The sequence below is a fragment of the Macrosteles quadrilineatus genome, unplaced genomic scaffold (genome assembly GCF_028750875.1).
Source record: "Macrosteles quadrilineatus isolate MER2022 unplaced genomic scaffold, UCM_ALF_1.0 Scaffold_1__1_contigs__length_201487025, whole genome shotgun sequence".
Lineage (NCBI taxonomy): Eukaryota > Metazoa > Arthropoda > Insecta > Hemiptera > Cicadellidae > Macrosteles > Macrosteles quadrilineatus.
This window is the reverse complement of record NW_026542594.1, coordinates 59,522,270-59,794,811: the sequence shown is the minus strand read 5'-3', so window position 1 is coordinate 59,794,811 and position 272,542 is coordinate 59,522,270. Positions and strand designations below refer to the sequence as shown.

At 34.7% G+C, this 272,542-nt stretch overlaps 1 protein-coding gene and 1 long non-coding RNA gene across 3 annotated transcripts; one reads left to right on the top strand and one right to left on the bottom strand.

The window, feature by feature from the left end:
* Nucleotides 1–41,537: 41,537 nt before the first annotated feature.
* On the bottom strand, nucleotides 41,538–259,051 carry LOC128983230 (ankyrin-3-like). Of its 2 annotated transcripts, XM_054402455.1 has the most exons (25): nucleotides 258,985–259,051; nucleotides 241,696–241,956; nucleotides 124,846–124,947; nucleotides 108,326–108,458; nucleotides 107,703–107,866; nucleotides 101,602–101,757; nucleotides 99,474–99,602; nucleotides 97,272–97,469; nucleotides 96,880–96,969; nucleotides 96,296–96,502; nucleotides 87,971–88,168; nucleotides 85,616–85,762; nucleotides 82,963–83,112; nucleotides 82,079–82,219; nucleotides 81,365–81,520; nucleotides 80,367–80,465; nucleotides 77,986–78,183; nucleotides 76,474–76,648; nucleotides 70,903–70,998; nucleotides 54,235–54,369; nucleotides 53,146–53,245; nucleotides 52,721–52,738; nucleotides 52,035–52,259; nucleotides 49,106–49,266; nucleotides 41,538–42,968 (listed from the first exon to the last, which is right to left on the bottom strand). In XM_054402455.1, the coding sequence occupies exons 2-25, from the start codon at nucleotides 241,939–241,941 to the stop codon at nucleotides 42,661–42,663; spliced, it is 3,732 nt and encodes a 1,243-aa protein (XP_054258430.1). In that variant the 5' UTR covers nucleotides 241,942–241,956; nucleotides 258,985–259,051; the 3' UTR covers nucleotides 41,538–42,660. The 2 variants fall into 2 exon arrangements, with proteins under 2 accessions (XP_054258430.1, XP_054258431.1); XM_054402456.1 differs by lacking the exons at nucleotides 70,903–70,998; nucleotides 241,696–241,956; nucleotides 258,985–259,051 and adding an exon at nucleotides 132,560–132,670.
* LOC128983231 (uncharacterized) lies at nucleotides 109,119–120,841 on the top strand. Its single transcript, XR_008489822.1, has 3 exons — nucleotides 109,119–109,263; nucleotides 110,067–110,192; nucleotides 120,450–120,841. It is a non-coding gene; the product is annotated as an uncharacterized LOC128983231 (long non-coding RNA).
* Nucleotides 259,052–272,542: the final 13,491 nt, after the last annotated feature.

The window sequence follows — 272,542 nt, the reverse complement described above, 5'->3', positions numbered from 1 at the left end:
AGACGATATTATCGAGCTACTAAATAAAAGTATATCGGAGAGGGACAATAATATCGACCTTTCGGATGGTTCTATTCCTACACATGACGATTGCCTATCGGTACGTAGCTTAGAAGACTCAGACAATCAAGATGATGTTATTAATTATGAATTATCGCGTGAGAACATTAGTGGAATCGATGTTTTGGAGGGAAGATCGTGCATAGAAGATGTAAATATCGAATTAGATGTAACTTCTGGTCGTGCTAGTACACCCTTGGTAGCCGACGAAGATGAGGTTTATGTTCGACCAGGACCTTCTAACCTGACTAATATCGAACTAGATGAAATTGATGATGTTTATATGCCAGAACCTCTTAACCGGGCTAAAGTGCAGGGGAGAAAACAACTAAAGCCGCCTAAGGTTCAGAAGAGAAAACAACAAAATCAGCCTAAAGGGAGGGAGATGAAGAAAAAGAAAAAAACTGGGAAGGAGCAGCGTGAAGAGTGGGACGGTGAATGGATTCACGTAACTGAAAATGATCCAGGGCCCGTAAGTAACGTAACTGTGCAAAATATTGAACAAGGAGTTAATTTACCCTCACATTTCGATGTGAAAACTAAACCTATAGAGTATTTTCACTTGTTTTTTAATGAGGACCTCATTCAAAAAATATGTGATGAGACAAATTTATTTGCCAACGAAAGGAAAATAAACAGTGAAAGTCCTAAAAGTAGACTTCAGAAATGGGAGGATGTTACATTAGAAGAAATGCATGCATTTTTTGGTGTAATACTCAATATGGGCCTACATCCTCTACCTGACCTAACTGACTATTTTTCAACTAAATGGGTGAATCATTTTGCATTCTTTTCAGATGTATTCCAGAGGGATAGGTTTTTGCTAATTTTTTGGAACATGCATTTTAGCCACGAAGAAGGAAATGATCGAGACCTAAAGATTAGATATTTGGTTAACCATATGACACAGATGTGTCAAACATTTTACAATCCAAGCCCCAATGTAGCAGTTGATGAAAGTACTATATCTTTCAAGGGAAAGATAGTATTTAGAGTCTACAACCCCGACAAACCCACAAAATTCGGGTTAAAGATTTTTGTTTTATCTGATTCTGCAAACGGTTACATCTACAACTTCAGTCCGTATTATGGAAAAACCGAAGACCTCCCTGAATCTGATCTGCTAAAAACAACCCAAACTGTCGTCAAGTTATGTGAATCCCTTATCAAAGACCCAACTACTCCCCCAATTGGACATCACGTGTTTGTGGACCGGTATTATAATAGCCCACAGTTAGCAGAAGAACTTGAAAAAAGACGCATGCTTCTAACTGGCACCGTAATGACATCCAGGAAACAGATGCCAATCTTGAGCACACAGTTGAATGCAGGCGATATTGAGGGACGCAGGAAGGGGAATATGGGGGTGGTTTTTTGGAAGGATAAACGGGTTATTACTTTGCTTACTACAAAGCACAGCGTAAGTAAAGAGTATATGGTTGACGTACCTAGTAAGATTCCTAATGTGCCTCCAACTCCAAAGCCTGAAGCTGTGGCAGAGTACACTAAAAGAATGGGAGGAGTCGATCGAGCGGATCACTTCATCTCCAACTACCAATTTATGCGACGAACAAAGAAATGGTATCGGAAGCTCTTTTTCTGGCTCTTGGAAGTGGCTGTCGTGAATTCTTACCTGCTTTACAAATTTGTTCAGGAACAACACAACAACAGCCCAATGACTCACAAGATGTTCCGGGAACGACTAATCGAGGATTTGGTCCGAAGTAAAATAGAACAGAAGAAGAGAGATCGAAGAAAGCCAGGTCGCCCACCACAAGGAAGAATCCAAAGATTGGATGGAAAGCCACATTTTATGAGCAGGAAAGCACCTCTTCGCTGTGTTGTATGCAACAAAAGAAAACTTCGAAAAGAAACAATCTACTTTTGTAAAACCTGTGACGACCAACCACACCTGCATCCTGATAAATGCTTTGAGGACTACCATACTAAAATGGACTTTTGAAACCAACCTGTAAATATGTAAACTAATCTAATGCTTTTTACTTTTGTACCAATAATTATATTTTGATGATTTTGTATATATATATTTTTTTTTTATTTCACCCATGTTTTTGAGCTATATTTATGACATTATTACTAATAATAGCATATAATTGTAATTTATTACAAATAAGTAGGTTTTCTGATTAAAATTTTACATGCGAAGGACTAATATATACGTAACAGCGCTCATAGCGTGTGACTCATAGCAAGCGTTTGACGTATATAATCGTCATGCTAATTATCATCATAAAAGTCATAAAAAAATTATTTCTTTTATTAAAGTCAAAATATTGGCCTTCTGTTATTAATTAAAAGTAAAAAAACATACTTTTTTCAAAATCTATTTTTTGACCCCAACCACTTACTGAGTTCGCGTACTGAATAGGGCTTCGCCAGCCGGCCGCCGCTTGGGAAGGGTTAAGAGATTTGAAATGCCGTTGTACTGAAAGGAATCCTACACACGCTAAGGAATCAGGACACCAACATCTAGTACATTCTAGAACACAGGAAACGCTTGTCTCTACACCCAGCGTGACGTCATCAACCCTTCCACCCCTCCTAAGGAATGCTACGCAGTTGTCTCACCAATATAACCTTCGTCCTCGCAAGCTTGCACCAGTTAGTGCCTGTCACCAGCTCTGAAGATGGCTATCTGCAACGAAGCCGAAACGTCAGCGACTAGTGTTTCTCCTAGTTTTCCGGCGTGGTCGTACCCAGAAGACCAAGGACTTTGTGTTATGAACTTTATGTGTTATCGTATATTTATTAATTGATGAAGACTTCTGTCAGATTTCATGGACTAATTTGATGTTCGATTTGAGTGTGGGTCTTATGACCCAAAACTATTAATCTCCAGACTACAGTCTATTTGACTGAAAACGGACAAAGGTACGTAACCTATTACAAACATTGTCAATTAAGACTAGTTTATTGATTTGTTATGCCTCGTCTGTGAATAGCATGTGTGGTATTTTTACCTTCTTAGAATTTACAGTCTTGTATGAATTGGTTTTAATGTTGTACAGTAGACTCCCTCTTATCCGGACACCTTTTAACTGGACATTGGTTTAACCGGACTACACTCGGCGGAAATGACATTGGTTTAACCAGACTAGATCGGCAGGAAGTGGGCGGTACTGAAACGACTGTTCTCGTGGGAAAGATTTGAGACTAGTGATCATGTGTCTTAATACAATGGTCTCCTAAATTTAAGTCAAATATTTGGGTTACATAACAAGTTGTTGGGATGTAGGTTTAACCGGAAAAACCGTTATCCGGACTGGCCTCGGTCCCGAGGAGTCCTGATAAGAGGGAGTCTACTGTATTTTGTATGCTTGCTTGGAGGACCAAAGCATTAATTGTAAGTAAAACTAAACTATCCTTGTGTCTGTGTATTCTTTAGAAATAATTGAATACCTCAACATCTCTGCTCTTGGCGACTTCGGTGAAATGTTCTTGGTGCTCGAGGGTCTTGTCCTCTTTGTCATCAGTCATGCAAAATATCCTCAGTCTAGCCTCCAGAGGGTCAACTCTCTTGGCAAACACTACAAACCTGCAACATCCACCCTTCTTTACCAACTGATCAAACATGCAAATAGATCCCGATCCAAGATTTCTAGACTTCGGTCACATTTTTGTGTACCAAGAAATTTTTAGATATGCAACCTTTTCCGCTCACCCACAGTGTCCTACGACTCTTAAAATATTAATTTTATTCTTCTGCATTTTGATAAGTGACGAGTGAGATTAAATTTAATTATGAAAGAGTAAGTAATAAACAATAAAATGAGCCATTAATATTTTATTTTTGGCGGAAAATTTTTAAAAGACACCGAAAATCACAAACATGTTGACAAACTATTCTAAAAGCACAAGGCACCTAGAAATCCTTACTTGGCCATGAAGGGAACGTGGATGGCTTCTCTATAAAGCTCGGTGGCCATCTTGGTGGCATCTCCAACATTGCGACAATCCATTAGCCAGAACCTGGCCGAGACAGTGGTAGTGAACGAGACACAGTCATTGACAAATGTGAACGGAGTGGATCCAGTCACATCTTCCCATTGCGCTCTGGTCGTACCCCCTGAACATGACCACACATTACACATATGATGATAACAAGATTGTTCAAACAAAATAGGAACACAAAGGAAAAACAAGGATATATTTATTAAACAATATAACACAGTAATATAAGTACTAAGTCATCTCTATACGATTCGTAGTGAGGGAGTGACACAACACAAATATAATATTATAAAACAACACCAATATTTGTTATTCTGAATGGAGGAGCTACTGAGCAAAACTTAATTGGTTTTTTTGATGCTGTCTAGGCAAGTGACATTTTAATGAATGAATCCCAAATGCTTTTTAGACAAAGTGGCCCCAATCCCATAACTTTTTGTAGATATACTGTCAATCTAACCAACATCCCAAATATGGGTAGTATTTACAATGATCTCTGATATTTTCTTTTATAATTTCCTCAGAAATATATTAAATATTTCATTTAAGACTAAATGAAAAAAATTGGGTGTACTGACAATTTTAGTATGTAAAAGATACACTTCAATCAGTACAATAAATACTAAACCATAATTAAGTTGACAGTCAAATTTTGCAATAAGTTGAGTAGCTAAAGAAAGCACATTTAAAAATATTATTAATCTAATGTTCATGGTATAATGACTGACAGAATTACCATAAAAAAATATGTTATTAGAGATCTCTTATGATTTTTAGAGAGGTTAGTAGAGATAAATTATGTTTTCTTTTTCATCAAATTCGGTCCAAAGACAAGCTAGATAGTTATCTGTACATAGTTACACTTTCTGGTGACAGTTAGTAAGACAATCATTTACGATATTGCTAACCAGGACAATATAGTGGTATTAAGCATCACTATAAAAAGGTTAGATAATTTTGTTTATGTTATACACTTTATCTGCTGTGATATTATAAACTTTTAATCCAACGGAACAGTTTAAAAATAATTATTTAGCTGATAAAATTAGGACTACTGTATGGGCATTTACATTGTCCTACATTCTTAACCTTGACTATACCTACTTTGCATGGTCGCCATTTCATTGAAAAGTATAAAGTATACATGATAACAAATTTAAAATATAGGCCTACATAGAATATACAGTATACACCTTTATTAATTATCCAGGGTTAAATTATTCATCATATTTGAAAACTATACAATAGTTTGGTAGAGGTCAAATTTTGATTAGGTACTTTGGGAAATTCTATAACCATCATTTGTATACTATTTGTAAAACTTTTCAAAAAGTAACATGCCTTTTATTAAATTAAAAGCATTTATTTTGAACATACAGAGCTTTTTATGGAAAATGTTAGCATAAAATTCCTTTTGGCCTTTTCAAAACATTCATTATTATAGATTAGTTATTTGTTTTAAATAGCTTATAAAGTTTTCAAAACCACAATGGATGAAATAAATGCGTTTATCACTTTTTAAACTTACTACTAAGTAGGCCTACATGTTTTGATCATAAGTTGAAGATATATTCTATGAACGGTTGGGACGATATTTAAGATAGTAAAACTAAGCATAGCGTTAATAAATGTAAAGTTAAAATCTAACAATACAAAAAGTGATGGCAATTACTGATATCGTTCAAAAATATAATGTAAACATTCTTGCGACATCCTAAAGAAGCTGAAACATGTATGCCTCAAAGAACAATGTACATACGTACCCAACAAACACAAGACATATAGTAAGTTTAACATTCAAATAAAAATTATAATGAAGCAAAAACGAATATTAGAAAAGGATATTTAGAAAAGCCAAGACCTCAAGCAGCATCTAAAACTACAAAACTTGACAAACTCAACCCAAGCGGCCAATGTTTCAGAAAAGACCCTCAGGAATGTACAGGTGACAGAAGAGAGAAGAGAGAAAACTTGTTGTTGTAGTTGGATTGTGGTCATATGTCTACTTTAGAAGGATAAATTCTAAACAATATAAATGCATACAATTTGTAACAATATAATGTACATGAAGACTAAGAATGATTAGGTTAAACAGAATCAGGGCAAGGGGCCAAATGTTTAGTAATTGACTTTTCTTTACCTAGGTATTTAATATTTTGTAAATCCTCATCTCTACATTATTGCATTCCACATTAATCAAAAGGTCCATCAACAATTGTTATGTTAAAAATTAATGGAGTTAATACCTTTATATATTTGTCCTAATTTTGATGATTGAATGGCCAGCGGTTGACTAATTAATATTGGTTAAAAAATTGGTTTTCTGTCATGAACTCAATGTTATTAATTAATTAATTTAGTTTGTTAAAATTTTCTCTGTCACAAAATATGTTTGTTTTTTTTTAACAAAAATAATATATCAATCGTACAAGAAAATGGCTAACATAAATATACAAGAAAATATAGTTTTAATTTCAAATTAGTTGAATCGTTTACTAAGAAGTTTTAAAAATTCAAGGGATTAGATTTGATGTGTAGCCGATTTTTCAAGTTTATAATTGTTTCACTTGGTTAACAAATTAAACAAATTAACTAATTAAAATTATAAGTCAGTTTTTATTAACAAATCTTCTGGTTAGAATAAAAATAAACTAAAATGGCAAGGCGTCTTATATACAAATAACTTGACAGAGTAATTAGGCTTATCTTGTTTTAAAGCATTTGCCATTTCTTTGTTTGACATTAGTTTAGTACCACTTGAGAATAAAGCAGTAAAATAGCCATTACCTCTGAATCATCAACAATAGATAGTTCTTTCAAAAAAAAAAAAAAAAAAAAACATCTTGTGGACAGCACCTTTGATGCAGCATTTATTTCTGTAAGTGCCAAATAAAAATTGATTTTCCATTTAGGTTCTTGAATTTCCTTTGTAAAAACTAATTTAATGTAATCCACCATCAACATTTCTCATCATAACTTCTTATGTACAGTGCTTGATTTTATTCAAACACAGCATCTAAAACAACTTAGTTTGATGACTTCCAGTATAGGGTAATCATATAGTAAAGATAGGGGTAGAGGGTCGCGGTATCCCTAGGTAAACTAAATATACAAAGTCCTTTGTCCAGGCGTAGTGGAGAAGAATCATGGGGTTTACATTGAGGTGTAGTGGCAAGACTGTTCAAGGGCTAGTCTAGAGGTGTATATAGAGGCTTCTCTGTGTTTGTTCACTTCAATGCCATCTCATTTATCTAGTCAATGAACTCTGGAAGATCTATTCCTATTGTTTACACAACTATCAATAATTATATTTCAATTATTGTTTCTTCATAATATTGCCAAACGGCTTAATCATTTTCAAAATAAACTTATCACACACTTTTATAGAAATTTCTATATTTCGGCATTAGCCTTCTTCAGGAACAAACACAATAACAAATAGAAGTGTTTACCACTCTGAATCATATGGTTTTAGCAAAAATCCAAAATACATATAATTTATGAAGAAGTAAAAAAGAAAATGTTTTGATAGAAAGAAAGAAAAAAATTTATATATATATGTATATATATACTATCTCAAATTTAGACCGGAAGGTGTTTTAGATTTAAGTATTAATTGATGAGCTTGCTCAAGCTGTCTTAATTTCAAGTCTGGTGCGTCTTTTGCCAATTTTCTTATTCCTTTTAATGAATAACATTGTTCAAAATTTTGAGAATGCTCTCTCGCATGAATAGCCACAGGTTTTTGTTTATCAGGATGGTTTACATCATATCTGTGGCCATTCATACGAACTCTTAGAGCATTGGTGGTTTTGCCAATGTAGTCTTTAGGACAATTTTTGCATGAAATTTGGTAAATTACATTAGTAGACTCACAGGTGATGTTACTATTTATGTTATAACATCTTTTTGTTTGCCTGCTTGTGAAAGTTTTTGATGGGATGATTAATTTGCAAGTGGCACATCGTGGTTTGTTGCATTGATTACAGCCCGAAGGTTTTGCTGAGGGTTGGGAAGTGGGAGGTAGTTTGGGTTTTGAAAGAATGTCTTTTAAGTTAGGAGCTTTTTTGTATATTAGTCTTGGGGGTTTGGAAAACAAATTATGGGTCAGAGGTGAATTTGAAAGAATATTATGTGCCACTCTTAAAACATTATTAACTTTGTAAAGGCCAGGAAAGTATTGGGTGATGAATTTTGGATCTTTTTTGAAATTATCTGTGTTAGGATTTTTTGAGCTTTTTATTTGACTGTCTATTAAATTTTTAGGATAACCTCTTCTGTTAAGTGAATTGCTGAGTTTTTCAATATAATTTTGGTAATCACGATTTTCAGAACAAAGGTTTTTTGCTCGTATTGATAGGCTTTTTGGTATGGATTTTTTAATGTGTGCAGGATGACAGCTTGAGTAAGCTAAGTAATCCATTGTATTCGTATCCTTTACATGGATTTTGGATTTTAACATACCATCTCTAACAAAAACGTCAACATCCAAAAAAGTAACAATATCTTTTGAGAAGTTCCAGGTAAATTTAAGGATTGAGAATTTATTTAGATTTTCAAGGAAAGTTAAAGTTGTAAAATTTAAAATAAAAGTATATTTCAATTATGTAATCCAAGTTTAATTTAGCATGATTCAAATTTCATTTGGTTCTAATTTAATTATAATTATAGTGTACTTACAAGATATTCAGACAGTTATATGTGTAATTTTAGACAAAAACATGTGGTAACAGATACTCAGATCTTGGTTTATGATCCGTAAGTCTTACTCTTGTATGCTGACAATTAGTGTTATAGTAGTTCCAAGACAGTGGAAGACTACCCTCCACATCTACCTCCATCTGCACTAACTGTCTTCCTTCATATGTGGCCACCTGAATCTAGGACCAAGGCGAAAACCAATCAAGTTATTGAAAGGACCACTTTAACAGCCAGAATATGTCATTTTTTTAAATTTTCCTAATAGATGAGTGTAGATTTAGGTATGTCGGAACTTCTAATTGCTAGTTACTGTAATTAATTGTGACTGATAAATTACATACTCTGCATGTGCAACACACTCGTGAATCATGAGGAATAAAGTGTCTAACCCACAATCCAACCAGGGAACAACCATTCATGGACAAATATGTTTCAGTAAACAGTTGGAAATGTTGTTTTTGTTGAAGTGTTAATCGATGTGTCGAGTTAATGATTAGTGATTTGGTAATTTGGAGATTTTTTTATTTCAAAGGATAACTTATAAAAGTATTCAGAATTGTCAAAATTAAAATAGAGAAGAAATACGATAGAAAGGCGTTGCTATCATACCTCTGAGCGATCTTTTCCGAAACACGCCTGAACGTGCAGCAATGCATCAAAGTGACCATGTGAGTAAGAGACAATACACAGTAGGGTTGGCAAATACAACTTACAACCCCAACAAGTGAACAGTTAGCTTATATAGTATTTTAAATAGTAAGGGTTACCGTTCCTTCAGTTTAACTTTTTTTTTTGTCTGTTCATGCAAAAATAAATTAAAGTAGGTAAGTAAATAAATAAAAATGTTGTAAGATGGAGGGGAGTAATATATGTTAGAACATACATGTTAGTTTATGTATTTATTATTCATAAACCTATGAATTTTGGCTGGTGTTTAAGATATCTCTTATTATATTTTTTACTGCTGGGAAAGAAAATACTTTCAACAGTGGCATTTAGCACTACAAAAGATTTGCATGGTACTAAGAGAAACATGGGACTGAAAATTGCCAACCCTACAGCCACACATATATTAATATTTAATGAATTAAGGTAAATTATGGTTGAAGAGCCAAATAACATTCCAACCAAGAGCAAGTGTGGAGTGAAGCTACAATGCAATCATCAACAAAATTACTAGGGATGGAAACTCTGATCACCAATTATACTAATGTACAGTGAAGAACGATCTTTAAAATTACTCTTAGTTGCAACCCACACACAATAAGATTTGTATTTAGAACAAGATGGTAAGAGCTATTATAAAACGTTATTAAAATTATTCATAGGCATTAATATTAAATATTAGGTTGGGTGTTAAAAATATTATATCGTTATTGTTTAATATGAATATAGTAGGGGTGTCAAGTCAACCAATTTAAATTCCCTTTAAAATAAAAGTACCGCCAAACTTAAATAGAATCAAAGCTTGAGAAGAATAACAATGTAAAATAAAGATGTGTTTCTAACATTTTCTATTTGTTTTGTTTTATGCTAAAGATTTTTGACAAAGACAAAATTAATTATGAAAATTTTATACTCATGCTAACAAGACCTTAAAAAAGTAGGCATATCCAAACAAAATTTCAAGTATTATTTCTTTATGTAGCCTTATTACAAGAAAATTGAAAACTAATAATAAAATCAATTGAAAACTATTTTTTTTATGTTACTTGAAAAGTGTGCACCTTTATATGCAACACACTAGGGGGAAACCTATTTATGTCAACGATATTTGGTAGCTTAAAGGTGTAGGGCATAAGAGTGTGGATTTAGAAGCTTTTTATTAATACTTTAGGGTATGACTTTATGGGTAAATTAAAATTAACTTGTAAACTACTGTATCTTTTTATTTAACACTTAAGAAGATTCAGCTCTGAATTATTTAAAGAAGGAATTTTCAAAAATACCAACTAGATTTCATTACCAAAGTGTTAAATATAAAGTAAAGTAATTATGTGTGTTGATACTGAGTAAAAAAGGTAGGTCAGACATTCTGGTGGCATTTCTGTTGTCCTCATATGATTAACGACACAATAAATACTCCAACTGCAACTGTAGACATCTCACCCTGGATAGAACCAGGACACTTTTTTCATTTTTATTTTTTTTTTATTTAATAAATATGTGTCCATCAATCATTCATCATTTTTTAAGTCATGAGAACTTGAGGGTCTTTAGGACCACAAAGATTACTTTTCGGAGAAAAAACCATAAAGTTAGTTGTTTAAGTTATCATTATGTATGATTTAGTGTTGTAAAACATCATTCCAATTATTCCTTTAGTTTTGTAAACATCCCTTTAAATGACAACCGTATTTGTAACTAAAGGAAAGGAAAGTCTGAAGATTGCAACTGCCTGGAACCTAATTGATACAATTATTATAACCTAGTGTTTACATGACTCGTATCATTAGATAGTACAGTAACTTTAGCCAAAAAAGGGCTTAACCTGGACATCCAAAGTCAAAGCACACTTTTGACTCCAAGTTGTTCAGTACAGTACACATTATTTTGGTAAAAGATTATATCTATTTGAGCGTCGGGTTTAATACGTCCTATATACAAATTTTCTACACAAAATTCTAAATGAAAATAGTCATCTTCTTTATCTTGTTTAAGTGAATGGTTACAGACTACAGAGTTACAAAAGTTTAACAATGGACATTTTTCAACCATTTTTAACGTTCTAAAAGTCCCAAAGGCAGCTTAATATTTCAAAAAATAATAAAGATAGAGCTACAAAACTTGGAACAAAGTCACTAGATACAAAAAGGATTTTAATTAATTATATTTTAGTTAGGGATGGACGAGATTGGATTTTTAGTTCGAGACGAGACGAGACGAGATTTTTTATTTCTCATAAAATTTCGAGACGAGATCGAGACGGGATTTCCCTTCTCATACACAACGGGAAATGCACGTTCAAAATTTTTACCTGATTTTGTAACATTGTTAGATGACTGTTTAAATACAAAAATAATGATAATAGGCAAGAATATTTACAATCTTTTATTAAAAACATCAGCATAACATTTTTTTTTATTAATCACGCCTAACTTATTAAAAATGCCTACGATTAGGAAACATAGTGATATCAGTTAGGATAGAGTTCAACTTATCCTAAAATAAAATAAATCATAAAATAAAAGCAATATTAATTTTTATAAAATAGTTACTTGTTTTGACTTTTTATAGTAGGCCTAATAAAACATTCCTCACACTGTTTACACTTAACAAAACTTCTCAAATGTTATTAAAGTAATATTATTAAAATAATTAAAGTAATATTTACATTTAAAGAATTAATTAAATAAGAACGCCTTCGCTAAGGAAACGCAACTACAACACGCTCCTGTATTGCGGGTATTGCATTGACTTTCTGCAGGTGTTTTTAATTTTTTTTTTTATTTTTTATTCTCGTCTCGATAAAAATCTCGGCCAAAAAGAAATCTCGTCTCGTGTAACGAGATTTAAAATTTCCCGAAAATTTTCCCGAAATTTCGAGACTTGACCATCCCTAATTTTAGTGATACGCTACCTTCTCAAGGGAAGGTAAGCATAGGTTGATATGTACATCAAATTAATACTGTTAATACTGTTCAATGAAATGACGACCATACATAGTAGGTATTTTAAGTAAGCCAAGTATGAATGGAGATGAGTGTAGGATGAGTATTAAAGGTTAATTAAAGGTCTTTGTACGTAAAATACAATGCCTCAAACCCAAACTTAAACGAACAAAGTTTGCTTTCACTTTGGATGTCCGGGATAAGTCCTTTTTTTGCTAATTGCACCTTACTATAGTGGTTGAGAGGTTGGTTATCTGATTAGTGACCGAAAGGTCTAAAACTAAGTGAGGCAATATCATAAAATTCTGTCATGAGGTTATGAATGTTAATTTTGATATGAAATTCACCTAGAATTCAAGTAAAAGGATCAAATAGTCTAAATGAAATAAATAGTGAATGGCACAGGTAGGGGAGGTTGATACATTCTTTGTGATTTACACACACACACAAGATTAGACATTCTGTCATATTATTTTCCTTATTTATCTTTTTTACTATGTATGTTAGTGTACAAGAAGTGTAATTTTTATTTGATTTTCCCCAAGCAAAGCTCGACACCAACTACTTTACTTTAATATTATTAAAGATTATTAATACTTAGACCTAGAAAATAAGGAAGAAAAGTGCTTTTACTCATGCTTTGTCAAACTAGCCTTACACAATTAATAATTGTGTGTGCAAGATTCAAATTTACAGTTTTACTAGCATTGCTGTATTGTATTGAGTAATATAAAGCTTCAAATTTTGGGTTTTAAAACTATTTTCATGTTAAAACATGATAGTGAGATGTTGTAACACTGAATAGAACAATGGTAATGGTATGCTGATACAGCAATGACGTTCTAGGATACAGTTATGTTACTCTACACTAATATTACGCAAAAGTGCTACTGCTTTAATGTAATGAGTGATCATGACATATATAACCATGTGGGTCATGCAACTTTTAACTATATTAGCAACAGTATTTTATACAACCTTTTACAATACTCATAAAAAAAAAAAAAAAAAAAAAAAAAAAAAAAAAAACTATATAAATATCGGACTTAATTTAGTGAAGGATTAATTCCATTTACTTGGTGCTTCTACATTTTTTTATAAAATTATTTTGTTAACTTAATTTATCAAATCAAGTTTATCAATTTTAAAAAATCACTCTTTGCAACTTGGTACGTAAACAAAATGTTTTCAGCTTTTTCTGCAGGCGTATGATTTTTATATTAATTTAAAAAGTACTAAACCATGTTGCTAAGGTAAATACCAACTTTATATTCCAAATGGTTTATTTCATATTTTTCTATAATACTAAAACAAAAGGAAATAAAATCATAGCAGGCCTAATTAAGCTAAATGTATCTGTATTTTATAGTTTCTACACTAGAGAAAATTAATATTTGAGTTTTGTTAGAGAACAATTTATTTACATACCCAGGATTTAGCTAAACCATTAAGTGTTTCAGATTGTATTTACAGAATTAAAATTGCTATGAATGTGTTACGGAAAACTAATACTTCAAAAAATGTTAGGTAGGTACACTACAAAGCATAAATATAATGTAATGGTAGAATAAGTGCATGAATCAAACAACTGCTTGACTACGTGATCATGAATGATACTTGAATGTCTTACTTGAAGTAATACAGAAAGAACCTACAACAAAATATCTAAGTTACTTTCCCTACTTACTTGTAAGGCAGGCTTAAACATTTATGATGAACAGCAATTGAGATACTTTCAATTTAGGCTGTCATAGAGCTTTAATCTTCGAAATAAATATCATCAGCGAAAATCTTCAATCATTCTTCTTATTTCCCTTCATTTATTGTAATATACTTTAAACATGCTTCCTATTTTAATTATCTTTGAGCAACAGTTGGGTCTCGGAATTCTATATAGTATAACAAGGGCTGTCTGTAAATTAATGTATCCACCAAGCTAAGGAAGCAAGTTCAAATACCAGACTAACTTTGTGTTCCAAGTCAGTCCCCCCCCCCCCCCAATCCAAGGAATAATCTCATCATAGAAGCCAGAAACAATGTGAGGGAAAATTGGTGCTCCCGTCAAGTATGAATCAAAGCTCTGGGATAGGGTTTCTGCAAGAAGGTGGTGGTCAGTCCTGGTTGTTACCTACTGTTGCCAGTTGACAGGTGTGTATGCATGAAGGTGTTTCTAGGATGACAATTTGCATAAGGAGGATGTTAAGGATGTTATGGACACACATTTACACAACAGGGTCACCAGCAGAGCTGGTGTTCATCAGTTTACATTGTGATAGTGATTGAATTTGAGGAAACTTTGCTTGCTAATCAATGTGTTTTAAACTTCAAAAGCTTATCCTCCTTGACAGTCTTGTAGAGAGATCCCTTATGAGTCCAGCAATCTCTCTTGTTTGATTTAAGGACAACAACAGTCACCATAGAAATTATCTTGTAAATGCTTACCACTACCTCTGAACACAGAAAACATACTACTATAACCCAGAATGCTGACCGTGTGGAGCTTTGCCTGTCAATTCGTAGGCAGCGCCACCAGCATACAATGCTCCAGCATAGCAATGCTCCAGCATAGCAATGCTGGTGGCGCTGCCTACGAATTGACGGACAAAGCTCCACGCGGCCAGCATTCTGGGTTATAGTAGTATGTTTTCTGTGCTCTGAACCACCTCTACCCCTTGCCCTTAAGCCAATTATCTAATTCAAAAACTTTAATCCATTGTAGTCAGTCAACTGGCAATAGAGTTCAACAACAGATTTTGCCTGAGATCACAGAAATCTGATCACAGAACAAGATTTTTACTTAGCAGGAGTGTCAGTTTTCTTTTAAAACGTTTTTGTATACTATGAAGAGATCTCATATGGTGGGGAATCAGCTAGAATAGTGGTGGGTAAAGTAAAACACGACATTTGTTTTAGATTTTAATTAGCTTGTTTGGCTGCAAAAAGTGCTCGCTAGAGACCCTAATTTATGTACAACTGTCAAGAAAATTAAAACTTTGAAATCATTTTTGGAATAGCTTTAAAACTAGTCATTGAGGTTTTATATGAAACTACTTATTGTGATTTTGATAATAATCCTACTAATTTATTTTATTTTTCAATTTTCCAAGCTTTTATAATCTTGCAGGCCTGACTCTTTTAAATCTTGAAGAGATTTTGTAATTTTGCTCATTTGGGTAAAGAAACCAGTTGAAAAATCATTTAACTCAGTAACATGACAGTTAAACAAAGACAGTTTTTGCACTCTTGGCATAAAGGAGAGTTTGATTAATGATGACAGCAGACAGCGCAGAAGGATGGCACATGGAAAGCTGATGAGTGTTGCGTGAGGCGAGACTTACCGGTAATGCTACAGAGCAGACGCAGTGTAGGGGCGTCGCCACTGTACTGGTTGATCATACCCTTGTTGGCAGCCTGTGGCTTAGGGATGGTAAGTGTGATGGGCTTGTGGAACTTGCGACGTCTCGGCTCTACAGTGACTATGGGAGAGACGGCCACTCTGTTGCCCAACAACTTGGCAGCCAGCTCGGCAGGGATGGGCTGGGCCTGCACAACAACAGTATAGCATCATACAACACTCAAACATGAGCTGAAGGAGAGATGGTTAAACTTTATACTTAATACTTTTCATTGAAACGGTGACCATACCAAATAGGCCAAGGTATTTTAAGCCAAGTATGAAATATGAATGGAGATGAGTGTAGGATGAGTGGCGCGATCTTGTAGTCTTGTTAGTGACTAAGGCCGACATATTTCTTAAGACACAGCTGTTAATTAATAGTCCATACAGCTAATGGCAACTAAGGTACCTACAGTTTATGGTGGCATCCGAACCACATTTTTGCCTTGTTATTAACAAATTGGTCTAATTATCAGGATAATACTGTGGATAGTCGTAGTACTCACTAGTGTGGACGTTAAATCCACACCAGGGAGTATCGCATCCACAGTGCATGCCTATAAATATCCACAATTTGTGACCTCCTAGTAGCTGGATTACAGGACGATGCAACTATCCCAAGTATGTTGGAAATATCCATTTGAGTACTTAAATAAAAAAAAAAAAACAGCTTTATTTTGTGACCAGACCTACTAGAGTGGAAATTTGACTATTCATAAATCAATGTCCTTCACAAAATTTGATTATTTTCTTATTCCCTTTGAACTTAATAAGGAGCCCATTCCCTTTTTTGCTTTTTCCCTTTGGAACCTCAGAACTCGAAAGTCTTTTTTAGCCAGAAAAAAAATCTTTTTGACTAAAATATTAAAACACTAGCAGAGTACCCGTTCTTCGTACGGTGTTGGCGTATAAGTATAAAATGCTTGGTATAAGTATAAGTATAGTACTTGGCTTTGGGTTTGCAATGGGAGAGGACATGGTTCAAGAAAATTTGGTTCTTTTAATTTACGGTATGCTATAGTATAGCATAGCACATCTACTATAGCCAAAATGTTCTACCACTGCAACTAAACAATAGATAAAGTAAAGTTCTCATTGTATATCACAGCTTTTTGTTGCTAGTTGGTTCAAATTCAAAAAAGTTTAATAGTGCTGCACCCTGTTGGTAAACCTTATAATTTTTTAACGCTATTTATTATCATAGAACCAATTTGTGTCGTTGAAACAGCTGACCAAATTCTTTTATTCCTTTTAAATATGATTACTCATAAGGATAACATGGGAAACTCCAGAGCCAATGGGGCGGAGCCCGAAAGGACTTTTGAGATAATAATGCGTCTATATGTTAATCGGGAATAATGTGAGCTATCATCACACCAAATTTCAGCCGGATCCGACCAGTATTTTTCATGTTTACTTGTCACAAACATACATACATACATCCATACATCCAAACTTTCTCATTTATAATATTAATGATATTTGTCTGTTAGTATGTCTCCAGAGCAATAGTGACACATAGTTGTTCTACTGACCGGAGTGAGCGAAGCAAGCAAAGTTCTTATACTACATGCCTGCTTTTGTTTTACAAGTACTCCTCCTGAACAGCTGAAGCGCTACACACAAAATTTAGCACAGTCATAGACCATTTATGAGAAGGTATTTAAATCTAAAATGGTACAAATCGTACTAAAGGGATTTTTTTCTAAGTGAATTTAATTTTTTAGGAATTTAACATGGGCCTTAAGGGTTTGTTGGTCGTTTATGAGGTTAATTAAAAAAAAAATTAAATACCCCCGCCGCAGCAAACCTGCCGATGAATTTCCATTTGTCTGAATCGACTGACATCAAAACGAACATCAAAATGAAAAAGTAAATCTGTCCCGAGCCTTGGTCTTGCCGTGCCACCTACGGTAATAGCTACTTCCCTTTAGGCCTATGGAAATTCTTTAATACTTCCCTATAGGGAAATTTGGTAATACTTCCCTATAGGGAAATTCGCTTAAAAGTAAACAAAAGAGTTGTAACATATATTAGTCAACGAATCATAGACAATAGACAATAGACAAATAATCTTTATTTACACATTCATTAAGAATAGTAGTAGCGTCAATTTAAAATTTTTTCTAAATGTGTGGTTGAAGTGTTGTTTAGTCAAAGACCTGTTGATGGTATTCTTCTAAGGAATAGAAAGGTCGATTAATGAGCCATTGATGCAAAGCTGGTTTGAGGTCATCTTCTGACTTGCTTCTAAGATCCGGAGGTAGCCTGTTGTAGATTTTCATTCCTGCGTATGAAGGTTTCTTTTCAAACTGTGCCGTGCGATGTTGTGGAAGGTTGTACTGCATGGTGTTTCTCAGGTTGTGTTGGTGCATTTCGCCACGCCTTGTAGGGTTATTTCTTACTGCAAATAACACAACTTCCTGGATGTAGAGTGCTACAAGGGTAGGTACTTTGAGTGACCTGAATGCTTCCCTGCAGCTGTCGAGTCTGTGGAGTCCTGCAGTTATTCTGACTGCCTTTTTTTGTTTTGTGAGAACTCTTTGCATGTTAGTGGCAGAGGTTCCACCCCATGCTACAAGTCCATATCTCATATGCGACTCGAAAAGTGCAAAGTATGCTACTTTTGTTGTCATGTCATCTGTTGCATTTTTTATATGTTTAAGAGCATAGATGGTTGAACTTAATTTTTTACATATATTGTCCACACGAGGGGTCCAGGTTAAATTCTTGTCGAGTGTGATGCCCAAAAACTTAGCTTCATCTTCCACTTCTACATCTGGGAGTCGTGGCACTTCTTGAGATTTACGGCCAAAAGCTATTTGAGTTGTTTTAGACGTGTTTACTGCGAGATCATTGTTATAGCAGTATTGGTAGGCCATACTGAGTGACACAGGATTTTACTTCTAGATTTTCAGCTAGTGGTTCATTAAACACTAAGGTTGTGTCATCAGCATACATAAGAGTAAGGCAGGCATCTCCTATTTGTTGCGGAAAATCGTTGGTAAAAAGAATAAACAGTACCGGACATAACTGACCCTTGGGGAACTCCTCTATTTATTGGTTGAAAATTTGATCTTGTTTTTCTTATTAGGCTGTTATCTCTGTGCCTTAGTTCTACAAACTAACTCCTGTCTGTAAGGTAGCTTTGAAACCATTCTCTTACTATCCCTGATACCCCCAGGGAATCCAGCTTTTTAATGATTAGCTGGTGGTCAAGGCAGTCAAATGCCTTACTGAAATCAAGAAAGATTCCTGTTGTTAGATTTTTCTTCATCTAGGCTGTCAATCAGGGACTCAACCATCTGAATTATTGCTGTTGTTGTGGATTTCCCTTTTGTAAATCCATGTTGCAGGTTGTTTAGTAGGTTGTGATTTGTGCAGTGGTCTAAAAGTCTTTTTAAAACAATTTTTTTGTGTATTTTGGAGAAGGTGGAAACGAGGGAAATTGGTCTGTAGTTGCTTGCTTCTAATGTGCTACCTTTTTTAAATTTCGGGTATACTTTAGTTATTTTAAGTAGTGAAGGAAAGATGCCTTGTTTTAGGGACTTATTTATCAAATCAGCCAATGGTAGTGCTAGTTCATTGCAGCAATGCTTAAGTATTTTTGACGAGATTTCATCAATTCCAGACGAGTTTTTTGCTTTAAGTTTGTTTATAATCATTTTAACTTCCTTCTCGTCTGTGCTTTGAAAGGAGGAAAACGGTGGACCTGTTTGAGTTACGTCAGGAGTTTGAGCTGTGTTCTTTAGGTGTTTTTGTTTCTCTACTGTTTTTTCTCCTACTTGAGTAAAAAATGTATTCAAATGCTCTGCAACATGGGTCACATTACTTATGAGTTGGCCATCTACTTGAAGGGTTATTTCATTTAGGGATGTTTCCTTTTTGGACCACACTGTGTTTATTGTTTCCCAGATAGCTTTAGATTTATTTTCAGCTTTCATCAACTGGTCAGAGTTAACCTTTTTCCGCATCGTTTTCAAGTACAGGTCATAGTTCTTTTTATTTTCTATAGAAACCCTTCTGTCATCTGGATTTCCCGTCACCTCAAACTTTCTTAGAGCTTTAAGAAATTCGGCTTTAAGTCTCACTGCTTCTGGGTCCATAGAGAATTTTAGTTTATGTTTTCTTTGTGTTTTTATCTTCTTTTGGGGGCAGGCTGCATCCATAGCTACTCTCACTATGTTACTAAAAGTTTTAAAAGCTTCTTCGGCATTGTTTATTGAGGTAACACTAAGCCAGTTTTCTTGACTGAGAAGATACTTGAGGTCTTGCAGGTTTTTATTTTTTAGGCAGCGTCCAATTTGGGCTGGATAACTTGAGTTGATGTGTGAGTTGAAGTCATATATTGATATCATCTTAACTAGCACATTACAAAATGATACAGAGCAAAAGGGAAGAACTATCGGATCAATATTCTTAAGCATATTTTACTACAAAATTAATACTAATATTATAGTTGCCAGGCTAATGCACCATTGACTTTGGACAGGTAGTCCAAATACCCATTCCACCATTTATGGGAACCAAATGTACCATTGACTTTGGATACTGCAGGTAGACATTTAATTTGTGAAATTCAGATGAACATTGACTTGCTGCCAGTAGACAATTAATTTATGTGAACCAAATGCACCATTGAGTTTGGTTACTGCAAGTACATTTCTCATTTATGTGAACCAGATGTAGTCTTTCAATGACTTTAGAGCAAGTAGAGATCTCATTTACGAGAAACAGATGAAGTATTGACTTTGGATGCTCCAAATATATATTCCATTTATTGTTCTATTCCTATGCGTATTTCATTGGCATAACAATATATGAGAAGTTTTATTGTAATAGTGTAAGAAAAAATATGTTTGAAGTAGCCTAGTTATACTTTTCCTGGCCAGCTTAAAGTAAATTTGATAAAATTTTGAAGTTGACTTTAGAAGTACCATTTATTATCAAATATGTCAACATCAAAGATTAATAAAGACAAGTACTGTCATTTAAAAAAGTTAAGTAAATTTTTTTGCACAGAATTATAAATATTTTGTTCATTAATTCAGAACTAACTAGGACTTGATATGCACCAGTCATTCGCTATGTACCATAATTCGAGAAAACTTGACCAGATTATGAGCCAAGCTCATGATCAGTTTTACATATTCAAGTTTCCAATTATGGGTAAGATAAATTTTTGGGCACGATATGTTATGTCATACTGAGACATTATTTATGCAAACTAATTTAGAAAGCTAAAATACTTTTCCTGTAAAGATAACCTCTCAAACGACTTGCAACTTGTTTTCATTTATGATAAAGTAGCTGTTTACAATTTATGAAACAACTGTGTCTAATAGTTGGTTTATTTTTCTATTCCTATATTTATTTATTCAGCAAAATGAAATACTAGTGAACCTTGCGCACGATTTTGACATATCTATCTAGGCACATATCTAGACATACGAGAAGAAGGATTTGTATTGATCTTTTTTATTTAGCGTTTTCGGGTTTCTTGGTTAGGTGGAGATGGTAAAAGGCCTAATTGAGTTCACATTTTACGTGCTGTTTTAGCAGTTTCTTTTTGTGAAAGTCATGAAAAGATTCTCTTGTGATTAATCGACGATAACCTAAAGGATAGACCAAAGCCCCTTGGTCCCCAACACCACCTCTGGCTTAATCTGGGACTTATTTGCCAGGCTGATTCCCCATGAAAAATCTTCTTTCTTCTTATGCTTGTACTACTTTCAATCCTTGTCTAGATATACTATGTGTGCAAATTAAATTTAATTGAATACCCCCGCCACAGCAAACCTGCAGACTAAGCAAATTTCCATTTGCCTGATTTGATTTTCAATTAAATCTATTCAAATAACATTAGTTTTAACGAGTACCTAAGTTTGCTGCCTACAGGGTAATAAAGTGTGTTTTTTAGTAAAATATTAATAGCTTAGTATAAAATAAGATTGGCCAAGTTTGATCCAAATATATGCATAAACAAGCAAACTACAACAGTTTACTTATTCTCCATAAGAATAACATGGGAATTTTAAATTTACAATTTTCTCCGTAACCAATAACCATACAAAAACACTACAATATACTGAATTATTTGTTTTTTTAAGCTCTTCAAAATGGTCTAGAGGAAGTTTGGGAAATTTTATGTTTTGAGGATCAAAAATGAGAAAACCCAATTTTTACACCATAAATCCCCCCATAAAACCCCGTTCCCATGGTCCGATCATGCTGGTTCGCGAACTCGTTCAAATAAACGTAGGTTTTCACTTTTGTACCAAATTTCATCGAAATCGGATCATTTTTGCTCGAGTAATCGTGCTAACGAAAACATAGAGTATATATATACTAGCAGAGCACCCGTCCTTCGTACGGGGTTGGCATATACGTATGCTTAATTGCAGTTATACTCAAGCTTTGCGTTTGCAATGCGGGGAGGACACAGTTTGATAAAATTTGGTTCATAAATTTACGGTATGATATAGTATAACACATCTACCATTGCCATAATGTTCTACCATTGCACCTAAACAATAGAAAAAAATAAATGATCAAACATTCACACAATATCACAAATTATTCATTAAATTAAAAACTCAAACCTAACTGTAAACAATCTTACTTTGACAGTTCTCATTGTGTGTCACAGCTTTTTTTTGCTGCTTCGTTCAAATTAGCTGTTGTCATATATGCACAAACAAAATAATAATAGTGCTGCACCCTGTTGGGAAACCTTATAACTTTTTAATGCTATAGCATATTATAAAACCAACTTGTAAAGTTGAAACAGCTGACTAAATTCTTTAATTCCCTTTAAATATGAATACTCATAAGGTTAACATGGGGAACTACAGACCCACTGGGGCGGAGCCCGAAAGGATTTTTGAGATAAGAATATGCCTAAATGTTAATAGGGAATGTGAGCTATCATCATGCCAAATTTCAGCCCAATCCGTCCAGTAGTTTATGCGTGATTGAGCAACACACAAACATACACACAAACTCACAAACTTTCAGATTTATAATATTAGTAAGATATATAAATCCTACTATCCTACTTCCTACTATAATAATAAATGAGAAAGTTTGGATGTATGTTTGTGACAAGTAAACACGAAAAATACTGGTCGGATTGGGCTGAAATTTGGCATGATGATAGCTCACATTCCCGATTAACATATTCTTATCTCAAAAATCCTTTTGGGCTCCGCCCCAGTGGCTCTGCAGTTCCCCATGTTAACCTTATGAGTATTCATATTTAAACGGAATTAAAGAATTTAGCCAGCTGTTTCAACCAAAAGAGTTGGTTCTATATGATATGCAAAAGCATTACAAATTTATAAGATTTACCAACAGGGTGCAGCACTATTATTTTTTTCATTATTTATGAAAACAGCTAATTTGAACTAAGCAGCAACAAAAAACTGTGATACACAATGAGAACTGTCAAAGTAGGATTGTTTACAGTTATGTTTATGTTTTTAATTTCATGAATAATTTATGATATTTTGCGAATTTTTAATAATCTATCTTTCTCTATTGTGTAGGTGAAGTAGTAGAACATTATGGCTATTGTAGATGTGTAATACTATCGCATACCGTAAATTTGAGGAAGCAAATTTTCTCAAACCGTGTTTTCTCACATCGCAAACGCAAAGATCGGGTATAACTGCAATAAGCATTTTATACTTATTTGCCAACCCCGTACGAAGGACGGGTACTCTGCTAGTATATAAATATATAAATATATATATATATATATATATATATGAATTTGAACGGATGGTGTTTTTGGCTTCTAGGGACATCAAAATGAAAAAGTAAATCGGTCCCGGGACTAAGTCTTACCATGAGACCTAAGGTAATAGCTTATTCCCTATAGGGGAATTCGCTAAAAACACACCTCAATACGCTCCCTGTACCAGCAAACCTAGGTACTCATTAAAATAATTGTTATTTAAATAGGAAATAAATCTGACAATTTTCAGGGAATATTTTAGTAGAGTAGAAATCCAGCCAGGTAAATGGAAATTCGCTTAGTCTGCAGGTTTGCTGCGGCGGGGGTATTTACTATATAAAATTGAGCAGGTTTTCCCGCTATTTTCTATTGTAATATTTACGCCAACCCAAATACAAGTAGTAAAAAAAATATTTTCTTTTCAACCAAGTCAGTAAATGTTTTTTCACCACACTATGATGTTTTTAGCTGTTTTACATACGTTAATTGGTGGCTTAAAGTTACGTTTTGCTGGCCATGCCAGCTGTCATCGTTATTTGGGGACCGAGCAGGTTTTTACATCCCTCCATCACTACATTCCAAAATCAGCTGCACGCTTACTTCCTCAAAACATGAATGCATATTAAATATACAATCAGTATCCATAGCATTGCAATAAAATTGTTTTATTGTCACCGCTGCCTAGCAACTGTTTATTATTATTTTTGCTGATTCCTCAAATAATTTTGTCACATAACCTTAAAGTTGTAGTTGTGTTTACAATTAGTGTGCATTATTATTGTGGTGAATAGTGTTAATAGGGTATAGTGTGGTAAAAAATAGCGTTCGTACCACGGACCGAAATGGTTTTGCAGCTCTCGATCGTTTTAACTTAAAAACTATCTCGAGCCGGCAAAACCTCATTTTTGCCATTTTCGGCCCTAGGTACCTACGAAATATACTATTAGTACAACATCAATTAAATTATCCAGCTGATCATAATGTAAACCTTAATGTTCTTCATAAGGATAAAATGGGAACTTTAAAAGCCACTGGGACAGAGCCCAAGGGACTTAGTACAAAAGTTGGTATATAATATGTGGAGTTAAATCTAAAAACAAAAAAGCATTTTCGTTGACAAAGTTTCATGTAGCCTATTAATAATATAGATTCACTATAAATGAAAAGCCAATTTAGGTACTAAGCTCATCTCTATTGTCATTGCTTTCTACACTGTCTTAGTTCAATTAATTTTAAAAATATTTTGTTACTATTAAAACCCTTTCAGAGTTTAACATGTTCAACACCAGTACAAACACAGTTTTTAAAAATCATTATGCTGGTTTTTAATGAAAATTGAATACACAGTTTATGCTTACTACAACGTTTGACTATTGATAGAACAATAGACTTGAGTATACGAAAGTCAATGCTACAACTCTATCCCTGGTTTACCTGTTGCGCAATGCGCAGTACTGTGTGCTCTTGTGGGTCTTAATTAATGTTCATGTGTTATGTATGATTGATGCCCAAATGATAAAAAAAATAATAAAACTAACAAAACTGATTAGAAACAACCCTTACTTGAGCTCTTCGTTCTCTCCAACACAGCAGACCAGATACAAAATTCACTACCAAATAAAATCATTAAAGTGGGTTTGATAAAAAAAAAACTACCATTACAAACAACTTACTAAAATGCCAAAAGCCCTCTTGTTACCATTATTAGATCATTGGAATCTTTCAAAGGAGAAACAGACTCTTAAAAGCTGAGCTATTGGCACCAGCTTATTCTTAAGGCTCATTTACACGTTGCCAGTGGCTGGCATTCCAATTGAGATATAACTGGAAGGTCACTGGAAAGGGGTGACTGGAATGCCAACATACTGGCACTTTACCGTTTACTTGTTAACAGCTACTGGAATATAATAGCGCTTTTTTCATGTCTATGCGGATGTTTGTTGTTTATTTGCTGTAGAGAACAAATCATGGCTGAAAAGCCACAAAGAATTATAATTAAAAAAGCTGTGCGTTAAGCTTTTGTGTCAAGAACTTTTAGAAATGTCAACCCACGAGTTGACGAAGAAAGAACAAGAAACCTGGATACGAGATTGGACGGATAAGAAGACTTTGGGGGCGTTGGCCACAATAATTAGAGAGCTTAATGTTAATGGTCTACACAAATATAAAGTGGTTATTTGACTGGCAACAGATCAGTAGTTTGATGAATAACCTTTATGTACGATTAGCCCAATTAATTATTTAATGCAATGACACTTTGATGTGCAAAGCCCTACCAGCCAGGCTGAAATTGGAGATTACACTAAGGTGTCAATCGATTTGTAATTAAATTGCCTTTAAGTTATTCTAGTAAAATTTTAGTGAATTTCCCTAAAGGGAAGTAGCTATTACCGTAGGTGGCACGGTAAGACCTAGGCCCGGGACCAATTTACTTTTTAATTTTGATGTCTCCAGAGGCCAAAAACACAATTGGTTCAAATTTATATATGTATATATATATATACAGGGTGAATTTTAAATGAGTTCCCCCCCTACTTTTTTCTACATTTCTTAACATATCAACTTCGGACCACGTCAGATCATTGTAGTGTAGTAATTACTTCATTTTGATAGGGTAAACATTTTTGACCGCCATCTTGGATCTGCCATATTGGATACAAAATTTTTTTCAAATGTAAAGGTAGGGCTGTGACCTATTGTTTCAAACTAGAATTTTACGCTGATTACAATGCCGCAATTAGTTTTTAAAAATCTTGATGCGTTCTAAAGTTATGAGGACGTTTTATATCTTTATTTTTAGCCCATTTTATCATTGTGCATTTACAAACTTCATAACCAAATCCATAATCTCAAAATAGTGCTAGATAAAGATAAGTATACACCACCATTCATTGTCGACCTATTATCACTTGATTATGACGGATGTATTTTTTTTCGGCCGCCATCTTGGATCTGCCATTTTGAAATGTGACAAATAAATTTAAATATGAAGGTGGTATTGTGACCCATCATTTTAGACTACTTTTTTATACTGAATTCAATGCCGCAATCTGTTTTGCATTTTCATATTTGTGTTTAGAAATATTGGAAATTTAAGTAAGATAATTTTAATATTTCATCAAGAAAGCCTGAAAGACAAAAACGGATTGTGGCATTGAGTTCAGCATAAAAAAGTAGTTCAAAATGATGGGTCACAACACCACCTTCATATTTAAATTAATTTATCACATTTCAAAAATGGCAGATCCAAGATGGCGGCCAAAAAAAAATACATCCGTCATAAGCAAGTGATAATAGGTCGACAATGAATGGTGGTGTATACTTATCTTTATCTAGCACTATTTTGAGATTATGGTCTTAGTTTGTAAATGCACAATGTTAAAATGGGCTAAAAATAAAGATATAAAACGTCCTCATAACTTTAGAACGGATCAAGATTTTTAAAAACTAATTGCGGCATTGTAATCAGCGTAAAATTCTAGTTTGAAACAATAGGTCACAACCTTACCTTTACATTTGAAAAAAAAATTTTGTATCCAATATGGCGGATCCAAGATGGCGGCCAAAAATGTTTACCCTATCAAATTGAAGTAATTACTACACTACAATGATCTGACGTGGTCCGAAGTTGATATGTTAAGAAATGTAGAAAAAAGTAGGGGGGGAACTCATTTAAAATTCACCCTGTATATCTATGTATATATATATGATATATATATATATATATATATTAATAAGTAAAATAATAAAAACCAGAGTACCCTGAAATTCATTTTATATATATATATATATATAGAGAGAGAGAGAGTTATATATGTGTTATGTGTCCGTGAACGCAATTACCCAAGTAATTTTAGTTTGATTTGATGAAATTTGGTTTAAAGGTGTAAGGCGGGATAAACTTGAATGAGGTCGCGAACCAGCATAATAACATGGTAACGGGGCTTTTAAAAGGTAAACATTCGTTTTTCTAATTTTTGACTCTCAAAACACAAAATTTCCCAATTTCTCTCTAGACCCTTTTAAAGAGCTTAAAAACAAATGATTTAGTATATCAAAGGGACAAAGTGATTTTGTACGATTATTGGAAGTGGAGAAAATTCTAAAAATTGTAAATTTAAAATTCCCATGTTATTCTTATTGAGAACTAGGTGTTGTACCCGTGCTTTGCAACTGGAAGAGGACACAAAATAGAAACATTTTTATCTTGCATATAATCTGTTGCATATAATAGTTACACATCCGCCAACCCTTTTAGAAACAAAATTCAACTTTTATAGCCTTAATAGAAACGTTTAAGTTATGACTTTTAAATCTGGTAAGTAGTGGGTACCACCATTTTGGTTTTGATTAATTTTAAATCTTGTGTAGGCTGATATGAGAAAAACTGACCAAATCTTCGAATAAAACTTTGACATACATGATTTACCTTCATCTCCCTTAATTACATATTTTTTTAGTTATTGACATTTTAAATTTCAATTTTGAAGTTGCAAAAATACTAATTATTAAATTTATATGATTTTTTTTTTAATTTCACTCTTCTTTATATTAAATCACAAATCCTTCCATCTTCAGTTTCTTCACTCACAATAAATCATTAGCAAAACCAAGTCAGCTGTTATAAACTTTAGACATATTGCTGTGCCTTATCAATACAGTCTTTTCAAATATTAAAGAAACTATATCTATAGGTGCTATACAAAGTTTTAAACAAATAATTTAGCATTGAAGACAGCAGACAAAAATAATATGATTATCAAAGCATCAAGTACTAAAAATGTAATAGCAAATACAGTATATGTTTCATTGCATCTCTGATTCTACTCTACAAAAATATCAACAAACAACTTAATATACAAACCAGTTCTTTTAATCAGTTCTATCATCCATTGCCTTTACATTCACACTTATCATCAAGTAAACATAGTAACATATATTTCATTGATTTTAGAAACAAAAGAACACTGTGTACTGCTTAGTTTTATGATATTTTCCTTGGTTTAACTTAATCAGTGGTGTGGCAAAACACAAATAATAAATGTATCAAATAAAGTTAATGTGAACTGAAAGCTATGTTAAGAAAAAATAAGAGTATTTTGTATTACCAGTTGATAATTAAATATAGTTTCACATATACAACAGATTTTAGAAAACAAAAATCAACGACGACGTACAATTTAGCTATTGATTATATTCTTAAGTTTAATTTAAGCATAGGTTTAGCAAAACACAATAACTTAATTTACCTAAATATACATATAAATACCCCCGCCGCAGCAAACCTGCATACTAAGCGAATTTCCATTTGTCTGAGTTGATTTTTAATTAAATCTATTTAAATAACATAAGATTGATTACCTAGGTTTGCTGCTACAAGGAAACTAATAAAATGTATTTTTTAGTAAAATATTCCTAGCTTATTATAAAATAAATAAATTTGCCAAGTTTGATCAAAATATATCCATGAACAAGCAAACAACAACATTTTACAATATTCTCCAAAAGAATAACATGGGAATTTTAAATTTACATTTTTTTAATTTTCTCCGTTACCAATAACCGTACAAAAACACTTTAATATACTAAATTATTTGTTTTTTTAAGCTCTTTAAAAAGGTCTAGAGAGAAATTGGGAAATTTTGTATTTTGAGGGTCAAAAATGAGAAAAACCATTTTTTACTTTATAAAACCCCCTGTACCCCCTGTAAAAATCCCCGTTCCTATGGTCCGATCATGTTGGTTTGCGAACTCATTCAAGTTTATCCTGCGTATATATCTATACTTATTTAATACGCAAGCAGGATTTTTGTGACAATTACTCCTCCGAAACTACAGAACCGATTGACATGTTTTTGGTCTCATCGGATAGAGCGTAACGTGAAGTTGTGCAGGAAACTTTCTTTTTAGGGAAATAATTAGAGAGTGAGGCCCTGGGGCCCTTTAAAGTTTCGTTTTTCTCCATAAGATTAACATGGGAAACAAAAATCGTTTTTAACTCCAGCTGTTGTCAGAAATTAAAAGTGAGAATAAGAACATGCAATTGTACATGCAATTGAACATGTACTTGTTGTAAACCATCAATAAGTTTTCTAATTTCAGTTTGCTACCAACATTTACTGTCTTGGTTGAAAGGAAATGTTTACTATTTGAATTTCGGTTGGGGCAAATATTACAATGGAAAAAAGTGAGAAAGCCTGGATAAATTGATATCTTAAAAATAAAACTGAATTAACACTGTGCTGCATTTCTTATTAATCATTGAAAGAGCCCATTTGCAAATTATGGAAACACAGGAAAGTCATAGAACACCACCAAGGAGAAGAAATAGAAATAGAGTATTTCCAAAATATTTGAGTTGAATCTTTTATAGTCATCAGAAATTATGACTGTTATTAGTTTTAAAATAACGCCTTTAATACTTAGCAATTGCTCGAATTCGAGCAACAGGGACACTAGTATATATAAATCTATATATATATATATATACATATATAAAAATTTTAACGAATGGTGTTTTTAGCCTCTGGGGACATCAAAATGAAACAGTAAACCGGTCCCGGGCCTAGGTCTTACCGTGCCACCTACGGTAATAGCTACTTCCCTATAGGGAAATTCGCTAAAAACAATGTGATGTGCAAATTATGTTAAGTTAATCTAGCACATGTTAAGCAGTTAGAATTTATTTAAATTAGCCTCCAAATTCATACTAAACATCTAAACATTGTAATTTTCATATTGTTTCCATGAAAACATATCAATAACATTATTTTCTATTATATTGTTTTCATTATTTATTATATTGTTATAACTTAAGATGCTTTAAAAAATCCAAAGCAGAGCCCGAGTTGATACAGCAACGGTTATAGAATCTTTTTTTTCCATAATCATTGACATAGTTTTAGAATAAATAATCCACGATAAAAGGTTAGATTAAAATAAACCTACCTCATGGTTATGGAAAATATTGTATTTAATTTCTTTGTATCAGCTGTCTGAAGTTGTGAAATATGCAGTTTAGCAGTTCTTCTTGTTTACATTTAAATGTCAAAGCAAATGTAAACAAACATTGTTAGTGTTCTCATCGCAGCCATGGAGACCAATCAATATTTACTTTTTCCTACAGTTACCTAACAATGTACATGTTCTCTCACTGATTTGAGAAAGCAAAGTGGCCAATTCGCTCATCAGTGAGACAATTTGAATTTTAACATTGTCTCACTCTAATTACTTTGTCTCACTCCAGATTTGCAACGTGAAGGCACGAAACAGTGAGCGCGTAACATGCAGGCAACGTCGTATGCGCGCGAAATACGTTGGCAGCACTGGCTGTAAATCAGCTGGTCAGCTGTTGTACTGTTGTATTTGTCACTTCACGTTAAATGTTATATTAAAAGTTCACTTCTGTGTAAAAATAGGTTATGTTTCTTCACCAATTTATTTGTTTTATGGTAACTGTAGGAAAAGTACAATGTGCAACTCGAGTTCAAAGTACAATTGCCTCACTCGAGAAACCATTCCTCACTCGCCTACGGCTCGTGAGTAAGGATTTCTCTCGAGTGAGTCAATTGCTCACTTTTCTCACTAGTTGCACAAATAACTATTAAATATTCACCTCAGAACTTGTAAAGCCAAAGGGGCAAAGCCTACGGTCAGTATCAAAATGTGAATAGTCCTATAATGCTCCTTGGTATGGTAGCTATATTTTTGTAAAATTTAAGCCCAGTTGGTTCAGTAGTTTTTGCACCTATTAGTAACATACATACAGACAGACACCATTAGATTTTTATATAATAGTATAGATATAGATATAGATATTGTAAAATGTTATAGTTTGCTTGTTTATGGATATATTTTGATCAAACTTGGAAAATTTATTTATTTTATAACTATTAATATGCTGCTAAAACCCCCACTTTATTAGTTTCCTAGTAGCAGCAAACCTAGGTACTTGTTAAACGTAATGTTATCGTTTGTAGATTTAATTGAAAATCAATTCAGACAAATGGAAATTCGCTTAGTCGGCAGGTTTGCTGCGGCGGGGTATTTGTATAATCAAGGGTTTTTAAAAATTTTTCAAGAAACAAAACTATAAAGGGCCGCCATTTTGTCTTATGAATTTGTTAAACTGTCATAATTCTTTTGTAGCTTTGTCTAGTTGTCCTTAATATTTCTGCCAAGTTTTAATTTTGAATGTTAAACCACCAACCAAATGACGGCTGTGTGAGTAACGAAGGACTTCCTGACAATTTAAATATGATACTTAGATATGTTCCTTACCCAGGAACAATGCCCTGAAATATTGGTAGAGAGTTCCGGGACACCCTGTATATAGATATAGTACAAGCAAACTAAGAAAAAAACACAGGGAACGTAAAAAAATTGCAAGAAAACATTTTATCGTTTTATTTGTAGTGTTGGGTCTGCAGAGGGACATACTAAAAGTTGCCAAAAATCGGTCTACAGGAAAACCCTTAAAACCATGATAAAAAATGGCAGCTTTTCCCAACATTAGACAAATTATAAAAAAATATTCCACATGCATTTTTTATGCACATTTTTCAATAAATTGACTTGGGACCACCGCCAGTATTTATTGGGTGGTTAGTACTTCATTTCGATAGGCAACACGTTTATGGCCACCATCTTGGATCCGCCATATTGGATATCAATATATTGTTTTATGTAATGATAGTGTTGTGGCACATTTTCACGCTGATTTCAAATCCAAAATTCGTTGTTAAAAATATCTTTTTCATTTTAAAGATACAGTATATTCAAACAAAATCTCTCCCCCATACATTTCTTATGGACGTTTTGTAATTTGATAATTTTTAAAATTATTTTTTGTATCTCCAGTTCTTATTAACGCTTGCAGTTCGGTCTAGCCTGAAAATATTCAGTAATGGAAGGGCTTCCATTTGAGCTATTGATCATTAAAATCGGACGAGTTAGAGACCAGCTACGTACCAAAACACAAAATTAAATTTAACTTTTTAGAATTATGTTTTTATTAAAAGATTTATATCTCGGGTTGTTAATACGTCATCAGGTTCTTTCTATTTTTAAATTACTCAGTAATTGGCTTTAATTTTATTGATCACTAAATAAATTCCGACAAATATAAAATGAGCCATGGACGTTAATTTAACATTAAATTATTATTATTTTGAAATTTGTCTTTAGTTAAAGACACATATCCCCAATTCAAAATAGCTACCAATATGTAATCCATAGCTAAAATAAAATACATTACTTTGGTGAATTATTTAAGACTATAAAAGGTTTTGGGAGTTATTTAAAATTGGGGATATATGTCTTTAACTAAAGGCAAATTTTGAAATAAAAATAACTTAATGTTAAATTAAGGTCCATTAGTGATTAGCGACTCTTTAGTGATTAATAAAATTAAAGCCAAACACTTACTGAGTAATTTGAGAGCAGAAAGAACTTGGTGACGTATTAACAACCCGAGATATAAATCGTTTAATAAAAACAGATTTCTAAAAAGTTAAATTTAATTTTGTGTTTTGGTTCGTAGCTGGTCTCTAACTCGTCTGATTTTAATGATTAATAGCTCAAATGGAAGCCCTTACATTACTAAATATTTTTAGGCTAGTCCGAACTACAAGCGTTAATAAGAACTCGAGATATAAAAATGTAAGAAATGTACGTCAATAAGAAATGTACGGGGGAGAGTTTTCGTTTGAATCCTATATATTAAAACGTAAGAGGGTTTTTTTTTATTTCACGATTCTGAATCAACCACTTGACAGATTTTTGTGTTGAAAGAAAGATAATTTTGAGAACTAGGGAATGTCGAGGCCATAATTTTAGCTTAGGGTTTCAGTTTTTTAGAAATTATGTTTTAATTTTCAAAAAGTCTAGCAGCCGACGGACGAGTTTAAGTCGTTTTAGGGGTGGTTTAACTAACATCTGGTTTTCAAACTGTCATTGAAATGTTTATGTTACAAGTTGTTTGTATACAAAAATATTGATCGTCAGAGTTTGCCTACACACTATTTCACTTTAAAATGCAGTTTATTTCCTACTGTAAAAGATCTATGTTATCAGGAGATTGTGTAATTTTGAACTGAACATTTTAAACGTATAATCAAAGTTTGTCATAAATGCAATCCGTCTGAGTATAAGTGCTTAATCCTTTAAGATATAGCCTAAGTGGTTTGCGTGTTGATACATTTTTTTCTAGATGTTTGAATATAAGTATGACTGCATACAGTACACATTTTATTCGTAATGAAAATGTCAACCGGTGTAGTAGGTCTCCAGAACACTGACCAGTAAGCTACAGGGTGTCATTAGAAACCCTTATCGATTGATACCATATCAAAACTATCCCAGTAGTACTGTATGATTCAGAAACTTGATAAAGGGGTACAAAAGTAGACCAAAAGGCTCGGATCTCGGATGGGCTGGGCAGGCTTTGCATGGCGGAGAGAAGATACTTCAACTTTTAAAAGTGTATTCCAAGGAGTACTACAAGGTAGACGACCACTTGGAAGACCAAGTAATGAAAGACATTTTCAGACTGGTATCTTCCTTAGAAATGACAGGGGATAGAAGAGAACGGAGGCCAGGATCAATTTAGAGGTTTCAGTGGCCAAGGTGGTAAAATAAGGTACGGTAAGTGATAGTATGCCTATGCAGTGGAAGTTGGTATGTAGCTACTGAACTCGAAGCCAGTGTGTGTGTGTGAATCGGCCACCAAGTTGTAAACTAGCTGTTCTGAATCATAAGTTTTAATGGACTACTCGATTCCCGTACGTAGGACGGGCCAACAGCTCGTATATCTTTAAAACAAAAAAGATATTTTTTAGTATGTCACTCTGCAGACCCAACACTACAAAATAAAACCATAAAAACGTTTTCTTGCAATTTTTTTAAGGTCATATCCTATATTTCTTTGACTAATAAGGGGTTTACCTTTCTTAGGCAACCATTATAGTGTATAAATAAATATCTGGGTAGCTGAGTGGTTATATTGCTCGCCTAGTAATCCAAAGGTCATCGGGTTGTTCCCGAGAAAAATAAGTAGCTTTGACCCAGTTGTCCTTGATCATTGGGCTTTTAATAAATGGTCCTGGGTCCTGGCTAATGAAACTGATGACCTAAGTAACAAAGCTACACAAGGCATCTCATTCCATTCTACACTCATCCTTTTTCTTTACTCACATTTGTGCAAAAAAACACACCAAAGAAACGTCCCCATCTAAATTGGTAATAATAATGATTCCTCTTCTTTGACAAAATAAAGCTTAAAATCACTAAAACTTACTGACTATCAGCAATCGAAATATTTTGGGATTTACCTTTGGGGGTTTATCTAAACTAATTAATCAACGAGTTGAGTTCCTTTAATGCTTTTGTGAAGTTAAATTGTTAAAAAAGGTCTATTAAAAAAGGTTGAATTAAAATACAAGACATAGAACTCATTTTGAACATTTACAACAGTTAGGTTTGTGGATGTGATTTAATATCCAGTAATTTGACAGAATAACTGGTCAACAAGAGAAACTAAATAACTTATTAGTGGTAAAGGTATGAAACTCTTTATATACCTATCAAGTATGGGAAGACGGAAAAGTTAGGATTATCAGTGAAGAAGAACAATTAATTATTAAGAGTAATATAAAGTCCTTAAATTATATAATAAACATGATACAAGAGAATGTACAACCTATATTCAACCATTTTAACTGAATGAAAAATATATAAACACAAACATAAACATTAAAAAACAATAACATAAACCATGTGTGTTAAGAAATCATGTGTTGATGACAAATCCTTATTAATCCTCCCCCTCAAATTTACGCGGCCGAATGTGGTTAATGTGCCTTCAGCAAAGACTAACCAATACAAGAACATACATTTTGAAGCTTGTTTTCGTGTCTAGTATATGTACGTTGACACTTGATCGCTAGTGTAGACAAAATTTTGTTTCTATTATTTAAGGATTGTTTTTATAATTTGTGATTTACTGTTTGGTTATATAACTAGGAGACCAGTTTATGATTAGATTGTTTTATTTGGTTAAACGGGTTTTAAATGACTGAAATAAAAAGAAGCAAATTGTAAACAAAACACGACCTCTACAGTGCACCGTACAGAACTAACAATAAAATTTGCATCAGTTGTTCCATAAGGATGAGAAATCTACTAAGGGAGTGTTTTTTATCCATGGTAATAGTACAATGTCATACAAATGTCAGGCAAACTCTTATTTACAGTGAGGCAAATATATATATACTAGTGTACACGTTGCTCGAATTCGAGCAATTGCAAAGTATTACAGGAGTTATTTTAAAACGAATAACAGTCATATTTACAATGAGTTCAAAAGAGTCAACTCAAACATTACCGGTCGGTGTGCAACACAGACCATGTTTATCTTCGTTATTGATAAACCTAAAGCATTCCGGCCTGTTTTCTCCTTCTCAAAATGCCTCGCTGTACAGGCAACACAGGTCATTGATAGCGGGCCAATTGAGAACAAAAAGTCGTTTTGGGGTTGTGTTAGGGCGCATTTATAACTTAATAGTTGAGATTGTCCAGGGTCAGGTGCTGACTTGATGAGTTAAGCCTATTACGCGCCACTGTTCTGTAGCTACGGTCGTTATCACGATTATGCTTCCTGTCAATGTTTCATTGTCGTCACGTCGTAGGCATTTAAAAGAAAAAAACAACAATTAAACACATTATAGCTACACAAAACAACGATAAATGCACAAATTTGAGATACAACCATACTAACACGATCCGTCTTGGGGGTTATGTTTACACAAACTCAAATACTGTAGTAAATAAATGTACTCAATGCGTTTCAGCGTTTCATTGAATTGAAAAATAAATAACAGCAATTAAATTATACAGCTGATCAAAATGTAAACAATTGTGTTCTCCATAAGGATAACATGGGAACTTTCAAAGCCAATGGGGCAGAGGCCAAGGGACTTTTTCAAAAATGTAAGGCCAGTTTGCAAATCTACGCGACACGCTCTTTCCAATGAGACGTCAATGGATAAAATCGGTTAAGAAATGTCGGAGGAGTTCAACCGACAAAGTTTCATGTAGCGTATTAATTATATAGATACTACGATTTTTAACACAGTTAGAAATGAACGCATGAAATTTATTTCTCAGTGTCTAAAACACGGTGGCATTTACATTCACATTCACTACTAGGTCTCACAAGACCCCTCATACAGAGGAGTGTGTGACGGCTGGTAGGCAACGTGTAAAAGGTAATACAAACACTTTAAAGAGAAAGCGGTCCCAGCCCATCAACTGTTTGTGGATATCCTGGGAATTAAATCAGCCTCTCTCGTACTGAGCTCAGAGACACTAACCACTTGGCTAGAAACACATGACATGAACAAATTTCTGACAAATCAAATAAATGTCTTCTATCCACAGTGAAATGAGGTTTAAGGATTTTTGGTACCAACTCAAAAAAGTAATTTGATAAAAGTTAATTTTTACCATGTTATAACTTTTTACTTTACATATATTTACTAATTTTGTATTTGTATGTGCACTATTTTGCGTCTATCAATCGAATATTTCAAATTATAATACTGAAAACCCAGTGACTCATGTTGAGACAGATGTATCGGTGATCAGCTATACTGAGCCAAGATAATAGAAGTTATACTTTATTTTATCTTCACTGTGCCAGCATGAGCACATTATTTAGCTTCATCATTTTGATAATCAAAAAGAGAGTTTTCCACTTTTATAATTTTTGCAGAAAATACTCAACGGGTATAACTTGCTAAGATATTAAGATTTAAAAACTAATATAATTATGAGTAATGGTGACTTTTTTTGTTAATATTTTAAGTGTTCGGTTATTAAAACCTTAACAATGTTATCAACTTCTATGTACCCTGTATAAATACATGCAATTTTTTTTATTGAAAAAGGAATTTAACCATCATACCTTATGATTCTTCTTCAATAGTTTTTTCCCTCTCTAAACTTAAGGTGTCAAGTAATTCACTGGAGAACAATTACTTTCAAAGAAAAAAAAAACACACTTGAACATGAATAAGGTAAAGAACCAAACCTTTGTTATCACTAATGAAGTTAGTAGTCTCCTGTAAGTACCGGTAAGCAAAGATAAGTTATCAAGCGAGTGCAAGGATGCAAGGGTAGGTGCAGGATAACAGCACAAAAAGCAGAGCTCGAAACACCAACCATTCACAAGCATAGAAAGAAATTAACTTAGGCAGAGTGTGTAATAGCAAGCATTGAGCGTGATGTGCCCAATAAATTAAGTTCTTATATCAGTTATACTTTCGAACTTTGCTTTTCTACTGTTTCCCACAGTTATTGGCTTTATGTTAGGTTAAGATACCTCACCATAAAGCCAATGTGGATTGTCGTTTGATTTATTCCAGCCCTTATAAACATTAATAAATAAAGCTTTGATAATATAATATACTTTGTTAAGAATCCAAGAGTTATTCATTGTTATATAAACTTTAGTGATTGATGGAAGACCCGTTTCATGTTAACAATTCAGCCTGAATGCAATTTTAAATGAATTCTCTGTTGTTTTACAGCTTATACTTAAATTTTTATAAAACTAAATATAAAAATTGAAGAGCTGGAATAAATTAAGTGAATGAAATAACACTCTCCAAAATATTGTTTAACCAAATTTATTGGGCAACTCTGTTTACATTCAGTTGTGTTTCCATAACCAGTGTTATTGTTAAGAGTAGTTTCTATGTTACATATAAAAATATGACACTATGAGAACACTACAGTAGTTAGTTAAATGGTAGGCCTAGTTACTAAATTGCTAGAATGCTATAAATTTTAACTCCTTGAACTTCAAAGGAAAATTATTGAAATTTTTTTATTTTGTAAAACTGGGCTAAAATATGAAATATTCTTTTACAATATTGACAAGGAACACACTTGACAAAGAATATACAAACAGAGCTTCATAAAATTTGTTTAATTGCTGTAATTTCATATCTAGCAAAATCAATACCTCCCTCAGTAATTAGTTATACAACATGTTTAACTTTATGTCTTAATATTAAAGTAAAAATCATCTTAAAGCATTTAAATGACTAGAATACTTTTTTACTGTTATGTTTTGTTGCTTTTTTATTTATTTAATAAATACATTTATAAATGCATCCTTTCTCTTTAAATATCCTTAAAGACGAGTGCATTCTTGTCCTAAACTAAAAAAAATCTTAAAATACTCCTTAGTCCTTATTAACCATTTTGCTAGTAGAATAGACATCTTTTACTTTCTTTGGCACATAATGTTAAGACTAGGACATCAGGTTTTCTTTATTTCTGATGTAGAGATGTTTTATGATGCAATATTTACATTTTGGAATAGATCATAATTTATATTGTACACCAATTAAGTTCAGAGAAGAAGAAATTTTACTCGTTTAAGAAATTTAGCACCCCAAAAAGACTACAGAATAAGGAATAATATGTAACTTGAACTTTCAATTGATTTTCTTTATGTTTGTATATACAACAAATAAAAAAAAAATCAAGTTACAACATTAAAATGCAGTTAGTGCTTTATGTACACATAAAGATTAATTAAAGAAATATTTTTTTTATGAAAATAAGAGTGGGGTCATCAGTATTTTTTTCTTCAGATGGAATTTATTTGTAGTAGAAATAATCATGTACGGTAATATTTGTATACAGTACTATAGATTTATTTATATTGTTAGGTATAATATCAGTGTCAATAATAATCTACTGTAATGAGTTAGATAAATACAATTCAGAAGCAGAAAATATTCTATAGAAAATGATAATGAAAACCATTTTTGACCATTTGTGAACTCTTATAATTAATGCAACTTTTTGATTCAACGCTAATTACTAAAGATCAACAGGCTTTTTTACATTACATCTTAAAATTAAATTACTTGTATGAACCTCTATAAGTTATTTAGAGCAGGTAAGGATGAAATCGTAAAAGATTTTTTTTTCACAGATAAAATATTAAGAACTTATGATTTAGGCAGAGATCTAGGATTTCTTATCATATAAAAGTCACCAAAAAAATTAGTAGATATGTACTAATTTTTACAATGTGCGTTACAAGGTTTTTTGGAAATCTTCAGAACATAATACTAGTTTCTGTTTTTCAGAATAATAGTATTACTGTGATGATACAAGCTGAAATAAGCAATTGAAATAGATAATATTAGCAAATATTCAATTAGTACAGAAGAGCGTTTAAAATCTGAATGTCAAAAATCCAAACCGCTCCAGAGTGTTTTAAAATATTGTATCAGCACTGAGACAACAGATGTTTTACAATCTCGCAGGCCAAACAAACGGCGCCTGGCGAGGAAATGATTGAATGCGCCGAGCCAGTCAGTGTTTTTTTTTTCGTTTCCAATGTAAAACTATACATATTTTTTATAATAAACGAACTAAACAATGTACCAAAAACACCTAAGTACAAAAACCAATGTTTTTATTTTATTTACTGTATCATAGAACTGTATTTTTAATACAGGGCTAATTATGTGTCTATTAGGCATTTCTAGGTTATGTTTGAATATCCGAACAAATAGGTAATCTGAACTACCTATGGTACCAATTGGTTGGGATTTTTGACGCTCTACTGTATAGGTAAATGGTTTTCATTTACATTGACTAGATTATGGCATTGTTAGTATTGACTAATGTTATTTCCAGTTAAATTCAACTGAACTGGAGTACCATAAAATGAGAGGATAACATGTTTCTACAATAAGCCTGGCTAGGTTACAAAGCACATTTTAGGACTGGACAGGGTTGACAAGCACATGCAGGTAATAAACTTACAAATAAAAAACTGCAGATCAGAGAGTTTGTGGGTCTATTGAAAGGTGATATCAAGAAATAAATCAGTTCTATTATAGCGGTTTTGCTACACTGTACATTTGTTTAGACCATTTTCATAATTTTTTTTTACATTAAGTACGCCTATGCAGTTTCAAGATATATTTCTTTACAAGCTCATGTCAAACCAAACCAGAGTTCTAAAGCAAACTTTTAGTAGATAATAGTTTGAGTCCATGTGTACCTACATACTTATGACGGATTGATTTATTCAATGAAACAGATCCATTTAACTTGTATAATCAACAATGTTGATTTTCGGGGTTGGTGGATGAAAACAGTAGTGAATCGATGATGTGATGGTTTTAGGAAAGATTCAAAAGATACAATATTTTTATTTACAGTTAAGTTTGTTTGTATAATTGTATGGAAGGTTATTTTTTCATAAATTTGGTAAGTTCTACAATGTGTACCAATTTTTCCTTTTCTAACAGTATGAGCTTGAACGGATAAAAGTTTATTGTAAAAATTGCTAGTATGATTTTTTGGGGAGCGAGCTGGCGTAGTGGTTAGAGCGCGGGACTTCAGTCCCTGAGGTCCCGGGTTCGATCCCCGTCAAGTCACCAATGGATTTATCTAAGTGATAATGCCGGAACCCCTAGGTCTAGCCTGAAGTAATGTGAAAAACAATCCCAGGCTCGTGCCTAGCGTCCTAGGACAAAAAAAAAAAAAAAAAAAAAAAGTATGATTTTTAAGGGAAACACAAAAGTAAAAGTTATTTATGATATAACAAAGTTCATCATACGTTTTTGAAAATATTGAGAAACTGAATGAATATAGATACCTAATTAATTAATAAAGATAATATTTTTTAGGTTTTACTCTACTATTAGCAAAAATAGTTGACTAAACCTTTGACAAGTTTTTATGTAATGATTTAGAAAATAAGCAATATGTTTGCCAACAATAACAATTACAAAAATTAAATAGTTTGACTTTCGAATAATGCCATTTTCTTAATAGGTCTACAAGAAAGTGCATCCTATGAGAAACCCCAATTTTAAGTCTAAGAAGTTTCAAGATTTGATTGTCATTGAATCTTTACAATTTTTTATTATTAGGAACAATTTTGATGCGGCAGATCTCATTTTACATTGCTGATGGTCTCTTAGCAGGGTATAACCTTTGACTATTAAGTATAACACAACTATCATTAACAAAAATATTTATTTTTATCAATAATGTTGCAGTGAACTAGTTCATTGAATACTGGAGAGGAAGACCAATTGCAAATCCACTATTACTGTATTTGCCTTTTTTACTATACTTCACAGTTGATTGATTACTAGATCAACATTGTTTGATGAGTAAGTGGTTTTAATAGTCATGTATAAAAATATAAGAGTATTGTTTTTATCATATGAGAAAAGGGCAGTGATAAATGGACACATTTTGACGTAAAACGGTTTTGCCAACTGTCTAACGTGTTTACCTGGTTGCCTACTTTACTTGTTTACTTCTGTCTTGATGTGATTATTGATGGAGACTATTTGTATTGCTGGTTGGATGATTAACACTCATTACTCATTAGTCATGAGTATTCTATGGTATGATACACACTGTGCTGCAATCTTATAGGATTTCTTTTACTACATTTTGCTTGATAATTAATTAATTTCTCTAATTTACCTTATTTGTATTTTATTCGTACCTCCCATTTATTTTGCATTGTTATAAACTTGAAAAATAACCTAGTTTATAGCACAAACGGAGCTGAGTAATCTAAAATTATTAATTATTCAGTTACATCTTACATGGTTGTGATTTATTAGATTTTGTATACTGTGTCTGTTCCATTGTGTTAATTTGTATTTTTGTTCAGTTTATAGATTCAACCAATACATTTTTTGTTTATTTGTTCCCCTTTATCATAGCGATTGTTATTTTTTATGATTTGTTTTATAAATTGCAAGGTTTATTTTGCAGTTAAATAGTCTATTTTCATTGCACTCAGTAACAATATTGCAGTATTATAGGTAAGTTATCTTAATACTTCACTATTTACCCCTAGAATGTTTAAGTTGTTCATGGTCACCCTTCCCTTCGCTATTCTTCATATCAAGGATCTACAGTACTGTCTATTGAACTGAGTCTAATTGATAATAATACATTTTCCTACATGTTGACCCTTTTTACCAATCCCCAATTTTGCCTATCATTAGTATAATGTACCTTATCAAAATAAAAGTTATTTCAAACACAAATAAATACTACAATTTCCATTTGGAGGGAATTAGAAGGAAGCGGAACACATGTAGATCACATGGAGTGACTTACCAGACAAGTGAAAAACGTTTCTTCTTTGGCACATGATTAACAGTGATTTTTTTTAATGATGCAGGAGTCGCGTTCTTCCTTGGTTTGAAGAGATTTACCTGCAATCCGACCTTGATCTTCTTGGTGAGAGCCCCCTGGGGGAACACTGCCTGGACCTGAGGTACTACACTGGACGAGACCATTCCTCCCTCGGGTCCAATAGCGTGGACCTCTTGACGCACTCGGGTCACAACGGCGAAGTAGTGGGGGAAGTCGGAGGTCAGTATCCTGGTGGTGCGAGCACTCTCATCAAGCTGAGCCAGGTCTGAAACACCATCAACCATTTATTTTGAGGGCCCTTCAAAGAAAGTTTAAGGGTAGAGATTTTTAATTATTTAAAACAAAACATCTATTATTTTGAACGGGGAAATACAGAAAATTTATTTTCTGTTCATTTTAAAATGGCTGTGAGGGGATTAATGTAAAGTGAAAGAGCAAAGGCTTCCCTTCCTCTGCTATTTTACATGAGATTCCCTGCTAATCTGAACTAATTGGAACTGAACCCTGTTTGGACTACCAAATTGTTTTGATTATCCAGGATTGCAGTAAAATTGCATTTAAACTAAACTAAAAATTAACAATTTATTTTTATGACTGTAAATTGCCAAAATTTTGCTCCCAGGATCACAACAAAAGCGATCATCATGTGATCATCTCCCACGATGACGGCGACACCATGATTATCTTCCGTGGTCACAGAAATGTGTTTATCTACCGTCATAGCAGCAACAATTGTGTTGGTCTCCTGCGATTGCATTCACCTTACTACACGACTACCTTAAAAGTAGGGATGGACGAGATTGGATTTTTAGTTCGAGACGAGACGAGACGAGATTTTTTATTTCTCATAAAATTTCGAGACGAGATCGAGACGGGATTTCCCTTCTCATACACAACGGGAAATGCACGTTCAAAAATTTTATCTGATTTTGTAACATTGTTAGATGACTGTTTAAATAAAAAAATAATGATAATAGGCAAGAATATTTACAATCTTTTATTAAAAAACATCAGAATAACATTTTTTTATTAATCACGCCTAAGTTATTAAAAATGCCTACGATTAGGAAACATAGTGATATCAGTTAGGATAGAGTTAAACTTATCCTAAAATAAAATAAATCATAAAATAAAAGCAATATTAATTTTTATAAAATAGTTGGTAATTGTTTTGACTTTTTATAGTAAAAACATTCCTCACGCTGCTTACACAACAAAACTTCTCAAATGTTATTAAAGTAATATTATTAAAATAATTAAAGCAATATTTACATTTAAAGAATTAATTCAATAAGAACGCCTTCGCAAAGGAAACGCAACTACAACACGCTCCTGTATTGCGGGTATTGCATTGACTTTCTGCAGGCGTTTTTAATTTTTTTTATTCTCGTCTTGATAAAAATCTCGGCCAAAAAGAAATCTCATCTCGTGTAACGAGATTTAAAATTTCCCGAAATTTCGAGACTTGACCATCCCTAATTTATACAATTAACACTAAATGGGCGAGTATTCGAGATTTTGAGTTCGAGTAGAGTACGGCCTTGAAACTCGAGCTTATATTTGAACTCGCTAGTTTGGTATAAAATTGTAAGATCAATATTTGTTGAAATGTAACTTGTGTTAGAATAAAATGATGGATAATTTGTATTACTGTAGATTCTACAGTCATACAAACAAATATAGAAATAAGCAAGAGGTAGTTGTCTTGTCCTAACCTATTTTTATAGCTGTCACGACAGAATAGGTCAACTCAAAGCAGTCGCCGGCGACTGACTGGCAATGGTACTGTATACTGACTTGACACAGAATAGAATGACATGATCGGTAGTGATTTTGTTTTAGAGTAGGCCTAGTGTTTCACAATAGAAAATTTCACTACTGAACTGTTACGTAAGCAATAAATTTATGTTTATAAAAGTCAGAATAGAAACACTATAAAGGCAAAACAATAGAAGGGAGGCAGGCGTTGTGCAATGACCTCGAAATGAGCTGAATAGTAACATTGAGTAGGGGGTTGGAAGGGGGGAAGGGAAGGGTGAGACCTTTGAGCTATATTTAGACTAGACTTTCACCACTTCCCAAATGGCTGGGTATGGGGATTACAATAGCAGGTTTTTTCCTTGCCTGGTTTGACTTTTGTCTTTTTGTGTAGGAGATTTGAATAATCAAAAATATAATTTGAATTGACCACAATTATTTAGCATTGATAATACAATTTGCAAGGGACCAGGAGGAAATAGAACAAAACACTAAAATTAATAGAATAACACACAAAGTAAACAAGAAATTAAATACAGAACATGGTGATTTAACACTGTCACTGTCACTCAATTTTGTTGTCTAGAAGGGTCGGTGAACTAATCAATAAATAGCCAAAACCAGTTTCCTCCCCCTCTTCTCTCTCAGTCTCACCACCACCCCTCCCCCCCTGAGCCGGGAGGCCCAGCACTTTGTCCTTGAAACACCCTAGCCTCTGAAACAATAAACCCTTACACCCGCGTTGCTGTTTTGACAACAGGTTTATGAATGTGTTCACTATTTTTCATTTTCCAGAATTAACTATCAATTATTATTATTTGCAAGTTACAAATAGGAAACTATATGACACTATGGTATTCAATTACCCATGTATTATCAAAAATGTATAATTCATTACTTATTTTGATAATAAAAAGCATTCATTACAGCACGCAGCACTTATTGATATATATATATATATATATATAATCATCAAAGTATCTGTTACTTTATACAAAATAAAATAGGTACAAAATTGTGTGGCCAGTCAAACTTTATAAACAAACATTTTATTCTATAAAATACAGATGGTAAATAGGGGTTGGTTTAAAGGAAATAAAATACAAAACAGATTAATTAATTATTTTGATAAACGATAGAAAGGTTATGGGATTGATTGAACTAAAATAACCACAGGGAATCTTAATTAGAAAAGTCGTCAACCACAATCTGTTCAGTACATCGCTAGAGAGAGAGGGGGAGAGAGAGAGATAGCAGATAAGGGCGTTTGATAGGGAATATGAAAAAGTAAACAAACAAGGAACAACGACGCGACAATACTCGTTTATAGCCTTATTGTCTCGACCACTACATTTGCACACGTGACCACTTTTTGTTTCTTCCTTATCTTTCATCCGTCCCAAAATGGAATTCCTGAAATAGTTTGTTGGTATAATCTTCCCTCACACACAAGGCGCAGAGCTCAGTGCGCACTGTAAGTTGCCACGGCAACCGTGTGTCGTCATTAGCGACTTAGCCAATCACGCACGCGCACTGCGTTGTAGATTACGATACGAATAACCCTCTGACTTCGATGTTGTAATTGAATCGAATTTTTGTAATGATGCGTAATGCAGGGATGAAACTGAACATCTAGACAAGTTTAGGTTATTTATTTTGTTCTAAAAATAAAAATAATACATTTAAAGGTCTGACTTATTGATACAGACATTTTTTAGTATAATTTCGTGTTGAGGACACTCGCACGCCGGTTGTCTGAGACTGAATTCTGACCGTCTGACATCTTGAAATGTAGATTGTATTGTGTTGTGCAATATCATCTGCCTGCAGAGAGAACAGCTGAAAATAACCTTTAGCTGTTTTGAGCTAAATAGTGTACTAAGTTGGTTACTAAAGTTGTTAGCGTGATTACTAAACCAATAGATATCAAATAAATAAATGTTAAATAAAATATCTATCCATCCCTGTCGGCTGTCGGTATCGGCGGAATCGGGCGAAATCGATGTTTGGCAATCGATTCTTGATACCGATATTCCTAGTATCGGCAATGTCCGAGTATCGGTGGTAGCGATAATTGACACTTCCCTATCTAAAACTCATTTTAGAGTCCTAAATTAGTTTTAAATATGCATCGGGACGTAATCGTTGCATCGGGAGTTAACCGCTGCATCGGTCTTTTTCGATGCATCGAGGCCAAATCGATGCATTGTGATTTCGATGCATGCTGAATCGAATCGCGATTCAATGCATCGAATCGAATCGAATCAAAATTTCGATGCATTTTCGATGCATCGCACACCCCTAATAATTAATAATAACTGCTGTTCAGTTTTGACTCAACAGTTCGCAGCCCATCGCTGCTCAGTGTCCAGGTGTTCAATTTGGCAACACTGTACGGGGTATGCGCCCAGTCAGAGCCGGTGGCGGTCTGGAAGTGCCGTATTCAGCCTCTGCACTATCCAAATTAAATGTTAACTTAAATAAATAATATGCGTAACAATTTGGTTGAGCAGTATCAATATTTCAAATACAAAACCAATCCCCTCCAAAACAAGCTTTTAAATTTTTTTCTAGCGTTTGCCGTCTTTGAGAAAAAGTTGATTTACAAAAGTTACAACAAAAACTTTTTGGGTAGAGTAAAAATTCTGAAACTACTCAAATTAATTCATTATATATGTGTCCATATTGTATTAAAGTTGGATAAAGTTCTGCCGTTTAGTTTACATTGCGCGAATTTTCAAAGTCATAAGATGGTTTTTGGTACTCTAAAAACAGGCAGTTTTTTCCTTCCGACTGTCATAACAAATTTCCTAAACGATCTAAAAATTTTTTGTTTTCATAGGAATACGTAGAATAAAATAACAAAAATTTATATATACTACGCGTTTTTCTAAGTTATTTGGGTACTTTTCTGTAGAGCTCCAAACTCGAGTGTCTAAACTTTTTTCCCCGACAGTAAGGGCCCTAACAGGGCTTATATGAATATACAGGGTGAGTTTTAAATGAGTTCCCCCCCTACTTTTTTCTACATTTCTTAAGATATCAACTCCGAACCACGTCAGATCATTGTAGAGTAGTAAGTACTTAATTTTGACTGGGTATAACATTTTGGCCACCATCTTGGATCTGCCATTTTGGATACAAAGTTTTTTTTTTCAAATGTAAAGGTAGGATTGTGACCCATCATTTCAAACAATTTTTTTTTGCTGAATATGATGCTGCAATCCGTTTTTAAAAATCTTGATCCATTCTAAAGTTATGAGAACAATTTATAACTTTTTTTTAGCCCATTTTAACATTGCGCAGTTACAAACTCAGACTATAATCGTAAAATAGAGCTAGATAAAGATAAGTATACACCACCAGTCATTGTCAACCTATTTTCACTTGGTTATGATCACTTGGATACAATTATGGTCTTAGTTTGTAACTGCACAATGTTAAAATTGGCTAAAAATACAGTTTTAAACAGTACTCATAACTTTAGAATGGATCAAGATTTTTAAAAACGGATTGCAGCATCGTATTCAGCGTAAAAATCTAGTTTGAAACGATGGGTCACAACCCTACCTTTGCATTTGAAAAAAAAAACTTTTTATCCAATATGGCGGATCCAAGATGGCGGCCAAAAATTTATACCTAGTCAAAATGAAGTACTTACTACTCTCAATGATCTGATGTGGTCCGGAGTTGATATCTTAAGAAATGTAGAAAAAAGTAGGGGGGGAACTCATTTAAAACTCACCCTGTATATACTGGACATTTTTGTATTAATTCAAACATTTTTAACTTTTTTTAGTTTAATTAAAAACACCACAATCCAAACATCATTTTAAAGAAGAAATCAAGTGCTTTAAGAAAATATAATATGTTATAGGGTAGTTAAACTTTTTTTTTTTTTATGACAGTAATGTGATGGGTTAATGGCAAATTCAGAGGCATTTGAATACCCGAGATAGCACACAGGATTATATAATTAACTTAATAATTTATGTTAGATTGTGTGGGTATAGAACAAAAGATAAAAATATTAAGGAGTTACCATCCCTTTTATTGTTTATAATAATTTGATAAAGGTTTTTATGTTTACATATATAACATTGGAGAATTTAAAGGTTGTTGAGTGCACAGCTGTGCTGCGCTTGGGGTGTAATATATTTGGACTTATTCCAAAGTAAAATAGTTTTCTGTGCTGCACTCTGTGGAAACATTGTGGCACTATTTAAATCATGACTTTCGTACGATTATATAGTGCGCTGTTTCACAACGTCCAATTTCATGACGTCTAAAACTTGTAGAAAGACTATATTTTTTGAAGTTACTGTACTTTTGGACGTCGTGGCACTTGGACGTCGTGCAACAGTCAAATATTATGTTTTGAGGGTTTTGACACTGAATAATATCATTGGACATCGTGGCACTTGGAGGTCGTGCAACACTCCCACAATCAGTAGGCCTTAACTTGAATTTTTCGATCATGCGACTTAGCAGACGTGTTGGGTATTGGTATCAGTATCGACTCTTGACGATGGATTCTCGATTCCTATGTCATGAGTCGGTATTATCCTGCTATTGAGAATCGACAGATTCCAAAATATAAATATTAAAAAATTGTATTTAAACCCCTATTTTGTTTAATTTTACCTTCCTTGTCAAAGCTGTGACTAAGGACGTCCTGTACTGCCTCCTCACTGCAGTCCACTGTGTGTTCCCGCCAAGTCTCTCCATTATCTGACCGCAGGATCACAATCTCCCGCTCCTTGCCACGGAGAGATCCAAAATGAGGCACTTCAATCATAACAGGTCTGAAACACACACATTGGATATCAACAACACATTGTTTCGCATCTAATAATTACAGCATTTACTTACTGAATCAACAAAACAGCTACCCTTATTTATAATTCTTATTAGTAAATATAATACCCCTGCCACAGCAAACCTGCCGACTAAGCGAATTTTAATTTGTCTGAATCGATTTTCAATTAAATCTATTTAAATAACATTAGGTTTAACGAGTACCTATGTTTGCTGCTACAAGGAAACTAATAAAGTGCAGATTTTAGTAAAATATTAATAGCTTAGTATAAAAAAATTGAAAAATACTGGGTATTTTCTATAGTTTGGGCTGTTAGGGGAACCAAACAAATTGAAAAACTCTTCTTACTCATAATTTCAGTAAATTATCATAGTATTATTTTAATAGAAGTTAAAGAGATGTCAAGGTATTAGGCTGCAATTTTTTTTTTTTTTTTGATAGATTTACATTGACTAAAGAATACTCTCAAAGTAGTGATAAAGTTCGCCGAGCAAAGCTCGGTCCCCAGTTACTGTCCATAAACAAGCAAACTACAACATTTTACAATATTCTCCTTAAGAATATTAGGAATTTTCAATTTACTATTTTTTGAATTTTCTCCAATACCAATAACGGTACAAAAACACTTTTATATACTAAATTATTTGTTTTTTAGGCTCTTTAAAAATGTTTAGAGAGAAATTGGGACATATTGTGTTTTGAGGGTCAAAAATGAGGATAACCCAATTACTACCCCATAAAACCCCCCGTAAAACCCCCTTCCCATGGTCCAATCATGCTGGTTCGCGAACTCTTTCAAATTTATTCCGCCTTACAACTTTAAACCAAATTTCATCAAAATCGAACAAAAATTACTTGAGTTATCGTGTTCACGGACACATATAGGCCCTAACATATATACAAATTTGAACAAATGGTGTTTTTGGCCTCTGGGGACATCAAAATGAAAAAGTAAATCAGTCCCCTAGGCTGGGACCCTAGGCCTAGGTCTTACCGTGCCACCTACGGTACTTCCCTATAGGGAAATTCGCTAAAAAGGGAGGTTTTTAATCCAAAAATAGTTTGTATCAAAATAACATATTTTTGGTATATTTATACAGTGTGTAAATTAAGTATAGAAACAAATCTGTATTTTTAAAACCGAAATAGATAGAAATATTCTATTTGTGGCAATAATAGTTAACAAAGATTACGCAATTTTTCACATGAAAAATATTTTGTTACCCCCCTAACAGGGTAGGTGGTAGGGGGTGACTTATTTTTTTCAAATAGCAACCCCTATGGAGTGACCCCTCATTTTGAAGGGTTTGTCAAAAGAAACACAATGACGCAAATCCGAGGTGAATATCTCACTCCTAGCTAACATGGCGGATATTCCAAAATGGGCTTTTTTTTACAAAAATTAAATTTTTCATTACCCACCATTTAGGCTAGGGGTGAAATATCTACCTCGGGTTTGCGTCATTCTTTTTCTTTTAACAAACCCTTCAAAATGAGGGGTCACTCAATAGGGGTTGTTGTTGAAAAAAATAAGTCACTCCCACCCCCTACCCTGTTAAAGGGGTTGAAAAAATATTGTTGATTAAAAAAATTGCGGAACCTATGTCAACAATCAATTCCACAAACAGAATATTTCTATCTATTTCGGTTTTAAAAATACAGATTTCTTTCCATTATTTGTGAAATTGGTGCTTTTCACGTACAATAAATCAAATTTTGGAATATCCGCCATTTGGGCTAGGAGTGAGATATTCACCTCGGATTTGCGTCATTGTGTTTCTTTTGACAAACCCTTCAAAATGAGGGGTCACTCAATAGGGGTTGCTATTTGAAAAAAATAAGTCACCCCCTACCACCTACCCTGTTAGGGGGGTAAAAAAATATTTTTCATGTGAAAAATTGCGGAATCTTTGTTAACTATTATTGCCACAAATAGAATATTTCTATCTATTTCGGTTTTAAAAATACATATTTGTTTCCATACTTAATTTACACACTGTATAGGTTTAAAATATAATTTAACATCTTGTAATCTATGCCCTCGATTAAAAATTTTTGCATACAAAAAAATATTAAAACAATTTAAATTTTCCATGAAACTTTAATGTGTTTACAATTTTTAAATGTACATGTTTTGTTACCATCAGATCTCACCGTGCCTTCCCAGGTTCAGCAAACCAGCATATCTAGCCTACTGATCATTTATATGCTCTATCAAATTATACTCTATCATATTCAGTATTCATTAACAAAACAATAACACTAAGAATTAGTTCTCTAAAAACACTAAGTGTTGTTAGCCACTTAATCATTCGTGTAAACAAAAATTAATATTGGTTCATATTTCTTTCACCGCCAAGGTGCTTAGCGAATTTTGAGGCTACCAGCTTTGAATCTCAAAAGGAGTCTTCTTCAGGTCACAAGGTGTCACTTTTCATTAGTTGTTAGTTTTTTTTTCAAAACAGTAGGAATTTAAAATACACACTCAAACCCAGACAAAAACATGTAACAAAAACAAAATGGTTTCTAAAGTGAAATGTGCAGGGACATATAAGGTATAGCAGACACAGACTGATCTTGATTAAGTCAAAAATCGCCCAGCAGTAAAAGGTATATGAACCAACTTAAAGAAAAAATATGAAGGTCACTGATTATTAACCAAACAAGTATCATGGACACTGAGATAATTGAAAGAAATTCTTATTTAATTTGAGGTACAAACAAAAGTAAACACATCTCAATAACAAAACATACCCGAGGAATTTGGCACCGACCGGTCCCAGTTCTAGAATGCGGCTGGCCAGAGCTTCACCCTCCATGAGGGGTGGAGGGTGAGTGAGCTTGTCTCTGCGTAGGTAGCGGCATGTGACCCTCATGGGCATACTGGCCCGGCGCGGAGGTACAATCACCCGGACACCCGAGTGGCGACAACCCCGCATGGCTCCTCCGCGAGCATCCACCAAGAAACTCACCAGGAAACTGAAACAGCAACAAACAAAAAATGTATTAGATGTCAATCAAACAAAACAAATATTCCTATATGTACATATTTGTTTTATGTAAACTTTTACTCATTCACATACATACATTTTGGCACACGATAGTGTACATTTACATTACAGCAACCCGAGGTGGTGTATTGTATCTGATGTAATATTTGTAATCAAGATTTATTTGTTTCTTTAGCGAGGATAGTCTATTTTAAGCCCAATAATCAGGGTCAGCTGGGTCCACTTTCAAACCATCAAAAAGCTATTGTCTTCTCTCAGGATAAAAGTGGCAAACGTTTGATTGTTAGGCGAACACTATAAGTACTACACTCAACTAACCTGCCAATTGATATAGATAATAGACAAGCATCTTGTGAGTATATGTTTTGGGCTCTAAAAGATAACTTGATAACATCTAGGCAAATAATAATGGTTACAACTAATACTCACTTTCTCCATTGTAGTTTCCTTTTGTTTTAAAGCAGCAAGAAAAGTAAATTCAATATTATTGTTTGTTATGTCAGCATAGGCCTACCCTTGAAAATTGTACTCCACTAATTAACACACAATTACTTTACTGTAGTACGTAGTAAAATGGCATTCTTTTACACAGCAAGACCATAAGACATAAGACATTTTTATTTCCAGTAGACATATTTACAATGTATTGGAAGAGTCAAACATTTTTCATGCAGAGCAATTGTCAAATTGAGGAATGTGTTCAGAGTGTACTTTGAAGTTGTGTGTTTTGTTAAAGAAATATTTCAATTAAATGATTTGTATCCATAATTAACAGATTGTTTGGAGATTATAAGTAACTGTGATGACATTTAGTCGCAAAATACTGCAAATCGTATAATATGAGTGATACTTACCCCACATGCAACGGGTGTCTAGCAATATCAACGTTGTCTGGAGAGTAAGTTTCCTTGACATGTTGAGGACTGATGGTGTCGTCCACTGCTGTTGGTGGCACTGAAACCCACATGACATCAACAACAATACACAATGTTTTGTACAAGTTTTAAAAACCTGAGGAGCTTTCTTTTACTTATTTGTATATAACACAGATCCACTGTCAAAAATCATAAAACTTCACTTTTATTTAAAAGTAAATTTCCATTACCGGTACCTTTACTCCTTCATAACTCAGATAAAATATTTATTAAAAAAATGTCAATCCTCACATAAAAAAAATGTCTTTCATTACGACCAAGACTCTGAACGTCAGGTGTGAGCCATATACAATCCTGCACAACCCTTTGGTAAACAAACCGTAGGACTATCTGTGAATTCTCTGGTTTCACATACAATTCTGTAACTGATCAATGATCATTGGCGTCATTGACTTTTCAATTTGAAGTGAAGGTTTGTTTCAAGTTCTAAGTAAAGGGATGAAATTTCCTGAGGGAAAAAACATTGCGCTCCCAAAACCTTTATTTAACGTACCTCTATTGGATCAGCTTCTAGTTTGATCATAACTAATGGGCCAGATGGAACAATTGACTGTAATGTACCTTATTCAGTTATTCACTTGCTGGATGGATAGTGATCTTAGAGATATACAGATATGTTTTAGTGAGTCGGTGGCTCAGTCGGTAGCGTCGCGGACTTCAGGCCCAAGGCAGCGATGTCGTGGGTTCCGATCCTGGTCACTGCCACTAAAATTTATCAGTACAGGTTCACCTTTGTACTGTACCGGCTCACTCCTTGCTATGCCGTAAATGTTACACGCACGGATGCTTAGTCTATGTGGACGGGCAAATGCAAGGTTAAAAGAGGCCGCCAACCTCTTTTTGAAAAAAAAAAAACAGGGAATACTCCCCACATGACACCCCATCTTTGATACTTTTTAACATAGTCCCTATAATAATTTATTTCACAATAATTCCCAAAGGAGATTATAAAAAGAAATATTCATTATACATTTATACATCTATGTGGTGAGTGTGAGTGTAACTGACCAGACATGCAGTCTCGGTTAGAGTCCTGGCGCTCATCTTGCCTAACGTCAATAGGTAGAGAGTCATCTCCCAGACTCTTCATCTCGTCAACTGTCAGGTATCGGTAAGGTTGCTCACTCAGAAGAGTGTCTTCACCTGAAACATCACAACATCACTAAAGATGTAATAATCAATTCCTACGGAGCAGATTATGAAACCTGATATCTGAAAGTCAATAGTCTGACCAACTAGACTGGCACTGTTTTGATGCAACTCAATGCAAAAAAATTCTAATATTTAAATACAATTTATTTTTTGTTCCACAATTTTGAAACATATTTGGAGTGTTTGGAAATAGAGTAAACATACTAATTGTTTTTTTTTTCTATTTTAATCCACAAAATGGGAATCCAATGCATGCTGCTATTTATTATATTTAAGACTAGCAGAGTACCCGTCCTCCGTACGGGGTTGGCATATAAGTATAGAATGTTTATTGCAGTTATGGGTGAGGATATGGTTTAAGAAAGTTTGGTTCTTTTGTTCTACCACTGCCCCTGAACCATGGAAAAAAGTAGAGGTATCATTGTGTAATGCATGTGTTAAATGCAAAAAATAATAGGGCTGCATCCTATAGGTAAGCGTTAAAACCTGTTAATGCTATTTAATATCATAGAACTAACTTGTGCAGTCGAAACAGCTGACAAAATTCTTTAATTCCTTTTGGATATATTTTTATCAAATTTGGCAAATTGATTTATTCTATACTAATTTTCCTAAAATCACACTTCGTAACCCTCCCTGTAGCAGCATAACCTAGATACTCGTTAAACCTAATGTTATTGAATTAGATTTAACTGAAAATAGGCTGCAGGTGTGCTGCGGCGGGGGTATTATGGAATTGTAATTGATGTAGAAAGAAGACTTTGTGGTAGTACATGACAAACTCTAAGTTATATAAGATACAAAAAAAATCAATCCCGTCGGTCCCAAATAGTAGCGTCGGTCGCTTAAAAATTTGACTGGCGCTACTGCAACCAGCGCTACTATTCGTATTCGCTAATAGCTAGCAGCTATACCCGTGCCTTGCTACGGGGTCAGTATGCAAAAGAGTTAATGCTGGTTCTTTGAAAATGCCAAATGTTTTCACTCCCTAACATTTATTTTAGAAATGAAATTGAACTGTATTAGCCTACTTAACTTGATAATAGTAATAGGTCTAGTACTTTTTTGTTAACTTATACTGTGAATACTTATTTAGGCTACCTAGGATACAAGAACAATGATATATTTTAAGGTATAATAAAAGAACCTGTTTAATGGTTTGGACTGTAAACGAAAAGCTATCACAATAGTTCCAAACCTGTCAATAGTGTAGTTTTCTAACATATTTTAGGGAAATGACAATCAGGCAAATGGAAATTCGCTTAGTCTATAGGTTTGCTGTAGCAGTGATATTAAATTACTGTTTACACAAAAATAAATCTAAAACATAATTCTCATAAAACTCAGGATAAGGGCCTAGGTTGATACGGCAATGATTGTAGAATCTTAATTATATCCTATATCTATGAATAATTTCTTTTTACAATGAAATATTCACTATAAAATATTATTACAGCATATCACAAATATTAGAACAGACTCAGTATAATTGAGTATAAACATAAACAAATTATGTAACTGAAAGAATCCTATTATAATGAAATGACATTAACATATGGTTTGACAGCTCCATTATCTAATGTAAAATAATGTTTACATTCAGGCTGTCATTATTTTAAATACTAGCTGTGTGCCCGTTCTACGCACGGGGATCTTATTGTAGTCAGTTATTGAAACCTTTTTATTAAGAACAGAATTTGGTTTGCATATTTTCAGATATGCTGGCAAAACTATTATACAGTATATAAACCTTCGCAAATACAGTAACTGACAGTTTCGTTTCAAGCCAAAACAAATGCTTCGAAATTAAATGTAACCTGGGTCGTGTTGGTCCATATGTTAAATCCAATGATTAAACTAAAAAATGCTTTATAGATCTATGAGGCATAGCCCTAATGTAGGCCTATAATTGAAAGTTACCTTCCACAATGGTTAAAAGTATTTAAGGTACTTTTGTCCTTTCCGTGGAACACTGAGAAATAAGGACATTAATGCTTTACTAACAGACATACACACAAAAATACAGAACTTAATTAGGGGGTTTGCTACGCTTTAAGCATAACAAAGTACTTGTAAAATTAGTATCTAAAATATTTTGTTAATGTCATCAAATTTCATCATAACAATGTATATTTGCTTGGACCGATGATGACCCGAAATGACGGCTTACTATATGAAATGAAGACGACTGGTCCAGGGTGGTCCAGCCACTCTGGTATAGACGATTGGTAATTTATAGTAAATATTACCAAAATAGGCCACTAACTATTGATACATAAACAACGTAAAGCGTTTAAACAATTCATTATGGTTAGTTGAATAAATGTTTTACTAAAGTGCGTTATCGTTTTCTTAGCATAAACTAACATTTTGGAATCAAGAAAGAAAAAGCAAAAATTGTACAGTTAAGACATCAATTAAATTGAATACGCCTGTAATAATAAATAAGGTGCAACACCAACGATAACTAATTTCAATTTGTAAAGTACAGTGATGTGTTGGTACTTAAAAATGATTCTTGCTACTACCAACAGTACCAACGGTTCTAAGGAATAGAACCGGTACCAAAAACCAACGTTCACAGTTGAGAACTATAGTACAGCCGACCAATTATATGAGTTAATCAAGTCCCGAGGTTATTGATCTCTTGGTTTTTGATTTTCTCGTAAAACGTTTTAAAACGGCAATCAAAGTTATTTCCCAATAATTGCTTTATTTGTAAACAACTTTTAATGTAAACTTATCTGTGTCAGTTTTTAAAAAAAACAACCTCATACAAACAACTTTTTGTTATTTAATAGATTAGGCCCTACGTACCTATTCTCTAAACAATGATTGGTAAAGGCTATCTAATAACATTAGAAGGAAATGTGACAAAAATCACACAACGTTGGGTTTTTGGACGTTTGTAATTTTATTTCTTAAGTAGGTAGGCCGTGTATTCTAGGGAAAAGTACCGGTATCAAGGATCGTCGAACAGTTTGTTATGAATAATTGGGTAGGCGTACGTACCCAAGAGCATGGCTGTATGGTCCAGCGATTGTATCACACGGTGAGTAGGTACTATTGACTATGTATATATAGTCAATGGTAGGAACAGAAAATAACACATTGTTACAATCAACCACTGCAGTTGTGATTTTTTACTTACCACTTTACACAACCGCCATTGAAGCGCCGTGTCAATGAGTGGAAACCATATTTCTAAGCCATTGGCGACGATCATTATTAAATTTAAAGTTTCCCAGCCGTATACAACACTGATTCAAGGTCTTCTTTCTGGTTATCAAAACTCAAGAACAATTTATACACAAAGAATCTCTGGTTCCTGAACTGGATGATGCCTAGTTATTTAATTTCATTTACACGGTTACACTATTACACTATATTATTGCACTTTCGATTAATTAAATCCGTTATGTAAGAAAAACGTTTTTAATCACTTGGGATTTACATTCAAAACGTGATTGAAAAAGGTTGCGGTATTTGTAAACAACATTTGTAAACATATCAGTGACAGCTAGGAAAAATAATCTTGATCCGAACAGCTGTTCGTTATTTCATAGATGATTATGCAATAAAAATTGGACGAAAACTTGACATAAATCGCACAAAACTACATTTTTGAACGTTCGTAATATTATTTACAAAGTAGTGAGGCCATATTTTAATGGCTAAAGACAATCTCGCCAATCCAGTGAATACATTAAAATGACTTGGATCTTGATAGGTACTCTCGTTTTCCAGGAGAAGATAGCGTAAAATGCCATCTTGAGTGTTACAGACAAAGGGAAAGACAGACAGACAGACAGACAGACAGAAATTGAGATAAGACTCGTTTCTGCTTATTTAATGTATAAGACGTAAAAATAACCTAAAAATATATAATTCTGAGCAATGTACAGACAAAACTCTAATTTTATTTATATAGATGATCCCTACCCTCTCTGTTCTAATATTCGTGCAGTATTTAAATAAATGTTTGAACCAGCTGTGTGGAATTGTGAAATCAAAATTCAATTGACAGTTAGTTCTGCTTGTTTACATTTTTAAACTTTGTAGGTTTGTTCTTTGTTACCATGGATACCATCAATCAATATCTACTTTTAAATCTCTCACCTCAAATTTTTGAAAGCCCACGGGGCAGAGCCCTAGGACAATATCGAAGCGGGAATAGTTCTATATGTATCCTCAGAGCTGTAGCTTCATTTGTGTGCAATTTGAGCCCAGTCGGTTCAGTAGTTTTTGAGATTATCTCATACAAACACACACACACACAGACACCACCTCTTCTTTATAATAGTATATAATATAATATACTAGCTGACCCGGCGAACTTCGTATCGCCTAAGTTATAGGTTTCCCCTAAGACAGACCGATGGAAAGAAAGTACCGTTACGTTTAATTTTCAAGATGATCTCGTTCGCATCGCTCAATCACGTCCTGGTTGAAGTTCGTTCGCTACGCTCACTCACCTTTGGGTTGCAGCTCGTTCGCTACGCTCACTCACCTTTAAGTTGGAGCTCGTTTGCTGCGCTCACTTGCCTTCAGGTTAGCTCGTTCGCTACGCTCACTCGCCTCCAGGTTGAAGTTCGTTCGCTACGCTCACTCACCTTTTGGTTGCAAATTAGCTGTTGTCATAAATGTAAAAGAAATAATAGTGCTGCACCCTGTTGGTAATCCTTGTAACTTTAATGCAATTGAACATCATAGAACAGAACCAACTTGTTTAATTGAAACAGCTGTTAAGATTCATTAATTCCATTTCTCATAAGGTTAACATGGGAAACTCCAGAGCCACTGGGGCGGAGCCCTTTTAAGAATTTCGAAACGGGAAATAGTTTACGTCCGATTCGCATACCTACAGAATTTACACACCAAATTTCATAACGATCGGTGAAGTCGTTCCGGAGGAGTTTGCAGACAAACACTGTGACACGAGAATTTTATATATTAGATATATATATATAATATAATAAAATATATATATATAAGTATATATATAATATATATATATATATATATATATATATATATATATATATATATAGAAGTATAGAATAGAATATAGAATAGATAGATAGATATAGATTAGTTTTAAGTCATAAGATTGAGTAAGCTAAAAACTAAAACTGTTTAAAGGTGATTGCATTTTTGCTGTAAACTAAAAGACTTGCAATGCACTCAATATGGTGTGTGTGTGTGTGTGTTTTAAGAAAGATGGCTGCTAAAGTAAGCAAAACTTAACCAAAAAATGTAGGAATTTATTTATGGCCAGCAAACAATAAATTCTTTAGCACTAAATACAGGGAATAAAAACAATGGTGCTAGTGATGAGTATTCATTGCCTAGATTTGTTGCCAACAGGAAACAGTTATTTCTTGGACAGCTTCCAAAATGTCTAATATTGCCTTATGCCGTCTTCAGATGCCCCACAAAATGTGATAATGAAAATTTGGCGGGTTATTATATGTTATCATCATCAAAATGTTATTAAACTGTTTAGAAATCATATCCATACACATCTATCAATATATTTCTGTTATCCAGTGAGGTTTAGATCTTGACAGTGACAGTTACTATATGTTCCATAGGGCCGCCGCCATATTGTTGTGACAACATAGTTGAGATATGCCACATGTAACTGGTCACCAGCTCCTTCTATGGGTTTATATGATTGCAGGATATAATCAAGATTTTTTGTTTCTTATACCCTAAAAGTAGTTTTGTATGTTCATAAGCTAATGCCACAAAGATCATCAGTTGGCAAGAGAGTATTAAAGATGTATAAACAGACGGTGACTTTACTACTATTGATTTACAACAGGAAGGATTTTTATGGGTATAACTGATACAAATTTTGTTTTACACATAGTTCACGAATGAAAATGAGGCAGATTCAGAGTAAGCTTGTAAGATATGAGTAAGCAAGCACTCAAGCAAACAGTATACGCTCAAACTGTTTATGTTCAACACAAATTTACCTTTGGAGTTTTTTGTAAACAAACAAAATTTAACACAGTTTTTGTACACTTTTACTAAAATGAAAATGTATAAAACGCTGAAAAGATATTTCCCCAAGGGGATTCTAAAAATAGCTATCTAAACTTGTACTATATTTAACTTAACACAGTTGCCAAGCAAGTTCTCTAATAATTTTGGTATCTGCTTACATTTAACTAAAACCGCTAACACTGTTTTGATCCTAGGCATTACAGTAAAAGCAAAACTGGGCCGGGATTGACAGCTGCTGCTGGCTCCAGGTCAAGTATATATTTACCTCAGACTCCCTCCTTCCTCTCTACACTGCTAATACAGTAATTCTCAGTTCTTGCCTTCAAAACTCCTGATATAATGTTATTGTTCGATCAGTGCTTGATTATTCAGCACACATTTCTGTACCACTGTGCAACGAAATGCAACTATAGTATCGATACTGATGATCTTTAAGATAACTCCTTAGGTTTATGATATGTGTGCAAAATTGGCCATATTGATTACTATACCAACTTAAAAAACAATTTTAGTTCTGAATACCCTTTCATGATTGTCAGCTTTACAATTCATATAAAGATAGATTTTGTGTGCAATGGCTTAGAGTGGTAAGAATCTATCAAAGAGACTCAGATCAGCTATACTTGTTCTTCGGGTAATTCCACATACTACAAATTTAGACACACAATTAGCAGTATATCACGCTTATTTTTCTTCCATCATGAATTACGGTTTAACAGTATGGGGTTCTTCTAGTCATGCCGAACAAATTTTTATCCTCCAGAAAAGAGCAGTTAGAGTCTTAGCCAAAGTGTCTCGAATTACTCACAGTAAAGAGTTTTTCATTCAGTTTAAAATTCTTACTTTGTATAGTTCTTATATCTTTAAACTGGCTTTAATGGTTAAAAGTGATTTTGACACATTCATGGAAGATCAACATGAACATCCTCATAACACTAGATTTAAAAACAATATAAAACCAGTTCAACACAGACTTAAAGTATTCCATTTATCTCCTCAGTACATGGGTCCAAAAATATACAACAAATTACCTTCTTCAATTAGGGACACTCATTCATTCCCTAAATTCAAAAAGAAGTTAAAAAACTTTCTTTTGGAGAAGGCCTTCTTCTCATTGGAGGAATATATGGAAGCTGTGTAGATGTTAAGGCTCAGCATATGAAATTTATTTTAGTAATAGTTTTAGTATAGAGACTATAAATTATTGTAACAATGACGAATCACCTGTCTGAACATGATGTTATGTGATTATTGGAAAATAAATAAATAAATAAATAAATAAGTTTGATGAATTAGGGTAAAAAAATAATAATAAAAATAGAATGTTCTTCATTGACATATCACAGTATTGCAATATTAAAGATAGTTTTGGAATAGAGCTCTAGACCAGAATTTCTGATCTCTGCTCTTTCTGTCAAAACCAAATCAAATATCACAACAGTCCATTCTGCAGAATGTGTTCTAACCTTGGCTTAAAGTACAAGAAGCATAGATAATTTATTTTTTAATATTCACTATATCTAAGTTTTATCACCAAGTGTTTTCCGGATTTTTAGAATTGTTCACTACAGTGAATTGTTTGAAATTTCTAATATAGGCCCTATATGATACACAAACTTAACTAGCCCATGACTACAATTTTGGATGTTAAGTTAGTATTATAGAGTTAGGCTATTTGTATTAGTTGACAAAAATTTTTACATATCAGAAAAATATAAGCAAAAGCAAATAAATGAATTTTAATTCATTCATTCATTTATTCAACTACTTAATTTGACTTAAAATATGAAGTTTACAAATTCATAATGTTCTAAGTGCAATATCTTACAAATAACACTTTTTTCAGAACAATTATTGTAACAACAGAAGGGTATAGACCAGGAACTTGTAAAAAGCATTCATACATTACATGCTTTGAACAATAAAGAAATATCATCATGGTTTAGCACCATACATCTATGCTTATTTAATACGCAAGCATGTTTTTTGTGACAATTACTCCTCCGAAACTACTGAACCATTTGACATGTTTTTTGTGTCATTGGAAAGAGCGTAACGTAAAGTTGTGCAGGGAACTTTCATTTTAGGGAAATAATTAGAGAGTGAGGCCCTGGGACCCTTTATAGTTTCATATTTCTCTATAAGATTAACATGAAAAACAAACGTTCAAACGTTGTTATGAATCTACAGCTGTTGTCAGAAATTAAAAGTGAGAAGAAGAACATATATTAATTGTAAACAGTATGACTGCATCCAAGAAACCTTAATAAAACTTCCATTGAAGGATTCACATTATTCACATTATTATTCACATTTAAGGGACACAAAAAACCATCTGAACAACATCCTTTCAACTCAGCATTCTTTCCGGTAAAATAAGTATAATTTACGTTATAACAGTAACTAGCCAAAGTAATGCCAATTGGAGCAAATAAAATTGTGACAGGGAGGTTATGCAGAAAATCAAGTAGTTCTTAAATGTTATCGCTATAAAAAATGACTTAAATTTGTAGACGTACTGGCGACAATGGGTGGTACCATGCAGACTACATTATTATTGACGAAGACCAAGATGGACAACCTAATGCAGCTATAAGTGGGAAACATTTGTAGAATACACTAAAAGTCGGATCAGCTTTTGAAAAATGATAAAATATTTACAAGAAATGTTGATTATATGGGACTATGAGGTACATTGTGAGTATTTCCATTAGTTACGTAATCTTTGAGTTGACTCTTTTTAAACTCATCGGAAATTATTAGGCCTACTTTTATTTGTTTTTAAATAAGTTATTTGTTTTCAAGCAACTTCTTTACTTCTGTGTGATATGCTCAATTTCAAGCAACATGTACAGAGTTAGACAAAAAACAGCAACTATAAGCCTGCTTGATAACAACAGGAAAACAATCGATACATTTTACTATAAATCAGACATTATACTAATGGATTTGGCATGCTTGGAGCCATACAGATATAGTCAGTGAGTCAGTGAAATGGATCTGATGGATAAGAGTTGTAAGATAATAATAATAATTTGTCTAATTGAATTCATAGGCTACTAAAATATTCAGTTTTTTCAACCAAGTGTGGATAGTATAATGTGAAATAAAAATTAATACATTTGCCAAATTTGATCAACATAATATATCCATAAAAAAGCAGACCACAACAGTTTACTTAATTTCCATAAGTAAAACCTGGGAATTTTAGATTTACAATTTTGTTAATTTTATCCATAACCAATAACCACACAAAAACACTTCAATATACTAAATTATTAGTTTTTTAAGGTCTGCAAATTGGTTTAGAGAGAAGTTGAAAATTATTTTTTGTTTTTAGGGTTAAAAATAAGAAAACCCAATTTTCATCCCAATTTTCCCCCAACAGAAAACTTTGTTCCCATGGATAGACCCCGATCATGCTGGTTCACCAACTCTTCAAGTTTATTTTGACCTACACCTTCAACCCAATTTTCATGAAAATTGGACAAAAATTACTCGTGTTATGCCGTTTCCAGATATATACAGGGTGGGAAAAAAGTCCCGGGACAGTTAAATATCAAGGAACGCGGCAGCGTTCCGCCCCGCCAAGTCCCCCAGCGGTACACAGCTGCTGCAGTGTATATATACATGACGTGACAAAGTGGCTTTTTTACTCGTCTATAGCTCTGAAGAAACAAAAGCTATTAAAATAATTATTCATTTACTGGATAGGGGCACTCATTCTCAACAAAATAAAAAAAGAATTAAAAAAACGGTTGTGTTTGAGCCAAGAAAAACTAGTTTGAAAATTCACAAATTTTCCGTGTTCTCCTTCTCCTCCTCCTTCTCCTTGAATGTTGACGGACCTACAGCTCAAACTACTGGCTCAATTTTAATGTTTTACACTGGTACAGCAGCTCGTCATTTTTAACAGTTTAATACTACTTATCAAAACATATGAAACCTAGGAACTTGAAACTTAGTACAGTTGGATTTTTTAGCTAGAAGCAGTTATGGTGTGGTGGAATATCTTTCAAGATGAACCTATTTGGCTGCAGTGCGATCATGTGTTCATATGTGTCAAATTTTGAGGTTAAATCAAATCAAAACAAACTGGCATATATTCTTGGAATTGACAATAGTTAAAAATACTTTAAACTTACTCTAGCCTACTTTTATGAAAGTACTTGGCAATTAAGAGAATATTTACTGTGAAATAGATACGTGATTCCTAATTCCAAATCAACGAATGAATAAGTTGTTATTTAATCATTGTCTCCAAATTATAAGTGATGGTTGCTTTGGAAATAGTAAATAATTATATGAGCAAATATTAAAATAGGCTATTGAATCTTCTTGCATTGTTAATTTAGATCATTGTATTAATAAAATAATGTAGTTGTTGTGACTGGGATACACATATAACTAACTTTTGAGACATACAGTAATGATGTTTACGTTTAGTTTTGAAATCTCTTAACATCTAAATATAGACCCGCCTTTTAGGTTTTAAGTTGCCGGTAGGTACCAGAATACTCTTGAGATGACGAGGCCGAGATAAACCTTTAAAGACTAACGTTTTGGCCTATTTAAATTATAATTAACAGCTAATTGTATTGCTGACAATTCATGAATGCAATCAGATAAGTTCACCTTGTACAAACAGGATTATATATACGATATGCCAAGGAAGCAAGATTCGAGTATGGCTTATAAAATGCAGTAGCCTAAATACTGAATGTTTTCTAATAAATTAGACAATGAAATATACTAAATAAATTCACTTTATCTTAAATGGGCATTCTTTCGTAAGTAATACAACACGGCTCTTATGCCTAATTGACAATATGCCAGTTTGTTTGTTTTGATTTAACCTCAAAATTTGACACATATGAACACATGATCGCACTACAGCCAAATAGGTTCATCTTGAAAGATATTCCACCACAACATAACTGCTTCTAGCTAAAAAAATCCAACTGTACTAGTACTAAGGTTTGTTTTATGTTTTGTAAATACAGTATACACTGAAACAAATTAAACAATCGGGAAAATCACTCTACGTATGTTAAACAAGCAATTAAAAAGAGATATGTAAATTTAGGATAAATGAGTGTTTTAATATTTATTTTGCCTTATGCTATTTCTAACAAACCTAATCTGTTTGATTACATTTTTACTTCTCTAATAAGGGCTCAATTTACACTAGTCTTTAGATATACGGGTTTAATTATCAGAACACTTATGTAACACCAACGCATTTTATGTTGTTCAAGATGACCATTGATGAAATATGAAACTGAGTTTAAGCCCAGGGGGTTTGTTAAATAGTAATTTTGGTACATGTGTCAAAAAGTTTTTAATCGGTTTAAAGCAGATAAGACCAACAATGTAGAATTTAATTCTACACAAACAATATTATTGAAATGAAATGAGATGTAGTTGTGCCGTGGTCTATATATCAGAGAAAAGAGGATTTATATTTTAACTGTTAATTTTCTACAAAAAAAAATAAATCTAACAAAAAACCACTAAGTGGTAACACTTTCCCCGCCAAGTCACCAATCCAAAAAAGATAATAAATCATTACTTTTTCCGCCAAGAAAAAACAATGTAATGTATGTCAGTTTGGCAACTTGGCGGCAGACTTTTGCTCGGTCACTTTAAAAAATACCATAAAACTAGTTTCATTGAGCAAGTATCTCTCCCATTAGTACATTGCTAGGTGAGAGCTTATTTTACAAAATTTTACCTTATTTGTGCCACATTTCATAAAATCATAATAGTGATGGTTTTATATTTACTAATTACCTCAAAATTATTATACTTACAGGGTGTCTACAACATTCTGGATATAAAATTCATGGACAATTCCCGTACATTTAAGGACCTTTGTCGGTGTGATTACAGAATAATATTCCTGATTTCTCAAACTGTATTAATCTTGTTCTTCATTGTAGTTGTTCCAGAGAGAAAAGTAAATAATAATAGACAAGAATTAAATTTCAAAATAGAAACTTATTGAAAGTAAACAAACATATACTTTAGGTACAGCTTTTATAGTGTAACAGAAAAACGCAATCATTCCCGTACATTTAAGGACCTTTGTCGGTGTGATTACAGAATAATATTCCTGATTTCTCAAACTGTATTAATCTTGTTCTTCATTGTAGTTGTTCCAGAGAGAAAAGTAAATAATAATAGACAAGAATTAAATTTCAAAATAGAAACTTATTGAAAGTAAACAAACATATACTTTAGGTACAGCTTTTATAGTGTAACAGAAAAACGCAATCATTGTCTCCTGCAATAGCGACAAAATCCTAAATATCTCCATCGGTCACGGAAACATCATAACATAGCTTATCCGATCCAGGCGGATTAATTTGGCATTATTCGCCCTGGCACAACGTTAGGTTCTCGACTACTTTTGAAAAAAAAATCTTTAATGCATAATGAATATATTGTAACTCGGTTCTAGGTACAAAATCGGTATGGTAAGCGGCTACCAGTAAGCACAGAGTAAGATTATTGTCTTTTCATCTGCAAAGTTAATATCGACACATAGCAATCATTAGTTTATCTTAGGCTCAATTACATTTTCTGCAGTATATTTTACAGCACTTTCAAAGAATCAAAATACCCAGGCCTAGGCCTAATTATTTAGGAGGGCCTATATAAACTGAGTAACAAACAATGAGGTTACAATATCAGCAAAGTCACTACAATATCATCATTCTAGTTCATAAGATTTAGATTGCTTAAAGCATACAACGCAATAAATAAATATGGGAAATAAAAAAAATTGAAACCTGACCGCCAACAATGTACAAAGAAACAGAAAATGCAATGACATAATTTGAAACCAAGTAGGCCTACGTAGTGATAAAAATTTAATGCAAACAACAATGTTTTTGGTTTTGTCAATTGAAAGATAAAATATCCATAAAAAAGGGTTTAACTTACAAAATAAGACTGTAGATTAGTTACATGTTTTATATAAAACCATAAACAGTTTTATGGCACTAGGCAATGGCCAGGGGCAAATTGAAGTACAAGTAAGATGTGAAATTTAACAGCCATTATAAAACTATTATTTCCATGATAAAATATGTTTGGGATCTAATAATGATTACCCTAGTAATAAATAAATGCGTTGTAAAGGAATAAAAGTGATACAACTTTTATGAGCTAAACTACTACTGAGTCAACAATTCTTGGAAGTACTTGACTTGACACTTGATTGTCGTGATAAAATATTAATGGGTTTGAGACTGCTAATGGGGTTTTTATTGCATAATTACTCTAGTAATAAATTATGAAAACGTAAAGAAACATCTGATAAACCTTTTATGTGCTCCTAACCAACTAGCGGTCGATAAAATTATGACCCATTAAAAATTTAAGGACATAGTCTGGCATTTAAGGACAATTCCCGTACATTTCATGGCCAGTAAAAAATTAAGTACAATTCCCGGTTTTCCCGGATTTCCCGGTTGGTAGACACCCTGACTTAGTTAGTTGGACTAATTAATTAGAGAAGTTGATTTGTGAAATTATCCACGAACGTAACTTTAATGAAAAAACCAAGCAAAAGTCTGCCGCCAAGTTGCCAAACTTACATACATTACATTGTTTTTCTTGGCGGAAAAAGTAATGATTTATTATCTTTTTTTGATTGCTGACTTGGCGGGGAAAGTGTTACCACTTAGTGGTTTTTTGTTGGATTTAAAAAAGTAATAAAGATAGAGCTTCAAACCTTGGTACACAATTACAGCGCATTAAAATAATTTTAACTCATTATTCAACGATACACTAACTCCTCAGGGGGACGGTCTGCTAGGAGTCAGAAGAAAATCTTAAATGTAAGCATAGGTTAATAAGTACATCAAATTAAAGGTCTTTACTAGTAAAATACAATGTCGCAAATTTGAACTCAAGAAATCTTTGAACGGCTGCCATTTTTTACTCAGTTGTTTTTTTTTTAGTTCAAATTTTCTGCATTGCTTCCTACAATTTTTTTTTCCTGGGATGCTAGGCTTGAGCCTGGGATTGTTTTTCACATTACTTCAGGCTTGACCTAGGGGTTGCGGCATTGGCGCATCACTGAATAATGTGTAAAAATGTTTTAATGCCCAGTACTGTGTACCAAGTTTTGAAGCTCTATCTATATTACTTTTTAAAATCCAACAAAAAACCACTAAGTGGTAACACTTTCCCCGCCAAGTCAGCAATCAAAAAAAGATAATAAATCATTACTTTTTCCGCAAAGAAAAACAATGTAATGTATGTAAGTTTGGCAACTTGGCGGCAGACTTTTGCTTGGTTTTTTCATTAAAGTTACGTTCGTGGATAATTTCACAAATCAACTTCTCTAATTAATTAGTCCAACTAACTAAGTATAATAATTTCTAGGTAATTAGTAAATATAAAACCATCACTATTATGATTTTATGAAATGTGGCACAAATAAGGTCAAATTTTGTAAAATAAGCTCTCACCTAGCAATGTACAAATGGGAGGGATACTTGCTCAATGAAACTAGTTTTATGGTATTTTTTAAAGTGACCGAGCAAAAGTCTGCCGCCAAGTTGCCAAACTGACATACATTACATTGTTTTTCTTGGCGGAAAAAGTAATGATTTATTATCTTTTTTGGATTGGTGACTTGGCGGGGAAAGTGTTACCACTTAGTGGTTTTTGTTAGATTTATTTTTTTTTGTAGAAAATTAACAGTTAAAATATAAATCCTCTTTTCTCTGATATATAGACCACGGCACAACTACATCTCATTTTATTTCAATAATATTGTTTGTGTAGAATTAAATTCTACATTGTTGGTCTTATCTGCTTTAAACCGATTAAAAACTTTTTGACACACGTACCAAAATTACTATTTAACACACCCCCTGGGCTTAAACTCAGTTTCATATTTCATCAATGGTCATCTTGAACAACATAAAATGTGTTGGTGTTACATAAGTGTTCTGGTAATTAAACCCGTATATCTAAAGACTAGTGTAAATTGAGCCCTTATTAGAGAAGTAAAAATGTAATCAAACAGATTAGGTTTGTTAGAAATTGATTGCTGACTTGGCGGGGAAAGTGTTACCACTTAGTGGTTTTTTGTTGGATTTTAAAAAGTAATAAAGATAGAGCTTCAAACCTTGGTACACAATTACAGCGCATTAAAATAATTTTAACTCATTATTCAACGATACACTAACTCCTCAGGGGGACGGTCTGCTAGGAGTCAGAAGAAAATCTTAAATGTAAGCATAGGTTAATATGTACATCAAATTAAAGGTCTTTACTAGTAAAATACAATGTCGCAAATTTGAACTCAAGAAATCTTTGAAGGGCTGCCATTTTTTACTCAGTTGTTTTTTTTTTTAGTTCAAATTTTCTGCATTGCTTCCTACAATTTTTTTTTTCCTGGGATGCTAGGCTTGAGCCTGGGATTGTTTTTCACATTACTTCAGGCTTGACCTAGGGGTTGCGGCATTGGCGCATCACTGAATAATGTGTAAAAATGTTTTAATGCCCAGTAACTGTGTACCAAGTTTTGAAGCTCTATCTATATTACTTTTTTAGCAAATTTCCCATATGGGGAATATTTTAGCGAATTAGGGAATGAATATGAGCGAATTAGGGAATAAGCTATTACCGTAGGACTCATGGTAAGACCTGGACCCGGGACCGATTTAATTTTTAATTTGGAGGTCCCTAGAGGCCAAAAACACCATCCATTCAAATTCATATATATATATATATGTATGTATATATAAGTAGATAGTAATGTGCCGATCCTAGTGCAAAAAAGTACGAGTTCAGAAAATCAATGTAAATTCTCTGTTTTTTAACACAAATCATGTTATGATTCGTGTTTGTGTTAACATGAACACGAATCATAACATGATTTGTATAAAAAGCAATTCTGTGAAAAGCAAAATACAGTTGAACCTCTCATATCTGACCTCGGCATACCCCTCGGGATATCCAACCTATTGTCCAGCATTCTACTTGTTTCCGTCTAGGGTGATAACGGCTAGTGTGTTTGGTTAACCGAAAGGCTGGTCACAAGTCTTGTTGTAATTGCAGCACACAACCACCACTGTCGTCAAGACCACAAGATGCGTTCACAAGCGTTGCCACGGTTGCTTGAGATGATTACCTGTGTCACTGGGACTGCAAGACATGCTCACGGGTATTGCCACGGTTGAGGGAGACAGTTACCGGTGTAGTCTAGACCGCAAGATATACTTCTCTCGATATCCAACCTTTTGGCCGTTCCGACCATGTCCCGGTCTCGTCAAAGTCGCATATGAGGGGATCTACTGTAAATAAAAACTAACTACTTTGTGGGTTTCAGTATATAATTAAAATTAATCAAAAACCAAAAAAGTGGCCTAAGTTAAAAACATGTAAACAAACAAAATTTTGTTTAATCAGCCTAATCAAAACAAGATGCAACTAATGGGCAAAAGGCAATCAAGAAAGATAGAAAGAGGCAGGATGCATGCTTACGTGTGAGAAGGGAATCGCCTTGGTAAAAAGGCAGATAGACGTGTTGCGTGTGCGTAGGCTGGCCAAAGAGAGCATATTCGCCCGTCAACACGTCACCTGATACACAAATGTGTTAGCGTGCAGCGTGCATCAGCGTAGCTTGCGTTAACTCAACACTACAGCTACAGCCCATAACTACCATGCACTTGTCAACCTGTGCTCACTGCTCTTGTGCCACTCAACTCAACTTATGTTGTAGATTATATAATATAAGGAAGTTTCCCAGTTTGAAAATATCAATATAAATCAACAACAATGTGTTAAAGGCTTTTATGAATTATATTTTATGGATACAAAACAGGATATATTATAAAAGTAAATTGGAGGAATTGTAATTAAGTTATGAAAATATAGTTTGAGTGTTTATAATTTTAGATAGTGTAGAAGTGTTTACTAAACTGCTTGAGCATTATAAATACTTGAAAACAATTGTTACACAAATCTTAGTCGAATGTTTAATTTATTTTACTTGTAAACGATGTAATAATTTTAAATGAAAACAAGTTAATCCTACAAAACCGAATACACTATTTCGGCTTTGTTATCAAGTACGATAATAGTTATAACGGGATGTGACAAACACTTTATTTGTATTAATAAGAAAATATATACCGAGATAAATCATTTTGTTTAGTTTAACACACACAAAACCAAACAAACACAAAATAAATTACAGTAGCTTAACAACACATATCTCGCTAAATGGTCAGGGGACATCCTCTCTGAAACTATGAGTAAAGGGTTACTCATAAATAACTATCAGCATAATGGACAGAAAATATTATGTGAGAATTGGGAAAGAGTTTCATGCGATCACAAAACTCCCAGGAACTAAACCATAGATGAGTTAAAACATATAATGAATTAGGGGTCTGCGGTGCACCGAAAAAGTCGGTACGGTACAAGCTTAATTAACGTCATCGGTTCGGTTTGGTACAGCATTTTACACGGTACAAATTCGGTGTACAGCCTATTATAATAATAAATTACTTTCAGTTTACTATCATAGTCAACGACAGTTGGGACAGTTGGTTCGACAGTTGGGACAGTTGGTTCGAAGCACATACAAGTCTTATCAGATGTTTGTTTACAATCTTCATAATTTATTACTAGGGTGATGATGCAATAAAAAACCCATTAGCAGTCCCAAATCCATTAACATTTTATCACGACAATAACATTTTATCACGACAATAATTGTTGTATTCAAGTACTTCCAAGATCTGTTGAGTTTTATCACTTTTATTTCTTTACGACTTTCCCAAATCTATTTTATCATAAAAATAATAGTTTTATGATGACTGTTAAATGTTATCTCTAACTCAGTCAGTATTTTCGTGAATATTCAATTTGCCGGCTGGCCATTGCCTACTGCCATAAAACTGTTTATGGCTACATATTAAACTTGTAACTGATCTACAATCTTATTTTATAATTTAAAATATTTGTTATGGATATTTTATCTTTCTATTGACGAAACCACAAGCATAGTTGTTGTTTTGCATAGTTTTTTTTTGTTATTCAAGCCAACTCGGTCTCAAATTATGTCATTGCATGTTCTGTATCTTGTCTTATATTGTTAGATGTGGCTGTTTAAGGCTTAAATGTTTTTTAGTTTCCTGTATTTTTTATTGTGTTGAAGGTACTTTATGAAATCTAAATATTATGAACTAGATAGTGATTTTGCTACCCTCATTGTAACCTAGAATCAATTTATATATAGGCCCTCCCAAATAATTAGGTCTAGGCCTGGGTCTTTTGATTCTTTGGAAGAGCTTTAAAATATACTAAGAAAATTGGATTGAGCCTGAGATTAACTAATGATTGATATGATTGATATTGTGGATGTTAACTTTGTAAATGAAAATACAATAATCTTACTCTGTGATAATCCAAATTTTAGTTTCAGAAAAAAACATTGCAAGAGTTGTATCCATCTTATAACTAGTTTTGGAGCTGATAGAAAAAAGATGGTCTTTGCCATTACTTCATCACAGCCTCCAGTTTTTCACTGTCGTCTGCTGTGAACAGCTGGCAACTGCACTCTCGTCATACTGAATGCTTTTATATGTTTTTAAATTTTTTTAAAACAACTAGACATTGTGTTGGTTGGAAATAATTTACCAGTTGTGTGAAATTATCTTGTCAATAAATGTTTTAAACATGTTTATTCCTAAAAACTCTTAACCTATTTTTAAGACCACTTTTATCATGGCTATTAAAAGTATCCTTTATCTTTACTGTGATTTTTCTTGACACAATCCTCGTAGTAGTAAATAAAAGGTTTTGTTTTAATAATGTGTGGTACAGTAATTGTTGTTAGAAAACCATGAATGTAGGATACTATCCATTTTCATAGTAATGTCAATGTATTAAAGTAAAAACAATTATGGTTTAGATACAGTTCTGAGCAGAAAACCGCAAAAATAGGGGTAGCCGTGTACTGTACTGATTTTGTACTGAGAACAAAGGTACAAAATATTGTACCGTACCGACCCTTAAATTTTCTGTACCGCAGACCCCTATTCTGAATTATAGAATTAAATGATGAATACATCTTCTTCCTATTTTGAGGTGGACAGGTAACTCCCTATATTCATACAAAACATTTCAAATATAAAAACAAAAAGTGTGATGGATGAATCATTATTTTTTTTATTTTAGAATTCATAATTTATAGGCTACCTGATATGATTATAGCTAACTATCCTTTTTCAGTATTAGAAAATAGAAATGTTCAAAAACTCGTCCTAAAAACTAAGATATCCTTGTTTGGTGGTTGCTGTTGTCTTTCTTTAATTAAGTTATTACCAAAAAAACAACATCAAACCATAGACAAAACATACTCTCTTGGTAGATTTCTCATCCCTATGGAACAGCTGAAGCCAATTTTATTGTTAGTTCTGTACAGTGCGAGTGCACTGTAAAGGTTGTGTTTTGTTTACAATTTGTTTCTTGTTATTTCAATCATAAAAATCCTCGTTTAACCAAATAATACGATCTAATCGTAAACAATAACCTGTCCCCTAGTTATATAGCCAAACAGTAAAGCTCAAATTATGAAATTAACTTTAAAATAATAGAAACAAAATTTAGTCGACACTCCCAGCCCCCAGTGTCACCGTACATGAACTAGAAAAAAAAAACGAGCTTCAAAATTAACAATGAGATGAGAAGTCTACTTGTGTTGGTTAGTCTATGATCAAACACTGGTTGTTGAGGAACACTTTCTGAACAATGTTGTTAGTCATAATGTGGTATCCTCTGGGGACATGAACACAAAAAGTAAATCTGTCACAGGTCTAACCATGAGATCTAGAGTAATAACTTATTCCCGATATGGTAAACTTGCTAAAAACTGTACGCTTAAGTTTAAAATTCCCATGTTTAAAATTCTGATGGAGAATATCAAGGGGATATGGAGAATATTAGTATTGTAGCTTCTTTTGATAATTAATTTTACATTGGAGTTTTATATTGCGATCAAATAGTAAAGTGATTTATTTCATACAGTACACCCCCTCTTAACCGACCATAATGGGACCGGACCTAGGTCGGATAACCCAAAAGGTCGGTTATAACGGGCTATCCCTAAAACATAGCAAAATTAAGTGCTATTCATTTGGAATTATGTAATCATATTTTAAAGTCGTACTTGCATTATTTATAAAATAATATACTACACTTATCTCATTTTTTCGTATTGATATAAAAGTCACAAATAAACACAAAACCCACAACATTACTGTAGGCAAGAGTCAATAAAATTCTTATTTTAATAACTTAGTACTGTAATATTAATTGATGCTTTCCGAATCTATCGTACTACAGTAAAGAACTTTTTGTCGATACAAGCAACCAATTCGTTACGAGACTGAATGTTTATTTATATTTATAGCCTCTAACTGAGGCTCGAGTCACAAATTCTATCTTGACCTTGAAGTCGTTAACCCCCCTCCCCTGCCCTCCCTACAAGTTGCGTTGTTTGTTTACTCTAGCGATAAGATAGTTCTAGATTATATTACAAAAATAAAAAATAGCATCTGTTTTCAGAAACAAAAATTTTTTGGGATACATACAAAATAACTAATTTTTAGTCACATCCTGTGGAGATAAGCGTATGGTTTCCATCGACAAGCGTGGGGGCGGAAATGCGGAGATTCCTAGAAAGCGATGGTTAAACCGAACTGATCTCAAAGCAAGGTCAGTTAAAACAAACTATAATATGAATAAATGAATAAATGAATGAATAAATGAATAAATGAATAAATGAATTTATTTCCCATAATACAAAACACTTTACAAACATAATAATTGTTGAGAAATGTAAACTGGTCACTTTTTCAAGTAGTGTGGCCAGTTAAAAGGTTAATCATACATAATAAATAATAAATTGTTGAGCCTAGCATCAGATGACAAATATTTTATCCGCCTGCTGTAACATCTGGGCAAAACTTAGACTAAGAAAGTGTTAACAAAATACACATAAAATAAGGTAACAGTAACACATATTTTACAATCGAGTTAGTGAGTCGGTGACTCAGTCGGTAGCGTCGCGGACTTCGGGCCTAAGGAAGCGATGTCGTGGGTTCGGACCCTGGTCACTGCCGATAACATTTTATCAGTACAGTCCACCTGTGTACTGTACTGGCTCACTCCTTGCTTTGCTGCAAACGATCCATGCACGGGCGCTTAGTCTATGTGGACGGGCAAATGCAAGGTTAAAAAAGGCCGCCAACCTCTTTTTTTTTTTTTTAATCAAGGGCAGATAATCCGATTATCAGGTAATGCGGGGTCAGTAAAGAGGGGGTCTACTGTACCATTTTTTGACGTTTTACTGAAAACACACTTAATTACATTCCTATCAGCAGCAAACCTAAGTAAGTACCCATTAAACCAAATGTTATTTAAATAGGGAATGAATCTTAAATGTTTAAGGAAATATTTTAGAGAAAATCCGATCAGGCAAATGGAAATTCACTTGCACTGCGGGGGTATTTTTCAAATAGCTGGTTTGACTAGGGACGTGTCTATTCTCAATACCAACATATCTTGGACATTGGTATTTTTAATAACAATCGATCACTAAAAGTCATATCAAAACGTCTGCGAAGATCACATGATCGAAAATGTATGTTTTTGCAGGGATATTGGATGTATGACGACAATGAAATTCATGTAACCGCGGGAGACGACGATGATGTCTACACGCCTCTGGGAAATGTTCACGCTTTAGCCGCAATCAAGTATAACACCGATGACAGTCCCATGATCGCGGGAGACTATGATGATAACCACACGACCACGGGAGATGTTCACCTTTTTGTTTCATTCGAGGAAGACAATGATGATGTTTCCATAACCGCTCAGCCATTCTGATACCAATTTCAGTTCCAAATTTATAAGTTTCAAGCTCAGTTCTCTCATTTTGGTACAGAAATATAATCTGATTGGCTACAAAGTAGAGGGATAGATAACACGAAATATTCCTATTGTGAAATGATTGCAAGTGTTTCAAACTGAGTTATTTACCTCCCTCATCCTCAGAGTCTGACATGAAAGTCTCTTGCATAGTTTCTGGACTGACCACTTTGTACTTCTCCTCCCCCAGCGGTGTGATGGTGCCTGGCTCAGTTACTCCCTTCAAAGTCTCCATCACACTGATGTAGCCCAGCTTTTGAGCGATGGACATTGCAGTCTGCCCTTGCTGAGAAACACATTGTCATTTAACATTTATTTACAAAAGTTGTAAAAACCATAGCATTACACCATGGCACAGTGTTTGATGATATGTAGGCTACTGTGCTTGTTGACTTAAAATGTAAAATTTTTGAAAAAATTGTTAGGCAATGATTGAGTTTTCCCTTTGAAATACAAAGTTATGACACAATAAAATAGAAAGCAGTAATAACTGCTGAACCAATGCTTAGACCCCTTTTGAATCAAAGAAACAAATTGGACTACGCGATTGTCTGTATTACAATTATGACAAACAGTTTCCATAATTTTGTGAATACTATGTTTTTTATTATTCACTGACTCACTGAATACATATATAGTCAAAGAAATTACAAAAACTCAATCACATAAACCACACATTAATCTCAATCTAATCAATCAAAATTCAACTAAAAACATTAAAATGATATGTTTGGATAGTCAAATTAGGGGTTGGACCCAATTACTGAAAAACTACACAATTTTGGACCGTTGTACTTCAGGACCCCATGAGAAACATTTTTTACAATCATTCAATAACTAGTAAATACTTACACCAGTGCTCGATTTGTAAAAAAAAAAGTTGCCGAGCCTGTAACCTATTTAATGTACCTATTCATGTATAGTACCCAGATATTATAGTAATGGTAAAGAGCATAAGATTACGATGGCTGGGACACGTATATAGAAGAGCTGTTAACAGTATGATTGAAAGGGTTATGGATGGGGCAACCAGAAGGACGACGGCCGCTGGGACGGCCCAGATTAAGATGGAATGACCAAGTGAGGCAGGACCTCAGGAGGTTAGGAGAGAGGACAAACATGGTTAGGAGGTTAAGGCAGCAGAGGACATGCAGCAGTGGAGGCGCATTGTTGGCGAGGCCAAAAATCACTTGGGATTTGTGTGGCCAAAGGAGTAAGTAAGTAAGTAGTACCTATTTATGGTAGGTACCCATTTATGCCAATATTTCCTAAAGATATCTTCCCTAAAGAGAGGTACCAGAACGCCGTTCCGCCCCAAATTGAGCACTGCTTACGGTCACTAATTAAAAATGTACGGTGATAGTAATACAGTTAAATTGACTTTGATAGCCTTATTAAGTGTTACTTACAGGATTATTGCTGATATTTGAAACAATCTTACATTTTAAATTTACACAAAGTAAAACACATTCCTGCCATGAAGTGAGTCCTATACGAATTAGATCCATCCAAAGACTCAGCTCCAGTTTGGCTCAATCGTTGCATCCCTCTATTTTCTGAATAAGATTTAGCATAGGCTATCCTAAGCCTTATGTATAATAGTTGAGTAGGCAAGGTACTAACGTTGGTGGTGGCGTTGGGTGGAGCGTTGTGTTCCAACAGTGTGTTGACTATGGCGCAGTGACCCTGCTGAGCTGCCTGGTGAAGGGGAGTGTAGCCTACAGCTGTGGTAGCATCAGACCTAGCGGCGGAGTCTAGCAGAAACCTCACCATGCCTAGCTGACCAAAGTGGCAAGCAACATGTAGTGGTGTGTAACCCGCCTGTAACAGACACACTGACTGCAAACAAAGTCAAGGTGTATCCTTACAAAAATCATAACTGTAGTGACTGTAGTGTTGACATAGCTTAACACTCACATGTTTTAACGGGTAGTAATAAAAGATACATTTGAGTGATATAGAAATCTGATCAGTAGACAGTTTATTCTTGAGCAGTGCAAGGAGTGGACTGAATGTTGAAAGGTTTTCCATTGCAACACTAATTTATAAAACTCAATTTGTTTGAGATAAAATTATTGAATAGGGTACAGGAATGGGTACCAGTAACCAAAGTTAAAAAGGAATCAAATTCAAACGACATCACAAATTCTCAGAACCCAAACAAAGTTGCATGGGACCTCATAAACTCAAGCAGGAAAACAGATACAATTTGCAAAAAAAAAACAATAGCCCAGATACCTTCAATACCTTTTTCATTGATGGTGTTGTTTTTTTTTGGTTTTTTAGAGGTTGGCGGCCTCTTTTAACCTTGCATTTGCCCGTCCACATACAGATCTATAGATACAGATCTGTGCGTGGATCGTATACAGCAAAGCAAGGAATGAGACGGTACAGTACAAAGGTGATCTGTACTGATAAAATGTTTTCGGCAGTGACCAGGATCCAAACCCACGATATCGCTGCCTTGGGCCTGAAGTCCTCGACGCTACCGACTGAGCCACCGACTCACTAAACCGTTACTAACATTGCTTCACATTTCACCGAATGTTATGTCGATCCAGCTGACAATATCCCTCTAAACTCACTGAACAAATTAGAAAACTGGAAACTTGTAACCCCAAGTCAAAGTGAATCTAATGTAAAGAATTTCTCAAACTCGAACAGCCCTGACATATATGGAATAAATGTGACAGAAAGCAAGTGGTGTCTAAAACGGGAGCTCTCTCCAGTCTCCAGTGAACTGAATGTCAGCTTAGGGGTCCCATACGGTTCGATCCTTGGGCCTGTTCTCTTCCTGGTTTTTATAAACAACCTGGGGACTGACGGAAGAACTTTGTTCTTTGCTGATGTCAGTGTCACCACCCTCATTACGAGCTATAGTCACTTGGACCAACTGAAAATCGAAGCAGCGAAAATACTGGACGAAGCGAAAGCCTGGTTTTCGTTTTCAATGAATAACCTAAAAATAAACAATGATAAAACTCAGGAACTTACATGCAGTCTAAAACACCAAACTCTGCAGCAACAACCTGTCAAACTACTAGGTTTTTGGCTGGATAGTAAGTTGACATGGGGCAAGCACATAAATGAAATGGGAGGCAGACTTTCCAGAACTGTTTTCCTTTTAAGAAAATTTAAAAATTCGGTCACAGATACCTACCTAAAGCTGGCCTATTATGGCCTCTTTCTTAGCCTAATGAGCTATGGTGTCATTGTCTGGGGACACACTTCAGAGACCAAGAGCATTGTGACAGTTCAAAAGGCTGCTAGAAGCGCTATAATGTCCAGCGAAAGGCTCGAACACTGTAGGCCACTTTTCCGTGTCTTAGGAGTGATGACTGTTTACAGCCAATTCATCTACAACTGTCTGGTGCAGGTTAAGGAAAATATAGACAACCTCAGCTGCAGAAACCAACTGTATAGTTATAATACAAGAAAATCAGAAAATTTAAACCTTTCTTTCTGCAGGCTGAACAAACAAAAAGATTGCAACCCTGTCCTTGGCATCAGACTCAGAGAGTAGAGGAGCTACTCTAGGCGCGGCACTCCATTAAGGAATACTTCACATAGGAAAACGGTGAATGGACCTCGTAACTACAGCCTGTTAACCGCTATAAATATCCAAAATATTAAAACTTAAACTTTTTGTTTTGAGGAAATCTATCCAGTCATTGCTGGTCAACAATGGATACATAGAATAAGGTATAAGGAATACTCGGATAGTAGTATAATGCCAGCAACAACAAACATGACGTCGGATTATGAGATATCTGAGTGGCATTCCACGATAGTCTGTGACTAGAGATGACAATAACATTTTACTAACAAAGAGATATTGTCAGGTACAGCTTCAGTTGTTGTGGTTGTGAGAATGCAAATTGCAATGATTGCAAATTGCATCTTATAAACCTGAGATGATGTATATAGTTTATAAGCAAAATTTAGATTAAGATCACATTATAAGAACGACTGTTTAATTATACAAGACCAATGCATTGACCTACCTTAGTAGTTGAGTCGACTTCAGCACCATTTTTGACCAAAATGGAAGCGACATTCACTCGGTCTTCTTGAGCACATAAATGAAGTGGGGTCAGGCCATTCTAGAAAGATAAAAACATTTTAAAAGTGATATTAGATTATGTTATTTTTGATGACTTTTAAGAAAGTAATGTGAAGACTTTTATGACTAAATAATATTCAACCCCCCCCCCCCTCCCATTGCAGCAACCTGCAGACAAAATGAATTGCTATTGGGCTTATTGGATTTTTAATAAAATATTTCCTTGAAATTGTCAGATTTATTCCCTACTTACAGAAGCGGCTACAGCACAGATTCTCGGAGGGGGCCATTGCTTGGAATCTTGGGTTGTAGGTCGTTTACCACCTAAACACCGGGGGGTCTGGGGGTATGGAATCACGATCGCAGCGTTTATTGTACAATACCCTGTGGTCCTAAACCACGGCATATTCGTAAATCCAACACTGTCTACCACCACTCATAATTCAGTAACATTAAATTTGTTTAATATTTATTGAAGGTTTACATTTCAGGCTTAGAGTATTTGTAATAGAAAGTCAATAGCAAATTGGCATTAAGCTTTGTGCCATCACATTTTTAAGGTCATTATCTATAACTGATCAAAATCAGATCTCGGTATCAGTAACCTACAGTCAAGCGTCGATTATCTCAAGCCTGGTCATCAAAAGCCGATTACTGGCGTTGACACGATAGCGAGAGACGACCAGCAGTGACGCCGAGAAAGCAGAATAAGGTCACATAGACATAGACAGTATTGTCTCCTACAATCAAGGAGTCGTTATCGTTGTCATTCAAAAAACGTGATTTTTTATTGTGGGAAAGGTATATCACGCCCTCTACATTTAAAGTTAAAGTTATTTATATTAGGAGACCCTAGGAAAAATGTGTACTGACTTATTAATTTATTAATGTCAATAAATACTCCAAAGACTTGTACAACAGAATATTACTAATCAGCACCTTGGCCTTGTGGTTGGTGTCGGCCTGATGGTCTATCAGCAGAGAGCTCATGTCCACGTGGCCCTCCTGTGAGGAGAGGTGGAGAGGGGTGAAACCAGCCTTAGACTCTGAGTTCGCTTTGGCACCATACTCCAGAAGAGTTGTGGCTATGTCCATCTAAACAAATATATATTGTGACTTCATACATCATTCAGCTACAGCATCAGTACATTATTTTTATACATTGTCTGAAAGACTACAACAGCAAAAATATCCAGTCATTGCAGATAGAATCAATCCTCTGCAGCTGAATTGAAGCTGAATACTTTTTATAATAATAATAATATAACAACAATTAAGCCAATATAATAACTAACGCAGAGAACGAGCTAGTATAACGGATTAACGATTGTTTTGTTTTAAAGTTAAGTAGATGGATTCTATGTTATATACTGAAAAAAAATAAGTTAGTGAGCTTGCTTGAAACCTTGAAAGTTTAAATTGTATTATAACTTTTAGCTTTTAGCTAGATATGAAGATATGATTATAGGAAGGCAAACAAGTGCAGAGTGGATTAAAAAACACTAATTAATTCTTCTTTGAATTAACCTCTGATGGTTTAGACTTGAATTAGTTTGGATATGGGTCTGACAGTGAGATGGAAAATAAAATTACACAACTACCTTGGATTTCAGCTTTACAGCTGAATAATAACCAACACTGGCAGTAACTTGCCTGGTTCTTCTTGGCAGCTATGTGGAGAGGTGTGTGCCCGTTCTTGGCAGTAGCGTGAGGAGAAGCTCCCTTGTCCAGCAACAACAGGGCTACATTCTGGTGGTCATAATGGCTGGCTACATGCAGAGGTGTCACTCCGTTCTGTGTAAACAAACACCAGGCAAACAGGTTGAAGGCTAAATGTTGAATTAATACAATTTTAAATTGTAGCGCCCAATTAAATATGCATAAAAAGATGCTTTACTAAATAACTATGGTAAACAAACAGACCTTTAAAATGTGTAACCATAATTTTTTTTTTATGTTTCATTGCTTCAATTAAGACAATAGGCTACACTTTGAAATGTATATTACATTTAGCTCAGCTTTGAAACATTGTTTGTGAGAAACAATGTAAAAGTTTTTAAACAATTGTGGGTACTTCTATACAGATAACAACATATAATTTCATAAGACGTCCAGGAAGTAAAAGACGTTTCGCATTGGTGCCACTTGGGGTGGGGCTATCACCGTCATCTTAGTAATCAAAGCATTCATAAGGTAGCATGCACATTATAGCTCTTGTACTTTGTCTGAGGTAAAGTGTTCAAATGAGAGCTGTATTACCAGTTGTGAGGGGGTGCTCTATGATCAGATTTTAGTTGGAAAAAAATCACACACCAATTGAAATTTATCGCCAGATTTGTAATGTTTAAATTAAAGGGGTGATGGGTGAAGGCCAAGTAAGACAGTAAGACAGTGGTAATTTGGATAGTAAATTAAGCTTATGGGAACCATACAGCCTCTCCTACCAGGTGCCAATCCCTTTGTACTTAAGATGTGTCAGTTGTTCCAAAAATCATTAAATGATTAGAAAGACAGGAGACCCATGGTAGAGAGGTTACCTTGCCCTGGGCGTCCACTGGAGCATCCCTCTGCAGTAGCAGCCTGGCCACCTTCATGTTGCCGTACTTGGCCGCCAGGTGGAGGGGAGTGAACCCCTTCTTGGTGGTGGCTGTCACTGAAGCTCCGTTCTCTAACAACACTGCTGCCACCTACACATAACACACAGACTTGCAGGATTTCTCTTAAATTGGCAGTAGTTTAGAAAATATTAACCTACAAGTTAGCGCTAAAATTATCACTTTTTCTATACAGAGAAAAAAGTACTTAACTACTGTTAAACAAAAGTTAAAGAACATTATGCCCATCACTTATTTTATTTTTGTCTATCTTTTAAAGAAATGATTACAAAGGACGATTTCAGGAATAAATATAGCCTATTATAAGCCTTTTTTTAATATTCCTATCAAAATGTCAATACTATTGTTAAACACAATTCCAATCCATAAATACAAATATTAATAAATAACCAATTAGAACAAAAATAAATATGATATTTTTTTTTATACCTACCGTATAAGTTTCATATTATACAATAGACAATCATTTATTTTCACTTAATGTTCAACAGATCCAGCAAAGCTGAGAACAATTATTTATTTATAATATTAATACTGAGGAAACAGACAAATTAGTAAATTGTTAAAATGAGGGGTTTTAATGGTTTTGAAAACTATGCTTTGAATATAAACACACGATTTTATGAAATACTGAGAAATATTAAGTATTTATGAAACTACTCTCCTCTTACAGTTTCATGCTCATTCAGTGTTTTGTTTTGCAAAACAAAGATTTGGCCATGTTTCTTATTTGTTTTGAATTAAAAAGAGACATTCAATCGGCAATACACATCACACAATATCAGTGTCTAGTAAAAAGTAGTGAGGAGAACCTCAAATAAATTTACGCTCCTAACGGATGTGACTCTTTCCTCAAAACGCCAATGCCAAACAATGTGCATCAAATCAGTCTCAAACATGCAGATTATTTATACTTGATCATAAATAAGGAGATAATGATTATGAATGTAATGTTAGTGGAGGAGCACACCACACGGGAGTCAGCGGAGCTTACCTTCCCGAGCGGCCGCAACTGCTGACTCCCGTGGCAACACTGTACAGTAGGCCTACCAATAAGCACCAGGTAGTATAGCTCAAATATACAGAAATAATTAACTGGCAGTTAGATGCAAAACAAATTTTAAAAGTTGCCATTTATACATTTATTACTTTAGAATAAGTTCATTCTATAAATAACATAAGCTTTGTTTTTACTTTTTAAAGTTAAGTTTGTCACTTCTACAAGCTTTTTAGACTAAAACGCTGATGAATTATCATTTACAGTTGCAATTATCTTAGATTTCTGTGTTTTGCTGGGATATGTCAAATACTCAGTTCCTTAAATGACAAATAAATAGAAACTTGATTTACCAAAGTAAAATTATTGAACGTTCTATAAATCTAAAGAAATATTTTTGGACAAGAAAACTTACCACTAAGCGTATTTTGAAGCTTAAAAAAAATCATTTAAAATTGAATTTGTTATGTTTCTAGTAGCAAGTATTTTACACAGTATCCACATGGTAAAAATGATAAATAATTAATAAAATAAAAAGTAAAAATACTCAGCTAAAAAATAAGGGAAATAAGTAATTTAATCAAAAAATAAATCATTTATTAGTATATGTAACAGCTCTTGGAACAATTTGCATCAAACTGAGATGGTAAAAACAATATTAATAGGTACAAAATATATTCAAAAACCAAATTTACTGTTACAATACAAATTATTTGGAAGTTAATGTTATTGATAGGATCACTACAAATAAAGGTTAGCCTTGATTATTGTTCATTAAAATAGGTATTATTATTGTGTTAGTTTTTACTTTAGTAAAATCTACATCTGTATAAATTTCCTCCAGATTTTTCTGCTTATCGACTTGATCGATAACTGAAAATCATTGGTTGGAAATGATGATTTTTTCATAGACCATATAATCTTCAATAACCATATAATATCTTTCAATATCAGTGGCATTGTACCTACAGTTGTTCATGTGCGTTAAGAAATTAAAAATAACATCTCACCATTGGAAGCTCAGTAAAATCACGGTTTATTGTATTTATTTATTCCTATACAACTTTGTTTTACAAGATGTTTACAATATTCTGCATATAAGATCTAGATAGTTTCAAGAAGATTAAAGAAAATGAAATAAGCTAGTATGAACAAATAAAAATAAATTTACCAACAAATGACATAGGCCTATATTACTATTAATTTACATAACATTTATAAACAGATAAAGTTATTCTCAGAAAATGAATTATTTATAAAGATTATTTTACAACTACAATTTAAGCGGTTTTATATTTCTTAAAACCGTATTTCGGAAAACGATTAAATTATTGGTTTCATCAATACCAACAAAAGTTAGCACAAAGATATTAAGTGATATTCACCAAACTTCAAAAATCATTTGATTAAATTTTTAAAAGTATTTGTCTATAGCATTGCCTTATCCTGGAACTGTCCAGTAGGCCTATCTGACTTTCTCAGTTACAAGTAAATCTCGTTGCGTTTGGCCCAGAACCTGTCTACTAGGTACGTTGCGTCTATGTGGTCCATGATACGACGTTGCACCAGGTACGTTACCTCGTCCTGGCCCTCCTTGGCAGCAATGTGCAGAGCTGAGTACAGGTCCTTGGTAGTGCAGTCCACTGCCGCACCATGCTGTAGCAGCAACATCACAATGTCTACGTTGCCTAGTCTGGCAGCGATATGTAACGGGGTCTGCTGCTCCTGAACATAAACAAACCCTCCCTTAATGTCTACAAGTATGTTATAAAGTAACCTTCTGTGTGTGAGAAATATGCTCATAGCAGGATGCACATTTTTATCACGTTCAGGTACCTTTAAGTTTTAGATGCTAAAAATGCTATTAAGTAAAAAGTTCTTAACCCTTACCGCGCTACAGGTGGCCTTGGCTGTAACGATATATATACCTAAAAAATATTTTTCCCAAAAGTCAAAGCTGAATACTTTTTATAATAATAATAATATAACAACAATTAAGCCAATATAATAACTAACGCAGAGAACAAAGTTTCCCGCGGAGTCTGCGAGTTAACAAAACACTTGCGAGTTAGCCCGTCCACAGCGCTGGCGTATCTCATAGGCCTAGCAGAGACCGGCAAGTGAGGCGTGCCAGAACTACCAAGACCAGCCAATGCACTCTGTATTAAAAGACAAGTATAGTAGTCCATAGCATTTTGAGAAAAGGGAATTTCGGCGAGCCCGTCAAGGGTTAATGAGGAAGGTAAAATATAGCCCACAACGTGGCTAAAGCACCAAGATATACTGTGCGCCCATTCACAATCAAATAATCCAAAACCTACCGATACCAAATTTACACAACCTATCATTTACTCATAACCATTACAATTTTGCTACTTTTATCTCTTTTATTTTCTAAGTGCTTTTTCCTCAGGTCTGTTCCTGGCGAATTCAAAGTTATGTAGTAGCTGACCTGCTAAAGTACAGTAATGATAATTTTCAGTAACTGTACCACAGTGCTGCTTTAGGTTTTCGGTAGGGATGGACGAGATTGGATTTTTAGTTCGAGACGAGACGAGACGAGATTTTTTATTTCTCATAAAATTTCGAGACGAGATCGAGACGGGATTTCCCTTCTCATACACAACGGGAAATGCACGTTTAAAATTTTTACCTGATTTTGTTACATTGTTAGATGACTGTCTAAATACAAAAATAATGATAATAGGCAAGAATATTTACAATCTTTTATTAAAAAACATCAGCATAACATTTTTTTATTAATCACGCCTAACTTATTAAAAATGCCTATGATTAGGAAACATAGTGATATCAGTTAGGATAGAGTTCAACTTATCCTAAAATAAAATAAATCATAAAATAAAAGCAATATTAATTTTTATAAAATAGTTACTTGTTTTGACTTTTTATAGTAATAAAACATTCCTCACACTGCTTACACTTAACAAAACTTCTCAAATGTCATTAAAGTAATATTATTAAAATAATTAAAGTAATATTTACATTTAAAGAATTAATTAAATGAGAACGCCTTCGCAAAGGAAACGCAACTACAACACGCTCCTGTATTGCGGGTATTGCATTGACTTTCTGCAGGCGTTTTCAATTTTTTTTTTTTTTTTTTTTTTTCATCTCGATAAAAATTTTGGCCAAAAAGAAATCTCGTCTCGTGTAACGAGATTTAAAATTTCCCGAAAATTTCCCGAAAATTTCCCGAAATTTCGAGACTTGACCATCCCTAGTTTTCGGTTTTGTCACACAATCGACTGAGTCATTGACTTATCAGCTCTTGTTGAATCATCGTTTCTGTGTGCAAATAATGTTATGAATAAAAACTCTTAAAACAGCTCACACAGCTCAGTTAAAAAAAAAAATGATCAAAGTAAAGAACATGGGTGCTCAAGGTAGTTTTCTGTCTCTCTGGTGCAAACATTGTACTGTATAATAAATATTTGTAAGTAATGAGTTATATTAATAAATAAATGAGTTAGATAACTGTATGATTAAATGATTAAAGACTGATAGACAACATCTGGGCTCGACATAGGCCTACCAATGAATGATTAGAGAGGAAGGACTGATATTTGGTATCTGGGCTTAAAGTACCAATCACCAATGTTTTAAAACACAAGAGAATAAAATTAGAAAAGGTAACACAAAATAATTCGATCAACCAGAGGGGTAATGTTGAAATTGAAAGAACACGTGTGTGTGTGTGAGAGAGAGAAAATGAACACACTTTTTTTAATTTTTGCAAAAGAACAAACTATTTTATTTTATTTATAAATAGGCCCTACCATATTATGTTTTAACAGTATAAATTAGACAAATAATTAATTTGATAATTTTACTATGAACACATGTAGCTAGGAAAAAAAGTAAGTAGTTCAACTAAGCCAAAGAGCATGAACAATGATGTCAAATGGTACGTACCCTGGCACGAGCGTCCACCTGGGCACCATTGCGCAGCAGTATGCGTATAATGTCCGTTTGATTGGCCCGAGCTGCCAAGTGCAGTGGGGTCTCACCACGCACTGTTGGAACGTCGGGGTTTGCTTCATTCTGCAGCAGGTAGATGACGATGTTCATACAACCCATGAAGCTGGCCACATGAAGTGGTGTCAAGCCAGACTGTATAAAATATTACAAAAATGAAATTATGTCCATCTACTCTCTGAAGTAGTATACTAGGATAAAATGTCAGTGTCAAGTTAAATGAGCTTTTATTGCCTATCCATTCACCCCAGAAAGATAAACTAGATTCTATCCCTTTTGTGGTGTTATTAATTAACCATATGTTTAATGTTTAAAAGATCAGATGAACTGTTTATTTATTATTATTGTTTACCTTTTGTTTTGAGATTAGTTATTGAAATTACTAGATAAAATACTGTTCCTAAAATGTAGATTTTGATTTAATAAATAGTTTCTTCACATGGTGTCAGGTAGAAATAAGTATGGGAAGCAGAAATAAAAGAACATCTAAAGGAAATTTGAAGAAAAGGGATTACTTACAAAACGAATTCGATCTTGAATCAAGTGAAGATGAGTCTAGGCCTAGGAATCAGGTTTGTTCGAAGAGCGGTTACAGAGATAAAACCTCAACTGAAGCTTTGAGAGTTACTTCAGTGTCAGGTATGCAAACTTAAATTTCTCCACCTGAAGCTTTTGATTTTCAAAATCCCGCCTTGTGGCCTCGTTGGATGAAAAGGTTTGAGAGGTACAGGATTGCTTCAGAGCTCTGCTTTAAGCCTAACAGTCAACAAATAAGTATGCTCTTGTACACTCTAGGCGACAAGGGTGAGGATCTTTTCCGTACCTTTGGTATTTCGGAAGAAAATAATCTTCAGTATGAAGAAGTAGTTAAAAGCTTTAATGATTTCTTAAAAGTCAAATGTAACATTGTGTATGAACGTGCCAAGTTTCTTAAGAGAAGACAAGGGGCCGATGAAACAGTGGATTCTTTTATAAATGACCTTCATAAATTAGCTGAAACATGTGAATTCGGAAATTTGAAGGAAGAGTTGATACGTGATTTGATTGTAATTGGAGTCAATGATTCCAAACTTTCAGAGACTCTACAAATGGACGATTCACTAACTTTAAGCATGGCTTTGTGAAGTCTGAAGTAGAAAACTGTCTTGTGTGTCTTGAACACCGTCAAGTGAACAAAGAGCCTTTGATGCCCACAGAACTTCCAAAAGGTCCTTGGATTTATCTTTCCGCAGATCTATTTATGTGTAATAGGAAGTGGTATTTGGTGGTTCAAGACTATTATTCAAGATTTATTGAGTTAGTTGAACTCAGTGTTCTGTCCTCCAATTTGGTTATAGGAAAGTTAAGGAACATTTTTGCAAGACATGGAATTCCATATAAGATTCGGACTGATGGTGGAACTCAATTCACATCGCAAGAGTTCAAGGATTTTGCAAAAGAGTACGGGTTTGAAGCAACTACCACTAGTCCATACTTTCCTCAGGCAAATGGAGGTGCTGAGAACGCAGTGACAATAGCCAAAAGAATTTTGTTGAAAAATAAAGATCCAAATCTAGGGCTATTAGTTTACCGGACAAAAAAGCTAGAATCGGGACTGTCTCCAGCAGAGTTGCTTTATGGGAGAAAATTGAGGTCAAATCTTCCGTCATTGAAAGATTTTGAAAAAGTCAATACTAATGATTTGGCTGGTTTTCAACAAAACGACAAACGCATAAAAGAGAGAATGAAGAGGAATTTTGATAGCAGGAGACGAGCAAGTGAACTAAAACCTCTGGAAGAAGGGGATAAGGTCTGGATTAGAGACCTGAAATGTAACAGAGAAATCGTATCAAAATCAGACATTTATCCCCGATCATATTGGGTAACACTAAATAGTGGAAGACGGCTTAGAAGAAATCAATGGCATCTAACACTATTGCCATTAGAAGAATGAGTGAATATTGAACAGCCTAATACAATCCCTCGTGTACCTGATCAGATAACCCATAACCCTTCTCGAAGAAGTCAGAGACTCCTAAGAAGACCAAAACGATAGGATTAAAAGAAGATGTGTGACAAAGAGAGATGTTGTGTTATTAATTAACCATATGTTTAATGTTTAAAAGATCAGATGAACTGTTTATTTATTATTATTGTTGAGCGGAGCGAGCGAAGCTCTTATACGTCGACTCTTATGCATTTCGTAATACGCAAACTCCTCCTAGACGGCTGAATCAATCGTTTTCAAATTTTGCATAGTGATAAAGACCATATCGGTGAGTGCCAACATCTATATGGCGTTAAAAAAGTCTCTCAGGAATCCGCCCCACTGGGTCTCAAAGATTCAATGTAATCCTTATGGAAGCAGTATTTTACACATAAACAAAAACATATGATCAGCTGTTGACTTTTGAATGTAGTAGATAAAGAAATAACTGATGGCATTAATTCACAGATATTAGAACAGGAACAGTATGGATCATAAATATAATCAAATGACGACACTAGCTTGAGGTCCGTGACGTAGGAAGTGGTGAAGAAAGTAGTAAAGGTGAGCAGTCTGGAGTGTGGAAACTGTTTATGACGATTAGATTTAGGTATCAGCATTCCTAAAATTCTATGGGAATGGAGGAAAACAGGTCCGCAACGTAGGAAGTGCTGAAGGAAGTAGTCAAGGCGAGCTGTCTGGAGTGTGGAAACTGTTTATGATAATTAGATCAAGGTATCTGCATTCCTAAAATGCTATGGGAAGGGAGGAAAATGGGTCCGCGACGTAGGAAGTGGTGAAGGAAGTAGTGAAGGCGAGTTGTTCGGAGTGTGGGAACTGTTTATGACCAATAGATTAAGGTATTTGCAATCCAATAATGCTAAGGGAAGGGAGGGAAACAGGTCCGAGACGTAGGATGTGGTGAAGGAAGCAGTCAAGGCGAGCTGTCCAGAGTATGGGAACTGTTTATGACGATTAGATTAATGTATCTGCAATCCTAAAATGCTATGGAAAGGGAGAGAAACAGGTCCACGATGTAGGAAGTGGTAAAGGAAGTAGTGAAGGCGAGTTGTTTGGAGTGTGAGATCCGTTTATGACAATTAGATTAAGGTATCTGCATTCCTAAAATGCTATGGGAAGGGAGGAAAACGGGTCCGCGACGTAGGAAGTAGTGAAGGCGAGTTGTTTGGAGTGTGGGAACTGTTTATGACGATTAGATTAATGTATCTGCAATCCTAAAATGCTATGGAAAGGGAGAGAAACAGGTCCACGATGTAGGAAGTGGCTTAGAAAGTAGTAAAGTATGAGCATAGTGTGAGAACCGTCTGTAGCAGTTATATTAATGTATCTTCAATCCTAAAATGCTATGAGAAGGGAAGGTAACAGGCCCCACGACGTAGGAGGTGGCGAAGCACAGTTGGCTGTGGGTGAAGGTAGTAGTAAAAGCTAGCAGTGCAGAGTGGGGGAACCGTTTGGGCAGTTAGATAAATGTACCAAATACTTAAATGCTATGAGAAGTGAAGGAAACAGGTCTATGACGTAGGCAATGGTGAAGGAAGTAGTAAGGCTTGCAGTGCAGAGTGTGGGAACTGTGTTTGGCAAATACAATAATTTATCTTCAATCCTAAAATGCTCTGAGAATGGAAGGAAACAGGTCTATGACGTAGGCAATGGTGAAGGAAGTAGTAAGGCTTGCAGTGCAGAGTGTGGGAACTGTCTTTGGCAATTACATTAATGTATCTGCAATCCTAAAATGCTATGGGAAGAGAGGGAAACATGTCCACGACGTAGGGGGTGGTGAAGGAAGTAGTAAAGGTGAGCAGTGTTGAGTGTGGGAATGGATTAATGTATCCTGCAATGCTAAAATACTATGGGAAGAGACTGTAGACTGTAGGTTAAAATGATTACGAAGCACGAATCGATACATATTTTGATACATGCAACCGTTTACAATAGAAATTTACAACTGAGTTGACAACAGCTGATGTTTACTCTACAGGGTGTCCCGGAACTCTCTACCAATATTTTAGGGCATTGCTCCTGGGTAAGAAACATACCTAAATATCATATTTAAATTGTCCGGAAGTCCTTAGTTACTCACACAGCCACCATTTTGTTTTTTTCAGTTATTATTTTTTTTCTAAAGAATGGTTAAACATACGAAATGGAAACTTTGCACAAACATTTACGACAACTAGACAAAACTACAAAAAAATTATGACGATTTTTCAAATTCATAAAACAAAATGGCGGCCATTTAAAATTTTTATAAAATCAACGCTTTTTGGGCTATTTAAGAAACAACATTTTAAATGGTCGCCATTTTGTTTTATGAATTTGAAAAATCTTCATAATTTTTTTGTAGCTTTGTCTAGTTGTCATTAATGTTTGTGCAAAGTTTCCATTTCGTATGTTTAACCATTCTTTAGAAAAAAAATAATAACTGGAAAAAACAAAATGGCGGCTGTGTGAGTAACTAAGGACTTCCGGACAATTTAAATATGATATTTAGGTATGTTTCTTACCCAGGAGCAATGCCCTAAAATATTGGTAGAGAGTTCCGGGACACCCTGTATATAGAGGCTAAAAACGATTTTTACTCCCTAAAGAGTAAAAATGCTACTTTAGACCCGCAACGCATGCATTAAAAACGACTGTTTTTACTGCAGTATGACAAAAACAATATAATATGAACCCTTGATGGCTCCGCTCAATTTTGTGGATGCCTCTGCGAACGCCACCTAGTTTACCTTTTGTTTTGAGATTAGTTAAACTAGTGTACCTGTTGCTCGAATTCGAGCAATTGCAAAGCATTACAGGCGTTATTTTAAAACAAATAACAGTCATAATTTCCGATGACTTTATAAGAGTCGACTCAAAGATTATGGAAATACTCAAGATGTACACAGCAGTTAGATAAAATCAAAATTTTTTGTAAATATCTTATCTTTTTTCTAGGGATGGACGAGATTGGATTTTTAGTTCGAGACGAGACGAGACGAGATTTTTTATTTCTCATAAAATTTCGAGACAAGATTTCTCTTCTCATACACAACGGGAAATGCACGTTCAAAATTTTTACCTGATTTTGTAACATTGTTAGATGACTGTTTAAATACTAAAATAATGATAATAGGCAAGAATATTTACAATCTTTCATTAAATAACATCAGCATAACATTTTTTTATTAATCACGCCTAACTTATTAAAAATGCCTACGATTAGGAAACATGGTGATATCAGTTAGGATAGAGTTCAACTTATCCTAAAATAAAATAAATCATAAAATAAAAGCAATATTAATTTTTATAAAATAGTTACTTGTTTTGACTTTTTTTATAGTAATAAAACATTCCTCACACTGCTTACACCTAACAAAACTTCTCAAATGTTATTAAAGTAATATTATTAAAATAATGAAAGTAATATTTACATTAAAAGAATTAAAGTAATATTTACATTAAAAGAATTAATTAAATAAGAACGCCTTCGAAAAGGAAACGCAACTACAACATGCTCCTGTATTGCGGGTATTGCATTGACTTTCTGCAGGCGTTTTTAATTTTTTTTTTTTTTTTTTTATTCTTGTCTCGATAAAAATCTCGGCCAAAAAGTAATCTCGTCTCGTGTAACGAGATTGAAAATTTCCCGAAAATTTCCCGAAATTTCGAGACTTGACCATCCCTACTTTTTTCAAAAGCTGACCTTGTTTTGTAGCGTTTTCTACAAATTTTCCCCACTCATAGCCGCATTAGGTTGTCTATAATAACTAGGGATGGACGGGATTGAATTTTTAGTTCGGGACGGAACAGGACGGGATTTTTATTTCCTTCCCGATTTTCGGGACGGGACGGGACGGGATTTTTTTCTGTGCATAAAAAGAAAGTACTGTATTGCAGTTACCAAAATAGACATACAAAATAAATTTTTACCATTTGTGGTGGCACTGATCTATAAAAACAAAAAAATGGGTAACAATTTACAGGTATCTATAGAAACTTGTGACTTGCGGGTCACAGAGTGATCGTCTGTATGACTCACGGTCACGGCGCGATCGTCGTCATGACTCGCGGTCACGGCGCGATCGTCGGTATGACTCGCGGTCACGGCGCGATCGTCGGTATGACTCGCGGTCACGGCGCGATCGTCGGTATGACTCGCGGTCACGGCGTGATCGTCGGTATGACTCGTGGTCACAGCGCGATCGTCGGTAGGACTTCGCGGTCACGGCGCGATCGTCGTTATGACTCCGCGGTCACGGCGTGATCGTCGGTATGACTCGTGGTCACAGCGCGATCGTCGGTAGGACTTCGCGGTCACGGCGCGATCGTCGTTATGACTCCGCGGTCACGGCGTGATCGTCGGTATGACTCGTGGTCACAGCGCGATCGTCGGTAGGACTTCGCGGTCACGGCGCGATCGTCGTTATGACTCCGCGGTCACGGCGTGATCGTCGGTATGACTCGTGGTCACAGCGCGATCGTCGGTAGGACTTCGCGGTCACGGCGCGATCGTCGTTATGACTCCGCGGTCACGGCGTGATCGTCGGTATGACTCGTGGTCACAGCGCGATCGTCGGTAGGACTTCGCGGTCACGGCGCGATCGTCGTTATGACTCCGCGGTCACGGCGTGATCGTCGGTATGACTCGTGGTCACAGCGCGATCGTCGGTAGGACTTCGCGGTCACGGCGCGATCGTCGTTATGACTCCGCGGTCACGGCGTGATCGTCGGTATGACTCGTGGTCACAGCGCGATCGTCGGTAGGACTTCGCGGTCACGGCGCGATCGTCGTTATGACTCCGCGGTCACGGCGTGATCGTCGGTATGACTCGTGGTCACAGCGCGATCGTCGGTAGGACTTCGCGGTCACGGCGCGATCGTCGTTATGACTCCGCGGTCACGGCGTGATCGTCGGTATGACTCGTGGTCACAGCGCGATCGTCGGTAGGACTTCGCGGTCACAGCGCGATCGTCGTTATGACTCCGCGGTCACGGCGTAATCGTCGAAATGACTTCGTCTCCTGCGTTCGCGGACCTATCGCTTGCAATAACGGCGTTATCGGCACTCGCAAAGCGGAAAAATCGCCGACGATCGGACCAAATCCCATCCCGAAAAATTCCCGAGTCAAATGTAATCCCGTCCCGATAATCGGGAATATTTTTTTCCCGAAAAATTCCCGAAATTTCGGGACCCGTCCATCCCTAATAATAACGATTCTATAAATAAAAAAAAAAACATTATTTATATTTCTTCTACTGTACTTGGTTGTGTTCTATGACTTTCCTATGTTTCCATTGTTTGCAAATTGGCTCTTTTGTCCAGTATTTCTCACTTTATCCATTGTAATTTTAAAAATTACACCAACCAAGTATCGTCTACTACAGATTCAATACGCCAAAGAATATTGTCTACGTGCAATCTCCAAGAATTGGTAAAAAAGGCAGAAACCAACCCATACAATAGATATAAGTTAACTCCATAAGAAATAATTTTAAGAGTTACTTTGATATTAGGATTTTACACTGATTTGGTAATAGAATATTATATTGCAAAACATGGCACGATTCAGAAGAAAATCAATTTTAAAATCAGAAAAAAAACCATTGCAAATTTAGTAAATCACAATTTAAATATTAACAGCTGTTTCAATCAAAAGTAATGCAAATGTATGCATATGGTTGTAATGTAAACAAATCTGAAGAGGGAACTTTAAAGGCCTCTGGGGCAGAGCCCCAAGGGAATTTACCTTGTTTCTCTTTTGATGGCTCATCTACAGACTAAGACCTTTCTTTAGAGACCCCTACCAAGTTTCTACGCCCAGCCGTTCTCTGTAATTAGCTGTGACAAAACCCCGTTTTTCCTCCATAAGAATATCATGGGATGGGAATTTAAAGGCCACTGGGGCAGAGCCCCAAGGGAATTTACCACGTTTCTCTTTTGATGGCTCATCTACAGACCAAGACCTTTCTTTAGAGACCCCTACCTAGTTTCTACACCCAGCCGTTCTCTCAAATTAGCTGTGACAAAGAAAACCAGTTTCAAATTAATATATAGATTACTAGATAAAATACTGTTCCTAAAATGTTGATTTTGATTTAATAAATAGTTTCTTCACACCTTTCTAAAAACTCCTTAAGAGTTCAATGATTCACTTCAATTTATGATTAATATTACAATTTGTTGATAATTTTTAATTTTGTTTTTGTATAAGACAAAAGACACTACTGTGATAATGTACTTTACTACTGATCAAACAGCTGTTGTAAACAGCTGAACTTATGATTCAGTGTACCTCGGTGGTAGCCTCTATAGATGCGCCATGTTTCAGCAACAGCTCCACTACTTTTATCCTGTTCTTCTTGCAGGCAATGTGCAGTGGAGTGAAGCCGTTGAGAGCTCTTGCGTTGGGATCAGCCTTGCGGTCTAGTAACAGCTTGGCTACTCTGGCGTGTCCGCAATGAGCTGCCACATGTAGCGCTGTCAGGTAGTCAACTGTCACCTGCCCACCAATTTAACATATTTTAGTTTATATGTTTTTAGTTGACCAGTGGGGGGGGGGGGGCAATTGCAGACAATTGTAGACAATTGTATGCTATTGTAATATGGTTATTGTTTTCAGTCCACTGCACTTTCTTTCTTCAGTGAGGTTGTTTCACCCAGCTACCCTTAATCAACCTCTAACTACCGAGTATGTTTCTTTTTGTTACATTGATTATTAAACTAACAGAAATGTTGTAAACCCATCCTAATATTAAACGGCACAATTTATCACGATTCATACCAACAGCTAACCGTTTTCTCCATATGACAAAATCAATGTGACGACTACAGTTAAACTGTTTAAGGGAAGGAGTGAGGAGTGTTGTTTGATCTCACCTCGTCCACAGGTGCTCTGTGGTAAAGCAGGATCCTGGCAGCATCCACATGGTCACCTTGAGAGGCCATATGTAGAGGGGCCAGGCCGTTCTGCAACAAACACGATTATTAACTAATGGCTTATAATAACCATACTTCCTTACAGAGTTGTTATTCTCCATTCATGCAGAGAGTTCATGCAGAAGACAGGTTGTTATTTGATTCTTGTTCTTTAACTAGCTTTTAAAACAATTTTACCTAACTAAATAGCAATATATTTGAAAACCACTTTTATCTTTAAATATTAAGACTAAAGATTAAACTGCTACTTCTATTATAAATAAGAGAGAATATTTTGGTCGAGATTGGCTCATAGTGGAGCAGAGAACTGACTATATAGCAGTAGGGCTTACCTTGGTCTTGGAGCTGATGGGAGCGCCCCGCTCCAGTAGCATGTCAACGACCTGCTCATGTCCCGACCTGGCAGCACAGTGCAGGGGCGTCAGTCCATCACGGGTCTTGGACTCAATGTTAGCTCCCTTCTCCAGCAGCAAGGACACCATATTGCTCTTACCCCACTTGGCGGCAACGTGCAGTGGGGTGATGTTGTGCTACAAACATCCAAAAACATTAAAACTAACCAACCTCTAGTATAATATTGAAGTATCTTATACTACCAGCTAAAAAGGTTAGATAACAATGCAAATTAATTTCACACAAAAAACAGATTTTCTGCTGGGTCACATCCAACACAAATTATCACTGACCTACAGAAAAGTGTGACATCTACTATTAAATGTGAAACATATTTTTTAATTTGTCAATACAATAACAAAACAATAATAAGCTAAAAATGTCATGACTCAACATGAGGTTCAAATCCCTAAATCTAAACTTATGTGAAATGGTGTGAAATGTGAAATGGTGTACAGCTTTTAGAAAGGAGAGGGTGATATAAAGGTAGCAGTGAAAAGTCTCCAACAAAGTTAGGCTCGGAAACTGGACAGGCTAAGCCGTTGAAGACCCGGATTTGGCCAAAACAACTTTAATTTGGTGGGTGGAATGTAAGAACTTTAGCAAGAAGCAAGTGATATGCATACAGGGTGTAAAAAACTAGTACTATTATAAAAGTGAAATTCCAGGTTTTTCTTGGTTCCTACAAGAATGTTTCCCACGTCAACAAAACTCCGGCAAAATTCGGGGCATCTTCCGCTTTTTGCAGACATAAACGTCATCTCCCGCGGTCACGGAAACGTCATCACAGTCTTCCACGATTTCGGCAAAATCCTGGATGGAAATGTCATCACAGTCTTCCACAATCGGGGCAAATGTGTGAATTTTTTTATAGAGCGAATTTCGCAGACACGTTTTACAATTGCAATCTTCTACCAGGGCTAAAATAAAATAACAGATTCGCTCTAAAAATCCCAGGTTTTTCCAGGTCCCTTCAAATTTTAGGTTTTTTCCCGGTTCTTCCGGTTGGTATAACAGATAAACTGAATAAGTACAATTTGGTTGTGGTTACACTTTAGGAGACCTATAGCCTCTTGCAGGAAGAATAAATATAAATAACTGTCTAGACAATTAATTATAGTGGATGTGATGATAATAGGTACTATGGTGGGGTAGCCTAGGCTTGGCAATAAATAAGAAACTAGCTGAATCTGTGATACATTTTGAAGCAATAAATAAAAGTATGCGCAATATTAGGTTAAGAGAAAGGATTTATAATATATCACTAATTAGTATTTAACACCTACATAAGACTCAGAGGATGAGGGAGGACAAAGACCAGTTTATTACCTTCTAGATAAACTAGTGGGAAGGTAACCAATTTTTGATTTGAAAACTGTCCTATGTGAGGCAAATTCAAAAGTAGAAAGAGAATGAATTTGGAAGCTAGCAATTGGGGATGAGAGCCTACACCAAGAATGAAATGGCAATGGGACCTGACTGGCAAGCTTATCACCTCTGATATAAAAAGCCCTAGGGTTAAGTGTAAGCCAAAAAAACAAGAGGTTAAGTGGGGTTAAAGGTGTTCACAAAGAGACTGGAAAGAACCAGAGTGCATTCAAAGGTCTAGAACCAATACTATCACAGATAGCTACAGTATTACATCTGAGTTAAATAGCAGGATTTTAAAAACTGGTGGGCCAAGGATTTATGGTTGCTCCATAAATATAAAATACCATAATATAAATTATTTGTCTTTTTAAGCTCTTTAAATGGTCTAGAGAGAAATTGGAAAATTTTGTGTTTTGATGTTCAATAATGAGAAAACCCAATTTTTACCCCATAAAACACCGTTCCCACCGTCCGATCATGCTCGTTCACGAACTCATTCAAGTTTTCCCGCCTTAGGCCTACACCTTCAAACCAAATTTCATCATAATCGAACAAGAATTACTCAAGTTACCGTGTTCACATACAGTATATAAAAATTTGAACGAATAGTGTTTTTGGCCTCTGGGGACATCAAAATAAAAAGTAAGTTGGTCCCGGGCTCAAGTCTTACCATGAGACCTACGGTAATACCTACGGTCCCTATAGGGAAATTCGCTAAAAATTACAAGTATGTTTGGACTTGTGAAAATAACTCAGAATATGCTACTCACTTTAGCGGCGTAGTTAACATCGGCACCTTTGTTGAGAAGGAGGTTGGCAATGCCTTCATTCCCGTAGTGGGAGGCAATGTGAAGGGGAGTGAATCCACTCTTGGACGTTACATCTGGGTTGTGTTCATTCTGAAATGTGATGCATTTTAATAAAGCTTAATCAGTTTTTAAAAATGAGGCGGTCTAATACAATTCACCAAGCAAACAGAGTTAATAAGAGACAGCAATAATTAATCATAAAAGCAACATTGCATGAAGATCAGTTTGGGAGCAAAACCTATGTAATATAAGCATGCTAGCTCAAATGAAAAAGTAAGATCAGATGAATTTAGATACAGAGTGGGAATGGTCCTGATTCATTGTTTGTTTTGTGGTGGCATGTCTACATAATTCATAAATGGGTAATTCACTAAGATTGGTAGTCTTCATGATTTAGAACAAATATATGAGGGTTGTCTGTAAATTAAGCTTTCTTCATCAATGTCACAATCGAGCGAGATATCTCAAATCTCACACTAGTGTCGAATTCTTTACTTCTTTTGCTACTATTCTAGCTGTTTTTTTTTTAATTTTTTGATTATTTGATTAACTGTTGTTGTTAGGATTTTATGGGGAGGGGATCAAACCATCAATTGAATGTTGTATACACAGAATAGAATTGTGTTTAGACCAAATGATCCATGTATTAAGAGGCTATAAGTGCTTTCCATTGTTCTTGGTAGTCTTAGAAACGTTTCCTCTTAGTCTTAGAGGTGTAGTTAACAACACCTCATTCGGTCAAACCGTGATCCGTGTGTAAAATTGTCATTACTCTGGCCTTTCTTTACCTTATAGGACTGTAGAACGACCACAGCTGGCCTACACAGTGAACTTTGAACTCCCTCCACCCTTAAATCGCATTTTCTGAGCCCAAATACAGTAGACCCTCTCTAATCCGGCACTGCACCACTCCGGCACTCCAGTAATCCGGCATCTGTTGACGGGTGAGGTCTTCCGTGATCGCGGCAAAATCACCAACATCTAGCGCGGACGTGTAGACAACATCATCCACTCCTGCGGTCACGAAAACGTCATTGTCGTCTTGCGCGATCACGGCAAATTCATGAACATCTCTCGCGGTCACAGAAAAGTCATTATTGTCATGCGCGATCGCGGCGAAATCATCAACATCTACCACGGACGTAGACGTTATCATTGCCTTCAGCGGGCACGGAAATGACATCGTCGTCATGCCCGATCGCAGCAAGCGCGGTTTTCGTTCGCACGATTTCGGAGACGTGTTTTAATTGCATTTTAAGTGTTTTTATTAATAACATTCCAGTAATCCGGCATTTTCACTAATCTGGCAGTACCCAGTCCTATATCTGCCGGATTACTGAGAGTCTACTGTACTTGACATTATATTCACGTCTGTCAACTGGTGATGCACCTCAATAGTGGTTAACACCTTTAGATTACGTAAATTCAATCACAGAACACGATTTATAGGCCTACACAGCAAGCACTGATTTTTCTCCACGTTGTTTTTGGCCACTACAGCCAAGCTTCACTAATTATTGCATTGGAGTGATAACTGTAAGAGTAGGCCTAGTAGAAGAATATAGAGGTACTTTAAAAACCTTGAGGCCTCAGTTTTCAAAAACGTACAGAGGGAGTGGCTACTGGCAAGGCCCTTGTACTCCCTAGATGAGTTTTATAAAATTTGCGTCCAACCTGCCGCCAAAACTTGTAAATATGTATACAGTATAAATATTGCTTTTATTTTCGACTCAGTCTATCCAGCAAGAGCTGGTCATCGACGTTGAGGGAGTATGTAAGTAAGTAAGTAAGTAAGAATTAAAGAACATAAAGCTTGTGTCAGTGTAAAAACTTGAATTATAACATGTGTCTTGATTAAATGTACTACCGGTAAGCCAGTATAAAGAAAGACAACTTTAAAGGAACATTTTGTAACAGTCACATTTGAGTTAGCTCGCTGGGTTGCAACCAGGAGTTTAATATGACCTTAATTATATGGACAACCGTTGTACTTAGGGCCCTTTAATTTTATTATCATGATTTGATTGTTAAACTAGGTTCTAATATGAATATATCAAAATTATCTGTCATTACGGTGATGAAGACTGACCTGTAAGAGTAAGGCAGCAGCTTTGCAGTCATCCTTCTTGGCAGCAATGTGTAGAGCAGGCAGTCGCACCTTACCTCTGGTGTCGTTCTCCAGCAGAACGGCCACCACCTTGTCATGGCCCTGCTGCATTGCGACAGCCAGCGGAGTAAAGCCATCCTATACATTACACACCATACAAGACATGTCACTGCCACTTCACACTTTCTCGTAAAATATAAGTTTGGTAATGCATGCAATGAAATTGAAATTTTACAGAGTGGCAAATGGCCAGATTTTCATCATGTAACTTAGCTAAAAAAATTAGGCTAACTTATATTGTACTAAGCTGAAACAACAGGCCTAATCTCACTTATTGTACCATGTCAAGGAGCGAGGGGAGGGGGTTAAATTCCTTACCTGGATAGTTGTTAGGTCTATTGATATGATTTTCAATCAGTGGAAAACTACAAAGAACAAGTAAGTAGTAAGAAACATTATCAAATAAAACTTGAGTATGCTGTGGTTGGAGTCAGTGTAGGGCCAATTATTTGATTGTGTCTACCCTGTGTTTCTTCCTACTACACTTACATCACGTTTTTAGGCTACTATATTCATTGGAATATCCTAAGCTACCTACATATTATTACTCAACACACCTTCAGTCTATTGAGCCAGGGCTAGAGATATACAAGGGCTAGGCCACGCGAGCTCAGAAAGTGATGCCAGCTGGCTCCCCTCCCTCCGCCGCTGTGACGTCACAGCGGTACCTCGGGCTCCCGGCACCGTATAGCTTTGCATGTGTGAGCGGTGGTATTGTCTCACATTTAGTGTTGAATAAGCACTATGTAAGACATTTTTTATTAGGTATTACTATATTTTATAAAATAAACTTATCACACACTTTTTAAATAAGTTCTTAAATAAGTTTTAAATAGGGGCTTATGCCGAAATATAGAACTTATTTAAAAAGTGTGTGATAAGTTTATTTTGGAAAATGATTTAGCCGTTTGGCAATATTATGAAGAAACAATATATTTTACTAGGTGAAACCCGTCGAAATCGACGGTTACTTCCAAGGTTTACGCTAATTCATCTAACTGCGATAAATTGAGTGAATAGCATTGTTTAAAGAGTAATAAATGTAAAAACAATAATGATATTAATTGATTTAGTTACAAAAATGGTTGATCATTCAATGATTAAAATATTTCCCTTGCCGTACGTCATCGGAGTTATTATTAGTATGTTAACTGGTATCTCTTCTTTTGGAAGAACCTTTAAATAGTATTAAAATCATATTGGTGGATCTTTTGTAGTTAAACACTTCCGCGATTTCATCAGTGTAATACAGATTAATCTATGATTTTATTTAAGAAAAAATATCTGCTTGTTGAGAAGACACGTTCTAACTTCAAAGGGAGTTTTCCTTCGTCACAACGCGTCAGTTCTTATCGTACTTCTGTTCAACAAAATAACCCTCCAGCATAGTTTTAAAAAATTGGTTGTGGGGTTAATGTTAAAGCTGGAATTGCGTGATATGGGGAATGGCAGTTAGCTGTCTCAGCCTTATCATTTTCATAAGGTTGTCAATATAAACTCTCTACGGAATGTTAGGTGCAGTGGAATGTACTTGAAGTGAAGTTGGCTTTTATTCTTGAACTTTTAGGGACCTCCTTGTTTAAATGGTCGCGCAGCTTCATTGGCAACAAATAATGCAAATAACATAGCAATTTAACATTTCCAAAAATAAAAATAAATACTGTAAATTGGCTGTTACGTAAATATCGACGTTTACATGCATTGTTAATCAACGTATCTTATAAAGGATGATGTGATCTAAATTAAAAGGAATATGACCTTTACGTCACGACAGTATTTGCTTAAATAGTACTTACTCTTTATGCTATTGTTTACAGCCAAAATGTTGTGTTATTTCTTGGGATGGACGAGATTGGATTTTTAGTTCGAGACAAGACGAGACGAGATTTTTTATTTCTCATAAAATTTCGAGACAAGATCGAGACGGGATTTCCCTTCTCATACACAACGGGAAATGCACGTTCAAAATTTTTAACTGATTTTGTAACATTGTTAGATGACTGTTTAAATACAAAAATGATGATAATAGGCAAGAATATTTACAATCCTTTATTAAAAAACATCAGCATAACATTTTTTTATTATCACGCCTAACTTATTAAAAATGCCTACGATTAGGAAACATAGTGATATCAGTTAGGATAGAGTTCATCATAAAATAAAAGCAATATTAATTTTTATAAAATAGTTAGGTACTTGTTTTGACTTTTTATAGTAATAAAACATTCCTCACACTGCTTACATTTAACAAAACTTCTCAAATGTTATTAAAGTAATATTATTAAAATAATTAAAGTAATATTTACATTTAAAGAATTAATTAAATAAGAACGCCTTCGTAAAGGAAACGCAACTACAACACGCTCCTGTATTGCGGGTATTGCATTGACTTTCTGCAGGCGTTTTTAATTTTTTTTTTTTTTTTTTTTAATTCTTGTCTTGATAAAAATCTCGGCAAAAAAGAAATCTCGTCTCGTGTAACGAGATTTAAAATTTCCCGAAAATTTCCCGAAATTTCGAGACTTGACCATCCCTAGTTATTTCCAATTTTGTTACCAACCCAGTGGGCCACGGTCCGTAATATAGGCCACTGCAAATAATTCAAGATAGGTATCCCATTTTCGGCAAGGTTTCTGTGTTGAATGAATACATCAAAGTAACCTCTCTGAAAAGTCTGCAGTAAATTGAAGTTTTCCAGCTTAATGACTTTCTAAATCTTATTCATATTTGTACATAAATATTGTAAAATGTTTTATCCAGTTGCTCTAAACTATTATTAATTTAACAAAATATGGACACGGCTCATATGGGCAACGTGTCCTTTTGCACTTGTATTATTGTGTATTGTATTACACAATCGAAGATTTTTCCAACATTTGAAAACATGTATGACAATAATTTCATGAACCTATGATGATCTGTCTAGAATAATATCATTGATAGTCAAATATAATATGATAAAATATAGACAAAAGTGGTGAAAAAGGCAGACAGCAACCCGTAAAATAGATATAAGATAGTTCAATAAGAAATAATTGAAAGAGTTACTGTGATAAAAGGATTTTTAACTGATTTCGTAATGAAACGTTATATTGAAAAACATGACATGATACAGAAGAAAATTAATTTTACCTAACCCGCCATGTTAAACTTCCCTATCCCAAGCGTGATGTATACAACTTCCTTACTTCTCGAGTGATGTAAAGTATCAAAAACTCACTTGGTGATGTAATGAAACCCATTTAAATAACATTGAGTGATTAACTTAAAAAATATACCTCTATGGAGCCAACGACGTTCAACGCTAGAAATCAGCTGTGCTCTTGAATTTTATTGCTATGTTTTGAAGAATTTTCCTAACCTAACTTTTGTTTGTAAATGAACGTTACTGTTAGAAGATGAGTGAAATGGATAATGATTAATATTGTTCACAACCTCCTGTATATTGTCGGGTCAGGTAAAATCTTGTACGTTACACGTTACGCAAGAGCGTGTTTATACATCACTTAGGTAAATTATGCAACTCGCTTCCGCTCGTTGCACAACCTTCACCTGCGTGATGTAAAAACGCTCTTACTACACTTGTAAAGTAAATAGCTATTAAAAACAGAAAATAACATTGCAAATACTTCTTTTGGACAGTTCAGTAACTCCTAATAAATGTGTATTGTTTAAAATACAATTTAAAAATTACCGTAACAGCTGTTTCATTAAAAAGTATTATCCACATGACCAAAATGTAAACAAATCTGTGGAGGGATCTTCAAAGGCTTCTGGGGCAGAGCCCTAAGGGAATTTACTTAGTTTTTCTTTTGATAACTCATCTACAGACCAAGACCTTTATTTGGACACCTCTACCAAGTTTCTACTCCCAGCTGTTCTCTCGAATTAGTGGACACAATGTTTCCAATTAAATATTTAGATTCCTCCATGTTAATCTTATGGGAGAAAACCTAACTTTGATGGATTATCCTGCCCAAACTAATAAAGATTTCAAAAATTTAAAAACACTTTGCAAAACTACAGATCAGGACAATTTTTTTGACACTTTAATCATTAAAATCGGTCCAAAAATGAGGGAGGAGTTCTGTTTACAAAAATCGGCTTAGCGTATTATATATATATAGATAAAAGTAATTGATTTTCAAATAGGATTACGTATAACATCAAATTTGAATAAATAAAAAAATTACTTTAGTAGATATTTAAGGATGGGAGTGGACTGTAAAGCGATGGCTAAGAATACTGTAGTTATTGATTGATCCAATGCATTAAGTTACTGTGTAATATCTGTGTTCGTATTGCTCAAATGTAATCTTAATGTATGGATTTTAATTGTATTTATTTATTATTTATTCATACCTTTTAGAATTAATTGAGGTAATATAAAATACATTGAGGTTGTATAAAAATACATTATACTATTTTTATAACTTTTTGTAACTTTTACTAGAAGTAAAAGAATTTCAATTTATCAATTACATTTTATTATACATATTTCAATCCATTAAAATACAGTTGCCTGACTAACGGACCTCAATCTCTGTTAACCAGCGACCACAGAATTAATTTTTTTTATAATTTTAATTCTGTGGTCGCTGCTGTTAACCAATAACTAAGCAGTCGAGTTTTGGTGTGATTTTACTTTATCAGTTTACATCATGATTATAATTTGTAAAGTTGTAAATGTTTAGTTTCGATATTATTTATTGTGTCTCGACTGAAATGTGACATTACTTTTAGAAGCTGGAGACACTATTTTTAGCCGGTTTTGTGAACTTCATTAACTGTTTACCAACAACGAATATCGCGGGTGTGACTTTATCACTTTAATCACATTTATTAGTTGTAAATTTGTACATATTTAGTTTGTAAACTGTTTTATGTGGATACACTTACTTAATTTGAGGTCTGGGACATTACATTCAGCCTGTTTTTTAAACATTTCGTCATAATGAACAAACAATTTGATCGCCAAATGAAAAAGAGAAAAAAAAACTATAACTACTGTAGAAAATATTATAAAATATTTTTGTATGTAGCTTATATTTTCTTTTATAACTATGTATATTCATGTAGGGGAATAAGTTTACTTTCATTTTATATAGTTGGCATGTGGGGTTTATGTGTTTGAAAAATAATATACAATTACATGTGTGAATAACAAAATGTTTTTCTAGACAAATATAGGCCTAAACATTTATTAAAAATCATAAACATTTATTGAAATGATCATTTTACATATACAACTCTTACTTCATTTGATCTCTAATATTATTGCCTAAAAATGTTAACTTAAAAACTTTTACTTTATCTCTTGATAATACATTTATTTCGCTTTTGTTTGAAATTTGTAGTGCAAAATCGTGAAACTTGTCATTTTATTGTTTTTGGACCATCTTTGTATAGGCTAAATGGTAATTGAATTTTTTTTACATTTCCATGTAGGGAAATAAATTCCAAACAATTTAAGTATATCTTGAAGTTTAGGCTACATGAAAAATTGTATTTTCTACCTACTGTCAATATTTTCTACAATATTTTAAATACCGGTATTTATTTTGTTGCCATTTGCAAATTCTTCATTTCATTACGAACACTTCAAGTATACGGTTCAAATACGTTTGGTCTGTTGGTTTAAGCCTAGCCTATATGAATTTTCACTATGACTGCAAAATTGCCAAAAATGCCTTGCCACTACAGAGTTTGCCCATTGCAAGTTGAAGGGTTAACGAAACCCGCTTTACAAATCACACTATAAATCTACATTTTATAAACACAATTATTAATATGCGCATAGATGCCGGGTGACATATGCTATGCACTGCCACGCTAGGCTACCGTCACGCCGCGCCGATGTACCAGCGCTACGTCACTGATGAGGGGCGGGAGAGGGGAAGTAGGATCAGGCGGCGACCGCTAACATCAAAGGAGTGAGCCAGCTCTTGTATATCTCTAGCCGAGCTGAGTTGTTAACTATTATTCAATTGTTGTTGTTTGTTAAATATTTAGGCCTACGGTACCTCTGTGGCAAGGCTCTGGTTGGCACCGTTGGCAAGCAGATACTTGACCACATTGTCGTGGTTCTCCTGGGCAGCCATGTACAGCGGAGTGAAGCCATTTTGACTTTGTACATTGACTGAGGCCCCATGCTCTACCAGCAGCCGCACTACCTCCTCCTGCCCAGCTGTAACCATATATAAGAACAATGTAGGGTAGAGTTTATATCAAAGCTCCATAAATTACACTTGTTTTGCGGAGTAAGTTGACTTAGACTACAGACAAGGAAACGAGTAACTTAATCCCTTGTCTATGCTTAGGCTTAGACCTATATGAATAACTTATTTCTCTGTTAAATTGTACATGATTGCAGGGCTGTTTTATCCACAAGTATAAATCCCTTGTTGCAAATTACTTATTTTAAATTAAATCCTATGATGAGAGTTAGCTTAAATAATTTTTCCTTGTTGAATTAACTTACCGGTACAGTAGGGCCTACCAAATTTGTGTCAGAAAGCTGTGTACCTAAGTTCACCGAGTACGACCGAGGGATATCAAAGGAGGACACTTAAGTTAACCTTATCTCTTGATGATGATTGTCTGTTACATATTTTAAATAGGCCTAAATTATAAAATTGGCACTTACCAAGAGAAGCTATGTGTAGAGCTGTGTTTCCCTTCTTGGTAGCTGAGTCAACATTGGCCCCTCTCTTAAGCAGTTCGGTAACAACATGGACGTGGCCATCTTTTGAAGCAAGGTGCAAAGCATTCAGTCCATTCTGTTAAATAAGTTAAGTTAATTAATTGATTGTTAGGGTAATTATTTACCGTACTTACACTGGGATATTATGTAATTTTTATATGTCTACTTACAGTATTTTTCACGCTGGATCCAAAAATGCAATCAGTTTTTGTCGGAGGGATTCCTAAGTGGCCGTACAGTTAAATAATTAATATTAAGCTTCAGTTTTGTTGATTTATTAACATATTTGAGGTATGGACGAGTCCAAGTTCAAGTGGCGACTAACACTAATAGCTGGGTGGAAGGTTTGTGGAGTGGAAACAGCTGTCAGTTGTTTACATTCGCTTGCGCATTTTTGATATCGTTATTTCATTGTGTTTCACCCACTATTTAATTGTGCAAAAACAGTCTGGAAGTTGCATAAATTAACGAGTCGGTTCATTATAACCTACCGGTAACCTTTACCTTCCTAATCTAACCTCACTTCAAAACACTTAATACAGTCACGAATCCGCATAAAGCCCGACCTACCTTCCTCACATGCCTAAATAAGAACTGATTACGCCTTAAGCTTATTTGGTTTCAAAACTAAGTTAATTGATTTGATTTCATTCCGCATTAAGTTTAGATCAAGTATAAACAGCTGTTTGCTCTTCTCACTCAGTCCTCACTCCTCACTCAGTACGGACCCGTCCAGGCCACGCCATGTTACCATTACCTTCAGTACCGCTCAATTATCCTTAGGTTCGTAATCTTAATCTTCGTTATACGGCCACTATGGCTACTTAGGAATCTCTCCGACAAAAACTTATGGCATTTTTGGATTCAGCATGAAAAATACTGTAAGTAGACATATAAAATTACATAATATCCCAGTGTAAGTACGGTAAATATTTGCCATTGTTAGTACACTGTACTGAGACTAAAAACATAAGTTACTTTCAAAAACATATTGGCACTCAACAGATTAAGTTAACTGGTTATAACTTAATTAATTAACTTATAACTTAGTTAACCATTGACTATTGGATACTGAAGGTTTAACTTACTCTGTAACTCAACACTGCGTACCTAGGCTATTATAGTCACAATGCATTCATTGTAACAGAGATCTAGGGCTATAGACCGTTAATAACATAAGTCTGTAGGTGGAACTCGGTTCCTGCACCCAAGCTTTGCTTTTCAGGGACCTAATTTCAGAGTGTTTCGTTATACATATCCTAACTTAAGTTATGTAATGTTTTACTAACTTAGGCCTATCTGAAAACAAATTGATTTGATTGATAACTTAGGCCTAGCTGTTGTCAATAGATAGGCATTTCAGTGTCAATAATAATTCTAGGATTAAAAATAGGGTTGATATGTTAACTTATACTTGCGAGGATATTTTTACTAAGTTAGGCCTAAGTTAAGCCTACTTAGGTCAAACCTAGACATCCCAAACAAATAAAACTTTTAGAGTAGACATTGGTAGGCCTAAATTTATTAACTGTGTATTCACATAAAACTGCTGATATAACTTAGCCCTTTGTTTTATTATAAGGTTTAACTTAAATTTAACGTAGGCTAGAGTACGTAAATCTCTACTGCTAATTTAGTTAGAATGACAATTGACAACTTTAGGCTAGATGTTGGTAATTTTCAGGATAAAAAAATCAATACGTTTGTTTAAATGGTACCTGGACTCAGGAGTGAGCCTGGAGAAGGTCACAGTTTTACGAAATTGACGACTGAAAAAATGTTCATCGCTGTTTATTGATGCGACAAAAAGGTGAAAATAATAAGTCTTGTTCTATCGTTCTATTAGTTTAGTTGTTTGTTTTGTTTAGGTTTAGGTTACTAGACTAGACTTGTAGAGGTGACAGGTGAGTAACTCCGGAACGAACTACTCCGACCGAAAGAACTACTCCGACTCCGGAACGACAAGTCCAACTCCGGCTCTTGGATCGGAGTTAGTTCCTCTCGGAAGTCGGAACTAAAGATAGTCAAGAGACCGTCATTGGTTAAGATAGTACATTATGTAATAAATTAGAGGTTGTTGTCTATCTATACTATTATAAAAAAGAGGAGAATTATTGAATCTTAACAGCTGTTTCAATTAAACAAGTTGGTTCTGTTGGGTGAGGTTCATTTGTCCGAGTTTTCAACTGTCCGAGTTTGTTAAAAATTACAAAATATTTGAAAAATCATTTGTCCGAGTTTTCAACTGTCCGAGTATGGTTTAAATAATAATAATATTTCGTTAAATCAACTGTCCGAGTTTTCATTTGTCCGAGTTTTTGAATTATTTAAAAAAATATCAAAATATAATTTGTCCGAGTTTTCAACTGTCCGAGTAGGGGCAACATCAAAATGTGACATTGCGCGCCGAGACTAGCGTGTCTAAAGCGCCTGTTCAGAAGTCGATGTGAACCCCTTCTGTGAAGGAGTCAGGCATTGTGCGAGCCGCGAGAGGCCCTCACGTCGACTTAAGAAAATTATATTATTTTTTTAAGACTAATTTTACAATTTTTAATTATACAATTAAACTGTCATCACCAAACACAACCAACCAAACTTGCTGATAATATAATAATGGCGGGGGTATTTTATATTATCAGCAAGTTTGGTTGGTTGTGTTAGGTGATGAGAGTTTAATTTTATAATTAATAATTGTAAATTTAGTCTTATATAAAAATAAAATAATTTTTCTTAATTCAACGTGAGGGGCTCTCGCGGCTCGCACAATGCCTGACTCCTTCACAGAAGGGGTTTACATCGACTTCTGAACAGGCGCTTTAGACACGCTAGTCTCGGCGCACAGTGTCACATTTTGATGTTGCCCCTACTCGGACAGTTAAAAACTCGGACAAATGATATTTTGATATTTTTTTAAATAATTTTAAAACTCGGACAAATGAAAACTCGGACAGTTTATTTATCTAATTATTATTAGTTATTTATCAAAACTCGGACAGTTGAAAACTCGGACAAATTATTTTTCAAATATTTTGTAATTTTTAACAAACTCGGACAGTTGAAAACTCGGACAAATGATGTGATCCCGTTCTGTTCTATGATGTTCAATAGCATTAAAGTTACAAGGATTACCAACAGGGTGCAGCACTATTATTTCTTTTACATTTATGACAACAGCTAATTTGCAACCAAAAGGTGAGTGAGCGTAGCGAACGAACTTCAACCTGTAGGCGAGTTAGCGTAGCGAACGAGCTAACCTGAAGGCAAGTGAGCGCAGCGAACGAGCTCCAACCTAAAGGTGAGTGAGCGTAGCGAACGAGCTCCAACCTAAAGGTGAGTGAGCGTAGCGAACAAACTTCAACCAGGACGTGATTGAGTCATGCGAACGAGATAATCTTGAAAATTAAGAAGTTAAACGGGGCAAAGCCCGCGGGTTACAGCTAGTAGTAAATAAAAGTCCGGAGTGAACGACTCCACCAAGTGAACGATAATTCCCATCTCTAGTACACTTCCACTTCACTTCATATTCTCATTCTCAATCACTTCACTTCCCAAATCCCAATTCCCCTCAATCCCCTGGGTCGGGTTCCCGCAAGGCTTAAGGGACGGACCGAGTTCCCACAAGGCTTAGAGGACGTTCCATGACGTAGCTCGACGTCACGATTTCATGACGTTCAAACTTTCCAGTCCTTTAGTCCATTCCTAGACCATTTTAATTTTAATACGGATAGGCCCTACGCTACTGAACGCAAGCAAATGACGCAAGTGCAAGTTGGCAGTTTCAAAGTTGCAAGTTGCAAGGTAGACGGTATTTTGTTAATTATTACAGTAGTACAAACACGTAATGAAGCCCCATTTGCTTGAGCTGGCGGCAAACAGCCGTTTTCTGGACTAAATTCTCGTGAGGGAAGCTCGTTAAAACTGTATAGTGTGTGGGGTAAAATATTTTTATTCAACTAATTTCATTGACTTTTTGGTAGGTATATTCCAGCTGTTGCCAATTTTTACTCAAAAAGAGTGCTATTGAACGTGTTATTAACAGATTGCAAGTTATTGAAATACAAAACACAAAGTTTAGTTTTAAATTCCATTTGTTTAATGAAAGGCATAACCTGAGTTGGAAGTATAAAGGAATTTAGCTTAATGTTTAAAAGGGGAAAAGGAATTTGGCCATTTAGCTTAATGTTTAAAGGGGAGGAAATCTGAGTGAATTAATGCTTTAAATTATGTAAATATGCAATGATGGTAGATGTGTAAAACCATCACTGTAAGTTTAATAAAGCATATTTTATCAAACTGTGTCCTCCCTTATTGCAAACGCACAGCTTGAGTATAACTGCAATAAGCATTTTATACTTATATTCCAACCCCGTACAAAGGACGGGTACTCTGCTAGTATTTTAATAAATTTGGTAAAAAATTACGAGTAGAGATCAAGCGTTATAGGCTATGCAAAATCATTTTAAGGCTAAGTTACCAAATATAGTATGGATGGAGCTTCTTGTATCCCTAAAAGGGGAGATGCAGAGGTTATAGCTTACAAATAGAGCTCGTTATTTTTATTTTAAAATTCATCGTATATATTTCACCATACCGTTGCAAGAACTGTAGGCTTTAACACACTATCCAAGTCAAGTCGAAATAATAAAACATTTTAAATAAAACAACCAATTTTGGCGATTTAACACTTTGGCAGACGACTACTACAACAGTCTTGGAAAGCTGGAATGTGGGAAACGTGCCATCAGTCATCACGATGACGTCAGTCATGGAACGTCCTTTGAGCCTTGCGGGAACTCGACCAAGGTTCTTAAATAAATACTCATATTATTTAAGAAGCTCCATCCATACTTAACATTTTTTTGCCTTAAAAGATGTGATTTTGCATAGCCATTTAGCCTATCACGCTTGATCTCTACTCGTAAATGTTTACCAAATTTATTAAATATTTCATATTAACTTAAGTTGTATTTACATAATTTAAAGCATCAATTCACTCAGATTCCCCCCCCCCTAAACGAGCTGTTGGCCCGTCTTACGTACGGGAATAGAGTAGTCCATTAAAACTGAATATAGCGTGTCTAAAAAAACTCTTGTCTTGACAATATTCTCGTAAATTTTTCAGAATCTTTGTTTGATGTAAAGTTAATTAAGGACTGCCTTTCTGATCATGAACCGCTCGTTTTAAATTTTAAGGTCAATAATTTGAATAACAATTGTGCTGCAGTTTGAGTCACAAAGCTGGTGCGCAAGCAAAATGAAAATCAGATCACACTTTTCAATCAATTGCTTGAGTGTGAAACCTGGGACATGGTTGGGTTGTATATGAATAACATAACAGATGTAAAAACTTTGTTTGAAAATTTTTTCAATAGATATGTACATAATTGGCATTATTGTTCACCTTTAGTAGAACATAAGGAATTAGTTGTTAAAAAGAAAATTAATTGGTTTAATGATGAACTTAAAAAGGCTAAAGATTTAATGTTAGGCTATTACAATGTTTACAGGAGCATGGAAAGGGACAAATCGGGCCAGACTGAGGCAGCATATAATTCTTATTTGTTTTTTAAAAGACAGTAAAGCTTTTTTAAAAGCTAAGATAAAGAAAGTAAAGAGACAAACATATTCTGATTTTATTGAAAATTCAAAGAACAAATGTAAGGCTGCTTGGGAGGTAATATCTAAAGAAACTCTACCCACCACATCTACTAGAAAAATTACACTCAATCCAAATCAGTTAAATTATTTTTTTGTTGAGTCAGTCTCTGACACACAAAAGAACATACCTGATACTAACACCTTGGCACAAGATCTAGTTAAGTCATCACGACACAATGCACCTGTGTTTCATTGGGCAGCAGTAACAGCGGAGGAGGTCATTAAAACTGTTTCTAAAATTTCAAATTCCAGGAGTACGGATTTTTATTGGATTTCTAATTATTTACTCAAAGCATCGATTAATTATATTTCCGAACCGTTGACGTTTGTCTTAAATCAATGTTTAGTTCATGGGTATTTTCCTGATTTATTGAAAATTTCAAAAGTAGTACCTGTGTACAAAAAAGGTGACAGGTCTCTACCTCAGAATTATCGTCCAGTATCCATTGTACCAATATTTTCGAAAGTCTTTGAATCTCTTATTCATTCTCAACTTGTCAAACACTTTGAATTAAATGGTCTTCTCAGTGATTGTCAACATGGTTTTAGGGCAAAAAATCTACAACGTCTGCCGTTTCTAGTCTAGTTAATGAAGTGCTAGTGTCTTTTGAAAATAAAGAGTCAATCTCTCTTAAGCTTTGTGATTTAAGCAAGGCTTTTGATTGCGTCAATCATAAAATCATTTTAAACAAACTTCGATATTATAATATCTCAGAGAGCTCCCTTCAGTTGCTGCAATCATATCTTTCCAATCGAACCCAATATGTTTCTGCAAATGGATGTCAGTCTTCAATACTAACCAACAATACCGGTGTTCCGCAAGGTTCTGTTCTTGGGCCATTTTTATTCACTGTTTTCATTAATGACCTTCCATCTAACGTTGCCTCTAAGGTTGTCATATATGCAGATGACACAACCTTACTATCTTCACACAGGAACTTAATGTGTCTTGAGGAACAAATAAGTAGTGTCTTCAACACAGCTCAAAATTGGTTCTCTTCGAATAAGTTGCTATGTAACAGGGAGAAAACTCAAAGCTTGTTGCTTAGTTTGGCTCATGTTGAAGATTATCAAACTGTTAAATTGCTGGGATTTTTTATTGACAACAAATTGAATTGGAATTCTCATGTTGAGTATGTGAACAGAAAAATTTCAAGAGTTTCTTATCTCATGTGGAAGCTTAGGGATTTTGTGAGTTTTGAATATCTAAGGGTGGCTTACTATGCTTTTTGTCAGTCCCATCTTTCGTATGGCATTACTCTTTGGGGTCATTCAGGTTTTGTGTATGACATACTTACAACACAGAAAAATATCATTAGAACAATTTTTAGAACAAGTGACACTGAACATTGCAAACCACTTTTTATAAAACTCAAAGTAATGACTGTTATTAATCTTTACATTTACCACATTCTCATTTATACCAAACTACATATTACAGATTTCAATAATAGAAAAACATTCCATAGCCACAACACAAGAGGAAAAAACAAATTTGACCTTCCCCAGCACCGCTTAGCAAAAACAGGAAACTGCTTTAAAATTAACTACGTGAGATTTTTATAAAAATGGTTTATTTTACCTTTTTGCGTCGGACGATCCGTGTGTAGTTAGTACAACTACAGCTGTTTCATACCACTAGGGTACATCATCAGGTTGTTGGCAGAACGTTAGATAAAACAGCATTCATTCATAGATGAACTTGTCGAAATAAATATGTCTATATACACATAATACACGAAAAACATTTAAAAAACACGAATTTACAAACTTGGCCAAGTAACGAACACACGAGACAGGCGCCGATGGATGTTGCGTCATGACTGCTGTCGTGTGTCCAAGCATCAGCTGTTACCCCTCCCCCCCAACTCCTTTATCAGGACCAGTTTTGTTTTGGTTTAAATGAATGGCAGTATTGTAGATGATATTAGATCTGAATGAAATTTGTTCGTTCAATATATGGTCAGGGTGTTCTTTGGATGCCTTGTATATTTCGAACTCCTCTATTGTGTCCATGTATCTGCCTTTAGTACATAAATGCATAATTTCTAGATTACTATGTATGTCCGTGTAGTTGTGGTTTGCATTAATTATGTGGTTGGCGAATGCTGATTTCGAGTTCTTTTTGGGTAGGTGTTCTTTAAACCTAGTAGCGAAAGAGCGAGCAGTTTGGCCGATGTAAAAGCTCGGGCAATCGTTACATGTCATTTTGTAAATACCTGTGCTGTTTACTTTATCGGAATGTGTTTTATTTTTTTCTTTAAGCATAGTAGATAATTTGTTAGATGTTTTGTATGCAACGTGTACATCATTCTTTGCCATTTCTTTTCTCAAGGTGTTATTGAGTACTACTCCAAATTCAGCACATACATACTTTTTGTTTCTGGGTTCTAGAATCTCTTTTGTTTTATTTTTTTGTTTTCTGATAAGTTTATCAATGAGAGAGCTTTCATATCCATTGGCAACGGCGATGTGCTTCAAAATGTTTATTTCATTGTTGTAGTTTTCTGTGGTAAGGGGTATGGATAATAGTCTGTGAACGAAACTATTGTAAGCAGCTGTCTTGTGGTTGAAAGGATGGTGTGATGACGAATGGATGGTCTGGTCAGTTGTTGTTGGTTTTCTGTAGATTTTGAATTCCATGATGTGATCAGTTCTTGTTATTGTTACGTCTAAAAAATTAATTGATTTGTTAGCTTCGGTTTCGAGGGTGAATTTTAGTTTATGGTGGACATTGTTCAAATAATTTCCAAGTATCTTTATCTGCCTTTCATTACCATTGAATAAGATTAATGTGTCGTCCACATATCGGCTGTAGTGAACTATTTTATCTTTTTGTTTGTTGGAATCTGACCATAAAAATTTATTTTCTATATTGTTTAGAAACAATTCTGAAAGGACGCTTGAAAGTGGAGAGCCCATAGCTAAACCTTCGTTTTGTGTGTAGTATTTATTTTCAAACGTGAAATAGTTTTGTTTGAGGACTATTTTAGTGAGATCAACTAACTCATTTTTAGCCTCGGTTGATAAGGAGGAGTTTTTATCTAGATTAGATTCAAGTATGTCGATGGTTTCATCAATGGGTACGTTTGTGAATAAATTCACAACATCAAATGAGGCTAAAGTATAAGAACCCTTTAGTTTAATTTTACAGAGCTGGTTTACTACATCAACTGTGTTCTTAACACTATGGTCGTTATCTAAGGCGGTCTCTTTCCTAATTATTTTGTCAAGTTTTTGAGCAATTTTATAGGCTGGTGAGGGTCTGAAATTTACTAGTGGTCTGATGGGCGTGTCAGGTTTGTGGATCTTCGGTAGTCCTCTAAGGATGGGAGCCTGGGGTTTAGTAACTTTGCATTGCTTTATTTCATCTTTAGACAAAAGATTTGTTGACGAGGATATCAATTTATTTATTTCTTTGGAGTAGGTAGCAGTAGGGTCACAGTTTAATGTGTCAATATTATTGGCTGTGATGAATTCACAAACTTTGTTTACGTATTCAGTTTTACTGAGGATAACAATGCAGTTTCCCTTATCAGCTTTTGTGATAACGGCATTGTTTTGTTCTAACTTGTCCCTAATGTTGGCAGCAACTTGTTTTAAAGGTTTATATTTTGTCAAGTATGATTTTCTAATGTTTGGATTTAAGACAGCTTTTTTCATTTTGTTTGTGATCATTACTCTTGCCGTATCACGTGCGTCATTGTTGTTTAAATATTTTACAGTTGTTTCTGCATTTAGTAGTTCTGATATCAAGCTATTTTTCTTATCATTGGGAAAATTATAATTTAATCCTTTGTTCAAAAGATTAGTTTCTTGTTCAGAGAACTCTATGTTCGTTTTATTTATAAATCTTGGATGAAATACGTGACTACAATTTACTGTATCTTTATTCAGCTGTGATTTTACTAGTGAATCAATCTTTTTGGTTTGGGATTTCTTTTTTAGAAAGATTTTTCTATTGATTTGAGAATCCAATTCCGATAACACATTCTTGGTTTGTGAAGGGTGAAGGTTGCTTAAAAGTTCTAAATGTGTGTTCATTAATAACTTGTTCAACATGCATTTTTTTGCATGCAACGACTTGATTTCATGTTTAATCCAATAAATTGCCTGACACTGCTCGATTTGTGACTATGAAACAATTTAAAATTAAAATATCTGAGTGGCTTATTGCCAATCCTTTTTATAAAATAGAAGATTTTTTATCATGTCCTGTTACTATTGATTTTAAGATTTAATTCATGTTATTGATTGTTATTGTTCACCACCTCTATGTACCGTTACTGTTAATTTAACATTTGTAAGTATTTGTAATTATTGTTAGAATGTAATGTATTTATTTATTTAATTTATTGACTATGCCAATGTCTGTATATGTATGGATCAAAGGCAATAAAGATTCTTGATTCTATTACTAATTCAAGCATAGTTTAAGCAGTTAAATTTTTAGTAAAGACAAAGCTGCCAAGAGTAATTAAAACATGTTTTCATTGTTATTTTCCCAACCTTTCCTCAAAAAGTTGAGTAGGTAGGTAGTAAAATAATTTTCATAAGCTTTCTTTTGAAGATTCATGAGCTTCGATTCGTATACAGCAATGCAGAATATATAACTTATTTCGGGAATGTTGCTGGAAGTCAACAGTCCCGGAAGATCAAATAATTTATACCTGTGCCGCTAGGTCGAAAACTACAATGTTTGCAGTGTCTGTAGATCAAAAGTCCCAGTAAGTCAAATAATACAGTCCGAGCTAAAAACGAGGTCTATGTTAAAGCAATTGACTTATTGGGAATTTGACCTAATGCAACAGCAGTTTTAATATAACGAAATACGGTAAAATACAAGTTCAGTTTCGCTGAGTCAACAGTGCCGGAAGATCAAAAGCAATAAAAGTGAACGTCGATTCAGTGTAAAGTAGACCTCTCTCGCTTTTAGTTACTTCGTGTTTTGTCATAATTAGAATAGAGCTAAAATTATCATATTTGGTACATAGCTTATCTATTAATGCTTCTTGCCAACTGTTTGGTCAACACTGTAAATAGGTATAGCCTTTCGTCAAAATTTGTGGCATAAAATACCCGCAAGGACGATCTGAAAATTTCTGGTTATTATATACGTTTGTAAAAGGAGATCCATTGAATTGTAGAACTATTTTATGAGTTATAATGTAGTCTACATATAAACTGTGTAAATGTATTACGCCTCGGAAGGGTTGAAACCTGTCCAAACTATCATATATACTATTAAAACGTAAATGGGATTTTTTCACGATTCTGAATCAACCAGACGATGGATTTTCATTAGTTTTGTGTTGAAAGAAAGACAATTTTGAGAACTAGGGAATTTCAAAGCCATAATTTAAAATTAGTGTCCCAGTTTTTTATAAATTAAGTTTTAGTTTTTAAAACGTCTAGCAGCCGATGCTAACCTTCTCCAATAAGTCAATGCTTCTAGCTAGCTTTTAGTACAATATAATTTGCTTAACATAACAGCTGCAACATTCAGCATTTGTGACACAAATTCAGCATTTGGAAGAAAATTCAAATACATACTTATGGTTGGCTTATTTATACTATGTGTAATGCTGACCATTGATACATTTAATTCTTCGGTACGAGGATGGCAGATTAATTAAAAACAGCCAATGGAAAAAAGACTTGCGGTGTACAAAAAAAAAAAAAAAAAAAAAAAATGTTGTTTCAGGAGTCCCACAAGGGTCCATTTTGGGCCCTTATCTGTATAATATCTATGTTAGTAATTTTCCTGCTATCAATAAGGTTGAAATTAGTATGTATGCGACGACACGTCAGGTGTATGCTGGGCTCAGTCTTTTGATGAACTCAAGCAGGGCATGGCCGAATTTGTACATAAAGCCAGCTCATATTTTGAAAATATTAATTTCAAAGTCAACCTAGATAAGACAGAAATTGTAGTTTTCGGATTGAGTAGTACGGGCATTCCTCTGATAGATTTAGTTAAGGATGATGTGATCTTTGAAAGTAAAGAGTGCTGTAAGTTTTTGGGACTATATATAGATCAGACCTTAACTTTTAAGAATCATATATCTCATGTAAGATCTAGACTTTTAAGTGGAATCAGCCTCCTCAGAAGAATATCTTTTTATTTAGATACAGATACGTTAAGAAGAATTTATTTTGGTGTCATATTTCCTTTCTTGTCTTATGGCCTTATTTTCTGGGGAAGTTCTCCCGACTGTAATTTACATACAATTTTTGTTCTCCAGAAAAGAGCAATCAGACTGATAGCCAAAGTATGGTACAAAAGGTCTTGTAAAGATATTTTTGTTAATTTAGATCTCCTCACTTTGTATGGACTATACATTTATCAATTAATTATGCTTGTGAAAAATGATGTAAAGCACACAAATAAAAATAGTCAAATCCACAGGTACGACACGAGACGGAAGGATGATTTTCACCGTGTGAGGAGGAATTTCAACAAAACTGGCCGAAGTCCTTTTGTGATGGGGTCAATTTATTTCAACCTCCTACCAAACAATATAAAGGAATTAGAAGGCACTAAATTCAAAATTGCTCTGAAGAATTGGCTAGTTAAAAAAAGACCGTATTCATCAAAAATTTCAGATCCAACCGATTCGGCATAACAATTTGGAAAACTACATTTTGAGTGATCTAAGTTGAGCCCAGGTTTGTACACTAAGAGGTAATATTGTTTTATATACATTGAAATTGTATTCTTTTTTCTTTTGTTTTGACATTGGTGACTTTTGTCTATGCATTGTATATATATGTTTATGGACAATAAATGATTTGATTTGATTTGACATTTTACATCATGTAGCTCCTAAACGAGTAAGTTTAGAGCAAAATTGCAAAAAGTAAATTAGTGTTAGAATTGCATCTACATTCCTTAAAGACTATAAAATAAAACGTTTTCCACTTTTCAAGTTTGCCGCCATTTTTTAAATAATATGATTCATATTTTTAATGAATTTTATGGTCTTTTTGGAATGTGGATGCAATTGTTAGACTTTTTTACTATTCGCATTTTTGCTATAAACTTACTTGTTTATGAGCTACATGATGTAAAATGTATACCGGAAGTCATTTTTCCATAGGCTGTAACTCCTAAACGAGTGGGTTTATCGAAAAAATGTCAAGGGTAAAAAAGTTTTAAATTGCCTATTCTATCCGAAAACATGATAAAATATAGGGTGTTCCATAAGAAATTTCAAATTTGGCCGCCATTTTGGAAAATGGCGGCTGAATTTCAAAAAACTAGATACAGTAGTCACCACTCTATGCGACATATTCTAACCAGAAAATTGTAACCGTATGATTCTATAAGCATTGGTAGGATTGCAAAGTACTACACAAACATTATTTCAACAGTTACAATTTCCGCTGACTTTAAAAGAGTCAACTTAAATATTATACTAATGGACACACAACTAAATGGAACAACTAATGGAAATACTCACGATGTACATATAACAGTTCGATACATATAAGCATTGAGTATACACGTCAGTAGATAGTGTATACCCAATGATATATGCAACGGTTCTTGCAATTTATTGCTTATTGTTTTTTAGAGTTGTTTTCGGACTTACTCACACTCGTATTAAGGTTGTCCACGTTTGTCATTGATGATGTAGCCATGTTACACCCATTATCACGAATATGTTTAAAAGTTTTCCGTCTGTTTTTGAATAGCGATACATTTTTTCACATACTTAAGAACCACCTGATTTCGTGCATTACATGTTCGTCTCAATTTTATTTGCTTTAGTAGGCATTCTTTTGGTTGATGAGGACTTCAATCGGCCCTTTCAATGATTGCTCATGAAATACAGTACTTTGTCCATTAATTTTTATTGTTTGGTAAAATGGATTAAATTATCACAATTTCCGCTGACTTTAAAAGAGTCAACTAAACTATTATACTAATGGACACACAACTAAATGGAACAACTAATGGAAATTCTCACGATGTACATTCGTTCGATATAAGCATTGAGTATACACGTCAGTTGTATACCCAATGATATAAGCAACGGTTCTTGCAATTTATTGCTTATTGTTTTTTAGAGTTTTTTTCGGACTTACTCTGTTTTCGGACTTACTCACACTCGTATAAGGTTTTCCACGTTTGTCATTGATAATGTAGCCATGTTGCTTTGAAATGGCGACCATACAAATGTATGCATTTTAAGCCAAGTATGAATGGAGATGAGTGTGGGATGAGTGGAGCGATCTTGTTGTCCTGTTTGTGACTAAGGCCGACATAATCCTTAGACACAGCTGTTAATTAATAGTGCATACAGTCAATTAATAGCAGCAGAGGTCAAGTTTGGTATCAAATTAAAGGTTTTATTCATAAAAATACATTGCCGCAAACCCAAACTCAAACGATGATGATGATAATAACGTTAATGATGTTGCTAAAACGTATCGTTTGAAATTTAACAGCTGAAAATAAGTGAAATAGAAAAGGTTTTGGTTAAATCCATGAAATTGTAATTGGACACTAGTAAATACTAGTGCACTTGTTGCTACCTCCCCCATTCGGTTTCATGTATTCCTCTCAATCAGTTCAAACCTAGGAGGATTAAACATTAATGTTACCTAATTAATGTTAAATCCTCCTAGATTCAAACCTGAAACACCCAGATCGAAACTCGCCTGTCGTTATTTTACCATCGCCTTTTTTTAAATATATTTTTCAAAAAAGAAAGATTATATTGATTTACTTTGGATTTTAAAAATGTTAACGTTTTATTTTGTTAAAGATTTATGGTGATACGTAGATATTGTGGTGTAGTAAAGTATATTATATTGTAGTTAAGTGTTAAATTTTGAAATTTTAGGGTGAATCGAGATGAATCTTTTTTTATAACATGGGTCTCTCCTATTTTAACATACATACCAAGTTTCATAAACATCGGTTGGAAAAGTGCAAAGATAAATATTTGTATGTAAAAAATACAAAATGGTGGATATCTGGTTAACGAAACGATTTTGGAAAAAATGTTATCCTTGATTTTCTGTTTATTTTGACCCAAGGAATTACTAGGTAAAGTATCTCCTCGCTTATTTTTATAACACCCTGTTTATGATGTATTCTTTTAAGTGAAAAATGTAAGCTGGTAATACAGAAAGATGTTTTATAAATAATATGAATGTACTGGTGATCTGTATATTCATCTTTTTCTTGTTCTTAGAACTGTAAATTAAAAGTCCAATCAGCAGTCGCATCGTCCGATGTAGTTCTTTCCATGCGTTGCGAAATGCTAAATTTGCCGTCCTCTTCAACCCAAGTTATCTATTGAACCACTAATTGTAAAAAATTAAAAAAAATATATTTTACGCAACACACTTTTGGCTACAAATTTGCCACAGACAAATCCTCTCTAACCCAAAAACAAACAAAAAATCTCGCATGCTAACTTTTTCATGTTAGAAATCACGATTTAAAAACTATTTCACCATACATATCAATTTGTATTAATTAGATCGGTAAATAGTTTAAAGTTTCAACAAAATAGTCATCGAGTAGGACTAACCAAGAAGCTCTGTGCCAATTTTCAAAATTTTAGCACAACTTTAAGTACACCAAAACGCGAAATTATTGAAGTCATGCGTCGAGAGGACTATCGTTGTTTTTAACAGATTATACTTTTGACCTTCCGGCACTGTTGACTCAGCGAAACTGAACTTATATTTTATCTTATTTCGTTATATTAAAACTGCTGTTGCATTAGGTCAAATTCCCAATAAGTCAATTGCTTTAACATATACCACGTTTTTAGCTCGAACTGTACTATTTGACTTACTGGGATTTTTGATCTACAGACACTGCAAACATTGTAGTTTTTGACCTAGTGGCACAGGTATAAATTATTTGACCTTCCGGGACTGTTGACTTTCTGCAACGCGTCCCTTATTTCCTATAAACAATGACAAAATCACAGAATAAATAAACTAACCTTATAGTTCTATAGAAAATTATTTTATTCAACCAGCTGTTAGTTATAACAAATTATATTGCACTAAAACAAACTAAATATTTTATAGACTGTTAAAAAAATAGATTATCTAGTATTTTACTAAAAATATTTAAATAATCTCTCATCCTCTTATCGAATAAATGGACGTATCAATGATTATAGCATTACACATAGTATAAATAAGTCAATTCTACGTAGGTATGTAATTTCATTTTCATCCAAATGCTGAATTTGTGTCGAAAAAGCCTAATGTTTACAGCTGTTACGTTAAGCAAATGGTATTTGCTTAATCTGCAGGTTTGCAATGGCGGGAGTATTTAATCTGTTCACACATAACCCAGACTGTTCGGATAGTCTCCAAGTTTTGCCCGATACTACCTACTTCCTGGTAAATTTAGTATATTGACATGATAATTACTAGGCCTATTGTTTGTAATTTCTTCTTTTACTGAACTAATTTTAAAATCGTTTCCAATTTTACTGTACCAATATACTGCCCTGTACGAGCAAACTACAACAGTTTATTTATTCTCCATAAAAATACACGCAAGAATTTAAAATTTACAATTATTTTGGAATTTATCCGCAACTGTTGGTTAAAGAACAACGGTTTGATATACAGATATTTTTTTTCTTTTAAGGTCTGCAAATTAGTTTAATTTAGTTAGTAATAAAACATGGCTAGGCTACATCTGAACATGGCTAGGCTACAGCTGAACAAGTCGGGATGTCAACTTCAATATCCAAAAGTCAAAAGTCAATGTTTTACGGCAGTATTAATCTCTTATGATACCTAAAAATGATGATACTCACAGCATTGCAAGTGTTGATGTCAACATTGTTCTTCAACTGCTCTAACACCTTGTCAAGATGTCCTGCCCGCGCCGCCCGCAGGAACGAGGTGTTCCCGTCCGACTGAAACAAACAACACAGAAATTACAAACGAAATCGAACAGTCTTGTCTCTTTATATAACACATGAAATAATGGATTTCATACATTGCCGTAACATGAAATGATGGATACAATATACAATACGACTTTCAACACATTTCACTAAAATTATGGTTACCCCAATCAGCTGTTGACATTTCAAACACTCCGAAATCTTCGTCCTCCATAAAAAAAATAAGCTTCGTTCGACGAAAGAGGAAAATAAGTTCGAAGTAGTCACACCCTAAGTTAGTTTATTCAACATTTATTCAACTGTGAGGTTCCTCCTGAGGACTCTCCTGAGCTAATTGTCCAAACCAGGATTAAAGTAGAAAGGCGGCAGAAGCGGATTACAGCAGGGGAGGATTATTGGGAAGGGAGTAAAAGGATTAGAGGAGCGTGCCAGACTACAGGTCACCTGTTACTGAAGGTTGGGCGATGAATCAACAAGACCTTCGTTGTTGCACACAACCAGAGATAACCAACTGACTTTGGTCCTACCATGTGTTGTCAATCGTTCTGTTAGGTACATATCCTTGTTTTAGCGAATTTCCCTATAGGGAAGTAGCTGTTGCCGTAGGTGGCATGGTAAGACCTAGGCTCGGGACCGATTAACTTTTTCATTTTGATGTCCCCAGAGGCCAAAAACAAAATTCGTTTAAATTGTTATACATATTATACATATACGTCCGTGAACGCGATAACTTTGAGTAATTTTTGTCCGATTTTGATGAAATTCTGTATAAAAGTGTAAGGCCGGATAAACTTGAGTGAGTTCGCGAACCAGCATGATTGGACAATGAGAACGGGGTTTTACGGGGGGTTTTATGGGGTAAAAAATGGGGTTTCTCATTGTTGACCCTCAAACCACAACATTTCCCAATTTCTCTCTAGACCTTTTTAAAGAGCTTATAAAAATGATTTAGTATATCAAAGTGTTTTTGTACAGTTACGGAGAGACTTCAAAAAATTGAAAATTTAAAATTCCCGTGTTGTTCTTATGGAGAATATTGTGAAATGTTGTAGTTTGCTTGTTTATGGATATATGTTGATCGAACTTGGCAAATTTATTTATTTTATGCTAAGCTATTAATACTTTACTAAAAACACACTTTATTAGTTTCCTTGTAGCAGCAAACCTAGGTTGGCTACTATTAAACCTAACGTTATTTAAATATATTAAATTGAAAATCAATTCAGACAGATAGAAATTCGCTTAGTCGGCAGGCTTGCTGCGGTGGGGTTATTATTATTGCCATATTGGCTGACTACATAGACTATAAAACTGTTATTCAGGTACGGGTTCATATCCAACGATTTCAGTCAAAAGTTTTAAGGTTCATCCTGCAAGCCCCGTGGTATGTTAACAACAATATCCTTCACAAGGACAGTGGAATTCCTACGGTTGAAGAGGAAATAACCAAATTTAGTGCAAAATATCTAAAGAAACTTGAAAATCACCCTAATAACCTGGCTCTAAACCTCTTGGACAACAGTACCAGTATATACAGGCTAAAAAGGATTCATGTTTTGGATCTAAGCTCACGTTTTGTTTGAACAATTAAATTTTCCCATGTTTATTTACTTCCTGAAATATTTTAAGTTAGCTCTGTCAATGGACAGAGATTAACTAACGTTTTATTAATAATTGTTATTGTATTTGCTGAATGTTCTAAAAATGAACAGATTGTAAATAAAATTGTGATAAAAAAATCTTTGTTAAGGTTTGTTTGCGTTGCGAAATATATTGCAGAGACATCAACCAATATTGATTGATATATTGATGAGGGAGGGTTCTCAGTTGGGTTTACCCGTTTTACCATTCCTGTTTATCAGTCACGTTGTCCCTACATTGACATATAATGTCTGGTATTGTCCGTAAACGTAACTTCCACGGACAATATTATAATTTTATAAAAACTATCAGCAAAGTTCTAATCGTTCTAATCTGTGAGCGGATGGTAGATATGCTATCTGTACTTGTTGTTTTGATTTTGTACTAACCAATACACAAACATCAAATGCAGATATTTCTAAAACAAAAGAGAAAAACAAAAAACTCTAGTCCAACGCTGTCCTAATGCTATACAAGATTGTATTGTGCAAACTCTCACACGTCGAAGTAACTAATCGTCTTGAGGAGAATGCATTTATTGTAAAACCTGTACATACAATGTTATTTTTATATCATTTTACCAAAGTTAAAAAAAAAAACAAAAAAACAGTAGTTTTGTATACCTTTTTTTGCAGGATGTAGGAAAGCTCATATGGTATGTACGGCAGTAGGACGATAGTATGGGGTTGTGGGACAGTTACCATGACAACCGATAGCGCCCCGGCCCGGCACCACCCCCGCTAGTCAAGTCTGGGAAGTGGGTTTTGGAGAGATTGGCAAAGGGTGCTTTCACGTCTTCGTTAGGGCTAGGCAGGATAGGGGACAAAAGTCATTATACAACGACCAACTCACTCTCACACTCTCGTACAAGAAATATTGTGCAACACTATTTAGTTTTATTTGCACCAAGTATCATAAGTACTTTCATTTTTCAAAAGAAAACTTAATGAATTGGTGATACTATATACGATTTATTACAGCTTTGTTTACACGGATTAATTTAATTTGTTTGACTTTTACAAAATTTCAATAGATCTATTCTGTTAGCAATACCGAAGCGAAACTTAACCCCTCTTATTTTCCTATGTAACTTATCTTCCAATGTCTTCAGAAACACCACGTGTCTGACGACATTATGTCTGCGACCCCAGTGCGTATAACTCGCCCACTAGTATTGGCAATTACCATAGAATAAATAAACACCAATATATTATTATAAGGTGGTATTATAAGTCTTGACGTTGTTGGATCATACCAGTAAAGGATACGAAGAATAAAATGACTGGTGAAGACTGAACAGTCAACAGAGGGATGCGCTCACTGACTGAACTTCCTGATTGAGGTTTCCTTCCTACTGCCAACTGCCCCAACCCCAAGCCCAACCGGCTCATTGTAGTTTAGTGATATAATAATGTAATAAGTTAATCCCCAAGTACGAAAGTAAATGATTAATTAACTCTTCAAACGGTCTAAATATCAATCAGCAACATTTTGCTGTGCACCAAGAAAAGTAAAAAATGTATTTTGTAGTCAGTTGGTATTGATCTACTGTAAACTAAATTATTAAATAGTATTAGTATTAAATAAAGATATTTCGTTTACATGTTTCATATTTCGTAAATTTAGTATCAATATTCGTAAAAACAACTGTAAAACTAATACATTTCTACCGATAGGTTTACTAGATGTTCAAGTTTTAAATGATATATAGCATCAATCCATGCAATTGCTTTTAGATGCATTGCACATGGGCTTAAGGTACCTAACCTTTATTATTTAGAAATTCTACTATTCTGAAGGCTACAAAAAAGTATAAATTGAATATCATGTGAGATATAAATAATATGAGAAACCAGAACAGTGTGGTACTAGTGAGAAGCCCAGTTGCTGTAGTTTGCTACTGCTTTACTGTATTTGTAGTCCACTACTTGTACGATTCGTTGACTCGCCTTACGATGACTTAGTGGTTATGTCGGGAGTCGTCGTAAGCATAGCGGGGGCATCTATGCTTTTTTGTCTCTTGGTGAGGATGTGTGCTCCCTTAGGGAGCATAAATGGCTTTATGCTTGCCTAGGTCAAGCATACAGTAAAGCCATTTTTTAGGATCGAACCGGTGACCTTCTGCTTGTAAGGCGAACACTATAATGACTTGGCTACCCTCTTAATTATGTATATTTGATAAAACAGATCATATAAATATCCCAAAAGAAACTACAGTAATAAGGATACAACTACAGATAAGATATGTGAAGAAACTATTTATTAAATCAAAATCAACATTTTAGGAACAGTATTTTATCTAGTAATTTCAATAACTCATCTTAAAAACAAAAGGTAAACAACAATAATAAATAAACAGTTCATCTGATCTTTTAAACATTAAACATATGGTTAATTAATAATAACACCACATCTCCCTTTGTCACACATCTTCTTTTAATCATATCGTTTTGGTCTTCTTAGGAGTCTCTGACTTCTTCGAGAAGGGTTGTGGGTTTTCTGATCAGGTACCTGAGGGATTGTATTAGGCTGTTCAATATTCACTCTTTCTTCTAATGGCAATAGTGTTAGATGCCATCGATTTCTTCTAAGCCATCTTCCATTATTTAGTGTTACCCAATATGATCGGGGATAAATGTCTGATTTTGATAAGATTTCTCCGTTACATTTCAGGTCTCTAATCCAGGCCATAATATTATTATCTATGAAGTTAATTTTGGTGATAGTAAGTTAATGTTATTTAAGGGATTATTGCGGACATTCTGCATCGCAATTAGTAATCAATCACACTAATCGAGATGGAAAATTACCGCAAAATCCCTTTAATTATTTGTGTGTTGTACAAGGATAGTGTCTTCCACCGTGGCGGGGTTTCAGCTGGTCGTGCTGACAGTCGATAACACGCTGGTTGACCCCCCCACCCCCCCCCCCCCCACCACCACAACTATTATATTACCCTCAGTGACGCCAGCCTGTCTGCCGTCGCGACCAACTCGCTTTTCACCACTTTCACTCCATTGAGGTTTACATTCAGGTTAAATGATTCTCAATTTACATTATTGACGTTGTTTTATGTATTATTTTTAGTGTGCTTCCGTTCTTCTTGATTAAATAGTGTGCATTTGGTTAAGCAATCCCCAAACTAAGAAAACAGTGGATATCATTAAGAACCAAACAACGCTCATATTGGCATAAAAGTCTAGATATAAAAATATGTTGAGAAACATGACCTGAATTGACTGGGTAACGATTGGATAAGGTGCTTAATTAATACAAGCACATCAGTTGTTCTGAGGTCAGTTCCAATATTCATTAAACTGTCAATAAATTACGTTTTTTGACAAACAATCAATGGCCGTCAGACTGTAAAAAACTAGGGATTGTACTATTCCTTTGAAAATGCTATTAAAATGATAATGGGTTGTGAAATCAGTGACAAAATTAAGAAATGGCTTGCTAAGGTAAGAATTTACATTATCAATCAATTAATTATATATAAGCAATCTAGAGGCTAAAATGATTGAAAATTAAGAAGTTAGAGGTTAGGGTGTTTAGTTTTTTTGTTATTTAGTCACGAAAAATCTACTGGAAACTTTAAAGAAACCCAGAAAATTGTGTTTGATTCGTTAAACGAGTCTGGCATTATGGATGTTTGATAAGTTACGTGTTGGTTACATCATTGTTACGTGTAAAGCTTTATAAAATGACACTCTAAAGATTTCTAATTGTACAGAAGAAAGGCATCTAATTGTATGGCGCACATTCTTTCTTCTTTATTTTTATGATGAAATGTAAAGGTATTTCAAGGGGTAACACTTATAGTCAAGTATCAAATCATAAACCTAGTAGGTGCATAGAAACTACTCTATTCATGAGAATATTTTGCAGATTATATTGTGTTGCCACGATAGAGAGAAACAACTACGATACTGATACTGTACGTTGTCAGATTGGTTTAGAGTCCCAATGCAATTGGAACTTTGTGAGATTAGTTAGAAAGCGGCAATCAACTGATATTTACATAACAAAAGCTGTAGGAAGAATGGTACATTTATTATCCTGTGTCAATTTCATTGTTAAAAATTTTTTTTTAGTATTGACCCTAATGGATTGATGATTCTAATTAAACTATAAATAGAAAATAAAAAAAATAAAATATATAATTAAAATTGTAAAAATGTATATCGAGGAACAGTGTTGTTATACAATATAGAGAAGTAGAATAAATATGGGATTAGACGGAGTGTTCAGTGGCAACAGATTAATACCTTACTGTATAAGTAAAGTTTGATCCCCACTTTTGTTAATTCAATCTCGGAATCGGCACCAAGAAACTCCCTTATACTACTTATACTCCCTTATACCAATTTGTCCTGACGATAAATGTTTAGTCCTATTGTGGTCCTATCCTAATAAGACGGCCGCGGAGACAATTTAGTTTTGTCCTGACGATACGGTAAATGTTTAGTCCTGGTCCTATCCTAATAAGACGGCCGCGGAGACAATTTAGTTTTGTCCTGACGATACGATAAATGTTCAGTGCTATCCTAATGACAAGATTAGGGGTATGTTTTATCTATGGTAATACATTCACTAAATCAGTAGTCATCAATGTTGTGAACGGATTTAGAATGTATTTAAGATTCAGCCCGTCTATATGGTAATGATAATGCAGCATACATGCATGTGTATATGAGATGACTAGAGTACTCTGATGTCAATGAGATGAGACTCGGAGTGTTACGGAGAGTATCAATATAGAGGGGCTGCGGCGAGTCGTGGGCCTAGAGATCAATACCCAGCCTCCTACGCCTCTTCTAGTGTCACATATTATACAATTTTACAAGTCTTGGCCATTTAAAAACTGTTAATGGGGCCTGGCTATATTGAGTATGAGCCTACCACATCCAATAGGACACACAGGTACAAGTTTGTGAACGCGAGGACTATAAAGAATCATCTAATTATTTATGCCTTGTCACAGAAGTTTCCAAACAGTATGGGAATTGGATAAAGTTATAAAATATTATAATGTAAACAGTTGATAATACGAACCGAGATATGGATTTATCGTGAAACAGTAACGATCAAACGTAAATGAAACATTGGTTCAAGGTTCGGATTCCACTCTAAACTGTAGGTCCCTTAGCTGCCGTTAGCTATATGGGCTATTAATTAACAGCTGTGTCTAAGGAACATGTCGGCCTTAGTCACTAACAAGACTACAAGATCGCACCACTCATCATACACTCATCCTTCACTCATATTTGGGTTAAAATACGCACATAGTGGCGTCCCCATCTTAAATAATTGATAATTGATTGATGTTTATTATTTACTGTATTGGTATAGCCTACAGTAATAATGTTAGTATTTAAACTCACAAGATCAATTATTTTATTCAGTTGCTAACCATCGGTTATTTTATTAATATTAAAAAAAAACCGTCGGATCTTATTATATTACTATAATAAATCAGCTGGTTATTATATTAGACCTACAAGATGCGTTTTTCCCGTATGTGATGCGTGTCAATAAAATATTTATCTTTGTGTAAAAAGAAAAAAAATATACTGAAAATGGCACGCTTTAATAATATACTGATTTGCTTGAATATACTGTTTTGGATCAATGGTAAACACAACTTTAAATGCAGTTTGTAGTATGTAATTGTAATTATTGAGGAAATGTCAGAAAACCTATATCAATAAAATATACAGCATTGTGATTTCACATTTTTGGTACGGTAGGTTTAAGATTTATGTGTAATAAGAATGTGGGAAAGGCCAAGTTCTGTATATCCTGAAGATTGGTATTTAAAACGTATAAATTTGGTTTATGACGGAATTCTAGGCTTTCCTTTCCAAACTGTCCGTGACGCTGACGTAGTTTCCCGACCCACGCCCATCTACAGCTGTCTCGTCACTCTGTTCTCGCCAAGTGTTTAGTGTTAGGCTATCAGTGTGTCATGGTGGATTACCTGGCTGGTGGTCTCCGTGACCATGGTGGACTACGGTGGCCGCTCCTGGGTCTAGGCTCTGATAGAACAACGAATACGCACAGTGAAATCTAAAACCGAACTGAGAGTAAGTATCGGCGTGGTGTCTGAGGGGGTGGCACAGGGTGGCTCCAGTAGTGCCAACCTACATTGATCTGCTCCACTGCTTGTCCTAATTAAACGACCTTCCTAAACCCTGTCCGCTAATGACACCTCTAAGATAAACTGTCACACTTTGGTTCTCAAATGCGAAACTAAACACTCGTCATATCGAATTTTGAGAAAATGAAAGCAAAACATATTCATAATAGAATTTGAAAAACCATAACAATATTGTTTTAGTAGAACAATTATCGCTAGAAATATTATTGAATCAGCTATGAAACAGCACAGATCACCGGGAGCACAGAGTTAAGGGAAAACGGTATAAATACTCTGATATAGAACAAAAATAGCATACAGTATCTATATCTATAAAATAGGTGAGCACGATTTTTGTCGGTAGAACTCCTCCGTGGTTTCTCAACCGATTTTGTTAGTTCATGGCTGATTGGAAAGGTCTCATTGAGTAGATGTAATATAAGGTCTTAAAAGTTATATTTTTCGTTGAACAAAAAAATCATGCTTTGGCGATATGAGCCATATTCACGTTTTAATGATATAATGGGAATTGGCTCGATCTTTTTTGAAAATCTTTCGTGGAGAACTTTCTACTATATTTGGAAGTTAGTAATGTAGCTGAAAGATTGCATTTTACTTGAGATTTTCACAGTTATTATTTTATGAATACATTCAGTTATCGTAAACATTATAGATACTAAATTAGAACTAAAACTCTTAAAGAGCCTTTGAAAATTATTTGACTGGCAAAAAAGGTTGTGTTAGGTATACCAAATTTACCACTCGACAAACATTATTTAAAATATCACCAAAATTTTTGGTTAAAATGTATCAGGCAGAAGACTAAAAATGTGAGGAGAGTTGAAGCACTAACCAGCACTAACGAAGCACTAACCGTTGGTACAGTTTTGAAAGTTAGTGCTCACATATTACTACTGAGGGGGGGAAGGGGGGGCTAACTTCCGTGAAGTTGGTATTGACATATGACATGAATCATATGTCAATTCTAACTTCCGTGAAGTTGGCCCCACCCACAGTTTTTTGGTTATAGCTCCTGAACCGTAAGAGCACTAACGATGGGAGTTGAAGCACTAACCAGCACTAACGAAGCACTAACCATTAATATTACTGTCGGGGAAATAAATATGTGCACTCGAGTTTGAGCCTAAGTATCTCTGAGATGAATTATCCGATTTTGTTGAAACAAAAATTAAATGTAAGCTTGTTTAAATACATTTTACGTGGTAACAATTTAAAAATTTTCCGTTTACCAGAAAAATTTATATAGTTGAAAGATCCTAAAAAGTACCGGTTTTTAAGGAACTCTGCACTAACGCTGAAGTTTAAAAATTATTTGTAAACAAACCACTGAGCCAATCTTTCTGAAATTTTTATGGCTTATTGGTAGGTTTATTGTTAACATTTCCATGCATTTTAAAATTTTTAGTCACAATATGCTGCTGTTAATTTTTAAAACCTATGCTAACATCGTTAATAAGACGCTAAAAATTTCGTTCAAAATACCATCGTGTTTGTCGTGACACAAGAAATAACACTAATATGATAGATTTATAATGCGAACAAAGGTGTTTTTTAAACAGATTTATATTTGTAAACATAAATTTCTCCCGCGACTGGTAGCGGGCCGCCTGGTGTTTGTACGATATTTCCCAGTCGGGCAGGGGCGCGGCGAATCTGCGACGTTGCCGACGTACCTGCCCACCAAACTGACATTGCATCGGTATTCACTCACGGCAAACAACTGTGTATATCAATATTTAGTTTGAAATTAACATAAATTTACTAACAAAATATTCTAATTAACTAGTCATAAAACAAATACATTTTAATAAGTTAACTATGGTGGTATGAAAAATTAATTTTGTATTACAGGCAACAAGCCAACTGTTTTGTGTTGATTGAGCTAGTTAAAAAATTATAACAGCTAAATGCCAAGTAAATATTTTCCACCAGTATTTATTTTATGGTTTCTTTAATTTGCCACTTTTAAATATACAACTGAGAGTAGAAATCGGAGCGGTCATCACCCTTTCCGGGAAGTGTTGCGTTAAGCTGGAATATCCGATGAGTAATGGAATGTAAACATTAGCCCCCCGCTTTCTTGAACTATGGTCGCTATGAGAGATGACTAACCAAGCTAACCAGTTCGTCTTAGATTTTTACACTGGTAACATCGATTCGAAAATGCCTCCTCGCCGGAATTATTCCGATGGTGAAATACAGATGATAGTGCGATTTGTTTCTTTCGTCAGTGTGGTGGCCAGATACACATCGGCAACGTCGCAGATGCGCCGCGCTCCCACCCGGCTGGGAAATATCGTACAAACACCAGGCGGCCCGCTACCAGTCGCGGGAGAAATTTATGTTTACAAATATAAATCTGTTTAAAAAACACCTTTGTTCGCATTATAAATCTATCATATTAGTGTTATTTCTTGTGTCACGACAAACACGATGGTATTTTGAACGAAATTTTTAGCGTCTTATTAACGATGTTAGCATAGGTTTTAAAAATTAACAGCAGCATAAAAACTATTGTGACTAAAAATTTTAAAATGCATGGAAATGTTAACAATAAACCTACCAATAAGCCATAAAAATTTCAGATAGATTGGCTCATTGGTTTGTTTACAAATAATTTTTAAACTTCAGTGTTAGTGCAGAGTTCCTTAAAAACCGGTACTTTTTAGGATCTTTCAACTATATAAATTTTTCTGGTAAACGGAAAATTTTTAAATTGTTACCACGTAAAATGTATTTAAACAAGCTTACATTTAATTTTTGTTTCAACAAAATCGGATAATTCATCTCAGAGATATTTAGGCTCAAACTCGAGTGCACATATTTATTTCCCCGACAGTAGTTTTATTGTTAGTGCTTTTATGGGGGGGGGGGGGGCTAACTTCACGGACCTCCATTCAGAGTACATCAACCAGCAGCCTCAAAATATCAATAATGTCAGCCAGATACATGTAAAACTGTTCAAACTCAATGATATGAAAAAGTAAAAAAACACAAAAAACAGCTTTGTTCTTGAAGATTTAAAACTCATTTAGGCATTTATAATGATCCTAACATTGATTATAAAAACTAAATCGTCAAAATGGAGTTCAAGCTATACAGTATATGTTCATTTTGGGCAGCAAAGAGCCTGTATGAACGAATTAGCCTATAGCGGATAACATAATAGGCTACATAATTTATTTATACAATGAAGGTTTGCAGTTGACATATTTACGTGCGAAATCGCACGGGTTCGCCTAGTAAATAGTTATAAAGCTCCATACAAACAATTTAATAAAATCTCGTTGAAACAGCATAAAAGATATAAGCAGTTGTTGCATTCCATGGTTGGTGCCGTGGTATCGGTGAGGGTAGTCAATATAGCTACATCCATGTATTGCGGGTATTGCATACTGTACCGTTCACGGCGCGGCGCGGCGCACCTAGCAACAAGGCCGTGGAGGTACTGTAGGCGAGGCGCGGCGTAGCATAACTGTTGACGATATCATTCCGTCATGTACTATACGTTGTACCAACGACTATTGGATCAAAGGTTGTACTTACAAACTGACACGGTATCTGAGATGTACAGCTGTCTGGAGGCTGGTTATACAGTTCAATAAATACGTGCAAAGTTAAGATTATTATTTTTTTCAATTTATATTTTACTTATTAACTATTTGATGAGAAGTAATATTAGAACTTACTCCCCCCTGCACATAATGGAGAAAGTACTATGTGTTGACCAAATGATATTACACTGAAACAGTGAGCTAGAGATACAACTGGAGGAAACATTGAATGAGGGAATTGAGAGACGTTACTAAGGGTAAAGTACATTGTACTTAGTACATTGGAGCTAGGAAACTAGGTGACTGGGGTAGATATTGTAATAAAGCCACGAGCCAACTAGCTGGTCGATTTCCCTAGTTTGTACCAACGTAACGAAATTGTACAGCGATTCGATTTTGTACAGTAGAAGAGTCGCCGATCCAGTGCTACATCCATTGTATTTCTTGCTCAGTGCAATAAAATGAGCTTAAATTATTAGCGTTGGGGGCTATACTTTCACAAGGTTAAAACTACATTTCTAAAAAACTGAAACTAAAAATTAACTTTATGGCTTCGACATTCCCATATTTTCAAAAATATCTTTCATTCAACAGAATAATCATGTAAATCCATCAAGTGGCTGATATTGATACCATATTGGTGGTCTTGGAATTAAAAACCGCTCCTTTCTATACACTGTATATGGTTATTATTACATAATTATTATTTTTTCCTCAACTTGTTTTGTGTGTTTAAAGTTGTATACATGTAGCCTACACGAATAAAATATTTATAATGTTCACTTGAGCTATAAAAGGTTCAAGTGCCTACGATGAGAGGCTGGGATCAATCCTTCAATATATATACAGTATACACGCCAGGCTGCTTGCACCGCTCCTGCCACCATCTTTCGTTCTTTTACATTTTCACATATATTATAGGGTAGAGGCTTAAACTCGGTTTGTAAATAGAGTAGAGCCAATAAGGATTATTAAATTCAAAAAGTTATAAACATGTTTTGAAGAGCAAATTTCATACGGTAAGTAATTTCATGTCCATGTCACAAGGAAATATACTCTACAGATGCGTTTTTTTCAATTGGAACACATAAGGCTCCGTCCAAACTATATGGGTCGTATGTCACTTAACACAACATGTGTCTGCAACATCAATTACTGTGTTTTAGTGGGTTTAAAGTCCCGGAACAGCTTAATATTTTTTACCAACATAGATACGGTGGTACGGTTGTGTATCTAGATATTTATCATAAAACCTACCTTTTTAAGCAGTTATTAATTGTACTATTTTCCAACAAGGAGTAAGAAGAATAGTTATTTGTGTAACTAGTGGTGAAAGTGGCACTTAGCTGCACACGAGAGCAATGTTTACGCACGAGCCGCAGGCGAGTGCGGAATGATCTCGAGTGCAGCAAAGGCCTTTTTCACTCGTGCTACACATTATATTTTTCCTACAGTCACTATAAAGCATATAAATAATTAGTCTTTCAAACACTATACAACACGTTTTTAGGTTCAGCTGGCAACACAAATGGTGCCCTAGAGAAAGTAGTACCCGCGGTCCGTATCACTCCACTATTTTTCCTCGGTAAGAAATGTGCTCCGCGTTTTGAGAATATAGTTCCGTATGTTTTTGTAATTTGAAGTGGTTTCCGTGCCTAAAAAAATGCTTTAAAGGTATTTTCTTGTTTATTAAGATCGTAGGAATGTTTTAAAAACGTTTAAAAGAAAAGTCTAGAAAGTTCAGAAATACCGAAACTATAAACACGAAATGACAGGTTAAATCGTAGTTATAATAGTCATCAGCTGCTCATAGTATTATTATCTTTAAGTGTTGCCAACCTATTTCCAAGCGTACACGGATTACGTGCATAATAGAACTACGCTGTTTTGTGTTGTTTCGTTGGAATCCTGATGTGCGGCAAAGTATAAACCGTACGACAAAGTATAAACCGTACGGCAAAGTATAAATATGCAGCAATTAGCAGCTTTCTGTACTATAAACAGTAAAAGGAAGCCAACTTTATCGGGTGACTGTAGGAAATAGTATATTACGTTACTAGTCCTGAAAATAAGTGTTTACCGGACGAGTCTCGCACGGGATTACCATACGAGTCCGGTACACACATTTTGGACGAGTTACGTACGATAGTTTGCGCCATACTACTTAATCCGTACAAATCCTTATATATTTCCACCAACTAAAGGACTAAAAATCACTAGTCATGAGAGGTTATGTTTTTGTTTATAACCACTAATTGCCACGAAAATACAGTATAATCAGCTGATTGGTGTCCGGTAAAACTCATTGCAGAACAGTATTACGCAATGAAACCCCATTTGAATAAGCTGGTGGCAAACAGCTGTTTTCTGGACTAAATCCTTGCGTGGAAAGTTCGTCAAAATAATGTAGTGTGGCGTAAAATATTTAATGTAAGCAAAGGTTGGTGAGCACATCATTTTTGAATCGGTTGTTCAAATTTGCGGCATTGTATGTTACTAGTAAAAACCTTTAAATTGATGTGCATATCAACATATACTTACATTGAAAATGTTCTTCTTACTCCTTGTGGGCTGGGAGACGAAAATTGATATCTGCTTAAAACGGTAATTTTTTATGATAAATATCTAGATACAAAACTGTACCACCGTATCTATGTTGGTTTAAAAAAATATTAAGCCGTTCCGGGACCTTTTTAACACACTGCATATAATACTGATTGAGTACTATCCCACATTATAACAAAATCACACTGTCATATCACTCCTCTGCATGCAATATAGGCAAATTGTAGAATCAAAAGGTTAACTCAAGGAAAAGTAAACAAACAAACTAAAACAAACGCAAATCTAACAGCCACGGTATATTCAATGTTTTAAATGTGATTAAATACAGTCCTTTAATTGAGGTTCCTGCCCTTAGGAGAGGGTTTATCGAAAAATGATATTTTGCAGGGAAGTTTCACACAAAGACCTTTCATTCCAGTATGCGGTTGTTAGGTGCGCGGCATACAACTTTAAAAATATATATATTAAATTTGTAATTAAATTTTAAACTTTTAAATTAAAACTTATACTTAAAAAAGTTATATTTCAAAGCAAAAGTATGATCCATAATATACAAGACGTTACATGTTTGACCGGTTTACTACAGTTTTCTAACAAACGGAAACGGAAACAAAAGTTAAACTATATAGACTATTACAGCTGCTACTTGTCGTAGACTACATTATTTGGTTGTAACCACACTTGGTATACAACTTGTTTAATGACTATATCCTACTAATATTATAAATGAGAAAGTTTGGATGTATAGATGTATGAATGTATGTTTGTGACAAGTGAACGCATTAACCACTGGACGGATTTTGCTGAAATTTGGCACGATGATAGCTCACATTCCCGATTAACATATAGGCATATTCTTATCTCAAAAATCCTTTCGGGCTCCGCCCCAGTGGCTCTATAGTTCCCCATGTTAACCTTATGAGTATTCATATTAAAAGGGAATTAAATAATTTTTCCTACAGTTACCTAACAATGTACATGCTCTCTCACTGATTTGAGAAAGCAAAGTGGCCAATTCGCTCATCAGTGAAATAGTGATCGCGTAACATGCAGGCAACGTCGTATGCGCGCGAAATACGTTGGCAGCACTGGCTGTAAATCAGCTGGTCAGCTGTTGTACTGTTGTATTTGTCTCTTCACATTAAATGTTATATTAAAAGTTCACTTCTGTGTAAAAATAGGTTATGTTTCTTCACCAATTTATTTGTTTTATGGTAACTGTAGGAAAAGTATAATGTGCAACTCGAGTTCAAAGTACAATTGCCTCACTCGAGAAACTATTCCTCACTCGCCTACGGCTCGTGAGTAAGGATTTCTCTCGAGTGAGTCAATTGCTCACTTTTCTCACTAGTTGCACAAATAACTATAGTCAGCTGTTTCAACTAAAGTTGGTTCTATGATATGCAAAAGCATTAAAAACTTACAAGGATTACCACAGGGTGCAGCACTATAATTTTTTTTTTTTATTTATGACAACAGCTAATTTGCAACCAAAAGGTGAGTGAGCGTAGCGAACGAGCTCACTTATGAAGTAAAACGGGGCAAAGCCCGCGGGTACAGCTGAGTGAGCGTAGCGAACGAACTTCAACCTGGAGGAGAGTTAGCGTAGCGAACGAGCTAACCTGAAGGCAAGTGAGCGTAACGAACGAGCTCCAGAGTGAGCGTAGCGAACGAACTTCAACCAGGACGTGATTGAGCCATGCGAACGAGCTGACTTATGAACTAAAACGGGGCAAAGCCCGCGGGTACAGCTAGTATAATAGTAGACTATCGGTACTTGGTTGACAAACCTAGCATCTCAAATACAATATAGAGGGCAATGTTAGGTGACTGATTGACTACAATTTAATACCAAACCGACTGTACAAATACGTCTCATAAGCCATGACAAACAATGGCAGCGTGTGCGGTGGCGAGTGTTTGACAGGTGTACCACGTGACTGATGCTCCCCCTTCCCTCCAACAATGATGAGTCCACCGGAAGCCAACGATTTTACTTGCTAGCTATATCCGGTATAATCACAGTATCAAGTACTCCCCAGGATTTGGCGGATCGAATTCACTCATTTAAATATTTATTCTAAAAGCTTGAGCTCAGATTTACCTCTATAAAATTTTTTTTATAAATTTGTTTTTTGTTACTGTGTCAAACAAATTTATTGGGACTTTTGTTTTATTAAACTTGGCCTTGTTTTAGTACAAATTTTGTTGTAGCTGTATATAAAATCATTAAACGTTTAAAGAGCCCAACCAAAAACTTACAATTACCATTCGCTTCAAGTGATGAGGATCCGGTGTTGGCGGCTGCTGCTTGTGTTGTGATTTCCTATGCTAGAAAGAAAAGAGCAAAGTGTCTCTTTTGTTGGGTAGGTTCTTCGGCAGTGAGATGTCACAAGGTATTTAACTATATGACGAAGATTTGTTGGCTGGGGAATAGAGGACTGATGGTAACTTCAAACACTTTTTAAGAATGGCAAGTGCAGACTTTAAGTAGTTGATTGTTTTACATGTGGGAAATAGCCGAGAAACCGAGGTTCAGAGACACAATCCCAGTGATTGGAAGACTTGCTGTTACCCTAAGATTTTTGTTACCGGCGACTCTCAACAAAAGTGTATGCAACTCAAATTTTCTTTGATCTTCCCGACATGAGTCGAGAAAGCTGCTACTTGTCGTAGACCACATTTTTTGGTTGTAACCCCACTTGGTCTACAACTTATTTAATATTTTTAATTGCATTTTGTAAACAAGGTCAAACCCATTACTGTAGGCCTACAATAATAATTGTTGTACAACACAAGTTTATAAAACATGTTGCACAGTAAAGTTGAGCTGGTGTGTTGCCGTATTCAACGAAACTTCCTCACCAAGCGTGTGCAGTTACGACGATGGCCCTTTCTGAATTGTTTTCAGTAGTGTTGTTGTACAGTCACAACGGCTCCTGTTTGAGCAAACTCCAAAACATAAAACGTATTTTCTTGTTTGTAGTAGAAATTTCATCAACAGGTCTGACACAATTAATCAAGTAGCCAAGAGTAAACATAACCAAGTCCAAACAAACTTAAATCATACTATTTCCTTTACCGCTGTGTTAATCAAGGCAAAAAACCCTGTTCAGTTTTGCACCTTTAACACCCGGCATTTCATTGCGCTGATTTAACAAAGTTTGCAGTACAGTAGTTTCCTTTTAATCCCACACAAGACAGGAACCTCCCCAGAATAGCAATTAACGATTTATATTAGACAAACTCACTTGTCAACTAAACGAATTTTCCCAAACCAAACCGTAAAGGAACCTAGGTTATTAGAGCTAATCAAACACTGAACGCTAGGTAAGGGTGAAAGTTATCATGCAAATTTGTATTATCGTCGTGTGATAATTGCAATTAATTTAATCTTGTGATGTTGGTAAAACTGCAGAAAGTTCGGTGAGGATCGGAGATGCTCGGAACAGTTCGGACGCGGTATTGAGCGCTGAGAATAATCAATAGCACCCTTGGCATGTACAGGTGCCATTGTACGATGTAACGAGTGATGGCGCCGCCCAGTGGCGGGTATACCCCATACAGTACAGTATAGGTACGGGTAGTACTTTCACGTGAATTGTCACTGAAGCGCTACTATACTAGCGGGACTAGACCCATTGTACGATGTAACTGGTGATGGCGCCGCCCAGTGGCGGGTATACCCCATACAGTACAGTATAGGTACGGGTATAGTACTTTCACGTGAATTGCCACTGAAACTCTACCATACTAGTGGGACTAGACCCATTGTACGATGTAACTGGTGATGGCGCCACCCAGTGGCGGGTATACCCCATACAGTACAGTATAGGTACGGGTATAGTACTTTCACGTGAATTGTCACTGATACTCTACTATACTAGCGGGACTAGACCCATTGTACGATGTAACTGGTGATGGCGCCACCCAGTCGCGGGTATACCCCATACATTACAGTATAGGTACGGGTATAGTACTTTCACGTGAATTGTCACTGAAACTCTACCATACTAGCGGGACTAGACCCATTGTACGATGTAACTGGTGATGGCGCCGCCCAGTGGCGGGTATACCCCATACAGTACAGTATAGGTAAGGGTATAGTACATTCACATGAATTGTCACTGAAACTCTACCATACTAGCGGGACTAGACCCATTGTACGATGTATTAACTGGTGATGGCGCCGCCCAGTGGCGGGTATACCCCATACAGTACAGTATAGGTACGGGTATAGTACTTTCACGTGAATTGCCACTGAAACTCTACCATACTAGTGGGACTAGACCCATTGTACGATGTATTAACTGGTGATGGCGCCGCCCAGTGGCGGGTATACCCCATACAGTACAGTATAGGTACGGGTATAGTACTTTCACGTGAATTGCCACTGAAACTCTACCATACTAGTGGGACTAGACCCATTGTACGATGTATTAACTGGTGATGGCGCCGCCCAGTGGCGGGTATACCCCATACAGTACAGTATAGGTACGGGTATAGTACTTTCACTTGAATTGTCACTGAAACTCTACCATACTAGCGGGACTAGACCCGTTGTTACGATGTTACTGGTGATGGCGCCGCCCAGTGGCGGGTATACCCCATACAGTACAGTATAGGTACGGGTATAGTACTTTCACGTGAATTGTCACTGAAACTCTACTATACTAGCGGGACTAGACCCATTATACGATGTATTAACTGGTGATGGCGCCGCCCAGTGGCGGGTATACCCCATACAGTACAGTATAGGTACGGGTATAGTACTTTCACGTGAATTGTCACTGAAACTCTACCATACTAGCGGGACTAGACCCATTGTACGATGTAACTGGTGATGGCGCCGCCCAGTGGCGGGTATACCCCATACAGTACAGTATAGGTACGGGTATAGTACTTTGACGTGAATTGTCACTGAAACTCTACCATACTAGCGGGACTAGACCCATTGTACGATGTATTAACTGGTGATGGCGCCGCCCAGTGGCGGGTATACCCCATACAGTACAGTATAGGTACGGGTATAGTCCTTTCACGTGAATTGTCACTGAAACTCTACTATACTAGCGGGACTAGACCCATTGTACGATGTATTAATTGGTGATGGCGCCGCCCAGTGGCGGGTATACCCCATACAGTAAAGTATAGGTACGGGTATAGTACTTTCACATGAATTGTCACTGAAACTCTACCATACTAGCGGGACTAGACCCATTGTACGAGGTAACTGGTGATGGCGCCGCCCAGTGGCGGGTATACCCCATACAGTACAGTATAGGTACGGGTATAGTACTTTCACGTGAATTGTCACTGAAACTCTACCATACTAGCGGGACTAGACCCGTTGTTACGATGTAACTGGTGATGGCGCCGCCCAGTGGCGGGTATACCCCATACAGTACAGTATAGGTACGGGTATAGTACTTTCACGTGAATTGTCACTGAAACTCTACAATACTAGCGGGACTAGACCCATTGTACGATGTATTAACTGGTGATGGCGCCGCCCATTGGCGGGTATACCCCATACAGTACAGTATAGGTACGGGTATAGTACTTTCACGTGAATTGTCACTGAAACTCTACCATACTAGCGGGACTAGACCCATTGTACGATGTATTAACTGGTGATGGCGCCGCCCAGTGGCGGGTATACCCCATACAGTACAGTATAGGTACGGGTATAGTACTTTCACGTGAATTGCCACTGAAACTCTACCATACTAGCGGGACTAGACCCATTGTACGATGTAACTGGTGATGGCGCCGCCCAGTGGCGGGTATACCCCATACAGTACAGTATAGGTACGGGTATAGTACTTTCACGTGAATTGTCACTGAAACTCTACCATACTAGCGGGACTAGACCCATTGTACGATGTAACTGGTGATGGCGCCGCCCAGTGGCGGGTATCTATATATATAAAAGGCAAAGCCCTCACTGACTGACTCACTCACTCACTCATCACTAATTCTCCCACTTCCCATTTATCTAGGAGGCTGAAATTTGGTACACTGATTCTTTAGGCATTAAATAGGAAAACTAAGTGGTTTTTATTCTGATCGGATTCTCGGGCTCCGCCCGAGTGGCTCTGGAGTTTCCCGTGTTTTATGAGTACAGTACTCATATTTAAACGGAATTAATGAATCTTAACAGCTGTTTCAATTAAACAAGTTGGTTTTCTATGATGTGCAATAGCATTAAAGTTACAAGGATTACCAACAGGGTGCAGCACTATTATTTTTTTTAAATTTATGACAACAGCTAATTGCAACCAAAAGGTAAGTGAGCGTAGCGAACGAACTTCAACCTGGAGGCAAGTTAGCGTAGCGAACGAGCTCCAACCTAAAGGTGAGTGAGCGTAGCGATCGAACTTCAACCAGGACGTGATTGAGCCATGCGAACGAGCTCTCTTATGAAGTAAAACGGGGCAAAGCCCGCGGGTACAGCTAGTATCTCATACATGACAGTATAGGCACGGGTAGTACAGTACTTTCACGTGAAACTATACTAGCGGGACTAGGTCCTCTTGTAGTAGCGGTTAGATATATTTTAAATTAAATTCAAATAAAATAAAAATATACCCCATAGTACGTGATCAAATGTGATTGTATCCCAAAATAAACAATAATGATTTTGCTTAATATAAAGAACCTAAAAATTATTTTTTTTTCATCAACAGAATATAGGTTTACTGCCTAATTGGATCGAACAAGTTGAAGATATTAAAATAAAATGTTAGCTGGAGTTTGACGTTATTTAACTCCTCTATAAGAAATAGTACAAACCTAATCCTTCTTGCCTGAATCAGGCAATATTGGCAAGGTTTCTTAGATACATCAAATATTTTTTTTATTAATAAACACGTTCAAATGTTATCCTAGTACTTATAAGTGAAGATATTATTGGACACGTATTTCGGAATTTAAAATCTAAAACTATTTAGCACAAAGTTATTACACATCCTACATCAAAATGCTGTAATTTAAATTGTTTCTTAAAAAAAAGGCAAAAAGATGTTTTAAAGGGGTGTGATTGGTTACACGTGTTTTGTGTAATGCACATACTAGGCCTATAGTGTGTACGTCTGTCTGGACAGCGGCACCGGCGTCGCCGTGCTGTCGTGCACCGAACCATTATTGCCCTCCTGCCACCGGCCAAATCATTGCAATTTCTAAGAAAATTGCTGCCTTATGTTTTTATTGCCTCCGAATTCAAATTGCAAACCGTATTCTTGATCGATAAATATACCAATAGTAGCTGGCTTTTTTGTGTCGACATATTTGGCACTTAAGCTACGACCACGTTGTTTTTATGCCCTATTGGTATTGGACACAGTTTACTTTTCTGGTGTTTGGCTCAATATTTTTGGCATCTGTATACTGAATCGTGAAGGGGTAGGCACAATTTGTGAAAAATGTGTTAACAGGAACATAATATGTGGTCTGGTGAGTTGTATTCCACACATGTAGTCATATCATGTCGGTGTGTATTTGTCATGTCTCTATTCTAGTCACGCTACGGCATTATCGCAAGACGGCATGTAACATGCTACCAACAACAACACATGCATAGCGACAAAAAACAATGACATTGAAATTTAGCATATCTATCTATCTATAATATTAAAACGAAACAGTGTTTTTTTATTTCACGATTCTGAATCAACCACTCGACGGATTTTCATGATTTTTGTGTTGAAAGAAAGATAATTTTGAGAACTAGGGAATGTCGAAGCCATAATTTTAGTTTAGGGTCCCAGTTTTTTAGAAATTAAGTTTTAATTTTTAAAAAGTCTAGCAGCCGACGCTAAGATTCTAAACTAGCTTTTGGCATAAATTAATTTGCTTAACATAACAGCTGTAAACATTCAGCTTTTGTGTCGCAAATTCAGCATTTGGATAGAAATGTAAAGACATACTTAGGGTTGACTTATTTATACTATGTGTAATGCTAATCATTGATACGTTCAATTCTTCTGTAAGAGGATGACAGATTAATCTAATATACATAGTAAAATACTAGGATGTTCAAATTATTTTAAAAAAGCCATCTTTGTAATCTTCGATTTGTTTTAGAGCAATATAATTTGTTTTAACTAACAGCTGGTTAAAATGCCCTATAGAACTATGAGGTTATTTACTCAGGTTTTGTCATTGACTATGGGAAATAAGTAAGATTAGTAGACCACCGAGCACCATCGATGCGTACAAGTCGAGGCTCTGTACACGAGTTAAATAAAAAAAGAAATGCAAATTATTTTACCGCTCAACTTTTTTGGAAAGGGTAGGAAAATCACAAGTTTTACATGTTTTAATTCATCTTGGCAGCTTTTTGTTTACAAACAATGTTTTTGAATGCCTGAACTTTGCTTGGATTAGGCCCGGAAATATTGATGTCATAAAGATGGAGATCAAGAATCCTCAGGAATACGATTTTAAATTGCCACCACAACCTCAGACGGGTATTATCCAAAGATATAAGATGAATGACATAGATTGAACACAACGTCATCATTGACCTAGGATACTGCAATTAGACTAACCATCCTTTTATGAAATCTAAATAGTTGTTTGGCGTGTGTTTAGTTGTGGTTACGTTTGGAGGCGCTGAATATTTTATAGTTTAAATAAATGAATATGGGGAATTACGATGTACATGGATTCAATGAGGGTGGTTCAATTATCAAGGATATTGGAACTGATAACGGAATGGATAATAAACATAGACAATTAATTACGTCACTAGCTTTACTAGCGTTTTTACTTTTTAAATTCCTTCAACATGTGCCCAGTTCTTTTGTTCAAATGAATATTATTTTTGACTCAGCTGTTTACAAAACAAACTAATATGTTGTTGTGTTTACTTTTCTTTGTTTAAACTTATTTATTTAGCAATTGATGCAGTGAAATTGACATAAAGGATGTGTGTGGACGATTCGTTTAGTGATATCAGGACACCAACGTTATAATTATGTGTACTGTGAATTGTATTGGATGTTTTCGTTTTATTTTAGGGAGTTTCTATTCAGACCTACTGGAAATTTGTGTATAGTATAAGTAATTGTATTGTGGTGATATTGATTATGGAAGAGGTAGGTATGCGATGGAAGGTGATATCATTGACTAGGCCTATACACTTCTCAATTGATAATTAATACTCTTTCTACTGTAGGCTGCAATAAAATTTGTAAACTAGCTGTTCTGAATTATAGGCCTACACCGTTTTGACTGAATACTCCTCGTACGTAGGACGGGCTAACACCTCGTTTACTTTAATTTTAAATGTTGTTATTACATGTTTTTATAAAAATATATTATTATGTCCCCTCCCTACAAGAAAAAGCCAACATGAACGTAATTACAAGTAGTCCAGTTAAAGACTATATAGTTTCCCGTGTATTTATCCCATACAGCACCGATTTCCATATAAAATGGTATTTAGGTTCTACCCTGTGCCGGAGGCTGCATATTCTCTGGGGTTGGATGACACCCCTCCTAGGGATAGGAAAAATTGTCATTGAAAATAATTGTGGAAATCGATCAACTGACTACTTCTAAGCAACTTTTGTTCTGTAAAGATTGTATTTTTTTCTTAATATCAATACTTTTCGACTTTTTTGCGAGTGAAATTGCCGGTTTTCAGACGGTTTTTAGGAAAATAACTGGAACACTATGATTTTAAGAAGAATACCTGAAGAACCCAGAATAATAGTAACAAAAAACTAACTAATTAAAGTAGTCTATTTCTGATATGCAAACTCATTATACAAACGGAGTTATTGCTGAATACATTTTTGGGGGAAAGCTCGGTGGACCTTATTAGGTCTTACCAAACTCTCGTAGGCCTTTAAACGCCTGTATTTTTAGTTTTTTTTTAACTTCCTAGCATCAAAACTAAGCGAGTGTTGAAGAGAACAATGTAATTTCGGTTTTGTTTGAAAACATAGTAAAAATCTCACCCCCTCTTCATTTTTATTTGAGACAAAAACCTTTGCTACTTTACAATTCACTTAATTCATGTTCTTTTATTACTTCTGAGTGTTGAAAAAATATTTTTTTTTTGAAAAAGTGAGCCAACAGTGGCTATATTTTAAACTATATCTTACTCAATTTTCACCTTACAAAAAATAAATATAAAAGAATCAATCGGCCAAATTAAAATAAACACTACAATTTTGTACTGGACAAAAATTTGCGTAGGCCTATCATCAATGGTTTTTAAGTAATTTTGTAAAATTACAAAAAAATATTTTCTTACTTCAAGTTTTATGGGTTGAATACCCATTTTATACTTTTTACCACCAGTGACTGGACTATTTGTTAATGTTTAAATGTAGCCTAGTATATTTCTTAATAATCTAAACAATTGATAGTTTTGAGTTTCTATATGGCATTCTGAATTGTAGTTCTGTGGTTCGTAGTCAAAAAGACTATATGCAGCAATAAAACAGATTACGTTATAACAAAGAAACTACGAATGTATATACATATTTTAAAAGCTATCTGAATGTTCAATATTTAACCGCTATATCACATTTCTATCTTTTTAGCATCTATGATGTTTAAATTATAACAACACGATTAATATTCTATGATATGACATTTATCATATTAACAAAACAATGGAATCACGATTTCTACACATAACATCGATGTTTATGTACTCATTGTAGGTCGTTACCATTCACCAACCCATTTCTCACTTGAATTAATTAAGGCTATAATTTAGCGGTGATTGAGTTTGTATAGTCTTAAATTCTTGCGGCTGATGTAGGTGTTCTGCGATTTACCTTGTTTAACACTTTATTTAGATAATATTAATAACGAAGTTCCAATAAAATCAAGTTACGAATATAGCTGTTTCAATCATATAGAGAAAAGTATTACTGCATTATTTATTTTACAACATCTTGAAGACTAATTGGAAAGAAACACATGTTTGTATATGCCCTTTTATAAATGAATTGGGCCTAGCCAATAATGGACTAGTTTTTGGAAGCGCTTAGGGGATATGTAGCTTTTTTACACCAATGCATTATGTAAAAATAACGAACATTTTTTTTGCTGGTCATATCATATCAGGCCAGGTTCAAGGTTAACACTTAGGCATACTCGCCAACGCCATCCATAAGGTGAAACAAGTAAATGATATAGTTTGTCTGTTTCTGAATTTGTTTGAATGTAATTTGGCAATTCGTTTTGTTTGCAGTATTAGTAATCACCTTTTATTCAAAAGTATTTATCAAACATAATAGTTTCCCTACATTGAAAAATAAATGCAAAAAATCAAAAAATGTAAAATCTAAATAAGCTACACCACTAGTTCATTTGTAAGTTTGGGGTATGCCAATACACAATTCTCTGTAAGTAACACAGTCGCATATGAATGGTTTTGCATTCGTGTGCGATGAGATGAACACAGTTTGCATGACCAGGGCTATCGCGTGACCAAATGTTGATAGTGCTGCAGTAGTTCTGTGCTGTGATCGATACAGTCGGTCTGCCTCCGTCTAAATAACTAAAGTTTCAGGCTTGACGTGGACTGATCACTGAAATAGAACTTACAATGACGGGTAGAAATAGGACAAAATATCATCACCGACTTTTTCAGGCTATGTCTCGCTTTCCTTTTAGCTCATTCAACAAATGAAAAGAACCATCACCTTCGCAATTTCTAAATGACTGAGGTGGTACTCGTGGCAGAAAGTTGAAAGTTAGAAGATTCCTAACAAACTGTAATTGACATATTTTTGTTTTATATGGTATGTTTTTGTTGACGCGAGATTTTTTGACAAAAATCTCTCTATTTTTAAATGTTGATAATGGTGAAGAAACTATGTTACTGGGGCATGTATAGAATTTATGAGAACTATTTAAAAACTTAATCATCGGCTAAGCATATTTATAGCCATTTAGTCTCCTAAATTGAATTATCATCTCTTTTGAAATTTGGTTAATTTTTCAAAACATTATTTTAAAGAACAAAATTACTAACAACTACATACTTGAATGTTCAGATATTTTAAAGAGAAATCTATCAGATTAAAATCAAATGGTGACTTATGTTTTGTATTGAAATTAGCTGGCTTTTACGATGTGAAGAGTTTGTTCATTTGCGACTTGAGGGTAGTAAGAGGATTTGTTGCTGCCTGTGAGTCACGGGGGAGGGCGACAGATTGCAGACGGAACAGAATGAAAACTGCATCAACCGTTGATTGGAGCCGACTCACAATAGGACCCTGCACGTGACCTTGTGGGAGGGGGCACACTTGTCACTGGGGCACCGGGAATGGCTTCATATTGGGGAATATATAGAGATCAATAGGGAGATATTGGGGCAAACTTGCAGCCAGGGCCTGGCCTAGTGTTACATGGTGAGGTGAATGCAGTGATTGCTCAGTGAGTGTACCTGATTCTCTGAGGGCCAAAGAGTATTTGAATAACCATTTTTATATGTGAGAAAAACTACAGTTTAATTAAGCCTACGCTTAAATAAAAGAAGTCTCGCCTGAGGCCGTGATCAAGTTCTAGACGTACTGAAAACTCTTATTCGTCGCATGCATTAAAAACGGCCGTTTTAATGCATGCGTTGCGGATCTAAAGTATCATTTTTACTCTCTAGGGTGTAAAAATCATTTTTAGTCTCTAGGATGTAAAAATCAGCTGTTGTAAACAATATTGTAAATTTCGATTGTGGCAATCGTATCGATCGAAATTATTTATCAATTTTATTTATTAGGTAAGGGTTTAGCCTATTTGTTGTCGATTGCTCGACCTATCGATGGTATAATGTACTGCAACACAATCGTAATAGACGAAATGATTGAATCACTTACTAAACATCTGCTTATTTGCATTGGCAGAATTGAAAACAAGCTGCAAGTAGTTTTGAGAGGTTATCTTTACAAAACAATTATTTCGTTTATAGGACGAAAAATATAGTTCACCACACGGGCAAAAAATGTGACTTTTATCCCTCGCTTATTTTCCGAACTCGGCCTCGCATCGATCGTAACTGTATTCGAAAATAGCCCATTTACATACATCTGTGATCTTCGAAAATCGTCAATTTCCATAGGCCTACACCAAAAACTCAGCTAACTCTTCCTGACATAAACATACTTTCGCTACATAAACATTACTTTCGCTACACAAACAATACTTTGCGTGACATCAACAAATCAGCTGAATTTTACATTAAAATTAGTTGTACAGCCGTATTGTGTTTAGTTTAGAATAATGAATAGATTACGAAATACCAGATAATTTTTTTAAGTTTGATGATGTAGTTTTTTTATCGTGATAAAAAGTATCGTTCAATACTCGTCACAAAAGTCCCAGCTTTCGTGACTTATAGTTGGTAGTGAAATATACCATCTTTACTAACCGTGATGGAAAATTGTCCTTTTAAATAGCATAGCCAATAAAAAAAATAGTAACATACAATTAGAATTGTAAACATAATTTGTGACCCTACCTTTTAATTTGAGATAGGCCTACTGTAAAAACGTTTGATTGCATTTTCGTAAGTTGTACCGTTAGTAGATGCTGTGCTATATTGAGTGTAATGTGCCAGACACTATTGAGATACGAGAACACTAGCAGATGTTGGTGAAATGTATTTTGCTGCCGTATATCTCATAGCTACTCTTACGTCACTCATGGTACAGATATAGCAGCTGACATAACCACACCACACCACCACCACCACCACTGTGCCGTTAGTAGATGCTGTGCTATATTGAGTGTAATGTGCCAGACACTATTGAGATACGAGAACACTAGCAGATGTTGGTGAAATGTATTTTGCTGCCGTATATCTCATAGCTACTCTTACGTCACTCATGGTACAGATATAGCAGCTGACATAACCACACCACACCACCACCACCACCACTCATCTTCAATTTGCCTAGTTCTTCATTTTAACATTCTCACCTTTCGATTATTTTTTTACTTGTAATAAGTTTGTGCGTCGTCCATATAAAGACAATATTGAAGAAGTTTTAAGATAAGTTTTAATGTATGCATACAGTTTTTACTCGCATTTTTTAATTTGATCTAGTCTTTAAAGTTGTTACATACTTATAGGCAATTAACATGAACAAAAGTGTTAAACGAATTTAAAAGATCGTTTACAATGAATTTAAACACTGCTAACAAAATATTGCAATGTCATAAGAAACAACACAATTCAAATACAAAACACAAATTGATTGCATAGAATACGCACTGAACACAACTTTTATAAAAAAAAAACATCAACATAAAACCCATTCAAACTTTAAAATTAATATAAATTCAGTGAATTTATTTGATTTTATACGACTTTCAGTATACAAAATATTTCAGTACAGAAATAGTTTCAGGAACTCAGCAGACTAATTAAAAACGTAGAGTAGGCGTGAAAAGGCGCGCTGTCTACGATGACAAACAGTCCAATTTCACGGACGCAAACTATCAAAGTTCCTCCCCTAGACAAGGGACGGCACAATAGTCCCTGCAGGCGGCTAGGGAGAATTTCTCGTCGACCTTTTTGTACTCAGAGGACAATACGATTTTTTGTCATAGTGCACTGAATTTATTTATTGAAATGCTCTTCTATATTCGAATAACCTCTTTGTAATGCCTAGAAACGCAGAGTAGAGAAGTTGTAAACATGAGGTGTTTGGAGATTCGTACAAACATCCGCCGCCCACTGGGACTACCATTGCGCATGCTCCACAAGAACACATTGTTTACATCTCATATACTGTACCTGGGAAACGCCCAATACTGTCCTGTATGCCAGCAGGGCGCGAAACCCTTACCAAGCTTATTATATTTGTATATTTGTGTAATCAAAGTGACATATTTGTACAGTATTTGTATATTTATTTATAAGTACAGTTTTGACTACAATTTCGATACTGTTTCATGTAAAACCGACAATCGTATTACTTCTGCGCGATGCCTTTACCTTTGTTGAAAAGGTGAAATATTGAAAGCCTTGGTACCGGTATTTGTATTGCCAGAAAACTAAATCTCGTTTTAATTTATAAGTATAAAATAATCTGAGAAACTACATGTATTGCTGTAAGCTTAAAACGCTGCATAAAACTCTGATAAATAAACGTGATTTAAAATTTAACATCCATTTTCACGCAAAATACACACATGCATGCATTCTTGAATGTGTAATTTTTCTTACCCCAATGCTGGAAAGGGACGGGAACTTTTTCTTGAGAACATTTTTTACTTTGTCACTTCCCACCATTTAGACAGTTGTCATATCAGTCGATCGAGTCGAATTACACACTCCTGTCACAGGTTCAAGATTTAGATATGGACCAGGAAATTGTTAATGCTTATTTGTTATTGTGTTGAATTTCAATTAGTTTTTAAAGTTGGTAAGCAAAGTTAATTGGTTAATTTTTGTAATGTTACGTATTCTCTAATCTAATGTTCTACAGTATATGTTAGATAACATTAATGCGTTGCGATGAATAAAATAAAAAAATGAAATATTGAAAAATAAGGAAGAGTTTTTTAATGGGCAGTCAATAATTATAATAACAAAGAAAAACAATGAATAGAACCGACGTTAATTAAAATAATTACAAATGCAAATGTCAACTTAAGGAAACAAGTATTTATGAAAACTAGATGTCGTTCAGTGGTCGAAAACTCGACCAAATATTTTATGTAATGTACATACTTCTATATTTTCAACCACGCTCTAAATAAGACATGTGATTGGAATTTCTTTCATTTATTTAGATTTTCTGTTTATATTTCGTTGTTATTTTGTCACCAGCATGACAACCCATATGGTCCATGTTAATTATATTATTTTTTTTAAATTTGTGCTTATTTTTGAGCCTATTTTAATTTATAAAGGGATTCTGCAGATCTACAGGAAAATATCTTTCTAACAGTATGCGTAGATTTTCCCTGCGATGCACAGGAGCTGAGAAAAAATGTTTTAAAGAAACATCTTTGCCTATTAATATATAGATATGGCAATGAGATCATACAGTATATCTTGCATTACTTTATATAATGCGTGGGAATTAGATCCAGAATTTTTAAATTGGTTATATAATGAAGAAGTAACTAAATGTGAGGATCATTGTTGTTGTCATCTTGACACACACTCCCACTAGGCTTGCAGTCATACTCAATACTGCTCTGTAACTGTTACAGCCAACCGTCTAGCCACTGTTATTTTGACCCTCTTGCTAAAAGAGGGAGGGTAATCAACTACTGTATCGCAGCTGACTGTTATGCGAAAATAATATTACATGTAATGTGGAAAGAGAAAGTTGTGGCTAACCATGAATGGTTTGCCATTTCACAATATGTTTATCATTGTAAATTTGTTACTGAAGTTCAGCTGGATTTTCAACTAATTATAATTTTGAATAACATTAATTATTGTACTCAATATTCAACAACATACGCAATTTTTAAATTACAATGGGATGTCAACTAAAAAAACACACATTTTCTTTCCTAGTAAGTACCATTCTGTTAAAATATTATTCTTCTACCAGAAAGCAGATTGATACTAGAAATAGTTTAAAAACTAAATTCTTTTAACTATCGAAAAAAGGTTGGTTAAGACGGTGCAGCCAGACAGAAATGATGTATATAAGTGGTTAAAGCAACAGAACCGCAGAGCAACGTTTTAAATCAAAACAGACGAATTAGAGTTAGTATGATATGTGGCTTTCACATGAATTGTAAACTATTTCAACCAAGTGCACATGTTTGATGGATTTAATATTTAGACAGACAAAACATTACATGTTACTCATTGAGGGATGAGAAGATACAGTATCGTTAACTCGAGTTGTTAGTTGTTTTTTATGTGAGAAATAGTTTAGTTTGGTAATTTACAAGACGACAAAGGGAGGATGAGGAGAAGTCACCTGGCACAGCCGAGGAGAACGCGGTCGAGATCGCGGCAATACTGGGGTAAAAATACATCTAAGAGGCGAGCGAAAATAACACAGCGTCATAGAGACTAGGCGGGGCACGGCACTGTAATGTGCAATGTGCACAACCCTGCTATGCCAATAACAAGGCATCATTAGAGGTGAGGTGGGGTCCCGATACTGTAATGTGCAATGTGCACAGCCCTGCTATGACAATAACAAGGCATCATTAGAGGTGAGGTGGGGTCCCGATACTGTAATGTGCAATGTGCACAACCCTGCTATGACAATAACACGGCATCATAGAGGTGATGTGGGGCTCCAGTACTGTAATGTGCAATGTGCACAGCCCTGCTATGACAATAACAAGGCATCATTAGAGGTGAGGTGGAGCCCGGTTCTGTAATGTGCAATGTGCACAGCCCTGCTATGACAATAACAAGGCATCATTAGAGGTGAGGTGGGGTCCCGATACTGTAATGTGCAATGTGCACAACCCTACTACAACAACAACACCGCATCATAGAGGTGATGTGGGGCTCCAGTACTGTAATGTGCAATGTGCACAACCCTGCTATGACAATAACAAGGCATCATTAGAGGTGAGGTGGTGTCCCGATATTGTAATGTGCAATGTGCACAACCCTGCTACAACAACAACACGGCATCATAGAGGTGAGGTGGGGTCCCGATACTGTAATGTGCAATGTGCACAGCCCTGCTATGACAATAACAAGGCATCATTAGAGGTGAGGTGGGGTCCCGATACTGTAATGTGCAATGTGCACAGCCCTGCTACAACAATAACACTGCATCATAGAGGTGAGGTGGTGTCCCGATACTGTAATGTGCAATGTGCACAACCCTGCTACAACAACAACACGGCATCATAGAGGTGAGGTGGGGTCCCGATACTGTAAGGTGCAATGTGCACAACCCTGCTATGACAATAACAAGGCATCATTAGAGGTGAGGTGGGGCACGGTTCTGTATTGTGCAATGTGCACAGCCTTGCTACACAATAACACTGCATCATAGAGGTGAGGTGGGGCTCCGGTACTGTACTGTGCAATGTGTACAACCCCGCTACAACAACAACACGGCATCATAGAGGTGAGGTGGGGTCCCGATACTGTAATGTGCAATGTGCACAACCCTGCTATGACAATAACAAGGCATCATTAGAGGTGAGGTGGGGCACGGTTCTGTATTGTGCAATGTGCACAGCCTTGCTACACAATAACACGGCATCATAGAGGTGATGTGGGGCTCCGGTACTGTAATGTGCAATGTGTACAGCCCTGCTACAACAACAACACGGCATCATAGAGGTGAGGTGGGGTCCCGATACTGTAATGTGCAATGTGCACAACCCTGCTATGACAATAACAAGGCATCATTAGAGGTGAGGTGGGGCACGGTTCTGTATTGTGCAATGTGCACAGCCTTGCTACAACAATAACACTGCATCATAGAGGTGATGTGGGGCTCCGGTACTGTAATGTGCAATGTGTACAACCCTGCTACAACAATAACACTGCATCATAGAGGTGATGTGGGGCTCCGGTACTGTAATGTGCAATGTGTACAGCCCTGCTACAACAACAACACGGCATCATAGAGGTGATGTGGGGCTCCGGTACTGTACTGTGCAATGTGTACAACCCTGCTACAACAACAACACGGCATCATAGAGGTGATGTGGGGCTCCGGTACTGTAATGTGCAATGTGCACAACCCTGCTACAACAACAACCCGGCATCATAGAGGTGATGTGGGGCTCCGGTACTGTACTGTGCAATGTGTACAGCCCTGCTACAACAACAACACGGCATCATAGAGGTGATGTGGGGCTCCGGTACTGTAATGTGCAATGTGCACAACCCTGCTACAACAACAACCCGGCATCATAGAGGTGATGTGGGGCTCCGGTACTGTACTGTGCAATGTGTACAGCCCTGCTACAACAACAACACGGCATCATAGAGGTGATGTGGGGCTCCGGTACTGTAATGTGCAATGTGTACAACCCTGCTACAACAACAACACGGCATCATAGAGGTGATGTGGGGCTCCGGTACTGTAATGTGCAATGTGCACAACCCTGCTACAACAACAACCCGGCATCATAGAGGTGATGTGGGGCTCCGGTACTGTACTGTGCAATGTGTACAGCCCTGCTACAACAACAACACGGCATCATAGAGGTGATGTGGGGCTCCGGTACTGTAATGTGCAATGTGCACAACCCTGCTACAACAACAACCCGGCATCATAGAGGTGATGTGGGGCTCCGGTACTGTAATGTGCAATGTGTACAGCCCTGCTACAACAACAACACGGCATCATAGAGGTGATGTGGGGCTCCGGTACTGTACTGTGCAATGTGTACAACCCTGCTACAACAATAACACGGCACCGTAGACTTGAGGTGGGGCCCTGGTACTGTACTGTGCAATGTGTACAGCCCTGCAAAGATAATAAGTGCTTGTGCTACGTGATTTTCTAATACAACAAATATAACAATAATAAATAAATAACAAATAAATAAATTATAAAAAAATAACGAATACAACAAATATGTATTTTGTCATCCAAATGTTAAAGTTTTTTATTGACTACAAAAGATTAATTAATACAAAATGTAAAGCCCATTTTTTATAAGTTGCGGTGATTTATTATACAAACCACTATTAGCTTCATTATTTCAGAGGATGTATGGGACACCTCCACAGATGGGTTGATGGATAGCGGTGGAGTATCTGAGGGGGTGTAAGGGGTAAAATGTATTCAAATGAACTTCCACCTCCACCACGACTATTACAGGTCCATATCTTTCATATTTATGTGAGGCATTCATATATTTTCACACATAATCCAATGTTGAACCGTCTTTTGTTCTAACTTAGTTCAAATTTCTACAGCCAAGCATTTTACTATCCACATCAAATTATACAGGGTGGCGCAGATGGATCGGGTGGTTTTAAAATACTGGTCAAACTGTCAATTTTAAAGGTATTGGATTGAAATAAAGTGCAAAACGTGTAGTTACAATGGAAGTTTATTGACAAAAATTAGTTAAGTTAGTTTTTTTTTTAAATTACATCCATCAAATGCCTTCCTTCTCGAGCGACACATTCTTGGAGTCGGTCCTTGAGGTTCCGCATTGCTCGCTCAAGCACATCACCAGGAATTGATGTGATTTCGTTGTGAATTGAAGCAAAACTCCTGAAGCAAGTGTCTACATGAACAAACCCCGGACCATTAAGGAGTTGAAGGCTTTAATTCACAACGAAATCACATCAATTCCTGGTGATGTGCTTGAGCGAGCAATGTGGAACCTCAAGGACCGACTCCAAGAATGCGTCGCTCGAGAAGGAAGGCATTTGATGGATGTAATTAAAAAAAAAACTAACTTAACTAGTTTTTTGTCAACAAACTTCCATTGTAACTACACGTTTTGCACTTTATTTCAATCCAATACCTTTAAAATTGACAGTTTGACAAGTATTTTAAAACCACCCGATCCATCTGCGCCACCCTGTATGATTGAGTTTTTATTATTGTTACAGAGATATACACAAAATGTTGATAAACTTGTAAGTATTATTGCATCTGGGATTTATTATTCTTATTTTGAACAGTTCTAGCTAGGCAATCCTTTTTCAAATTTCCATTAGCACTTAAAAACTGTAAATGTTTTAATTCTTTAGACATTTTGTTTAAGTGTGCCTTTAAGATCTTCAAAGAATCTGCAAACCTAATTGGTATATTTTCTTGTCGTGAAAATAGGATGGCTGCAAAAGTAATTGTTTAGAAATACTTAATTATTCTGTTATGACTGTTTTAAAAATTACTCCATCAATTATATTGTCGACTTATTTAACTTCCGATATTTACAGCAGAGAGATTGCCTAAGTTTCTTAGTTTATGAGTGTTGCTACTATCATCCAAAAATACTAAATAAGAACAGCGCGAAGACTTTGTAATGTACCGTTAAAAGAACGCGCCAGAATTGTGTCTCGAATAAATTTAATTGTTGTGTATCCTTGGAATGAAACCATGTTTGTTTACTGTCCGTCGTCTGACTGTGCTTTTTACAACTCACGGTTATTTTTACTTTGTACTTACAAGAAGACTAAAGTAGATATGATCTAGTTCGTCTTTAAATATGTCAGCAGCGTAGCGTAGAGGTACTTGTGACATCTAGCAGCGATCCATCGAACTAGCAGGTCTGAAGTGCTAGTGTGCTGCGCTGCGACCTAGCGAGAAATTTTGACAGCATTTTGTGGATTGTTCTACAAACTGCATTGAGGACAGCTAACACATATTCAGTTATTCAATTTCGCTCATAATTGGAACAAATTATATAAAAAATACAGCCTTTAGGAAATGAATTATGACCATTAAAAATGCTAAACATTCAGACTAAAATAAACCAACATAGACTAACATAGTCTATTTAGTTAAACTTATAACAGGCAACAGGTCTACATTAGTCTAACATAGTTTTTTTTCTTCAATTATTTGTAACGCTAATCATATTGGGTAATCTTGAGCTAAATTCACGGAATACATTAGTAGCTTAAAAGTTAAAAGCTCGCTATATATGAATATATTTGCCTGGTACTTACTGAAAAGTACTTACATATTCATAACGTGTCTAGTAAGTCAAATGTTCCAAATTAAAGATAATAATTTCTAAAAGCAATGCACGTTTGGTTCATTTAGTTGTCCTTTACATCCAATGCAAATTTAATTATTTCAAAATAAATGCAATAAACAACTTTTATTCCAAATTTTAAGTTACGGTTTGAACAAGTTAAGAGATTTAAGCTTTTAATTTAAAAATGGACTAGTTCATTTTGCCAAACTGTACTACCATTCTGTACTTTTCTGCCAACGCTGAAATAAAAAGTTTCTCTTTACTTCCCAACTTTGGTTCCTCCAACTAAAGATGTCTCCCAACTTTACACATTTAATTTCCCAACTCTTACATACCATGAAAATTTGTTCGAAACACTAGTAACTAAAGATTGTCGATTGTTCTGTTACTAAATAATGCTATTCAGTTTAATGAGTTGTTCTATGAATATCTAACAACATAAATTTTTATGTTTTACTCACAACATCTAGTATATACACGAAAACTTCTTCAGCGAAAACATTTACTAAAATTACCATTAATGATTACTTATCAATGTTACTCCCGGCAATAGTCGTCAAATTACACAATCTCAATGATTACTATTTCTTCACTAGCTTTGCATTCACTTTCAATTTTCAGCATTGAATGCAAACCTCATATAATTGAATAGAGTTGAATATGCCAGGAGAAGTAAGTGACAAATGAAGGCACACTTACATATTTGACATGACTTGCTAGTATAAAATGATGTACGTTTATACTTCTTCAAACCCCTGATTCTGCATGTTTCTAAGCGATAAAGGTGAAATGTGGTCTGGTCAGTGGTAGGGGATGCGAGGTTAGGGGTAAAGGTAGAAGAGGTAATATAACTCATATTGATTGCATATAACTGCAGTGGAGTTGTACTTTATGGTTTTCACCGCCGTAATAATTTGAGTGCCAGAAAGATCGTTGGTATAGTAAATAAAACAGTCTTTAGATAAGGTTAATTTGGGTCTTAACTGCTTTTTATTTTGCCATGTAAAATCTATCCATCCATCTATCTTTGTATATACTATATACTTAATACAACAAGGGGTTTCTCACAAAATTAGTTTTACAGCCGTTTTACTAAAAGGATTTTTACGATTGAGGTTTAACTTTAAATCTTATGATATGGTGCGGATACGAATCGTAGGGGTAATTTTCTTTAGATTTTTACCCTCTCTAGCGTTTGGTTTATTTCTTGAGTTCGCTGTCAAAGATCCATTGATTGTAACTAACTTTCTTTGTACCAGGTTAAATATGAATTCTAATTTCACAGCCGATCCTTAAGTTTAAACTTTTACCACAATCATATTGCTAAGACATTGGGAAGAATTATTGGCGCACCCTGGTTCGTTTCCAACACTGCAATTAAGAATGATTTCAAAATTAAATAAGTGAAAGAAGAAATTAATTACAAACGATAGCAAAACGTACCAAGAAAGATTAGAAAATAATCAAAACAGTCTGGCTATTAATCTGATGGACAATAGTCAGTGTATAACCAGACTAAAAAGTGTTGTTCATGTGATGAATCTGAGCTACAGATTTCTTTAAATAATTTATCAAATTTTTGGCAAGACTGATGAACGGGTGCTTGCTTCCTGCCATTTTGTTTAAATATTTTTCTTATTGTTCTTATATTCTTATGAACAGGTTGTCAAATAAATTCTGATAAAAAAATCATATTTTAAACAAGATACAAAACAGTTGTTGAAAATGGACTTTTCACCACACTATGATGTTTTTGGCTGTATTACATACGTTAATTGGTGGCTGAAAGTTACGTTTTGCTGGCCATGCCAGCTGTCGCCAATTTGGGGACCGAGCAGGTTTTTACAGGCCGGGGCCGCAAAATCAGCTGTCCGCTTACTTACTTAGAACATGAATGCGTTTTAAATACACAATCAAAATCCATAGCATTGCAATATAGAATTGTGTTATTGTCACCGTTGCCTAGCAACTATTTATTTATATTTTTGCTGATTCCTCAAATTATTTCTTAACCTTAAAGTTGTAGTTGTGTTGACGATCAGTGTGCATTATTATAGTGGTGAATAGTGGTAATAGGGTATAGTGTGGTGAAAAATAGCGTTCGTACCACGGACCGAAATGGTTTTGCAGCTCTCGATCGATTTAAGTTCTCGACTTCGTCTCGAACTTAAAAACTATCTCGAGCCGGCAAAACCTCATTTTCGGCCCTTGGTACGAAATATACTATTAAATAGCTTGTATCATAATTCTTACCTTGTAGGTAATCCTCTATTTATATTGTAGGTCTAAAATTAACAAATGTAATTTGTTGTAAAATAGTTTTATTAACTTAACAACTGTCTTAAACAAACACGATCTTTGAAAGGCATGTTTAAAAATCATTACTAAAGGTAAAAGGGAATCTTCACATGATTCGTTTTGCCTCGGAAACAAGTTTAGAGCAAATGCGCGATTTGCGCACAGCTCTTTGCGTAAAGACTAATTATCACAGAAAACGTACTACTATAACCCAGAATGCCAACCGCATGGTAAAAAGCATTAAGCGTTTTGAGAGAGCTTTGCCTGTCAATACGTAGGCAGCGCCACCAGCGTTACCATGCACTCAGCATAGCAACGGTGGTGGCGCTGCCTACGGATTGACAGGCAAAGCTCTCTCAAAACGCTTAATGCTTTTTACCATGCGGTTGGCATTCTGGGTTATAGTAGTACGTTTTCTGTGCTAATTATTGACAATGTATTAAACAAAACTCAAGTTTTAATTTACAACTATAATAGTAGTGTTCTTATATCGTAATCTTGAAAATAATGTATAAGTATAATATAATCAAGTCGATCTGTAAATACTGAATTATTTATCCCATGTTGTTCTATAACAGTCACAACATTGATTTTACAACTATTATTTTTACGTTTAGCGAATTTCCCGTATGGGGAATAAGCTATTACCGTAGTACTCATGGTAAGACCTGGACCCGGGACCGATTTACTTTTTCGTTTTGGCCTAGAGGCCAAAACCAACATCAATTCAAATTCATATATATATGTGTGTGTCCGTTAGCACGATAACTCGATAAAAAATTATCCGATTTTGATGAAATTCGGTACAAACGCGTAAACCTACATTCATTCGAACGAGTTCGCGAACCAGCATGATCGGACTATGGGAACGGTGGTTTATGGTGGGTTTTATGGGGTAAAAATAGGGTTTTCCCAATTTTGACCCTAAAAACACAACATTTTTAGAATATCTTTCCAAATCATTTTGTAGAGCTTAAAAAAAAATCTTAAATGATTACATATTGAAGCGTTGTTATGCGCCTAATTGTTACGGAGAAAATAAAAAAAAATAATTTAAAATTCCCGTGTTATTCTTGGAGCATTAGTAAACTGTTGTAGTTTGCTTGTTTATGAAGATATTTTGATCAAATTTAGAAAATACATTCATTTCTTACTAAACTACAGTATTAACATTTCACAACAAAACACTTTTTACCCTCCCTGTTGCAGCAAACGTAATTATTCGTTAAACTAATAGTATTTAAATAGGGAATAAATGTGCTATTTTTGAGGAGACATTTTGATTTTAGTGTAAATCCCACCAGGCAAATGGAAATTCGCTAAATCTGCAGGTTTGCTGCGGCAGGGGTGTTTTTAGAATAATTAGTCTACATTTTAACTCTAAGCGTTCTTAGGCTCGGGCGGTTAAGAGAAGGTCAAAGTTTCAAGCACTGGTGAGCCAATCAAGCCCACTCAGCCCTTCTCAAGCTGTCTTTGAGTGGAATAAAAATAGTCTCCAAACTGTCTAATCCTTCAAAAGCAAAACACTTCTCAGCACGCTTAATATGGCCCACGTCACCGGTGGTACATTAACGCCATAAGGCACGAATCAATGTTGTCTCATAATGTTTATTCACCTGTTTATTCATAATTATAATTTTATTATTATTATGTTTATATATTTTTATATATACAAATTTGCAGGAATGGTGTTTTTGGCCTCTGGGGACATCAAAATAAAAAAAATTGGTCCCGGGTCTAGGTCTTACCATGAGACCTACGGTAATAGCTACTTCACTATAGAGAAATTCGCTAGTACTCACAATTATATAAACTATAAACGTATAAGTGAGTAAAACTTTAACATTTCTTACACTTTGCGTAGACCAATTTCACAGACAGCTCCAAAGAAGTGTCATTTGTTTTACCGCCGCGCCGCCTGACCACTGCTTTTATTGCGAACATTTTATTTTCCGTTGCCTTCAGGTCAAACGACTACTATATTTACATTAGGCAATTTCTTCTTGTTTGGCCTTTTCTTGGGCTCCAAAACTTAAGCTCTGACTAGATATAAAATGTCTTTCAACGCGGTTGAACATCTAATTATATTACTCTTTATCAAATCGGAAAAACTATAGACATAACTTTATTGTAGGATACGCTTAAAAATCAATTTTTATGTTGGTACATAGTCAAATTATTTGGATGTAATAAAATCATTCTGTTATGTGTAAAGCCTAAACTTTATATCTTTTTCTGTAAAATAAATAACATTTTTGGCTCAAGACCTCCTTGAATTTGGGTACAACATTTTAAAGCTGTTTAATTTGTAAGCTCATGCAACTGAAAAATCTTCACATTTTTCCTTGTGCAATAACCACAATTTATTTCTATAAAGAGGGATTTGTAAAAAAAAATGTAAAAAAAGAGGGATTTGAAAGAGGTGAATTGTTATACAATTTTTCATTGAACCAATGCTATCTAGAAATTAATGTCAACGTCATATTGTGACAAGCCTTTTAGACCACTATTTCCTCACAAAATCTTCGTAGGGTTTTGAAAACACAGAGTGAAAATATAAAGATTTATTTCTTAACTGGAACTCTTACTATAACAACCTATATATAATATGAGTAAAGTTTGAATACTTGTTACTTCAATTTCGGAATTAGCACCATGCACACACACTTAGGAACATTTTACATGTGCCATGTGGAAAGCAATTCTGCCATCATGTTTATTTCATGATTGTAAATAAAATGTCTGTAACGTATGTTTACACAGAGAAAAATAAAATAAAAATGTTTATGCAAGGCAAAAGAAAAGATCACTCAGATTAATACTATTGAGCATATTACACTAAACATGGCTAAAAGATTAAGTCAATGTCGAGTAGTGAAATCTATGAGATAATAAAATGGAGGACTCCAACTCTTACTTAATTCATACCTGTTTTTAAATTTACCCCCCAGCAGATTTGAGCTGATTTATTGCGAATTAACAATAATTGTTTTATGTTGAATTTAACAACATTCCCTATTGCAATGCATCGCATATTCTAAAATAGGTTATGTGGTAATGATGACAATACTACGAGAGGGGAGAGGTATCTTCGTCGACAGCATAGCATTGTTGTAGTCTATCGTAAAACTGGTCCAAAGTTGCGTTCACCAGTGTTGTAGGGTGGCAAAAAGTAAATAATGAGGTAGCCTAGTAAATTACTATAAATATATAGATTTTTTCAATGTTATTCTTTTTTGCCATATTTAGGGATATTGGAATAAGCGTACTAAATTACCAATAGATGTAAAAAATTTGACAGCTATGAATAAATAACCAATTAGGCATAGGCTTGTATGTTGCAGGTCGGATGCGTCTATCGGCTTGGTCAATTAATTAATAGAGGAAACCCGATGTGAAATATAGGCCTGTAAACTAAAATATGGCATACAATTAACCGTCTACATTTTATTTTTTTAACCTCTTCAACAAATCAAACACCTCGAGCAATGCTTGGTCCCCTTTTACTATTATAAAAATATGTAATTTTAAATACATGTTTTAAGAAACCTTAGCTATTGTTCTTAATTAGTGACTAAGCCAACTTCATTTGACACAACCAAGGCTACACGCCCACTTGCACGCCATTGTTGTGTTGTTTAATTATTCTCTTTAGTCTCACAATTGGCCGTTTGCTTTGTTCTTTGTCTTGTTTGTTCTTTCTTTGTCATGTTCTTGTTTTGTGTGTCCACTGGAATGCTACACATGTTCAAGGTACATACTAGTATGCTATACTAGCAATGTTTGCTTGTGTGTATGTATGTATGCTGCATTCCTGTACACAGATCTCGTAAACAGCTTCAACGATTTCCTTAAAATATGGTGAATAATTATTTTCTGGCCTAAAACGTGATTGGTGACAGTCAATACCTACGGACAATTCGTATTTCGCTACACAACTCATTTGAAAATTTAAAAATTTAACATCGGCCTAATGGGTTGATGAGTAGGTAACCATGTTGGTTAAAAAAAAGTAAAAAAAAAAACTGAAATACGTAAAACAAAGAAAAGCAATCGGATCATTAACAATTAATACAACATGATTATGATTTTATCTTAAGATAGCAGGCAGTAGATGGAAACCATAGTACTTCTGGTTGTAAATAAAATTTGAGTTTCCCTTATATTGCTTTTACAATCGAAATAAACTATACCGAACCATGGCTCAGTCACGTGGTACTCATTTAAATAATCCCAAAGAGCAAATTTTCCCACCAATATTTTGTAAATTATAGTTCTTGCATGGAATTAAAGTATAGTCCTTTCATCTGAATGAAATGCTTAAATGATAATTACCTTTTGATAGTTCCTGAAACTCAGGTACGAACGGCCACCTAATTTTTTTTGCTGCCTCAATGATTTAAAAAACTATTAAAGTCTAAATTTCCCCAATTTAAAACCGAAGCTGTAAATAATACCATATAGCTGATTTATAACATAAAAAATGTAAATACATGCTATTTTGTAATAATTAATAGTATAGAAAAAATAAAATTCATAACAAGTTATTTATAATTGGTATATTCTTTGAATATTACGATTTTAATTTTTTAAATAAAGTTGCTTGAATATTGTCCATCAAGAATTATAATAAATAAAAGGAAGTTTAATTAAATTTTTTTAACTCTCAAAAAAAAAAAAATAGGGCTCTTCACATTGATAATGAAATTCGTAAACTCCTATGGTGTCCCAATTGCTATACTGTAAATAAATAAATAAAAATACCTTTATTTGGCAAACATTCATCAGTACATACTGCTTTACAGGATAACTCTGGTAGTTTAACCAATACTAAATACAACTAGTAACAGAAAATGCTCATTTATAACATGTATATTTAAACTAAAGATGTCCCCATGTTGCATGACAATCCAAGAGGTGGCGTTGTTCACCATAACATTAAACAGTAACGAGTAATTGCTAGATTCAGTACACTACAGAACAGGACAAAGACAGTTCAAGCTTAACATGTGTACTGTTCTGTATACAATAGTTCATGGAAGTGGCATCGCATCGTGTCACCAATCGTTCAGTTTAAAACATGTTATTTGGGAAATTGTTTGACGTTATAAAGCTGGTAGAAAGGATAGAAACTACACGTGAAAAAGGTTAAAGTAACATTAATAAACGTCTTCAACAAAACCTCGAGCATTGCATTTTACTAAGAGTAGGAAGTATTGTACCATAGATGATTCATCTATGATTGCACCTACTGCAAGCTGTATAAGCGAAGTGTAATTAACTTCAGATCCTCATTAATCAATTGATATGAGGAATTTAAAAATCACATTTTAAGTTCGGCAACCCTGGAGGAATACCTTTGACAAAATGAAATTGTCTAATTTTTTACAAGGTGACAAAAATTAAGTTTGAAAGCTCGCATCATTGCTGTAAAGTTGTCAAGAGTTGTGACGTCACAGACACAGACCATCAGACGACGGGATATTGCCAATTTAGATACAACAGATATTTGTGTTCGGCGAACGTCGTGTTTGAAAGGTCAGAGTTGAACTCCTATTGATTGCCCAGCCACTGGACTGTGAGTGATGGTAGTGCTACCTGCAATTTCAACGTAGCTTACACAGTGTATACCACAATAAACCCCCTACCCATTTTCGACATTGATTTTGTTGATACAATAAGGAATTTATCGAATTTCTTAATTTTTTTAATACGCAGTGTAAAAGAGTTAAATCTATTCAGAGTAAAAGAGTGTTCCCAATTTCCTAAGTATGTTGGATAAGACTAATTATTCCCAAATGAATTGTCCAATAGTTGGTTGTCTGTAACTTGTAGCAACTAGACTCTGTAATGTCTGCAGACTGTAGCTCATATCCTCAACACTGACTGCGTTATTGCTTACATTGTCTCCGAATGTTATAACATTTCTTAATTATACTCAAGTAACAAGTATTGTTGATCGTCATCATTTTAGCAAACCCATAGGGAATAATACGTTATTACCGTGGGTCTCATGCTCATGATAAGTCCTGAACCCGGGACCGATTTTATCCCCAGAGGCCGAAAACACATTTAGTCCAAATTCACACAAACACACAAATTTGGTACAACCGTGTAGTCCTAAGCTTATTCAAACGAGTTCGCGAACCATCATGATCAAACTACGAAAGCGTTCAAAACATAAAAGTTTGCAATATCCTTCCAAAATATTTTAAATCTTTTAAACAAATAATTTTTTATATTGAAGAATCCTTTGACTTCTAATGATTAAAAGAAAAAAGAAAACCTGTTTATTCAATATTTTTATCTTATGCTTACAGAGAATCAACAAACTATCGTATTCTTTCATTATTTTTCAATCATAAACTCTCATAGTCTGCTTGTTGAATTTATTTATTTCATACTACGCTATTAAAGTTTCGGTAAAACATATTTTATGACCTTCTCTGTAGCAGCAAACTCATAAACTAATTTTCCTTAATAATATTGAAATAGGGAATAAATCTGACAATATTAAAGAAAAACTTTAGTAAAATCCAGCCAGGAAAATGGAACTTAGCTTAGGCTGAAGGTTTGTGGCAGTGTGCTTATTATTGTTATTGCTATCCAAATAAGACCGATTGGGCACTGTAAATTATATGCTTATGTCTTAAGTACTAAATAAATCAACGAACTAAAATAATTATTCTCAGTAAACCTTAAGAAACAGACATAACATGTATAAAACATGTCAAATACTTAGATATAAAATAACTTAACCTTTATTATTATTATTATTATTATTATTTAAATGTTTTTATCAGCACGCTATTGGTATTTATTCAAGGGATGAATAGAAGAGCCTTCGATGACGTCAGCTGTCAGATCTCGTATCTTGAGGGAACACCATTACCGCAACGTTACGGATTATATTTTTATATTATAGAGTAAATTTAGAATAAAAGAGTAAATGGATTATATTATAGAGCCATTGGCCTCGGTGGTGTAGTGGAAGTGTTTCTGGCTGGTGAACTGAAGGTAGCCGGATCGATCCCCACCGTCAGCATTAACTTGTTGTCAACGATTTTTTTAAACTTAAACTAAAATTTTTTTTGGAATTTTCCCCGTAACCATTAGGCGCATAATAACGCTTAAATATACTAAATAGTTTTTTTTTTAAGCTCTACAAAACTGTTTGGAAAGATATTGTAAAATTTTGCGTTTTTAGGGTCAAAAATGGGAAAAACCTATTTTTACCCCCAAAAACCCCCGTCCCGTTCACATAGTCCGATCATGCTGGTTCGTGAACTCGTTCAAATAAATGTAGGTTTATACACTTGTACCAAATTTCATCAAAATCGGATCATTTTTGCTCGAGTTATCGTGCTAACGGATATTATATATATAATATGAGACTGTATTCGTAAATTAGCTATTTCATGTGCCCGACGATTTTCATTTGAATTCTTACAGGTATTTATTCTCTCCACATATTTCTAAATTATTTTATACTCTTTTGTGCGTTTAAAAACATGGTATTTAAAAACGTTTTACCCCCCTTATTTAAAAGAACCCCCCTTTTAACATTACGTCCGTGCACACAATGTTTTGTGGAAAACATTTGTGAGCGATTCGATAAAAAGTGAGTTGCCATTCTGTAGATTGATGATGCGGTATATCGGGGACGCGCCGCGGGCGGCAGATCGGCGCTTAGTCTTGTTACAAATGAGAAGAGGTTCATTGTGTGGTAAGTCTTTTATCGCAGGCAAAACATTGAATATTTAAAACTCCTATATTATTAATACGGAGAGTACGATTATATTTTAATGAAACTTGGCAAATTTATTTATTTTAAACTAAGCTATTAATATATTAATAAAAACTCACATTATTAATCTCCCTGTAGCAGCAAACCTAGGTACCCACGAAACCTAAAGTTATTGAAATTGATTTAATTAAAATCAAATCAGGGAAATGGAAACTCACTTAATCTGCAGGTTTGCTGTGGTGGGGGTATTTTGACTATTCCATGAAATGACGAGACGGTAGTGCAACCTTTGATTGCAAGCAGAGTGAATAGTTTGCTGCAGATCTCCGGAGGGAGTTGAGAACTCAAAACACTGAAAGATTTTTTTTAATTTTAGCTTTTAACGGCCGCCATTTTGAAACGACTTGATCAAACTAGACCATTGACAACTTAGGCGGAGATAATGTATTCAAACACTTGTGTGCCATATTTCATAAAAATCATTTCAGGCATTCGATCATTATAGCCTATTCATGGCGACCCTGCATCATCTTACGGCCGCCTGGGGTCTGGGCGGTTTTATGTTCAGAAACTTGTATACTATAACCACCTAAAATTGCAGCCTCCCCGCCAGAACTGAAATATTCTGCCACTATATGCAACTATATACAACCCCACTTTAGCTGTGTTCATAAATGCAAAAACAAATATTGTGCTGCACCCTGTTGGTAAATCTTATAACTTTTATTGCTTTTACATATCATAGAACCAACTTTTTTTAGTTGAAAAAGCTGACTAAATTCTTTAATTCCCTTTAAATATCAATATTCATAAGGTTAACATGGGGAACCAAAGAGCCACTGGGGCGGAGCCCGAAAGGATTTTTGAGATAAGAATATGCCTATATATTAATCGGGAATGTGATCTATCATCATGCCAAATTTTAGCCCAATCCGTCCAGTAGTTAACGCGTGATTGAACTTCAAACAAACAAACACACAAACGTTCAAGTTTATAATATTAGTAAGATAATCGTATAAATGTGTATCCCATCCAATCGGGTTTCAGCCTATCTACGTTCATTTAAAGATATTTCCTTTATAAAGACTGTTATGAACTAAACTTAAAATTTAGATTATAAAATGGGGGTTTTATACTTTGCCTACATGAGAAAGAACACCCCAATACAGAATTGTGGTTCTAAAGGTATAACCAACCTAATACTGATGAAGAGTTTTTTGTAACAAGTTGAAATCATAAACTTACTGGTTATCACTCTATGTTTATTTAAATAAGGGATTTTTGAGTAGTAGATTAGTTGAATGGGAATTACTAAGGTTTTTATGGTTATTGTACTGCTCGCTTGGGCACAATGTGACGAGTTAAAATAATAATTCAACTATTCAATTTAATAAAATACTCTCCCGTCAAAATAGTATTTTTTATAGAATGTTAATAAGGTAGATTATTATCGTAATAATCTGTTTGGTACATCACCTTTAGTATTCTTCTTTGTTAGCTAAGCTGAACGTTATAAGCGATTGACCTTTGAGTCAGGGCATTGCCATGGCTGTTAATGCCAAGGATGAAGCGAACATCTTTTAGTCTGTCAACTTTGGCAATCCAATGGATCATGTGCTATTAAAGTAAGTTTTTAACTTCATAAAACAAAAACAAAATATGACGTTAGTTGTTTTATTACTAAATTAGCGTAAAGATTATTTTGGATTTAAAACTAATACAATTCTTTATATTAAGCATACCAAGTTGTACGGAGGTATTTTCTAGAGTAACCTAGTCAGTCCTCACACTTGCAAAGGTCCAACTTACTTTTCAGCAGTAGACAGTCAAATAATCGTTTAATTTGGTGCCATGTCTTATACAATTTTGAAATATCTTGTTTGGCTACAACGACGTTTAATAATTATCACCTTTATTTGATTATTCATCCCCATTATATTATATACCCCCTTCGGTCTTCATATCAATGGGGAAACCCTTTTAAATTCCTACCTATCAGTGGTAGGAATAGTTTGTGTAGATTGGCTGAATGATTTATTTTTGATGATGCTTAGTTTTGTATTCATATGACAATTATAAAATATAATTTATCTTTAACACATTATGCATTTCAAGACATTGAGAGTTATGAAATTCGAGAAATTAGCAATATGAACTTAAAATAAGACAACATCTTGGTGTTTTAGAAGTGTGTTTCACTATACGCTGCGCCTCCTTTTGATGACTTTTCTATACGACTAAAGGTTAATTCATTAAATGATTAGCTCACTATTTCTCGTAATAAGTACACCAATTCCAGCCTAACTGACGTTATACTGGTGGTTATCGACGCGCTAGGGAGACATGAATGAAGGATTATAAAATAAATGAGTCTTGTGATTGGTCAAGCATTTTAAACATTGTGTTAACTGAATTGGAGGTACATAGTAAGAATGATTTATCTATGTGTAGTATTATGAATACTCATCGCCATAATTTCTTAATTTCTTATTTTATGTAGCTAACTTATTAGGCCTATTTTTAAAATTGACAAGACCTATTGTATTTTGTATTTACTTAACGGTCAATAAAATGTCTTATTGTCTTATTGACACTGCAAGTGGAGAGGGCGCCCCTGGACCCCCTGAATTCCGCAAATCCACTTTTCCGAGAAGCCTTGCCGTTTATTAAACAGATATCAAAATCAACAACAGTTAACTAGCTATCAAGCATTTTTATATTCACATAGCGTGAGTTCCAATCTGTGTCGGATGACAATTCTATTTGTTTTAGTTTCAGTTTCTCAATAAAAAACAACCCCTTTCTCATTAGACCCTCGGGACCCTCCTGCTTGTAGGGCCTCGTCTGTTGGGGTGTAGCGCAACTCGGTTATACTGTTGAAACTGACAGAAGAGCTATACACGTATTTAAACTGCACGGCCAAGGGCTCGTGGATCTAAACTGTTCGTCATTCACTAGTCTACTATTGGCTATTCTATGCTACTATCGCGTGCGCGGCGAAGGCGTGTCGTGCCGCATGCCCGGCCAAGGTTATATGCTACACAGCCAACCCCAATCTGATCAAAGTACCTTCAAGTTTTTGTATTCCTGGCTTAATGATTGTGATATGTAGACTTATAAATAATTCTATCTAATGAGAGTGCATTTAACAGCTAACCTACGTGACCAGTTTTGACATAAACGGCTACTGTCTAGCTAGGCCGTACCTGATGTTTGTATGTAGTAAACGCACTCTATATTACACATTCAGTTTGATAACTCACTGCTTTTAAGCAAACATATTCGTATAATCAAGTAGTGTTACAGTATTTTCAAGAGTTTGCGATTTGTTCAAGAAGTACACAATGTCGGCCAGGACCGAGGATGAGCTAACTGTATCTATAGAAGTAAAAATCATTGTGATCGATGTTGATTTTAGAAAACTTCTATGGGGTACAAAATACCAAACTAAAGTGTAATGATCTCAGAATACTACTTACAGGCTTGGGAGGAGCAGCGGTGTCCGCCATGTTGATCACGTGACACGCATTGAGTCACTATAGTCACTAGTTCTGTTCACTGACACTATCACTATCACTTAAGAGTTACATAGTGACAATGATCGTCTACTTCACTTTGAACTTGTAGTTCACTTCAAGGAAGCGCTTTGAAGGTGCCTTCATCACCAAAATAATAGAGTACAAAGTGCGAATACTATACTAACTAAAACCTAATCCATAATCTTATAAACTAAAATGCTATACTACGTTGCAGTTTGGAATTGAAAGCATAAAATGTAAAACCCCGACAAATTTGTTAAAATAATCAACAGAAAGCATTTAACTGAATTCTAGATCGTTACCTTTCTTGAAATCTCTCATATTAATAAGATATATTAATAGATCATATCAATAAAAAATTTTACATATATTAATATGTGACAAATTTTATTTCAAAGGATTGATCCATTTATAGAAAGTGTTGCATGGCACTGTGTAACCTTATCTTCATAAATCAGGTTTGGTCAGGATCCAACAGATCCGATTGCGAGTGATTACTAACACATCGGAGGATAGGCTTGGGTTGAGAAGGGAGTGAATGGTTAGAGAGCATTGACTAAACACTTATTGTTACGAATTGAATTTAATAGACTTTGGTTTCATACCCACAATTTAAAAGACTTTGGTTTTTATCAACTACTGTACTATGTGGAACTAACATATGATCATATGTTTGATTTAATTATTCTGATTAGTAAACAGAGTTGGTGATGTTATGAATTTTTTAAGAATACAGTTTCTTTTAGGAAGTGAATAAAAGAGGTTTTTATTTTAATTACTCGTTAGAACCTGAAGGGAATATTTAATATTTTTTAAGGAATTTCCCCTAAGTTGTAATATATGGCGACCGTGACAGGACTTGATAACGAGTAAATTCGACCCTGTTTTATTGAACACTGATTACTGAAACAGTGAATTGGAAAAAATGGCTGAACTAACAAAACTAAGGAAATCAAGATCAGCTATTCGAAGGACATTTACTGTGACTGTTAAAAAACTTGAAGATATTTTAAAGGAAGAAATAGTTGATTTTATACAAGTATCAGCACAGCTTGAAGTAATAAATAATCATTTTTGCACTCTCAACGACCTAAATTCATCAATATATGACCAATTATTAGAAGGTGATGCGAGAGATGAAGACATTGATGAAGAACTTCAAGGGCAAAATGAATATATTGTACAATATCATCTTATTTCTAAGAAAGTGGAACATCTAAAAATTAATGAAATGAATTCACATCAAGATGAAAGGAGTGAAACAACGCAAAAAGGCTCAGGATCGGGTAAAGGAGGACGCTCATACAAGCTACCTTATCTGAAACTAAAAGAGTTTAACGGGGAACTAGGTGAGTGGCTCCCATTTTGGTCTCAATTTAAGAAGATCGACGAAGATCGGAATGTAGACCCAGCAGATAAGATCCAGTATCTAATAATGGCAACTGCGGTTGGATCGCCTGCCCGTGACTTGGTTGAAAGCTACCCTGCGACGCCTGAAATGTACAAAGAAGTTGTTGAAGCTCTAAAGAGTCGATTCGGTAGAGACGATCTCTTGAAAGAGTATTACATGAGGCAAATGTTGGCTCTAACAATACAGAACGTCACAAGTAAAGAAAAACCAACTTTGTCGGTTCTTTATGACAAGATCCAGTCTCACTTAAGGAATCTTAATGCACTGGGAGTGACTTCAGAGTATTGTGCCTCACTGCTATTTCCAATGGTAACATCAAGTCTGCCCGAAGAAATCCTCAAACTTTGGCAGCGAACAACGAACCATAACTCTAACAATCATGAAAGTTCATCCAAAGAAGTTTTGGAGAATCTGTTGACGTTCCTTAAAAAACGAGGTAGAGGGAGAACAAAAAGTATCTATGGCATTGGAAGGGTTTGGAATTGCAAGTACCAAACACAATGTAAAACATCCCTCTAGTTCCTCTCAAGTTTCGTGGGGATCTTCTATCAAAACTTATAAAGGTTTTGAGAAGCAAAACAAACGAAAGCCTTTTGAGAAACAGCCTTCGGCGGCGGCACTTGTATCGACTACAGAAGGTACTTATTCATTGACTTGTGTGTTTTGTGATAAAAACCACAGATCTCAAGATTGTGTGAAAGCTTTGGATATGACCCTTCTTGAGCGAAAAGATATTTTGAAGAAGAAAGGGTCTTGTTTCAAGTGTTTAAAAGGTCGACACATGAGTAATTCCTGTAAGGCTATGGTAAAGTGTGCAGCTTGTTTAAGAAAACACTATCCGATTATGTGTGAAGTTCTACAAAAGAAAACTACCCTTTCCTTAAATAAAACTGAAAAATTTGATGAACAGAAAACTATTTCAGAGGATAGTACAAGTCAGGCATTAGTGTCGAGTACTAGTAAATCAATAGTGGTTTACCTAAGCACGCTTCTTGTGAAAATCATCGTGGGAACCCAATAACACACAGTTCGTGCGCTGATTGACTCTGGAAGCCAAAAAAGTTATATTTTGAAATCTTGTGCGACTGATTTAAAACTGAAGAGAATAGGTAAAACTGTAACAAGTCAAGAGTTGTTTGGGGGACAGAAAACGAATTTACGGTCTCATGGAGTTTATTCTGTAAAACTTCAATCCACATCTGATGGTTTTAATGAGGATTTCAAAGTTTTGGACACACCTCGTATCTGCGGATTCATACCTAAAGTGTCAGACGTCAGAATATATGAAAATCTCAAATCAAAAGGTGTTATTTTGTCGGATTTTTGTGAATCCTCAGAAGAAGTAAGTGATATACAGTTGCTTCTTGGAGCTGACAGTTGGCCTAAAATGATTACATCGGAGTATGTAAAAGTAGGTAATGATTTGGCTGCTGTGAAAACAAAACTAGGATGGACACTAGTTGGTGAATCTGAATCAGACAGTGAAACTAGAATGACTTCTTCAATGTTATTAACTCTTACAAATCAAGTTAATCTCTCTCACTTTTGGGAACTTCAACCTTTAGGAATTAAGGACCCTGGTACGAAAAAACTTCAGAGTGAAAAGGATAGTCAAGTAGCTGAGTTTTTTGAAAATACTGTTCAACAAGAAGATTCTGGGAGATATGTTGTCAAACTTCCTTGGCGTGAAAGACAGCCTGTACTAGAGGACAATAAATACATCTCAGAAAAGAGACTTTGTTCTACTACCAAAAAACTGAAACTTATTGGTAAGTACGATGATTCTGATTCTGTGTTTGATTCATGGCTTAAGCTTGAAATAATCGAGAAAGTTACCGAAGATGAGATAAATAATATTAATGTACACAACCTTCCCCATAGAGCTGTTTTTAAGGAAAGTAGTACAACTAAGGTGCGCCCAGTGTTTGACGCATCTACTGTCGACACTAATGGTCATAGTTTGAACAATTCCATGGAAAAAGGTCCTAACTTAATTGAGCTTATACCACTTGTTCTAACTAAATTCAGACAAAATGCTATTGGTGTCATATCGGATATTCAAAAGGCATTTATTCAGATTTCAGTATGCCCTGATGATAGAGACTGGTTAAGATTTCCATGGTGGGGAGGATATTGGGAGCGGTCAATACATGTGTTAAAGGACCTTCTTAAGGAAAACTTAGGACAAGCCTCACTGTGTTGTGTGACTATCTAATGAACAGCCGTCCCTTGACTTATGTCAGTGACAACCCAAATGAACTTACTCCTCTCAGCCCTTCCTTATTCCTTTCAAGTCTTCCGAGCTCTGAAATGACTGACCTTGATGAGATTGAAAATATGAGTATTCAGAAAAGACTACGTTTTATACAAAAGCTTCGAAACGGACTCCAGATCCGATTCCATAAAGAATATCTGGGATGTTTGCGAACCACAAAGAAACATCAACAACATAAAACATTATCAGTAGGTGATGTAGTTTTGGTAGGAAATGAAAAGAAAAGATTGGAATGGATCCTGGCACGAGTATCTGAGTTGATTCTTGGACGTGATGGAATTGTTCGTCTTGTCAAGTTAAGAACGGCCAAAGGTGAAATTTTGCGACCTGTACAGAGGTTATATCCCTTAGAAATTGGATCTCAAGACAACTTTGACGGGAACTTTGAACCTGAGATGACACCATCAAATACTACAATTGACACTGGTGGATTAACTGTGAACCAGGAAGAAACTAACTCGTTACCACAAGGTCCAACAAAGAACAACGTAAAAACTCGAAGTGGCCGAGAGATAAAACCACGGAAAATCCTTGACATGTGAATGCTTTTATACGAATTGTGACGATTACTAATTTTATGAATTAAGTGTTTGTAAATTGTTGTTGAACTCCTCAATTTACAAAGGTGGGGAGTGTGTTACGAATTGAATTTAATAGACTTTGGTTTCATACCCACAATTTAAAAGACTTTGGTTTTTATCAACTACTGTACTATGTGGAACTAACATATGATCATATGTTTGATTTAATTATTCTGATTAGTAAACAGAGTTGGTGATGTTATGAATTTTTTAAGAATACAGTTTCTTTTAGGAAGTGAATAAAAGAGGTTTTTATTTTAATTACTCGTTAGAACCTGAAGGGAATATTTAATATTTTTTAAGGAATTTCCCCTAAGTTGTAATACTTATATAATATACACCTCCACATACACTTACAGTATACACTTATTGTATGTGTGAGCCCTCTCGCTATTTGGGCTAATAGAATCTGGTAGCAAAAGGTCGATACCGATTGGTCGATAATAAAAAGGGATAAAAAAGGATCAGGTCGATAATAGGTATTGGAACTTAAGTTTCTATGTATCAAGATGGTGGAGACAACATGAAAATTAAAATGAATAAACAATTATTGGTTTTCAGTTTAAACTCCAATAGTGAGACGAATATTTAGGAAAGCCTAACGTTGTACGAGCATCATACAGAACCTTCGGTTAACTCATTTGCCAACAACAATCGTTGGTCTCTTGGAAAGCTAAGCATTCCACTCCACTCGCTTGATGGTTTTAGCGAATCTCCCTATAGAAATGTAGATATTGCCATTGGTGACCATACATCGATGTTGGTGACACGGCCCAGGACCAAATTTACTTGTTTATTTTGATGTATCCAGAGAAAAAAAAACACTATTCGTTTAGATTTATTATTGTTCAAATTCATGTATGGGGAGTGTGTCCGTGAACAAAATAACTTTTTGTTAGATTTTTCGGTCCGAATTTTATGAACTTTGGCTTGAATGTAGGGCGACATAAACTTGAGTTCGCAAACCGGCGAGATCAGGCCATGATACCGGGGTGTTATCTCCATTCATACTTGGCTTAGACATTCCTATGGTTACCATTTCAAAGTAAAGTATTAAGCTATACGATTTTTGTATTGTTACCCTTAAAGCAGTGGTCTGGTTTGTACCATTTCAGATTTATATCTTTCGATAGTCGGTTACTATGGCTGAGCTAAATTTCGTGCTAATTGCTTCAGCTGTTCAGGAGAAGTAATTTGTAAAAAAGCAGGAGTGTAGTATAAGAGCCTCGATTACTCCGCTTTATATCAATTTTAATTATTATAAATTTTAATTACAACCATCGTGTAGAGCTAGAAAAAACAAATAATTTTGTATATTGAAGCATTGTTGTATAATTAACTTCTCATGTTGAATATTTCAAAAGCAGTACACAAAAATCTTACGATATTCTTATATTATTAAAACTGTAGCTTGCTTGTTTTCTTATATGTTTTGATGAAATTTGGCAAATGTATTTATTTTATCCAGTATATATATTATTAATACCATTAACATTTGATTAAAAACATATTTCACATTATCGTAGTAGCTAACCTAAGTACTCGTCAAATGTTATTTATCACGTCTTTATAGAACATCTGAGAAAAAACAATCTAATATAAATTGGTATATTGTGAAGGTTGCTCCAGCGGGCGTCTTTTTTATGGGTCTGGGTTTTTGTTTACCTGAATAAACCATTTATACGACTTTAAAAAAATAAGAGAAGTATTTCAGTTGTCATTGTTTGAGACCAGGGTGGGGAATGAAAAGGGCATCTTACAAAGGAGACCCACGACTGCTTTGAACATTGGCTCAGAGTTAGAGTTAATAACATGTGGACTTTGCTTCAAACTGCGACTAACTTGCAAATACCAGCGCAGAGAGGAGTTGCCTTTCCAAATGTAGATGGTGTTGTAGCCTCCTAATGATCAATAAATATTCCAAATAAGCCGAATACCTCCTTTTGATAACGATGGAAATTGTACCAAGCAACTATTCTGGGCACATAGTTAAATTTATCTATACGCTGTGAAGATCATATGTCTATTTTACTAATCTTCTAAAAACCACCAATTTTAAATTTTTTTTTACACGAAAAAGTGCATACACTGTGTCCCATGAAGAGGAATTGCGTTTGACATTATTTTTCTTTCTTATTTATTAACCGAAAGTATTAATTCTTTACTGAATACCTGAAAAGAGTAAGTTTTGATAATATTCCTTACATTTGAGGAAATAAAATTATGTCACATAAAAATTAGTGTATTGGGATATTACCAAAATGTTTACTGAGTAGCAGCTTAGACTGATATTGTTAGACAGCTTAACCATTGAAAAATATTTCTTGAGCATTAAAAAAATTAAATACTATATTCCATCACCAAAAAGTGACTGTGTTTCGACCCGAGCTCAATTTAAGAGCGATATTTGTTTTTATAAACGTTTCTGTCATTAGTAATTTCCCGTTACAATACAACACGTACCCTTCTTGTTTAGTACGTATTTATGTTGACGTGTTAGTGGCGTCACTGCTCACGCACTGTTGCGGTGCCTAGCACAGTCGGTGCGTGAAGGTGAATTCCACCTTGGCTTTCGTCACTGGCTCGAGTCTGAAATAAAGCAACTACGGTATTACTATTCCAATTTTTTGTTTAGTGCGATCAACGATTTCTAATAGATTTTTATGTGGCGTATTTTATGTAGTGTGTGTGTTTGGAACTATATAGACAAAACTTAACTGTTTCTAGCGAATTTCCATATAAGGTAGAAACTACTACCGTAGGCAGCACGGATAGAACTAGACCCAGAATTTATTTAGTTTTCTATTATTATGTCTCCAGAGGCCAAAAATACATATCGTTCAAATGCAAATACAGTAATCCATAAACATGATAGCTCGAGTAACTTAAAACCCGATTTAGATTAAATTTGGCATGGATGTGTGTTCAAAAATTAACTTTTACTTTCACCCCTTATACATGGTATATAGAGAAAGTATTGTTTTCGTCGACATTTTCGAGTTTGAGTTTTGAGTGGATATATCAGTTTTGGGTCACTTTCCCCCTAATACATAGTATTGGAGAAAATATTGGATTTGCCAAAATTCTCTAATTTGAGTTTGATAGAAATTTAGTATGTTATAGTCCTTTAAATTCTGAACAAAATGGTACAAATTCTGTATCCGTAAAAAGTAAGGTTCCAAAGTTATTGTAACTTATGTTATTTTTCCATAAAAACGAAAAATGTCGGTTTTGATTAAAATTAGTATAGTATGGTCCTTAAAATTTTGAACAAAATGGTATAGATCCCGTTTCTGTAAAAAGTATGGTACAAAAGTTAGTGTAACTTATGTTATTTCCCATAAAACCCCATAAAATAACAAAATATTGGACTTCAGGAAAAAGCCAAGTTTGGTTAAAATTAATATGATATGGTCCTTATAATTCTAATCAAAAATAGTGCAACACATTGCTGTAACAATTACGGCTCAAAATAAGTTATTGCAACTTTTGTAATTTATCCCTATAGAATATCATTGTAACTCCCACCGCTTACCCATGGTGGGAGTAACAAGATAAAGGTTGTTTACAACCTTATACGAAGGTATGAGTCAGTTCGCTGATGCCGTTTTTTTTTGCAACCATCGTGTAGAGCATAAAAAATATTTTTTTTATATATTAAAGCGTTGTTGTGCAATTAAATGTTACGGCGAAAATATAAATAAAATCTTTATATATGTCGTATACAATTCCCATGCTATTGTTACGGAGGGAAAGCAAACTGTTAAATTTTGCTTGTTTAATTGAGCGGAGCGAGCGAAGCGAGCGTAGCTCTTTGGGATCAACTTCAATGCAACAAATAAAGCAACATCACTCAATAACGGCAGAACACATTTCAGCCAAACTTAACAAAATTACTTAGACTAATAGTGAGATGGTTAATAAACAAACAAATTTCAATTAGATAATGCTAATGCAATTTAAAACGAACTTAAAATTTACAAATTTTAACATTGGGCTTATGGGACTAAAGTAGCCATATGACAGGTTTTTGTTTACAAGAAAAATGTAAACAAGAGAATCATAAGGTATTTCTGAACTTTCTAGACTTTTCTTTTAAACGTTTTTAAACCATTCCTATGATTTTAATAAACAAGAAAATGCCGTTAAAACATTTTTTTAAGGCGCGGAATTCACTGAAAATCGAGAAAATATACGAAACTACTTTCTCAATGCGCCATAAACAAGGAGCGGAGGGATACGGACCAGTGACTACTTTCTTGGGAACCTATTTGTGTTGCCAGCTGATAAGAAACAGCCAATGTTAGAAATCAGGATTTGATAAGCGATATATCGAACCGCATCGAAATCGATATTTAATCCGATAATACCTCACAGGTTATATTATGTTGAATTACATCGACGGTGCAGTAAGTTATTACACTTATTAATAAAACGCAGATTGAACAATGATCTAATTTAGGCATGTGGGGAAGGTAGGTCGGGGTTTATGAGTAGGCCTATTCATGACTGCAATAAGTGTTTTGAAGTAAAGGTTAGATTAGGAAGGTAAAGTGTAGGTTATAGGTAGGTGATCGCCGATCGGGTTGTTTATTTGTGTTGCACCATATAATTTTTATCTTTTGGAATAGTTGGTTAAACGGGGAAACGATTTCAAAAATGCTTGCATATGGTCTTAACGAGCAATCTACAGTATTCTAGCATTGACTTTATATAAAGTCAATGATTCTAGCAAATTACTACATAAAAACCAAATGAAAAGAACATTTGGATTTGGACCTTTGATCATAGCAAAACTAACATATAATTTATGATATGTGAAAAGTTGTATATCATTAAATACTATTCTGTAATATTAATAATTGTTCGGCAAATCCTCATTTTAATGGCTCGGCTGAAAATGGAATCAGCGTTTTGTGAAACAGTAATTTGGTAACAATTCAGTAATTTCTAATGTTGACAGCAGTAGCCTATCCTATATAAATACTGTTATTTGATTGCCAAGCCACGGACTATACATACGTCCAGTTACAACCGTAATAAGTAAATAATTAATTACCTGGGGCCCATTTCATTATAAAGTACAAACTAATATTATTAGTAAATCAGCTGATCGCCCAATGCAAATCTAATGGAAATTACAAGTTACAAGTTGTAACTTGTAACTTGTAGTTTATTATGAAATGGGCCCCTGGACTTATAGAAGTACACTTTTAACCACGGTATGGATAATTGTCTAGGCCTGTCCAGAAGTAGGCTACTAATTTCTAATTATATTATCTACTTTGTATAATGGCATGTCTTCCCTTCTTATTATTATTCTGTTTTCACTTAAATCAGCTGAATGCGATGTTTACTTATTACTTATGTTTAGGCCTAAATTTCAGCCATCTTATTTTATTGTTCAATAAGTAAGTCTTTTTGCAGTTTTTACGTTTTTACACATTGAAATACATGAATAATAATTCAGTTCATTTTAGTCTTTTAAAGGTGTTTTACATTTGAGTCTTACATTAAAATTAAAATAGCCCTACATATTTCGTAAGCCTATGTTTTATCTTTGACTATCAATACAACTTATAGACATTCCATCCCCATGTTAAATTTGTAGCCAGCTTTTTCATCAAAATCTTCTGTATCCAATGGCCAATGGTATTATTAAGGACAGTATTAAAATGCTGTCTCTAAATCGTCCTAATAATGGTAGAAGACCTACATTCCAGTATACATTACAATCATACCCTCCATCAAGAATACTTGGTATTAACAATCATAAATTATTTCCAGCAAAGAAAGCTGAGTTTAACCGATTGGAGGGTTGAAATGAAGACCAATGTTTATGTTGCACAGTTGAATTTAAATGTCAAATTTCCCCTCCTGATGTTATACTTTAATACTCGTTTTTTTAATAGTTACTGTTTTTTTATACTTAAATACTTTAACCGATTGTAAGGGTGAAAAATGAAGCCCAATGTTTTTGTTGTAGGCTACAGTTGAATTTGAATGTTAAATTTCTTTTCTCTTTTTTATACTTTAATGCCCTTTTTGGATGTTAATATCAGATTCCAGCTACTGTAATATTTTCCTGGTCAAAACTACCATAATGCTCTTCTGGAAGAGGTATCTGAATAACAAGAAGTAGTTTTAAAACATTTTTTACATTTAGTTACTTATACAAATACCAAATCACGTTTGTTCCGCTCAACTGGCTTTCACCTCTCTGAAAGCAACCCTAGTATATATTTGGATCCATTTTGTATTTTAGCATTTCATCCTATATTATTATTAACCTTGTATAAACACACTATTTTCCTTCCTCATAATCAAAGTACTCGTTTAATCTAATATTGTTTATATATGGTATAAATATGACTTGTTTATGGAAATATTCGAGTTAAAATCCAATCGGATAAATTCAAATTTACCTACTCTGCAGGTTTCCTGCGGCGGGGGTATCAGTGGTAGCCGTTAGTCTCTTAAGAGCAATGTTAACTTTGTAGCAGAATTCCTAAAAAAAACCTGTTGTGATAAAATAATGATTGATACGTTAAAATTAAGGTTTACTGGTCCTCTAGAGAATCAAGATTTTATTTTTGTCATTTTACCTTTACTTAATAAGTTAATAATCATTAATTAAGCATTTAATTAAATAATTTATTTAGAAAAGACAGAAACAGACATTTGAAATATCATTTCTTGATTACCTAGTACTCTATGTCATAAACCTGATTATAAATTTGCAAAACTATATCTTTATAAATAACACCGGCATGCTACTTCAAATGATGATGGTATGTTCTGTCAAATTTAACATTGCTCTTATGAGACTAAACTCCTATATGGCTACCACTGATGAAGACTCGATAACTAAAAATAAACTTTCAGATAAAGGGACACTGGTAACAACATGTAACTTAAGTTGCAATATGCGTGTGGATAAGAAGCTGCTAGCAAAAATTATGAGGAGGTGCATTGCAAAACACAATAAAATATATGCAGCAATGTACAATGTACAGGTCACACGTCAGGCTATATTGTACATTTCTTGTACAGTATATTGTTCAGCTAGTGTGTCATATTAATTGGAAAGCATATTACAAGAGTAATTGAGCTAGATTAGTGTATTGTGTTTGAGTTGACGGTATGGGCAACGACATTCTCTTACTATTTGTTTGTAATGATTATCAATAGCCCATATTCCTCAATGACATCACTTTAGGGCTGACGGACTTTTGGGGCATCATTTGGATTCGTCTGTAAGCCAACCACACTAACGGTTTGAACAATTATTATTATATAATTATTATAATAATTAAAATTATCTAGTGTTGCATTATGAAAGAGCTTTAGTATACAATAGATTAAATCAGCAGCCAGTATTGCTAAACATGGGAAAATGTGGATTTTAATTAAAAAGGAAATAGGTCTTAAAAGCAAGAGGTATTTTGCGATAATAGCTTTATGTTTTACGTACTATAAGTATCTCTTGGACATGTTATTTTGCTCACTAAACCTTGTGTATATAGTTCAGTGAATTTCACTATAGGTAAGTAAATATTACCGTAGGTGGCACGGTAAGACCTAGGATCTGGGACCGATTTACTTTTCCATTTTGAGCTTACCACAGGCCAGTGTGAAACCAGTCGAAAGACTATTTTTCGAATTTTTATATATGCATAAAAGTATATACGATAACTCGAGTAACATTTTTAATCGGGCATACTGCAAGTAAAAAGAAAAGAAAGTGAAAAAATCATCAAGGAAGTCAAAATTTAAGTACCCTTTCGAGGGATTGTGTTTTAATATTTTAAATAGCTGCTTCGCACTAATCCATTTATATACTTACACGATAAGGGGTTATATACTCTGTAATACCCCTTTCCAACCCGTCCTACTCAATTTCTTTTCGATTGAGGTGCCCTTTTAAACGTCATGATCTAGCAGAGACACGAATGGTATCCAAAAAGTAATTTCCGTTCGGGCTTTGTCCACTAGCTTTTGGTTTTTATTTAGGGAGGCTTTGATTCTGTGAAGCTGACCAACTTTCTTCATAACTGTTATAAAGTAAATTATAATTTAACTCCTTCAATCCTTCAATTCTTTCCTTCGATCCTTCAATTTAATATTAACCACAGTCAAATTGTAAAAAAATGAAACCGTTTGTAAAAATGGATTTTTAATATGCTATTTTACAATAATTGTAACGTTGTTAACTAGTAATTAAATCATGTTTCATGGTGTAGATCTACAATCGCTAATCTAATTAATTGCAAATTAGTAGATTTATTCACCTGATTACTGTCTTAAACAATCATAATCTTTAAAAGGTAAAAACCTCGTACGGGGTATTGCATTGTCCGTTTTAACTCGGAAACGAATGTTGAACGCTGTTTAAAATAAGAAATTTACACATGGATCCCCTCGATATTATTAACAGTTTACAATAAGCAACCTGCGCACGGGCTCTCTATATTATTAACCGTTTACAATCATCAACTTGCGCAAAGGGTCCCCTCGATATTATTAACAGTTTACAAAAGACATATGATTGAAAATTCAACATAAATTTTAAAACAAATTAGAAACAGAAACAAAATGTTCTCCAAAAATACTTACTACGAATATTTACCTCGACAGTTCTTATTGTCTATGTCGTAAATGCTATTCGACAAAGTATTAATAATTCAGTTATAAATAAAATTAAATGATTATTTAAGGCTACTGTGTGTGTATCATGGTACAATGCCCAAAGATGCGATCCTTTCTGAACCGTCAACTCTATCACATAGCACTGGTATTGATAATTCCAGTACGATAGATTTTTACTACATGTCTTTACAATAAGGCTAAGAGCAGTTAAGCCAGTAGCTGGAAATTGTTCTTAATAATATATCATTACACCATTTATATTTTTGGCCAAATAATTCCATTCCGAACTCGGAACTCAAGGAATTGTTAAACAATAATTTCAGTAGGCCTACCCGATTATTAGCGTAACACGTGTACGGTTAGTTTGGAACGTCAACTTCCGGTATTTATATTACCATCCTTTGAGTAAAAAATAATAATTTACCACTGGTATCTCAGATAAGTAAGTTTATATCAATATGGTATGTATCTTTAATAAAAATAATAGTGTTAACATAAAATTAACACTCAAATAATGAATCCAAAAGGAAATATAGTAACATTTTGAAGATTGAAATATTCAAAACTATACAAATATTTATTGCATTATCGTTACATAGTTTTATCAATATTGATTTTTTATATTCAATTTATATATTAATAGGCAAGTATATTTCTTTCAAACCTTTTTCTCAGCTCGTGTGCATCGCAGGGAAACCTATGCATACCGTTAGAAAGATATTTTCCTGTAGATGTGCAGAATCCCTTTATAAATTAAAATAGGCTCAAAAATAAGAACAAAAAATGAATTTAATATATATATTATGGGCCTTATGGGTTGCCATGTTGAAGACGAAATAACAACAATATATGTACATACAATCAAAATAAATTGAAGAAATAACAATCACATGTTTTATTCACAGCATGGGGTTAAAATAGAGAAGCCTGTACATCACATATTTTCGGTCGAGTTTTCGACCACTGGACGGATGTAACGAAAATGCAACAAATATTTTTACCGTTATGCCATATATATTATATTTAGGTTCATTATTTGAGTGTTAATATTATGTTAACATAAAATCTATACATTAAAATGCGTGGTGAATAATAAAAACAAAAAATGAAGTTGGTGCTTAACTACGGTAGGCTAAGTAACAGGTGATACCATGTGGAGTAGACGGATGCCGGGTGAAGACTGCTTACTGTACTTATTGGTAGAGAGAGGTAGACGTCCCGCATTGCGCCCGCACCACCCCCACCACCTGCTAGTACACCCCCTCCCCCCCTAGCCGCGCTGCAGTTCGTCAATATGACGGCCGCCTGGCGCCGCTAATAGCCAATGAACGCCGTCTTACCCAGTATAACTTAAAAGAAGTTTGAAATGTCCTTTGCGAATTCTAAATCGAAACCTACAGGAAACCAGTAATGAGGTATGTCACTCTTTACGACGTATATTTTACGATGCTCACATGCTAGATAATTATGGTGGAACTTACCTATCCGTATATCAAATGAAATGTATGGATTACCTGGAACATAATACAAATGAATTAGTTGGCTCAAGTGCGTTTCTCAACAGCTACTCGTTGATTAATTCCTGACGAATTATTCGGTACTTTCGTAATCAGTAAGTCAATTAAAGTATGTTCTTTTCAATTATGTAGTTATGTTTGGTCTCCAGTAAAAATAAGAGAGTAGTAATTATTCCATAACTAAAACAATGTTAATCTGTAATTTATTAAGTATGTACAAATTTATTTAATCTAGGTTGGTTGTTCAAGAAATAACTGCATCTGTCACGGATATTTAATTTAGTGATTTAAAAAATGAGTAACAGTAACATATTGTATAACATTATAGTAGTAACTAACAACAACTTACCTATGAATGTTAATATATGACAAAGGAATATGTTTACTGAGAATTAAAATTATTTAACACCATTGTTGGCTTATAATCAGAAACGTTGACTGTTGGTTAATATTCTGCTGCCATGGGTTACATTTATCTATACGTTTTTCTTAAGTTAAAAATGATGGATTTAAAGTAATGGAAATAGACTCGTGTCAATTTCCAAGGACTGTAGGGACTGTTTTTTCAAGGACTGTAGGGACCTTTTGTGATCAAACATATTCTTCATTGATTAAGAGAGCAATCTTGGTTGTATAATATATAGTATCAGGGAACTGAGCATTGCTCTAGGTGTTTCATTGTTCAAGCAAGAGGTTCAAGTAATGGGAAATTCGTTAAAATCAAATATATGCCTACAAATGTACGATGTCCATGATAGTATAAAATACATGGAATAAAATAACTGATATACTCAATACATTTTATAATGCTCAAGTATTGGTGCTGTGTATACGCTATGGAACATTTTGTTAACAACCTTGTCTGATTGAAAATATTGTAAATAAACACAATTTTGTGCTAGGCATACAGCAAATTTTATCGAAACTAATGAATTTCTCTTATAAATCTTCTCTTGGAAATGTATTAAATGTTGTGTAATAGGTAAACAAGAAAAAGTGTTAAAACAACACACAAACACTCTACCCTGAATACGCCAAGATATGGTTTCAGGCTAGATAATATAGTTTCAACGGATAAATTTAAGGGTTTGCAAGACAAAAATTATCATAGTCTTGCTCTAAGAGTCTATGTTTATGCCATATGCATAAGAGCCTATGCATTATATGATTTACATTACTGACAAGATATTAGTTTTTATACTAAACCACATTGAAGTCCCTCTTCGTAGATCCCTTAGGGAACTTTGTGAAATGAAAAAATGCGAATGTAGAAACAGTTTATATTTAAATGATCAAGAATTCAGAAAAACTAGAAACTTTCGATTATTCCCCAGTTTTCACAACTAAAATATTTGCAGCAATTTGTTTTGTTCTATTGAAAACTGATTCGGCAATATTTTTGGTTTTGCTCTCCCACCCCGGAAAACTTAAATTAAAAGATTAACTAGAATGCTAGAGTGCATAAACTAGTAACAAATCCGCAATCCATATGAAATTTTCTAGTTAGCTTGCTATGCCAATATGTTGATGTGGTCACCAATCTAGTAATTATGGGGTTTGCACAGTAAACACCATCCAGAGGTCTGGGTTGCGTGTGACATGCACTACGTTACTGCGGACACATAAAATTGTCTCTACTTTACACTACTGTACTAGCAAACAAGTATTTTTACACCGCAATTCAAATCCGTTATTGTACTTCCTCAATGCCATTAAGTTTTTGGTAAGGGATGGTAAGGTGTACTGAGGTAGGCCACATACCATGGTAAGGTGTACTGTGGTAGGTCACAAACCATGGTAAGGTGTACTGTGGTAGGTCACATACCATGGTAAGGTGTACTGTGGTAGGTCACATAACATGGTAAGGTGTACTGAGGTAGGCACATACCATGGTAAGGTGTACTGTGGTAGGTCACATACCATGGTAAGGTGTACTGAGGTAGGCACATACCATGGTAAGGTGTACTGTGGTAGGCACATACCATGGTAAGGTGTACTGAGGTAGGTCACATACCATGGTAAGGTGTACTGTGGTAGGTCACATACCATGGTAAGGTGTACTGTGGTAGGTCACATACCATGGCAAGGTGTACTGTGGTAGGTCACAAACCATGGTAAGGTGTACTGTGGTAGGTCACATACCATGGTAAGGTGTACTGTGGTAGGCACATACCATGGTAAGGTGTACTGAGGTAGGTCACATACCATGGTAAGGTGTACTGTGGTAGGTCACATACCATGGTAAGGTGTACTGTGGTAGGTCACATACCATGGTAAGGTGTACTGTGGTAGGTCACAAACCATGGTAAGGTGTACTGTGGTAGGTCACATACCATGGTAAGGTGTACTGTGGTAGGTCACATACCATGGTAAGGTGTACTGTGGTAGGTCACATACCATGGTAAGGTGTACTGTGGTAGGTCACATACCATGGTAAGGTGTACTGAGGTAGGTCACAAACCATGGTAAGGTGTACTGAGTTAGGTCACAAACCATGGTTAGGTGTACTGTGGTAGGTCACATACCATGGTAAGGTGTACTGTGGTAGGTCACATACCATGGTAAGGTGTACTGTGGTAGGTCACATACCATGGTAAGGTGTACTGAGGTAGGTCACATACCATAGTAAGGTGTACTGAGGTAGGTCACATACCATGGTAAGGTGTACTGTGGTAGGTCACAAACCATGGTAAGGTGTACTGTGGTAGGTCACAAACCATGGTAAGGTGTACTGTGGTAGGTCACAAACCATGGCCAGATGTACTAAGGTAGGCCACAAACCTTGGTAAAATGTACTGAGGTAGGTCACAATCCATGGTAAGGTGTACTGTGGTAGGTCACAAACCATGGTAAGGTGTACTGTGGTAGGTCACATACCATGGCCAGATGTACTAAGGTAGGCCACAAACCTTGGTAAAATGTACTGAGGTGGGTCACAATCCATGGTAAGGTGTACTGATGTAGGTCACAAACCATGGTAAGGTGTATTGTGGTAGGCACATACCATGGTAAGGTGTACTGTGGTAGGTCACAAACCATGGTAAGGTGTACTGTGGTAGGTCACAAACCATGGTAAGGTGTACTGAGGTAGGTAACATACCATGGCCAGATGTACTAAGGTAGGCCACAAACCTTGGTAAAATGTACTGATGTAGGTCACAATCCATGGTAAGGTGTACTGATGTAGGTCATAAACCATGGTAAGTTGTACTGATGTAGGTCACAATCCATGGTAAGGTGTACTGATGTAGGTCATAAACCATAAGGTGTACTGTGGTAGGTCACAATCCATGGTAAGGTGTACTGTGGTAGGTCACAAACCATGGTAAGTTGTACTGATGTAGGTCACAATCCATGGTAAGGTGTACTGATGTAGGTCATAAACCATAAGGTGTACTGTGGTAGGTCACAATCCATGGTAAGGTGTACTGTGGTAGGTCATAAACCATAAGGTGTACTGTGGTAGGTCACAAACCATGGTAAGGTGTACTGTGGTAGGTCACATACCATGGTAAGGTGTACTGTGGTAGGTCACATACCATGGTAAGGTGTACTGTGGTAGGTCACATACCATGGTAAGGTGTACTGTGGTAGGTCACATACCATGGTAAGGTGTACTGAGGTAGGTCACAAACCATGGTAAGGTGTACTGAGTTAGGTCACAAACCATGGTTAGGTGTACTGTGGTAGGTCACATACCATGGTAAGGTGTACTGTGGTAGGTCACATACCATGGTAAGGTGTACTGTGGTAGGTCACATACCATGGTAAGGTGTACTGAGGTAGGTCACATACCATGGTAAGGTGTACTGAGGTAGGTCACATACCATGGTAAGGTGTACTGTGGTAGGTCACAAACCATGGTAAGGTGTACTGTGGTAGGTCACAAACCATGGTAAGGTGTACTGTGGTAGGTCACAAACCATGGCCAGATGTACTAAGGTAGGCCACAAACCTTGGTAAAATGTACTGAGGTAGGTCACAATCCATGGTAAGGTGTACTGTGGTAGGTCACAAACCATGGTAAGGTGTACTGTGGTAGGTCACATACCATGGCCAGATGTACTAAGGTAGGCCACAAACCTTGGTAAAATGTACTGAGGTGGGTCACAATCCATGGTAAGGTGTACTGATGTAGGTCACAAACCATGGTAAGGTGTATTGTGGTAGGCACATACCATGGTAAGGTGTACTGTGGTAGGTCACAAACCATGGTAAGGTGTACTGTGGTAGGTCACAAACCATGGTAAGGTGTACTGAGGTAGGTCACATACCATGGCCAGATGTACTAAGGTAGGCCACAAACCTTGGTAAAATGTACTGATGTAGGTCACAATCCATGGTAAGGTGTACTGATGTAGGTCATAAACCATGGTAAGTTGTACTGATGTAGGTCACAATCCATGGTAAGGTGTACTGATGTAGGTCATAAACCATAAGGTGTACTGTGGTAGGTCACAATCCATGGTAAGGTGTACTGTGGTAGGTCACAAACCATGGTAAGTTGTACTGATGTAGGTCACAATCCATGGTAAGGTGTACTGATGTAGGTCATAAACCATAAGGTGTACTGTGGTAGGTCACAATCCATGGTAAGGTGTACTGTGGTAGGTCATAAACCATAAGGTGTACTGTGGTAGGTCACAATCCATGGTAAGGTGTACTGAGGTAGGCCACAATCCATGGTAAGTTGTACTGATGTAGGTCACAATCCATGGTAAGGTGTACTGATGTAGGCCATAAACCATAAGGTGTACTGTGGTAGGTCACAATCCATGGTAAGGTGTACTGAGGTAGGCCACAATCCATGGTAAGGTGTACTGAGGTAGGTCACAATCCATGGTAAGGTGTACTGAGGTCGGCCACAATCCATGTTAAGTTGTACTGATGTAGGTCACAATCCATGGTAAGGTGTACTGATGTAGATCATAAACCATGGTAAGGTGTACTGATGTAGGTCATAAACCATGGTAAGTTGTACTGATGTAGGTCACAATCCATGGTAAGGTGTACTGAGGTAGGCCACAATCCATGGTAAGTTGTACTGATGTAGGTCACAATCCATGGTAAGGTGTACTGATGTAGGTCATAAACCATGGTAAGTTGTACTGATGTAGGTCACAATCCATGGTAAGGTGTACTGATGTAGGTCATAAACCATAAGGTGTACTGTGGTAGGTCACAATCCATGGTAAGGTGTACTGTGGTAGGTCATAAACCATAAGGTGTACTGAGGTAGGTCACAATCCATGGTAAGGTGTACTGAGGTAGGTCACAATCCATGGTAAGGTGTACTGAGGTAGGTCACAATCCATGGTAAGGTGTACTGATGTAGGCCACAATCCAACTGGGAACAGGGAACAGTTTATTGCACTAAGAGTCTAAATACAAGAAAACTCAATAGTTTGACAGAGCAATATCCATCGATAGTATAATGGACATCAAAACACAATCGTGAAAGACGAAATGATTCAACACCTCACCTAACAGTTGCTTGTTCACAATAGAACAATTTAAAGCAAGATAGACGTCATTTTGGCAGACTATCTTTACATGAAATGTATATACGTTTCGTACCTTGGCTTGCTTAAATAATGGTGCAATTTGTACAAGGTTCATTACACAGGCATGTATCTTTTCAATCTTTGTTTATTCTCGTTTAGCATTTCAGTTTAACGCGAGCTCGTATCGAAATAAACCCCATTACGCCCTAGTAAATTATACCGTTATGTTAGGAAGCAAGTTTTGTACAAACCATTATTACAACTTTAATCGCTGAGTGATATCGCATTACAAATAACAAAACAACGCCCCTGTATGTACATATTACTAAGCACTAACACTAACATTGTTAGCGAATTTCCCATATAGGGAATAAGCTATTACCGTAGGTCTCATGGTAAGACCTAGACCCGGGACCGATTTACTTTTTCGTTTTGAGGTCCCCAGAGGCCAAAAACACCATCCGTTCAAATTCATATATATATATATATATATATATATATATTTATATATGTGTCCGTTAGCGCGATAACTCGAGCAAAATTGATCCGATTTTGATGAAATTTAGTACAAACGTGTAAACTTACATTTATTCGAACGAGTTCGCGAACCAGCATAATCGGACCATGGGATCAGGGGTTTATGGGGGGTTTTATGGGGTAAAAATGGGTTTTTCTCATTTTTGACCCTAAAAACTTCAAATTTCTAAATTTCTCTCTAGACCATTTTGAAGAGCTTAAAAAAAAATAATTTAGTATATTGAAGTGTTTTTGAATGTTCATTGACTACGGAGAAAATTAAAAAAATTGTAAATTTAAAATTCCCATGTTATTCTTATGGAGAATAAATAAACTGTTGTAGTTTGCTTGTTTATGGATATATTTTAATCAAATTTGGCAATTTGGTTTATTTCATACTAAGCTATCAATATTTCAATTGAAAAAACACACCCCGTAGCAGCAAACCTAACTACTCACTAAAATTAATGTTATTTAAATAGGAAATAAATCTGATAATTTATAGGGAATATTTTAAAAGAAATCAAGCCGGGTAAATGGAAATTCGCTTAGTATGCAGGTTTGCTGCGACGGGGGTATTTTTATATTGGATTGTGTTAGAAAATGTGATACTTTACGCTAAGTGAACAGTAAGTCATGACGTTTTGGCTTGATACTCAACACTTAACAGTTCTAGTTTGGAAGTTGTCATAAACTATTTGTGGCAGCATAAACAAACAATGCAGTTTGAGAAAAAATGGGACGACCCATTAACATGAACACCGCCGCAGGTGTGGCATTCTACTTTCTACAGTGGGGTTATTTTCACATGTCCCGAAAATAATGCACCTTTGAATTCAAATTACGCTTTTAAGTCTATAGAAAAATTCCTTTGTTCATAAATTGTTAATCTTGTTGGATATAACAATGTGAAATTAATGGACTTGGTTGTAACTTTTTTTACCGTGTTAAAATAAATATAGTGGTATCCAATTCTTGTAAATATTTGGCAATTTTAAAATGTATTTATGTTGTAAACCCATTTATAGTATGACTTATATAGTTGAGTATTGAGTGAGCCGAAGTAGGGAACAGCCGGAAGCGGAGAGGAAATGTAAACAATTGTAAAAAAATCCTTTTACGATTTCATATTTAAAGGCTATTAGAGTGGTTTACATTTAGAACAATTAGAAACGTAATAGATGGAATTGTACAAAAATTTTAATGACAATCAGTACTATGCAAAACTTAATGTGACAGTGTAACGAATAAATAGTTTTAGTAATAGGCAATGAGTTACAATCGAATCATGACATTTGTCCAGAATTCAGATTTAAAAATAAGCGAAGAATTATTGTTAAACTAATAAAACAAGGATTTGTATTTTCAAGCTACAGCGTGACGTCACATCGCGTCAATACTTGGGTATAATGTAACATCGTAGTCTATCGCAGGGTTCAACTTTAGGCCTACACGACGTTTGAGGGTTTTGATCTTAAGAGAAACACTTAAATGAGAGAATATTCTACCTAATGCAGATTGCAGTGTTTTTGTCATGTATTAAAGTGACTTCCAGCGTGTTTGTAATGGTGAAGACATTTTCAGCATATCAGCTCAAGTTTACTTCGAGTTCGAAGCAGTTAGGAGTGTTCAATAGTCAATTGTTGTATGGTTGTATCCGACCAATGACCGATGCATATTTAACACTCAGTCAGACAGTGTAGCTGCACTAAGGTCTGAAGCTTAATAACGTTATTTTAGTATAAGCTTAATATTGATGGCTTTGAAACGTTATACCTAATTGCATCAAAGGTTATCAAAGGAATAAGTATAACATTTTAACGTTCAGTAATATATTACGTTTGTAAGTTGATAGCAGCTGAGTCCGTAAAAAAACCACCATAAGACAAAAATTATGATTTTAATTGTTCATTAACTGTATATGACTTCTATAAAATTGAAAGTGATTTGCTAAATTTGATTTGTTACTTTATCCATTGACTCATCCCAAAATTAGATTATTATTTCTAGTCAATATGGACCTTATTAATTACAAGTTAAGGCTCTTACTAATACAAAACAGTAAACCAAACCATACAATTTTCAAATAATTGCTGTGAGGATTTTGGGTTCTTAAACGGAAAGTGTATTTTTGCTTTCATAAGTGGTAAGTAAAAATTCCTAACTTTACAATGTCAATAGCATTTTTAATTTGAGAGGAGTTTTCAAACAAGAGACAAAGCCAGACAAATCTAATAGATAGCGTAAAACAAACGTAGAATAATTCAATTGAAAATAAAATGTACAATCGATATGGTTAACGCGGAACACTGTCAGAGTTATAGCACGGAGAGAGCGATATTTACCTGGGAGAGACCAAAGTGCTTACCCATATTGTCTGTGCTTGTACATTCACATGTTGCTCTAAATCCCTCACTCCATCTTGAACAATAACTCACAGCCTCTTCTAAGGGAATCTTCTTTCACAAACAAGTATTAACAATGTATGTTCCTAAATTGAACCCGATTATAAGTTGTATTAGTGCATTTGTTAAAATTAGTACAATTTACTTCCTAAATGTAGTTGGATAAATGTTGTCATAAGACAAACACATGAGAAAGCTCCAACTAGAACATTGTGCTGTTAACGATATCCGCTCGGACTCTCTGCGGTTTGGCACCTGCTCCTTTATTGTTGGTATTTTATGAAATTTAATTGTAAATTGAATATTATTCAAAGAGAGCAACCATTTAATTTTATCTATATGGTTGTTTTTAAAGATTAATGAAAATTTTTTTATTAGCGAATGTCCCATATAGGGAATAAGCAATTACCGTAGTACTCATGGTAAGACCTGGACCCGGGACCGATTTACTTTTTCGTTTTGAGGTCCCTAGAGACCAAAAACACCATCAGTTCAAATTCATATATATATATATATATATGTATATATATTTATATATGTGTCCGTTAGCGCGATAACTCAAGCAAAAATCATCCGATTTTGATGAAATTTGGTACAAACGTGTAAACCTACGTTTATTCGAACGAGTTCGCGAACCAGCATGATCGGACTATGGGGACAGGGGTTTATGGGGGGTTTTATGGGGTAAAAATCGGGTTTTCCCATTTTTGACCCTAAAAACTTAAGATTTAGCTATTTCTTTCCAAACCGTTTTGAAGAGCTTAAAAAAAAAACAAATAATTTAGTATATTGAAGCGTTATTATGCGCCTTATGGTTACAGAGAAAATTCCAAAAATCTGTAAATTTAAAATTCCCATGTTATTCTTATGGAGAATAAGTAAACTGTTGTAGTTTGCTTGTTTATGAACATATTTTGAACAAATTTGGAAAATGCATTTATTTCATACTAAACTATTACATTTTACAAAAATATCTTTTTACCCTCCCTGTTGCAGCAAACCTAAGTACTCGTTAAACTAATGTTATTTAAATAGGGAATAAATGTGATATTTTTAAGGAGACATTTTAGTGTAATATAAAGTCAGGCAAATGGAAATTCGCTTAGTCTGCAGGTTTGCTGCGGCGGGGGTATTTTTAATATACATTGAGTCAAATATTAATAGTTTATTCGAACTGGATTTAATTTTCAAATGCATAAAATCAGGTTTTTTTCATTGGTTAGAGAACTTGAATATTTCATTTGATCCTTTTTGTTTTCCTTAAAAGTCTCTTTCTTATTTTCTCCATCTTTTCTCAGAAACGATGGAAAATCGTTCATCGTAAAATTTAATTATTTCCAATATACAGGGTTAGTAAAAAGTGTGGAGACCCCCTGTTATTTTTTTAACGACCCATACTAGAAAAACTAAACTCGGCACACCTTTATGGCATGTTATGAAGTACTTTTTTGGCGTAACCGTCACTTGGTGTACATCCCCAAAATGGGGGATTTTGGGGGAAACTCAAAAATTTCAAATACAAAGACCTACCGAGTGACCCCTCATTTTGAAGGTCCTGGTAAAAGAAAACCAAAAACGCAAACTAGAGGTATTTATCTCAATCCAGTAAAAAATGGCAGCCAATTGAAATTCTCAGAAATTGAATTTAACTTGCAGCTTTCCAAGTCTGGAGACCCCCTGTAAATTTTGTAGCGGCTCACACTAGGAAAACTGAACCCTACACACCTTTTTGGCATGTTATGAAGTACTTTTTAAGCATAATAGCCACTTGCTTACCAAACCCAAAATGGGGGATTTTGGGGGAAACTCAAAAGTTTTAAAGATAAGCCCCATCAAGTGATCCCTCATTTTGAAGGTCCTGGTAAAAGAAAACTTACAACGCAAACTAGAGGTTTCTATCTCAATCCAGTAAAAAATGGAAGCTGATTGAAATCTTTAGAAATTGGAAATAACTTGCAATTTTATATTCAATTGGCTGCCATATTTTACTGTGTTAAGATAGAGACCTATAGTTTGCGTTGTTAGTTTTCTTTTATTATGGCCTTCAAAATGAGGGGTCACTCGATGGGGCTTATCATTAAAATTTTTTGAGTTTCCCCCAAAATCCCCCATTTTGGGTTTGGGAACTTATGAGAATTTCAATTGGCTGCCATTTTGTACTGAGCTGAGATAGAGACCTCTAGTTGGTCACTCGATGGGTCTTTGTATTTGAAATTTTTTAGTTTACCCCAAAATTTCCCATTTTGGGGATGAACACCAAGTGGCGGTTGTGCCCAAAAAGTACTTAATAACATGCCATAATGGTGTGCCGAGTTTAGTTTTTCTAGTATGGGCCGTTAAAAAAATAACAATGGGTCTCCACACTTTTTACTAACCCTGTATATATATATATATATATAGAACAAAGTCGTGTTAGTTAATACTTTATTACTTTTCATTGAAATGGCGACCATACAAAGTAGCATTTTAAGCTAAGTATGAATGGAGATGAGTGTAGGATGAGTGGCACAATCTTGTAGCCTTGTAAGTGACCAAGGCCCGACCAAGGCCGACATATTCCTCAGACACAGCTGTTAATTAATAGCCCATACAGCTAATGGCAACTAAGGGACCCACAGTTTATAGTGGGATCCGAACCACATTTTTGCCTTGGTATTAACGAATTGGTCTAATTATCAGGATACTGCGGATAGTCGTAGTCCTCACTAGTGCGGACGTTAATCCACACCAGGGAGTATCGCATCCACAGTACATGCCTATAAATATCCACAATTCACAGTACACCACTTATAACTCAAGAACGACTGGACCGATTTTAATTATTTTTGATTCGTTGGATTCGTCTTTGTCTCGATTAACATATAGGCATATAGGCCAGTTTTGAATTTAACCTTAGGGCTAAGCCTCGCTGGACTGTAAAGTTTGTATGTTAAGCTTATGGAGCTATTGGCAGAATGTAAATAAACAAATATATTAATTGAAGTCAGCTGTAAATACTTCAGTTTGGCAGTTCAAAGAGCAGAGGTTAAGAGGTACAGGTTCTGCTCCCAAGATTTTTAAATTGATTGTGAGAATACTGTACAGTAGTTTTATTGGTTTATATTTTCATGGAAACAGAAGAATAATTACACAATATAAATGTTTTGTAATTATTTTTGGTACCGGTAGCTATTTGTTAACAAATCTCAACTGATTAAAACGTCGTGTTTGGATTACAATTTTATCTATAAAATAAGGTTTTTTTAAAGATAACTAATTTTTTTTATTTTTAAACATTTAGGTGACTATTTGATCCCGTGTCATTCATTTAGTGTAACAAAGGGAGTTAAAGACAGCTACTATAGTGATATAACATAGTTGTTGATACCGTGTCATTCATTTAGTGCAGCATAGGGAGCTGAAGACAGCTACTGTAGTGATATAACTAGTGATGTGGGCCGGGTAAATACCCAGTGGGTAGGTAAATATAAATTGGGTTTTCACGCCAGGCCCGGGTAAATACACAAAAACTGGGTATTTATAATTTTTATTAAAGTTAGAGAAGATTTAGAGGTTTTTTTGCAATTATTACCTTGTAAGGATAGTAAAATGATGATAAAATGTGTTAAACAAAATTTCATATGGTCACTACTGGCATTTTACTTCTGGGTATAATCGCCATAAATATCCAGGTCTGCACATAAAGCATAATCGGCATAAATACCCTGTTGGCATGGTTGCACTGGTCCTGACTACTTATGATTTTTTAATTTCTATGATAGATAGATGAATTTATTTTATTGAAAGTGAAAAAAAAATAATTTGCTAAGTAATAATTATTATTTAAAAAGACAGGAAAATGTAACCTAGTAGTGGCCTATGTGTAAACAACTTAAATAATTTTAAAATTCAATCTGTACGATGGCAGGATTTAATAATATTTTTCTATTTTTGTTCTAGATCTTTTGTTGGTATCAAATTCAATGGTATCAAAAAAAAAAAAAAAAAAACTAATTTCGTATACTTGTGATACAAAACATTTGAATCTATAGCACAATAAATCTTTCAAAATTATATTAAGTTTTAGACCAAAAAACAGGAGATACATTTTTTAGTAGGTTTATCCAAATATATTATTGTTTCCAACTAAGCGGTAACACAGAAAAGTTTAATTACTTACAATAAACAATAGACAATTTCTTTATTACAATTTCATCAAGAAATGTTACAGCGTCAAATTTTACAGATACAAAGTTAAATGGAAAAGCCTCTTCAGTGTTGTGTGTGGTCTTGCCATGCAAAGAACTCATTTAGGGTGTAGAAAGCTTAAAAGTATCCTATCATTCTGCCTATGTCAATCAGGCCTTAGGTCTGTCTAGCCTTCCAAACCATTTACACAATACAAATTTTGCATCATAAATACCCAACAATTCCTGGATATGTATAAATTAAAATAATTTTGTTTATGTTATTTAATTGGTTATCAATTTATAAAATTATAAAAATTGAAATCGCCACAGCCTTTTTTAATATACTATTTTTACGTGAGTTAAATTTAACTGATGTTTCTCGATTTAAGGCACGAAACCCCATGCTTATTTAGAAACTTTATGTATTATAAAAAAAAGTGCTAAATCATTAAACGAGCAAAGCCTCAAGTTACTGTAAAGGGTGTTATAGACTATCATAATTTATCATGTAATGATAACAATAACATATTTAGGGGTAAATATAAATGAATTTCAATTGATTTCATAAATATCCAAAATACCCGGGTATTTATGGATTAAATACCCAGGGTATTTACCCCAAGTTTTAAATACCTGGGTATTTTACATCACTAGATATAACATAGTTGTTGATGCCGTGTCATTCATTTAGTGCAGCGTAGGGAGTTAACTGTAGTGATATAACATAGTTTTTGATACCGTGTCATTCATTTAGTGCAGCATAGGAAGTTAAAGACAGCTACTGTAGTGATATAACATAGTTTTTGATACCGTGTCATTCATTTAGTGCAGCATAGGGAGTTAAAGACAGCTACTGTAGTGATATAACATAGTTGTTGATACTGTGTCATTCATTTAGTGCAGCATAGGGAGTTAAAGACAGCTACTGTAGTGATATAACATAGTTTTTGATACCGTGTCATTCATTTAGTGCAGCATCGGGAGTTCAAGACAGCTACTGTAGTGATATAACATAGTTTTTGATACCGTGTCATTCATTTAGTGCAGCGTAGGGAGTTAAAGACAGCTACTGTAGTGATATAACATAGTTGTTAATACCGTGCCATTCATTTAGTGCAGCATAGGGAGTTAAAGACAGCTACTGTAGTGATATAACATAGTTTTTGATACTGTGTCATTCATTTAGTGCAGCGTAGGGAGTTAAAGACAGCTACTGTAGTGATATAACATAGTTGTTGATACCGTGCCATTCATTTAGTGCAGCATAGGGAGTTAAAGACAGCTACTGTAGTGATATAACATAGTTGTTGATACCGTGGCATTCATTTAGTGCAGCATAGGGAGTTGAAGACAGCTACTGTAGTTATACAACGTAGTTGTTTATAACTGACCAATCTAACAGAAGATACATACCAACCATGTGTTCTGTGAGCCAGTCTCGACGAATCGATCTAACCAAGGTTCCTTTACATTGTTCACGTGTCAGACTACCTATGCCAATATATATTGGCGACTCTAACAAATAACAAATCATACCGTCTTATAGATCGATCAATAAGGATGTATTTTTGTTCCCTCACAGATATTCTGTTTTGACCGAAATGGCTTTTAAGTATTTCTATTTGTCAAACCACGTGTCATGTTTGGAGGATCATCAATTGTAGAATGTATAAGATATATACCTTCTATTTGCGGAAGGAATTCTTCCTCCGGATGTGTTGAAACAGAAACCTCCTCTAATATTACCTAACCGATTTCATATTACACGTATAGTGATTTTAACTTCGAAATACATATTACATTTGAACAAGATTTTTTTAAATTATAACTCATTAGTTATCACGTTGTCTTGCTACACGGCAAGGACAACCCGGTTCACGTACGACGGGTAACCTCAGAGTAACATTAACACCAAGATGCAAGATTTATACAGTGTTCGTTTATAAAAAACTGCGACAGTTTTTTTCAGTTCGTACTCGACATTCATGCCGCATTAATGATTGTGTGATGTTGGCCAGAACATCAGTATTAACCTTAATACAACTGATCTAACTTTGCATATTTTACTAGCACATCTAAAACAGCAATCTAAAAGGAGAGAAAAGGAACTGGTCCATATTGTTAATTAATATTGCTGGGTTCTAATTAAATTAAAATGGCTTGGGAAAAAGTTTTTGGAAAAATATCTATTACCACAAGCTTCATAGTAAAATCTTGTTGCAGAACCTCATAGATTTTCATAATGTCTTGAGGTAATATTAATATATCGCAGCCCTATGTTTTACTAGGCTGGAGTATTATTTAATATTCGTAAGCAGTCTGCAGTCTGCCCTTCTGTTGGACCAGGTGGACCGGGGTTTCCGGTGCTTCCTCTCTCACTGCAGAACTCAGTTTTGTATTTTTCATCGCTAGAATGTTTATTTTGTACGTTGGAAAATTGAATTGAATAAACTGAATTAGTACAACTTAGACTACTGCAAAACCATGATATTACCCAGAGAGGGTAATAGCTTAAAAAAACACGAAATATTAACCAATGAACCAGGTATAAAGTGAACTCAAACAATTTCAGGAGTAAGCTGTAGGGTTGATTTCCTAGAAAATGTTGGCAAATAGCAAACCGCATACTGTATATCTGTGACCGTCAGAGGTGGGAGTTAAGAACACATAGGAAATGGGACTGTGTTTAGTATGTTTAGTGTAGTAAAATTTAGTATGTTATAGTGCTTTTAACTCTAAACCAAAAGTTGCATCCCTAATTGCTGTAAACTGTTCAAAATCTATTGCAACTTTTGTAATTTCCCCCATTGAATATCCTAGTTACTCCCACTGCTAACCTATGATAAGGGCTGTTGATACGCTAATGGGAGAAAGTATATGCCAGATTGCTGATACCGTTTATTTAGAAGTACATCAGAGAACCCGACGAATGAAGAAATGTAATATGTTTAAAGCCGACTTGTTTTATTGTAAAAACTAGTTAATATTTTTCAATTAAGATTGGTCGATGGATACAGCCCTGAATCATTTCATGGTAGGCGTGCATTAGCTTAGGTTGACGAGGAAGGCTTACTACATTGACCATCCTGCTAATAGTCGTGATAGCCACATACTGTGCATAAATTGCATGATTTTAATAGCGTATGTAGCGTGTGCATTAATTATGCTAATCGTTTTGCTTAATGATCCAAACATAAATTTAAATGTTTAAAAATAAAATAGATTCATCTATACATAGGGTTTCAGTACCTACATGCAATTTGATAGCAGATTGTGTTTGTCGTAAAGTTTATGTATATATTTTATTCAAAGGATAACACTCGCTCCCCAAAGTGTTTTGGCAGTGTGTTATTATTGTAACCGCCACATTACCCCATGTCAATGATTATACCTAACATTAAATGGATTCAAAATTAATTAGCTTCTGTAATTTTCAACAATACTTTATATTTTAATAGCTCAAACGCTTTTTTAGCACAATAACATGAAAACCTTAGCTGGACCCAGCACAAATGCAGTATAAGGTGTATTCAAAAAATGTAGGCCTACTTACCAAAGATGCTGAGAAATAATAATGATAAACTTACTGTTACTTAGCGTTGGATTTGATTTTCATACCTGCAACAAATGAAAATTACGAACACGAATAATTGTATAGTGGTTGTTAAAGTATTGAGAAAGGGGCGCGGTTTCATACACAAAGACATTAACAGTTAACAACTAGTCTGGCCCAGTTGTCGACACGACGACGCCACCTAAATATATTGGCCTCTGCAGACCGAAAAACGATCCTTTTTGTTACTTTACGCCTCGTTTGTTCTTTGTTATTTGTGCAAGCATAAATCCACAATATTAATGTATATTGTTCAACAGTATGTTCAGTTTACACTTTGGCCGCTATTTTGGATTGTAAATACTGTATTTAAGCTGTGATAGTGGTATTCTCTCATACACCATTGTCCATCATATTGTTGGGTTGTGATTTCTCATTTCCTCTTAAATATTCAAAATAATCCTAAAACATAGTTTTTACATGTTACTATTTAGTGTTATTAATTACTATTTTAAGAGTTATTGGATTTCTTCCATTTAAATATGTTATTAAAGTATGCTACTTGTTCCCATGCTTCGCAACGGAGAGCACACTGAAGGGAAAGATTTGATCTTTAAATCTGCTGTATAAAATAGTTTTGGTACCCCACTTTTGGTTTCAGACACAAATTTAATTGGACCTCTTGGTTTTAAAATGTATTTCTTTAAAGCTAGACCTTATCGTTTTACTTATAATAAGGCTACTTAGTACGAAATTATATCAGGTGGTGATTTATGGAAATAGACCAATACGAATTAATTTTCAGATAGTACGTTTTAAACGTTTATTTAGTTGATAAAAATGTAGGAAATAAACTTGGATGCTATTAAAATCGTGTTTTCCCTACTATTACTATAAACTACACGAAATAAATATTTTACTGATACAATACTGCAATTCTTTTAATAATCTGAATAAAAAACTGTTTACAAAATTCTCACAATGTACAAAAGCAACTGATCCAGAACAAATAGCAAATTTAAGAAGATCAGTTGTCTGTAAAAAGACAAAAGGCAAAATGGATCAGCTACTGATTCCAACACTACATATTATAGTCATTATGTACAAAATAAGTCTAATTTTAAAAATATTATTCTCATTGTAACGAGCAATGCCCTTAAATAGGACAAGTAAAGACGTATTCCAGAAATCGTCGCTCTGTGCAGTAACTGGTGGTGGTTAAACAGGGAGGGAGAGAAGAAACTGGAATAAGTATATACATAATTAACTTTAAGAAAAAAATATGTATATCCATGAACTACAGTTCCAACAACTTCTATTACTATTAACTTATTAGAAGTAAATGTTTGATAAGATTTTATGAAGTTTACGATTACAAGTTACACATGTTTGCTAGCTGGTGACCCACCAGGCGCAGCCAAGTCCCGAGTCTGAAGTGGTGTGAAGTGTGAAGCCTCGCCTCAATATTGATAACCTGATTGGTATTCGTGGTATGACCGTACAAGGCTACTTTGCCCAACTATTGCCACTTTTCTAGTGGCTTTTAACAAAATTAGACCTACTGAGAATTCATCTGTAACATTTAAGAAAAGTATGTCTTAAACTTTGAGTATAATATCTCACTTGTATATTGCAATACTGAATAAAAAATACAAGTAATTGTGTTGTACTTATATGTTGTATTTATATTGAAACATAGTAACAAATGTTTATCTCATTTTCATAAATAACATAAATAAAACAGTTTCAGGTGTCTATGACCAAGGCCACACTTTTTTTATTGTGGCCTTGCTGTGACTGACACATGATTGGAGTTTGATTAATTTGAAGAATGGTTATACTGTATGTTGACTATTTACAATTATTATTGCATTTAAAAACGTCAAAACATGAAAATCCGTTACAGTCTGCTGCCTTCGTATACATAATGTCTACGTGTAATGTACCATCATTATTATATATCTGCTATATCTGGATAGTTACCCATAGCTAAGCAAGTGTTGTATTTTCTAAAATGTGTAATTAGATTAATTAGTTTTAAAATTTTTAAGTATAATTGATTCTTGAATATGGTAATGAAATTTAAGTACCTCAATTATAGTTGAGTAGCTGAATACACATACTGTAGAGCCTGCCGATCATATTCATAGTACCTAAGTGGTGTCTAGACTGAAGAACCAGCTGATTCTAGTTACAAATCTCGCATTTTATTCATGCAACAATCATTGTTCCTTATTTTCACTCCTGTAGAAAAGTAGAATTCCAAAAGTGTAAATGCATCAAATATGTACCTAGGTGAGTCGGTGACGTATGTTGTATATTGTGCGAATAATTAATTGCATTGCAAGCCCACACGAGTACTTATAGTGCCAACTCCTGATATAGTACAAGCACACGACAGTAGAGAGCGCCACTATACAGGTTGATGACGTACTAGTTGATGAGTTTGCCGCTAGGAGCAGCAGAGTACGTGTGGTTACCGACAGTAGATTGTAGTTTTTCCAGGTACATACAAAATTGCACTCGCCGTAAAAATCTGACAAAACTCCAAAAACTGGCATACCCATTGCGACCAGTGGTTAAAGTATCAGTAGGTTGAATTATTTCCGAATTCTACTATCATAACTAATTCTCAACAAAAAATATAGGTAAAGCCCTTCCCCCTTTTCACACACTAATTTACCACTAATCCTCCAACTTACCAAATAATAGTCGCAACTTAAAAAAATCTAAATTCTAAATACTTTGCATTGTAAAACAACGTACCTTCGAATACACGAGGTTTTTTATTGTGTTCAACAACTAACCTTTACCAGACAATAGGCCACCATAATGGTCTATTCTCTGTGCCTCTATGTATCATCAACGCGCGGAAACAACTGAACTCATCGTCTATGAATTATAAAAGTGCGATTTTATTACATATTTGTGGAGAAAAAGTAAAAATAACATAAATACATTAAAAACAGCTTTTTTTAAAGTTTCTGTTTTCAGGTTTCAATTTGTAGCCTGCTTTTGGCTGCCCTTATTAAGTATTTTTAAGAAATACATGGTAGTAATTTGTAGGAAATTTAATTCTCTTTCAAAATATCACATCCAATTTGGTCAATTTTCTGACAATTATTGACAAATAAGTTAAGCGATTCCAAATTTATTATTGTATTGGTGTTATTTTATTATTGTAACCAAAGATCGGCAGATGCCATCATAACTTTATTTAATAAGATAATAAATTATAATCTTATAGTGGTAATAACGAGTATCTTTAAAAAAGATTATAATGCATTTAAATATTTCTAACTTGGAAAAATAACATTTTAATATTAAACTAGCTTATTTTCCCTATCATAATTCATAATATAAAAATAAATTATTTTCCTATTCATATAGAAAACTTGTGTGTGTTATTTTTATAATGCATTCATTCTGAAGTAGGCCTATAAACATAAAATACAAGAAAATATTTCCTTCGGTATATAAGCAAAACAGTCCAGTATTTTTTTTATATATATTTATGTTATCTTGCTACAATTTATTGATTTTCAAAATACACTCTCCATCTTTTATCTTATTCATATTTGCAGTTAGAACCGCGCCGACTTGAAATACGTGAGCTTGACTGAAACAAATGTTTATTTTATTTTATTTAAATTATTTAATCTTTTCTAGATTGTTTAAAGCCGGTTCTATTTTTTCCAAAAATAAATTATTTCATGATTTTTAGTGACTGTATAATTTGTTATATATTATATTAATTACTTGAGGTTTTTTGATAAGCAAAACTGTTTGAAACAATCAAAAGTGCCACAGAACAATCATTATTTTAAAGCTGCTTGAGTCACCAGTTCAGACTACATAATCAATGGGTATAAAAATTAACATTTTTAGATTGCCCTTGAAAAACAAAGAGTTGTCCATTACATTAGGCATAATGAAAAACTAAATGTCCTTCCTAGAAACAATGAAATGTTCTAGACATCATCGTTTCTTGCAATCGGTGTACTTCTACATTATAAAAATAAATACAGTAACGTCTCAAGCCTTTTGAACAATATGAAAGTTAAGCTTATTCCTCATCCACCAGCATTAAAAAAATCTCTCTCTTCTCCTAAAAAGGAGAAAATTTCTTATTTTAATTGTTGTTGTTTTGTGAAAATTTGTAGTACCGGTACCTTTGGAAAATGTGTATATGAAAGATTGGTTCAGCTAAAAGTGGTGTAAGGGGTAGGTGGTTTTTTTTGCTCAAGATGTAGTCGAAATTGCAAATCAGCTTCCTCTAGGACTTTCTGAAGCAGGCATAATAGTATTGGATATAGTAGACTACATGGGTGGAGAATATTAATAAACATTCCACACCTGCAAATGCATGTTTAGTAATTAAAATATTTAACACTTTTAAGACGATTGGCGATTATGCACTCTCACACTTCTTAGGTCGCGTAAGGAATAATTGCATTTAATTTTTATTTGGACCTCTTTTACGAATGCTTTGGTTTTCACAATATACCTTTATTTGTCAATATCATACAGCCATTCACTATATTTTTATAAGTCAGAATATTCAATACTCAAAACAGAATTATACACAAATCAGGTCAAACGTTGAAATACCTAATTTTTAGTAACCAAAACAAAATGCATTTTTTTCAATGTAATTTATTTAGGCTCCATGGCAAGAAATAGTTAATTTATCAATAAGAAGCAACTGCTTCATGAAGAACTGTCTGTAGCTTCATTTAAATGGTTTCAACTAACAGCTGTAGGAATATTATTATTTTACCTAACCCGCCATGTTAAACTTCCCTATCCCAAGCGTGATGTATATAACTTCGTTACTTCTCGAGCCAACGACGTTCAACGCTAGAAATCAGCTGTGCGCTTGAATTTTATTGTTATGTTTTGAAGAATTTTCCTAACCTAGCTTTTGATTGTAAATGAACGTTACTGTTAGAAGATGAGTGAAATGGATAATGAAAAATATTGTTCGTAACCTCCTGTAGGCTATATTGTCGGGTCAGGTAAAATCTTGTACGTTACACGTTACGCAAGAGCGTGTTTACATCACTTCGGTAAATTACGGTAAATTCACCTGCGTGATGTAAAAACGCTCTTACTACACTTGTAAGGTAAATAGCTATTACTGCCTTCTCTGCACAAATAAAAAAATAAATGTTAAATATTTGAAGTTTTCAGCATTTTTCACCGAAACAAATATTACACTTAAACATAATGCTGTACCAAATAGAAACTCTCCTGGTTTTTTGGTGGTGGAACCACGCTGATCGGTAAAAGAATCACAGAGAAATTGGTGAACATACATAGAAAAAAGGAAAACATTGCCACAAACAAATTGAGAACCTCCTCCTTTTGTTGGTATTGGGGAAGTTGGTTAAAAAGAATTAAATTGGCAAGGCAGATTTAACGTTCCGAAATCCGAACCATCAACCGTACCAGTAGCATTTTGCAAACCAATGGAGGAATCGATGAATGAATGAATAAAATAATATTTTATTTCCCATCAATTATATACATATAAGTACATTGTATTTTTTTCTTTACTTAAATATAATACAGCAAACATTACTAACTAGATAACAAAACAAAAATTATATACTGTAGAAATAAGGCAAACAAAAGTGTAAAAAAAATATCTTCTATAACAAAGGAAAAAGTCTACATAGGCAGGGTCTGTGCGTAGACTCGAGTTGCGAAAAGGTTAATTTAAATGGGAGTAAAAAAATGTATAGGAAAATTAAAAAAATATAAATTATAAACCTAACAAGACTGGAGTTTACAGGTTAATTGGTCGGATAGCCCAAACACATAATTATATTGGCCAGAAGGTACGGGCCTAAAATGTCCAAACGAAAATGAGGTCCAACACCTGGTTGACTGAAATGTACATGTCCGTGGGAAAGGTAGCAAGCTCCACACACTAAAGGAGCGTGAGATTATAAAATTCACAATGAGGAGCAATGTAAAGACCACAACCAAGATGAAAAGCTACAGAGGTTGCAGTTACTTTCTACCTCAATCTATATATCTATCCATCTATCTATATAATTTATATAATACGCTAAACCAATTTTTGTGAACAGAAATCCTCCCTCATTTTTTGACCGAATTTGATTATTAAAGTGTCAAAAAAATGGCCCTGATCTGTAGTTTTGCAAAGTGTTTTTCATTTTAGTTATTGATGATATTCTTTAGTTTAATTTAAGCATAGGTTTAGCAAAACACAATAACTAAATTTACCTAAATATACATATAAAAAAACAATGTGATGTGCAAGTTATGTTAAGTTAATCTAACACATGTTAAGCAGTTCAAATTTATTTAAAGTACCCTCCAAATTCATACAAAACATCTATACATTGTAATTTTCTTACTATGTCCATGAAAATATATCAATAACATTATTTTCATAACACTTAAGACACTTTAAAAATTGAAAGCAGAGCCTGAGTTGATAGAGCAACGCTTTTAGAATATTTTTTTAATTTCTATAATCATTGACATAGTTTTTGAATAAATGACCTTTGATAAATTTTTAGATTAAACATAACTATACTTTGTGAAATATTATATTTTATTTCATTGGATCAGCTGTCTTAAATTGTGAAATATGCAATTTGGCAGTTTGTTCTTGTTTACATTGAAATGCCAAGGCAAATGTAAAAATTGTGGGCATTCTCATTGCAGCCAATGAGACCAATCAATATTTACTTTTAAAATACTCATCTCAGAACTTTTAAAGCCAAACGGGCAAAGCCCACGGTCAGTATCGAAGTGTGAATAGTCCTATAATGGTCCTTGGTATCGTAGCTATATTTTTGTAAAATTTAAGCCCAGTGGGTTCAGTAGTTTTTGCACCTATTAGTCCTATTAGTAATACACATACAGACAGACACCATTAGATTTTTATATAATAGTATAGATAGAGATCGATGGTTCCACCTAGTTTTCTATACAATTCTACATTCAAAAACAGCTGACCGAGGATCTAATAACATCAGTGATAACTGAAGGAGAGGAGACTGGTGTAGTCCTCCAGTCCGCTACCAATTCCGCGCCGTTACCGACTAATTCAGTAATATTATAATAGCACTATTAAAATGTTGTATACACGTACGGTTTTTATGTTCGTGTTGTGTTTGATTCAATTGTGTTTTTGAAGAGTTTCAGGCTTTAAAAAATATTGTCTTCGCAACGAAACATGTAGGTAAACTACTTAGCAGTTATGTTGAACTATTTGATGGAGGTACGTTAAACATTTAATTCTTTTTGTCTATGGTTAAACCAGTGAATATGTTATTATTTCATTCGCTCCTTGATCTTGCCACTAACAAAAATTTCAGCTGAATGTAGCGTGCTGATAAGGCCCGTATTACACTATCATAGTTCTATGACATGTATCTATTATCATATGTCTTTGATGAAAATTATTACAGTGTAATGTACCAACTATTATAATGGTTTTGAACTATGATAATATGTTCTCCTTGAGAGAACATATTATCATATATTTGATAATATAATATGTCATAGAACTATGATAGTGTAATACCGGCCTAAGCATTATACTGTCAGCGGCTGAGGCAGGGCGTAGTGACAGCGGCATCCTCCCTGCAACTGCAGGCGTTGCAAGCCTGTGACGATTGATGCATGGATTGAGATGGAATCCTAGTTACCAACAATGAATATCTACAGTATCTCCCATATAGTTATTTTGTATATCTGTAATAAAACACCGGTTAGTAGACTTGTAATACAAACTACTCAAAGACAGTCTTTATTGGGGCTATGGGAGCAATGTTGTTGATTACACCCCCTCGATATGAAAACCACCAATTAAACCTCTTTAACTTCCCATAGTATCCTTTTGGATACATATTATTTCTATTTTTTTTATTTACCTCTCTGTAGGTAGAGATTTAAGTCTATACTCTATGCATTTTGTTTCTAGGCTCATTAGAAAGGGTTTTTAATTTCCCTAGTGTTGGCAAGCCTGCTAAAAGTAGAAAAATATTATTTCAAAGTTATGCAAACTAGGTTGTTGACACATCACGAAATTTAAGATTTTCAAGATAAGATTTTTTGTTTATAATTAGTTACGAAGCTGGGAAAAATTTTATTTCACTTCATTGCACCTTTAGCCACTTAAATATACATAGAACTATAGTTTTCTGTTACTTTCTTTTTATATATTAAGTATAAAATAACTGAATCCAAATGATTCTATGTGAACATAGAGTTTGCTGACAATATTAAATATTGTCAGCAAACTCTATGTTCACATAGAATCATTGAATCAATTTAAATTTTAAAGAGTCCTTTGTGTTCCCATAGTATCCATATGGATACTGTGATTATTTTGTATTTTCTTCGATATAAGTCTGTTTTTTAAGTCTGAACAGTGATAAATATAGGCCTATAAGTGTTGTAATGCTTGTTTCAGTCCGATATTATAAATCATAAAATATAATCACGATGTGTTTTACAGATGAATGACGATGAAGAAATTGACAAGTGGCTTATGATGCCATCTAGTGATATTGTAATTATGTTTTTTAACATAATATGTCTATTTGTACTTATTCTAAATGAATTTGTTTTAATTGAAGAACAAGTAACCTATTTTTCAATTTTATACAGCTTTTAAGAAACTTGTATCCATATGGACACTATGGGAGTGTCAAAGTAAAATTAAAATTATTAATGTATAAAAACTAGCGAACAATGGTACTTTAGGTTTCCATGGAATCCATATGGATACATATTTTAAACTTTTAATTCTATGAGGGAAATAATAAAAACACATTTTTAGCCTTAAAATAAAAAAAATAAAAATTTCACAATACAATTTTTTGTTTTAAAATTTCATAATTCCGGGAAGTAAAGGGTAAACATCATAATGAAAATGATAAGCTACAGTATTTTGGAGCAGATATTACCGTGAGTGGTACGGTAAGACCTTTATTTGGGACCAATTAACTTTTTTATTTTGTTATCCATTGAGTTAAAAAATACTAATAGTTTAAATATTTATATATGTGTGTTTATATACAGGGTGTTTCCAAATTGTCTGGACATATTTGTGGTCTTTTATCTTGGGCTAAGACAAACATAAAATTCCACATAAGTATGAGTCTAAAATGCATAGATTTCTGTCTGTCGGTCTGTTGGTAATTTTTAAAAACTATTTTATATCTTAAGCATTTTTCAAGATGGAAATTTCTAAATAGGTATATACGTTTAATTTAGAAGGTAAAAAGAGCTAAACAAATAGTTCCAAAATCTCAAGCCATTTCAATATGGCGGCATTTTAAAATCTTCAATGCCAAATTTCATGAAAACCGTGAACACCCCCGCTGCAGCAAACCTGCAGACTAAGCGAATTTCCATTTGTCTGATTGGATTTACACTTAACATTTTTCCTTTAAAATATCACATTTATTCCCTTCTCATTTAAAAAGCATTAGTTTAATAAGTACTTTGGTTTGCTGCAACAGGGAGGGTAAAAGTGTTTTATTTTTGTAAAATGTTGATAGTATGAAATAAATGCATATTCCAAATGTGTTCAAAATATGTTCATAAACAAACAAAATACAACGGTTTACTTATTCTCCATAAGAATAACATAGGAATTTTAAATTTACAATATTTTGGGTTTTTTTTTGTAACCATAATGGGAAAACCCAATTTTTACCCCATAAACTACCGTTCCCAAAGTCCGATAATGCTGTTTCACGTACTCGTTCGAATAAATGTAGGTTTACACGTTTATACAAAATTTCATCAAAATCGGGTTCTTTTTGCTCGAGGGACAGGCACATAAATAAATAAATAAATAAATAAATATATATATATATATATATTTATAGATATGAGTGCTACGGTAAAAGCTTATTCCCTATATGGGAAATTCGATAAAATTGTTTTATGATCAAGAAGATAGAAATTTTTAATCCAAATCAAATGAGTCCTTGTTTGTTAAAAAATCGCATGACAAACAACCGAGTTATCAGTTTTTCCTACATTCGGTTGCGCAAAATTAAAAAAATACCTATCAAACTGCTCTTAATTAGGTCCTATTAAATTGCGTAACTGAATGTAGGGAAAAACTGATACCTCGGTTGTTTGTCATCCGACTAAATTCTGTCAAAACATTTCAAAACGTCTAATTTCATTTGGATTTAAATGATCTTTTTTATTATGAAAACAATGTTCTTGATATTTACGGTTCTCATGAAATTTGGCACTTAAGATATTAAACGACCACCATGGAAACGGCTTGACATATTGGAACTATTTTTTTTTAACTCTTTTTACCTTAAACTACAAATTTATAACTATTTTGAAATTTCTATCTTGAAAATGCCCAAGATACTAAGCATTTTATTGCTGGGGGCTCCGCTTCAAACTCTATCCCTCATCGGAAACCATAGAAATCACTTATTTAGTAAATTTTAAAAATATCAGCGACCTTTTACATTCCGTAACAATATTGGGTCTAGATTTAAAAGTGTTTTCATTACTATGGTATTTTTATAACTGCATAATATTCTAAATAACCTCAATAAAAATTGAAAGATAAATTATTTTGGTAATTGAATAAGCATAACATGTCCAGTCTGTGTCTAGCCCCGCCCACTTTTGGGTTTTCTGCTATATCAGAGTTGTAAGTGTAGGAGGGGGGGGGGGGGTTGTGAAGGTTATCGGAGGTATCATGTAACGTGTGAACTACCGAAGACATCAACACCGACACAACTCAGTTACCTGTCACCAAACTGACTTAGTGCAATATGTAGGTCGCACACACAATACCATACGGTGGTACCATGTGGAGTATATCTTGGAATTAGCCCCCTAACCCCTCACATTGCTTTGTTCCTAGCCCAACAATGTTGAGACTTAAATCCAAAGGAGAGTTCCAAATCAGTGATCTGTAATTGACTGAATATTGTTACAGATTTATTTGTAGTATTGAAACCTCGCGTTCCATTTTCCAATGATGCAATGACTCAATAAAAAAAATAAATTGTATAATTTTTTACGGAAGTAAATACAAATTCGTATACAATAAAACTGGAAACATATTATACTGTTTACTTAGAAGACGGTAAATGCATACATATACAGAAATAAATTAATGTGTCTATCTGTGATACATACAGCAGACAACGTATTGTGATTGATTTCGATTGGACACTCCAATCCTCATCAGACCCAATAGGTGATTTTTTGTTCAAGTCCCTAAGCCAACGCTTCGTTGTACAGGGTGAGGCAATGAGAACGCCACAATTTGTTTTAGCTGTCACATTATTATTGTTGCAACAACGAATGATCAGCTGTGCTTAAAACATCAATTAAACTATGCCATTTTAGTAAATATTATGACCGAGGCTATTAACACTGAGATTTTGATGTGGAAACCTATTTTTAAAATAGTGGTTATTGTGCAAAAACCCAGAGATTGTTTGGACCACATTCCATCTTTGGTCAACATGGCACTATTCCAGATTGGAAAACAACGGTGAACTGGGTAAAATTTTTTAGGATAAACGCTTAAACCTTGAAAATAATCGATGGGTGCCGCAAAACTCTTTGTACACCAGCAAAATGTAAAACAGTGCGAGTCGCAGTTACTCAAAGTCCAAAGAGATTTGTCAGGAAGCTGTTGTTGTTGAAAGCTTTACTTTGGGTCCTTTTTTGGGAGGGGAAGGGGGGGGGGTTGTTGTAATAAGCTACTTGAAGTTCGAGGTTTTTCAAAGTCACTCCACAGATTTCCTTGAACCGAAGCTAAGAGTTGTCCAAAAACTAAAGTGATTCCTGAAGAAATGCTGGAGAATTATTTGATGGAGTTTTCAAGTGCGTAATGTCAAGTAGAACAAGGACGTCACTTGCAGGATTTCGTTCTCAAGAAATGGAAAAATGACTTTGTTAAGTTGAAATGGCAAAAGATAAGCTGTGTTTTGATGTGCTATTTATATCCATAGGGTGAATATTATTGAGTTTGTACTGCTTATAAATTGGGGTGCTTTCATTGCCCCACCCTGTAGGTTGTAGATTAGACTTCAGTTTCTCTGCTAAGAATCCATTTTCCCTCAATTCCTGCGTTGAAATATCTACAACTCAACTCCTTCAACTCCAGAGTTACAAACGTGAATTTGATTAGGTGCCTCGACATCTCACGGGAGGCGATCTGCAGGGATAAGTTGCTTGCTGGTGTCTCTCCCTCTTGGTGGAACAACACACCTTGTTTCACCTACTATTTGGAATCCTCTTAAATCATTACTAAATAACAACATCCGTAAATGCAATTATTAGGCCTAGTTCTAAAAAAAGAATATTTGAGTTTTGTTTTAGTTTAGTTATCACCAGTATATTTAAATAGGTATTAATTATTTTTGTACTACTTGAACATACACACGTGAATCTATATGCTATGTATTTTATTGTACGAAACCAATACATTGTAAAGTTAATTCTTATGTATGGAAAACACAATACAGTCACACTTATTGGACTTACGGATCACTTCGGATCCGACAACTTGCCTAATAGAGGGGTGGTAAAAGTGTAAATAGATATCGACCACTACGTTCGACGCAGGTTGCTGCAACGTGGGTGCGTGATGTGGGGACACACCTGATGCGGCCTTGGTTAATCGCATTAAGTTAATGTCATTTTCACCATGAGACCTTCCTACCCTCGCCAGCAACATTCTACTTTTATGTTCCGTATACAATATACTAAAACTGACCTTTCAGCTAATTGCAGTGACGTCACATGTGGTGCTAAATATGACTTTTGATCTTTAGCTCCATAAACAGCCTACTTACTTTTGTCTGGTAGATTCGTCCGTAACATCAACACATTGCCACAAGGATAATTGAAGGATAATCGTTCCCATAGTCCGATCATGTTGGTTCGCGAACTAATTCAATTTTATTCCACCCTACAAATTCAAGCTAAATGTCATCAAAATCAGACAAACCTACTCAAGTTATCACATTTACGGACTTAATAGAAATAAATAAATATAACGAATAGTGTTTTTGGCCTCTAGGGACATTAAAATGAAAAAGTAAATCGGTCCCGGGCCTAGGTCTTACCGTGCCACCTACGGTAACAGCTACTTTCTTATAGTGAATTCGTTAAAAGGTAGGTAAAATGTATAACTCCCATAAATTGATCTTATGTTGAATATAAAAAAAATATTTGTTATAGTGATTTTAAAACTTGAGTACTTTAATACAATTCCAGTCATATTATTTATCAATGAGTATTTGCTACACACCCCTACTTATTAATTGCCTAATTACTTTTAATTACTGGTTATTTATTATATGTTTTATCTATGCTATTATGATCTTTGTGAGATTTTCAAAATTACTCTGGCTATTAAATTAGCCCACATTGAATTCTGTTTCCTAATAAAGATTTTTACAATTTTGTATGAAGTGAAATGAAAAATGTCTTTATTTAAGAGGCGAAGTTAGGACTAGCAAGTCCTCTCTACCACTCCTAAATTGTACCAGTTTTTTCTTCGTCTTATGAGGTAAGTCTTCATTAAATCTTAGATTAAATATAATATTTAACAATTAATTGGTTTGATAAGTTATTTATTATAAGAATTACAAATAGAATTGATTGATTTTAATGGACTAACAAGGCAGGGCTATCAAAATTGGATGACTAGGTTCTAATATAGTCAATGGTTCTAGGCCTAAGTTATGCGGGTTGGTTTCTTCAATAGTATGTAATTAGCCTATTTATGAATATAATTTCAGTTATTTATTCTCAGGGTGGGGTTCGATATCTCTCGATCGTGCTGGTTCGAATGATATATTAGGCTTTAACATAAAAGAGGAAGATAATTTAGCTAATTTAATTGTTGCTCTGAAATAGGTTATTATGATATAATCTGGCATTGTCCAAAGAATGATGCCACTGAAGTTTAAGTGTGGTAAAATTAGATTCGAGGATTAAATTTGGAATAAAGGTTCAATTTCAATTATATATTTTGTATGTATTGCATTTGTAATTAGGCCTATTAAGCTAGGCTGATTCAGAAAATGTTCAATCATAATTTGTCCTTAATTATTACAAAAATGGATGATGGTTACCAACTTGGAGTTAATTTTCTTCATCCTTGTACTAAAAGAAATAAAGAAATTAATAAAAAAATTGGGGTTGTTTTAAATTTAGGTACTATTCTGGGCTGTTGTTTCCTATTACCTTTTGGTCCTAAGCGATTTAATTCTTAGACCAAACTGTGGAATTAATTTAATAGGCACAATGTCCTCTAAAATAGGTTAACACTATGAAGATCTGGCAAGATCTGGGCAGAGGCAATAGTTGAAAGTCTGGAAGCCACATGCCCATTGTTGAAGAGTACAGCTGGTGATTATCACATAACACTTGTCACAGTATTTTTTTATTTTCTTTGGAGTAATTTTGACAAGTAATACGATATTTAAGATTAGTATATTGAAATTTTCTTACATTTATATATTATTGTAAGTAGGAATTGACATGAATAGAGGATGATATTTCTGTGGGATGATAGGATATTATGTAACATTAAACAAATTGGATTAAATAACACATATTAACAGAGATAACCATTTTAAATAACTGATAACACATTATTAGGGGCATTAACAAACATTTTAGGAGAAAACAAACAAAATTATAGAAAAATTAATTAATGTTGATGATGGACGAATGTAATGTAACGTTACATATTATATCTTTGAGGGCATCATTGAGTTAGGAAGGGGAGTGTTTTGTCCACTGATATCCATGCAGGCAAACTTTCGGCTTTATACTGTAGCACATCATGGGGACGCGATAAATACACTTAACATTTTAGTGTACGATAAAATATTAAATTATTTTAAGTCTGGTCTAGTTCTGACTTTCAGTCAACAAGCTTGTACCCTATTATATCGATACGCAATATGATAGGGTTTAATATTGGTCTAATTCTGTTTTTACTATATTGAAAATTTAAAACTATGCTATTTACTTGCAAATTTAAATCGATTTTGTTCACAAGAATAGCTAGTAAAAATAGGTTTTAGGTACGTATAACTCTAAGGTCTGTGTGTGTGTCATTTTTTAAGCTTTAAATTATAGATCTTAAAACATACGAGTATCTGCAAACATTAAATCAAGTAAACAGTTTCAGATAGCTTACCGAAAAAACACACATATAGCTTTACATACTGTAGCCTATTAAAATAAAGTTAGGAGGTATGAATAGATTAAAGTATTTGTTTGCACAATTAATCTGATAAAATACTAGGTAATCGAATTCAAAAGTTAGCGAACGACTGCCAAGTTGTTTAATGAGCAAATCCCAACTGTAGAAGGGCGGCGGCGCGGCGCCGGGGACGTCGGCCAAGCCACCCCCTACTGACGCGACGACAGACCCATCACTTACCGCAACATGTCTCGTCGGTTGTAACTTGTGGTGCAGAGTGACCAGTAACAGCGAACATGTGGACGTTATTTAACGTTACAGAGTAAATAAATGCCCCCGCCGCAGCAAACCTGCAGACTAAGCGAATTTCAACTTGTATGATTACATTTTTACTAAAATATTTCCATAAATAAGACATATTTATTCCCAATTTAAATAACATTAGATTTAACCAGTGCTTAGGTTTCCTGCTACGGGGAAGGTAAAAAGTGTTTTTTTACCATATGTCAATAGTATAAAATGAAATAATTAAATTTGCCAAATTTTATCAACATATATCCATTAACAAGTAAACTACAACAGTTTTCATTTTCTCCATAAGAATAACATGGGAATTTTAAATTACACTTTTTTGAATTTTCTCCGTGACCGTTAGGCATAAAACAGCGCTTCAATATACTAAATTATTTTTTTTAAGCTCTACAAAATGGTTGAGAAAGAAATTGCAATTTTTTTAAATTTAGGGTTAAAAATGGGAAAACCCTAATTTTACCCCATAAACCCCTGTTCCCATAGGTCCGATTATGCTGGTTCGCGAACTCGTTCGAAAAAATGTAGGTTTACACGTTTGTACTAAATTTCATCAAAATTGGATCATTTTTGCTCGAGTTATCGCGCTAACGGACACATATATAAATATACATATATAAATATACATATATAAATATAAATATATAAATATACATATATAAATATACATATATAAATATATATACATGAATTTGAACGGATGGTGTTTTTGGCCTCTGGGGACCTAAAAACGAAAAAGTAAATCGGTCCCGGGTCTAGGTCTTACCATGAGACCTACGGTAATAGCTTATTCCCTATATGGGAAATTCGCTAAAAACTATCACTGGAGTGTCACTAATTTTATTACCTAGTGAATAGATTTACAACCGAGAAAATCTATATAAATAAAATTAGAGTTTTGTCTGTACTTTGCTCAGAATTATATACTTTTAGGTTATTTTTACGTTTTATACATTAAAGAAGCAGAAACGAGTCTTATCTCTATTTCTGTCTGTCTGTCTGTCTGTCTGTCTTTCCCTTTGTCTGTAACACTCAAGATGGCATTTTACGCAATCTTCTCCGTGAAAACCAGAGTACATATCAAGATCCAAGCCATTTTAATGTATTCACTGGATTGGCGTGAGTGTCTTTAGTGATTTAAATATAGCCTCACTACTTTGTAAATAAAATTACGGACGTTCAAAAATGCAGTTTTGTGCGATTTTTGTCAAATTTTCGTTCAATTTTCATCACAGAATCGTCTATGAAATAACGAACAGCTGTTCGGATCAAGATTATTTTTCTAGCTGTTGTTTACAAATACCGCAACCATTTCGAATCACGTTTTGAAAGCAAATCCCAACCAAGTGAGATTAAAAACGTTTTTCTTACATAACGGATTTAATTAATCGCAAGTGCAATAATATAGTCTAATAGTGTAACCGTAAATGAAATTAAATAACTAGACATCGTCCAAATCGGAACCAGAAATTCTTTGAGTATAAAATGTTTCTTGAGTTTTGACAACCAGAAAGAAGGCCTTGAATCAGTGTTGTATAGGGCTGGACACTGAAATGATCGTCGCCAATAGCTTACAAAAAAGGTTTCCACTCATTGACGGCGCTTCAATGGCGGTTGTGTAAAGTGTAAAGTAAAAAATCACAACTGCAGTGGATGATTGTAACAGAGGTTTAACAGAGGAAGTGCTAAACTCGCTTTTCCAATGTGTCACTTTCTGTTTCTACTCACCGTGTGATGCAATCGCTGGACCATACAGCCAATAGGCCCATAGCTCATATCTTGGGTACGTAAGCCTACATATTTATTCATAACAACTTTTTTGACGACGATCCTTGATACCGGTACTTTTCCATAGAATACATGGCCTACCTACTTAAGAAATATAATTACAAATGACCAAAAACCCAACATTGTGTGATTTTCGTCACATTTCCTTCTAATGTTAATAGATATACTAATCATTGTTTAAAGAATGCGTAATCTATTAAATAACAAAAAGTTGTTTGGGTAAGGTTGTTTTTTTTTCAAACTGACACCGATAAGTTTACGCTATAACTTTTTACGAGAAAATCCAAAAGCAAGAGATCAATAACCTCGGGACTAGATATTAATGTATTTAATTGGTCGGATGTACTATAGTTCTTAGGTAGGTTCTTACGTAGGTACTGGTTCTTTTCCTTTTTAGAACCGTTGGTAGCTGCTAGAATCATTTTTACGTAGGTACCAACACATCACTGTAGTTTACAAATTAGTTATCGTTGGTGTTGCACCTTATTTATTAGAGCCGTCCGTATTCAATTTAAGTGATGTCTCTGTATTAGTTTTGCTTTTTCTGTCTGGATTCCAAATCTTAGCTTACCCGGTATGCTAAGAAAATGATAACCTATTTGAGTAGGCTAAAACATTTGTTGGGCAAACCATCATGAATTGTTTACGCCTTTATTTTGTTTATGTATAATATAAATTCAAATTTATTTAAAAAATTGAAATCTTACTACACACTGTAGTCTGCTGTAGAACAAAGAATAATATTACATTAAATTTTGCAAGTTTGATTAAACCTAATTATGATAGTTGTTATATAGGTGGTTTCTTATAATATTAATAGAACATTTTATGGCTGTTAAAGATATTAAATATAGCACTTGATTTTCCAACTTGAATTTCTTCCAAAATTTCTCAACTTGTTGAGGAATTGTTCCTCTTGATCCAATGAGTAGTCCATATACTTCGAATTTTGATATTTTATATTTCTCTGAATAATATGGGATAGTTTTCTTGTAAATATTTACTTTTTCTTCATGGACTTCCTGTGGCTGATTTTCATTTGTCTCAAGACGAACTGTTGGGTCTATAATGAGACCGAAATCTTTCTCCTTGTCTATAACAATGATGTCACTCCGCCTCACAGAGCCCTCTTCTTCTATAGCCGTGACCTCTTCATAGACCTCGTAACTTTTCTTTCTGAATTGATCAGCTATGATTTTTCTGATGGTATGGTGGCGGGTATTTCGTAGAAGACTACTAAATGGGCACTTTCCAAGGACGTGGGCAAGAGTTTCAAGAGTAAATTTCTCAGATACAGGACAATGCCTGCACTGGTTCCCGTCCCTGGATCTCCCATGAAGACTTCTAAGAGGAATAACGTCTCCGACCATTTTCAAGTATTGTTTGAACTCAGCTTCTGTGAGGCCACAACCTCTAGCCAAATTTTTATTGATCTTGTTACATTCTTTGAAAAGAACCACCCCATTCCCTTTGTATGGAAGTTTACACCAATTTTTATACTCTAAGTCTCGTAAGGTTTCTCGCAGTATCTTGGGTTTTGATTCAATAAATTCAATACTTAAATTCAATTTTTCCAGACAAAACCTAATTTCTTCGTCAAATTGGCGAATATTAAGTAAGTAGGGGTTTCCCGTTTGTTTTAATACGCGACATATGTTTATATGTTGGATTGATGATTCCCACATTGATTTACATAACCCAATCCCTTTGTTTTTAGTACTTGTATATAGAATTTGGCATATCATTTGGAAGATCTAAGATTTCCTTTGTTGTTGATCTTATCACTTTATCAACATCGTCAAAGAATTTCATTGTAATTTTCTTAATTGGTGCGGTTTGAAAAGGATATATTAAAGATGGCCAAATATTATGATTCAATACATACATTTTTTGTTCAGACCTTAAAAAAGGAGAACATGTTAATTTTTCAATTTTGTTTATCAATGAACTAATTGTTTTTTCAGAGTCAAATACTATGCTTTCAGAAAAATTTACTCCTAAGTATTTAATTTTTTCATTAAATGTTATAGATTTTATTTCTTTTGAACATATTTGGAAGTTTTCCTCTTGTAATCTACCTTTTTCAATGTTAATAATTTTAGTTTTTGATATATTTATAGTTAATCCAATTTCTCTGAAGAAGTCACAAATCGAATCGAATAATACGAGAGCACTTTCTCTATTCTTACCAATTAAAATGGTATCGTCAGCGAATCCTAGAATACTTAGAGAAGGCATGTCCTTGCATAGCTTATACCCTAGCTCCTCACTTACGGCATGTTGTGACATTTCAGAGAGGATATGGTCAATACATAGGTTATACAAAGTGGGTGACAATGGAGATCCCTGCATTACACCCCTTTGTATTTTGATGTCCTTTGTTTTCCCTCTATGAGTTTCAACTTTTGTAACATTGCCTATTTGGAGTTTAATTATTATTTCAATCAGTTTCCTAGGAATAGGTAGCTCCTGCAAGACTGAGGATAAGTGGTTATGGCCGATATTGTCGTACGCTTTCTCAATATCCAGAAACATAATACAGCAGTCGGTTTTCTTTGATTTTGCTGATCTCAATACCTCATTTAGAATACTTGTATTAAGATGGGAACCAGGGGTATTAGAAAAACCTCCTTGAAACTGGTTAAATTTGATATATTCTTTTAGTATTTTGTCCAATATTTTTACTAATATCCTCCTTAAAACAGAACATATTGTGATTGGTCTCCAGTTATTAACCTCTTTTTTGTCTCCACCTTTATCAATTAAAATAGTTCGTGCTCTTTGAAATGATGAAGGTATCTGGTTTGTAAGGTGTATTGTGTTATAAATTGAACAGAGGATCTTTGCTACTTTCTTAAGTTTTACAATTCTCATTAATATATTGTCAGGTCCCGGAGAAGTGTCAATTTTTATTGCATTTATTGCTCTCACGACTTCTTCTACCGTAATTTTTTGATTATAATGCGAATCTAAGTCTTTCACTATTGTGTCTTCCACATTGTTATATGACATTTTCATATTTTCATTTGGATTGGAGAAACGTGTGGTAAAACCTTCGTGTAATGTTTTTAGATCAATTTCACATCCTTTATTACCGTCTCCGATTATCCTTCTCACAGCTTTCCTACGCCTATTATAGTATTCAAATTGGATCAGATCATATTCATACTTTTCTTTTCTCTTTTTCCTTTCGTTTTTAGTTTTCCTTTCTGGGTTGGATGATTTCTTATAATTACTATTTTGAGGATAGTCTTGTTTCTTTTTCCTTAATTTATAAAACCTGTAAGAAGGATGTTTAGGCCCAGGAAGATTGTGTAAAGCGTGAGATAAAAACTTGGAAAACTTATCAAAATTTTCAGAGAATAACTCAAAGTGTGTTTGTTCTTCATTGAAGACTGTTAACCAAGAATCGAGATCCTTGTTTATGCGATCACTTTCGCTATTTACTTTGCTTGACATATTGTTTGTTTTATCATCCAATTTGTCTGGAGACTGTGTTTTTGAGCTTTCTGGACAATACTTGTTTAGAATTATATCACGATGTTTATTGTGGTGGCTCTTTGAAATATGGAGAGATAATCCTTTTTTGCTTTTAAAGAGTTTTCCGCATTCGCCACAAGTTTGATCATTTGATTGATCTACTTTACTGTTACATTCCTCACTTTTTTGAAATTTATGATCTTCAACTGAGGTTTGCTTTATGCCTTCCAACGATTTATTTCTAATCTTAGTTGCTTGACATTTATTATTAGGGACATTTAAACTCTGTTTTTTTTAGACATTCAATTTCATTATAGATATTACCTACAAGAAAATCCTGTTTATACATCTTGTCCGATATGGTTAAGTTATTGTTTATTATTCTGTTACAAACAATTTTTGCAAAATGTAGGCAGTACACACCACACTCAACTCTTCCACGTTGTTGAAGACAATCTACTTCTAACATATTAATCTCATCAGTTCCCAAGCTGCATTTACTCAGTCTTTCGGTCATTTTCTTGGCAATCTGACTGTTGGATGGAGATTTTGAGTCAAAATGATATGTTGTGTTTTTATATACGTCACAGATCAACAGAGACCAATGACAAGCATTCTCCTTTTCCTCATTAGTTTTATTATTTATTATTAAAAAAATAAATTCACTTTTTGACAATTTCATTTCATCTTTGATTGTTTTAAGGACAAAACTTTCGCTTCCCACACGCAGCAAATGTACTACAGCTGGAGGAATAAATACACAATTTAGGGGTAGCTGCAAACAATTTGATGCCCAAAGGTCTATCTCGAAGTCTCTAAGTTCATACCACAATTTTGTGGAACTATAACTACAGGTTCTGGTTCTACTTTTTCTTAAATTATCTGATTCTGTTATATAATAATTGTCATGAGTTGCCTTGATATGAGACTTAAGTCTATAAAAATGTTTTTTACAAAACGGACACTCTTCTTTTGATACATCATTGCTATTTTCAGGCCCAGGGTTTTCTTCTATGTCTCCACATAAAAGAATCAAATTAATCAAAAAGAAGTAAGATACATAAAGCTTTAGGTTAAGTGATCGCCAAATAACTTTCCATTTAGATTTATTTTTTCTGTTCTTTGTTCTATCTAACATTTTGTTTTTTAATGAAAAATCATTTGAAATTTGGAAGTATATACATCTCATGTTAATTTCAGGATGAATATTTTTAAGAGAAATATGTATGGTTTCTTGTCTACAGATTGAAACCAATATTTTTACCAGTACTATAATCAGTATTGTTCTTATGAGAGAACCAAAAGAAATTTTTGAATGCATTATTTTCATGTTGCCTAGTAACCAAAAGATTACAGATATTTTAATTTTGATTTCCTAACCCCAAATTAAACACAAACTTCAACTTAAAACTATGAACTTGGTTTGAATTCACTTAAAAAGATTTATACATCCGGACATCACAAACTCACTAATTTAACTGAAATTACATTCAAAATCACCAAAACACTCTGAAAATATCTCAAATTCATTAAAAATGTAGGAACAAAATCTCAAAACAACTTTTAAGTTAGCCACATCAGCTACGCTTCATGGATCTATAAAACATTTTTTAGTTTAATCATTGGACATATGGACCATAACGATCCGGGTGACATTTAATTGCGAAGCATTTATTTTGGCTTGAACTGTCAGATACTGTTTTTGCGAAGGTTTATATCTTGTCACTGGATTTGTATAGTACATGTTACTCAGTTTATACTGTTTTGTCTTGTCACTGGATGTGTATAGAACATGTTACTCAGTTTATACTGTTTTGTCTTGTCTCTGGATTTGTATGGTATATTTTACTCATTTTACACTGTTATGTCTTGTCACTGGATTTGTATAGTACATGCTACTCAGTTTATCCTGTTATGCCTTGTTACATTAAATATACACAGTCAAAGTTTTTTGCCAGCATAGTTCGTGGCCTTTTTTGGATTGTTGTGTGTATGTCTGTTGGTAACGCATTAATGTCCTTATTTCTCAGTGTTTCACGGAATGGACAAGAGCACCTTTGATACTGAAAATGTCAACCGGAATAAAGTGTTAAATGGTGAGGTTGAGGTAGTACTTTAAATACGTTTAAGTTAACCGATGTGGAAAGTAACTTTAAATTATAGGCCTACTTTAGGGCTACGCTTCATGGATCTATAAAACATTTTTTAGTTTAATCATTGGACATATGGACCATAACGATCCGGGTGACATTTAATTGCGAAGCATTTATTTTGGCTTGAACTGTCAGATACTGTTTTTGCGAAGGTTTATATATAATAGTTTTGCCAGCATATCTGCAACTATGCAAACTAACTGCTGTTCTTAATCTTAATACTGTATAAGAAGGTTTCAACTGACTACTATAAGATCCCCGTGCGTAGAACGGGCACACAGCTAGTCATTAATAATCATCTTTCAAAGCTAGTACCGTAGCAACGCTTTTATAAAGGTGTATCTGCTGTATATATAAAACAGTTTAAAATACACCAAAGACTGTAGTAAGCATTGAAGAAGGAAGTAGATTAGCATAGATTAAATGTCAAATTAAAAACTGGAAGTTCTTTTAAAATTTATCGTGTTGTATATTGTATGAATTCACTATTTCTTAGCCGATGCAATGAATTCTCAGTGAATTTTCCGATGCTGTGCCACGAAATTTATCAAACAGTTCATACGTATATTAAATGTACATACGTGTATATATGCGTTCTGTGTTTGTTTATGTGTTAGACTACCAGTGCCAGTGTTGATATCAGCTGGCGTATTACGAATATTACTCATTGGATGTGTACTGTAGGTACTGTATGTATTTCTGTTATTCCAGTGCCAATGTCGATGCTAGGCGCCACGTCACATATCGCAAGCTCCGTAGTTACTATTTTATGTCTGGACCCTCACAGTCACAATATTGCTTCATAAAACTATGTTCGTCCAGATTGCTTCTGCAAAATCAAATCCAATACACCCACTTCATGTTAAGAGAAGATTCAAGTAGTAGAGATATTGTCTTCGTTCTTTTGTTTCTGAGTATTGTTTACTTTTGTGAATGAGATATCTACACGTAGTGGCATAATATTATGAAATACCAATCGATACTTAAATTATTTTAATGAAATACGTTCCGTTTTAATGAAATATTTTGCATATGAGTGACTCCTGACTATATTATGTACATTAATTTTTTATTTCACGTAGGTTATTTATTTATTTGCTTTTCTTTCAATTTATTATTGTTCACCTGACTTACTTACAAAAGACACGCATTTTTTTATCACCTCTTGAGTTTGTGAGTTTAGATCTTCAGTATACATTGATTTCGTACCAGTTTACACTGTTATGTCTTGTCACTGGATTTGTAAAGTATATGTTACTCATTTTACACTGTTATGTCTTGTCACTGGATTTGTATAGTACATGTTACTCAGTTTATACTGTTTTGTCTTGTCACTGGATTTGTATAGTACATGTTACTCAGTTTATACTGTTTTGTCTTGTCACTGGATTTGTATAGAACATGTTACTCAGTTTATACTGTTATGTCTTGTCACTGGATTTGTATGGTACATGTTACTCAGTTTACACTGTTATGTCTTGTCACTGGATTTGTATGGTACATGTTACTCAGTTTACACTGTTATGTCTTGTCACTGGATTTGTATAGTAAAAGTTACTCAGTTTATACTGTTTTGTCTTGTCACTGGATGTGTATAGAACATGTTACTCAGTTTATACTGTTTTGTCTTGTCACTGGATTTGTATAGTACATGTTACTCAGTTTATACTGTTTTGTCTTGTCACTGGATGTGTATAGAACATGTTACTCAGTTTATACTGTTTTGTCTTGTCTCTGGATTTGTATGGTATATTTTACTCATTTTACACTGTTATGTCTTGTCACTGGATTTGTATAGTACATGCTACTCAGTTTATCCTGTTATGCCTTGTTACTGCATTTCCCAACGAAGTCTTTAGTTAATCAAACCTAAATTGATCACTTTATGGAGTTATCTGAGTCTTTGTGCCTAAAAAGATTTAGTTAAGACATCAGATAAACCCACCGATCGCCCTAAGCGTACATACTTTGTCAGTATTACGTTCAAAAAAGATTTATGAAAATCTTAATTTTATTAAATCATTCCGAATTGTATCTAAAAATGAGAAAAAAACGTTGTTCTTTTCCCTTTGATTTGACGTTTAAGTCGTTTAATTATCTTGAATAGCCCCCGCGCAACGACCGTTTAAAATCGCGAAATTCTTTTAAAACACCCTGTATTTATGGCTAATTTTTTGAATCTAATCTTTCACGGTATATACACCGGATGAGGTTACTGAGTATCGACGAACACCACCATGACGGTACTGAGGTGATACAACACACATATAGTGTGCTATCACTGCTCCATGTTGTGCTATAATGTGGAATTTTGGCCCGCGTGGTTATCAGAGCAAAAACAGTTCTCTTCCCAACTCTATGTCGGACCACATACTTGCCGCTAATTCCAAAGGAAAACTCTTTTTGAAACTAATATCATGTACATGATAGTTGAACGCCATGCATTTAAGCATATTTTTGCCTCGTTGTTAGTATCATTGACTATATATAGTCAATGGTCGTATTTAGTTAGTTTTACTTTTATTTTACAGGATATGACAGTATTTTACAGGATTTTGGAATCAATTTTGAATTCCTGATTTTTATTTTGGTATATACAAAATTTAGATTAGTATAATTTTAATGCGAACACTGAACAAGAGGTCAACTGTAAGAAAGGACCGTGAGGTCCTTAAGCTCGCCTTAATAAAGAAGGATTTTCAGTTCATTTAACGGGAGTCACATTTTAAGTTAGCTTCAATAAAGGATTTTCATTTTCCAACATCATTTTAACCATATCAAGAAAAGTCTTTAACAGTATTATTAATACATATTAATGCAATACTTACAACTCATAAAATTTCTGCTTGTTTGGAAATACATTGATATATTCCCTAAGTATTATTATTATTTTTATCCTACTAATATTATTAATGAGAAAGTTTGGATGTATGTTTGTGACAAGTGAACGCGAAAAATACTGGTCGGATTGGGCTGAAATTTTGCATGATGATAGCTCACATTCCCGATTAACATATAGGCATATTCTTATTTCAAAAATCCTCTCGGGCTCCACCCCAGTGGCTCTGGAGTTTCCCATGAGAAATGGAATTATTGAATCTTAACAGCTGTTTCAATTAAACAAGTTGGTTCTCTTCTGTGATGTTCAATAGCATTAAAGTTACAAGGATTACCAACAGGGTGCAGCACTATTATTTCTTTTACATTTATGACAACAGCTAATTTGCAACCAAAAGGTGAGTGAGCGTAGCGAACGAACATCAACCTGGAGGTGAGTTAGCGTAGCGAACGAGCTAACCTGAAGGCAAGTGAGCGCAGCGAAAGAGCTCCAACCTAAAGGTGAGTGAGCGTAGCGAACGAGCTCCAACCTAAAGGTGAGTAAGCGTAGCGAGCAAACTTCAACCAGGACGTGCATTATGGACAAACCTCTATAGTGTTAAATATCGCAGTTATTATCAGTAAATCGGTCTATCAATAACTCACGTAATTATGTGTTTACTAGCAGAGTACCCGTCCTTAGTACAGGGTTGGCGTATAAGAATAAATTCGTTTAGCACTTATACTCATGCTCTGCGTTTGCAATGGGGGACGACACGGTTTGGAAAAAATTGGTTCTTTAAATTAACGGTATTTTATAGTACAGTATAACACATCTACAATAAATAATGTTCTACCACTGCAACTTAACAATAGGAAAAAGTAAATCATCATACATTCGCACAATATCACAAATTATTTATTAAACTTAAAAAAAAAAACTGTAAACAATCTTATTTGACAGTTCTCACTGTGTAGGCCTATCACAGCTTTTTGTTGCTGCTAAGAATAAATTAACTTAGCTGTTGTCGTAAATGCAAAAAAATATCATAGTGCTGCACCCTGTTGAAACCTTTTAAACATTATACCTTTTCAATGCTATTGAATATAATAAAACCAACTTGTTTAATCGAAACTGCTTACAAAATTCTGCAATTCCTTTCAAATTATGAATACTAATAAGGTTAACATAGGAAACCTTATTGGAACTCCTTATGAAACTCCTCTGGGGCGGAGCCCGAAAGGATTTTTTAGATAAAAATATGCCTATATGTTAATCTGGAATGTGAGCTATCATCATGCCACATTTCAGCCCAATCCGACCAGTAAATGCGTGATTGGACCGCAAACAAACATACAAACTTTAGTAAGTCAAGATTAGTAAGATGAAATACAGGGTGAATATTATACTCACTTTCATGGAACAGCCTGGCAATAGTATATTTCATAACAAGAGTAGAAAGTGAGTCAATACGAGAATATGTATAAACTCACTTTCACTCGTGTTTTGAACGTTACTTTTCGCTACACTACAAAAACTAATTATTGTCTTTATTAAAACAGACATTTTATATTTCTTCTTTACAATTAAGAACATGACCAAACTTATAGCATTTTTAGGTTATACCTTTAATTTAAAGTTAATATTTACTTTGGTTGTACAGTTTTGGTTATTAAAAATTGAAACAGTTGATAAAACAATAACAAATCTTTGTTTGTTTACGTCGGCAAAATCCAAGAAAGATAGGCAACTTTTAACCAGTAATTACATTTATCATAAATATTTAATCATATTAACAAATATTTTGTTATATGAAGGCATACAAAATGTTATGCATTTATAACGTGTCACTTAGTTATGATACACAATTTACCTCTTGTTAGTATTCAGTTAAACTGCCTGTTTATTTAACTATTATATTGCACACGCTTAAACCCCATTTGATTAGGATAGATTTGTGTTTACGTTACAAGTGACTTGAATTAAATGCATTTCAGTATTTACCATAAAAATCCTTAAAATGAGATATATTTTGTCCGGGCCAACAACATAACATTACTTGTCAGCGTGAGCAGTGTTGCAGACGTAAAGGCTCCATATAAGATACGTGTCGGTGGCGCCACCCCTGGACAGTTTCCAGCTAGACCGAGGCTGTGCTTTTGTTCCATTTGAATTACTTTGCCAGTGATCAACGACTTCAAAGTTAAACAATTCGTAAACTTTTCTAATTTGTTCATTTTTGTTGCTTTTTCTCGGCCCTTTATAACTTAACCTAAGAGAGCAAATAGTCAACTCAAATAGTTATTCTCCATCTTTTCGACCGTATTGTATTTAAGTTGAACTGGTGACTTTTTAGAACATCTTCGTACCAAATTTGTCAATAATAAGTACGTGTTTATCAATAAGCTCTTACTCTATTGGTACAGATCGAAATTGTACCAACAAGGTAAGCTATCACGTTCCTCGCCGATGTTTCGCCAGGACCCGACGATGACTGATTCGCTTCTTCGCTACCAGGAGGTACTTTGGACTAGTGACGGCACCTGTACATCATTTACTTTACTTCATTATTTTACTCATTTCCATAGAAGAACATTGGCTAGTGTTTGTTTATTAAGAAGTGAAGAATCAACATTAAGGCGCCTATTGTGAAGTCAACGGTTCGTTCAGATGAAAATAGCTTAAAAACTGTTGTCAGAAAGAGAAATAAAAACAATATGCACGAGAATAGTGAAAGCGTTATCAATTAATTGTGAAAGCAAATAAAAGTTGTCGACGATTAAATTACCCTCATTACAATTATTCAAATGACAGTTATTTGGTATATTGCCACATAGCTATGCAAGTTTAATAAATGCAATAATTGATTACTGCACTTGTTATTTTATTTCTTTTAAAAGAGGTCGATGACCTTTTAGAGAATTTCGTTGCGCTATAGGGTAGAAGCTATTATTACCGTATGCGGCAAGGAAGGGCCTAGACCCGGGAATGATTTACTTGTTAATTTTGATGGCCATCAGAACCGGTTGTATGGGGTTTACATTTTTAACGGTTTTTTTTAAATTTTTCATTCTTAAATAACTCCGTTATCAGCTGTTGAGGAGGTTGGAAGTGTTGTAGCCAGGGGTCATTAATGTCAGTGAAGTTCCGAGTAATGCAACTGAGTTGTTACACATTACTTACAACGATTGTTATCAGCTGTTGTGGAGGTTGGCTGTGTTGTAGCCAGAGGTCACTGTCAATGAAGTTCCGAGTAATGCAACTCAGTTGTTACACATTACTTACAACGATTGTTATCAGCTGTTGAGGAGGTTGGCTGTGCTGTAGCCAGAGGTCACTGTCAATGAAGTTCCGAGTAATTCAACGGCGTTGCTACACATTACTTACAACGATTGTTATCAGCAGTTGTGGAGGTTGGCTGTGCTGTAGCCAGAGGTCACTGTCAATGAAGTTCCGAGTAATGCAACGGCGTTGCTACACATTACTTACAACGATTGTTATCAGCTGTTGTGGAGGTTGGCTGTGTTGTAGCCAGAGGTCACTGTCAATGAAGTTCCGAGTAATGCAACTCAGTTGTTACACATTACTTACAGCGATGGTTATCAGCTGTTGTGGAGGTTGGCTGTGTTGTAGCCAGAGGTCACTGTCAATGAAGTTCCGAGTAATGCAACTGAGTTGTTACACATTACTTACAACGATTGTTATCAGCTGTTGAGGAGGTTGGCTGTGCTGTAGCCAGAGGTCACTGTCAATGAAGTTCCGAGTAATTCAACGGCGTTGCTACACATTACTTACAACGATTGTTATCAGCTGTTGAGGAGATTGGCAGTGTTGTAGCCAGAGGTCACTGTCAATGAAGTTCCGAGTAATTCAACTGAGTTGTTACACATTACTTACAACGATTGTTATCAGCTGTTGAGGAGGTTGGCTGTGCTGTAGCCAGAGGTCACTGTCAATGAAGTTCCGAGTAATGCAACTGAGTTGTTACACATTACTTACAACGATTGTTATCAGCTGTTGAGGAGGTTGGCTGTGCTGTAGCCAGAGGTCACTGTCAATGAAGTTCCGAGTAATTCAACGGCGTTGCTACACATTACTTACAACGATTGTTATCAGCTGTTGAGGAGATTGGCAGTGTTGTAGCCAGAGGTCACTGTCAATGAAGTTCCGAGTAATTCAACTGAGTTGTTACACATTACTTACAACGATTGTTATCAGCTGTTGAGGAGGTTGGCTGTGCTGTAGCCAGAGGTCACTGTCATGAAGTTCCGAGTAATTCAACTGAGTTGTTACACATTACTTACAACGATTGTTATCAGCTGTTGAGGAGGTTGGCTGTGCTGTAGCCAGAGGTCACTGTCAATGAAGTTCCGAGTAATTCAAACGGCGTTGCTACACATTACTTACAACGATTGTTATCAGCTGTTGTGGAGGTTGGCAGTGTTGTAGCCAGAGGTCACTGTCAATGATAGTTCCGAGTAATTCAACTGAGTTGTTACACATTACTTACAACGATTGTTATCAGCTGTTGAGGAGGTTGGCTGTGCTGTAGCCAGAGGTCACTGTCAATGAAGTTCCGAGTAATTCAACGGCGTTGCTACACATTACTTACTACGATTGTTATCAGCTGTTGAGGAGATTGGCAGTGTTGTAGCCAGAGGTCACTGTCAATGAAGTTCCGAGTAATTCAACGGCGTTGCTACACATTACTTACAACGATTGTTATCAGCTGTTGAGGAGATTGGCAGTGTTGTAGCCAGAGGTCACTGTCAATGAAGTTCCGAGTAATTCAACGGCGTTGCTACACATTACTTACAACGATTGTTATCAGCTGTTGAGGAGGTTGGCTGTGTTGTAGCCAGAGGTCACTGTCAATGAAGTTCCGAGTAATGCAACGGCGTTGCTACACATTACTTACAACGATTGTTATCAGCTGTTGAGGAGGTTGGCTGTGTTGTAGCCAGAGGTCATTGCCATCGTCCGCAACTCGGGTGTCGCAGAGTGGTCACGCGTCAACAGTCACTATAGCGGATCTCATCACCATGACAACCCAGCCATGTAGCTCAAATATCCCAACTATAGGATATTGGCAGTTACATTTACGTTTGCACAGTTTTCAATTTTCGATCGTCTAGATATTTTGTGATTTATTAACACCTCTGCATTCTTAAAGCTTTTTCCAGGGGAACGGTAAAAATACTGGTTTGATACCAACACTGATATTTTATTTAGATATCATAATTAATTAGCAGACCGATAGCGAATGGCACCTGTGGTCAGAATCACTTAGAATCGAACCAGCGTCCTTTATATTTGATGGGAGAATCTTAACCAGTCGGCTACTCATACTATATCAGATAAATATCAGATTATATTTAATGAATTCTTATTTATTTAGGATAAATATATAATGCTTAATAAATATAATAGTTTTTTCATATAATAAGGACGCTTTCTAACGAGGATCGCTCTAATAAATTATTACGAAATATCAGGTGAAAGATAATTTGAAAGTGTCTTTATGTATAAAGAAAACAATCTCGTTATTTATTTGGTTAAACATCCCATAAAGAGATTACGGGTAGAGACATACTCGTAATTTGTGCTTTTTAAAACGAAAACACAACACTATAGGAAGGTAGTGGATGTGTTAACTTCGTGTACCCGGTAGGCTACCTTAATAAATACTTCTTTCTCTTATACTTTCAAAGTTTTAAACCAGATAAGATTAAAAGAAATCATTTGCCTTAAAATATAAATATTATGCTTGCTAATTTCTCTTCAAGTTTAATTAATTTAAATATATAGTCCAAAATTAAAACAATTGACGAGGAAACCCTAAATTAGGGCCTAGATGTTAGTTTTTAGTTTCAAAATAAGTTTTCAGTCCATCTATTTTCAGTTAGTTATGTACATATACATATATATATGTATGTAATATATATAAATACAAAATAATATAAATGTTAATACAAATATATACAGTATATATATAAAACTACATTGTTAGAAGTAATATTGTCAATTTTAGTTTGCAAGTTTTATTAAAAAATATATAATGTAAACATAAACTTCCTACCGTCATTAAATAGGTTAGTAATAAATGTCCTAAACGACATGGAGATACAAAAGTAATATTACAGAGACAGCAATATTCGGAAAGAGAACGACATAAATAGACCTAGTAGGTTATGATATGAGAGGAAGGAAGGTTAGGCGGCGCATAACATAACCCACTTCTGGTTCTTTATGGTTTCAGATTGTGTCTAGTTGGATACAAAGTTACATACAATAGATGCTTTTTATTAAAAACTCCGTCCGAAATTTTTAATAATTTAAGGGTTATTTTGAGTTATTTGTTATCGTGATGGGACAATTGTAAACCATAGTTTTTATAAAAATATTATTCTTACGGATAAATAATTATTTAAACTAGGTAGCTCCTTCCAATCGTAGTAATACGTTCGATTATTGTTTAGAAATGCCAAATTATGAAATCATTAAAATGTAGCATGTTTTTATATATTGCCAAACCGTGATTCTGATTGCCATGGAACTTTGACGAATTATTAATTGTTTAATACATTCCTGGAGAATTTCACTGTCATTGACAGTACTATCCGTTTTGGATATGGGTTTTTGGGGCTTTCAGCGAATCTCCCTATAGGGAAGTACTGTAGCTATTACCATAGGTGGCACGGTAAGACCTAGACCCGGGCAGATTTACTTATTTTATGTCCCCAGAGGCTAACAACACAATTTTTTTAAATTATATATATGTATATATGTATGTATATATATATATAGTTATATATGTGTCCGTAAAGGCCATAGCTCGAGTAATTTTTGTCCGATTTTGATGAAATTTGGTTTATAAAGTGTAAGGCGGGATAAACCAGAATGAGTTCACGAACCGGGCATAATCGGACCATGGGAATGGGTTTTACGGGAGGTTTTATGGGTAAAAATTGGGGTTTCTTTTTTTTGACCCTCAAAACACAAAATTTCCCACTTTCTCTCTAGACCTTTTTAAAGAGCTAAAAAAAAACAAATAATTTTGTATACCAAAGTTTTTTGTCTGGTTATTGGTAACGGAGAAAATTTAAAAAATCTTAAATTTTAATTTCCCGTGTTATTCTTATGGAGAAAATGACAACTGTTGTAAGTTTGTCTGTTTATGGATATATTTTAATTACATAATATGGATATAAACAACAATATTTTAACAGATAAACAAATGGTATACTACTGAAAATGTCTTGTAAAAACACTTTTAAAAAATGCCTTGAGGTACAATGGATTGGGAGGTGGTAAGCTGCTCCCCCGTGCCTGGGACGCCAGCGAGTGCGTCGTGCAAATTGCTTGTCTTGACTGTACTCTTCCATTCCTTACCATTTCCTAATCCCTTCCTTGCGGGTGTAAGTAAACTGTTCTCCCTTGGCTATTGCATACATTTGATATACGTTCACTAAACTATTGAGTTACAGACTAGTTAGAGTTCAATTGTGTAATAGAATGTAAGTAATAAGTTGAGGTAACAAATAAATTACAGCAACCCATTCTAGTTTACAAGCACTATGCTACAATGATTGTCGTACCACTACGCAAATAGTGCGTTATCAAATTTGGTTTTTGAGCCATGCCACACCGAAAGTACCATGCCCTCGGCGGGAGTTTTGGGATGATTTTTATCACAATTTGTTTTACATAATAATTACATCTTACCTAGGACATGTAAAGTTTCTGTAGCAAACTGTTTTTAGAAGTAATTTAATTTTTTTAATAGGGTTGAGACTAAACTATCCACTTTCACTTTTGTTTTCAACGTTATTTTTCGGTACACTACAAAGACTAATTAAGTTATTTTTAAGAGTTGTTAGCCTCCGGATTACGTTTGAATATTTAAACCATTATAAATAATTAAGTTACTTTTTAAATAAAAACATTCATTGGAATACTGAATTTCTTTAATCCAGTTACGAAAACTTCAAAACTAATGAAATTTTTACCTAGGCTTTATATAACGAGTCCAAATTTACATTGATTGTACAGTTTTGGTTGTTGCAAATTGAAACTGTTTATCAAACAATTACAAATAATGTTTGTTTGTTTACGTCGACAACATAAAAAATATGATAGCAAACATTAAATTTGCACCGTAAACATTCTTTTCGCACGGAAAAAAATCATGCATATTTCCGGTGATAACATAATACGAAAACAATTGATTTTGTGTGGTATGTCTGAGGTAAAACGTCCGTGCGCGGTACTCCCGCGGAAACAACTTATATACTAGAGCACAATCTACAGCATAATCATGACCCCGACGAAAGCAAATATTCAGTCCAAGCAATATCAAATAGCTGCAAAAGAAAAGCAACAGAACAGTTGTTTGAGAAACCCCGAGAAAATCATTAAATTGGAATTAGAATTAAGTAGTGGAAAGGAAACAGTCAACGAAAAAGATATCTCGAAGGTCAGGAAGAATATTTACAATGCGAGAAGAAATCTTTGCCTCCTCTACCTAAAACTTTACTTCAACTCAACTGGCGCTGGATAGTATGAACATTGAAACCGGCCGGGGAGAGAACTTTCTATTAGACAACGATAAGTAAAATAAAATTGTGTTATTGGGAACAGAGAGAAATATAGAAATGCTAAAAGACAGTGACTTTTGCTAATGGATGGAACCTTCGACTATTGCTGTGACAATTTCAAGCAGATGTTTACAATTTTTGCAGCTAAGAATGGACACTACATCCCACTTCTGTTTACCCCTACTTCCTGATAAGAAGGAAACAACATATGAAGTTCTTTTTAAGAAGATTCAATCTGCAATGGGTGACCACTGTACTTACCTTTGGTTGCAGATTTCATCTGACCCAGAGTTGGTAACTTGTTTACAAATTTCCATAATGGATCTAAAGTATTATGACCGTACTAACGGTAGTAGGACCGTAGATGCTGTGTTAACAGTTACTGTAAGTACGCGTGTATAACCTTTAATTTTGGTATCCTTAAAGGCAAAGTTATTAATAACATTGATAAACACTATTGATTTGTATACCTACAAGATAAAGAGTTACTATTATGATATACTCGGTATTTTGTTATAGAATATTTATATGTGTTTACCCTTTGTGAGTGAGCTGGTGTCATTCCAAGTATGTTAAGATCAATAGTGTGCAAGACAAGCCACGGAAGAATGGAGGGAAACAGTACAGGAAGAGAAAAACTAAGTAAACCTTGCAAGAGAACGTTATTTGAGTGGTGCGATTTCGCGGAAATACTTCGTTCAAATTGCTAAAAATTTCGCAAATTTGCGATTCGCAAAAAAATGACGGACTTCGTTCATGCTTCGTACATGTGACAAACCTTAATCATTTTCAAGAGTTTATTTTGATGTTTTACCTACAACCGTTTTTTTTTAAATGCCGTTACAGTTCAGTTCTTAAAATTAAAAAGTTTCACATAACAGCATTGTTTACTTACATAACATCATAGTTTTAGTTAACTACACGGGCAATGTATCAGTTTATTTTAGTTAACTACACGGGAACATTACTTGACCAATGAGGGTCAAGAATTAAGAGAAAAATTAAAATTATTTAAAAAAAAGTTAAACAATTATTGTAATGCTTCGAACTTTAACTAACCATCTCTTTACCAATTGAAATGTTAACGATATGTGTATTTAGTGATTGGTACAACGAGTCGTCGCATCTCTGTCAGTGGCATTGAGAGATTATATATAAACGAAAACATAACCTCTTCTGGAAATCGGGTTTAGTGATTATTAGTAATTAAAAACCGGTCGTAGGTAAAGTATTCCAAGAAACTCGAGTAAATAGTATTATTTCTATATTGATACAGTAACTAGTACGTGTTTTTAAAATGAGTTTTTTATTTTTTCATTTAGTATTATTGATTATAAAGAGGGTTTAATTATTTTCAAGGGTTTATTATAATGTTTGCTTGGAAAGTACAGTGTTGATTTTAAATGGAGAATATCGATTTTTCTATATTGTTAACTAGTATATTTTATTTTTTATAATGAACATATTTTTATAGTGAACAATCAAATGTATGCAACAGCCAAGGGAGAACAGTTTACTCACACCCGCAAGGAAGGGATTAAGAGATTAGGTAAGGAATGGAAGAGTACAGTCAAGACAAGCATTTGCACGACGCACTCGCTGGCGTCCCCAGGCACGGGGAGCAGCTTACCTACGCCCAATGGATTAGTACCTACATACCAAATTTCATCAAAATCGGACTATACAGAGTGTCCCGGAACTCTCTACCAATATTTTAGGACATTGCTCCTGGGTAAGAAACATACCTAAATATCATATTTAAATTGTCCGGAAGTCCTTAGTTACTCACACAGCCGCCATTTTGTTTTTTCCAGTTATTAATTTTTTTCTAAAGAATGGTTAAACATACGAAATGGAAAGTTTGCACAAACATTAATGACAACTAGACAAAGCTCCAAAAAAATTATGAAGATTTTTAAATTCATAAAACAAAATGGCGACCATTTAAAATGTTGTTTCTTAAATAGCTCAAAATCCGTTGATTTTATAAAAATTTTAAATGCCGCCATTTTGTTTTATGAATTTGAAAAATCTTCATAATTTTTTTGTAGCTTTGTCTAGTTGTCATTAATGTTTGTGCAAAGTTTCCATTTCTTATGTTTAACCATTCTTTAGAAAAAAATTAATAACAGAAAAAAACAAAATGGCGGCTGTGTGAGTAACTAAGGACTTCCGGACAATTTAAATATGATATTTAGGTATGTTTCTTACCCAGGAGCAATGCCCTAAAATATTAGTAGAGAGTTCCGGGACACCCTGTATATCGGTTAAATATACCTAGTTAAAAGTTGAATGTAACAAATTATTTTATACAGTAAGTAGCCAAAGAATGTACAGCGGAGATGTCAAGTTTTATACTATTCATTGAATTTGTTTGTTTTATCCCGTTTTGGCCGTGTTTTATATGTATACTCCCGGTGTGTAAATGTCCGATAAGCTCCTTAGTTCGAATTTTCGATAGCTCGACAACCCCTAAGTCCACAAAATGCCGAACTATCAAGGTTCTACTGTAAATGTAAAGTATTGTTTAGTCCAAATGAGATATTTTACCCTTTGTATCAAACACACTAGAATGCCTCAGGAATAACAATTTCGATGTAATACGCACCGATCGGATACTTATAAAGATAAAACTATTATGGATGAAAAATGTTAATCTGTATACCATTTCTATATAACATTTTTGACGTATCAGCATATATCAGATTAGTAAGACTCACCTCTTTATGTGGCGGAGCGGGGGTTGGCGCGGCTATAGGGGCAGCAGCGGGGGCCGCAGTACTGTGCAGATCTATGTGTAGATGAGAGGCAGGATGAGGCTTCTTGGGCGGAGACGCGTGGTGCTCGTGGTCGTGGTGATGGTCGTGGTGATGATCGTAAAGATGATCGTGGTGATGATCGTGGTGATGATGGTGATGCGACAGTTCCGATAAGGACGGCTGAATGTGCGTCACGAAGTGCGCCATGGCTGATTAACACACCTGCAAGACACAAAACACTAATTTTATCTATTCAAATTTGGCTTACATTGGTCCTAGCCTTCATTATTGACTATCCGCATGACGGTACAAACGTCTCATATTGAGATAATCAGAATTAAGAGTTGAAAGACTCTTTAGAGTTCAACTTCAATGCTATAAGCAATGTATTCAAGCGGAGATATTTTTGTCTGTTAAGTTACATGCTGGGGCAACTATTTCCATTGTTAAATTCAATAGTGTTTTAAATTCTTTCAGCGCCGGTTGTTATCTGGTTTGCACAGCTTTCTGACTGCTTTATGCACTGAAAGTACAACTCCCATGTGATATGTAGCATAGGCAATGATCAGTTAAACGAATCGTATTTATTTACGTGACGTGGATTTGCTTAGCCATTGTATAGCCTACTCGTCACTGATACAGGTAAGAGGAAGACATTGCAAAATGGGGAAAATATTTAAATACTGTAGTGAAATAAACTATGCATGTTGGCGTCATCCACTTAATGATAATCTACTACCATAATCTATCTTTAATCTTCTTCTACCGTACTCAATAGGCCTACACGGGGGTTTCTCTGTTACATCCCTTTTTCACCCGTCCTACGTTAACGATTTTTCGATTGAGGTATCAAAATTTAAAGCTTATTATCTAACAGAGGGATGAATAGCAGCTACAATGTAAAAAGGTGTTCGGGCTTAACCTACCTAGCGTTTAATTTAAGGATTATTTAAAAAATGCACTGATGCTGACCAATTATCTATTTATAACTAAACTGTTTTAAATATGAATTGTATTTATAGATCCTTCGATCCTTCAGTTGAATGTTTAACCATATCATACATGATATCATTATGAAAATATAGGGACACCACCTAAATAATATGTGTGGAAGAAAGTGTACAATATTGTGACCAAATGATCTGTGTAGCTTTGTTATCTGATCAGTAGTTTCATCTTTCAGGATCATTATATCAAGCCAAATGATCAAGGACAGCTGGGTCCAGTTTCGAACCATCAAAAAGCTACTGAATTCTCTCAGGATCAAACCGGCAACGTAACAAATTTACCACAGTTAGATTTTAAAGTGATTATTTGAATATTCTACCTTTATAGATAACCAGCAGAGTACTTGTCCTTCGTAAGGGGATCGGGTATATTTGTAACGTGCGCTTGGGTCCCTCGTATATATTATTGTTTTCTAAAAGAGTTCCTTTACCACCACACTGGAAAATGTACAAATTTCTCACATTTCAGGCCCTTTTTCAAACAATAATTTTTTATTTCCTCATTTAATTTTGCTTTAAAATTGTATTCAAGTTAAATTTGATTTATTTAATACTAGTGTACATGTTGTTCGAATTCGAGCAATTGCGAAGTATTACAGGCGTTATTTTAATACGAATAACAGTCACTAGTGTACCTGTTGCTCGAATTCGAGCAATTGCGAAGCATTACAGGCGACTTAAAGATTATGGAAATACTCACGATCTACACAACAGTTAGATATAATCAAAATCTTTTGTAAATACCGTATCTTATCTTTTTTCAAAAATCTGATCTTGTTTTTTTAGTGTTTTAGTGTAAAAAAAAAACATTATTTCTATTTCTTCTACTTGGTTGTGTTCTATGACTTTTTCTATGTTTCCATTGTTTGCAAATCGGTTATTTCAATGATTGCTCATGAAATGTAGAACAGTGTCAATTCAGTTTTATTTTTAGCCTATATCAAATTGTCCAGGATTTCTCGCTCTTTTCCATTCTAATAATTACACCAAGTTTTGTCTACAGATGCAATATGCCAACGAATATCACCTACGTGCAATCTCCAAGAAGTGGTAAAAAAGGCAGAAACCAACCCATACAATAGATATAAGTTAACTCCAAAAGAAATAATTTAAGAGTTACTGTGATATTAGGATTTTCCACTGATTTGGTAATAGAACATTATATTGCAAAACATGACATGATGCAGAAGAAAACCCATTTTAAAATCAGAAAAAACCCATTGCAAATACTGTACTTCATTTTGACAAATTCAATAAATCACAATATAAATATTAACAGCTGTTTCATTAAAAAGTAGTGTAGAATTATGCATAATGGTCGTAATGTAAACAAATCTGAAGAGGCAACTTTAAGGCTTCTGGGGCAGAGCCCCAAGGGAATTTACCTCGTTCCTCTTTTGATGGCTCATCTACAGACCAAGACCTTTCTTTAGAGACCCCTACCAAGTTTTTACGCCCAGCCGTTCTCTCAAAATAGCTGTGACAAAGAAAAACAGTTTCAAATTAATATATAGATCATTTCCGATGGCTTTAAAAAAGTTGACTCAAAGACTATGGAAATTCTTACGATGTACTGAACAGTTCGATATAATCAAAATTTCTTGTAAATATCTTTCATTTTTCAAAAGCTGATCTTGTTTTTTTGCGTTTTCTACAAATGTGTTCCACTCATAGCCGCATTAGGTTGTCCATAATAACAAACTCTAAAAAACACATTATTTCTATTTTGTTTACTTGGTGGTGTTCTATGACTTTCCTATGTTTCCATAGTTTGCAAATCAGTTCTTTCAATGATTTATCAAGAAATGCAGCACAGTGTCCAATCTTCTTATCAGAGAAATCTTCAGGCGGCTGTTGGATAGCATACTTAAACCCAACACGTTATGCACGTGATGCTTGCTATATTCGACTATCAACGACAATAGTAATATTTGTATTTCGTTCGCGTCTACCAGTACATTCGTCGGTCTCCTCCTATTGGCCGTCCTGGTTGACGTCTTATAGTTTCCATTAGTCGAACGTTTTTTCTTATGTTTTGATTTCGTGCAAATAAAAACTTGTTAAAAATAGTGAAACATCAATCTTTTCAACTAATCTAATAAATCCTTACTAGTGTACATGTTGCTCGAATTCGAGCAATTGCAAAGTATTACCGGTACAGGAGTTATTTCAAAACGAATAACAGTCATATTTACAATGAGTTTAAAAGAGTCAACTCAAAGATTACCGGTGTGTAACTCAGACCATGTTTATCTTCGTTATTGATAAACCTAAAGCATTCAGGTCGGGTTTCTCCTTCTCAAAAAGCCTCGCTGTACAGGCAACAAAGGTCATTGATAGAGGGCCAATTGAGAACGAAAAGTCGTTTTGGGGTAGTGTTAGGGCGCATTTGTAACCTAATACAGTAGCATAGAATAAATAAACACCATCATTACTTAATATTACTTCATCTATGCTAATAGTTGAGGTTGTCCAGGGTCAGGTACTGACTGTGTGAGTTTAGCCTTTACGCGCCACTGTTCTGTAGCTGCGGTCGTTATCACGATTACGCCTCCGGTCTATGTTTCGTTGTCATCGCGTCATAGGCAATTAAAAGAAAAAAAACCACATATAAACAAATTATAGTTACACAAAACAACGATAAATATCACAGATTTAAGTTACAATCATAACACGATCCGTCCTAGCTACACAAAACAACGATAAATACACAAATTTTAGAGACAACCATACTAACACGATCCGTCTTGGGGGTTATGTTTACACAAACTCAAATAGTAAATAAATGTACTCAATGCGTTTCATTGAATTGAAAATAAATAACAGCAATTAAATTATACAGCTGATCAAAATGTAAACAATTATGTTCTTCATAAGGATAACATGGGATATTTCAAGGCCACTGGGGCAGAGCCCAAGGGACCTTTTCAAAAATGTAAGACCAGTTTGCAAATCTACGCGACACGCTCTTTCCAATGAGACGTCAATGGACAAAATCGGTTAAGAAATGGCGGAGGAGTTCAACCGACAAAGTTTAATGTAGCGTATTAATTATATAGATAGCACATGTCTCTAAACTTAGTATAACCAGCTGTTTCAAATATTAGTGTCAATTTCAAAGTATTCATCTGTTCAAATGTAAACAAACATTTTCTCCCTAAGAATAACATGGGAACTTTGAAGGTGACTGGGACAGATCCCTGATGGAATTCCAAAGTTTTTTTGTTTGATGGCAAAACTACATGCTAAGAACTTCCTAACGACACCTTGGGCATGGTGATCGGTAGCACCAACGCTCCAAAACAATTATGATAAAAATATGCCTAGCGTATTAAATATACGCTAGGCATAATATTATAGCATAATATATTTAGTCATCACAGAAGACTAGCTGTGCCCGTTCTCCGCACGGGGATCTTATAGTATTCAGTTGAACATTCTTATATAAAGAACAGCAGTTGCAGTTGGTTTGCATATTTTCAGATATGCTGGCCAAACTATTATACATAACTTCATTTTATGTTGTTTGCTGTTTTTCCGGATTGGTATGACAATCAATAAAAGGTTAAATTACCTGTGTCCGCCGGTCGATCCTAATGTATCCTATTACAGGAGATGCATTTCGGCGAAATTAAATCGCCATCATCAGTCCTAATATAAGGTCTTGAGCCATTAGGTGCGTCTTGGAGTTTTTGAAACACATACACGAACTGTACACTTATACACATGACGAATAAAACCTGAATACACGGTAGGCCTACTTTTATTTTTACTATGGACATGTAGACGCACGTCGGTCGTGAGCCGAGTCTCGACTGAAAACGCTCATTTAAAACATTTAAGTTTCCCAGCCATATACAACACTGATTCAAGGTCTTTTTCCCGGTTATCAAAACTCAAGAACAATTTTATACACAAAGAATCTCAATTTTTATTTACGGTTACCCTAAATCTGTTATGTAAGGAAAAACGTTTTTAATCCTACTTAGTTTGGATTTGCTTTCAAAACGTGATCGGAATTGGTTGCGGTATTTGTAAACGACATCCAATGTAAACATATCAGTGACAGCTAGAAGAAATAACCTTGATTCGAACAGCTGTTCGTTATTTCATAGATGAATATGTGATAAACATTGGGAGAAAACTTTACAAAAAATCGCACAAAATTGGGTTTTTAAACGTCCGTAATTTTATTTACAAAGTAGTGACGCCATATTTTAATGTCTAAAGACAATCTCGCCAATCCAGTGTTACATTAAAATGATTTGAAACTTGATAGGTACTCTCGTTTTTCAGGAGAAGCCTGCGTAAAATGGATCTTGGGCCGTGACAGACAGGAAAACAGACAGACAGACAGACAGAAATTTATATGAGACTTGTTTCGGTTTCTTTAATGTAAAAATGTAAAAAAAACCTAAAAGTTTATGATTCTGAGCTATGTACAGACAAAACTCTAATTTTATTTATATATATATCTAATTAGTCGATTTAATATTATCATGCATTAAATTAATCATAACATTCATTTAAGTTAACTTCATAAGTCGCTTGCAGTCATTTGGTTTTCTTTATCTATAACGGCAATCATACTTCGTATCCAAACACTTCGGGTGGTCCAACAGTGAATAAATATGGTACGTCTGCAAGAATAGCACAAAATATTTGCTTTTTTCGTATCTGAAATATGTTTTTAATTTACTAGTAAAACCAAAAAAAGTATACTACACCAACAAAGACATATTACGTTATGAAGTATTTTTGACAGTTTAAATGAGGGACTGCGTTGAAATGCCAGAAGCAGGGGAGATTAACACATTACTAGTTTTGTACGATCATACAAGTAAATCGTTAGATAAGGTTAGTGTTGTTATTTCATCCCCAGCTAGAGTCTAAGTAAGGCTTGTTGACCAACGTGTTCACGCGCAGAACCCCCCTCGTCATTGGGTTTCCCCAGTTTCCCCCTTTCACATAAATATCCATTTTCAACTCGCAGTTTTCCCCGTCTGACCCTTCCCACTCGCCATCTTTCCAGTCCTTTCTTCCTGAAACCTAGACAAACTCGTTAACTTACTGTAGAGTAAAAATTAACTTACCACGTAGACATTTGTTGACATAAAATATGCAAAATGACTTGTATGGATATGTATGCTAACAATATAATATTTAGAATGTTTTAATAGTAGTTTACACGCTCGTAAACTATAGTGTAAACGCCACGAGTAACAGAGGTTATATTTTCGTTTATAACCTCTCATTGCCTCTGACAGTGATGCGACGATTCATTGTACCAACCACTAATTTGCACCACTCTTTACAATGAAATTAGTTGAAGTTCGAAACATTACAATTTTACTTCTTTTCACTCAATTCTTGAATCTCATTGGTCCGTTACTCGAGTTTTTTTTAAGTAAAACAATGATGTTTAGTGAATCATTTCAATTCTAAGAACTGAAACGGCTAGTTTAAAAATGGTCATAGGTAAAACTACCAAAAGGTGGAGTTGTCACAAAAATGTACACCGTTTTTTTTTTTTTTTTTTTTTTAGTTTAATATATGTCATAGTCTCACTTCATACATATGACCGTCGATGGAAACAGGTTACATTTATCATTTTGCGCCCTGATTCTCAACGTCGCTCGATAAAGGCTCTCATCGGAGGATAAAATATGGATCGTGCTGCTGGATGGCTCGTCGCTCCCTTGCATTGTAACGGGACGTTAACCATCTCGTAACAGAATGAAATGAAATACTAATGCTGTATACTCCATCATGCACTAATACAATACTATCTGCATAAACCAAACTTGAGTAATGTTGATTTGCAAACATTTCCTTTACTTTGGATTTTATGCAGACGTCTGCCTAACATATTTCAGAGATTCTAAAAAACAAACAGCCTTCGACAGTAAAAAAAAACATAGCTTTAACACAAATATATTAATAATAACTTTAACAAAACCATCAAATATAATATTTTATGGTATATTTTGACGAATGAAGTATTTAGTGAGAGAATAATCATTTTTTTAATTAACTGGAAATTCTTCCAAAAGAAAATAAGACATCGGTTGATCATATACGTTGCATTAAGGGGAGATAATATAATAATCAAGCTTGCCAATCACTTAGATTTCTATAAATCAGGCCTGGTTAGTGGTGCAAACCTGCCTATACATGAGAGAGTAACATAATAATGTCAAACAGTTTTCAATCTTATTTATGAGTGTCTTTTAAACCGGGTTTTATCATAAAAGATTTTACATTCATCATTTGCAAATAGTAAAAATCCTAAAGTTTGTTGTGTTTTATACGATGAAAAGACAATGGGATTCCTGGCAGCCATCAGAACCATCATTAGTCAATAACTCCTCCTGGGAAGATAAACAAGTAATTAATTAGCTGAGCAGAACTCCGCCCCATGAAATGACAAACTCTGATTAAGCTCTAGCTATTTGTTAAGTTATTGAAACCGTAATCTAAAATTATCCAGGATGATTGCATTCTTCATTCGTATCTCAATGTGCGTTCGTGCAAAACGTTTTTAAGTTTATCATTGTTATTACGAAACGTTAGCTCGTGTAACTCAAATTCTACTGTAGTTAGTTGTCCCAGGCATACAGTGGCAGTGTCTGTAAAAGTGTTGAATAGAAACGTTCATCAAAATATGTAACTGTATTCGTCATTGTTGATTTAATAATTTTAATGTAGCCCGTCATTTTAATGTAATCGTGCAACTAGTCTGTACGATTAAATACTGTTCGTCGGTAAAACGTCTGCGACTTCACTTACGACAGTTTATCATACGAGTACCTATTTACATTATCTGTACATAGTAAATAGTACCCCCGCTGCAGCAAACCTGCCGACTTAGCGAATTTCCATTTAACTGGATTTATTTTTAACCGATTTCCCCACTACCAACAAAAGGAGGAGGTTCTCAATTTGTTTGTGGCGATGTTTTTTTTTCTATGTATGTTCACCAATTTCTCTGTGATTCTTTTACCGATCAGTGTGGTTCCACCACCAAAATAACCAGGAGAGTTTCTATTTGGTACCATATATATATTATGTTTAAGTATAATATTTGTTTCGGTGAAAAATTCTGAAAACCTAAAATATTCAACATTTATTTTGTTTACATTTGTGCAGAGAAGGCAATAAATAATAATAACATTCCTACAGCTGTTAGTTGAAACCATTTAAATGAAGCTACAGACAATTTTTCATGAAACAGTTGCTTCATATTGATCAATAAACTATTTCTTGCCATGGAGCCTAAAAGAATTACATAGAGAAAAATACATTTTGTTTTGGTTACCATAAAAAATGTATTTTAACGTTTGACCTGATCTGGGTATACAGTAATTCTGTTTTTAGTATTGAATATTCTGACTTACAAAAACATATATGTTTCAGTGAATAGCTGTATGATATTGACAAATAAAGGTGTATTGTGAAAACCAAAGCATTCGTAAAACAGGTCTAAATATAAATTAAATGCAATTATTCCTTACACGACCTAAGAAGTTTGCATAATCGTCAATTGTCTTAAAAGTGTGTTTTAATTACTAAACATGCATTTGCAGATGTGGAATGTTTATTGATATTCTCTACCCAGTTACTATATCATATCAATACTATTATGCCTGCTTCGGAAAGTCCTAGAGGAAAATGGTTTGCAATTTCGACTAGGCTATATCTTGATCAAACAAAACCACCTACATGGCTTGCACCACTTTTAGCTGAACCAATCTTACATATAATATTTTCCAAAGGTACTATACGTGTTAACGACCAATTTTCCACTTTTGAGAGATTTTTTAGTGCTGGTACTGAGGAATAACTTTCATATTGTTCGAAAAGGCTTGAGACGTTACTGTATTTCTTTTTATAATGTAGAAGTACACCGATTGCAGGAAACGATGATGTCTGACATTTCAATGTATCTAGAAAAGACAATTAGTTTTTCACTAGGCCTAATGTAATGGACAACTCTTTCTTTCTTAAGGAATATCTAAAAATGTTTATTTTTATACACATTGATTATGTAACCTGAACAGGTGACTCAAGCAGTTTTAAAATAATGATTGTTCTGTGGAACTTTTGATTGTTTCAAACAGTTTTGCTTATGAAAAAACCTCAGGTAATTAATATATAAAAAATTATACAGTCACTAAAAATCATGAAATAATTTATTTTTGTAAAAAATACAACCGACTTCAAACGCTCTAAAAAGAATGAAATAATTTCAATAAAGTAAACTTTTGTATTAGGCAAGCTCACGTATTTCAAGTCGGTGCGGCTCAAACTGCAAATATGATTTAAATTAAATATTGTATGTGTATTTTGAAAATCAATAAATTGTAGCTGGATAACATAAATATATAAAAAACATACTGAACTGTTTTGTTTATATATTAAAGGAAATATTTTCTTGTATTTTAAGTTTACTTCAGAATAAATGCATTATGAAAATAACACACACAAATGTTCTATATGAATAGGAAAATAATTTAGTTTGATATTATGATAGGGAAAAGAAGCTAGTTTAGTATTAAAACGTTACTTTTCCAAGTTAGAAAAATTTAAATGCGTTATAATCTTTTTAAAGATACTCGTTAATACCACTATAATGCCGATCTCTGATTACGGTAATAAAATAACACTTAACGCATAACTATGAAAAGACATGCAGATTAACACCTTTAGTTATAGATAGTCACCTGCAATATGGACACCCTCTTTCAATTTTGTATCAAAAATCATCATAGAGCCGCGCCGACTTAAAATACGTGAGCTTGCCTAATACAAAAGTTTACTTTATTGAAATTATTTCATTCTTTTTAGAGCGTTAGAAGTCGGTTGTATTTTTTACAAAAATAAATTATTAATTATTAATCTATTAAATTAACATTTTTATGTTTAACGAGTACCTAGGTTAGCTGCTACAAGGAAGCTATAAAAATGTGTTTTTTTATTAAAATATCAATAGTATGAAATAAATGAAAACGCCAAGTTTGATCAAAATTTATCCATAAACAAGCCAACTACAACATATAATAATATTCTCCATAAGAATAACATAAGAATTTTAAATTAAATTTTTTTAAAATTTTCTCCGTAATTCATTACAAAAACACTTTGATATACTAAATTATTTGTTTTTTTTAAGCTCTACAAAAAGGTCTGGAGAAAAATTTATAAATTTTGTGTTTTTAAGGGTAAAAAATGAGAAAATCCCATTTTTACCCCAAAAAACCCCCCTGTCCCATGGTCCGATCATGCTGGTTCGCGAACTCATTCAAGTTTATCCCGCCTTACACCTTCAAACCAAATTTGATCAAAATTGGACAACAATCACTCAAGTTATTGTGCGGATGGACACGTATATATATATACATCTTTTTATATATACATCTTATGCGTCTTTTTATATATACATATACATATATAAAAATTTGAACGAATGGTGTTTTTGGCCTCTGGGGACATAAAAAAATGAAAAAGTAAATCGGTCCCGGGCCTAGGTCTTACCATGAGACCTACGGTAATAGCTACTTCCCTATTAGTCCAGGACCTGACTAGGGTTCTGTGTGCATGTCGTGTATAGAGAATTTTGCTTTTGCATTTCAATATAGGTGTCTTAGGAAGTGTTTTCCACTCGGGTGTCAAGTTCGCACCTGGTACGTTTTCGAGCTATGACGTCATCAAAATGGCGGCCATCGTTTTTTTTAAATCGTGTATTTCGCAAACTATTTGTTGGATCGGAATGAACTTTTTTTTGTTCGAAAGATAATTTTAAATGCTACCTGGTTTAAATTTACACATTTGTTGTATGTTTAGTACAATCTTCGTAATTTTGCAAAAACCTGTATTTTTAAATATTTTTGTGTTATTTTTGTTTGTAACGTTTTATTGATACAATTTATCAAAAACCACCAATGAAAAAAGTTGTAGAACGTTAAAAAATCTTTACAAAAATACCAAATTCGATATGTTTTACTCAAAAGATTACGTCAAGAAACTAGATAAATCTCATAAAAACACCAATTTTTGCGCAAAAAGGCCTATTAGTCCGGCATCTAGGGCAGTTCGCAAGTCTTATAAAGACAGTTTTACCATTCAATGTTGATGTATGTGTCTAAATAAGTGTTTTCAACTCGGGTGTCACGTCTGCACCCACTGCAGTTTCCGGTTATGACGTCATTAAAATGGCGGAAAGGGCTATATTAAAAATAACTATATTTTACATACCATGTATCGGATCGGAATGAACTTTTGTTTGTTTGAAAGATAAGTTTACATGCTATCTTTCTTACATTTACACTTTTGATGTATGTTTAGTAAATTTTTCGTAATTTTGCAAAAACCTATATTTTTAAACATTTTTGTGTTATTTTTGTCGATAACGTTTTATTGATACAATATATCAGAAATAACTTAAAGACAAAGTTGTAGCACGTTAAACGAGCTTTACAAAAATACCAAATTCGATATGCTTTACTCAAAGGATCACGTCAAGAAACTAGAAAAATCGTACAAAACAACCTAATTCGGCGCAAAAACCCATATAAATCCGACATCGATGGCTGTGTTCGAGTCATATATAGACAGTTTTACCATTCAATGTTGATGTATGTGTCTAAAGAAGTGTTTTTAACTCGGGTGTCACGTCTGGACCCACTGCAGTTTTCGGTTATGATGTCTTTAAAATTGCTACATCTTAAGATTTCACCAACTATTTTACTTAAAATAAGACCATTACCTTTTTTTATGCAAATAAAAGCACAACAAATCAATGTAATTAGTCCATAAGAATGTTTCCACTATATAAATACCCCCGGTGCAGCAATCCTGTCGACTAAGCGAATTTCCATTTGCCAGGATTGATTTTCAATTAATCTATTAAATTAACATTGTTTAAGAATACATAGGTTTGCTGCTTAAGGGAAACTAATAAAGTGGATGTTTTATTAAAATATTAATAGCTTAGTACTGCATAAATAAATCTGCCAAGTTTGATCAAAATATATCCATAAACAAGCCAACTACTACAGTTACAATGTTGTCCATAAGAATAACATTGGAGTTTTAAATGAAAAATGTTTTTATTTTCTCAGTAACCAACAACCGTTCAAAAACACTTTTACCGTTCAAAAAACATAGGTACCTACTCTTAATGTTAATGTAATAGATTAATTGAAAATCAATCCAGGCACTTAAAAACACTTCTTTAGACACATACATCAACATTGAATGGTAAAACTGTCTATATACGACTCGTACACAGCCATCGATGTCGGATTTATATGGGTTTTTGCACCGAATTAGGTTGTTTTGTACGATTTTTCTAGTTTCTTGACGTGATCCTTTGAGTAAAGCATATCGAATTTGGTATTTTTGTAAAGCTCGTTTAACTTGCTACAACTTTGTCTTTAAGTTATTTCTGATATATTGTATCAATAAAACGTTATCGACAAAAATAACACAAAAATGTTTAAAAATATAGGTTTTTGCAAAATTACGAAAAATTTACTTAACATACATCAAAAGTGTAAATGTAAGAAGAAAGATAGCATGTAAACTTATCTTTCAAACAAACAAAAGTTCATTCCGATCCGATACATGGTATGTAAAATATAGTTATTTTTAATATAGCCCTTTCCGCCATTTTAATGACGTCATAACCGGAAACTGCAGTGGGTGCAGACGTGACACCCGAGTTGAAAACACTTATTTAGACACATACATCAACATTGAATGGTAAAACTGTCTTTATAAGACTTGCGAACTGCCCTAGATGCCGGACTAATAGGCCTTTTTGCGCAAAAATTGGTGTTTTTATGAGATTTATCTAGTTTCTTGACGTAATCTTTTGAGTAAAACATATCGAATTTGGTATTTTTGTAAAGATTTTTAAACGTTCTACAACTTTTTTCATTGGTGATTTTTGATAAATTGTATCAATAAAACGTTACAAACAAAAATAACACAAAAATATTTAAAAATACAGGTTTTTGCAAAATTACGAAAAATGTACTAAGCGTACAAGAAATTTGTAAATTTAAAACAGGTAGCATTTAAAATTATCTTTCAAACAAAAAAAAGTTCATTCCGATCCGACAAATAGTTTGCGAAATATATGATTTAAAAAAATCAATGGCCGCCATTTTGATGACGTCATAGCTCGAAAACGTACCAGGTGCGAACTTGACACCCGAGTGGAAAACACTTCCTAAGAGACCTATATTGAAATGCAAAAGCAAAATTCTCTATACACGACATGCACACAGAACCCTAGTCAGGTCCTGGACTATATAGAGAATTCGCTAAAAAGATTAGGGGGAATAAGCCGGTCAGAGTTCTGTATGCAATTTATACGTCAGTTATTGCATTACTGGTACACCCAGAACGATCAAATATTTTACTTGCTAATCCGCTCGCTCAATGCACTGAGGACATGCCATATTCCATCGGAGTCGCTGAGTATCATACCAGGATGGTCATGGTACAGAAGAGTGATGTAAGGCAAATACTTGGTTTATTGACGTCCAGTAAAGAAATATCAGTTGATCTTGAGCCTCGCATATCAACTACAAAAACCAGTAATCCAATCCGATCCTGGCCCCGCAGCTCTATGGTCATGCGACTGGTATCACTGTCGATGCAAATCAACAATCTGCCATCCGATACCACTTTCCGATTCCCACTCCTGACTCACAATGTGTCAGGTGGCATTTCCAGCAACTAAAATCTCTTTTAAGTAAAGCGTATTTTTGATACGTTTAAATTTAGAGTGAAGTTTTAAATGAGTTTTATATGACACCTATTTAAATGTTCAATTGGAGTAAACTTCCATTTCATTGGCCATAACAATTTCGTTTATTTCTTCCTTTCACTCCCATCCTCAACATCTGTACAAGTGTGTTTGAGCTATTTATGTTCCATACTGGTTAATATTATTGGTTTGCTAAAAGTCGCACTTTGCCATTGTTTTGTAATCTTGTAAAAGGAACCCGCGGCTGGGGTTTCCAATTGTTATGTTAAGATTGGACATATTTTTACACTAATTGTTCTTGTATTATTGCAGAAATGCATATAGCATTGCTTTATGGGAACAATCATCACTGAACGTGGTTTAGGTTCACGACGTACCGTATTGCTTGGTGTAAAATAATTTACATCTTATGAAACAGAAAAAAATTGAACGGCCGTGAAGGACACATTTTTCTCGGCTAAAAAATGGCCTGGGTAATACTTCCTGTAAACTAGTTCAGGGGCACAGATTAAGTTTTTTTAATCGAATACAAACTCATAAATATTGGGTTTATGGGTATTTTTCAATGCATAGTTTTAAGTACTTTCAAACACGAACAAATCGTGTGTCCAGGGTAATTATCGGCAAAGGTAATAAAAGTTAAACCTTTTATGTCCTGCAATGTTGCTTCCTCGTTTGAGACTCTTAGTTCTTAACTTTAGGAGTTCCAAAAATGTCCATACAAGATTTGTATAGCAGCACCTAGAAGCATTTACTATTGGATCCTGAAGTTGTAGTATTAATAGTCAAAGCTATCAGGATATACAATTTAATTTAACTAGTGTCCCTGTTGCTCGAATTCGATCAATTGCTAAGTATTACAGGCGTTATTTTAAAACGAATTTCAACCAAGTAAGCAAATGTTTGTAGCAAACTTATTGACTGTTTACAATTAACATGCTCTTCTTCTCATTTTTGATTTCTGACAACAGCTGGAGTTTCATAACAATTTTTGTTTCCAATGTTAATCTTATGGAGAAATATAAAACTTTAAAGGGCTCCAGGGCCTCACTCTCTCATTATTTCTCTAAAAAGAACGTTTCTTGCACAACTTCACGTTACGTTCTTTCCAATGACATAAAAAACATGACGATCGGTTCAGTAGTTTCGGAGGAGTCATTGTCACAAAAAATCTGCTTGCGTATTAAACAAAAGACTGTTTAATAATAAGTACTAGTGGTCGTCCTGTGGTCGAAACTCGACCAAAAATAATTAATGTACAGACTTCTCTATTTTCTCCCCACACTGTAAATAAAACATGTGATTGGGATTTCTTCCATTTGTTTTGATTTTCTGTTTACATTTTGTTGTTATTTTGTCACCATCATGGCAACCCAGTTGGTCCATATTAATTTTTTGAAGTTTTCAAATTCGTTTTTTGTGCTTATTTTTTAGCCTATTTTAATTTATAAAGGGATTCTAAACATGTACAGGCAAATATCTTTCTAACAGTATGCGTAGATTTCCCCTGCGATGCACACGAGCTGAGAAAAAAGGTTTTAAAGAATCATGCTTGCCTATTAATATATGGATAGATTTGATATCGATACACCAGTAACATTTAATATTAGTAATATTATTAAGTTTGTTATACCACTAATGGTCTATATTCTATGGTTATACCTAATGGTCTGTTAAATTTCACGAGAGGGTTCCAGACCTATTATCGCCCTGAATATTCACTGTAATGGTTTTATTTTGTATGATTAATCGTGCGATTCTAGGTCAAAATTACTGTTATAATATCAATATCTAACCAAGAGTAAAGTGAAAGAGACATCTCACTATTCTTTAATCTAACCTAAATAAGAAGAAGTGGAAGGAATCTACCTTTAAATAGTTCACTTTACTAGATCGCTTCCGTACTTCAGATAGAAGATAGACGTAAAAATTTAAAATTGAAAGGGGGGCGACATTGTCCAAATAATTTACTATTTAAAACCCCCTTGTGTTTATTCCCTGCTAAATCAAGTGGTAATCAAGGTAGTTTTACTCTAACATGTGGACCGTGTCATCGGCTCCTGGCTTCCTATCAGACGCGACGCATCTGCCGCTACTATCGTCGCTCATCGCCACTACTATCGTCGCTCATCGCCACTACTATCGTCGCTCATCTCCGCCACTATCGTCGCTCATCGCCGCTACTATCGTCGCTCATCGCCGCTACTATCGTCGCTCATCGCCGCTACTATCGTCGCTCATCACCACTACTATCGTCGCTCATCACCACTACTATCGTCGCTCATCGCCACTACTATCGTCGCTCATCGCCGCTACTATCGTCGCTCATCGCCACTACTATCGTCGCTCATCGCCGCTACTATCGTCGCTCATCGCCGCTACTATCGTCGCTCATCACCACTACTATCGTCGCTCATCGCCACTACTATCGTCGCTCATCTCCGCTACTATCGTCGCTCATCGCCACTGCTATCGTCGCTCATCTCCGCTACTATCGTCGCTCATCGCCACTACTATCGTCGCTCATCTCCGCTACTATCGTCGCTCATCACCACTACTATCGTCGCTCATCGCCACTACTATCGTCGCTCATCTCCGCTACTATCGTCGCTCATCGCCACTGCTATCGTCGCTCATCTCCGCTACTATCGTCGCTCATCGCCACTACTATCGTCGCTCATCTCCGCTACTATCGTCGCTCATCGCCACTACTATCGTCGCTCATCACCACTACTATCGTCGTTCATCGCCGCTACTATCGTCGCTCATCGCCACTACTATCGTCGCTCATCGCCACTACTATCGTAGCTCATCGCCACTACTATCGTCGCTCATCTCCGCTACTATCGTCGCTCATCTCCGCTACTATCGTCGCTCATCGCCACTACTATCGTCGGTCATCGCCTATTCTATAATTTTTATTGAAAAATGTATTGTTTTAGGGTATTTACAGTGAAAAGTAAAATCTATATATTAATAGGCAAGCATGTTTCTTTAAAACCTTTTTCTCAGCTCGTATACATCGCAGGAAAAACACGCATAACATTGTTAGAAAGATAGTTTCGTTTAGATGGGCAGAATCCCTTTATAAATTAAAACAGGCTCAAAAATAAGCACAAACATGAATTTAAAATTAAAAAAAAACTTAGCCATTCTGGTGACGAAATAACAACGAAATATAAACCGAAGATGAAAACAAATGGAAGAAATTCCAATCACATGTTTTATTTACAGTGTGGGGTGAAAATAGAAAAAGTCTGTACATTACATATTTTTGGCCGAGTCTTCAACCACTGGACGACCTCTAGTACAGTTAATTACACAAAAGTGACTAAATCTTTTTGTATGGTTTTAATATTTCAATCCAATATAATCAATACTTTGCTTTTGACAATTGATTATCTTGCATGCTATTTGTGTTATATGTATGCGATCGTCTCGCGTCCTGTCGCCAGCTCAACTCACCATCAGCGGCGGTCCTCGGCAGACGATTCTCTATCTTCCTCCATGGACCGTCCCGGGCAATGACGACGTATCGACTGAGGCCGAGGCTCCCCACCCGCTCGGCGCTCACACCCACCCGAGCCTTCCCTCCAAAACCCGGTTAATATCGCGCCAAATCTTATCGATTGTGTGGTGTGCAGTGCGGGGTGCATTGCTCCTGCAATATCATCCGTTTACGTCGAGTACTTTATAGTTTATAAATTGAGAGACACAAACATAATAAATATACCTGTGAGACGGAATCAACATATTAATTAGCATTGAAAAGGCTGGTTTTAAGTATGATCTATTAGGGCCAAGAAAATGAACATTTTAAGTCTCCACTAAGTTCAAGAATCATAGTGGTCTAATATTCTCAATCCTGATAATATTCTTTAAAACAATAAAAATGTAGTCTCTGGTTGTCAGTGCTATTTTTTGTAGAGCGTTGTAACCCACTCTCACAATGAAGTGGCAATAAGGAACCGTAGTCAAAATGATTACTGATTGATCATTGAATTCATCGAGGTTGAATATCAACTCCAGTTTATGTTTTAACATTTACAAATGAGCAGCTTGAATTATATTTGTTTAATACGGACACACAGTCTTGCACGGACCGCTCTACAAGGAAGTTTGACTTGAATAAGACATCTGCAGACGATAGAAACAAGTTTTTGTGATGATAACGATGTCGTCGCGATCGAGGAAGGATGTCACGACGATGTTTATGGGGTTGGTGGTCAGTTGTCACGGGAGGTGATATCGATATCACCACGATCACACAAGCTTATCATAGCCCTACCGGCGACGGGGGTAGTTATCACTAAGTTTTGTGGTCATGAGGTGATGTGATGTTGTTGATCGCGGAAAGCTATCCCATTTTTTCCGATATCACGGATTGATCTTAGTCCTATGATGTTACTGAGATAATGCACTTTGCTATTACACTAACCATCAACTTTAAGATTACTCTATCTAAAGTGTTCTTTTACTTCTTATACATATGAAAGACTACTTTTGAACCATATTTGATTCAGCAATTTGCACTTTTTTTTATAATTATAAGCACTATAACACATTAATTTAAATTAAAACTGGTACTTTTCCTAAAATCAATTTTTTTGTTTTTATAGAGTTTTTACTATGGGAAAACAACATAAGTTACAATGAGTGTTGAGCTGTAATTTTTACGGAGATGGTATTTGTACCATTTTGTTCAGGATTTAACTGACCATAAACATACCTACGGTACAAATTTCAATCAGAACATTTTTTTTCTAAATCCGATTTTTGTTATTTTAGTTTTAAATGGAAAAATAACATAAGTTACAATAACTTTTGAACCGTAATTTCTACGGAAATGGGATTTGTACCATTTTGTTCAGAATTTAAAGGACTATAACATACTTAATATTTACCAAGTAGTTCTTCTCCTCCAGGGTGTGTACTTTGCAAGTTCAAAAGGCTAATAAGGTGAACGACAAGATATCGGGCATAATTATGATGGTCACATGCAAAGTAAAGGGGAATCATATTCGCAAAGCCAATGATGCGTAAGGGTGTGTGATTTGTTTACATTCCAAATTCCAATGGGTAGGTTAACCAGAAGGCGCCTCCTCGCCTACCTGGACTAGTGCTGGCGGGGGACGCGGAAAGGTCGCCCCCGGAAACATCACCCCCCTACGTCATATTGACGTCAGAGACCGGGGGGTGATGTTTCCGGCCGCGGACACTCAATTTCAGTTGCAGCATGCACTCGTCGATATGACGAGTTATTTTTGAGTTTGCGTATTAATTAGATAATTATATTCACTTATCATATACAATTACCAGATTTTCTAATTAGAATTGATGTTAACCGGATACGTTAACCCCGATCGTTTTCAAAATGCACACCCCGGAAAGGTCCCCCCCCCCTGCCATGATCACCCCCGGTATACCTGCTGTAGGGCTTGGGCTCGGTGTCCGGAAAGATGGGGATGAGGAAACTTAGGGACACGGAAACTTGGGGACAAATCGGGTTTTGAGCCGAGGGGGAGGCAAACGGAGGCTGACTAAGCTCTGAGAACGACTCTTTAAATCGACTCGTTCTCTATTTTTATTCTACCTAGGTCTAGTCGTAACTACGACTTGTATTTATATCTAGTTCTATCTCCCCTTACATTTTTCACCTTGTTTAAATGGTTACTTTTGTAGAGCTTAGGGACAACAGATTTAGTACATTGAAGTGTTTTTGTAGGTTTATTTTATTAATCACGGAGTAAACTCGAATTGTAAATGATTATTCAAGCATACATTTTTTTAATAAAAAATACACTTGAATATTTCTAAAACAGTAGCTTCAACTTCGTGAGGATGTTATAGCCTCCAATTTATGTTATACGACCGTGAACATAGACAAATTTCTCTCGTTTGTATTAGAACAATAATACAATATAATTCAGGAACAACCCGTGACTAGCTATTACTGAGAAAGATTAAAGAAATACTTGTTGTAAAATGTAGTCGTAGGCATCTGGTACAAAGTATTCCACCTTTTCTTTAATCTAAGCAAACCCATAAACATTCAGTACTTGGAAAGGTAATGGAAATATGAGTGAACAGAATACAGCGATGTCCCGTTAATCCCCTCGCACGTTTCTCCGAATCGACTACATTTGCAATTTCTTAGATTTTCCTTTCAAACAGGCCAGTTATTGGGGTGTCAGGTCACTCGGGTCAGTTAACTTTTGTGTAGTTGCGAGAGTGTGATTGACCTCCAATTCCCAACCTAAATATTGTTTTGGTTTTACGTGGCAATCGCAAAAGAGGGACTCTAAGGATCAGCTGTTGATAAAACTATTTTTTTGTGAATTCTTAAAAGTGGTAGTAATTTAGGCCTAATTTATTCCTTCGTCATCAGTATATACTGATTGAAATATCTATATAAAAAATTATCCAAACACTGATTTGTATGATATTGGACACGTTTTCTTTAATTCTTTACTGCAAACGTCACTTACCAAATACCAATAATGTGACGATATAATATTTCGTCTGAAAACAAATGCCGATCTGTTTAGAAACGTGTTCTTCCTACAAACTTGCACTTGTATCTTTAAGTTATAAGTTATTTACAATCAGTGACGTGTTTTGGAATCGCTTCCAGGACAATTAATTTAGTGACAAATTTTACACGTTCGTTATCGGTACAGGTTTTTGAAAAAAATGTATTTATGGTTCAAAGTACCAGTACAATCGGTACATAACTAACTCATGTCATAGACTCGCGGGCAAGAATAACTCTTAGTAGGGTCAAAGGAATCCGAATCAGAGTGAATCAATAGTACTAAGTCTTAACAAAGTAATACATTTTGATAAATTTTTGGTAAATTGACAATAACTTGTTAATCTAAATAAGGTGAACTAATGATCTCAGGATGAAACTATCAAATTTATTTAACCAGCAACAATTATATTTTAAGATAAAAAACATCGAACAGTAGGCCTACATTTAAAACATTGTTTATGCCAAAACCATGAGTAACAACGAATTCTGTTAGTTGGCAGCCTAACATGCAAGGTATGATGTTGGATAAGGCAAAAGTATGTAGGCATATAGTTATAACGCCAAGAATAGGAATAATCTTCTTACCGTATGTCTTTCGCTGTGCGATCCGGTAGTGCCGCGAGGCGCGAAACTAAATTAAAATACCCCCGCCGCAGCTAACCTGCAAACTAAGCTAATTTCCATTTACCCGGCTTGAGTTCTACCAAAATATTCCATAAAAATTGTCAGATTTATTTCCTATTTAATTAACATTAATTTTAGTAAGTACTTAGGTTTGCTGCTACGGAGTATTTGCTACACTTTTATGTATATGCTCGTCGCCGTATGACTTATAACAACACCATCAATGTTACAGCTTCTTTGGCATAGTTATATTTATTTTACAATTTACTGTTTGTGAATATGACCGTAGACAGTTTTGTATGTGTACGCAAGAATTACGAGACATCCGTTAATATATTAAGGTGATTATTAAAATAACTACAAACTGACAAATCAGTTGTAGTCTCCAGGTATTCCGTATTTCATTTACTATGTGATTTACTGTCTATCAGTGATATAGTCAGTAGATAGATTTCGTGGGAATTAGATAGTGACAGGATTATGCCGGGTTGCTTCATCCTCAAAATTGCAAAAAAAATCAAACTAATTATCGCTATTCCAACGCATTATGTGCTTAAACAAATAACATTTGAAACGATTATTTTGTTGTTTAAGAGTTCCTTCCTAATACACAGTATCATCGCATTTTAGGCTACTTAAAATACTTCTTAATTTTTTTAGGTTTACTGTTTGGAAATATTCAAATTATGATTTTGAAGTCAATCCCGTTACTGTAGCTCTCTGTGAATTGAAACAGGAGAACGATTCGTTCTAAAAGAGTCGTTTCAGAGCCTAGTTCAGCTAATCTCTCCCTCCCCCCCGGTCGAACCCCTATTTGGCCCTAACTTTCCGTGTCCCTAACTTTCCTTGTCCCCATCTTTCCTAAACTCTTGGGCTCGTGACTCGAGCCAGCTATTGTTCACAAGGGTAGAGACGATTCGCGGACCAAGGAGCGCACAATACCTCCTCTAATGGGAGGTCATAAATAAAAACCGTAAGGGTAGGACCGAGGAGCACAGAGGTACCTTGCGCTCCTCGGTCCTACCCGTGCAAGGAACTAATCCCCTACTTATACGGATTAAAAGAGACAATGGCTAGGTCTACCCTGCGAGTAAATTACTCCTCACTGAATACACTACTTAAAAGTGAAAATGAAAGGAGTAGTTTTGAAACTATAAATATTTTAACTTTTAACAGAGAAAATGCAAGATACTGTGTATTAAGTATTCGAAAAAGTTATCTTAAAATTGTTTTTGTCCGACGTTAATCAGCCCATTTTAAATACAGACAAACTGCATATTTTTCTAAGTGCAGATTAATACAAATTAAATATTTATCACTAAATAGTACGGAAATAAATTTTCATTATTTTATTATGATTAATATCATATTATATTATGTGAGACAGGTAAACATTCTCTCTGCGTTTCAGAATTATTAAATAATGTACAGTATTTTTTTTTGCTGGTATAGTTTGTATAATTTTAAAATAGCTTTGAAGGCATGACGACTATTGCTTATAACATGCATGATTGTACATAATTTGTCTTGATCCTCTCTCTACCCGTGATTCACCCTTTGCCCTGCGGAAACACCTGGAATTTTCTCTAGTGGTTGAGTTAGGATATAGAATGACTCAATATACTACCGGACGTTCGTACTATTAGAAGCAACGCATACCATTTTTGATAGTAATTCTTAAGAACAACATATTATGTTGTGCATTTCCGGTTTAGGTGGGTGAGCCTATTGCTGAACGTGATATTTGCCAAATTACAATGTACCTTGGCTAAATTTACTTCAAAAAGTAGTGTTGTTCACATAGGCTTTGTTTAAATTTAAAAATACTTTTTGTATAAGAATTACCGGTACTTTGGTTTTCTGGAAGTATATTGTCGTAGTAGTATATTGTTGGGCATATCTGAAAGTAAATCCATGGTTTTGTTTCGTTTCGTTTCTGTATTATTGCCGACGTAAAATTATATCTAATGAAAACCTTTACCCTTAAGTTCCTATAATTAATTATTCCTAACTAATTAGACAAGCATAAATTCGTTTAATAAGAGTTTACTTGGCTATTTCCCAAGTATGGGTTAAGCATCGTTATAGGTAGATGTTATAGCCTCCGGATTACGAATAAATATAAACATAATTACTCTATGTTAATGATAAATTAAAATAACAGTAACCAGCATGTACTCTGGGCGGATTTCTAAAAAAATACACTATAATAGAAATTAAAACAAGGTCTTAATTCAAGTAGTGTTACCAGTTACGAAGTAAATTATTTTAAAAATTTAATAAAATAATTTATGAAGAAAATAATAATAATAATTCTTTTGAGTCTAGAATTAAATAAGAGATTTATAAATCTTAAGTTATTGTCGTTCTTTCTGTACAGTAGCTTGAAATACATTAGAGGCAAGTAACCTGCCTGCTCTATCACGCAGGGGTTGATTTTTAAAATGTTTGGACAGTAAAAATTGGTGATTTTTTCTCATTTGTATTAGAACAATAACACAAAATGCCTCATTGTTAATTGATGAACAAACAATGATTTTATTACTGGGAATGGTGAACGTACTACCTGTTGAAAATTGTAGTCGTAGGCATCTGGTACAAACTCTTCGACCTATTGTTTGGTACAAATTTTAAACAGTCAATACTTGGAAATGTAAAGGAATTATGAGTGAAAATCTTACATGGATGTCCCGTTAATCCCCTACATTACTCCGAATGGATTTAATTTTCAATTTCTTAGATTTCCCTTTCACGACAGCCCATTCCAGTTTTTGGTGTTTCTGGTCACTCGGGTCAGTTTTGTAGGATCAATATTTAAGTTCAAATAACTAGAGTCTAATTAATATTGTAAAAAAACATGTCCTCTTTATATTTGTTTTTTAAACTTTTTAACAATTCCAAAGTAGCTTTGTTTATATTTAAATGCAAATTTTTTTTATTGTAATGTAATAATTTTTTTGTGCCATATTTCTGTTCACTGTAACTTTTTATTGTTTATATTTACCTTGTTTACTTATTGTCCAATAAGTGTTTGTTGTAAAAAATGTTGTGTTTTGTATATAATATGATATAGGCAGTTCTATTTATGTTATATTCGAGAAGTTAAAAGAAGCATGTATCAAAATAGTTTTGAATGCCGTATTTTTATGTATAATTTTGATTACCTTTTGTATTTATTAGTCGATGGAAAAATAAAATACTTCAATGGATAGGCGCGTTCTATATATCATAAAGAATATATGGATTCTGTCCGTTGAAATTACCTATAGGCCTAAAACTAAGATGTAAAATTCAGGTTTGTTTTCTATCAATGGTGAGTACATGTTGAAAGCAATTGATTGTATTCATGGATTTATATTAACAGGATTTTACAAACCATTCCAGCATAAAAAATATTGTATCTTACTAATATTATAAATCTGACAGTTTTTGAGTTTGTGCGTTTTTGTGTGTGTTGCTCAATCACGCATGAACTACTGGACGGATTGGACTGAAATTTGGCATGAAGATAGCTCAAATTCCCGATTAACATTTAGGCATATTCTTGTCTCAAAAATCCTTTCGGGCTCCGCCCCAGTGGCTCTGTAGTTCCCCATGTTAGGCCGGTTTTATGCACCGCGACAGTCGCTGCATGTGTTGAGGCTGACCGATCGGTCAAGCGACAGCGACACTTTTTTGTCGCGTAAACTCACATCCGGTGTGGGGGAATTAAGAGCTCAGTCTGTTCTCAATCAAATGTTGTGTGTCGTGGTTGTGATGTAGGAGTGATTATTAAGTGGTTTAAATATAGACCCTGTAGTGTTGTACACGTTAACGACAAAACCCCAGTTATTTAAACAACAAATAAAATTTACAGCTGGAATTCGGTTAACCCTCTTAAAAATGTCATTACATAAGAAAATAATGTAATTTATGTTACAAATAAAGGGTAAAGAACTCATGCATATACTAATTATTAACATTAATCAATATAAATATGGAGAATATACCACGTAGAGTATGAAAAATTCTAAAACCTGTCGCGGGTATTTAGAGATCTCCGAGTCGCTCGCGCGGCAGTTTGTCGCTGTCGCGGTGCATGAATGCTCCCATTTAACTCAATAGAACTTGAGTCGCGCCGCGACACGCGACACGCGACTGTCGCGGTGCAGGCTAGGGCCACACTTGGCGACTTTGTCGCGGCGACGTTTTTTCACGCGACTTTGTCGCGACGACAGAGTCGCTGGGGGTGGCCACACTAGGCGACAAATTCAACCTTTCAGTTTACTTTTTTACCATTCCAGTAAAAATATAGTTTTGAGATGTTATACTATTTTCAAAATCGTATCATTGATTATGATAAACAATAAATAAGAAAAATAAACAAGAAAAAGCTCACACTGTTTACGTTTGCGTTGACAGAGAAGCAAGCAACAGTGTCACATTCACTATATTTCATGATTTCACACTGCTGATATTAAATAACTAAATTGACATTGAAGTAGTACAGTTATTCCATGAACGGTCGCCCATTGTTTTGAAAGTTACACATTTAAATCTACCTGTAGTTCGCAGAATATTAATACGTATAACTTAAAAGTTTGCAAGAGAACATAATCCTAAGTATAGTATCCACTATTCTCAGAGTATTGATTTATGGAATTCGTCTGTAATTTGCAGACTATTAATTCGTAGAGTACAACTGTATTTATAGCGGGAAGTATTTTTTGTAAAATAGCTTAGACTTCCCCACTTCAGGTATCCCTCCCAAGAATACCTGAGCCAAATACGTTTGTTTAACATAGTCAAGGAAAAGTTTAGTTAGTTATTTACCAAAGTCAGTTTCATCTTTTTACCATAATTCGTACATTAACATAATTCATAATTATCAGTGTTATCTAGCCTATGTACTTAATTAATTTGGAAGGGGTTAATTTGTGAACAGAACGCCTCATTGAGTTTTAAACAGATTTTGAAAATGTTAATGTAATTTGTAAAAAGTATACTCTGAAGTTGCACTAAAACCAAAATCAGCTCAAAATATGGTAGGGGATTTTCCCCAGTGTTTTCTAGAGACCTGCTACACCGGTTCACATTTTTATAACCCTCGAAATTTTGGTATATCGATATAGACTACACATATTCTACAAACATGACATAACTTTCATGGCATAAACTTATAGGCCTACTTACACGGATTTGATTTCAGACAAATCTTGATTTTACCCAAGGGTAGAAGTATTAGAGATGTACAGTTCAAATCTACATATTTCCTGAATACGAAGATCCGTTACGGTAGGAAAAAACAACATTTAAAATTTGAAACAGTATGCGGGCAAACGCCGACGATCAATATTTAAGTAAACTACTTGTAACATAAAAACGTCAATGACAGTTTGAAACCAGCTGTTAGTTAAAACAGCACTGAAACGACTTTAAATTATTAGCGTCGGCTGCTAGACTAAAAAAATTAAACTTAAAAAAATGAAATCATGGCATTGACATTCCCTTCCTTAAAAAAATATATTTATTTCAACACAAAAATCACGAAATCGCGAAAGTGGTTGATTCAGAATCCTGAAATGACAAAAAAAACTCTGTCACGTTTAAAAATATAATATACTAGCTGTAACCCGCGGGTGTTGCCCCGTTTAACTTCTTAATTTTCAAGATTATCTCGTTCGCATGGCTCAATCACGTCCTGGTTGAAGTTTGTTCGCTACGCTCACTCACCTTTAGGTTGGAGCTCGTTCGCTACGCTCACTCACCTTTAGGTTGGAGCTCGTTCGCTGCGCTCACTTGCCTTCAGGTTAGCTCGTTCGCTACGCTCACTCACCTTTTGTTTGCAAATTAGCTGTTGTCATAAATTAAAATAAATAATAGTGCTGCACCCTGTTGGTAATCCTTGTAACTTTAATGCTATTGAACATCATAGAACAGAACCAACTTGTTTAATTGAAACAGCTGTTAAGATTCAATAATTATATTTCTCATAAGGTTAACATGGGAAACTCCAGAGCCACTGGGACGGAGCCCGAAAGGATTTTTGAAATAAGAATATGCCTATATGTTAATCGGGAATGTGAGCTATCATCATGCCAAATTTCAGCCCAATCCGACCAGTATTTTTCGCGTTCACTTGTCACAAACATACATCCATACATCCATCCATACATCCAAACTTTCTCATTTATAATATTAGTAGGATTAGTAGGATCACAATTAATTGCACACTCTAGTGGAAATCGATGAAACCCACCCATATGAATTCTTGCTTATCCGTTTACTTTTCCACTCTTTGCGTTTTTGTACATGCCAAGTAAAGTCTTAAAACATTACATTTAAAACAATTGTATTAAATCTTCCATAAATTACAAGAAACAGTGACTCATCTATTTTCCCCGATTCCGAATATTTGTGCGCAATCTTGGCGACTTGTGTTCAGTCTCCAGCATTTTGGAGGTGTTCGCAATTCAGACACACCTGTTCCCATAGTCCGATTATGCTGGTTCACGAACTCGTTCTAATAAACTTAGGCTTACACGTTTGTAACAAATCTCATCAAACTCGCAGCGTTGTTGCCCGAGATACCGCGCTCACGGTCACATATACAGGGTGTATTTATAAAGTCCCGCATGGGCTTAATATTTTCAAAACGGCAATAGATAAATCAATAAGATTTGGTACATAAACACCACACCTAAAAACAACGTTTTAAAGACTGTCAGTTTTCTGTCATATAATGGGGACATCCCGCAAGGAGTCAGAAGGAAATCTTAAATAAGAGCATAGGTTGATATTTACAGATAACCGTAGGCATATTCTACAACTTAGTAAAACGTTATTTTTTGTATTAAAGCCATTTTTCATTTAGGACACAAATGATTTTTCTTTTTGCTTTCTTTATTTGTTGTGCTCTTGGTCTTTAATGTTTACCAGGTTTTTAATGATTTATTTGTTGCCAAAAAACAATTTAAGAAAATATATTAAATTATTTACTTACATTATTTTTTACGTAGTTAAAATGACTAAGTATTTGATTTGATAATTTGAAATATTATCAACATATTTTTCAACCTTTTCCCATATAAGAAGGTGTCCAAACACTACCAAATAGGTAAAGGTACTACAGTAGCAAAATGTGTATTTATAAAAAGAAATAAAAATAATAAAAAAATAAAATAAAAATAAGAAACGAAACACACAAATTTAAAGTGCGTAACACAAAAAAATTATCTTTATGCTTTTTTCTTCTTTTTGTGCTCTTGATTTTGATTTTGATATATTTTATTGTTTTAAATTATATTGTAAATGAAGTTTGTACCGGTACTGTATAAATTCCTTGACACTTTGTAGAATATTAAATTGTTATTCAGTTATATTTTTGTATTTTCTTTCCATAATTAAAATGTATAGGCCTAATAGACGATTTAGTACTCATTGTGTGTATTTATTTCTCAATTTAAGTATCTGTCTTCCAAACTTTGTTACAAAATCCTTAATTTGTGTTAGCAAATTTCCCCTATAGGGAATAAGCTATTACCGTAGTACTCATGGTAAGACCTGGACCCGGGACCGATTTACTTTTTCGTTTTGAGGTCCCTAGATGCCAAAAACACCATCCATTCAAATTCATAAATTTGATGAAATTTGGTACAAGCGTGTAAACCCACGTTTATTCGAACGAGTTCGCGAACCAGCATGATCGAACCAAGGGAACGGGGGTTTATGGGGGATTTTATGGGGTAAAAATTGGGTTTTCCCATTTTTGACACTAAAAACTTAAAATTTAGCAATTTCTTTATAAACCATTTTGTAGAGCTTAAAAAACGAATAATTTAGTATATTGAAGAGTTAATTATGCGCCTAATGGTTACGGAGAAAATTCCAAAAATCTGTAAATTTAAAATTTCCATGTTATACTTAGAATAAGTCAACTGTTGTAGTTTGCTTGTTTATATACATATTTTAATCAAATTTGGAAAATGCATTGCCTTTTTACCCTCCCTGTTGCAGCAAGTACTCGTTAAACTTTGATGGTTCAAAACTGGACCCAGCTGTTCCTGATCATTGGGCTTTAAATAAATGGTCCTGGCTAATGAAACAGCTGATCTTAGTCAGTAACAAAGCTACACAGATCATCTCACACCATTCTACACTCATATTTGGGTTAAAATACGCACCTAGGTGGCGTCCCCATATTAATTGATATTGATATTGTTAAATATTGAACTAATGTTATTTAAATAGGAAATAAATGTGATATTTTTACAGAGACATTTTAGCGTAAATCCAATCAGGCAAGTGGAAATTCGCTTAGTCTGCAGGTTTGCTGTGTCGGGGGTATTTTTAATTATAATTGGCACTTTGTGATACATTAATTGGAGTATATACGAATGTTACTATCGTTTAAGCGATGTAATACAAGTTTACAGCTCAACATTTCAAATTTTGATTACATATTAAAAATTTGGACTCACGTATATTTTCCCCTTAGTAATTATGAAACATAATTTTGCAAACTTCAGTAGCAAAAAGGTTTTCTAAACATATACATCTTATAACAAAACTAATTTATTGGTATATCAACACTGATTGCAAGTCCTCTTCTCGATACAAAGTGATTCTGATATTTTGATTATACTTTCATTATATTTTGACTCTATTCCAGTGATATGAAACTAGCCTCAGGCTGTTTATGAATTAAGGTACTTTTTGGCATAACCTTTAGAATAGTATCATTTACATATTTGTAATTACTAACAATTAATTATTTCGATAAGTTTAAGGGATTAATCCCCTAAAAGATATTATTATGTTTATTCTTATTTAATAATCTGTTTCTAATTTTCAAATTATTAATTAAATCGGGGCCAAACCTAAAGCAATGCGATTCATTTTTAATACATTTAGAAATTATTCTGGTGTAAGGTAAGTTTACTGATGTTGATAAGTATAACTACCATTTAATGCAACAGAAAAAATGTATACTTTACGCATTATCGTTGGTTATGAATTAAGTATAAAAGAATCATTTTTTAAAGTCAATCTTTGCTCGCATTATTTAGTTGTCTTAGAAGTTCATACACATCTAAATCTACAGATTGATATTCCACCACAGCGTCTGCAATTTTCTTCTGTGGAAAAGCTGTTGTCCAAGCGACAATAATAATGAACGAGCGGCCGACCCTCGGAACAATGGACTGAGGAGGACGGGCAGCAGCAGCAGGTAGACTGCCGAGTGCCGAGCAGCCCAGCCCTACTAGGGGTAGCGTTTCAGGGGGGGACGATTCCGGGGTGTACATAGGGGATGCCTTGCCGGGGAAGACCTTTCCGTTTCTACTTGTTTGAATTAAAATTAATAACATAATTAGTTCATATCAACTAGATTTTGATCAATTACTTGTCAAGCCCTTGGGGGGGGAACGATTCCGGTCGCGGACATAGATTTTATACCAGCTGGTTGTCTGGTTTCGTGACGTCACGTTTAGCCTGGGGGGTGATGTTTCCGGGGGCGACCATTCCGGCGACCCGTGCTGGCGCAGTACGGGCGTTTGCTAAAGAGGGATTATTTAGACCTGGCGCAGTACGGGTCTACCCGGAAATTGAAAGTGGTCGCCATGATGGATTTTATTCTGCCTCATATCAGGGCTTAAAAATACTCAAAATACTTTAAAATACTTTCTTAGTACGCATCTAGATATAGGCTACATGCCATGATAAACATATATATATATATACATCTATATAAAATATATAAAACAAAGTCGTTTTAGTTCAACAGTTTGTAACTCGAGACCGGCTTGATCGATTTTAATGATGTCTGATTTGTTGGATTCGAGCTTGATTCGAGGTTAATTTTTCAGAGCCAGAAAAGAAATCATT

Excerpts from the sequence above, each read along its gene's own strand:
- LOC128983230 (XM_054402455.1), bottom strand. The coding sequence starts at position 241,941 with ATGGCGCACTTCGTGACGCACATTCAGCCGTCCTTATCGGAACTGTCG. Across the intron at positions 82,220-82,962 it reads CAGTGGACGCCCAGGGCAAG|AACGGAGTGACACCTCTGCA; the intron begins GTAACCTCTCTA and ends TTGTTTACACAG. Across the intron at positions 81,521-82,078 it reads TAGCTGCCAAGAAGAACCAG|ATGGACATAGCCACAACTCT; the intron begins GCAAGTTACTGC and ends ATATTTGTTTAG.